General features: G+C 36.0%; 8 protein-coding genes and 1 non-coding gene across 10 annotated transcripts; 6 read left to right on the forward strand and 3 right to left on the reverse strand.

Annotated features, from left to right (window-relative positions):
- The first annotated feature begins 439 nt into the window (after positions 1 to 439).
- LOC121418489 (cathepsin L-like) lies at positions 440 to 32,051 on the forward strand. The gene is made up of 11 exons (XM_041612396.1): positions 440 to 758; positions 5,015 to 5,107; positions 5,969 to 6,088; positions 6,886 to 6,970; positions 7,896 to 8,009; positions 9,510 to 9,743; positions 11,091 to 11,171; positions 14,542 to 14,661; positions 15,628 to 15,786; positions 16,756 to 16,811; positions 30,908 to 32,051. Exons 1-11 carry the CDS (start codon positions 525 to 527, stop codon positions 30,980 to 30,982), a joined length of 1,371 nt encoding a protein of 456 aa, XP_041468330.1. The 5' UTR covers positions 440 to 524; the 3' UTR covers positions 30,983 to 32,051.
- Positions 32,052 to 38,213: 6,162 nt separating this feature from the next.
- On the forward strand, positions 38,214 to 56,565 carry LOC121418490 (cathepsin L-like). The gene is made up of 11 exons (XM_041612397.1): positions 38,214 to 38,574; positions 43,815 to 43,907; positions 46,262 to 46,381; positions 46,872 to 46,956; positions 48,105 to 48,218; positions 50,255 to 50,488; positions 51,585 to 51,665; positions 52,095 to 52,214; positions 52,766 to 52,924; positions 53,409 to 53,464; positions 56,342 to 56,565. The coding sequence occupies exons 1-11, from the start codon at positions 38,341 to 38,343 to the stop codon at positions 56,414 to 56,416; spliced, it is 1,371 nt and encodes a 456-aa protein (XP_041468331.1). The 5' UTR covers positions 38,214 to 38,340; the 3' UTR covers positions 56,417 to 56,565.
- Positions 42,580 to 42,688, reverse strand: LOC121419466. The gene has a single exon (XR_005970605.1). It is a non-coding gene; the product is annotated as a U6 spliceosomal RNA (small nuclear RNA).
- Positions 56,566 to 68,428: 11,863 nt separating the features above from the next.
- LOC121418491 (cholinesterase 1-like) lies at positions 68,429 to 81,669 on the forward strand. The gene is made up of 9 exons (XM_041612398.1): positions 68,429 to 68,907; positions 73,547 to 73,706; positions 75,266 to 75,349; positions 75,939 to 76,057; positions 76,938 to 77,099; positions 77,642 to 77,935; positions 78,734 to 79,068; positions 79,416 to 79,609; positions 80,470 to 81,669. The coding sequence occupies exons 1-9, from the start codon at positions 68,539 to 68,541 to the stop codon at positions 80,559 to 80,561; spliced, it is 1,809 nt and encodes a 602-aa protein (XP_041468332.1). The 5' UTR covers positions 68,429 to 68,538; the 3' UTR covers positions 80,562 to 81,669.
- A 909-nt stretch (positions 81,670 to 82,578) lies between these two features.
- On the reverse strand, positions 82,579 to 97,430 carry LOC121418492 (cholinesterase 1-like). Its single transcript, XM_041612399.1, has 9 exons — positions 96,894 to 97,430; positions 95,160 to 95,319; positions 92,986 to 93,063; positions 88,005 to 88,123; positions 86,941 to 87,102; positions 85,650 to 85,943; positions 84,369 to 84,703; positions 83,517 to 83,710; positions 82,579 to 83,056 (listed from the first exon to the last, which is right to left on the reverse strand). Exons 1-9 carry the CDS (start codon positions 97,260 to 97,262, stop codon positions 82,968 to 82,970), a joined length of 1,800 nt encoding a protein of 599 aa, XP_041468333.1. The 5' UTR covers positions 97,263 to 97,430; the 3' UTR covers positions 82,579 to 82,967.
- Positions 97,431 to 99,444: 2,014 nt separating this feature from the next.
- Positions 99,445 to 104,813, forward strand: LOC121418493 (protein FAM161B-like). Its single transcript, XM_041612400.1, has 5 exons — positions 99,445 to 101,044; positions 101,455 to 101,678; positions 102,450 to 102,689; positions 103,845 to 103,944; positions 104,342 to 104,813. The coding sequence occupies exons 1-5, from the start codon at positions 99,488 to 99,490 to the stop codon at positions 104,606 to 104,608; spliced, it is 2,388 nt and encodes a 795-aa protein (XP_041468334.1). The 5' UTR covers positions 99,445 to 99,487; the 3' UTR covers positions 104,609 to 104,813.
- Positions 104,814 to 110,570: 5,757 nt separating this feature from the next.
- Positions 110,571 to 172,626, forward strand: LOC121418494 (E3 ubiquitin-protein ligase HECTD1-like). Of its 2 annotated transcripts, none has more exons than XM_041612401.1 (44): positions 110,571 to 110,950; positions 113,330 to 113,559; positions 127,343 to 127,577; positions 129,116 to 129,343; positions 132,868 to 133,146; positions 133,746 to 133,804; positions 134,398 to 134,615; positions 135,214 to 135,287; positions 136,064 to 136,162; positions 138,278 to 138,401; positions 138,944 to 139,124; positions 141,641 to 141,776; positions 142,492 to 142,668; positions 143,156 to 143,489; positions 144,609 to 144,784; positions 145,259 to 145,429; positions 146,089 to 146,226; positions 148,216 to 148,362; positions 148,860 to 148,951; positions 149,317 to 149,428; positions 150,034 to 150,168; positions 150,708 to 150,847; positions 151,279 to 151,422; positions 152,152 to 152,331; positions 153,151 to 153,317; positions 154,018 to 154,197; positions 154,774 to 155,013; positions 156,378 to 156,605; positions 157,149 to 157,379; positions 157,919 to 158,196; positions 158,996 to 159,152; positions 159,832 to 159,920; positions 160,210 to 160,340; positions 160,743 to 160,803; positions 161,645 to 161,827; positions 162,500 to 162,692; positions 163,510 to 163,592; positions 164,387 to 164,514; positions 165,532 to 165,730; positions 166,493 to 166,630; positions 167,379 to 168,007; positions 168,500 to 168,672; positions 169,263 to 169,413; positions 169,931 to 172,626. In XM_041612401.1, the coding sequence occupies exons 2-44, from the start codon at positions 113,420 to 113,422 to the stop codon at positions 170,211 to 170,213; spliced, it is 7,641 nt and encodes a 2,546-aa protein (XP_041468335.1). In that variant the 5' UTR covers positions 110,571 to 110,950; positions 113,330 to 113,419; the 3' UTR covers positions 170,214 to 172,626. The 2 variants fall into 2 exon arrangements, with proteins under 2 accessions (XP_041468335.1, XP_041468336.1); XM_041612402.1 differs by having other exon boundaries at positions 156,411 to 156,605.
- A 9,932-nt stretch (positions 172,627 to 182,558) lies between these two features.
- Positions 182,559 to 215,627, reverse strand: LOC121418497 (fibropellin-3-like). Its single transcript, XM_041612404.1, has 6 exons — positions 215,453 to 215,627; positions 202,436 to 202,700; positions 192,008 to 192,244; positions 190,764 to 190,892; positions 188,588 to 188,786; positions 182,559 to 184,219 (listed from the first exon to the last, which is right to left on the reverse strand). Exons 1-6 carry the CDS (start codon positions 215,495 to 215,497, stop codon positions 184,090 to 184,092), a joined length of 1,005 nt encoding a protein of 334 aa, XP_041468338.1. The 5' UTR covers positions 215,498 to 215,627; the 3' UTR covers positions 182,559 to 184,089.
- LOC121418496 (putative nuclease HARBI1) lies at positions 184,279 to 186,308 on the forward strand. Its single transcript, XM_041612403.1, has 2 exons — positions 184,279 to 185,029; positions 185,135 to 186,308. The coding sequence occupies exons 1-2, from the start codon at positions 184,617 to 184,619 to the stop codon at positions 186,123 to 186,125; spliced, it is 1,404 nt and encodes a 467-aa protein (XP_041468337.1). The 5' UTR covers positions 184,279 to 184,616; the 3' UTR covers positions 186,126 to 186,308.
- Positions 215,628 to 288,358: the final 72,731 nt, after the last annotated feature.

Genomic DNA, 288,358 nt, shown 5'->3' on the forward strand with positions numbered 1-288,358 from the left:
CTGTTTTATCTTTACTCTGCATTCACTCCGTGAACTAATATATAAATAATGCATGCAGCCGAGTGCGTTAGTGGAAATGCAGAGCACGCGAGGTTTCTTTAGGTAGGTGCCGCACTGTGCACGAGCTGCTGGAGAAACCGAGCTTTCTCTGCATTTACTTTTACGCACGACAGAGCAAGTGCATTATTTGTTTTATAAAATAGCAACACAGAAACAAATTCTTAAAAAGTTACAGTACAGTTTTGTTGGACTTCTCCCGGCACTTCTACCGCACTGGTTTGCTTGAGCGTGCAATGTGAATTTTCGTTGCGCACCTTTTGCACTGCCATGACTGCCGTGCAGTGCACAAAAAGTTGGATGTCATGTGACGCGTATTGGCCAATCGCGATGCTTGAAATAATACACCTATTTTATAAAATGGTATAGTTTTGTAAACAACTCGCTTTATATTTGTTCGACTAGCTCATGATCGTGACATTCAAGCTTTACTTGTCCTACACACAAGTAATACTGCGGTAGACAAAATGGAGATGAAACATCTCTGTCTTCTTCTGATGTTCGTTAGTTCAGCTGTTGCTGCCAAAAATGGAATGAACAGGCCAATGGCTGGGGGTCTTTTCGACCCTCCTGACATGACTTCGGTCCCGCAAGAAGTTGTGGAGAATGCGCTGATGAAATTTGAAAGTACGAGAGATCGTCTGGAATCGAGATATGGTTACAGTTTGACCAAACCTTCAGTGACGCAAGTAAAATCTCAGGTAGGTACAGCTGTTTCCCTATTTTGATTATGAAGTACAAAATATAGTCCTAGCTCTTTTGGTCTGTTACAACAGGTTGCAGTTAAAAACTATAGTATGGCAAGACTTGAATATATGTCTCTTCCACTAGAATAAACAAAATATATGCAAACATGGTAGGGGTTATGAAGTCATATCTGATATATATATATATATATATATATATATATACAGTGCGTATCAAAAAAAAGTTTACACTTTGAAAAAATCCTGTAAAATTATACATTTGTAATATCCTGAAGATTTTTCCACTTTTTAACATTGGTACAGATCCATTTAAGCAAATGACGATATAAATATCGAAAAATATTTCCGCTTGAGTGAGCACCGCTTACTTTTGAAAAGTTAGTGAAAAATGATTTGCGCAGAACCTTGAAATAGCTATGCGAATAAAACTAAACCATTATCATGAAGAACACGTAGAATTTAGCAAGTAAAATTGATTTGAAGATATCTTTGACCTCTTTTAACTTGTTTCCTTGCCCAATACACTTCGAAGAGTGCATTACGCCTCGCCTCACTCCCCCACAAACCAAGGCCATCAAGACGATATTTGATTTACACTGAGCTGTGATTTACATAAAATGAATTAGGATTGATTTTCAATTTGTTAAGGATTGTCAAGCTTGGGAAAAGTGTGGAGAAACAAGTATTAAATAAAAAATCAAATGTCGACCCGCTTAAAATAATAAAAACTTAGTGAAAAAGTGCTGGAGATGTCTGATGTAAACTTGTGTTCAGATTCAATTATGTCCTCAGATCCAGCTGGCACAAAAAGGATAAAAGTTGTGCTTACTAAGTGTTGAAATTTCAATTTGGGTGGCAAATTTGTTTAAAAATGCTTGAATGTATCTGTTTTATCTTAATTGACTAAAAGTGCAAGGGAAATGTAGGAAAAATGTATCGCAGGGTAAGTTTGATTTCGCCCTTTCCCCTTGACACTGCGTGAAAACGAGCATTTCTGCGCAAACAGATTTCTGCGAGCTTTACAAAAATGGACAGTGCTCACTCAAGTGTAACATTCTGTCAAAATCTTTACTTTCATTGGATAGATGAGACCCAAACCCAAGATTATATGTGAAAAAATTACTCACATAATGTATATTTTTTAATTCCCAGAGCTTTTTCAAAGTGTAAACTTTTTTTTGATACGCACTGTATATACAGTGCGTATCAAAAAATAGTTTGTTTATTGAATATTCCTGTAAAATGATACATTTGTAATGTCCTGAAGATTTTTCCACATTTTAACTTTAGTACAGATCCATTTAAGCAAATGACGATATAACTGTCGAAAAATATTTCCGCTTGAGTGAGCACCACTTACTTTTGAAAAGTTAGTGAAAAATGATTTGCGCAAAACTTTGAAATAGTTATGCGAATAAAAGTAGACCTTAATCATGAGGAACACGTGGAATTTAGCTAGTAAAATTGATTTGAAGATATCTTTTACCTTTTTGTAACTTGTTTCCTTGCCCAAAACACTTTGAAGAGTGCATTGCGCCCCACCCCACTCCCCCACACACCGATGCCATCGTGGCGATTTTTGCTTTACACTGAGCTGTAATTTACATGAAACGGCTTGGGCTTGATTTTTATTTTGTTAATCATTGTAAAGCTTGCGAAAAGTGTGGAAAAACAAGTATTAAATTAAAAATGAAATGTAAACCCACTTTAAATGATAAAAAACTTGGTGAAAAAATGCTGGAGATGTCTGATATAAACTTTTGTTCAGATTCAGTTATGTCCTCAGATCCAGCTGGCAGAAAAATGGTAAAGGTTGTGTTTACTAAGTGTTGAAATTTCAATTTGGGTGGCAAAGTTGTTCCAAAATGCTTGAATGTATCCATTTTATTTCAATTGACTAAAAGTGCAAGGGAAAGGTACGAGAAATGTTTCGCATGGTAAGTTTGATTTCACCCTTTCCCCTTGACACAGCGTGAAAATGAGCATTTCTGCGCAAACAGATTTCTGCGAGCTTTACAATAATGGACAGTACTCACTCAAGTGTAACATTCTGTCAAAACTTTTACTTTCATTGGATAGATGAGACCCAAACCCAAGATTATATGTGAAAAAATTACCAACATGATGTATATTTTTTAATTCCCAGGGCTTTTTCAAAGTGTAAACTTTTTTGATACGCACTATATATTGGCTATTATTATATTATTAGGTTTTGGAATCATCTTCTAAACAAAATAACTAGCTGTTTATCCTTTAGTATGCTTGTACACTGAAATCATTTCTTTTGTCCAGTTGATTTATTGATTGGCTTATTTATTTCAAATATTCACTGAAAATAGCAGCCAAAGGCTGAATTACATTCATTTTACAAATGGTATATACAGACATATATAAAAAAAATATACAACTTATAATAAAATATGCAAATAATATCAAAATGAAATTGTTCTACAAAATAAAGTATATGAAATTTATTGAAATACCCAGCATATGAGAAGAGAGCCTCAGAGGTAGAATAAAGTACATGTAGTGAGAACATGTTAGAATGAAAGACAGAATGAAATAAGAGGAAGAGAGGGAGACAGGAACAAAGTAAAAGAGGTTGGGAATTTAAAAAAATTGAATTTTGTTTTCGGAATTAGTAATTATAATGCAACAAATGGAGAATATAGGAAGAAACAAATTATATTGGGATACATGTCTCTAAGTTAGTGCAACTAAAGGAATTCAGAGAAGTTCGACAATTGCGAAAAAAAATGATATCTTGAATAACATTATTTAGCATTGTTTTGACATTCAAGTGCTGTTTATGTAGAAAATAAGTATGAAATTATCCAGTAGGTATGATTTGTCATATTGAAATAATTATTTGTCATAAAGGAGTATTTTGATTAAAAAAGAAGTACATGAGTAGTTTTATTAAACGAGGATATATAAAACAGATGAGGTTTGGGAAATAATTACTTGTATTTACCTATGTATAAATCAGAATAAACAAAATATGAATATCAAATGTATGTTACAATAGAAAAATTTGGGAACAGCCCGTGGAAACATTCACTTGGGTGTGTAAATGATTATGAATTATTCAATAGATTTACAAGATATGGGATTGCACTGTCTTTTTAATCTGTTTGTCCTGAATCTGAGTAGTGCGTATGGTCTAGAATGCCTTGTTGATCGAATATTCGAGTCTCTGGTTGGCAAGAGATGGCGGACATGGGATGTTGGCTTCACAAGGTCCTTCGCGAATGAGAGACACAATGCCTTACGTCAAATGTCATTTTCAGGTCAACATTAAAGTTTATGTTCAAGGCTCTTATGACAAGTGTAATTCTATCCCAGTCATTTCACAATGAAGTTTTGATACAATTCTGTTGCGTGCCCTCGCAAATCACGATATTTCTGGTTATTTTCATAAGTGGGCGAGACACAAAATCGCCTTTGCCTTGTTTTCATTCTTCATTCATCCCCCCTCTATTTCACATTTGTCCACTTTCCCTCTCATTCTTTACCCCGCGATTAAACGCCAATTGTTGGCTTTTTTTCGTAGTAGTTTGATTTTTTTTTCTTTTTAGTGTCCGATCTCCTTGATTATTAGTTTCATAGTTACTTTAAGGAACCTGCAGACATTACAAGCTCTGCTTTTTATGCAGGTTCCTTCATATTTCATTTTATTTACTGCCATTATCGTTTTGTATATTGTATGTAATCAAATGTATTTCTTTGTATTATGTTATGTTGCTATCTTGTGAAGAAAGAAAATAAATTCAATTCAATTCAATACTTTGTACATATGATTTTTTTACTATTGCCATTCATGATACATGTTTATAATTTGAATGATTAACATAATTTTGGTATTGCGGCCACAGACGCGGGATGTTGCAAGCTTTGGATGGATGTGCGTCCATGATCCCAGAGACAAGTCACATGACTTATAATTTTGTTGTTTGCTCCTTTTGAATCATGATGTCATTATCTCCTCATCCTGGAGTTCGCACGTACATTGATCCAGGGGGGGGGGGGGTGGGGTCACTGTCATTGATTGAAGAGTGGACAGCATCCGCGATTAAAAAAGTGGAAAATCAATGTCAACTTTATCAAGTCGATATTTACATTTTTACTCTACAGTCTTATTTTGCCGATTGCCTTGTAGTGTCAAGCGCACTAGCAAGTATTGTCAAATGCAGAAAATGGACGTCTGTGATATTTTGTCTACCAGCACTCATGTATTCATTATCTTACAGGTCGTGAGAGGAATGATGTACCATGTTACACTCATTGCTGGATCAATAACAAGCCCAAAGGACTTCAGCTCTGTCCGACCAGCCGCTGGGAAGGTAAACATAAAACATGGACTATTGTCCACCAAATTAGCAGGGCCCTGGGAATGATTTTCTTACAGTTCTTGTAATGACTGGCGAATCCAGAATTTTCCAAGAAAGAGTGGGGGCTTTTTTGTTCAGAGAAATTTGACAAGAAAAAAAAGGCTTGAATCCCATACGAGGGTGATTTTTGAGGAAATACATGTAGCTTAAAGAAAATATATGTATGGAATTAAGATGATTATTGTGAGCTTGCTTTAGGAGGAATAAATCACATTGCAAAACAAAAAGCAAGCCAAAAAGGGAGTTGACCAGCTTTTGTGTATAAATTGCATAAAAGAGTATGTTCCTATTATAATACAAAGCAATGATTTTGGTTTGTTTGAAGTAAATAGTCTTTAGGTGTTCCTGAATATCATAATGATGGAAAATGTGAATGCACAAAACCAGAATATCAACATTTCTCAGATGACAGATTTAAGATAAGAGATAATCATCAATGGTGATCTCTCAGCTCATGATAGTTTCAATGACCCTTGAAGACTCTACATTAAGAGGCTTGAGCTATGTAATTCAGTTTTGATAGGAGATAAGAGATAATTATTACTATGTACAGGGCTTGAACCCTTGAATTAAAGGCCATGAAATGCCATGGTTGTGGATGCCCTGTTGACCAGCCTAGATGACCTTGTCATTTGCCACGAGGTTAGTTATGTCTTTTCCCATTTATGTTGAAGTGTTTCCATGAAAAAGTGGCATTATCCTAAAAATATATTTAAAAAAAAACACAAGTTGCATAATTGTATTATCAGCACCCCTGTTTTTGTAGATGTCTTTTTTCTTGTAAAAGCTATTTTTTTAATTCTTGAAATATAGGATTTCATCCAGTGTACCGTCAGAGTTTGGAGCCAGCCTATGATGAATTCTGAGAGGCACCTATCTGTCGAAGCCCAAGAACTCAGTATCACGGATGATTGTCAAGCAGCAGATATGACAGTAAGTGGATATAATCACAGGGGCCACGGAACAGTTTTCAAAGTGGGGGGGGGCATGTAAAAATCATGATCATATGGTCATTTTTACGTTTTTGTACATGGTTTTAGAAAAAGTGTGGGGGACCGAAGCCCCCCCCCCCCTTCCGCGGCCCCTGAATCATAACCAATATTAGTTCTTTGTTGTAAATTTGAAAGAAAAATATCTTTATATTTCAACAGACAGGAATTACTCTCCAGGCTAAGTAGCAGATTTGCAAACTATCAGATTGTATTGTAATTCTGTTGATTAGCTGCATTTTATTTATATTATTGCTAAAATATATGTTTTCAAAAGAGCGCGTATCAGACGCACATGTAGCCATATTACACTATAAAATATTGCATTGACGGTGTTGGTGAGGGGGTTTACATGTATGTAGGTGGTTCTTGTCATCTTTCTTGTATTTGATATTTTGTTTAGTACAAATTTTTCAAGACATTGGCCCTGTTTCTTAAAGACCTGTTACTCAAATGCACGATTTCTAAATCAAGTTTATAATCGGCCAGTCAGATCGAATGATTTCAGTACCTTTAAACTGCTATTACATATGATAACAAGTTTGGTGAAACTGGCCCATGATTTTATGATTTTATGATTTTTTCATTCATTCATTACATTTAATATGGTATTTGCTACGTAAGATTCCGATTGAGACTACTTGTCTCAGCAGGTATATTAATCTGATATCTGGCTCTTTCAAAATCCCAAATTTAGTTAAGTACTCTTTAGAGATGTTGCCTTCATTGTCTCTCATATAGAAATACATGGATGCATATCGCGATCAGTTTGACAAGTTCCTGATGAATTTCAAGAGAGGATACAGAAAGAATGATGGCACAAATGGTAAGAAGTCTTCACATATATTCTGCAAAAAAAAGTATATAAGAGAGAGGGGGAGGGAGGTAGGGAGTGAGTGAGATAAATGTAAGGGAGAGAGAAAAGGAGAGTGAGAAAAGACAAGAGAAAGAGTGAAGTCGAGTTACTTTATTTCGTGAGAATGAAATCAGGACAGATGGAGAGAATGCCTTCTTCAGTCACCTACATGTATGGTTGGTGGAGACATGAAAATGTTAATGTTTAATTTGATTTTGAATCAGAGAGAATACAACCTGTATAGTAAAAAGTTCATGGTTGTTATGTACATGTTTCTGTATTTCACGTTCCCGTCGTAGTATAATTTTTTTTAATAGAAGAAGTAGTAGTAGTAGTAGTACTACTACTACATCTAGTACTAATACTGCTACATTACAAATACTAATAGTATTACTACTACTACTACTACTACTACTACTACTACTGCTACTGCTACTACTACTACTACTACTACTACTACTACTACTACTACTACTACTACTACTACTACTTCTACTACTACTACTACTACTACTACTTCTACTACTACTACTACTTCTTCTTCTTCTACTTGTACTACTACTACTACTACTGCTGCTGCTACTACTACTACTACATTTACCAATTTTACTACTTTTACTACTTTTACTGGTATTAGTACTTTTAGTACAAGTCACAGTTGTAGTATCAGCAGCAGCAGTTGCTGTCATACATGTAGCTGTCATAGTAAGTAGTAGTTGTGACAGTAGTAATTGATGATTTTGTGGCACGTACCGCACTGGTACTACTAACATCTGTAGAAGTGTGAGTAGTAGTTGTAGTAGTAGTTAAAATAAAATTATTAATGTGATAATTTTACTTGCCATGTGTTGTCAGATTAACATGTATTGCGTTTCATTCTTCTCCATCTTTACAGAATATGAATACCGATTCTTGGTGTTTGTGCAGAATATGTTGACTGTGGAGATGTTGAATCAGTTTGAGAAAGGAACGGCAAAGTATGGTCCAACTAAGTTTGCTGATATGACAGGTTAGAATCTTGATGATGTTGATTAACCTCATATTAATGCTCTGGTCACACCACCAACCAAGCGACTCCAAACCGACAGATGAAGTGGCATTCGGAATATCACAAATATCTTTGATCAGTCTTGAGTCGGTTTCATTGGTGTGACTGCATCAGGGATAAAGTTCATGCTAGCCGAATGCTTTTAAGTCAGGCGCACAAAGTCTCGAAGAGAAAACATTATCGATCGTTGGTATGATTCTGCACAGTGCTCAGATCCTAGTATTAATTATTCCATCCTTGCCCAAAGTGAGTGTGTAGGGGGATTTTAAAAGATGCGTTGAAATTTTTACATGTCTTATTGTGTAATATTTTCAGATGCAGTAATCATATTATAGCAAAAATGTATAATTCACAAGATAGTAACATCTTTTTTTTCTAATGAAAATGCTTATTCTAAATTTGTGTTTGTAAGTGAGAAAAAAGCAAAATAAATTGACGTGATATTCAGGTATTGTAGTTTGCTTTAAGAAAGCCTATATTGACAGTTGATATGTAGGGAAATATCTATTCCAAAAATAAAAATTAGTTTTTAGTGCATCTTAAGTACTTGTGGCTTGCATGGACAAGATGAAAACATTATGTAGGTGTTCTTGTTATTTAAGAAGTATGACATTATCATGTGATCTCCTCAGTTTCATATCCCTGTTCATAATTATTGTTGATTGTATTAAAGTAATAATAGGAAAGTGAAACTATTATAAGTCATGTACGTAATATAAAGAACTATTATAAGTGGTTATTGTGACATGTTATAGTATCAAAATACTAAGAAAATAATCTCTGTCGGTGAAGGTGATTAGCAAACTATCACTTTCAAAGCAATTTTGGATTTAGCTTTCTTTTCACAGCAAAGCTGAGAAAGATACATAGATTGTACCTCTCGCCAAGGAAGTAAAAGTTTTTCTTTCCACCCGAGTTCAATCGGTCATTTATATTCCACATCTTGAAACCATTTATAGGAAAAAAGGATATCTCTACAAGAAAGAATTTTGGTTTAACTTTAAAAAAAAAGCAATTGAGTTGTTTCTCTTTTTTGTATTGCTAATGCATAGATACATGTAAATAGCCTACACATCTTGCTTCAGTCAGTGATGGTGATGTCACTATGAAATTTTACAGTCACTGCATGTGAAGGATAAGATATGGGAAAGATCAGGGGTAAAGGGGGGCCATTCCTTTTTTTATTTGTCTTTGTTTACATCCATGTTAACTACCCATGCATCTTAAACTTGCTCAGACAAAGGTAGTTGTGATGTTATTGTTATAAACAAATTTCTTTTTGCCAATGCACGAGCTGAGTTCTAAAAGACCCAGTCAGGTCCTTTGAAGACTACTGATATTTACCAAGCAGGCAGCCATCCCCCAGGGTACAGTACCCCAAAAGTATGGGGTCGCTCCAGTCAAGAACCAATCATTTTTTATATTACGTACATGACATTTAATCAACTTTTGCCAATACAGAGGTCGAGTTCCGCAATATCCAGTCCGGCCATCTGAAGACCACAGGGATCACCAAGCAGGCAGCCATTCCTCAGGGTCCAGTACCCCAGGAGTATGACTGGAGGGACCATGGTGCGGTCACTCCGGTCAAGAACCAAGGCCAGTGCGGATCTTGCTGGGCATTCTCTGCCATTGGTAACATTGAAGGGCAGTGGCAGATCAAGAAAGGACAGCTGATATCATTGTCAGAGCAAGGTGAGGGACACAGTAGAGTTCTTTTAGTCTGGTTTAACTTAGTCATGGTCTAACTTTGTGCTAAACTTATGGGGAGCCATGAGTCTCAATTTTTTTTTAATTGTATGTTTCTTATGATTACTGTGCTCTTTCCTGATTCATCGATGTTGAAGACAATCATCTATTTATACTTCCGAGACAATTATGAATGATTTGAGAGCCAAATGAGCTGAAATATGATATCTCTACCGTTAGTGATTTATGTAACAATTGGCTAACCATACTTAAACCACAACTTTAAACCTGAGTTTAAGTAAAACCCGACTTCAGAATACGGGCCTTAGAGGCCCTGTGTTATAACACTTAGCAATTGATCATGGGGATGATTATTTTCATTTGATTGCATTGATTATGAATATGATCATTCATAAAAATAAAATCATCTCCACAATCAGTTGCTTCCCTTAATGTTAGAGGTTCCCAGCCCATCAGGGAAATTAGGGGAAATTATTTTACTTTTTTCCCGGCAGTCAATGAAAAATCAGGGAATTTGATTAAAAATTCCTCAAATAAGGGGGAAATGCTTGAAAAGAGGGAAAAATCAGGGAATTTTGATCGGCCCAAAAGTCGAAAGCACGGTAGTAAGTCAGACTCAATTATATTTTGATGCATATCAAAACAACATCCATTGAATCACTGGTTATGGTGGTACTAATTAGTTTTACATTATTGTTTTTATACTGAAAATTCATTTAATTCACTGCAACAACTTGGAAACATGCGAAACTGGGAATGGATTTAAATAATTATCAGGGAATTTTTAAACTTCATCAGAGAAAAATCAGGGAATTTTGGTTTCTTGAAAAGCTGGGAACACTGGCATTTCACGAAACAAAAGTAGTCAATGATTTTCACTGACAATTTATCTCTCAGCTAATGAGGTACATTTGTACTGGCCTCGGCCTGTCTCAATAAAGATCTCCCAACTGCATGTGATCTAGTGAAAACATCTGAATGTTCATTGTAATGTTTTGTCTTATTTTCAGTGAGGCTATATACATATTTCATCTAATACTTTGTCTTCCACACTTATATGATTAGACAAATTCTTTATGAATCAAATTTTCATTGGATTAATAAGAATAAGACTAGGTGTGTATGAGAGCAAGAGTAATATAGACCAAATTGCCATAAGACCAGATTGTTAGTAGACCAGATGAGTTCAGCCCATGTGATGTTAGACTGTCTGAGGAGAAGACCAACTGCTTCTAGACCAAGTAAGTTTAAACCATTGAAACTACTTTGTGCGGACATCATCATGCATATAAATCTTTTGTATGTTTTTTTAATCTCAATATTTATTTTCAGAACTTGTTGATTGTGACAAGGTTGATTTCGGATGTGGAGGAGGGGAGATGAGAGATGCTTATGAAGCTCTCATCAAACTAGGTATGTATTTTATAAACAACTTTTTATGAATTCATATTTTATTATTGTATGTCAGATTTTGTTTCAACTGTTGCTTGTGCTTCTTTGATATTTTCCTCTGTTTAAAATATTTTGTTCAGTGTAATATACAGTGGGTCCCAGAAAAAAGGGAAACCGGGAGTCCCTTGTTTTTTTTTCTCTTCAAAGGCAAATGAATTAAGATATCTATTTTACATAATCATACAATTCAATTATTCCTCTTTATTTTGATACCTAATATGTGACAAATACTTATCGTATTAACGAGGAAACGAGTTTGAAATTTCAATGTCAAAATCAGGCTGCTTATTTGACGATTGGCTCATTAGCATTTCTTTTGTATTCTTTGTTAAGATTCTCTCACTGATCCCTGAAATTTGATTCACGCAGGAGTTATGCGCAAGCCGTTTCTCATATGCCACAATATTTATTGTTTGTAATCTGCTATGCGTGAACGATTGGCTATAAGCTGTTGGTATCACATTAGAGATGAGATTCCACTCTTGCCATTAGTAACAAATTTATTGTAAAAAACATATTTAAATCTATCTCTGAATACGGATTCCCTTTTTTGTGGGACACACTGTATATATAATATTACTTTCAGTAATATGACAAATATATTTGTACAGTATTCCAATCGGCAAAACCTTGAAGAGGGCAACGTGGCAAATAATATTTACTCCTTTTGCCTCGAATTAAAAGTAGTGTGCAAAATATGACTTTTTATTTAGCTTCTTGAATCCCTTATAATTAATAATTATGATCATATCCTACATAGATTAAATCCTGGATAGTGATTGGTTCAAATAGCATCATCATCATCATTATAGTGGAGCGTTGTGGCCCAGTGGATTAGTCTCCGGACTTTGAAACAGGGGGTTGTGGGTTCGAATCCCAGCCATGGCGTAATTTCCTTCAGCAAGAAATTTATCCACATTGTGCTGCACTCAACCCAGGTGAGGTGAATGGGTACCTGGCAGGAATTCCTTGAAATGCGTGTGCGCTGTAATCATAGTAATTACGGCAGCCAAGCTACAGCTGGGGTAATAATATCCAAGTCCTTTGGAAGCGCATAGAGACATTATTCATAATTGTGATATGCGCTATACAAGAACTGTTTATTATTATTATTATTATTATGTGACCAAATACATTACAACTGTGATTTTGCGTGACGTCAGACCTCAATATATTTCTCACCATACCAATATTCTGACGTCATTATTTCAGAAAATTGGATATCAATTTAGCTAAACTTGAATTTCCGTTCCACTGAGCGCAGTGGCTTGGGGAAAAGTAGGTCATTCAATGCAAGTAGGCCCTATCCTGACTCTGCAAGATCAGTGCATAGATTTTGGTTCTGAATTATTAAAAGTAGGATATAAAACAAATATATCGGGCGTTTCCTCGAAAGCATGGTGGGAATTATTAATCCTCGGTTGGACTGGCAAAACTACTATATTCGCCCCTCGGGAAAAATAGTAATTGCCAGACCAACCTCTGATAAATAATTCAACTATACTTTTTCAAAGCCTGATATATTTGTTCAATATATAATACTTATGTTGGTTTTATCTTAATGTGGAAATTTGATAGAAATAAAGAGTGAAATGGAAAGCCATATTTGTGGAGGTTTTTAGCTCATCTGGAACGAAGGGCAAGATGAGCTTATGCCGTGGTGTGGCGCCCGTCGTCTGTCGTTCGTCCACAATCTCAAAATGCTTCTTCTTCGCCATTTCAAGTCCGATTTCAATTCTGTTTGCTTTATATGATATGTGAGGGGGGGGGGGTTAAAATTTCTACACAGAATTTTGAAACTCATTAAATATGCTAATTTATGCCCATTTTTCAAAATTCACGAAAAATGCTTCTTCTTTATTTGGTGACCGACTTTGAAGTTTTTGCTTCCATCTGGTAGAGCTTCATGAGGTTCATCAAACTTCTACGCAGAATTTTGAACTTTTGACTAGAACAAATTTTATGCTAATTTATGCATATTTTTAAAAATTCACATAAAATACTTCTTCTTAATTTGTTGACCGATTTTGATTTTTTTCATCCATCTGGTAGAGCTTCATGAGGTCCACCAAACTTCTACACAGAATTTTGAAATTTGGAGTAGAAAATTATTTATGCTAATTTATGCGAAATTCATAAATCACAGAAAATGCCTCTTCTTTATTTGTTGACTGAATTTCAAAATGCTCCTTCGTCATTTCAAATCTGATTTAAATTCTGTTGGCTTTCTATGATAGCATTAGATGGGGGATTCAAAACTTCTACACAGAATTTTTAAACTCACTAAATATACTAATTTACGTCCATTTTTCAAAATTCACAAAAAATGCTACTCCTTCGTTATTTGTCGACCAATTTTGATTTTTTGGGCTTCCTTCGGGTAGCACTTCATGAGGTTCACCAAATTTCTACACAGAATTTTGAACTTTTTACTAGAAAATTTTTAATGCTAATTTATGAGTATTTAAAATTCACATAAAATGCTTCTTTAAATTGTTGACCGAATTTGATTTTTGTTTTCTTCCATCTGGTAGAACTTCATGAGGTTCACTAAACTTCTACACAGAATTTTGAAATTTTTAGTAGAAAATTATACTAATTTATGCGAAATTTATTCATAAATCACAGAAAATGCCTCTTTATTTGTTGACCAAATTTTTTTTTTTCATTTGGTAGAGCTGCATGGGGAACACTAAATTTGTTCACAAAATTTTGAAATTTTGTCTAGAAAATTATTTATGCTAATTTATTCATAAATAAAAAAAATAGATTTTTCTCCAGGATTTGTTGATCAGTTTCAAATTTGTTTGCTTTATATGATAGCTCTAGGTGGTGATACAAAATTTCAACACAGAATTTTGAAACTCAAAATTAATATGCTAATTTATTCATATATTTTCAAATCTCACAAAAAATACTTGTTTATTTGTTGATTGATTTTGATTATTTTTGTTCATATGAGAGCTACATGAGGTTCACCAAGGTTCTACACAATGAGAGTTTAGAAATTTTGACTAGAAAATTATTTATGCTAATTTATATGAAATTTATTCATAGATTACAAAAAATGCTTCTATGTCATTTCTTCAATTTCAATTGATTATATCCTCAAATTATGTCACCAATATCATTCACTGCAGTGTCAACTGGGCTGAAATTAAAATTCTGTTACATTTCGTTGCGAGATGCCGGATGAGCTCCACATTATTGATGTGCTAGTTTAATCTGTGTAACACATGGATTTCTCATGTGATGAACCACATAGAAAGTTTACTTTTATGAGGATTTTAATTTTGTTTAAAATTTCAAAATGTGTTTTTGCCTTCATTAGGAGGAGTTATGACAGAAAGAGCATACCCATACCGAGGAGAAAATGAGACATGCAAGTTCAACGTGTCTGAAGTTAAAGTGAAGATTAACGGCTATGTGAATATCTCCAAGAATGAAACAGGTTAGCAAATAATTTGAAGTAATTCACCCGGGCCGGTATTCAGTTTGATACCTTAGCCATGATTTTCAGTGTTTTACTCAGTATTCTGCTTAAGTAAAATACTTATCTAGTTTTATTATTCCATTGCCCTCTTTTTACTATTAAAGTGTTTTGTGTAGTTTACATGTGCAGTCATACATCTTTTGCGCCGCTGGATTCATACATTGCAGACGTTGTGACGTCACAATGGTTATTAGCAAGTGTTAGGGTTAAATATGGCTCAATACAGTCAAATACTTGGAAGTGGTTTGAATTTTGCTTAGCAAGGTAAAATGCTAAGTAAAATACTTACTTCATCTATACTTGTTATTGTTATTAAATTCTGGCCTGGAAGTATAACTGCATAATGCACAACAAAGGCAGTAGTAATGTATAAAAAATAAGGAACATTATAAAGCTTACAAATGATAAATTAACTCTTAGGAAAAGGCCAACGCACAGCCCTAATTTTTCAATAGATAATTTAAGAAAATGGCAGATTTTCATTTTGTATCTCAGGCTACCATAGAGTGCATCATTTGTTGTCTTACAAGTCATATCATGAAACGTTACCTAGGTCTCAGAGTTGTGGGGTCTTGAGGTTAGAGCTTTTGACTCATAATTGTGAGGTTGTGAGTGTGTATCACTCCTTGGCCATTGTATTCACTTTAATGAAAAGACCATCGTGTAATTTCTGTCATCTTTAAAGATAACCATTATTACTGATTTACTTAGATGTAAAATGTTCCCTATGTAATTCTGGCTTAGCATTATGCAGCAGAAAGCTGTACTGCTGAGTTCTTACTGGAGTTACCTTACAAGAAAAAAATATTATGGTATGGACTGGTATAATGTTCACAATATGAAAACTCGCTATGATTATTGCCAGGGATTATTAAGGTTGGTAGAAGTCTGAACATTATTTCCTTCAAAATTTGTATTTTGCAGAGATGGCCGGATGGCTAGCAGCACATGGACCCATCTCCATCAGTATCAATGCCCAGATGATGCGGTTCTACTCTGGAGGAATCGCACATCCTTGGAAGATCTTCTGCAATCCCAATAACTTGGATCATGGTGTCCTCATTGTTGGATATGCTGTCAAAGGTAACACTACTACTTTTGTATTTCATGTGTACAATAAATGGAGTGTCTTTTGAAGTCTTAGATAATTGCATACTCTGCACAGCTTTTATTGCATTGTATATTGAACTGAATTGAATAACTTTATTGTCTATAAAGGAAATTCTTTTTTCACTGGTTTACACACATGTAGATACAATGGCCCGTATTCTGAAGTAGGGTTTAACTTAAACTCAGGTTTAAAGTTGTGGTTTAAGTATGGAAAGCCAATTGTTTCATAAATCACTAACTGTAGAGATATCATATTTCAACTCATTTGGCTCTCAAATCATTCATAATTGTCTAGGATGTATAAATAGATGATTGTCTTCACCGTTGATGAATCAGGAAAGAGCACAGCAAACATAAGAAACGTACAAGTTAATAAAAATTTTGACTCTTTTGGCTTCCCATAATTTTAGCACATAGTTAGACCATGGTCTAAGTTAAACCTGACTTCAGAATATGGGCCAATGTATATAAACAAAACAAAAACGATGAAAACATGTCAACATGAGGAAATAATTCCAACTTGGGTATACATGGTTCACTTAAAAATTTACAATACACAAGTATTTGAAATACAAGTCTGTTTTCTTTTATAACCAGCAAAGAGTTGCATGATTAAGAAAGGTATTTTTACCAGAAAAAATATATTCTGATTTGATTGAAAAGAAAGAAATTATGAAAATTGTTAATGTGCTGGCATACCGGGGGGGGGGGGGGGCAAAAGCAGAAGGACAGATCCCCCCAGCAGGAAGTAATTCCTCACTAAGGCTGTGAGCACTGCAACTTGTAGCCTAGCTTAGCCAGGGTAATATTGGAGTGCCTTATGCACCTAACAAGGTGGATATGTGTGGTATACAATTACCCCATATCATTATAATTATTACAAGGTTAGAAAAAATATGACAAAGGCGAGTTTATGACACACCAATATTTTTATGTTTGCAGATGGAGAACCTTATTGGATTGTAAAGAACAGCTGGGGTGAAGATTGGGGAGAAAAGGTGAGTTTTCTTTTGACTTTTACATTTCATTGATTCATCTTATGTCAAACTTAATGGAAAAGATATGGTGCGAGAAATAAATGTTTGTTGATCATTGCCTTTTATTAAAGGGAAAGTTCACCCGAAAAAAAAGTTAATTTATAGAAATAGAAGAAAGTACAATAAATTTTGGTGAAGGTGTGAAATAAATCCATCAAAGATTAAAAAAAGGAATTAGAAATTTTAATTTTATTATTTGTGCAGTCATATACGAGCAGCTTTCTATATAGGATGAATTTAGAAAAACCAAGTGAAATATCATTTTTTTCTTAAAAATTTGTAAATGGTTTTTAATATACCATCAGTATATCAACAAATCATTTCATACCCACTCCTGAAAGAAAAAATGTTAGTCACATGATCCATAAAAAATTGAGATTTTTACATATTATATTAAATTACATATTACATGGGGCAGCTGCTTGCATGTGACATCGCAAAGAAAAAACTTGAAATTATAAATATTTTCTTAAACTTTAATGGATTTTCCTCAAACCTTCACCAATATTTTTCATTATTTTTTTTCTGGTAGTTTTTTATCAGGATGAACTTTCCCGTGAAGCAGTTAAGAAAGACATTTGCAGTTTTCACCAACAAAGTACATTTTTAAATTTGTTGTATGCAATGACCATGGTAATATTATGCTGAAAGTGCTTTGAACCCATCAGAAAGCGTGGATTGTCAGAATAAGCTATCATTTTTGTCTCACCTGCGAAGCAAAGTGAGACTATAGGCGCCGCTTTTCCGACGGCGGCGGCGGCGGCGGCGTCAACATCAAATCTTAACCTGAGGTTAAGTTTTTGGAATGACGTCATAACTTAGAAAGTATATGGACCTAGTTAATAAAACTTGGCCATAAGGTTAATCAAGTATTACTGAATATCCTATTAGAGTTTCATGTCACATGACCAAGGTCAAAGGTCATTTAGGGTCAATGAACTTAGACCATGTTGGAGGAATCAACATCGAAATCTTAACCTGAGGTTAAGTTTTTGAAATGTCATCATAACTTAGAAAATATATGGACCTAGTTCATGAAACTTGGACATAAGGTTAATCAAGTATCACTTAACATCCTGCATGAGTTTCACGTCACATGACCAAGGTCAAAGGTCATTTAGGGTCAATGAACTTTGACTGAATTGGGGATATCTGTTGAATTCCCATCATAACTTTGAAAGTTTATGGATCTGATTCATGAAACTTGGACATAATAGTAATCAAGCATCACTGAAAATTTTGTGCAAGTTTCAGGTCTCATGATTAAGGTCAAAGGTCATTTAGGGTCAATGAACTTTGGCCAAATCGGGGATGTGGCTGCCTCTGTACAAGAGGAGTTTCCAATAATATACGACGAATGATGACAGTACGAGCTTCGATTACGATTTAAGAACTCTTTAATATAGATGATTGTCGATTATTGATCAGAAGAATAATTTTGTAGATTAAGCGTTGCAGATAACATTCTGAAAATTATAAATCAAATATACAAGAATCATAAATAAACAGACATATTATCTTCTCATTCACACATTAGATTCATACTTACATAATTTAGTTAATCATCATCATTCACATTAAAACAACATTCATTCATCATTAATCTCGTAATAAATATTTGGTAAATAACAGAGTGCAATTAATAATACAATAAAAGTAATCAAACTTACCAAATATGGCTTTCTGTTTCTTTCTGTATACTGGACACAGCCTTTTCCTTTTAACGGTAATACTGAAACAATGACATTTATTGATAACACGCGCGCAACTATTATGATTATTATTATTATTATTATTATGCGCAAATATACATGGCAACCATGACGTAGCAATCAAGATTAAAAAATGAAACTAATTACGTAACAATTAATGCGCGCAATGCGTCGCAGTAACATGGCTCCTTTAACTGATTATCCAAAACAGTTACTTGTATATATATATATATGTATACTTATAAACGTCAACTAAAATATCTATAGCGCTTACATAAAAAGAATAATGCTATAAATCACTATTAAAATATCAATAAACAATCAAGTTTTCATGCTTTAGTATTATGCTTGCATCCTCTCATCACATTTTGATAAGTGAATAATTCTAATATAAAATCGAAGTTTCAAGTGTTCGAAAGCAAATTCAGGTTAAAACTATACGATCAAATCATAAAATTATGAATAAAAGAATGCATAATACAATATTTTTAACGATATCTGAAAATAAAGCAAGCCTTTTTTTTCAAATGCATTTCTTTTGATCCAATTTGATTCTTGAAACATCGATCAAGAAGATAATATATTGAATATGTATATGTATCATGCCAAAAATGCATACTGCAATATAAGCAATGTTTCGCTCATTTTGTTGAGCAACACAAAAATGAAAGATCACAATATTCGAATAGCACAGAAATAATTTTCCAAGCTGTCAATAACTTTGCATATCAATCTGCTCATTGCATATTGATATGAAAATAAACGATAACAATATAACAGTCTAATTGTTCTTGTGTTTGGCTCCTTGCGGGGGAATCCCTTAATGTCTTTCGCGTGGATTATAAGCCCATGTGAAAAGAAGTCTCTTTCTGTAGGTTGATGTCAATAGTGTCAGTATCACATTAAGAATAAATCTAGTCATCTGCTAGGATCAAAACGAGCTTATGTATGGGTCTTTCCAAAAATCTAGGCTCATGCTTACGTTTACCGTCTTTTCGGAGATCGCGATCAGCCATGATCAGTTTCACTTTACGAACTCGGCCGTCATCACATTTGTAGGCTTCTGTCACTCTTCCTAGTGGCCACTGACTTCGAGTATCGCTACAGTCTTTTACAATGACGATGTCGCCTATCGCAAGGTCACGCTTTGGATGGACCCACTTCTGTCTCGTTTGGATGTCTTGGAGATATTCACGCTTCCATCTCATCCAGAATTCGTTAGCTAGATACTGCACACGACGCCACCACCTCCGAGCATATACGTCTTCTCGCTGAAACTTGCCTGGGGGAGGCATCACAACTTTTGCCTTCATGGTTAGAAGATGGTTCGGAGTCAACGGTTCAGGGGCATCTCCGGCACATAGATTAGCTGTAGACAGTGGTCTGGAATTGACAACTGACTCCACTTCAGTAAGGAACGTCTGGAAGGATTCATCATCTAGTTGTGACCCTGAACTCATGAGGAGGGGTTCAAGGACTCTGCGTACTGTACCAATCTGACGCTCCCACACTCCTCCCATGTGAGATGCACTCGGCGTGTTCATCTGGAAGGGTATCCAATCAACTCCATTTTCTAGTAGATACGTTTGGATAGATTCCTGGTCCAACTCTCTCATTGCTTCCCGCAACTCGTTTCTAGCGCCAACAAAAGCAGTCCCTCTATCAGATCTGATCTGTCTGACTGGTCCACGACGAGTGAGGAACCGCCGGAGGCAGTTGATGAAGCTACTACTTGTGAGACTATTTGCTGCTTCAAGATGAATGGCTCTTGATGCCATACAAGTGAAAAGTACTCCATATCTTTTCACAATGCTTCTTTTTTCTTTGATGTTGAAAGGTCCAAAGTAGTCCACAGCACAGTATGTGAATGGGGGTGCCGGTTCTAGGCGATCTTTTGGCAGATCTGCCATCTTCTGTTGCTGCAGTGGTCCTCTCATTTTTCTGCACAAGACACACTTTGATATGATACTGGAAACTGCAGAAGAACCACCAATCACCCAGTATCCATTTTGTCTCAGTTGGTTATGTGTGATTCCTCTTCCCATGTGTTTAACCTGCTCATGCTTGTGTCTTATGAGCAATGTCGTCATATGAGAATTTCTCGGCATGATGACGGGATGCTTGATTTCGTCAGGTACGGCAGCTTTGTCGATTCGTCCACCAACTCGCATGATACCATCATTGCCAATGTATGGATCTAGACGATATAGAGAACTGATTGGCTTGATTTCACTGTTTCTCTTTCTTGCTGTTTGTCTGTCCTTTTGCTCACCAGAGCCTAAGTTGCGAAGTACCATCAATTCGTCACGAAAATGTTCTATCTGCAAGATTCGGATTATTTCAGTTTCTGCTGCATCGACTTCTGCTACCGTCAAGATAACTCGTTGGAGTGGACGGTTCAATTTAGGGCTTGTCTTCCTCTTCACTTCTCTCTTTCGTAGTTTACTTTTGAACATCATACATAGTGCTACCACTCTCTTGGCACGTTGCCAGTTTGAGATATGCTGTAGGCGACTAATCTCGAAGTGATTGGCTTTAGCAGTCACTGTAGACAAAGTAGACACATGTCTAACTTCTGGGTCATCTTTCTCACAACTGGCTTTATACTGCTCTGTAGAAATCTTGAATTCTCCTTTCTCATGAAGAAACTTCGGTCCAACCAGCCAGCGGCTACTTTCAACGAGCTCCTTTGCTGTCATCCCTCGAGATGCCTCATCAGCAGGGTTGTCTTCTGTGTTCACATAGAACCATCTTTTAGGGTTTGTTTCGTCATGTATCTGTTGCACCCTATTTGCCACGAAGACATGGAATCTCCTTGCTTCGTTACGAATGTAACCCAAGACCACTTGACTATCTGTCCAGAAGAATTCTTGAGGTTAAGCCACTGTCAATTCTTTCCTTAGAAATGTACTCATCTTTGCTGATACAGTGGCAGCCGTCAGTTCGAGTCTAGGAATAGTCATCTGTCTGAGTGGTGTTACTCTTGATTTGGCTGTCACGAGAGAGCAACACACTTTGTCCTCTTCATTCACCAGGCGAAGATAAGAGCATTGTCCGTAACCATCAAAACTTGCATCTGAAAAGTGATGTAACTCTGTACACTTTACTTTACCGAAGTTTGGAGGCTTGTAGCATCTTGGGACGTTTAGTTTCTCGAGTTCACTTATTTCAGATCTCCATTTCTCCCACTGTGTTCTGACGTCATCGGGTAAGGGGCTGTCCCAATCTAGCTTCCTTCTGCAGAGGTCCTGGAGTATCTGCTTTCCTCTTAGAGTCACTGGACTTGCAAGGCCGATAGGATCATAAATTGAGCCAACAGTAGATAGAACTCCCCGTCTAGTAAGAGGGCGATCTTTAAGCTCAATTCGAAACTGCAATGTATCACTTTCCACGCACCAGAATACACCTAATGCTCTCTCTATTGGTAGTGGATCAACTTCTAGGTCCAAGTCAGCAAGACCCTTAGCTCTGTCTTCGATGGGAAAACTCTGCAGAACCTCTTTATTGTTAGACATTATCTTGTGTAATCTCAATCCAGCTTTACTGCAGATTGCTTGGCTTGCTTTCATGACACTCACGGCTTCATCTGGGGTTGCGACTGACTTAAGTCCGTCGTCGACATAAAAGTCATCTCGAATATATGAAGCTGCATCGGACCCAAACTCAGCTTCGCCGTCATCTGCTGCTTTCTTGAAGCCATAGTTAGCACATCCAGGTGAGCTAGTAGCGCCGAATAGGTGAACCTTCATCCTGTATTCGATCACGTCTTTGTTTGGGTCACCATCTTCCCACCACAAGAATCGGAGAAGGTCCCGATCTTCCTCTGACACGAAGAATTGGTGAAACATTCCTTTGATGTCTCCAACGACAGCAACTTCTTCTTGACGGAACCTGCACAGTACTCCAAGTAAGCCATTTGTCAAGTCTGGGCCTTGTAGGAGGTTGTCATTGAGTGAGATTCCTTCACACTTTGCTGAGCAGTCGAAAACCACACGTATTTTCCCTGGCTTTTTGGGATGATAGACACCAGTATGGGGTACATAGTTTACCTTTCCTTGTTTGTAGTTAGAGGGAGCCCTTTCAGCACATGTTTCAAGCACATCTTTCATGAATTCTATGTAGTCTTCCATAAACTTTGGGTTCCTTCTAAACCTGGCATTAAGTTGCTTCCATCGGTTCTCTGCTACTTTGCGATTGTATGGTAGCGATGTGTTAGGCGTCTTGAGAGGGAGGGGCATCTCATAATGTCCGTCTGGTCGTTTCCTTATTCCTTTCTCCATGATTCGCAGGAACTTCTTGTCCTCTATTGAGAAAGACTGCCCATCCTTGTATTCATCAGCAAAGTCCTTCTCGAGAATCGCAATGACTTTCTGCGGGCAGAGGATTTCTTTCGCTGTTGACGGGACTGCAAACTTCACGCTCTCACAACTTGCTGTTTTGTTGCCAACAACCGCACCTGAACTTTCAGATGTCAGGCAGACTTTTCCAATAATTCCCCAACCTAGGAGAGATTTTTGGGCATAGGGATCATCCTCCCCTCCAGTGATTACTTGTCGAGGCCGGATAGCTCTTGGGCAATCGTTTCCGATCAAGAGTGACACATCAATGTTTCTATCATAGAGTATCATTTCATCCGCAACTTGACGTAGATGAGGCCAGTGATTCACCACCTCCTTCTTGGGTATTTGTGACCTGCTGGCTGGTATTTCTTGTCTTGCAAAGGCCACTGGTAGTTGAATTACATGCTCCTTATTATAGTCTTGTATCTCCAGACCCTTGATTTTCTTACTTTCGATGTTAGAACTTCCATGCATTGTTGTCAGCTGCAGATTTGTTGAAGCTCCCTTTACGCCGAGTTTGTCACACAGTTTCTCTGACATGAAGCTTACATTTGACTGATCATCAAGCACTGCATACACAAGGCACTCTTTACTTGGATTTTCTTGATGTCTCACCCAGACTGGAACAATCATACTATGATCTTTGCCGTTCTGATCCTGGATTGAGCATACTGTAGTACAGTTGGCAAACCCTGCATGCTCAGTCTTCTTGGTAGCATAGTGTAGACAGGACAGATGGCTACCGCCACACTCCTTGCACGATCGTCGATCTTGGCACTCCTTGATACGATGACTATCTGTCATCCCACATCCCATGCACAGTCTCCGCTTGAAGAAAAATGCCTTCCGGTCATACATAGGCTTGGTGACGAAATCATCACATTCATCTAGGGTATGGTCTTCCTTACACCAAGGACATTTTGCATAGCTTCCATTTTTCGACCATTCCGATTTTACCCTCCTTCCATCTGTAGCGAAGGTTCTTGCTTTAGGACCCAATGCTCCAAGACTTCTCGAGGTTTCTCTGAGGCCTGCAAGTTCAGGGATGTTGGCCTTGTTAGCTGCCTTTCTCACAAACTCTTCGAACTTTGAGAATGATGGATATTCTTGTTGGTCGATGTTTTCTCTCTGACGGTCAATCTCATCTCTCCATCTTCCTTCGAGGTATACAGGTAGTTTCTCCAAAAGTTTGGCATTCTCCTGTGGATAATCTAAGATTCCAAGAGATTTTACTGATTGCTTTGCTGCCTTTACTTTTCCTAGGAAATCTGCAAACTCCATCAAACCGTTGCAATCCTTTGGTCCTATCTTTGGCCAGGCGGCAAGTTTATTCATGTAGGCTGTGCTAATGATGCTTGGGTTTCCATATCTCTCACTTATGAGACTCATCGCTCTTTCATAGCCATCTTCACTTCCTATTAGCATGAAATGCTGGACGACATCCTTTGGTTTTCCTGTTACATAATTATTCAGGTACATCAACTTGGTGGTAGATCCCATTGGCTTGCTATCTATCATACTTATGAATGCATGCTTCCACATTGGGTAGGTCATGGGGTCTCCATTAAAGATGGGAATGTCTATCTTAGGTAGCTGAAGAGATGCCGACATTTCCTGATTAGCGGTACACTGTTGGAGACTTACGTTGCCGAGCTGAGTAACACATCTTTCCAGTGATTTGGCAATCTGCTCCCATCCTGACTGTTGGGTAGAAGGTACTTGGAAATTCTGCGGCGACTGCCCCGCTACAAGATTTGGAGGAGGCGTTACATCTGCCTCGCATGACTTCAGAAATCTTTCCATATCAGCCTCTTTATTGACATCAAGTCCTTCCAATAGGGATGATTTCTCCAATCCATTCTCCTTTCCAAATTCTTCCAGCACTTCTAACTTGGCTTCGTTTTCTGCGAGTTCTATCTCGCAGACTAATGCATCTTGCATCTCTTCGTATGCTTCTTGTGCCATCTTGGCTTTTCTTTCCATTTCCTTTACTTTCTTTTCCTTTTCTTTGAAAGACAATTTTGCTTGCATGGCGGCGGCCTTCTTTTTTAACTCCAACATTTCCAGCTCTACAGAGACCGCTAGACTTACTCCGGTCCTCGTGGAACTGCACTTTGACTTGAGAGATCCGCATTCTTCCTTATTATGCTTATCTTTTCTCCCCATCACGTCCATTGTCAGCTTTTTGAATGTTATTCAGCTTGGTGCTTAATTTGAATGTTATTGTGGCTGCCTCTATACAAGAGGAGTTTCCAATAATATACGACGAATGATGACAGTACGAGCTTCGATTACGATTTAAGAACTCTTTAATATAGATGATTGTCGATTATTGATCAGAAGAATAATTTTGTAGATTAAGCGTTGCAGATAACATTCTGAAAATTATAAATCAAATATACAAGAATCATAAATAAACAGACATATTATCTTCTCATTCACACATTAGATTCATACTTACATAATTTAGTTAATCATCATCATTCACATTAAAACAACATTCATTCATCATTAATCTCGTAATAAATATTTGGTAAATAACAGAGTGCAATTAATAATACAATAAAAGTAATCAAACTTACCAAATATGGCTTTCTGTTTCTTTCTGTATACTGGACACAGCCTTTTCCTTTTAAGTGCAGTCAACTATAATGAACAATGGCCAGCACAAACAAGTTATGTAACATCAAAAACTCAACAGGATACAGCAAGAGAGATAAACGATATGCAGGCACAGTTTGTATCTTATGCAGACAAGGTTAAAGATGGTCAAGAGCAGAGTAACTCTCATCATGATACCAATGATTCAGATCTACCTCAGAGAAAGAAAAATAGAAACAGCCACTGCCACACCTCTAGGCCCCTCAGCCCAATATCTCTTCAAGAATGCCTTGAATTACAACAGCCCAGGAAACAACAGGATAACAGCATCACGAAAGATAGATCATCAGTCACTCAAGAACTGAATCAGGAGGCCTCCAACCTAACACCTTCACCAAAGCAACAGGATTTTCGGCAGGGCCGAGCCTCAACCGCCGACCACAAAACTCTAATGGAGAACACTTACCAGGCAGTGATGTATACAATAAATCTTCTAGCACTACCCCTATCCACTACAGACCCTGTCATTCGCCAAGCGCTGAGAGCCCAACACCAACAAATACTACACTTAACCTCCACAAGTCTCCACTTACTAGAAAACAACAAGGAAAACAACTAAGAATGGGAACTTTCAACTGCAGGGGGGCACAGTCTAACAATGCTTTCATATCACGTCTATTAGAAGAATTGGATATCCTATTAATTCAAGAACACTGGCTTTACCATTGGGACCTTAATGAGCTTGCTAATATCAATGATAACTTCCAAGTCTTTAGTATATCACAGCAAAATAACTCATCGTTACCACTACCAAGAAGGAGAGCAAAGGGTGGAGTAGCTACATTCATCAGAACATCAAGCTCTTGGAAAGCAACAAAGATAGAATCTCAATCACAAAGATTAGTCATTACAGATCTACTCCATGAGCCATCAAACTCGCATTTAATTATCTGCAATGGATACTTTCCGTGTGATGTTGATGCCAATAGTATTTCTGAATATCATCATATGCTCTCTACCATATCCCACATCGAAACAACTCATAAAGAGGCCTTGATTATACTTGGTGGAGATCTGAATGCTGATCTGACAAATGCATCGTGCAAGAAACCTACAAAACGTATTCTAAAGGAATTTCTGATTAGTGAGAACATGATTAACTTGTCATCTCTCCAAAATAAAAAGGAGCTGTACACCTTCCAATCAGATGATGGTTTACGACATTCATACATTGATGACTTTATAATACCTGCAAAACTAGAAAACTGCTTCTCTGACCTTCTTATTGAGCATGATGATCCTCTAAACACCTCTGACCACACACCAGTTAAAGTGACATTTTCACTACCACTTTTAGCCAATTATCAAGTAGATCATGATATACCTGATCGCATCACTGGAGGATCTGGAAAGTCTATACGTCGTCCTAAGATATTTTGGCATCAGTGCAGTGCAGACCAGCGGCACCATCTCTATACTCTTCCTATGGAACAAATATCAAAGAAACTTTTCTATAATCTTCCTACAATGTGTTTGGATCCGACTAAAATTGACTTGTTGCTTGATCAACTTAGCAAAGAAATGCTGAAGGTATCACTAACTCTACCACACTCGAAGGGCCGTCAGAAAAGAAAAAGGAAAGGGAGAAGAGAGTGGACAAAAAAGGTAGAGGCATGTTATAAACAATCTCAACATTATTGGCGTCTCTGGAGGGCCAGCGGGAAACCAAAAGGCAAGGACCCTCTCTGGATCAAGCATATATATACCAAACGTCTTTTTAGAAGTAGCATCAGGCAAGCACGGAGGACGTGTCACAATAATCTCCTTTCAGAAATTGAGGATGCTAAAGGTAGCAATGACAAACTCTTCTATAGGCTTGTCAAACGCACCAAAGGATCTCGGTCCACCGACACACTGTCTTATAGGGGTACAACGTATGAAGGAGAGGCAGTTTTAGATGGCTTCAACACATATTTCTCAGATCTTGCTAAACCGGATTATATAAATGCCTCTTCTCCGCCTGAAATAGATGAAGCCTTCCCCACTCGCCCGTTCCAGGACAATCTGAATCAACCACTTCAACCCTCTACTTCAAAAGATCTAGATGAAGCTATTAACTCTCTCAAGAAACAAAAAGCAGCAGGACCTGATAATATATCTCCTGAGCATCTTATATATCTTGGCCCAATAGCTCGGAAATTACTCCTCGCCCTCTTCAATCGATGTATATCCCTAAAGTATATTCCTGAACCTTTGAAGTCCGGCCTTATAGTCCCAGTTCACAAAGGAAAAGGAAAAGATGTTAAAGATCCTTCTAACTACCGAGGCATAACAGTTTCTTCAACAATTGGTAAAGTTTTGGAAATGCTCATCAAATCTCAACTAGAAATTCCACTTGCAATAAATGATGTCCCAGACCAGTTACAATTTGGATTCCAGAAAGGCAAATCTTGCCTCCTTACTGCATCCTCACTGGAATTAATAATCCAACTGAACTCTGCCAAGAAATGCACAACATATCTTGCTCTTCTTGATGCACAGAAAGCATTTGACATCGTTTGGCATAAAGGCCTATTTTCTAAGCTTCAAAACCTAGGCCTCCATGAATCTCTGTTATCTACACTGGAAGAATTCTACAATGGTAGTACCAGTAGAGTCATGTGGGAAGGAAAAGTCAGCTCTCCTTTTCAAATCCTTCAAGGTGTAAAACAGGGAAGTGTGCTCTCTCCCACCTTATATACAGTCTTCATCGATGGCCTGATCAAATCACTAAGGAATGCTTGTCTAGGATGCTCTATTAACGGTTGCTACATGGGAGTAATAGTACTAGCAGATGACGTTGCTCTTATCAGTACATGCCCTCGTGAACTCCAATCAATGCTGGACCTCACCTTCAATTATTCCTGTGCCTGGAGATATAAAATTAATCCACAAAAAAGTGCCGTAGTAGTAATAAACAAAAAAACATCAACCAGTGTAAGTTCAATCGAGTGGAAAATGGGAGGAATGACGATCAAGGAAAGCAGAGAGCACCCACACCTTGGCATAATAAAAAGCAATTGTAATATTGATCAAACCAATGACATCATATCAAAGGGATATAACACCTTCTTCTCGCTTACTGGAACAAAGCAAGGAACTCTACGCCTGCTGCCACCTATATGCACTCATCTTTGGAAAATGTTCTGCATACCAAGAATGCTATATGGGATTCAGATCATCCAACTTACCAACTACATGCTGTCCCGTCTGAACAAGGCTCAATCTTTTCTTTTTAAAAGAGTGCTTGGTTTGCCAAGGAGTGCGGCTGACGAAATTGTTTATTTATTGCTAGATATCCTTCCAATGGATAAGCGAATCGACTATGAAGTTCTTCTCTTACTTGGGCAATATGCAAGCCTTTCAAACGAGCGCACTGAAAGAAGAATCCTATTGAATGGTATAGCAAACAATACACCATTGGTAAGACGCTGGATAAAAATTCTCAATAGTTATGAGCTTCCAAGTCTCACTAACATCCTTAGAGAGCGCATTCCATATAAAGTATGGAAGAAGCTAGCAATGGGAAAAATTTATAAACAACACTATGCAGCCCTTGAAATTGCAGTTGCTAAAAAATCTTCTCTAAGTCTATGGTCGGGCATGACCCAACGTAATAAAAAGAATTATTACCCAAAGCAAGTCTCCAGCCCTCTCTTGAGGGAAGCTATATCCATCAGAGCTCAATTATCCTGCAGTACATACCCAACGAATAGAAGATTATTCTCTCTGAATCAAAGTACCTCAACGTCCTGCAAGTTCTGCCACTCCGAACTGGAAAGCGTTGTACATTTTGTTGGAGAATGCCCAGCGTTTAGCACACACAGGAAAACACTTCTACACTTAATAAAAGAAGACGAGGAACTGCAGTATTTTTCTGTGTATTTCAATGATCAAGAACCTCAACAATTTACCGCTTCCGTCCTGTTTCTACCTGACGTCGAATTAGCAGATTCCTCCAGAAACGACCTTAACCTACTTGTCTTAAATTTCTTGCATAAGATTCACCTCTCTCGATCTACCTTACTCTCACGTCAAAATATGTAACGCTACCATTAATGCAGTATCAAACTGCGGATCTCCGATACAGCGGAGGAAGGATACAGAAGAAGAAGAAGAAGAAGGTAATACTGAAACAATGACATTTATTGAAAACACGCGCGCAACTATTATTATTATTATTATTATTATTATTATTATGCGCAAATATACATGGCAACCATGACGTAGCAATCAAGATTAAAAAATGAAACTAATTACGTAACAATTAATGCGCGCAATGCGTCGCAGTAACAGGGGATATCTGTTGAATTACCATCATAACTTTGAAAGTTTATGGATCTGATTCATGAAACTTGTACATAAGAGTAATCAAGTATCACTGAACATCCTGTTCGAGTTTCAGGTCACATGACCAAGGTCAAAGGTCATTTAGGGTCAATGAACTTTGGCCGAATTGGGGATATCTGTTGAATTCCCATCATAACTTTGAAAGTTTATGGATCTGATTCATGAAACTTGGACATAATAGTAATCAAGTATCACTGAACATCCTGTGTGCATTTCAGGTCACATGACCAAGGTCAAAGGTCAATGAACTTTGGCCGAATTGGGTGTATCTGTTGAATTACCATCATAACTTTGAAAGTTTATGGATCTGATTCATGAAACTTGTACATAAGAGTAATCAAGTATCACTGAATATCCTGTTCGAGTTTCAGGTCACATGATCAAGGTCAAAGGTCATGTAAGGTCAATGAACTTTGGCCATGTTGGGTTTTTTTTGTTGAATAACCATCATATCTCTAAGTTTATTGGTCTAGTTCATAAAAAGTGGACATAAGAGTAACCATGTATCACTGAACATCTTGTGCGAGTTAGAGTAGTTTTCAAAGTCAGCACTGCTGCTATATTGAACCGCGTGATGCAGGTGAGACGGCCAGAGGCATTCCACTTGTTTATGTATAAATCTGGTGATATCTCTATAAAAGGATATGAAGTATATATAGTATATGTGTGTAATCCAGTGAAAAGAAATTTCCTTTATGGACAATACAGTTATAATATTCTATTGTATTCCTTCTAATCCTATTGAGTTATACAAATTTACTTCTTGTGGAATCTATGAATTAGATTTTATGTGCACAAATATGTAAAATTTCCTCATACCTAGTTTAGTTGTATTCTGTACTTATTGTATGCTGATTAAAGTTCTTTCAATGATGATGAATAATGAACAGAATGACATGAAATTTCTCTAGAAAAACACACAAATTTCCTTAAAATGAATTTGATTTGAGTTTTTTGTGATATCTGCAGACTGGCTTTAACTGTTTCTCTCCTCTTTTGTTTTTTGTTGTTACAGGGATATTATCTTGTTTACCGTGGCGACGGAACATGTGGGCTGAATCTGGATAATACCTCTTGCATTGTGGACTAGACTTCACTGGATATTGGATTTTGCATGATGTGAAATACATTCCTATCCTGCACTTTTAGTTGTAAGACAATTATAATGGTATAACTGAAAATCTTTAATAATTATTAAGTCAGTAAATTTGAACCTATTTATCCATGAATTACATGCTCAGGATATTTCACAATATGGCACTAATCATGGAAGAGAAAATAGACCATTAGTAGTCATGGCTACCATATCCTGATTACTATCCCTCCTCCACCCCTAGTGGAGGGGGAAGTTATCTCGGGGTGGGAGAGTTGACCAGGCCGGGGCATTGGTGAATGTCCTGGGGTAGTTGTATTAGGGGTGATTGTCCTGAGAGTAGTTGTCCTAGGGGGTGATTGTCCTGGGAGAAGTTGTCCTAGGGTGTAATTGTCCTGGGAGTAGTTCTCCTAGGGGAGTAATTGTCCTGGGAGAAGTTGTCCTAGGGGTGATTATCCTAGTGGAGTTGTCATGGGGGTAGTTTAGCAGAGGTAGATGTCCTAGAATCCATTTTCTCATGCAACGGTCTCACTGGCAAACCGACCCCAAACCAACATAAGCTTCCTGCTCAGGCAGGAGTGCTGGCTCAGCCGGATTAGCACAATAGACATGCTGACAATTGTGCACAAGTAACGTGGCCTGCGAAATGTTTGTCAAACCCAGGTGTATCGCCACTGTTAAGCTTACCATCGATCGGTTTGGAAGTGGTTTCGTTTGCATGACTGTAACATTGGTATCAAGTGCCACCAGCATACAGACATATTGAATGTGAAGCTAATTTTCTTAGACTAAACTTATAACAGAAGTTGCACTATTGAGAATGCTTGTTTCATTGGTTTTGCTCCAACAGTATCTTCATCTACAGTCAGTTGAACTTTAACTAATGTTTTGTAAAGTTAGTAACGCTGAAAGGACTGGGCTATTTTAGACGTATTAGGTCACCCCCCCCCCCCCCTCTGATCTAGGCCGCCGTTTGCGCAATTACGAGACTTCAAAGAAAAAAGTCATACAATTTTTCGGCGCCACCTTTCTTCGTTTCGAAAATATCGCGCGAAGGGTCGAGGGGGATACCCATAGGCGGCGGGGGGACGGGGGGGGACGTGTCCCCCCCTAAATTTTAGGTGGGGGGGACGGTCCCCCCCTAAATTTTTTTTTGATAACCTTTTTTTTTTTTTTTTTTTTTTTTGCTTATCAAAAATTTTTGGGGCGCTTTTCCTATTTTTTACATGTGTCCATCCAAAAATTTCAGGTGGACACCCCCTAAATTTATTGGCTTCCGCCGCCAATGGGGATAACATCATGCCCCCAGTCCTTTTAGGGTTAAGTTATGGGTAGCCAAATGTGACACCAATCTCTATAATTAGATTATCAATATATCATCACATTTTGCATTCAAATCATTACAAATTTTCTTGAAATGATAACAACATTAAATCAATATCCCAGTATATGGGCGAAACGTTGAAGCATTACAATGTAAGCAAATTGTTGAATTTTTTGGATTTCCATAATTTTAGCCCAGACTTAGACCTCATTGAACTGGGGTACAAAATATGGGCCAATGAGAACAAATCAATAAGTTGATGATGTCCTTAGATATTCAGTGCATTTTTTTAATATTTTGTCATAAAAAGTATTTTTTTCAAATCTACATTGTGGTCTACATTTTCATTATCTTACCTCACCTCATTTTATGTTCGACTTTGTTGTTGTAATGAATGTCAGGGTTGCAAATATTTTGTTATATTTATGGTGAAATTTCATGTCACTGTTCACAAGTTTTTTAGTAATAAACCATCAATAGGGGAAGGCGGGGTAAGTTGAGCATACTGTTGAGCCACCGCCCCCATGCAGGCTAATAATGAGTGAGTCAGACATTGTGATGGTGTCATGTATTGATGACCAATTGCATAACCCTTAACCCCACCACTTTGTTTTCAACTTTGAAACAAAAAGTACTCTTTTAGTGGGAAAAATACAAATTTCAGCCAAAAAAAGTAAAAAAATGGTGTAAAATAGATAAATGATTTTTACCCACACATGTCTTTAAATATATTATAGAAATAAGAACAATATTGTCATGATTGTTAGTCCAGGTATGGATTCTCATTCTTGTCATAGTCTTTTACATGATGAATGCATAAGAAATGTGTGGATGTAAAAATATCGCAATAAGTTCGGACCTGGGTAATTTAAGCCAAATCAACATGGGGCAAGTTGAGCCATGGTAATTCTTATGGTGATGTATAATAAAAAAAAATTAAAATAAACGTAAAAAGCTATTGATATGCAGGCAGAAAGAAGCAAATTCACATGAGTTCTTTTAATTTTAGAAGATGTTAGTATTTATAGAGAATTAGCAAGTGAAAAGACTTTAAATGAAAATTTGACATCCTGGTTCTTTCCGCATACATTTTGTACATAGTTTTTGTGGCTCAACTTACCCCAGACCGTGGCACAACTTACCCCACAGATGGGGCAAGTTGAGCCATTTGACATCGTTTTTTTCCAAAGGTCACGATGACTTTCAGTGTGGGGTAGAAAATTATATATAGGTAAATAATGTTTCCCAAGAATCAAATTTAAAGGCAAGGTACTTATTTCTACAATATTACTAGTCATATTAATTCTAACATGCAAAATGCAAAAAGTGTCACAACTTACCCCGCCTTCCCCTATGTGATATCAGAAAGAGGTGTCTTGAAGTTTATGAACATGGCATTATGGTGAAAGTGAAATTGTTGACAAACTTGTTTGAAACATGCTAATCATTCAATATCATTTATCCCCTCTTCTAACGATAAAAAAGTCATATAGTCATTTAGACACAGTCAAACGATCATTTGGAGTCATTAAAGAAAAACAATGAAATCAACAAAGATTACACAAAATAAAGTAATGACAATTGACTCGGCGTATAAAATTCAGAGCGTATGAAATTGACCTGTTATTTGAAGAAAGAGTCCACTTAGAAAATAGTAAGATAGTAAAGTAGCTGACCTTGCCACAAAGGCATTTTTGAAGTTTTAAGTTGAAAGAGAGCAACTGCAGGGTCTCTCAAGGAAAATCCTGGAAATTGTGTGGTCATGGAAAGTCAGGAATTTTGAAAATTTGTGAAAAGTCATAGAATTGCACTTACCTCTTGGCTATGGCAGCTTCCAATTTGCTGTGTTTCGCAACTCTCATACTCTGCTATTATAATTGGTGTTCATGATTTCAATTTTTCCCAGTTTTGTGACATCCCAAACCCTACATAAATCCTGGGACATCACGGGAAGTCATGGAAAGCAGCAATTTAGTCATGGAAAAGTCATGGAATCCTGTTTTCAAATTTCTGTGGGAACCCATTTTACAACAGAAGTTCAGAACTAATTAATCAATTATCACTATATTCAACAATGAACAAATGATTATACATGCGTATGCTATAATGAGGTTATTTTTTCCTAGTTAAGAATTTGCAGGTGGCAACAAAAAATAGAAGCTTTAGATTTCTATTTCTTTGGATTTTGGATAGCTTTGGATTTCTTTCAAAAATTCTGTCAACCACCACCCATGTTCATTCATGATTAAACCACCACTGAATCCTTGTGATATAGTCCTAATTGAGGATAGGCAAGAGTCACTGTTGTGGATATAACCACCGTGGCCTGCTACTTTTGGTTGGCTAACATTGTCTTCAGCTTCAAAAGCTCAACTGAAAAACAAATGAAAATATTGTCATTCATCGAAACTAGACGAGGAAAGGTGCAAGTGTATGTTTTAGTGTGCATGTATTGGAGAGACCCCCCCCCCCCCCCGAGAGAGAGCAAGAGGGTATATACAATATTTGCCAAGTAAAATCTAAATTCAGTTTCCCTGTGTAATTATTCCTGGATTTTTTTGGAGAAATTGAAAATTACACATTTTTGAAAAGGTTATTGTATAAGGATTCCGAGTAACAATGTTTCCATTTGCACCGTGACCCACATGGCCGCCATCTTGGAATTTTCAAAATGGCCGCCAAAAACAGGGTTTTCGACAATATCTCGGCTTCTGAGTAGCCTAGAATCATGATTCTTACACCGAAATCACCTTTTATGAGGTAAATGAATCTATTGGTATCAAAATCAATAACTTTATTCAAGAATGAAAATAATTTTCATATTTTCTGTCTTTTTCTACGTATTTCCAGATTATGATACACTTTAAAGTCCAAATGAGTTATATTCCAAATTGAGCGACCTGAACACCTTGCAGTAAGGGGAATATTAAACCAGTGCGTCATACATGTTTCAGGTCACATAATTAGGCCATAGGTCATTTAGGGTCGATGAACTTTGGTCTTGCTGGCCGGGGTATCAACTTGAATTCTTAACCAATGTTAAGTGTTTGAAAATTCGCCATAACCCATAGGCCTACACGAAAGTACCAATGATCATCTTGCATGAGTTTCAGGTCACATGTTAGATCAAGGTCAAAGGTAATTTTGGGTTGATGCAATCTGACCGTGTTGTAGTTTTATACTAACCAAAACTCAACCAAAGTTATGATATAACTTTTATACAGTTAGTCATCGAGAATGTTATTTTGGTTTTTGAATGCAGGGGCGGATCCTGCTTTTTATAAAGGAGGGGTGGTATGCGAGGGAACGTAGCGACCGAGTCCAAGCGAGCGAGGGGGGTGTCCCCCCTCCCACAGTAGGGAAAAAATTTTGAAAATCTGTGTGTGAAAATGGCGTTTTCTTGCATCTAATAAATGAAATAAATACATAGAAATAGAATGAAATAAAATTACAAGTTAAAAAAAAAGATAAGTTAAAAAAAAATGGTCGCCGGATTTTTTTTTTTTTTTTTTTTTTTTTTTTGGGGGGGGGGTTGCAACCCCCCCCCCCTTAGATCCGCTTCTGGTATGTATGTTTGTTTGTGCAAGTTTGTGAAATTTGTTTTATATGTATTATTTATCATTTCCATCCATCTACCATATATAATTCACGGGGATTTTATACTAACCATTATCAAGCATTTCATGATTTAGTTATTTCCCTTTTGGTTGTACGTGTGATCACATTTTATTTGTACTAACCCGGGGTCGTGCTGCTACCTTTACGCGGTGACTCTGTTATGTGCAAGGGCGTCACTAGTAGGTGTAAGATGCAAAAATTATGTAATTATAAAAATTATGTGGTCCAATGACTCCAATCTTTAAAAAAATGATATCGAATGTCCCATTTTCAGGTGAGTATATTAAATATTCTCAGCACGCGCTTTTCATTCGCACTAGTTTTTAGTCAGATACACATTCTGCTCAACATTACAAAAAGTGCTTAAAATTTAGGCATATATCGCCAAAATATTTCATTTCGTGATTCGCGCTCACATCATTTATGTAGTGAGATTCATGTCCTTTTCACATTGTTTATATAAATGTTAAATATTGCTTAAATTGTCCCCTTTCGAGTCGATTTATCTAAAATTACAGCTCGCGCTTCGAGCTCACATTGTTTATTTCAGACACACTGTTTAACAGTTTTCAGAAAGGAATATCTAATGTATTTTCTGCTTGCGCTTCGCGCTTGCATCATTTTTTTTATATCCATCCTGTTTATGCTCATAAAAGGTGCTTAGAATATCCAGCTTACAGGTCGGACTATAATTTTTAATCAGCATTATTTGATTGGTGAGATATGCATCCTCTTCATGAGTCGCTGCAAATAGTCCTTATTAGGCTCCATTTGCAGGTCAGTATGTACTAAAAATTTCAGCTCGCGCTTCGCACTCTTATTAATGTTTAGTCAGATATGCATCTTGTTCATGATTACAGAAACAACTCAGAATGTTCATGCTTAGGCATAAATATATGAAACATCCAAAAGTCGTTTGTAAGAATGCGAACACCGGTCCCACTGGCCGACGGACACAAAACGTATTCATAATGGATACAGCGGACAAGCAAAATATCGGGGTGGCTCCATCCGTTTTCATCAGCTCCAGACAATGGACAAAATGGGCGAACAAAGAAATGGATATAGAGCGTATGAAACACGTATGCAAAGAGTAAACAACGGATACATAACGTTTCAAACGGATGGCAAGGTTCTTTTCCGTTTTCCTCCCTCTCTGCATCCGTAAGTGCAGTCGGACCAAGCCTTTAGTATTTTTGGAGGGGTAGTTCTACAGATTTAACAAATTAAGCGCAAATTAAGTAAGTGATGCGAGTGCAAAACGCTAAATGATTTTTCTTTTAATTTTTAAAATTAATTATTTTTTTTAGCTAAAATGCAATGTTAAAATTGATAATGAGGATATGAATTTTTCTAATTAATCAAGTATTTGTTTTACATTCAGACCCAGAATCTAAAGATTTTAAACATTATGTTGAAAGGAGGGTGAAGTGCGAGTTGATTTCCCGAAAAAGAACGTTTTAAGCACTGTAAGAACAAAAATCAGCCTTTAGCTGTCGATCGGGGAAAATGTTAATGGATTTATTTTCAATTGTTTGGGGGAAATGAACTGGTAAAACTTGCTTTGTGGTCGATTATGGCGCTAAGTTACTGTTAAAAAGGCATCCATTCCCTTGAATCTATTTTGTTTATTGAATAGTAAGAGACCAATCGCTTGATAACCTATGCAGCAGGAGAATCGAGCGTTTGCCAAAGGGAAACATATTTTTATCCACCTTTTTCCCCATCGGTTGCTAAAAGCCGATTTTAAAATATTTTTAGAGATAGTCCTAACCAAGGGCAAGTACCCCTGCCCGTGATTCCGCCGCCCCTGTTTTATTTCATATTTTCTAAAGTGATCCTCAAAAGTCGCTGCTGCAGCACAATGGGCCGATACAAATAATTATTGAATAGTTGATTCAAAACTAGATGACTACTTATGATCATCAGCAGGCCTATATCATCCACTCTAATCCATCCATCTTTCTTTTTTTTCTTTATTTGGGAGGGGGCGCGCGGTGAGGTGATTATCTACTTTTCAAAACTAGTCACACTTAACAGCTCCTTGGAAAAAAAAAATCTTACATATCCATTGAAACGTTTCAAAATAAAGCACTTCCGCTGAATTTTCAAGTAGGACACTTTATTCCTCTACAAGACCGCGTATGTCTGCATGATTTCCTCCAGTCTCCCCTTTAATTTCTTCTTATTCTTCATCTTTTTTTAAATTCCAGATCCGAAAGTAACTCCGAGTAAATTGTCTTGACACATCCCATAGAGGGCGGTAACACTTTTATCTTTTATACTCTGCATTCATTCCGTGAACTAGTATGTTTTGTAAACAACTCGCTTTATTTGTTCGACTAGCTCGTGATCGTGACAGTCAAGCTTTACTTAAGTTATACTACACACAAGTAATACTGCGTTAGACAAAATGGAGATAAAACATCTCTGTTTTCTTCTGATGTTCGTTAGTTCAGCTGTAGCAGTCAAAAATGGAATGAACAGGCCAATGGCTGGGGGTCTTTTCGACCCTCCTGACATGACATCGGTCCCGCAAGAAGTTGTGGAGAACGCGCTGATCAAATTTGAAAGTACGAGAGATCGTCTGGAATCGAGATATGGTTACAGTTTGACCAAACCTTCAGTGACGCAAGTAAAATCTCAGGTAGATACAGCTGTTTCCCTATTTTGATTATGAAGTATAATATGTAGTCCTCCTAGCTCTTTTGGTCTCACTGCTAGATCACAACAGACCAAAAAAACTATGGCAAGACTTGGATACATGTCTCTTCCACAAAAAATAAAAAAAATATTTATATCCAATTCCAAAGGGGCCTAGGGTTATCAATTCATATATCTGACATATATCCGAGAGATTTAGGAAGGAAAAGGTGGATATAGTATACCAAAGAATGGTTTTATTTAATCAATATATTACACAGTTAACGTCATGTACATAGAATGTTACATGTATATCGTGATTATAATTACTATTATTATATTCACTAGCGGATCCAGGGGGGGGGACATTCGTCCTGTGCCCCCACCTCCTTTCAAATTCACATATTTTTTATTTTTTTAAATGTCATTTTGATACAAGTGTTCACAAATTGCAATCTTGCCTGGTGATGTAAATTTTTGGGAGGTTTATAAAGTGTATGTCTTGGTGGCAGCGGTGGGATGAAGAAAGATGACAGAGATCTCCCACCGAAAGCCCATTTTCGCAAAATCTCCCAATCTCCCACTTGAGATTTAATATCTTGTGCCCAGGCCCTTTGTCTCCCACTTAAGATTTATTTTCTCCTGCCCAAACACCTTTTAAAAAATGTTCATATCCAAGTCGATAAGTAGAGCGACAACACTGCTAGGACATTCTACATGTATGTTGCATACCCAAACAATGTATGGAAAGACTTCCATATGTCCCCTCCACTAATTTTAAAAAATACTTCCCCAAAACCCCCTTCTTTCTTTCTCTTTTTACTTCTTTTTCTTCTTACTTCTGGTGGGAACTTAGACTCGAACCACTCGCTGCAGAACGAAGCATCTCCAGTCTGTCACCTTACTCACTGAGCTAGCAGGAATTGTTGAAAGCTATGGGTTTCATAACAATTATCCATTCCATTCCATTCCTTGTTTTTATTTGGCAATAAGTCATAATTGACTATTTTTGCCACTCACTGTATAAAGAGTTGGGTAACAATTTTATTGAATAATATTATTTTCATTTTTTTTCCTATTTTTTTTTCCTTCCCTTTTTTCAATCATTTTTTGTATATTCGTTTCTTTTTTTATGAAAAAAACGAACAAAACAAAACATTTAATACTATAAGGTCGTTGATCGATGATCTATGTGATATTATATGAAAGAAAATCATTCTAACAGGGGGGGGGGCTAACATTTTAACAGGTTTTCTGTATATACTCTGAATTCTCAGTGTACCAAGCATCATTTGTGATATATTTGTTTTTTTTCTTTACAATTCAATTAATCTCAGTGGCCTAAGATAATTTTCTGGGGTTTTATTGACCCGTAAAGTACGTAAAGACAGAGGAAGAAAAGATTTATGAGATCAAGAAGTGATAAGATATGGAAAATGAACTGATTTGGAATGACTGAAAGAGAGACAGGCAAAGAAAGAAGAGCCCCCTCCCACACCCGTACCAGAGTTACGGGGTTACGACTGTCCCGTCGGTGGATTCAGGTCCATCAACATCTTGAGGTTTGATCTTTCCAGGGGACAAACGCCTTTAACCTACCTAACGTGGAAAATAAAAAGGGGCCCTTGTGGGAGGAAGCCCTTCCTCCTTGTGACCCTCAGTCAGTCGATGGACACTTGTCTGTATATAGAAAGAGCTTCAAACATGAAATCCAGCAAATACAAAAAGAGAAGTGTCAATACATTTGGGTGGTTATTTTATTATTTTAATTTTGTTTCTATTACTTTTAATATATATATTTTTTCTTAACTATTAAATTATCCTTTCTTCTCTCCCTCTTCCGCAAGGAAAAATGAAAGAAGGGAACCCCAGCAAGATCTGGGGAGATGTCTCCTCTTTTTTCCCTTTCTTAAAGTCAAGGCTTTAACAAATGTAAAATATTCTATCACATACATAATAGTTTAATAAAATATATAGTGTGGGATGCTTTGCGACCAATCATCCAAGGTTAGTTACAAGATATTGTGGGCGGTTAGAGATGAAAAAAAACAAAAAAAAAACACACAAGTATTGTAATATATCATTTCGTGTGTACATCCAACGCTTGTCTGATTCAGTTGATGAACAATAGTTGCTATAGTAATACAACTTCCAATAGTTGATATGTATATATGTGTGTATACCCACACAAATATATTCAAATACGGTGCGTATCAAAAAAAAGTTTACACTTTGAAAAAATCATGTAAAATTATACATTTGTAATATCCTGAAGATTTTTCCACATTTCAACATTGGTACAGATCCATTTAAGCAAATGACGATATAACTACCGAAAAATATTTCCGCTTGAGTGAGCACCACTTACTTTTGAAAAGTTAGTGAAAAATGATTTGCGCAGAACTTTGAAATAGCTATACGAATAAAAGAAAACCTTTATCATGAAGAACACGTTGAATTTAGCACGTAAAATTGATTTGAAGATATCTTTGACCTCTTTCAACTTGTTTCCTTGCCCAATACACTTTGAAGAGTGCATTGCGTCCCGCCGCACTACCCCACACACCAAGGCCATCAAGACGATATTTGATTTACACTTAGCTGTGATTTACATAAAATGAATTAGGCTTGATTTTTATTTTGTTAATCATTGTCAAGCTTGGGAAAAGTGTGGAGAAACAAGTATTATATGAAAAATTAAATGTCAACCCACTTTAAATAGTAAAAACTTAGTGAAAAAGTGCTGGAGATGTCTGATGTAAACATTTGTTCAGATTTAGTTATGTCCTCAGATCCAGCTGGCACAAAAAAAGGTAAAAGTGTTACTAAGTTTTGAAATTTCAATCTGGATGGCAAAATTTGTTTAAAAATGTTTCAATATATCTGTTTTATCTTAATTGACTAAAAGTGCAGGGGAAATGTATGAAAAATGTATCGCAGGGTAAGTTTGATTTCGCCCTTTCCCCTTGACACTGCGTGAAAACGAGCATTTCTGCGCAAACAGATTTCTGCGAGCTTTACAAAAATGGACGGTGCTCACTCAAGTGTAACATTCTGTCAAAGCTTTTACTTTCATTGGATAGATGAGACCCAAACCCAAGATTATATGTGAAAAAATTACCCACATGTTGTATATTTTTTAATTCCCAGAGCTTTTTCAAAGTGTAAACTTTTTTTTGATACGCACTGTATAGTAGTTTGTAAGTTATGATTAAGTAAAAAACTGCAAAATCATTTCGCTATTGAGCAGTGCCATGCAGTTATTACATTTTATAATACATCCGAAAGGTTTTGCATGAATGACAAAAGTCTTCTAGGTGAATATTAATTTCAGAATATCGTGCGGCAATAAAACAGGATAGCAACTAAAATTCTGCATAACTAGTTGCCTAGGTTACCGTTTCTCGAACAATCGCTTTGTTCTTAAAACAAAGCGTACAATGGATTTTTGCTTTATGTTTTGTACACTTTTCAGTAATGTCATTATTTCCTTAGCATCAGTTATATTGGTCTCGGCAATTATAAACATAGACCTTTCTATGATGTATTTTGGGCATTCGGTGAGGAAATGACTTACAGTTTCAATACACCCATTACAATTATTGCAGTATCCTGTTGGGTGCATTTTCAATTTAAAAAGATCTTCGTTCAAACCTACTACTCCGAGTCTTAATCTATGAACAATACTCTCCTCAAGTCTTGTTAAAAAACATAAATGTGGTTTGTTAACGGCAGGTTGTACCTGTCTTAGAGAGGTGTGTGAAGAATTCCACCTATCTTGCCAGAGGGTGATATACTTATCTGTAACAATACTCTTTATTTCAGAAAGAGAATGTTTATTAAATATTTCAATGTTGTTTTGTAGGGCAGCTTTGGCGTAATGATCTGCCATTTCATTCCCATGCAGACCACAATGGCTAGGGATCCACTCAAGGTGGATGTGTTTCCCTTGATAGTTTAATTTAGTCGTTAAAATTATGATTTCCGTGACAAAGGATACATCCTTTTCAAAAATTAGGAACGCTTCACGATTGTGCGTGTCATCTTTGTGCAAGGGGCCATGCTAATCTTCTCTGTATTGTTCCAATTTTAATATGTGTCAACAATTTCTTGTCGACCGATATCAACCGATATTACGACTAGTCTACTCTCCAAGAGTTTTGAGTATTTATTTTTCTGACTAAATAAACCGGTGCCATTGGGAATTACACACACTCGAATTTTTGATGGAATAAAGCCATATTTTGGTATGTATCCGACTTTTCCTTCTTAAATCTCTTAGATATATGTTAGATAATTCTTGATAAACCTCCATATTTTTTTTTCAATTTTAGTGGAGGGGACATATGGAAGTCATGCCCAAACAATGTATTGTTTTGTAGATGCTTATCAATGTCATATGCATGCATGAATATGATATATGAAAAGAAGTTTTATTAAGCCAAATGTATAATTTGATTCATTGAGTTGTTATTTACTTAGTGCCATCATATATTGAAAAATTAGCCCGAGATAGCATCTAGAACCTAGCTAGAGCTGGACCTCCGTTGCAAGAGACATCACTCTGCATGCTCGTGATGTGCGCTTCGCTCACATCAACTTGGAATCTCCAGTTTGCAAGGGGATCCAGGTGGGAGAATATCCAGATCAGAAGGGGCTTAGCATTGGAGTCTCTGTGTTGATGTGGATCCTTGTCAAATGCATGGCTGAAATCTACCATGTATCAGTCGTTATTTTACTCAACAGAAATGCCTTGGACTATACTATATGCCTCAGGCGTGTGTTACAACTGTTCTTAGCTACTTTGTACATATAAGTTTTTACTAATGCCCTTCATGATACATGTTTATAATTTGAATGATTAACATAATTTTGTTATTGCAACAACAGACATGGGATGTTGCAAGCTTGGGATGGATGTGCGTCCATGATCCCAGAGACAAGTCACATGACTTATAATTTTGCTGTTTGCTCGTTCTGAACCATGTTCGCACGTACATTGATCGGGGGGGGGTCACTGCACTCTGCCATTGACGTGATTGAAGAGTAGACGACAGCATCCACAAGGAAAAAAAATTGGAAAATAAATGTTAACTTTATCAAGTTAATATTCATATTTTCACTCTACAGTCTTATTTTGCCAATTGCCTCGTAGTGTCAAGCACAATAGCAAGTATTATGAAATGCAGAAAATGGAAGTGTGATATTTTGTCTACCTGCACTCTTGTATTCATTATCTTACAGGTCGTGAGAGGAATGATGTACCATGTTACACTCATCGCTGGATCAATAACAAGCCCAAAGGACTTCAGCTCTGTCCGACCAGCCGCTGGGAAGGTTAGTAAACATATAACATGGGGGTCATTCCATGCCAATTCACCCAATGAATGTGCAATTTTGCACCCGACCGTCTCAGAATTCGTTGTAATTTGGTATACATAGAATTCACCATGGCCCAAGCACAAAACAAAAAAATTAGTCCAATCGGTCCGTCGGTTCTCGCGCTACGGCCCGTCCTTTTCTCCTTGTTTTGACAAAAATGGGCGTGACCTTCAACTTTCAATGGCCACTGCGTTGTTACATGTTGACCAATTTTCATGAAACTGGTACCATTTGATAGGAAATTCAGAGAGGAATCCAAAACATGCATCGAATAATGTATTGGAGCAATTTATAAGGTCATGACCTTTGACCTTAACTTTGACCTTGAGTTTGACCCCCGGACAAATAATTTTTTGACTTGATTTTCGTGTATGTTAATTATTGGTATGATATTGACAAAATATGTTAAAATCAATGATGATATTTTATTTCTTCACCTTTAAAAACTCTTCCAAAGATACCATGAAATTTCACTCTAGTCCCACACACTGATATTCATGTTAGTAAAGTGTTTACCAGTTACATGATTTCTTCCAATCTTAAGTTACAGCATGCAAACACATGAAAAGAAATTAAGCTTAATCAGTTTACAAATAAAAGATTAAACCTTTATGCTCATGAATAGGTATCTGTTTAGGCATTTTATGATTCAGCAATATATAACATATACCGGTACATATATATACATGTATATATTTTGATGATAAAGTGAAGACTTTACTACCATGAATATATATGATATATATTGCCGAACATCAAAATGAATATATATTGATGAACATCAAAATGCCTAAACAGATACCTATTCATGAGCATAAAGGTTTAATCTTTTATTTGTGAACTGATTAAGCTTAATTTCTTTTCATGTGCTTGCATACTATAACTTAAGATTGGAAGAAATCATGTAACTGGTAAACACTTTACTAACATGAATATCAGTGTGTGGGACTAGAGTGAAATTTCATGGTATCTTTGGAAGAGTTTTTAAAGGTGAAGAAATAAAATATCATCATTGATTTTAACATATTTTGTCAATATCATACCAATAATTAACATACACGAAAATCAAGTTAAAAAATTATTTGTCCGGGGGTCAAACTCAAGGTCAAAGTTAAGGTCAAAGGTCATGACCTTATAAATTGCTCCAATACATTATTCGATGCATGTTTTGGATTCCTCTCTGAATTTCCTATCAAATGGTACCAGTTTCATGAAAATTGGTCAACACGTAACGACGCAGTGGCCATTGAAAGTTGAAGGTCACGCCCATTTTTGTCAAAACAAGGAGAAAAGGGCAGGCCGTAGCGCGAGAACCGACGGACCGATTTGACTATTTTTTTTTGTTTGTGTGCTTGGGCCATGGTGAATTTTATGTATACCAAATTACAACGAATTTTGAGACGGTCGGGTGCAACCACTGGGTGAATCCAGATGGAATGACCCATGGACACTGTAGGTATGATTGGATTATTGTCCACCAAATTAACAGGGTCCTGGGAGTGATTTTCTGACAGGAGTTCTGGTATGTGTAATGACTGGCGAATCCAGAATTTTCCAGGAAAGAGTTGGGGTGTTTTTTGTTCAGAGAAAATGACAAGAAAAAAAAGTCTTGAATCCCATATTAGGGTGATTTTTGAGGAAATTAAGATGATTATTGTGAGCTTACTTTAGGAGGAATAAATCGCATTGCAAAACAAAAAGCAAGCCAAAAAGGGAGTTGACCAGCTTTTGGGCAGAAATTACATAAAACAGTATGTTCCTAATACGAAGCAATGGTTTGTTTGAAGTAAATAGTCTTTAGGTGTTCCTGAGTGATAATGATAAAGTATCAGAATGATGCAAAGTATGAATGCACAAAACTAGAATATCAAGAACATTTCTCAGATAATAGATTTAAGATAAGAGATCATCATCAGTGGTGATCTCTCAGTTCAATGACAGTTTCAATGACCCTAGAAGACTCTACATCAAGAGGCTGACCTCTTGAGCTATTCATTTTGATAGGAGATAATTACTATGTACAGGGCTTGAACCCTTGAATTGATCAAAGGCCATGAAATGCCATGGTTGTGGATGTCCTGTTGACCAACCTAGATGACCTTGTCATTTGCCATGAGGTTAGTTACGTCTTCTCCCATTTATGTTGTATAATGAAGTGTTTCCATGAAAAAGTGGCATTATCCTAAAAATATATTTGGAAAAAACATTAGGGTCCGTTTATGATTAAATTGTATTATCAGCATCCCTGTGTTAATAGATGATGCCTCTTTTCTTCTAAAAGTTATTTTTTTTTAATTCTTGAAATATAGGATTTCATCCAGTGTACCGTCAGAGTTTGGAGCCAGCCTATGATGAATTCTGAGAGGCGCCTATCTGTCGAAGCCCAAGAACTCAGTATCACGGATGATTGTCAAGCAGCAGATATGACAGTAAGTGGATATAATCACATGAACCACGGAACGGTTTTCAAAGTGGGGGGGGGCTGACCATGTAAAAAAATCATAATATGGTCATTTTTACGTTTTGTACAAGGTTTTGGAAAAAAGTGGGGGGAGGACTGAAGCCCCCCAGCCCCCCCCCCCCTTCCGCCTCCCATGAATTATAAACAATATTAGTTCTTTGTTGTAAATATACAATTTCTATATCATATTTATAATCAGCCAGTCAGATCGAATGATTTCATTACCTTTAAACTGCTCTTACATATATGATAACAAGTTTGGTGAAACTGGCCTATGATTTTGTAAATTTTTCGCTCATTACATTTAATATGGTATTTGCTACGTAAGTTTCCGATTGAGACTACATGTCTCAGCAGGTATATTAATCTGATATCAGACTTTCAAAATCCCAAATTCAGTTAAGTTCTCTTTAGAGACAAACACTGGTGCGATGTTGCCTTTATTGTCTCTCATATAGAAATACATGGATGCATATCGCGATCAGTTTGACAAGTTCCTGATGAAATTCAAGAGAGGATACAGAAAGAATGATGGCACAAATGGTAAGAAGTCTTAACACATATTCTACAAAAAAATGTATATAAGAGAGAGAGGGGGAGGGAGTGGGATAAATGTAAGGGAGAAAGAAAAGACAAGAGGAGAACTTTGAAGGTGTGTTACTTTATTTCGTGAAAATTAAATCAGATCGGATGGAGAGACAACCCAAAAACGTAATGCCTTTTCCAGTCGCCTATGGTTGGTGGAGACAAAACATTAATATTAATATTTTGAATCAGAAAGAATACTAGTAATAAAAACTTAATGGTTGTTATGTTTATGTTCCTGTATTTCTGTTCGCGTCGTAGTAGTAGAAGCAGCAAATTTTTAATAGAAATAGTAGTAGTAGTAATAGTAGTAGTAGTAGTAGCAGCAGCAGTAGTAGTAGTAGTAGTAGTAGTAGTAGTAGTAGTAGTAGTTGTAGTAGTAGTAGTAGTAGTAGTAGTAGTAGTTGTAGTTGTAGTAGTAGTAGTGGTAGTAGTGGTAGTGGTAGTAGTGGAAGTAGTGGTAGTAGTAGTAGTAGTGGTAGTAGTGGTAGTAGTAGTAGTAGTAGTAGTAGTAGTAGTAGTGGTAGTAGTAGAAGTAGTTGTAGTACTACATCTACAAATAGCCTATTACTGGTATTATTACTACTACTTCTATCACAACTGCTGCTGCTACTAACACCTTGGTCACATTTGTTCTACGGCGGCCGTACGGCGAGTTGAGAACAGCCGTTTTAACATTTTTTGTACCAGCTACATATAGGTGGTCTGAATAAAAATGAATAAAACAACTGTTTTCGACTTGCCGTACGGCCGCCGTAGAACAAATGTGACCAAGGTAATATACTACTACTAGTACTACTGCTATTACTGCTACTACTTCTACTTTTACTACTACTACTACTACTTTTACTGGTATTAGTAGAAGTCACAGTTGTAGTAGCAGCAGCACAGCAGTTGCTGTTATACATGTAGCTGTCATAGTAAGTAGTAAATGTGACAGTAGTAATTGATTATTTTGTGGTACCGCACTGGTACTACTAACATCTGTAGAAGTATGAGTAGTAGTTCTAATAGTAGTTAAAATAAAATTATTAATGTGATAATTTTACTTGTCATGTGTTGTCAGATTAACATGTATTGCGTTTCATTCTTCTCCATCTTTACAGAATATGAATACCGATTCTTGGTGTTTGTGCAGAATATGTTGACTGTGGAGATGTTGAATCAGTTTGAGAAAGGAACGGCAAAGTATGGTCCAACTAAGTTTGCTGATATGACAGGTGAGAATCACAATGATTGAAATGTGAGGTAGGAATGTTGTTGATTAACCTCGTATTAATGCTCCGGTCACACCACCAACCAAACGACTCCAAACCCACAGATTTTTTTTTTTAAACAAACAAATGCACACCTAGTTACCAATAATGCATATAGCATTTCCATTTATTTGAAAGCAGGATAAAAGAGCGTTGTATATTTAATGCCTTGCTTACGGGCATAGGTGTCGCGGCCAGGGATCGAACCCCGGACTTTCCATGTATAGCCAGGCACCTTAGACCACTCGGCCACGGCACCTCCACAGATGAAGTGGCATTCGGAATAAAGTAAATACATTTGATCAGTCTTGAATCAGTTTCATACATGTAGGTGTGACTGTATGTTAGCATCAGGGATAAAGTTTGTGCTAGCCAAATGCTTCTACATGTAAGTCATGTGCACAAAGTCTCAGAGAAAAAACGTTATTAATCATTGGTATGATTTTGCTCATTGCTCAGATCCTGGTATTAATTCCATCCTTGCTCACTCAAAGTGTGTGTGGGGGGGGGGGGTAAGAGGATTTAAAAGATGTGTTGAAATTAATTTCTTCATGTATTATTGTGTAACTTGATTATAAAGCACTATTTTATTAACACTATTTCCAGATGTAGTGATCATGTTATAGCAAAAAATATATATTTCACAAGATAGTTACATCTTTTTTTCCTAATGAAAATGTTATTTTAAATTTTCAGAATTAGCATTTGTAAGTAAGAAAAGAAAAATGGCAACATGTATGTTGAGCCTCATATTTGACTGTTCATATTTCTTCACAGAGTCATAACTTGTAACTAACAGCCTTTCATGTACTACATTTCCCACCTTTGGCCCCAAGAGATAAACATTCTGCAATGTGCCTATATTTTTCACAGAATGTTTGGACATCAAGGTGACCCAGCATTCAATGATGCTCTCTACTATTCAGATAGAGACTACATATTGTATATTTACCTGAACTCTATATATGTAATTTGACAACAAAAATAAAATGTTAATTAATGACTCAGTTTATTTGGGGGGCTAAATTTTTGGGATGTACTTTTTAAGTTAAATTATGAGTTTGGATATGATTTCATGTTTAATTGACAGGATATTCAGGAATTGTAGTTTGCTTTAAGAAGGCCTTTATTGACAGTTGATATGTAGGTAAATATCTATTCCAAAAACAAAAATTGGTTTTAAGTACGTCTTAAGTACTTATAGATGGCATGGACAAGATGAAAGCATTATGTAGGTGTTCTTGTTATTTGAGAAGTTTGATTGTATTAAAGTATAATGGGACAGTGAAACTGTAAGTGGCTATTGTGACATGCTATAGTATCAAAATAATCACCGTCGGTGAAGGTGATTGGCAAGCTATCTCTTTCAAAGCAAGTTTGGATTTAGCTTTCTTTTTACAGCAAAGCTGAGAAAGATACATAGATTGTACCTCTCACCAAAGAAGTAATAGTTTGTCTCTTCACCTGAGTTCAATAGGTGATTTTTTATTCCACACATCTAAAAAGGATATCTCTACAAGAAAGAATTTTGGTTTAAAAAAAATATGATTTTCTTAAAAAAAAAAGCACTTTAGTTGTTTCTCTTTTTTTGTATCGCTAATGCATATGTATATAGCCTACACATCTTGCTTCACTCAGTGATTATGATATCACTGTGAAATTTTACAGTTGCTGCATGTGAAAGATAAGTTATGGGGAAAGATCAGGGGTAAAGAGGGGCCATTTCTTTTTTTGGGGTCTTTGTTTACATCCATGTAATTTACCCATGCATCTTAAACTTGCTCAGATAAAGGTAGTTGTGATGTTATAAACAAATTTCCTTTTGCCAATGCAGAGGATGAGTTCTACAAGACTCAGGCCCTTTGAAGACTACTGGTATCACCTCAGGGTCCAGTATCCCAAGAGTATGACTGGAGGACCCATGGTGGGGTCGCTCCAGTCAAGAACCAATCATTTTTTATATTACTTACATAAAATTCAATCAACTCTTGCCAATACAGAGGCTGAGTTCCACAGTATCCAGTCTGGCCCTCTGAAGACCACAGGGATCACCAAGCAGGCAGCCATTCCTCAGGGTCCGGTACCCCAGGAGTATGACTGGAGGGACCATGGTGCAGTCACTCCGGTCAAGAACCAAGGCCAGTGTGGATCTTGCTGGGCATTCTCTGCCATTGGTAACATTGAAGGGCAGTGGCAGATCAAGAAAGGACAGCTGATATCATTGTCAGAGCAAGGTGAGGGACACAGTAGAGTTCTTTTATTCTGAAGTCAGGTTTAACTTACACCATGGTGTAACTTTGTGCTAAAATTATGTGAAGCCATAAGAGTCAATATCTTTATTAAGTTGTATGTTTCTTATGTTTACTGTGCTCTTTCCTGATTTATTGATGGTGAAGACAATCATCTATTTCTACTTCCTAGACAATTATGAATGATTTGAGAGCCAAATGAGCTGAAATATGATATCTCTACCATTAGTGATTTATGGAACAATTGGCTATCCATACTTTTAATCCTGACTTCAGAATATGGGCCTTAGAGGCCCTGTATCATAACACTTATCAGTTGATCATGGGGATGATTATTTTCATTTGATTGCATTGATTATGAATATGATCATTCATAAAAATTATCTCCACAATCAGTTGCCTCCCTTAATTTTGCAGGGCACGGAGCATTTCACGAAACAAAATAGTCAATGATTTCCAATGACAATTTTTCTCTTAGCTAATGAGGTACATTTTTTTTTTACAAATGTACTGGCCTGTCTCAAAGATCTCCCAACTGTGGTCTGGTGAAAACATCTGAATGTTCATTGTAATATTTTGTCTTATTTTCAGTGAGGCTATATACATATTTCATCTAATACTCACTTTGTCTTCCACACTTTAGTCTATATGATGAGACAAATTCTTTATGAATCAAATTTTCACTGGATTAATAAGAATAAGACTAAGTGTGTATGAGAACAAGAGTAATATAGACCAAACGGCAATTAGACCAAAGTTGTAGTAGACCAGGGGCCGTTTCATGAAGTACTTGCAAATGTATTAACTTTGCCATTATGGCAACTACCATGGTAACAGGACTCGGCACCCAATCATGATCAAGGTTTCCATGGTAATTGCCATAATGGCAAAATTACAACAGTTGTAACCCTTAATGAAAGTGGCTCCTGATGAGTTCAGCCCATGTGATGTTAGACTGTCTGAGGAGTAGACCAACTGCTTGTAGACAAGGTGAATATAAACCAATGGAACTAATTTGTGCGGACATCATCATGCATATAAATCTTTTGTATGTTTTTTTAATCTCAATATTTATTTTCAGAGCTTGTTGACTGCGACAAGGTTGATTTAGGATGTGAAGGAGGGGAGATGAGAGATGCTTATGAAGCTCTCATCAAACTAGGTATGTATTCATGATTTATTATTGTTTGTCAGATTTTGTTTCATTTTTTGCTTATGTGCTTCTTTGATATTTTCCTCTGTTTAAAAGAACTTCCTCAGTGTAATAAATATATATATATATATATATATAGGTCAACATTGCAAATATCTACTACTTTGGTCTCAGACTGAAAGTAATGCGCAAAGTATAATTTTTTATTTTACTGCTTAAATCCCTTATACATGTATAGTTAATAATTACTAATGTTTAATACTTGTTGGTTTTATCTTAATGTGGAAATTTGAAATAAATTAGAATGAAATAGAAAGCCAAATTTGTGGAGTTTTTTAAATCTGTATAACCCGTGAATATGATGAACCACATGCAAAGTTTGCTTTTGAGGATTTTAATGTTGTATAAAATTTCAAAATGTGTTTTTCCCTTTATTAGGAGGAGTTATGACAGAAGAAGCATACCCATACCGTGGAGAAAATGAGAAATGCAAGTTCAACGTGTCTAAAGTTGAAGTGAAGATTAACGGCTATGTGAATATCTCCAAGAATGAAACAGGTCAGCAAATAATTTGAAGTAATTCACCCGGGCCGGTATTCAATTTGATACCTTAGCCATGATTTTCAGTGTTTTACTCAGTATTCTGTTTAGTTTTACTATTCCATTACCCTCTTTTTACTATTAAAGTGTTTTGTGTAGTTTACAAATGCACATATATGCAGACATACATCTTGCGCACAGCTGGATAGAGTTGTGTGGTCTAGAGGTTAGAGCTTTTGACTCATAATTGTGAGGTTGTGAGTTTGTATCACTCCTTGGCCATTGTTTCCACTTTAGTGAAAAGAGCATCATTTAATTTCTGTCATCTTTAAAGTCAACCATTATGACTGATCAACTTTGATGTAAAATGATCCCTGTGTGATTCCGGCTTAGTATTATGCAGCAGAAAGCTGTCCTGCTGAGTTCCTATTGAAGTTCCTGTAACAGAAACAGTATTATGGTGCGGACTAATATAATGTTCAAAATATGAAAGCTTGTCAATTGTCATGAATATTGTCAAGATTGGTAGAAGTCTGAACATTATTTCCTTCAAAATTTGTATTTTGCAGAGATGGCCGGATGGCTAGCAGCACATGGACCTATCTCCATCGGTATCAATGCCCTGATGATGCAGTTCTACTTTGGAGGAATCGCACATCCTTGGAAGATCTTCTGCAATCCCGATACCTTGGATCACGGTGTTCTCATCGTTGGATATGCTGTCAAAGGTAACCCAACTTTTGCGTATCATGTGTACAATAAATTGAGTGTATTTTGAAATCTTGGATATTAATTTGCATGCTCTCCACAGCTTATATTGCATTGTATATTGAATTGATAACCAGCAAAGAGTTGCAAGTTGAAGAAAGGTATTTTTACCAGAAAGAAATACATTCTGATATGAATTTGATGGAAAAGAAAGAAATTTAAAAATTGTTAATATGCTGGCATACCTGGGGGGGAAGCAGAAGGGCAGACCCCCCCCCCCCCCGCCCCCCCGCAAGAAGTGATTCCTCAAAAATTTGTTAGCACTGCAACTGGTAGCCTAGATTGGCAAAGATTAATATAGGAGTGCCTTGTGCACCTAACAAGGTGAATATGTGTGGTATACAATTATCCCCATATCATTATTATCATTACAAGGTGAGAAAAAAATGTGACAAAAGCTAGATTTAATGAGGTTATAACACACCAATATTTTCATGTTTGCAGATGGAGAACCTTATTGGATTGTAAAGAATAGTTGGGGAGAAGATTGGGGCGAAAAGGTGAGTTTTCTTTTAAGGCTTTTACATTTCATTATTCATCTTATGTTACAGACAAGATATGGTGCGAGAAATAGATGTTTGTTGATGATTGCCTTTTATTAAAGGGAAAGTTCACCCGAACAAAAAGTTGATAGAAGAAAATACAATAAACTTTGAAGGTTTGAAATAAATCCAAAGATTAAAAAAGGAATTATAATTTTTAATTATTTTATGTGTGTGGTCATATACAAGCAGCTTTTTATATAGCATGAATTTTTTAAAAAATCAGTGAAATATCATTTTTTCTCAAAAATGTGAAAATGGTTTTTATTGTACCATCAGTATATCAACAAATCATTTCACACCCGCTCCTGAAAGAAAAGAAATTTTAGTCACATGATCCATTCAAAAATTGAAATTTTTACATTTATTAAAGTACATATTGTATGGGTCAGCTGCTCGCATGTGACATTACCAAAAAAAAACTTAAGATTATATTAGCTTTCTTAATCTTTATAATGGATTTTCCTCAAATCTTTACCAATATTTTTTATTTTTCTGGTAGTTTTCTTAGAACAAATTTTTTGTCAAGAGGAACTTTCCTTTTAAGCAGGTTGGAAAGACATTTGCTTTTTCACCAACAAAGTACATTTTTAAATTTGTTGTATGCAATGACCATGGTAATATCATTCTGAAAGTGCGTTGAACCCATCAGAAAGAGTGCATTGTCAGAATAAGCTATCATTTTTGTCTCACCTGCGAAGCAGAGTGAGACTATAGGCGCCGCTTTTCCGACGGCGGCGGCGGCGGCGGCGTCAACATCAAATCTTAACCTGAGGTTAAGTTTTTGAAATGACGTCATAACTTAGAAAGTATATGGACCTAGTTAATAAAACTTGGCCATAAGGTTAATCAAGTATTACTGAACATCCTATAAGAGTTTCATGTCACATGACCAAGGTCAAAGGTCATTTAGGGTCAATGAACTTAGACCATGTTGGAGGGATCAACATCGAAATCTTAACCTGAGGTTAAGTTTTGAAATGTCATCATAACTTAGAAAATATATGGACCTAGTTCATGAAACTTGGACATAAGGTTAATCAAGTATCACTGAACATCCTGCACGAGTTTCACGTCACATGACCAAGGTCAAAGGTCATTTAGGGTCAATGAACTTTGGCCGAATTGCGGATATCTGTTGAATTCCCATCATAACTTTAAAAGTTTATGGATCTGATTCATGAAACTTGGACATAATAGTAATCAAGCATCACTGAACATTTTGTGCAAGTTTCAGGTCTCATGATTAAGGTCAAAGGTCATTTAGGGTCAATGAACTTTGGCCGAATTGGGGGTATCTGTTGAATTACCATCATAACTTTGAAAGTTTATTTGTCTAGTTCATTAAACTTGGATATTATAGTAATCAAGTATCTCTGAACATCCTGTGCACGTTTCAGGTCACATGACCAAGGTCAAAGGTCAATGAACTTTGGCCGAATTGGTCGTATCTGTTGAATTACCATCATAACTTTGAAAGTTTATGGATCTGATTCATGAAACTTGTACATAAGAGTAATCAAGTATCACTGAACATCCTGTGCGAGTTTCAGGTCACATGATCAAGGTCACAGGTCATGTAAGGTCAATGAACTTCGGCCATGTTGGGGCTTTTTGTTGAATAACCATCATATCTCTGTAAGTTTATTGGTCTAGTTCATAAAAAGTAGACATAAGAGTAACCATGTATCACTGAACATCTTGTGCGAGTTAGAGTAGTATTCAAAGTCAGCACTGCTGCTATATTGAACTGCGTGGTGCAGGTGAGACGGCCAGAGGCATTCCACTTGTTATGTATAAATCTGGTGATATCTCTATAAAAGGATATGAAGAAAATTTGGGGGAGGGAGACGGGTTATCGGCCATCGCTATTATTCAGCAGTTAAGAATATTCCCTTGATAGTGGAGCGTTGTGGCCCAGTGGATTAGTCTTCGGACTTTGAAACAGGGTCGTGGGTTCGAATCCCAGCCATGGTGTAATTTCCCTCAGCAAGAAACTGACTCACAATGTGCTGCACTCAACCCAGGTGAGGTAAATGGGTACCTGTAGGAAGCAATTCCTTAAGAAGCTGTGTGCGCTATGAACGCCTAGCTTAGCCGGGTAATATAGGAGCGCCTTGAGCACCTAACAAGGTGGATATGTGCGCAATATAAATATCCTATATTATTATTATTGATATTGGCAGTTATCCCCTACAAAGTATAATTTAATATTCATTGTATGCAATAACCAAGGTGATAGTTTACTATAAATTGCTTTGAACCAGTCAAGAAGACTGTGTTACTGAAATTGGTATTGTTTTAGCAATTACCTGTATTTTATTCATGACATATGAAATGATGGTGATTTTATTGAAAGGTGTTTATGTAGCACCATCTATCTAGAAATAATCTGTTCCGAGGCACAATATCATTATTACCTTGACTTAAGCTTAGTTAGAAAAATTGGTCCTTGGCATTCATTAGCTCAATCCCTGTATCTTTTTTGTATTGCATTAAAAAAAGGAACTATTATTTCTTATGAATAAATATCTCAACACTTTGGTTTAATTTTTTGGGGGTATATATATTTTATAGATGTGTGAGCCAGTGAAAAATGATTTTTTTTTAATGGACAATAAAGTTATTCTATTCTATTGTATTCCATTCTAATCCTATTGAGTTGTACGAATTTCCTTAAAGTTATTTCAATGATGATGAATCATGAACAGAACAAAATGAAATTTCTCTAAAAAAAAACACACATATTTTCTTAAAATGAATTTGATTTGAGTTTTGTGTAATATCTGTCGACTGACTTTAACTCTTTCTCTTTCTTCTTTTTATTTGTTACAGGGATATTATCTTGTTTACCGTGGTGACGGAACATGTGGGCTGAATCTGGATAATACCTCTTGCATTGTGGACTAGAGCTCGTACTGGATATTGGAATTTCCATGATGTGAAATACATTCCTATCATGCACTTTTAATTGTTAGACAATTCGTCGCACGCACCACGAACCGTCCTCTCTGTTACGATGCCCACTGTGGCGTAAATAATTCACTTCAAGAAAATGTAAAGATACGGGATGAAACTTTGGAACCTGAACTATGGAACGAAGACACCAGTAAATAATTTGCTCTCCTTGAAGGTCCACTTATTGCTGGTTTTAAAAAACCTTTTTTTTTAAATGCGTTCTATGCAAAACTAACTTTCGCATCGAAGTGCGCAGAGAGGACGGTTCATGGTGCATGCGATGAATTGTAATGGTATAACTGAAAATCTTCAATAATTATTAAATCAGTAAATTTTAACATAGTTATCCATGAATTACATGCTCAGGATATTTCACAATATGGCACTAAACCATGGAGGAGAAAATGGACCATTAGTAGTCATGGCTACCATATCCGGATAATTATCCCTCCAACACCCCTCCCCCAATCCCTGGATGATTCAATTACTCCTAGGTGGAGGGGGAAGTTATCTCGGGGTGGGAGAGTTGACCAGGGGCATTGGTGATTGTCCTGGGGTAGTTGTCTTAAGAGGTAATCGTCCTGAGAGTAGTTGTCTGAGTGGATGAGATTGTTCGTTTCATTACCAACTTATTTATATGCATTCAACATTTTCTATGAAATTGTTAAGAAAGTAATTTATTAGAATTTTTTACTTAATGAGTAGAGCTGTCAGTGACACTGGAATGTTGTAATCAGGCAAAGATTATGGGTGGCAAGCAATTATGTGTTAATACTGGTTCGACCCCAACACTTTGCATTGAAGCATTTTGGTGTACAGTGGTTTTGACTCTCACCTTGTAATCAGAGGGTCATGTGTGTGAATCCCACCTTGGCCTAGCATCTCTTGGGAAGGCATTAGTCCAAGCTTTGCCACTCTCCTCCAAGTTGTTGTGGGTCTCTGATAGGATACTAAAGCCTATGTAGTGTGCCTAGCTATTGGGTGATTTCAAGTCTGGTGTTGGCCTTGGTGTTGGTGTTGGAATTTGGATTGCTTTCCTCGCTCCGAAACTTATTCAGATTTTTAAAACTGATCCAGATCACATTATTGACATCTCAACATTTACTGAGTGACTTTCCAGGACCATCTTCCTTTTATGTTTGGTGTTATAATCGTGCAAAAATTGACCTAACACCAAAAGGTTAACACTGAACTTGAAATCACCCATTGTGTTTGTTAACTCTTTTTGGAATGCTCTCCAGGGAGTGGGGAAAGTGCATACATTGTATATGGGCAAGTCAGATCCTACGACTGGGGTTATGATATATCTGTAAAGCGCATAAAGATGTTCTGATGTATGTAGTGCTAATTTAAAAGCAGATTATCATTAGTCTGAGCAGTACGTTCTAGCGTCACTGTAGCAGTCTATACCACACTGATTCCATGTAGCAATAATTACCTATAATGTCAAACCAGTGAATCTCGCATTTATTTAGAATTCCTACCAGTATGTATTTTATGACATTTGGTACTTCAGCTATTTAGAGGATGTGTAGTCCACTTCACTATGTTATACCTCTGTGTGATGTAAATCATGCATTCTAAATTTCTTTATCATAGTGAAAATGAAGCCTACTCATTTCTGGCAATCATGAAATTAAATTATAAAGATGACACTTCTATATCAATTTGTCAAGCGATTTGTATAAATTAATAAAAAAAGTAATATAAATCATTACATGCACAAAATTAGATGAAGATACTGTATGTACTGTAAAATACTATGCTATGCAAAAACTATTGAGGATGACATCTATACAATATATTTTAACTGTTAATGAATAATGGACCATAAGACACGTGTGTATTATTGTGATGATAGTTCTTGATTTTTACAGTGTAGATATGAATAATATTAATCATGTTGGGAAGACATTGATATAACTGCATTGTTGTCATGATAATGCTGTTAATTTCATTCATATTTATTTCTATCATTGGAAAGTTGCAATTAGTGATATTAACAGTTTGCTCCAATGGGCACATTTTCTGAACTTCAGTTGAACTTTAACCAATTTTTTTCCAAAGTTAGTAATCCTGAAAGTACTGGGCTATTTGAGACGTATTGAGGATGCCTGATCTTGACTGCTGTTTGTGCAATCAAGCCAAAATTTGATACGCACATTCTTTATCGCTTAAACTACAAGCCAGCATTAATAAAATCAGAAAATATGCAAATTTAATTGTGAAAAACATTTTTTGCATATTTAACACCCAGTTTTACCTTTAACTGTTCTCTTTCTTTTCAGATGTCATTGAAAACTAATTTAAAGGATTCTTTAAAGAAAAAATGCAAAAGTCAATTATGTATTTCTTTTTTAAAGAATTTCTTATGTATTTCTTTGTTTTTTTCATCTTTTGTTTTCCATTTTTTTAAAATAAAAATTATTACAGATCATTTAACAACTAAATTAAACCCTAAGTTAATTAAGCAGACCAATTAGAGCATAAAATAATCGCCCTTTTATGAATTCCATCTCCCATAGACTTTGTACACAAAGTATAAAAATGAGCCATTTTCGGCATGACTTCTCGTAAAAGTCACATAGCTTCGTGACGCTATACCCGTATGTCGCGAATTTGGTCTCAAAAGTTGTGCAAGACTTCAAAGAAAAAAGTCATGAAATTATGTGATGCTACCTTTTTTTGTTTCGAAAATATTGCACGAAGCGTTGAGGGGGTGGCCATCATCCCCCCCCCGTCCTTTTAGGGTTAAGTTATGGGTAGCCAAACGTGACACCAATCTCTATAATTAGATGATCAATATATCATCACATTTTGCATTCATATCATTATAAATTTTCTTGAAATGATAATTACATCAAAACAATATCCCAGTATATGGGCGAAACGTTTTATAAGCATTACAATGTAAAGAAATTGTGGACATTTTTGGCTTTCCATAATTTTAGCCCAGACTTATACCTCATTGAACTGGGGTACAAAATATGGGCCAATGAGTACAAATCAATAAGTTGATGATTTTTTTAGATATTCAGTGCATTTCTTCATATTTTGTCATAAAAAAGTATATTTTTTTTAATTTACATTGTGTCTACATTTTCATTATCTTACCTCGCCTCATTTTATGTTCGACTTTGTTGTTGTAATGAATGTCAGGGTTGCAAATATTTTGTTATTTTTATGGTGAAATTTCATATCACTGTTCACACATTTTTTACTAATAAACCATCAATTTGTGATATCAGAAAGAGGTGTCTTGTAGTTTATGAACATGGCATTATGGTGAAAGTGAAATTGTTGACAAACTTTTTTGATACATGCCAACCATTCAATATCATTTATCCCCTCTTCTAACGATAAAAAGGTCATATAGTCATTTAGATACAAATAGATTTGAAGTCATTAAAGAAAAACAATGAAATGAACAAAGATTACACAAAATAAAGTAATCACAATTGACTCGGCGTAAAATTCAGAACGTATGAAATTGACCTGTTATTTGAAGAAAAAGTACACTTAAAAAATAGTAAGATAGTAAAGTAGCTGACCTTGCCACAAAGGAATTCTAGAAGTTTTAAGTTGGAAAGGGAGCAACTGCAGGGTTTCCCACAGTCAAGGAAAATCCTGGAAAATTGTGTGGTCAGGGAATTTGGAAAATTTGTGAAAAGTTATGGAAAAGTCATAGAATTGCATTTACCTCTTGGCTATAGCAGCTTTCCAGTTTGTCGTGTTTCGCAACTCTCTTACTCTACTACAAAACTGGTGTTCATGATTTTCATTTTCCCAGTTTTGTGACATCCTAAATTTCGCATACATTCGTAATTCCGAAGCTTCGTAATTCCGAAGGTTCGGTTATTCCGAAGGTTCGTATTTCCGAAGGTTCGTAATTCCGAAGGTTCGTCAATCCGAAAACGAAATAAGGTTCGTAATTCCGAAGGTTCGTTTATCCGAAAACGAAATAAGGTTCGTAATTCCGAAGGTTCGTTAATCCGAAAACAAAATAAGGTTCGTAATTCCGAAGGTTCGTTAATCCGAAAACGAAATAAGGTTCGTTAATCCGAAAATTAAATAAGGTTCGTATTTCCGAAAATGAAAATAATTCATTTTGGTAACAAAAACGATGTTGTCATTACAAGATTAAACGATATTATGCAATGATAGTAATAACGATCGATGATACATGCGTGTGTTGGGGCAAAAGCATGTATTTCATTAAGAATATAGGCGCCCTGGGGTCCGTTGCAGAAAGAGTTGCGTTTAAACGCAAGTCAAAAAATCAATTGCAAGTCCCAAATGCGCGCTGTTGATTGGTTGAAAATCAAGTTGCGCATGATTTTTAGAGTTGCGTTTGATTGCAACTCTTTCTGCAACGGGCCCCTGATCAAGCATATAGGCTAATTTCGATTTTATCTGAGCAATTGCTGCCTAAGCAAATGGTTTAATTAAAGATGCAGGGGATCAAGTGTGTTGGAAGCGTGCGAGCAACCTCTAGATAATAGGATTTGTATTGGAGGGGATATCATTTTTAATAACAGCTTCTGCTGGTAATAAAAATAATACGAGAAATGATCCTTGTGAGATGTTGAAAGCGCGAATCGCAAGCTCAAACTAGTAGACATTTCATGTAACAAGATGCGAAGTGAGCATTCGGAGCATTTTTTTGTAATCGTGAGAAAGATGTGTATCTTTCTAAAAGAATTAATGCGAGGGCGAACTGTAATTTGTTTATATACTGACCTGGGGCCCGTTGCATGAAACTTTTTACCTGAGAAAACTCAGGTTGTTTTTACAGGAGTTTTTGCCCTGTGCTAAAGTCAATGGCGAAAATCAGACTAACCTTAGTTTTCAGTTTTTACCAGAGTTTTCTCAGGTAAAAAGTTTTATGCAACAGGCTTCAGAAAGTAATCTTTTAAGGACTGCATTTAGTGACTCATGAATAGAATATATATCTCACGAACTAAATAATGAGAGCGCGAACCGCAGGCTTAAAATTTGTGATATTCAAACCTGAAAACTGGACATTTCATACTTATTTTTTGTAACCAGGAATAGAATGAGTTCCTCAATAAACAATACTTGATGCGAGCGAGAAGAGTGAGCCAAATTTTTCCGATTTTCCAACCTCAAAACTGGACATTCTAAGCGTTCTTGTGGAAAAAAAATGATAATAGCTGGGAGAATAGTTTTCAGAACTGAAGTGGCTTCCCTGGGCAAATAATATCTATATCAATATTATCATTCTGGGCCCACATGAAATTTCCAAAAGTTTGAGCACGTGATTCGCTCGCAACATCTCACAAGGATGCCCTTTTAACAGTAATTGACCAAAAAGGTGAATTTACATCTTCAGATTTGACTTTTTCCCCCAAACCGCTTGCTCTCTACGCTCGCAGAAATGAAACGTAAATATATAACTTTAGTGATCACTTAAAAAATTGTGCTCAATTTAGTTACTACAAGACAACCTCTTCACACAGATGATAATCTAATGGTGAAAATATCCGTTTGCACCAAATTGCCCCTATTGGCCCCTTTTTTGCTTTACCCCCCCCCCCCAAAAAAAAAAACGTTCCGCCGCCATTGGTTAAAACACGCATCGTCTTCATGGCTAACTGCAAAAAGTTCTTAAAATGTCCCCTTAGATCAGGTCAGAGCTTATATATTTAAAAATTCTGTTCGCGCTTCTTGCTAGCAGTTATTATCTAAATTTAGTTACATAGGCATCTCGCTTTGAAGATCACAAACACATTGCCCATCATATTAAAAAAAATATATAGCTTGCGCTCGCATTATTTAAAAAGGGTTTATCATGTTATTACATATTTACTTTATTTTATAAGGATAAAGCTAATTATTGACTGTTAGGACTACTCTTTCAAAGAAAAAAACAAAATCAACTTTAAACTGACGATCAAGGAAAATATGGCTAAAAAAATTTGCCCCCCCCCCTCTATTTGACGAAAGTTGGATCCGCCGGGAGGGAGGCAGGGGGCATCAAAAATGAAATAAAAAACAGGGGAATTAATATTTTCCAAAATGGGAAAGTTCCTTTTTCAAAAATAAATATGCCGTTTTTCATGTTTTTTTTCGAAATAAAACTCTTTTTAAAGTATACAAGTTAAGTTAAGTTTTCAGGCTGGAATATTTAAAATTTTCAGCTTGCGCTTCGCACTCTCATTCGATTGGTGAAATATGCATCCTAAAGAGGTCACTAAATGGTTTCTTTAACAGGTTCCTTTTCTGGTCAGTATGTTTAAGCTCGCGTTTTGCGCTCGAGTTAATTCTTTAGTTAGATGCACATCTTTTTAATGACAGCAGAAATCTGCTCGGATTTTTAAAAACTAATTTTTATTTTTTATTGAAATAACCTAAAGTTTTAGCTTGTGATTCACGCTCGCAACACCTCGCAATAATGCAATTTTAAGAATAATTGACCACAAAAAACGTTATACAACTTCACCTTTGAATTTGTTTTACCAAGCCGCTCGCTCATTATACTCTCTCCCGAAAAATAAAGCCTAAATATACATTTTGCCATAATAAGAAGTCACTTCAAAAAAAGTTTTTCTCTACTTAATCACTATCAAACACACAATGACTTCAAGCAGATGATAATCTTAAGATGAAAATATCACCAAAGTGCCCATTTTGACGTATGAGTTTCATTTTTTTACCCCCAAACGAAAATTCGTTCGGCCGCCCTTGCCTTCCCATCCTCATAATAATTGAACGGCAACAGTGTCCCCCGCCCCCCTCCCCTTTGCCTCTGCTTTCCCGGTTTTCATTTTTCGGATTAACGAACCTTATTTTGTTTTCGGATTAACGAACCTTATTTTGTTTTCGGATTAACGAACCTTATTTCGTTTTCGGATTAACGAACCTTATTTCGTTTTCGGATTAACGAACCTTCGGAAAAACGAACCTTATTTCGTTTTCGGATCAACGAACCTTCGGAACAACGAACCTTATTTCGTTTTCGGATTAACGAACCTTCGGAACAACGAACCTTATTTCGTTTTCGGATTATCGAACCTTCGGAATAACGAATCGTCGGAATTACGCCACAAATGTTCGGATTAACGAACCTTTTTTCGTTTTCGGATTAACGAACATCGAGGTATAGGCAATTTACGTGTTTCGGAATTACGAACCTTCGGAATAAAGAACCTTCGGAATTACGAAGCTTCGGAATTACGAAGTGTAACCCTAAATTTTACATAACTCCTGGGACATAACAGAAGTCATGGAAAGCAGCAATTTAGTCATGGAAAAGTCATGGAATTCTGTTTTCAAATTTCTGTGGGAACCCTGAACTGGTCCTACCCATTTTACCACAGAAGTGCAGGACTAATTAATTTATGGTCAATAAACGAGCGGAATTTAAGCATCACTATTCAACAATGAACAAATTATCATACATGTGTAAGATAAGAGGATATTTTGTTCCTAGTTAATAAGAATTTATAGGTGGCAACAAAATTTAGAAGCTTTTGATTAGATTTCTTTCAAAAATTATGTGAGAGCAACTAAAATGTATTCAACCACCACCCATGTTCATTCATGATCAGACGCCTAAGTACCCCAGTACCACCACCGAATCCTTGTGATATAGGCCTAATTAAAGGTCAAGTCCACCCAAGTTAAATGATGTTTTGAATAAATAGAGAAAAATCAAAATAGCAAAACGCTGAAAATTTCATCAAAATCGGATGTAAAATAAGAAAGTTACGACATTTTAAAGTTTTGCTTATTTTTCACAAAGCAGTGACATGTACAACTCAAATGAGACAGTCGATGATGCCCCTCACTATTTCTTTTGCTCTTTATTGTTTGAATTATGCAATATTTCATTTTTTTTAATTTGACAACTGGGACCAACTTGACTGAAGCATATAATATGCTAATTCCACACGTCCAGGGAGCAATATGTGTTGATTCACTCGAAAATGTGGAGAAAAATGGAAAATTCCCTATCTCATACAATAAAATACAAAAGAAAAAATGAGTCGATGACGTCATCAGCCTCCTCATTTGCATACCCACCAGGATGTGCATATAACTGTTTTGTGAAACTGAGCAAAACTTTAAAATATCATAACTTTCTTATTTTACGCATGAGAAATGAATAAAGGTAGATTATTGCGAAGATTTGCAGGTTTCTTTTAGAAAAATTTGAGGTTTTGATTCTCAGAAAATTGTCTATTAGATTTAGCTTTTTGGTTGTATTCCAAAAGAGGGACGTTTCATTTTAGAAGAAAAACAACGAAAAAGGGAGAAACATTTATTTTTCTATTCAGGAGATGAAGGAGGGGGAAAACCCCAACAACATTAGTTGAATGATGTTAATATGCCTGCTATTATCGAGCTTGAGAAGTTATTATGTTGTTAGCATGTATAGGGGAAGGCGGGGTAAGTTGAGCATAGGGGCAAGTTGAGCCACCAGCCCCAGGCCAATAATGAATGAGTCAGACATTGTGGTGGTTTCATGTATTGATGACCCACAGCATAACCCCTAACCCCACCATATTGTTTTCAACTTTGAAACAAAAAGTAGTTTTTTAGAGGGAAAAATATGAATTTCAGCAAAAAAAGTAAAAAAGAGTGTGAAATAGATAAGTGCTTTATAAACACACACGTCTTTAAATATAATAAAGACATGATAACAACATTATTAGTCCAGGTATGGATCTTCATTCTTGTCATAGTCTTTTATATGATGGATGCATAATAAATGTGTGGATACAAAATTATCGCACTAAGTTCAGACTGGGGTAAGTTGAGCCAAACAGCATGGGGCAAGTTGAGCCATGGTAATTCCTATGGTAATGTATCTTAAAAAACAAACAAACCATAAAAATTGATTGAAATGCTGGCTGAAAGGAGCAAATTTACATGACTGCTCTTTTCCTTTTAAAGGATGTTAGTATTTATAGAGAATTAGCAAGTGAAAAGACTTTAAACAAAAAAATGACATGCTGGTTCTCCCCTCATACATTTTGTACATAGATTTTGTGGCTCAACTTACCCCAGAAGGTGGCTCAAACTTACCCCATTATGGGGCAAGTTGAGCCATTTGACATCGTTTTTTTCAAAGGTCACGATGACTTTCAGTGTGGGGATAGAAAGTTATATATAGGTGGAAAATATTTCAGAAGAATTAAATTTCAAGGCAAGGTACTTATTTCGACAAGATTATTAATCATATCAATTCTAACATGCAAAAAGCAAAAACTGTCACAACTTACCCCGCCTTCCCCTACACATTGTTGTTTGGGTACTGGCTGTATATTATTGACAGTTGGAATAGTCGGTTAGAAACCAGAGACATGATTTGTTATTGAGAGGGCATGTCCTTATTGCGTGACCAAACTCATTTCTGGCGGACGTATGGCAAGCCGTTTTATCATTTATTCCTATTTCTTGATATCAAGAATTACCATTGCTTAGCTACACAAAACCATTTCTTGATATCAAGAATTCGAATTCATGATATTCAGAATTCGAATTCTTGATATCAAGAATTCATTGCTTGATATATCAAGAAATAGAATCATGTCTCTGGTTTCTAACCGACTATTCCAACTGTCAATAATATAGAATAATAAGAAGAAGACGGATAAGAAAAGAGAAAAAGAGGAGGGGTGGAAGAGAGAAAAGGGAAGAGAAGAATTAATTACATCACTGTGAGTTCGTCGTCTTCATGATATCGTAAAAATCTTCATCTTTCTCTTAATAGAGAATATTTATTAGGCATAAAAATGTGATAGCCTATAGTCATTCTTGTATTGGAGATGCATTATCATGATTGTTTCATGTTTGTAGTTGTACATTTGATTGAAAATACATGGGACAGAGGGTAATGTTATATTGCTTTACATTGTAAGTGTATGATTTATTGTAGAATTATTAGATTTACAAGTGTTTTTTGTTGTTGCTTCATCTCTTTATTTTGTTGCTTTCATTGAAGCGGGGATGGTTATAATATGATTTGCCTTCCAGAACAAACTCTTTCATAAAAAATAGTAAATATATTTGGAGGAAATTGTAGGATTGTTTCTGTTACCTCTAAATATTTTTCCATGAATTGTGAAGAAATTGCGAAAGTGTTCGATTGATATGAAGATTTTGAGCAGCAAAGGTGAGAAAGAATGAGAAAGAAAGTGATCAGATGCCCAAAGATGATAAAATATAAAAGGATCAAGAGATACAAATGGTATAAACGTGTCCAATTTTGAGCACAAAGCTTGGATAATTAGTGGCCCCTTATTTGGGCCAATAAATGGGCATTTATTCAAAGTGGACCCCACTCCCTCCATTTCCAATTGCGAATTTTTTGTAAGGAAAACCCCTCTATTTTCTTTTTGCTTAGCGAAAAAAAACACAAATGATTGGGTCATTAGACCGTCTTTCGGAAGTGATGACCTTTGTTGATTTTTCATTAATTTACTATTTGCTTGTCAAGCCCCATGGTGCTTGAAAATGTGCAACAACCGATTAACGACCCTCGCCCTCAAACGCCAAGGCAAGAGGGTTCCATGATATGCTTATAAAATACACCTTTTTAGTTGCCTTCCTTTCTTTTCTCCGACCGAAAACTTCATGATGATATTAGCCTTCTTTCCCCAACGAGGTACGTAAGACTAGATGAATAATGCAAGCGCGAAGCGCTAGCTGAGATTTTTAAAGAATGGGATGACCATGAATGATCCATTTTGATGAAATTGATATTTCCCTTTTCTTTTCTTTGTAAACTGTAGTCATCATGATACAAGAATTATTCGGAAACTCCGGGCCAAGTAAAACTAAAAATATCATCACAATTACAAAGAGCATACTATTAAAAAATAATAATCATAAAATTTCCCTCAAGTCCCTCCTTACGGAAAGCCGCCGTTTATATCTTGATTTTGATCACGACATAAATTCATGTCAGTCAAATAGACTGAAGTCATGATTTTATGTCAAGATTTATGACAAAAAGCATTATGTAACGGAAATATGTCAACATTTGTTTTTATTCCATGATTTATGCTTTATGACAACCATCTTTATTTCAGTCATCATTTCTATTGTATGTTCTATACTAATTATAGACCATGAACATGAATAAAGAAAACTAATAAAGTGATATTCAAAAGGGTGATGAAATAAACGGGGCACACCCCATATGCACTTAGTTACAAGGAGGGCTTCATTAAAAAGAATATCGTCGTGTATAAAAACATGAAAATCCTGACCGGATTTTGTTTCATTCTCCTTCCACATGTTATCAGTTTCAATAAAAGAATTGTTTCATTCAATCAGTCCATAGCAATAAACATCAAACATGAGAAAGACAAATTCAATAGTCATCATGCATAGATTCGATAACCATCTATACAATAATCATTCTTCTTAGTATTATTACTACTATAAGAGCGCTATCGATATACTGGCCATCAAAAGCGTCGAGCAAAACTTTGAGGTTGTAAAAACAAACTTCTCCCTCATCTTTATTTCCTCCAAAATATATCATGAATATTGATTAGCCTACATTATTTTGTTCAACATGCGGATCTGTCACGGATGTTTGATAATTTATCATTTCGATTGTTGGAATAGGTATCGTCTTCATCGGTAACTGCAAACAGTCTTTATAATAGGTCCCTTTTCGATCAGGCTAGAACGTATATTGAAAATTTCTGCTCGCGCTGATCGCGCTCGCAGTGATTATTATTTTGTTACATACGAATCTTGTTCAGGATCACAAACATATTGCTCAAAGTGTGAAATTTTCAGGACAAAATATATGAAATTTCAAAAAATTGCCCTTGTGCGTGTGTGTGCATGTGTATATATAATACTGGAAACTCAATTGAGGAGAGATTTCCGCACATTTCAGCACTCCCACTGAAAAAAAGATCGTTCCCAGGGCCCTCCGTTATGACCTTGTGCTAAACTGTTCTACTTTTTTCTCGGTCCATGAGATATATTTGCAATGTCAGTATCGAATACCTCACTGCAATGGGTATCTACGCATAAAGACGAACTTGCTAACCAAATCAAATCAATGTTCAAACCATCGTTTCAACATGCTCCTTACATTGGGATTAGCGCAATTTCTCGTCTTCAACATCATTATCGGTGCCATTGAGAGTAGAGGAACTCCTTACGTGGACACCCAGAACGGTAGAATCTTTGGCAGAACCATCGAAGTCTCACCCTGGCAGTTACCAGAGGGTGAGACCATAGCGGTCGAGGCATACACCAAGATTCCCTATGCCGAACCTCCTGTGAAAGAGTTGAGGTACAAACATCCCGTCAAGAAAGTTTGGACCGGAGAACTGGATGCCACCAAATCAAATGTTGCTTGTCCCCAAATCCAACTGAAGGGATTCACTGTAGAAATGGAAGAGACGGAGGATTGTCTGTACTTAGATGTCTTTGTTCCAACACCACGGGCAAGTCTTTATAATTTTAGAGGATATAACTACTGTGCGTAGGCGGCGGAAAGCGGGAGGGGGGGTGGGAGGGACTGTCCCCCTAAATTTGAGATGGGGGGACGGTCCCCCTAAATATTATGTTGATGACCTTTTTTTTTTTGCCTGTCAATTTTTTTTACCTGTGTCCATCCCAAAATTTCAGGTGGACCCCCCTAATTTTTTTGGCTTCCGTCGCCAATGCTACTGTATCAAGAAATAAAGTTCATAATGATTGAAATTAACATTTTGACGGCAGATTTTATGCTAGAGAGATTCCGGGTTTATAGTGTTTTCAGGTCATTTGCAAGAGAGGATGTCAGAAAATGAGGAAAATGCCTGAAATTAATAATGGTTGAATATGCTTCGAAGAGTCCCTAATTTACACCAACGATACGTCACTGAAAATGGCCATGACACAATGGGGGCTGCTACAGCGTACTGAGAGCGTAGCGAAGTGCTTTTGATGTGGCATAGTCTGCATGATCTCTGACCAATTCTCCGCTACGTAGACTTTAGACATCGCTATGTGGACTTTGAACTACGGGGGGGGGGGCATGGAGGCACGTGCCCCCCCATCGGCTGGCCGAAAAAAAACGGGGAAAAGAGGGAGAAAGAAAGAGAAACGTAGTGGGATAGAAGAATTTATTGTTCATCACAATGTTACATTATATTTTAATTATGTTATGTTACTGTATATTACATTTAAAAAACACATTTTTAAAAATAACTTTATGAAACATTATTTGCTCAGGGCCTGTGTCTTCATTGTTCCCGGTGCTCGCATTTTCTGTTTAACTAGATATAATTGATCAAATATTGTTTTCGGAATACTATAGTTTTCAAATATATTTGAGAGACGTGACGTTGTCAAATCAAGTCAATATACACCAAATATTTCTTCGCACTTCGAGTTATTATTGTTTTATATAGTGACATACTCTTCTTTTTCATGACTACTTAAAGTGATCGCCCCATTTTAAGGTCTTAATATAAAACATTTCCTGTCCGTGCGTACGTTCGCATTAAGGAATGGTGAGGTGTGTCTGCTCTTCATGAATTCCTAAAATTAGTCCTTAAAATGTCCCTTTTCTGATTTGAATATCAAAAATAGTATTAGTGAGTTCATACAAACAAGCCTAGAATGCCCCTCTTCAGGTCTGAATTTGCTAAATTTTCAGCTAGTACTACGAGTATATAACGAGTTTAGGTGAGTTCAGCACGAGTTACAGCGAGTTAGCCAAATTTTGAAACTTCTCACGACTTCAAGGAGAGTTGTCCCGAGCTTGAACCAGCCATGCCGAGTTGTCGCGAGTTTTCCCGAGTTTCATGGTGAGCTTTATGCGAGTTATCGTGTGTGCCTCATTTTGGCAATAATCTATAACTCGCGATGTTAACTCGCCAAATGAAAACGCTACTGTAATGATAAGGTTACACTGTACAAATACGTTCTGAAGAACAGCCTTTGGCTGATGTACGTGTACCGCTTCGAAATTTACTGAATAATACCAGGCGCGAACAAAAAAATGCGTATATATAAAAGGGATATCTTTTTTTCAAGATTGGGCAAGTTAAAAAACATTGAAAATGTGTATAATAGTTCGCCAGGAAAGCTACGTGTTTACGGTCAAATTTGCGAGGGTATAAAAGAGACTAAAATGCTTTATAAAAGATGTACTTTGCCCCAACACTCGTGTTTCGAGTGCGATTTGAATGAGGTGTGGGAGGTTGGGTGGTACTAAACCCAATGTAAGAAGAGGTAAAGCCGACGCACGTGATTATTCCCGTGACACAACAATTGAAATATTAATAATAAGTTGAAAATAAATGAACCTTACATATAGGCCTACAGGTTTATAGGCCTATATGTAAGGTTTCGTCATCAGTTCGAAATCTCGGTGTTGTATTTGACGGAAACATGTCCATGCACATGTAAAAAAAGAATGGCAATCAGTATACTGTAATATTCATAATGTTAACAGCATTAGGAAAGTCCTTGACCAGAAGTCTGGTGCTAAGCGTATGCACTCGATTGTACATACTATCTCGTTTAGCTAATGGAAATGCTCTTTATTTCAATATAACCTTACGCAATGTCAATAAACTTCAATATGCTCAGAATACAACTACCAGGGTTTTAACTGGAACGTCAAACTACCTCAAACACATTTCTCCAATTCTAATAAAGTTACAATGGTTACTAATCTGCAAGCGTTTAGAATTTAAAAAAAAAATCTAATTTGGAAAGTTTTACATGTATGGCACCAAAATATTTACAAGGCCTTTTTAGATGTAATGTCAAAATCTGTTATAAAATTAGGGGTGTTTTGCATTAAAATGTAAAAAAAATTGCTCTCTCGATTCGCTCGCAGTTTAACAAACATAAAGTTGGCCTTTTACGTCATGTCTGGCCTCCGATTTTTTTAGACAGCCCCAAAAAATTCTGCTTACGACCATGGTCGCCCCCCCCCCGGCCCAATCATGAACATAAATCGACACCCATGTCATTTGCCATTGAATTTAAGAATTATATCATCATTAGAGAATTTCAAATCTAAACTGAAGTGTTATCCTTTTTGTCAGTATTAGTTATTGGCACTTTAACACTTATCCAAACTCTCTCATTCTTTCTGTTTCCTTTGCGCCTCGGAATAATGTTTCTAGATAGATGGCGCTATATTATTGGCTATTATCTCTTTTATTTTTCTTCAAATTCTTTCTCCCCCTGATCCTTGCCCATCAATTTAAAAAGATAAAGGAAATGGGTTTCAGTTTCTGCTCCCCCTTCACATTCACTGTTTGTTTTTTGCTTTGCTTTGTTTTTGTGTGTGTGTGCTTAATATATAAAATCTTTATTCAGATTGTTGTACACTTTTTAAGTATAAACGTAGAGACTTATTTTTTTGTTATTGTATTTCAAAATACAAAGATATAAAATATACATACATTTTTTATTATGGGATAGCTTATTCACATCTTTATTAAACAAAGTATTATATATATATCAATTTTATTATTTGCTCAGAATTTAAAAAGTCTTTCTGTTTGTTTGTTGTTTTTGTAGTATACAATACAACATTATTATACTGTAAATACATGTGAAAATAATGGATTTCTTTGCATTATGGGTTGTGATAATCTTTGTTAAAAAATGTTTATCATAATGTATATTTCATTCGTTACATTGCTGTATACATGTATTTCTGAATAAAGGCTAAAAAGCATTAAAAAATATATTATTTTGCAGATGTGCGAAACTCATTATTAATTAGAGGCTTTCGACGTTTGAAACCAAGTGCTAATTCATCATTATTAATAAGTCCCTCTTAATGGTTTGTAATTAAATTAGAGTGTTAAAGAGCTAGTTGTTCAGTAAGACATTATATGCGGCGAACAACTTGGGGGCAGGGTGGAGGGGATGCCCCCGATTCTTTTTTTTTCTTTTTTTTTTTACAAAAGTCAATGGGAAAGCGTCGCCCGTGCAAAGAAAAAAAAATCTAGAAAATAGTGCGCTAGGGTGATATTATATAAATAGTGTACAATCTATTGTACAATATACTGGATTATATGTACGACAAATATAAAATTATCCCGAGTGCAGGTTTATTTCACCGAGGCCGAAGGCCGAGGTGAAATAGGCTTGCACGAGGGATAATTTTATATTTGGAGTTCATATAGTCCAGTAATATTGTATGATAGAACGTTCACTATTTATTATAGTAAATAGATCCCTTAATCTAAGCCCCCCATCATGGATTTTGCCATCCAAAAATCGAAAGTTATATTGTACATATGTACAATATAACTTTTTGAAGGGAGGTCACGTGGTACAAATCCAGCCAATCACAGCTCGTATTTTACTACCACTATTTACTATTACATTATATAAATCGTTTGTGCAGTCCCACGGGGAGCCTTTGTCTAGTCCTTTACTAGTATTTGGATCATCCAAAGTCCTTTGTTCATAATTTTGAAACAAAAATATTCAAATTTATAATATAAGCTGGGTTTTTTTCTCTCACAATATTTTCATGAGGTATAATTCTATTATTACCCTTTACCCTCTCTAAAACGAAATTAAGTTAAGTTATTTATAAATATTATATACCCATTAAATATTGATAGTGAGTTATGATTATTTTTCAGAAATAAAATATTTTAACATTAGTTTCATTTCTTTAGAACTCATTTGTCCTTTTATCATTATAATCATCATCATAATCATCAACAACAACACCACGACACATTTTTGTAAGAATTTGTTTTATTACTTGTGTTATTAATCCTTGGAACCCGTGGAAGAACATAACTGTCTATGGGCAGAGCTGAACTGGGTGTCCATCCGATTTCAATAATCTCATGTCTCTTTGATATTGTTGTTTCTTTGTATATGTCTGTTCTAACTTGTTATTTCTTTATGTCTTGCTTTGATATGTTCATTTGTACACTTTATTATGTTTTTATTGTAAGTTTCGGGGAATAAATAAACACAAATACAAATGCACATCACCTTCACCATTATCATCATCATCATCACCACCACCACCACCACCACCACTTCCACCACCACTACCACCACCACCGTAACAATCATATATATCATTATTACCACCATTTACAGCAAAATTCAGTCCCCGTAATGGTGTGGATACATGGAGGGGCCTTCTTTTCAGGCGCCGGCTCTGTACCTGAACAACTTCCAATACCCCTGGCATTCTATGGAGAAGTCATTGTCGTAACTTTCAATTACAGACTTGGAATTCTGGGATTCTTGCACACAGGTGAGATAATTATAGTGGACAGAACCAGATGATTGCAGGTATAACTAGTCTAACACTGTTAATACATGCTGCAGCTACAGTCACTACTAACTACTACCAACTACTATTCCTTCTCCTCCTCCTCTACTACTACTACTACTACTACTACTACTACTACTACTACTACTACTACTACTACTACTACTACTACTACTACTACTACTACTACTACTTCTACAACTACTACTACTACTACTACTACTACTACTACTACTACTACTACTACAACCACTACTACTACTACAACAACTACTACTTCTACTGCTACTACTACTACTACTACTAGTAGTAGTACTACTACCACCACTACTACTACTACTACTACTACTACTACTACTACTACTACTACTACTACTACTACTACTACTACTACTACTACTACTACTACTACTACTACTACTACTACTACTACTACTACTACAACTACTACTACTACTACTGCTACTACTACTGCTACTACTTCTACTACTAGTACTACTACCACTACTACTACTACTACTACTACTACTACTACTACTACTACTACTACTACTACTACTACTACTAATACTACTTCAACTACTACTTACTACTACTACTAATACTACTACTAATACTAATACTCCTATCACAATTATGCCCAATATTACCAATTTATCTTCTGTTTGAAATTTCACTGACTTCCAATTTTTTTTTAACTAGTTATCACAGTATTCCACATTCAAAAAATCGTTTGAGAGGTCCTAAAGGATTGATCAGAAGTCAATCCTAGTTTCCCGAGCAGTCATGGAACGTTTATGTTTTTTTGCTCCCTTCGGCATGTTATATATGTCTATGATCATAACTTCTTAAACGCGTGCATGAATTTAACCCGGGGGGGGGGGGGGCAGTTACATTGACGAGTGGATACCATGCGCGACCAAAAAAAAAACACGTAAAAGGATGTCCTTTTCACGATAGGGCACGTTACGTACGTAACGTGATAAGGGTGTCAAAAACACAAAAATATGAAAAAAGGGTATCTATTTCGCTAGGAAAATTACGTGTTTAGGGTCGAATTTGCGGGGATGATGAAACAAAATTTAAATGTTTTATAAAGGATGTCCTTTTTGCCCAAACACTACGTGTTTAGAGTCCTATTTGCGCGAGGTGTAGAAGGTGGGGTCGTACTAAACCAAATAAGTTAAAGCCGGGCGACCGAAGGACCCGTAACAATAAAATATTCCTGTACTTGTTTAGGGGTTCATTTCAGGGAACAATTGCCAAGTATCGGTTTGTTTCCAATACTTGTTAAGGGTAGGGTTTCACACGCCAATACTTGTTAAGGGGTGCATTTTCAGAATATGAGAATTACGTGTTTAGGGTGCTTTTCGAGACCCCATGGTCGCGCATGGTATCCACTCGTGAATGGAAGTGGCCCCCCGGGGAATTTAAACTTCATTGCCATACTATTTTTTTGGATTGCTGTCCAATTTTCTCCCGCACATTCAGTACATTGTCGAATTTCATTAGTTACAGAACATGTTTCATTTTTTCCACAGGTGAGGGACTCGGAGGAATTCCAGCCAATCTTGGGCTATTCGATCAACTAGAAGCACTCAAGTGGGTTCAAGAAAACATAGCAGGTACACATTCAATACTCGATATTATCATGATATTGACAAGAGTGAAAAGAAAAGCATCAGGAAGCGAAACGTACTTGTTTGAAATAATTACTCATTTTCTCACCCATGACGCTCCCTTAACTGTATGAATCATTCAAGCTTCAAAATAGTACAGGTAATCATCATATTCCCATTCAACCATCCAATTGAATTAACTTTGATAGCTCGCATTATATTTTGTGTATCACTTGTTCACAAATGGGGGACTTAGGGGCCATGGACCCCCCCCCAAAAAAAAAAAAATAATAACCCGATCAAGAAAAAAAATGAAAGAAAAAGAATAGGAAAGGGGGAAAGGTGAAATCTTATCCAATTTTTAAAATTTTCTGTCAAAAACTATCACAAAATTAGATTTTTGTATTGAAAAGGAGAAAATTTTGATCGCTTGCTCGCAGCTATTAACAGAAATCTTGAGCTATAGTATCCGCCAGGTCTGCCCTCTCAAAATTTCTGGCTCACAATTTTACAGTTGTGTTTGAATTATTGGTGGTAATCTTCTAGAACTTTTTATTTCTCCTAAAAATTCTAAAAATTGCTATTGTTTTTTAAGCATTTGGAGGCGATCCAGCACGTGTAACTATATTTGGAGAAAGTATGGGAGGTGCAAGTGTAAATGCTCATTTAATCTCACCACTCAGTGTTGGACTTTTCCAACATGCTATTATACAGGTGCGTATTTCTTTCTTCTTCATGCTAGTAAAAGAAATTACTAGAGTTTATAGGAATAATTATCTAAATATACGCGTTACGTTTTGTAAATTGATTTTGGTAGCTTTGTCTTTCAACAAATAAATTATTATTATTCTTCTTCTTTTTCCATATTAACATTCCATCTTATTACCATTTTCATTATTAACATTATCATTATATGCAAGACTCTCTTAAAGTCGGTTGAAAAAGGATTATGACGACTATTCCCTGACACCAAGTGACCTAGGCGATAAAGTTACCAGGAAGCCTACATTATTGCTCAGAATAGGCCTGTTAACATGGTTAAGGCCACCGCACACCTTACAGCTCGTATACACAATCCCCGGGACACGATCCTAATATGGAACAAATCGCATTTTGCTCTTCTTCTGAAAATGTGAATGAAACGTACATTTTATTTGAGGTTCATATATACTAGCTGTGAAAATACTAATATAACAATTTTGGATGATTGCAAGCCCCGGGTTGCAAGCATTCATTTTTTAGTAAAGGCAAAATTTCATTTGAAATCGTAACCAATCGTACGATTGACGTGACGTCATTACGACTAGGTATTCAATTCGGTTTTTTTATGCGAATAAGGATGGTAGTCACTCATTTTAACATAAGTAAATTAATTTGAATGATAATATAGAACCTTACAAAGTATGATGTTCCATGTCTCAATATTAGATCAAATTTTATTACGTTTTATTCCAAAGTCGGGTCGCAGACGAACCGTAAGGTGTGCGGCGGCCTTTAAATGCAAATGTTGAAAATATAGATACATAACATATCAATTTGAACCAATGGAAATCATATATATCTTCATTAATGATGCTCTCTAACTTAAATCCAGAGTGGAAGTGCATTGATGAACTTTGGTACAACTACTGATCTTATCGACAACACATTCAAGTTTGTTAAAGACGTCGGATGTGATAACAGCAATATCAAGGATCTTATGGATTGTTTGAGAGAAAAATCTTGGAAAGAACTGATAGATGGATATCACATCTCGGTATGTTCAAGTGTCATATATTTGTTGTTTTATCATTGGATGATCCCTTTTTTGTATCAAGTACGTCAGTACGATGGTGACAATCATAAAGCTATTCGTAGGGTACAAATGACTTTACGAACGACTCGTGATCCTTTTCAATTTGGTGTGCCAAATCGAATGCCAAATCTTTATGAAACTTCTCTTGATCTGTTTCGGGAGACATTTTTTTTAGTTTAGGACTCATATTCTTTTTTAAGAGGATGAAACAAGTCCTGAAAGCTTTATTGCAGATTGTTTCGTAGGAAAACTGTCTTTGATCACCATATACTGCATCAAGATTATACCCATTGTAATACCGCGTTATTAATGCATGATTTGTAGAAAATGTGTACCATATAGGGTGGATATACCACTGTTTCGTAATTGCAATTTTTACGAGAGTTTCAACAAGTTTATTTTTAACGGTCAATATTTGTACTGTTTTTTCGTAGAGGAAGGGTTCATATTTGTTTTTACTAAAAATGTAAGCTGATTAAAACCATGATTTTTGTCGTATATAGTTTCCAGAGGAAGGTCGTGTACGGCTCTTCTCAGTTGTCGATGGCCACTTTTTTCATGACACAACGCTGAATCTGATGAAAAAGGGACATCTTAATGTTGATGATGTCCTCCATGGGGACATGCTCAACGAAGGGATCTGTTTCTTTCTGTTCATCGGTATCGCTACGAACGAGGATACTCCACCTCCTGTCATAACTCTCGAGGAAATGAAGAACGTACTTGCTTCGTATTTCAAGATCGACGACCCGTTCATTCAAGATATGATTGCATTTGTTCACTCCGACTCGGAACACGTAGGTATTTTGAGATGTCTCAGTTATAGAGCAAAGACCGCTGAAAGACCTCTGAAAGTTGTTTGATCTTCGAGGTCTTTCACGATTTCTTCCTGATATTCCAGTGGTTTCCTTAAATATGATCAAACGCAAATGAACTTTGTATGTATACGTCTTTTAGTTGTCAAAACTTTGAAGCGTCCCGTTAGTCTTTGATGATCTGTCGAAAGTCCAAAATCATTGAAGGCTTCTGAGAATTCATATGAAGATCAATGAAAGAGATCGTCGAAAGATTAATATAGTAAGTTCAGCTACATAACAAGTAGGCCTATTGGTCAGTCTTTCAGAATTTTCTTGGCGGTCTTAGTCTCTCATAGTTTTTTTCAGTGGTATCGTTTAGTCCTTTGGATATCTTGAGATCTTTCAAAGATATCTGGCAGTATGATAAATATTTTTTTCAGTGATCTTCCAATATATTATTGGTGTCTTGGCAAACTTTCAGCTCTCTTCAAGGTCCTAATACGATTTTGCTGGAGAAGTTGTTGTCCTTCAGGAGTTTTCAAAGCCATTCCATAGATACCACAAACTTTGCTGATCTTAGATGACTACTGAAAATTTTTCGGTGGCCCTTTAGGGGTAGTGCTAGCTGTGGAATAATGGGGTTATGCTCTATAACAAAAGCAATATCTTAAAGGTCAATTTCAGCAATGAAAAATAATCAGAAATCTGTGGAGGTTTAAAATCGTTTCATTATACTAACACACGGAAAACGGTGTCACACATCTGTAATACTAACAACCTTTCTTTTCATTGCCAAAGTTGACAGGGAGAAAAACCAACTACTTTAAGGAGTTGGCAGACGTTTTATCTACCCTTGTCAGCTGCTCCATCGTTTCGTTCTCAGATCTGATTTCACAAACGAATATTACTGCCTACCGCTACGTCATGACACACATACCCTCACACGCAGCCGTTGGTCCTCTGAAATGGGCAGGAGCAACTCATATAGAGGACATCCCTTATGTCTTCGGTAGCCCTCTACTGCGTGGTAGAGAAGAAGGACCCAAAGGCATGTCCGGATTCTTCAATGGGGCCGAGGAGGCTGGCTTGTCAAGACAGTTCATGAGATACTGGTCTAACTACGCCAAAACGGGGTAAAAAAGTCTTTACAGATAAAAATGTTTATTTTCTAGAAGAGCATTCTATAAATGATGTAAGCATTAAATCAATTCGAAATAAATCTTTGAAAAAGAAAGATTGTTTTGGTTACATCCTTTTTCGTAACAGGTGAGCACGCATAATTGTTTGCCTAATCCCCCCCCCAAAAAAAAAAAAGTGAAATAAAATAACAAATGAAATAAATAAAATGAAAATAGAATGATAATAAGTAGATAAATAAATAAATAATGAGACCCTCTCGTAGTTCTCGTAATGCCATATCGTTTCGATGGAGGCTGTTATAAAGCCATTTATCTGATTTTACCCCCAACCTACCTTCCAGGAATCCCAATTTATCATCTCTAGATCCTGAGATTGTCAACAATCCGCTTGGTCTTGAAGAGTGGCAACCATTTACAAATGAACATCCTTACTATAAGGAATTAGAATCTGGATTCCCAACGAGAGAAGGTGCGGTGAATGCCAAGAATTGTCACTTTTGGACCAGTATCTTGCCCAAGATGGTAGCCCAATCACGTGAGTATTTTCTCGGAATCATTGTTTTCCTGATAACTGGTTTTAAGCCAGGGGTGCACGTTTGTTTTCAATTTTCAATGTTTGATTGTCGCTACAGTTTTTCCGCTTTGGGCGACTCATCTATACAATATTCCTGGATCAGTTTGCTCGAAGATTTTAAAAGCAATTTATTTTCATTTATCAATTTTTTCTTATCTTATTTTATTTTTTATTCATCTATTCCTTTCTTCTTTTTTTTTTGGGGGGGGGGAGGGGCATAGTCCTAAAGATTCGAAGATGTATTAATTTTGAATTTCATTTACCAACAACGGTGGGTATCACATTATGCCTAAATAGATAATGGAAGTGCGAAATGCGAGCTAATTATTCTATAATCTGGCCTCTGAGCACTCATATGCGAGCGCGAAGAAAGCTTGGTTTTTGTTGGTTAGTAATTATACTGACATTAAAAAGGGACGTTTAATGACTAAGAATGAATGAATATGATACATATCTCACTAAACCGATAATGCGAGCGCGAATTTTCTGATGTGCTGCCCTGAAAAGGAGATTTTAAGGACTGTTTGTAGGAAGTAGTAAACATATTTCAATTAGCGAACCTTTATACATTTAGACCTGAAACGGGATATTCCAATCACTTTGTGTGGTCTTGAACAGAATACATATTGAAACAAATAATGCGAGCGCGAAGCGCAAACTGAAATTGTTGATGAGCTTACTTGAGAAAAGAAGGAATTGCTTGCAGAATTTCTGGATACATATCCTGTTTACGAATTCCTACAAACAGTCCTGTTCTTTCTTATTTTTCCTCTCCTGTAGTTTCATTTAATGAAAATATTTTTATCCATCTCTGTTTTCAGATGAGCTTTCTAAGCTGAAGACAGTGTTAGCCGACCAAGTAGCTGGTCACGGTAGTGGTACCTGCAGCGGTGACTCTTGTCCAGATCCATGATACATCACAAGGATTCATTCAGAGTCAGGCTTGCATGGGGCCGGGCAAGAAATCATCACAGAGGAACATGGGCAGTAGTTGACGTCTGATGTAAACTACACTGTAAAAATCTGAATTAGTAGTTAACACTTAATAGTAGATTTTATTATTTGTGATTATTTCTCGATTTTCTTTTCTGTAGGCCTAGATTTAACTTGTCTTTTCAATTACTTGATTTACTTGATTTATTTGGGTTCTATATACATGTACATTTACGAAAATTCACGTATTGGAAGCTTGCTTTGATTTAGTAAATTTAACTCAATTCGGCAAATATAAATATTACTTATAAAATTATGTTAAATGTACTTACATTTTCAATTTACGACTTATCTAAATAATATATGAATATTCATTAAGAGCATGTAAATGTTATAATTTCTCAAATAACTGTCGTATCTATTTGTGTTTCAAATTGTTTTGGATTAGGGTAAGTGAACTTTTTTCAATCAAAGAAAGAGCAACGTTAAAAAGTCACTTATACGAAAATTTCAAACATCTGTTTCGGTTTTCAGATTCTAGATCATCAACCATAGCCAGGTTGACAAGAACGAAGTCTTTAATAGAACAAGATTCAATGTAACAAGTTTAATCTTAACGGAGATGGAACAATCGATATCAAAACCGAAGGTGGCCCATCACTGTAAAGAGCGGGTGGGGATCTGTATACACTTCAAACTATTCTCCATTAATCATATTGTAATTTTCTTATTAGAGATGCAACTTGAATATAACCAGGAATACAATTGTAAAAAGAAAAATGACGATAGTTGAGCATACAGAGATGGAATAATTTGTGGCATTAAAACCGAATGTTATAATAGTGAGTGGGTGATTTCATCACCTTGTAGATACATTGATCATAACTTGTTATTCATGATGTAGACACCGATATTAAATATGAACCATAAACATTAACTAAATAATGGATATTTCATACATAAAACATTCTTTCAACTTTTCTGTGGTACAACCACTGGAGTATAGATAGGGGGCTTGGAGAGCCCTTGCCTCCCCCCCAAAAAAAAAATATTAACGTCAAAAAAAGAGAAAAGAAAAGAAAAGAAAGAGAAAGGGTGAAATATAATTTTTCTGAAAATTATGTAAAAATCTATCACCAAATTTGAATTTTGTAATAAAATTGAAAATTGTCCTCGCTCGCTTCGCTTGTTCATAACTTTTAACAATTTTACGCAGTACTCCATATTTCGTCCCCTCAAAATATTTGGCTCATTACGCCACTGGGTACAACTAATAAGACCTCAAAACTAAACTTTCGATTCTGTCTATAAGTGACGTTTCTTTGGACCCCATTAACACTTACTTGGATCAGTGAGAATCATATTTATGTAGGAACAAACCCCTCAACAAGTAATGTGATTGATTGATTGATTCTGATTCATCACAAGCCAGAAGGGGACTTGATCCCCTCATATACCCTGGTATTGACTACATAAAAATATGATGCTACTATTGTATTGCATACATCTATAAATTATTCCACGTGATACACAAGAATTATATAATTGTTGCACTGAGGTAGATTTATCAGAAAGTGCGTTCCAGAAAAAAAAGGAAATCGTGATAAAGTGTAATTTTTTCGTATCATGATCATAAATTTCCTTATTCATTTATTTAGTTTTATGTAAAATCAGGACAGTCCTTTCAGAGCCCAAAGGCCTGCTCCACAAAAGAGCCCTGTAGACATAGAAAGATTTACAAAGTAAATGAAATAAATTGATATAAAGTAAAATACAGTACACAATCAAAACTACATGACATATCAATGCTATCACATGAAATAATTTGAAACAAAAATTAAAAACCTTGAATAAAATCAAGACAATTTAAAAGACGAAGAATATCATAGAAATAAAGGGAATTACTTCAAAAGCATGTGACTAAAATCAAACTAAGTAAAATTAATAAATAAGTTATAAAATTGACAATTCAAAATACAATGAAAACTATTGATGTAAAATGTGATAAAGCAGATAGCATACAAGGAGAAATAAAAAAAAATGGGTAAAATTTACTCTTTTTTATCGAATATATAGCATTAAAAGCCAGAAAACATTATAATTTGCTCGTGCATATGGAAATTGACCAACTTCCTATGTATCTTCATGAGTTAAATCTTACCATCAATACGTTCAATTTTCTTTTATCTAAGCAATGAGCTCTTTGTGCAAGTATGATGCCCATTCCCAGCATGCTACTCATGGTGCTACTCATATCTTCTTAATGGTAATTTGGGCTACTAATTTCAATTTGTAGCCGCCGTAACAGTCCGTTAGTGATGACAACTAGTCAATGATGGCCTATACTTGTTTCACACCCAGGTTGGCAGTAATGTTTCCCTCAATCTTACGGTTCTAAACAGGAATCACCATCGCATGTTCCAGAACTCTGTTCAGCCACCCGATCAGTCAACATCTTTAGATTTAGCATTTCAACTGAATATAATTAATATAAAAAGCGACAAGTCCATGAGATGAAGAGATTGGACATTGGACACTAAGAAAACATGAAGCCCCAATTGGTGTGAAAAACAACAATATGATATCGACATGTTGAAGTGAGGCAAATAAAAAAAATGATACGAAATGCTATTCTTCAAAGATCCTTAACTGCATAATTATGGAACACACCGTTGGGTGTGGAATACACAATGCAAAGCACCAGTGTTGATTTCACACCAGCCCAGAATATAATATGTTCACACCAGAGAAGTGTTAAACTACACCAGTTTGGTTTCGATCTGACACCAGATAGGTTTTTATACAACACCAATTGGTATTAAAACAGCATAGGTTTGATTCCAAACTGGTTTCGTTTCAATACTTCTCTGGTGTGGACATATATAGATTCCGGACTGGTGTTAAATCAACACCTGAGTTTTTGCAGTGCACTTACATGATTGGATAATCATCTTAGGCAGTATCTGAGTCCAAAAGTGACATTCCTTGACTTTCATCACACCTTCTGTTGTACGAAATCCATAATCTAATTCCTTATAGTAAGGGTGTTCATTTGTAAATGGTTGCCATTCCTCAAAACCAAGCGGATTGTTGACAACCTCAGGATCTTTGGATGATAAATTGGGATTCCTGGTAATGAAAGGAACAAATTTCTGTAAGAGAATTACTTTTAGTCACATGAGCTCATTGGAGTTTGTCGGGAAACGCATCTTGTAAATGTATCATTTTCTTTTTCTGTTATGACTTTGTGTTGGCTTGTAACAGAAGACATGGTAGAGTAATATTTGAGGAGTCAAATTTGACTCGGAACTGAGAGTCATCTCTGTTACTCGTTTTCGATTTATTTTGACTCGGGATTGAGTGATTTTTCAATTGATGGCCCACCAATCCAAGTCAAATTCATTCAGAATCTGATTCACTTTAACTCGAATTAAAGCTGGCATTGTTCCGAGACGAATTTTAATCCGAGACAATTAGATTGATATGTTCTTAAAGTTGTTCAAATAGGCCTTATACTCTTGACAGAAAATTAGATTCATCGCAACTTCGTTGAAAACTTTATCGTTATTGTGATCTTTGGTATGACAGGCTTTGAGTTTAATATAATGTAAAGGTAAGGCTTAGCATTTATGTTGTGACACCATCAAAACCACTTCACTCTAGAACTGCCATCAAAACTGAATATCATTATCACTAAAGCAAGATTTTTAGAACAGTTCCTTCATTTGTTGCAGGAATAAATATTTATCGTTTACACCAGTATGGATTAAAATTAAACAATCTTTACCCTGATTTCGCAAAGTTAGACCAGTATCTCATGATCTGTCTTGACAAGCCAGCCTCCTCGGTCCCACTGAAGAATCCGGACATGCCCTTGGGTCCTTCTTCTCTATCACGGAGTAGAGGACTACCAAAGACATAAGGGATATCCTCTACATGAGTTGCTCCTGCCCATTTCAGATGACCCAAGGCTGAGTGAGAGGGTATGTGTGTCATGTTGTAGTTGTAGACCGTTTTCCCCGCCGTTGACATAAGACTAGAGAATGCATTTTCGGAGCAAGTGAAGAAGTCTGTGAAAACATCAGCCAGCTTCAGGAAGTAGTCGCCCTTTTTTCCTATAATCTTTGGTTATGAAAACGGTTAAGAAGATCTCGTCAAGTTTGAAAATTTGTTTAATACAGCAACAACCTAAATACATGTTTAACAAATTAAATTACCTTTAATTATCAATCACTGATGAAAAATTAGTATTTTCTCTGGCTCGAATGCAAATTTTTTTTTACTAAACTTTCATTCAGAGAATATCATTATTTCATTTCACGACATTTTCGTTATAATTATTGCAAAATATTGTAATTTAGTTTGTTGACATTTCTCATTTAGAACAAAATTTCTACGATTCTGCGACATTGCTTACTTCATGGGGCCATAATTTATTTCTTTACTATCCTCGACTCATGTAGAGTTACAGGAACAGGCTAATGTTCAAGATCTGTTAAACCCGAGTCATTTGGGAAGCTAAAATGTTGGCTATGAGAAGGGTTAAACTCGGATGATAGTCTATTGTTATTCATCATCTTGATTGCATTACCGACGCGATCATCGTCATCTTCACCGTCATTACAATCACCATCGTTCGTCATCATCACAATCATCGTCATCGTCACCATTAGCACTATCTTCGTCATCATCACCACTATCAACATCATTGACTTTCTTTTGAATCTAATTTTGCCTGTGATGTTTAAAAAATCCCACAGTCTTCGTCATAACATTCATCATCATCATCATCACCATGCACCACCACCACCACCATTTTTATCATCATATTAATCATAATCATTATATTCGTCATCAATCTTCTTCATCATTATCATTATTATACTCATCATATTTTTCATCATCGTCGTCATCATATTCATTACCATCCTCACCACCATCATCATCACTGCCGCCACCAATATCTTCATAGTCGTCGATATCCTTTTGTATCGAGTTCAGCCTGTGATGTTAAAAAAAATCATCTTAAAAATACACTAACGCCTCTACCTATAAGTTGTGTACGTACATGCGCGTCGTCGGAGTAGAGGAAGGCGAGTGTATCCAGTAGAAGTGGATCCGGAACCTTGAAAAACCTTAAGAGCTGAGCCTTGAACTCCTCAACTGATAGAACAGGAGGTGGTTTGTCCTCGGTGGAAGCTAGACCACTGAAGACCAACATACAGGTGCCTTCATTCGATAAAGAACCGTGGAGGACGTTGTCGGCGTTAAGATGCCCCTGGAGCATCAGGTTGATGGGTTTGTCAGGTAAGAAGTACCCATCTACAATGCAACCCACCACTTTGTCAACCATATCTGGGAACTGCAATTGAAAAACAGGAGAGTGGGGTTAGGCCTAATTAAAATACTGGACACGTTTTAGTTCATGCTAATCATATTGATGACCAGGGTCGTGGGTTCGAATCCCAGCCACGGCGTTAATTTTTTCCACGAGAAATCCATCCATGTCATGCTGTACCCGACCCCAGGGACGTAAATGGGAGCCAATACGGGAAAAAAATCCTCAATATGAATACCGAAATCGGTAGCCTACTTTAGCCGAGGTTAAGCGCCTTGAGCACCCAACAAGGTGGATATGCATGTACGTGATATACATATATTAAATACCCAATTATCATTATCATTGTTATTACCATTACTACTACTACTACTACTACTACTACTATACTACTACTACTACTACTATACTATTACTACTACTACACTGTAAAAACTGCAGTGTTAAAACCGACACCAATTGGTGTTAATAGAGGACCTTACCCTGAGGTGTTAAAATTACACCTTAGAGATTAAACATAACACCGAAGAGTGTAAATGTAACAACAAAAGGTGTTGTAATAACACCTATATGTGTAAAACTTACACCACCAATTTAACACCGGTGTAATATAAGTGGTGTGGTCCTCTATGTACACCGGTTAACACCACAGTTTTTGCTGTGTACTACTACTACTTCTACTACTATTATTACTATTATCTTATTTTGATATGTGGTCGTTGCTTTATTTATAAATGATCTTGTCGTATCATGTACGTTTACAATTTGGAACAACTAAACGCTAAGAATAAAATTTACAAATAGTTACAAATAATCATTTGAGGTCTATTCGAACTCAGTAACCTAAATTTTACGGTCATCATGATCTACAGTGGCATGTATTTGACCCAATATTGCTTCACGGGTTTCATTGTTTTTTGAACAATGGTCGGGCCGTTCAATCAAATGTGTCCAATCCGGTTGGATCCCCACTGATCTTCAACCTATATCAGTAACACTTAAAAGTGGCTGGTAAAGTTACCAATTCGAGATATCCATCTCTCAGTTCTTCCCAAGATTTTCTTCTCAAACAAGCCACAAGATCCTTGCTGTTGTCAACATCACATCCGACCCCTTTCCCAAATTTGAAAGTCTTGTCGACGAGATTTGTATCCAATCCAGATTCCAAAATGGCATTTCCACTCTAAGATAGATACAAATCGAAAATAGCTGATTATTATACTTGATCATGATGGAAACACCCTTTAAAATAAATGATTAATTAAATGAGATTTTTGTGAAGGTATTATGATCTTGTTAATCGGTCTAATGTTCCTTGAAACGGATCAGAATGATGTTCATGGCTCGGGTTTGAATCGTCCTGTTAGCATTCGTTGGAATGACAAACCGTGATGCAATAATCAGGTAATGAAAATAGAACAATATCCATATACGGATGAGTATTATTATTATCGTCGTCGTTATCATCACAATTATCACCACAATCATCATCGTGATTATCATATATAGTCTTTACATATCGTCATTACCGTCATTGTCATCTTCATCAAATACCATCATTATCACCATTATCATCTTCATCATCACCACCATTATCATCTTCATCATCACCACCATAATCTTCATCACCATCAGCATCTATTTATCATCGCCACGACCATTACCATTATCGTCTCACGCGACGCCATCATCTTCATCATCACCACCATTATCATCTTCATCATCACCACCATAAGCATCATTATCATCACCAGAATCTTCATCACCATCAGCATCTATTTATCATCGCCACGACCATTACCATTATCGTCTCACGCGACGCCATCATCTTCATCATCACCACCATTATCATCTTCATCATCACCACCATAAACATCATTATCATCACCAGAATCTTCATCACCATCAGCATCTATTTATCATCGCCACGACCATTACCATTATCGTCTCACGCGACGCCATCATCTTCATCATCACCACCATTTTCATCTTTTCAACATCGTCATCAAACATCATCGACATTATCGTCACCATCATCAACATCACCACCACCATCACCAGTCATGACTGATGGCCTATACGCACCTGTAGTATAGCACCATTAAACAATCCAGCACTGAGAGGCGACACAAGATGTTGATTTACACTTGCACCTCCTGCGCTTTCCCCGAAGATGGTAACACGTAATGGATCACCCCCAAAAGCTAAAGAAAAAAAAGTATGAGAAGTCATTGAAGCAACTGAATACCGCCTGCGACAGTGGCTGATGGGATTGAGACGAGAGATTGCAGCAACTGCACAATGAAAATAATCCATGGACCCACTTGCAAAATTCCTCTACAACTTCAGATTACTTTCTCCTGAAGAGCTACGAATTATGACGAATATGGCCTCGAATTTTAATAAAATGGGAGAGTGGTTCGGAATATTTCTTCACATATATACTAAAGCCTTTCACGCGATGTGATGTGTTTTAAAATCACATTAGCTCAGTGGTGTAGCTAGGGTATTTTTCCTGGGGGGGCACTATGGGGTCCTTGCTTTTTCAGGGGGGGGGGCCGGCCATTTTTTCCAATGTGTGTACATGAGTCACAAGGGCGGATCCCACTTTCGCCAAGAGGGGACGGGGCCCGAAATTATATTTTCCCCGATCAGTCACTTCTTAGCTTTATTCTTATAAAACAACATAAACATGAAATAATCTCATAAGCCTTATAAAAAGTGCGAGCGCGAAGCGCGAGCGATTTTTATCTTACTTTCATATATTTTGTCCTGAAAATTTAATATTCTGGGCAATGTTATGTGTGATCCTGAACAAGATTCGTATGTAACTATATGGTTACTGCGAACGCCAAGCATGAACAGAAATTAACTGTTCTAGCCAGTGGCGTAACTACGGGGGGGGCATGGGGGGGCACGTGCCCCCCCAATCGGCTGGCCAAAAAAAAAAAAAAAAAAAAAAACGGGGAAAAGGAGAAAAAGAGGGAAAAGGAAGAGAAACGTAGTGGGGAAAGAAGAAATTATTGTTCATTAAAATGTTATATTATATTGTGTTATGTTATATTACGTAAGAAGCATTTTTTCATAACGTTATGAAACATTATTTGCTTAGGGCCTATGTCTTTATTGTTCCTGGTGCTCGCATAGACTGTTTAACGGGATATATGATCCTGTTGTACTAAAACCTCCCGTTTTCAAATCAATATACACCAAATATATTTCCTCGCAATTCGAGTTATTATTGTTTTATGTAGTGACATTTGCTTCTTTTCATGACTACCTAAAGTGATCGCCCTATTTTAAGGTCTTAAAGGGGAAGTTCACCCTGAAGAAAACTTTGTTGTAAAAATAGCAGAAAAATTAGTAAAAAATATTGGTGAAGGTTTGAGGAAAATCCGTTAAAAAGTAAGAAAGTTATTAGAGTTCAAAGTTTTGGATCTGTGACGTCATAAACGAGCAGCTGCCCCATGTGTTATGTAATATAAAATGCATGAATTTCAAATTTTTTATGGTTCCTGATTACTTAATTTTGTTTTCTTTTCATGATCGGGTGTGAAATGATTTGTCTATTGATATACAAAAGGTACAGTGAAAAACACGTTTATTTTCTGAGAAAATAACATTTCTTTGATTTTTTACCATTCGCTATGTATGAATGCTGCTCGCATATGACGTCACAACTCAAATAATTGAAATTCTAATAACTTTTTAATTATTTGATGAATTTTTCTCAAACCTTCGGCAATATTTTTTATTAATTTTTCTGCTATTTTTACAATAAACTTTTTGTCAGGGTGAACTTCCCCTTTAATATAAAACATTTCCTGTCCGTGCTTATGCTCGCATCAGTGGATTGGTGAGATGTCTGCTCCTCATGAATTCCTAAAATCTGTCCTTAAAATGTCAATTTTTCTGATCTGAATATCAAAATTTTTCAGCTCGCGCTTCGCGCTCGCATTATTTGGTTAGTGAAATACGTAAGGTCTTAGTGAATTCCTACAAAACAAGCCTTAGAATGCCCCTCTTCAGGTGAGAATTAAAAAAAATTTCAGCTCGCGCTTCGCGCTCGCAGTAGTTGATTAGTGAGATGCGTATGATAATCACGATACAATGACTACAAAAAGTGCTTCATGTGTTAAGATGTAATTCTAAGAAAATCAGCAAAGGATGGCACTAGCATTAGATGACTATGCTGAGATATTTGTACTCTAAATGGTTTCCTAAAATATAGTCCTTAAAATGTCCCTGTTTGGGTCAATAAATACAAAAATTTCAGCTCGCGCTCGCATTGTTTAGCGAGACAGATCATGATTACAAAAATTTGCTTATAATGTCCTTTTTTAGGTCTGAATATCAAAAATTTTCAGCTCGCGCTTCGCGCTCGCATTATCTAGTCAGTGAGATACATATATGTTTAATGGCACTACATGTCCTTTAAATATCTCTATTAGGTCAGTATACCTGGCAACTGAGCGCGCTTCGCGCGCTTCCTAAGTGACTCGAAATTTTTGCTGGTGCCCCCCCAATGCCGTGACCCACGGTACGCCACTGGTTCTAGCATTATCGAAAAGGGACCTGTTAAGGACTGCTTACAGTTACCCACGAAGACGGTATATATTCCAACAATGCGAGCGCGAAGCGCGAGCAATTTTTTTTTTACATTCCGATCTAAAAAATGGTCATTCTAAGCACATTTGGGATAGGTATGTAACTAAACGATTGATGCTAGAAAATTGAAATTTTAGACTAACAAGCAGGACACTCTATTCACATTTTGTAAATCATAAACAGGATACAGTTAATTGGGTATCATTAATAATGCGATCGTGAAGCGTGAGCAGACAATTATTGATATTATGATGTGAAACTGGATAATTTAAGTACATTTTAGATAAGGAACATGCAGGCTATCGCGCATGTTTTAGATTTAGACCTAGATTCTGGGCATTCCGAATACATTTGTTTGATGGAACATTATGGAATACACGTACACAATATGAACTTGGCAAATCAAACAATGTTCGGCGCGAAGCCCAAGTAAAAATTTTATATAGTAACATGAAAGATTTTTTGTTTTGCAAGTCTTCCCCTCACATTATTTCATTCACTCGTTTTCCTCCTCTTATTTCCCTCTTCTTTTTTCTTCTGTCTTTCTTTTTCCTTTCCTTTTCTTCCTTTTCTTTTCTTCTTTCTCCTTTTTTTTTGCCTTGCAATTTTTTTTCTGGGGGTCACCGGGGGGCACGTGCCCCCCAGGCCCCCCCGTAGCTACGCCACTGCATTAGCTACAACAAAAGCGCTGCATGATACTTTGAAAACAAGCACATAAGCTCTCATTTTGTTTAATGTTTGCACCTCTTAAATATAATTTTCTCTACAACTTTGCAAAATTTGGTGAAAATGACATGGATTTTTAATTAAGTGCAGCATTTATTGTACTTCTTGAATTCGGTATAGAAAATTCAAATATTTTGGATGATTTTGTCATGTTTACCTATTTTTTTTTACAGATATGAATGTGTTTTTCACCTGAAAAGTTCTAATGAATTATGAATTACTTCGCCATCTTTGGTCTACATTCCTGAACTGGAATGTAAAATTTGATAAAATTTACGTGGATTTTAAGTGAGTAATAAGATGCTTAAACATTATGATCTTGAGGTCTTGTGAGGTTCTTTTGATTGCGTAATTCTCGAAAACTTTCAATTTGGCGAACTACGGAGCACGATATAAAAAAATCAAGCACATGAACCCATGTTATTTTTTGAATTTTTGGAATATTTAGGTTCTAAAGAAACTCTGTGCAAAATTCTGTGAAAATGACATGGATTTCATTTTGACTATGGAACGTCCTTGAACAAAATGATCATAACAACGCGAACAACACCCTCAAAATATATATCTAAACTATCCGCGGAAATAGTTTCCGGTACACCATGTGTAAAGTCCGTAAGTCCAGTGGATAGAGGTAGAAGTGAAATGGAGAGGCGAGAAAGGGGAGGTCAGAAAGTGGATATCTTTCGGAAATGAATGTAGTCCTTATAAAGATAAATACCAGTTGTGGTAACGACCTCAAAAAAGAGTTCGAAGAGAATCGAATGAAATTGCCACCAATTAGGTGTTTGTATGTTTAAATAAAAGACAATATGTGCCAAATAGCTCTGGAAGAAAATGCGTAATTGCAAAAGAAATTAGAAAAAATAAATAAATTAGCAAAATGATCACGGAATGCCATCAAATGTCAGGTAATTTTCGAAAAAATATAAATACACTGCCCTCACATATGCTTTTCTGTGTTAGTGATCATCAGAATTGTCGATTTTTAGCTAAGATTTCATGATTTTACAAAGAGAAGTTTACATTAATGTACCGGATCTAGATGTATGATGATATTTGGACAATTAACCTTCATAATAATGTAAGATTTTCTCATGAAAAACATTGTTTGCTGCAATCACTGTCTCTTAATTTTAAACGGACTGTAAACCAGGAAGAGTAAAGCTTGAGAAGGAGGCAAGATGAGAGGCTTGAGTAGAAGGCTTGCTCGAGTTGAAGAGGAGAGAGAAAGCTGGTTTGAGTTGGAGAGATTAGAGAAAGCTGGCTTGAGTCGGCGAGTGAAGTAATGCATGCAGGAGAAAATGAGAAGACTCGACATTTCGGGCAGGTTGACTGTTACTACCACCATACAAACCTTAAAACATCTCCTATAATTATGTAAACTGTTGCAACCTTGTCTGCTGTTCAAACCCTTCACTCGAGTTAAGGGTCTGAATGTGCAGTCTATACTCATGCCTTGTGTACTGAAGGCTCTCTCAAACAAGTTTTGTATGTGCTAGTCTTTGCGTGGAGGCACACCTGCTGATCAAAGTTTCAATCAGGGTCTGTGCCTGAAGACTAGTTGCAACGGAGAAACGAAACCCTTGAAAATTTCAATTCTGCTTCTATCCACAAAGTAAGCATTTTTATATCATTTCATCAAGGCTTTTTGCTAGTCAAATCAGTCTCTTATGAATTGATATTATGTGACTCCAACGATCAAAAGAATACCCGCCTATTATTAGAAACGTACCTGCTATGTTTTCTTGGACCCAGATGAGCGCTTCTCGTTGATCAAACATTCCAAGATTAGCTGGGATTTCTCCGTCACCTACAATTAATGAAAATATCATTTAGAAAAGACAGACCACTTAACCCTAAAAAAACTGGGGGGGGGGGCCTTTTAGGCCCCCCCCCTGTACATAAATCGCGATAACTTTTTTGCGCATAAAGCGTTCGCGCCGCCATTTCATGACTTTTTTCTCTTGAGTTTTGCGCAACTTTTGATACCAAATTTGTATACCCCCATGCCGCGGTTGCGGAGTTACGTAACATTTTCGTATCACATGTCACGTAAGAAATTGAAATTTGTATTCGTTTGTGTGTAAAGTGTATGGTATTTGAATGAATGTTATACACATTGTTTTCTAACTACATTTTTATTTGTTTCTTTCTATATTATGTCACTTGTGAATTCAAGTAGCAGTTCTAGGATATGAAAATAATGAAAAACATTGCATAAAAAAATAAAGAAATACATAAGAAATGCAAAATAAAGAAATACATAAGAAATTAAAATCAAAGAAAAACATAAGAAAAGTAGTGCAAAATACCAGAATCGCTTGCACAACTATATTCTTGGGTGCAGGAAACACTGAATAGACAAGTAATGTCACACTTTAGTTGATTATGCTATAAGTGATATTGAATAAGTTATATATTACACAAACCCAAAATATATCTAGAATACTCAAGAATTTGCAAACAGGAATTTATGGACCGCAATAGGTACCAAAATATGAAAAATTCAATTTTTTGATAAAAATTTGCATATTCGCATAATTAATTATGAATATAATTTGCATAAATTATGTGATATCTCCTATGCTTTGTTTTCACCAGCTAGTGTACATGTAACACATCACTTGTGTATCTTCCAAGATTGCTTTGTCTCATTGCAAGAGAGTGTAATGCAATAAAACATGCCAATTATTGTATTTCTCTACATAACGCATGCGGAGTACTTATTTGCATATTTAGTAATTACTAATTTGCATAAGCATATCTAATAATTCAAGCAACAACCTCTTCTTTCAGCTGAAAACCTTGAAACAGGAATTTATGGACCGTAATAAGTACCAAAGTATGAAAAATTCAATTTTTAATAAAAATTTGCATATTCGCATAATTAATTATGCATATATTAAAAAATACAATGAATATCAGTATTTTGACTATGTTTTCTTTTAGAGGACATGACAAAGGATGTGTGTGCCAAATTTGGTTGCGATCGGACGACCAACGGCCGAGATCTTAGGGGGGGGCCCAAAAGCCCCCCCCCCCAGTTTTTCTAGCCTCCAAAATAGCCCAGTCTTTTTAGGGTTAAGTTAGTCGCATTTTTATCACATGAAGAAAAAATTATCGCAGTTCACAATGCTATCGCAACATCATGAACATAGGCTCATATCATCTTTCTTTCATCATCGCCAATTTCTCATCAACTATCGTCATGATTTTGACCAACACCGTCACCGTTACTAGTAACGGTCACATGACATTTGTTCCGGTCTTAATATCTCCAAGGGCGTATATAGGGTTTGTGTTAGGATCGTAATATATTGTTGGGTTTAGAATAATGTAAGGATAAGGATTATGATTTTTTCACTTTATTTTGTAGTTTAGGTTTCATGTTTGGCTAAACATGCAGATTTTCCATTGGAGCAAATGTCGCCGAAGAAAATGTCTTGAAACCCTAAAAGGGGTTTCCGTTGGTGGCGTCTTTGAACGGATCGTTGAAGTATTGGCGCCATGGCATCAACAACTATGTTGTTACACATAACCTTTTTTATAACGTATTCCCTGTCGTACAAAAATGAGTGAAATAAAAAAAAGAACATATTAAACTTCGGAGGTACAGAGTTATAAAGACAGATATATAAAGATATATTTACAAAAAGACGATATGTATTTTATCCACCCCACCACCATATGGATGGATCACAATAAACTCCATGGATATGAAGTGTACAGCTAGCGCAGTCTGGGTCAAGGGTCAAGTTCGAATATTTATTTCGGTTAATAGAAAAAAGGCATTTGTAATGATTGGTGTTTCCTTTTTTTCAATCACCGTCATGTCATCTTCATATATTTTCTTTAGTCACTCTTAACAGGTTTCTTTTGCACTTCCCGTCATTTACATTATCTCACCTGTATTCAAGAATCCCAACATTCCTAGTCGATAATTGAAGGTAACGACAATGACTTCTCCAAAATATGCCAGTGGTATTGGTAGCTGTTCGGGCACAGATCCTGCACCTGCCTGAAACCCTCCTCCATGAATCCACACCAACACTGCAGCTGAAATCGGCTAGAATATTTCATCATTTTTAAAGGTTTGTTTATTATCAAGAAGCATATTCACTATAAGAAAATTGGGATCAAGTTCACACCGTTAAAAGTATTGTTTCTTGTTATTATGAAAGGTGCAGACGGATGTCACAGTGGGAGAACATGCAAATAGGTGCAATTTTTCACCTACTTTGCACATGTTAGATTGTTGATGACCTATCAGAAACGGGGGCAAGTTTGCACCCTTTTGTTAAGGTGCAAAGGTTCACCTCATGCTGCCAATGTGACATTAACTAGTCAAGATCAACAGTTGAACTCGTGTTTTAAGAGCGTACTTTAAAATGAAGGCATTTACATCAGAGGACTGTAAAGTTGTCAGCACTGCAAGTTGTCTTTCTCCGACAGTAATAGTAACAGTCTGAGGCTAGTTATTCTCAGCCAACCAAAATCAGGGATTTCACTAAAATAGTCAGTACTGACAACTTTCATGAAACACCCACCAGAACTGTTCCTCTGACCGTTTGCATAATGAACCATGTCATTAAAGTAAATGTGCACCAGTGTCATTGAAGGCGTGGTTTACATTAAGATGTATGCGATTTCACCTTTTAAAGTACATATACCCACTCTTTGTACAGTACATATATTTTTATTTCAAAGAAGTTGAGGAGGGGAGGGTGGACTCACTCTCATATTTTAACATGCACTCCAGGGAACTTCAGCCCCTTAAAGGATTCTTGCTCATTGCTCATTATGTTAAGGAATTTAACAAAATTTGAATTGGAAAGCATCTACCAGTCACCCTTCTACTTGAATCTTACACATGCAAGATAGCTACTTATTGGTGACTGGGGTATAGGGACCTGGAAACGATTTTTTTTTTACAGGGGGTGCTGATGTAAATCTAAAATGCAAAACAAAAAAGGGTTTCACTACAAAATGAAGGTCATTTCGGTCCCGAGAAATTTGACAAGCATATAAAAAAATGGTTTCACTAAACTCTAGGAAAACGAAGAGCTAATTTAGCTCTTAAAGAGCGTGTATAGTGACTACACTTTAGGGTGTTGACTTGTCTAGTTCAAATTCTAACGAGAGAAATCAGCGCTCCGAAGTGCAGTCACTCTATATAATACACGCTCTTTAAGAGCTTAATTAGTTCTTCGTTTTTAAGAGTGTGAAAATGAGCTTTAGTCCTGAGAAGTTTGACCAAGAAAAAAGAAAGAAAAAAAGGTTTCACTAGGTCCTTTCGGTTGTATTGATTCATGTTGCCACACCTGGGGGCGCTTGTTGCCCATGGAAATTAACACACGTAACACTTCCCAGGAAAAGCTTGGGGTTCTTCAGCACCCCGCTTCCCAGGGCCATGGTGGGCATCCCTGACAAAGATTAATAATATAGACCTACTTGGATATTTTCTAAACTGAACTCATGATGATTTTCATTTTTTCCATATAACTTTCTCATATGAGTACATGATAAAACCTTCCGTGTCAGTTCTATTTTATATTGAACAATGGTCATCCAAATGTCTTCAGATAACCCCAAACAAGATTACTCGACCTGTCGGTATCCACTGTAGGCCTATATACTTACCCTTGGCGACGGCACAAATACATCCAAGTACAGACAATCCTCCGTCTCTTCCATTTCAACAGTAAATCCATGATATGGTAACTGAGGACAAGCAACGTTTGGTCTGGTGGCATCCAGTTCTCCCATCCAAACTTTCTTGACAGGATGCTTGTACCTCAGCTCTTCCACTGGAGGTTCGGCATATGGGATCTTGGTGTATGCCTCAACCACTATGGTCTCGCCCTCTGGTAACTGCCAGGGTGTGACCTCAATGGTCCTTCCCAAGATTCGACCATTCTTGCTGTCCACGAAAGGAGTTCCTCTACTCTCGACATAAAGCAAGATCATACTTAAAAGGAAGGGAACCGAAAATACTATCTTAAAGATCATTTTAGCCCGTTCCTAGTAAAGCAGAAAATAATTAAGAAAAAAAAATCTCTGTGTAGGCCCTAAACTTTTGAAGAAGTCTTAATATTCGTGTCCAGCAATGTAGATACAGTCCACATGTGCGTGTGTGCCCTGAAAATATAATAGCATACAATACATAATGAACTTCGATCATTTCGAGATCTTGAACTTTGCTGTATTATTGTTTGCAGAACACTCAGGAACTAATCTGGTCATTGCGCTTTATCGCATTGCTTTTCACCGTTTTCATCGAGGGGGGGGGGGGGCGGAAAATGGAATCACATGTTACATGAGGTCACATCCTCGCTTGTTCTTTTGTAATATGAAATTAGGTTTATTAAATTTTTTCCTCGAAGAACTAGAAAAATTGGATTGACAACTGATTTAGTGCATTATTGCTGCAGCTTATTTCATTATAAGGGAGACATATTATTCGCACTATTATGAAATAATGAAAAAAATATAATTTTATGTGATAACATAAGAAAACAGAAAGTGGAGATGTGAGTGACATCATAGCCCATCTAATGAATATTCATAACGACTGTTTTCACAAAATATTGTTAAAATTCAATAACTTTGTTATTTGTTATCCAATTTTGATAAAATTTTCGGCATCTTGCTTAGTGAATTCCACTCTATTTATTAAGCTATGAATACTTTCAGCCCGGTCCATCCCTTTAACTAAATTACCATGACCCCCAGGTTTTCCTTCCCACACCCCTTTACCTCCATCCAGGTCAGTATAATAATATATAAAGAAACGTACGAATTAAACGTGTAGAACTGCACGAAACTGGCAACGGTTAATTTGGCGAAACAAAATGTAACATGGATCCATCAGCAATTATCATTTCAATGGATTTATTGCGATATAAGAAATAAATGAATGACTTGTAAAAGAAAAAAATGATGCAGTAATTTGACTTGATTGTGTACATATCCAAACTGTTTCGAATCTTAAGTGATTATTTTATATTTGGAGGACACTCTGCAAGAGCTTGTCTATTCCACTTCCACTTATCAAATGCTTTAGGGATCGAACATTTGATGAACACTCAAACCATGATATCGACAAACCCTCATTGCTTTCATTGTGTTTCTAATCATAGGACCCTTGGAAATAAGCCTTTCTTATTGTATCTCATATTACCTGTGATATTCTTGACGAATAAAATCAATCATCAATCACTTCAATCAATCACTCAATCAATCAATCAATCAATCAGTCAGTCAGTCTCTTGAAACGTAAGAATTACCTCTGTACACTGTTTGAAAATTTCTACTTAACCCCCCCCCTAAAAAAATTTAAAAAAAATCCTACAGCAGAGTCTCGAGAACACCTGCAATCTTACTGCCCTGTGTAATATTTGGTGTATGTGACCTTACAAATTTATTGTAATAAAACTCCCCTGGCTTGTTTAAAACAGACCTGCATGCAGGTTCTGTAAAATTGTAAAAAAATCTTTATAGCAGGAAAGAATAATTACAGAATAATTTGGTTATTTCTATGTGTAAAATCTGTCTTACATTCGGAATAGGGATCGGGGGGGGGGGGGGTAAAGTGAATGACTTTATTACAGGAATCTATCCGGCTGTCTCATAAAATAAGAATGTTAATTTCACTCGCCAACTCTATTCAATGCGAGATGGTATTTCAGTCGATCATTTTTTCATTAATTTTATTGATTTCTTTTTTCCTTAGTTCATAAGGGTCCGGTTATCACAAATTCAGTCATTTAACAGTTTCCGTCAGATTCATTGAAACGCTTCCAGCTATTCCTATATAATGGAGTTCAGTTTTACCTCTAGCTCTTCGCACGGTAATTTCATTATAAATAATTGTGACAGAATTTGCTCATTGAGAAATTTACTCCCCCCCCCCCCAAAAAAAAAAAAATGCTCGTAAAAAAAATCAATGTAATTTAGGAGTCTTAGGACCACTGAGTCTGGGCACTGAGTAGGATTGTTACTCTACAATATGTGAGATTCCACCAAATACGTTAATATATATAATTTTTTTTGTAAATGGAGGAACCCTACAACATCAATCCGATCCCAGGGTCGTTTTTTGGGTCAAGTATGTTGGCGCTGTGCGAGATTCGTCAACGTCGCCTCCATGATATGACGGAACGGCCGCGCCGAATCCGATCGACGTACGTACGTGTGACGTTAATCCGTGTTTTCGGTTCGTCGTGAAGATCAACATGGCAACAGGGCATTCCTTGTCAGTGGTTACCAATTCTTGTATTACGAGGCCTAGAATTCCGAATTCGAATTTGCCAGAGAGTGAATTAGATCGAGATTTAGCAAGAAGTCGCGATCTCAAAAAGGATGCACTATTGGCGTCATATAATGGCTCTGATTATCATGATTATGACCAGGAACAATTTGCTCAGTCCCATTCGAAGGGATTTGGCGGTGGCCCCTTGGAAGAAGATGCACTTATTGATCAGCTCACAAACGATGTGGAGAACATCAGCAGTGAAGATTTTTACAAACGGCTGAAAGAACTGAAAGAGAAACATCGGGTAACACTGAATTCCCTGGAGAAGAGGTATAAAAAGAAAGTGTCTCGAAAGCGACAAGAAATTGAGTTTGAAAATAATGTGCGGAATGAAATGGGATTGGGCGGAGATGACAATGGCAACGACTGGAGCTTGAGTATGAATTACATTAATGGAATTGATAAAGTGAAAGGGATGACTAAGAGTGGTCCAGTTTATGTAGCTGAACATGAACACAAACATATGGATGACACGCTGCAGGCGTTTAACCAGAGTTTACCGGCATGGTCGGCTCTACCAAGAGATAATGTGAGAGACATGTCTTCGAAACCACCGACTGGACGGCCTCAGACAGCATGGACCGACCGCCCAAAGTCCAGATCTTCAGCACGCAATGGCGTTCATGGTCAGAAACAAAAGCCAGATTGGAGTGATGTCACATGGAGTGGGAGTGAGTGTTCAGCTACAACGGATGAAATAATATCCAGTGTAAACACTTCGCTTGATCTTTCATTGAGTAAGCAGCCTGGATCCCCAGCTGCAGTGGTTGACAATATGTGGGAAGATTTCAGCGTCGACTCCTACATACCACGTTCTCGCAGTTTGTCTAGAGCATCTGCCCGCAGCAACTCAACTCAACAGAGCAAGGCAAAGGAATGGTCTCCTAAAATAACCATCCCAAAGCCTTTTAGCATGTCCTTGAGGGAATCTAGTGAAGAACGGAAGAAAACAAGAGCCTCCATGGACCTTGATCAAGCAAGACTTGATAGAGAGAAACAAGAGGAAATAGAATGCCAGAAGAAGTTCAAAGCAAATCCAGTTCCGGCTCATACTTTCCTACCGCTCTATGATGAAATAATGGATCAACAAATTGAAAAGTCGAAGAAGAACAGAGAAGAGAGCTACAAAAAACTCACAACTACTCAAAAACCATTCAAGCTGACAGAAACTAAAAAGCACCAAAGATCTGCCAGTGCTCCTCTGTCAGCAAAGCGGCCAAAGACACCGACCTTCAAGGCCAAACCAGTTCCAAAGTCTGTTTTTGATCCAACAGTTGATGAGCAAATTTTGGAGGAAGAAGAATACCGGAAGATCAGAATCAAGATGAGAGCTGAGGAGATGTTGAGGCAATCTTCACTCCCTCCTAATATGCAGATCAGAGGCAAGGAGTATACCGATGGAAAGATGAGAATGAAGATGCAGAAAAAGCGGGAAAAGCAAGCTTTCCTTACAACAGAACACAAATTCAGACCTCAGGTAAGCCAAAGAAATGTCTTACAATATGTTTTTTACAAAGTATAAATGAAACAGTGGTTCTACATGTAGGTGAATTTATTGCTTTTTCTTGGAAATACATATTGTAAGATGAAATTAAGTATGAATGAAATAATCTACCAGAATTTATTATGTTTCCTTTAAAATAGAGGATGAAATTACTATTTCTTTCTTAAACTTAAAGTCCTTTAGAAAATCATTTTTCAAAAAAGCAAAATCTTCTTTTCAATTTGTAATGAAATTGAAAGGTATGACAAAGCTCTGAACACACCTTTTTTGTGAGGAAAATTATTATTTTGTTTTGATATGCTTTAATGATCTATAATTGATAAAACAACAGTCTTATTCAACAACATTGTGTCTCCTATCTTACTTTATATTTTAATTTGAAGGTAAATGGAGAGATTCCAGACTATGATGAATTACATCGCAGGTTCCAGGAGGAGGTTCAGAGGAAAAAGAGAGAAAAGGATCCGACCGTTATTGAACCCTTCAATCTAAGGACAGCCAGAATTCCCTCTCGCAAGTCTAGAGCTCTGATTGAAATGGAGGAGGAAGAGGAGAGGCGGAAGGAGGCCCTCCGAGGGTCTTTGTCAAAGTCTACTTCTCTAAGAAGGTACAGTATACCTGAAATGATTCATATTCATTAGGCCTACCTTATAATGTCCTTTTTCTTTTTCGCAGTGTTAAAAAGGAAAAAGGACAAATTATATTTTTGTATTGATTGCAATCCCCCCCCCCCCCCACACACAAAGTCGAATTTGAACAAGGTCAAGGATATTTTGTTGATCACAGCAGATTTTACCTGAAAAGTTTTGTTTTAAAGTCATCCTTCCATAAGTTGAAGTCCGAAGTCAAAATGTATATATTTTTTCAGACCAGAGCCCTATTGCATAAAAAATTAATAGTGGTTAAGACTCTTGTCTTTCAATCTGTGGGATGTGACATCGATTCTCAACCAAGGCATGTTTCCCTTCAGCAAGAAATTTACCCACATTGTGCTGCACTCAACCCAGGTGAGGTAAGTGGGTACCAGCAGGAAGCAATTCCTCAAAAAGCTGTGAGCACTGGAATCGGTATACTAGCTTAGCCGGGGTAATATAGGAGCGCCTTGAGCACCTAACAAGGTGGAAATATGCGCGATATTATTACTTCATTATTTATATGGTAACTTTGCCATCCCCCAAAAATGAAATCCTTGATTTCAATTGGATGTTCTGCATCCTTATGGACCAGGTTGTTACAGTTGAATGACAAAGTTACCATAAGTAATTTTTTATGCAAGGGGGACCTGATTATACAATACAGTGTATATATTAGTATTCAAAACATACAGACATTGAAAACTGGATGTAGGCGTATAATTTTTATGGTTAATTGATTATAGATCCATCGACATGGGTGATACGCTCCCATCGAAGACTACCAATGCTAACGAGCTGCGGAAGAGTGCACTTAGTAAGACACAGATAGAGAAGGCTGAGCGGGAGAGACAGGAGATGGAGCAGGAGAAACAGAGGAGATACAGAGAGAAAAAGCTTCAACGATTCATCACCAGTAAAGCTAGGGCCAACGACACTTCCCAGAGCCTGGAGGCTACCAATAGGGAGAAATTAAGACAGCACAGGTAAAAATGGGTTCTGTGACATTTGCTTTGGTGACAATCCAAAACTCCACACATTAATTGATTGACTTACTTCAACCCTAACACCAACCCTAAACATAACATAAGTTTTATTGCAACCCTAAACCTAACCCTGTATCTTAGAAATAAAGCCTGGAGTGATTGTTGCAGGAGTAAATGTTGTGTCTCCAGTAAAAAAAATGATGAATTAGGCCAGTGTCTGCCTCAAGAGTGTGATTCATGTAGTCAGATAGGCATTCGTTTTCATGGGGAAAAGAGCATTATTTGCTGATCCCAGATTTTTGTGAAAAGCATTAGAAAATGCCTGCTAGCAGAGACCAGGTGTCCCATCAAATTCTTTTGCTATTAAGTCTGCTTATACTTTGGCAACTGTCAGGCCAGGGAAAAGCGAGATAATGACTTTGCCATAATGCAATTTCCAGTGGCATGACAATATGTATATTGGTCATAAATCTCATTCTACTCTGGGTGATTTGTATCAGAGTGGTGTCAAGTTCCCCATGAAAGCACAAAATAACCTGCCTTTAATTGGCATACATGTACAAGAAACTTGTAATTAATTGAAAGTCTATTCTACATCCCAGAATCGATCATAGGTCTTGCAAGTAATTGTAAACTGATGTGACAATTGATTGCAAGTGAGTTTCTTGCAAAAAATCCTAACTGATTTAGCAAATTATGTTTACATTTAAATCAAACTCATAAGTATAAGCTTTTTTATTGCAATAGATTGTAAAATCTTAAATTACTCTAATTTTACATGCTCAGGGCATTTTTCGAGCTTATAGTTCTGAGTGAATTATTTATTTGTAGGGCCTATTCACAAGGATTTATGCTTCACTTGGGACCCTCCACTTTGAATATTGAGCTTTAGATTGTTCTTTCTACATCTATTTTAAAATTCAGCTTAAGTATAAAAAAGAGTTTCCAGTTGATTTGTGGAAAAATAAATAATAAATAAATACCACACAAAATACAGTGAATCATTTTGGAATAATTTTAGGATACCAGTATTGCCATTACAGTGTTTTTCTGCAGTATGGATGAATACCATAATGCAACATTTGATTCATTTATGTTTGGACAATGAGATTAGTAATGCAGCATTTTTTTCTAAACTGATTGTATTACTCATAGAGAGTCTGAGAGAGCTCGTGAAGAAGAATATGAACGAGAGCTGCAGGAAATGATGGCCAGGATTGAATCACGTCCTCTTCTCTTTGAGAGAGAGACTGAGGTAATATTTGCAAATTTCATTTTTTATGTACTTGAAAATGTATTGCAGAATAGAAACTATGTTCCAGTTAAACTAGAGAAATTGCATAGTTTTTGTAAACATTATTATTAGTACTAGTAGTGGTAGTAGTAGTAGTAATTGTAATATTATTTTTTTTATTATTATTATCATTAATATTGTTGCTATTATTTTCATTATTATTATTATTATTATTATTATTATTATTATTATTATTAGTAGTAGTAGTAGTAGTAGTAGTAGTAGTATAGTATAATAGAGTCTTAAATCAGAATGTATTAAAATCTAAATACATTGATTTGAGGTATAGTTAGATGAAGGATAAACACTGCTTGTCATTTTTTCTGTTAAGAGATCGTTTCAAATTTTATTCTTTTAGTTAAATGCCAAGAAACGTGCAGAAAGAAAGTATGAGAGTGCCCTCAAGAATGCGGGAATCAGTGAGGACTTCTTGGAGCGTAAAGGACGTTCAGGAGCCACCCAGATACTGAGCAGTGGGGGAGGAAGGGAAGAGGAGAGCAGGAGTGAGGCAAGCTACAACTACGATTACAACGATGACGGTGATGACTACGGAGGTTACAGTGGCGCTGGTGATGGAAGAGACAAGTACGATGATGACGGCACTCCAGCGAGTGATGATGATTAGATTCAATGTAAATGAATCATTTCCAAGTTGTCTTTCTTTATATTATCTCATTGATCACCTTGCCCTACCATCCTTCCTGTGTGTTTTGATGGTTAGCATGACAAGGATGTGAAAATTCTGCTCTTAAGCTTGTTTCAGCTACATATGTTTGTATTGTTCATTGTAAATTCAGCTTTTGTGTACTTTGTGTGTAGAAAAAAAGTAGTGTAGAAAAAAAGTAGTGGAGCTTTTGCAATTTCATGTATATTTTGTAGTGTATACTCACACTCCAGGGACCTGTGACACAAAGCTTAATAATGATTTTAGGACATTTTTTTTTACGATTGATTGCATTGACTATAATGTACAATCAATTAAAATCAAGCGTATGATGAATCGCTAACCTTTGTGTTACGGGACCCTGGTATTAGAAGTACAAAACTTGGAATGATGTCTCTTCTGGAGAGCGCTTCATGAAAAGTATTGTCGGTGATTTTCACAGACTAATATGCTCTGAGCCAATCAGAAGCAAGGATTTCCAGAAGCTTATAGGCCCGAATTCACCAAGGTGGTTTTTTTCCCCTGCCCCCCAGTTTTTAATATTCCCTTCTCCCCCCTAATCTAAGTAGTCACTGCCCCCCCCCTTTTCCTTGTTATTCAAACCTATTTTGCCGTTCCTCATATGGGCTATTCCACGGTTACTCATGTTACATTTGGAGACACCTTGACTCATACTTGGAGCTGTAACTCCATTATTATTGATAGGAACTAAACATCTCCTTATCACAACAAAGTACACAGTCTGACTATTCTTTGTATAAAAACAAAACTTGGGAAATTCTATTATGCTCCTGGCAAATCTTTGGAATGTGTCCGTTACTCACGTTACATGATTTGGACCAACCTGTGGAATTGCCCAGATGCGGTCTAGATTGTCCTACTTTACTTTTAATTACATACGATTAAGATTACTATAAATTTATCCCAAGGGACTTACCATTACAAGCTTTGCTTTTTAATAAGTCCCTCATTTTCATTTTCACATGCTAACTGTAATCTATAATTTGTCTAATTATCAAAATGTGTTTGGAACAAAAGAATTATATATACTCCGACTATTTCCTACGAATTTGTTAATTATTGAAGTATTTTTATGACACTTATTCTGTTATGTACATTCATACATATGTATATATATGTTTGTTATGTTTATTGTCAGAAAATGGAAGTGAAATAAACTAAACTGAAACTGGTTTTCAAAACCATTGGTTGAGCCCATGGTGTATACAAATTTCCTGTATAAATTATGCTTATTTACGGCGTATATTAAAAAATGTCCAATGCTGATGTGTGCTTGTATCAGAGTGGGCCAAATTGATGCCTGTTACCATGGTTAGATATGCTATTTTATTCATTTGTCCACTGTTTGAAGAGTGGACTCATTAATTCAAAACAGTGGACTCATGAATGAAATAGCGTACTTAACTATGGCAACAGTCGTCAATTTGGCGCACTGTGACAAAAGCGTGCATCAGCATTGGAAATTTCTTTAATATGTGCTGTAAATCTGCATAATTCATTCAGGAAATCTACATACACTATGGGTTCAACCGATTGGTTTTAAAAACCACCTTTGTGATTTTGGGCCAATATGCCTTACGTTGATAAATCACCACCAGACCTTTTTTTAACTAATTTTCTGAGTGATGTTTCAACATAGAAATGCTCAAAGCAAGACATCATGCACTAGGCACTCATCAGTGACTTAGAGACAATGAAACTTGTATTGTTGAAGCCAGTCTAAATATATGGTAGAGGGTCAGTAATGTGAATATGTAGGTGAATTATTGTAGTATTTGAACTCATGGACCTTCATTGCATACCCATGTTTTGTGCGATTTAACATAAGAAAAGGATAATTTTCAGAATATAGGTCCTTGTACATTCCTGAATTCTAGTAATTTACCATTTGAGTACTTACCATTTTACAGGTTAATGTAGTCCACTACGTGTATAGTACATTCCTAAACTCTAGTACTTTACCATTTGAGCACTTACCATTTTACAAGGTTAATGTAGTCCACTACGTGTGTAGTACATTATGTCTTGAATTTTTCTACTATGTGTTCATGGCCTATCAGTAGTTGCTTAAAGTGCCAAATATATGTTTTATCAGAATAATTTGGTGTATTATGGTTATTTACTATTTGGTTTTGGTGAGCTGTTATATATTTACGTTTGCTTGACATGAGACACAAGTAGATGTATATTGCTGATGAAAAGGTGAAAGATAATTTTTGCTCTAATTGTTGATTTCTTACTTTTGCTTTTAATGTAATTTGCAGTATTTCATGCATATACTCTAGGTTTCAGTAGCCTATTATTTTGTCATATGTAATATTGTTCAAAAGTAAAATGAATACTTATTAACACATGTATTAGAGAATGTTGTTGGGTGGAAGGAATATGGTTAATGTAATGAGGTACTATTTCCAATGCTGAATATAATTTTGTTCATAATGTAGTATCAGAAGTACTGGCTTACCTAAATCCAAGGACCAGGGTAATGGATTGATTTTTAGCAAATGCTTTTCAAATGCAGTATATTATAATCATTTATTTATTTTATATTTAATTTTAGTAATGAAATATATTGGCAATGTATCTCATGAATTGAAAAGCAGTGTATGTGATGTGCATTCAAACAATACAATTTCTTGATTTTTTTTCTTCTGTTCTGTACCCTTCTAAAGCAATGAAGGAGAGTCCCTGTTTCCACCAAAGGTGGTTGCCAAGGGAGTATTTCATTAAATTTTGGTCATTGAATGCTTGCATCTGATTGGCTGAGAGCATATTAGTGAGTGAAAATCACTGACCAAACCTTTCATGAAATGCTCTAGAGATACATTTTGTGTTCAGGTCTATGTTCCTTCCCATTTTTATTCTCCCAAGAACTTGGAAATACTTTAATGGATCAACCCCTAACCAGTCTCATGTGACGGTGTCTACCAATAGTAACAGTGATGAAAGTAGGTTTAGAAATTCATAAGTTGGTGAAAACACTGCCTGTGTACAAATACATATATAGTAATACTTAATGGTTATAGTGTGAGATTTTGAGCCAATTGTCAGTCAGTTTTGACAATAATATAAATGATGACCGTATTTAAATCTACTCATAGATTGATATTTATTTTGATTAAATTCTACAATTATGATCTGGCTGTAGAAATACATTAATTTTAAGCATGTGTAGGATCTATCCACATTTCCTTGTACAGTGCGTCCCAGAAAAAAGGAAACTGGGATTCGATGTAATTTTTTGCCATCATTATTAGAAATTTGCTTCATGAGATGTACATCATTGAAAAGATACCCTTCCCTCGTGATGCACGCATGACTTAGTTAGAACAATTGAAAGTTATGCTAGCAAATTTGCATGAGCAAATTAAAATTGGAGTGAGTTTTTCTGGCTTTTAGTGTTACTGCTATGTATTCGGAAAACAAAGTTCATAACTTTAATATTCATTTTTTCATCTTTCATATGAGACCTCGTGCATAAAATATGATTGATGCATTGGTGAAAAAAGGAAAAAGTTGCATGAAAACATGCTTGATTTCTACCTATTGGACGGATCATTGAAAAACTACTGGTTAATGTGCGGTGAGTTTGATTTTATGGTTGGCTTGAATGATATGTTTGAATTCTTTTTGCTTTTTGTAAAATTTCTAAAAAAAATTGATTGAAATGATGAGACAAGGCAGGGGTGGTGGAATGTTTGAGAGGGAGGGGTGACCCACTTAAAGAAAAACAAGAAAGGGCTTTCTCCCAATTGTAAAAAGTGATGAACCCCTTTTCTGTTGTGCCCCACTACCCTCAAACATATCTGCCGCCCCTGTGAAATGTAGCGATGAATTAAATGACAGAGAAGTTTGAGATAAAAGTTATCAAAATTATTACCATTGTAAAATGAGCTTTAGCCTATAGTCTACTGTTTTGTTTTGGCAAAACTCACTCAAAATCACAATTTGCTCGTGCAAATGGAAATTAGTACCACTACTTTTCATTGTTCTCACTCAGTCATGTGTGCATTATGAATGTTAAGATGGGCCTTAAATAAAAGAAGAGACGTATATCTTTCCATTCATGTACATTTATAAAGTAAATTTATGATCTTGATAGAAAAATTTTGACTGAATCACGGTTTCATTTTTTCTGGGACATACTGTATAATTATGTAAGATGGGAAATAATTTGTCATGTGTCTGCATTTGGTACATGCATTGATTTATGTTCACATGAAATCACTTTTAGAAAGATTGTGCTCTTAATAAAATAGTAATCAGTTTCCAACAAATATATCATTGATGATACTTGTGTGTACATTTAAAAAAAAAAAACCTACATTCCTCAACTTTTTATGAAAATGGTGAGATGAATATTGTGACAGCCAAGTTGAAAGCTTTATGTATTTCCCAGTAAGAATATTTGAATTGTACAATTTCTATCATCTGCATGTGTTTGGTGATGTAATAAATCTTTTAAATGTAATAAACCCTGATATCAGTGTGTGTATGTGATGGACTCCTCTTTTTGTGTCCACTGGTAGAAGAACTTGTATTCCAAGTGAAAATGTGTTCAGGGACCAGTAACTTTATTAAAATTCAAATGCAGGTCTGCAGTACCTACTTTTGATTGGATAATTATCAGGTACATTGCATTTGATTTTGGGAGTTGTGTTTCTGTGTTTCATTATCACTCTCTTTCCAGAGTATGCATTCTGCCTTAAAAGTAAATCTGGTTAATAATTTGTTAATTATTGGGAAAATTGGTCAGTGTCATTTCCTGATGTTTGATTTTTCTTTTCTTTTTTTTTTTGGGTGTTGATTGTTTCATTTTTCTTATTTGGATTTTTTAAATATTTATTTATTTGTTTATTTAGTTATTTATCTATCTACTTATTTACTAATTAATCTATTTACTTTTTATCTCTTTTTTTAAGGAGGTTAGACAGAGAAGGGAAAAAGCTAGAGAGAAGGGATATGGGAGAGAGAATAGAAAGAACAGAGGAATTAAAGGGGAAGTTCACCCTGAAGAAAACTTTGTTGTAAAAATAGCAGAAAAAATAGTGAAAAATATTGGTGAAGGTTTGAGGAAAATCCGTTAAAGAGTAAGAAAGTTATTAGAGTTCAAAATTTGGGATTTGTGACGTCATAAACGAGCAGCTGCCCCATATGTTATGTAATATAAAATGTATGAATTTCAAATTTTGTTTGGTTCCTGATGACTTAATTTTGTTTTCTTTTCATGATCAGGTGTGAAATGATTTGTCTATTGATATACAAAAGTTACAGTGAAAACCATTTTCAATTTTCTGAGAAAATGACATTTCATTGATTTTTTACCATTCGCTATGTAGAAATGCTGCTCGCATATGATGTCACAAATCAAATAATTGAAATTCTAATAACTTTTTAATTATTTGATGAATTTTTCTCAAACCTTCGGCAATATTTTTTATTATTTTTTCTGCTAATTATACAATAAACTTTTTGTCAGGGTGAACTTCCCCTTTAAGGGGGAGAGAGAGGGGAGGGGGCAAAATTAAAAGCTAGGGGTCGAGGTAAAGTTTTATTTCAAGTTTTATTTCCACATTGATAGGACAACTTCCCTTTACATTGAGGCCTGTATAAATAAAATTAGCAGAGTACACCGTTTTTTAAATATCTGATTTCATTCAAGTTCTCCCATTTTATTAGTTTTTCGTTTGAGATTTTCAATCAGCCTGACCAATCCATGCAAGATTTTTATTTTCAGCTTGGGTTCTCTTTTTATCGACAAAACGGTCATCCATCATGGAGCCTCAACATGTCACACAAGCAAGCAAAAAATGAGAGGGGGGGGGGGGGAGAAAGATTATCAAGTTGAAAGAAAAATAACCCCAAACAAACAAAAACAAACCATTGGTATTTTGGGGGACAGGCTGCGTGACCGCTGCGTGAACACCAGAATCTCTCCCTTTACCTTTAGTTCTGATTCTGAACCTTTGTATGAGATAACGATCTAAAACTGAATTTCATCTCAATAGATATGGGATAGGAAATGTAATAAATTGAATTGAGGGAGAATTGTTATCTTTGGCACAGATTGCGCTATTTACATTTCCACTGAGAAGGCAAGGGGGCATGCTTTTCGGTGTATACGTGTGTCATAGGTCATATCGCCGTTCTATTACGATTTCCGGTTTCAATCGTCACAACAGAAAAAATGAGAGACAAAGCGGAGGGGACACTCCGAAAATAAATAACAACAACTGTCCAAACAAGGATTATACTCATATATTTATAAATATTTTGATTCAGGTGAGTGTTGCTTTTAAAGTGATATCATTGTTCAATTCTCCTGCTCTAAAGTGTAGTAGAATGATGTTGAAAAGTGTGGTGATCTCGAATTTTCTGATCTCGCTGCCTGGTGATGCATGTTTGTTGGCTTGTTTCGTGTGTGAACAGTGCAGTGGTGCGGCCACGGCGCGGCGCAGATCATGCTGGGTGTTGTTGCGCTGCGAAAGATGAACTGCATGAAATTTAAAGAGCCAGGCCCGGCCCGGTTAACTCGCAATTTGATTTTAAACAGAAGAAATTGAAGTTTTAGATGTGTTAGTGAATGAGAAATGGTAGGAATTTTTGTATAACATCTGAGCAATTTTGTAGGTGATCCTTAAAAAATGTAAAATTGCTATTAAAACAGAAGTGTGTCCCCGTCCCCCGGGAGGCACATTTCTGTTTTAATGGCATTTTTAGTAAAATTTTTTACATCAAATTTCATGGCCCCCTTTACGTTTTCCACGAAAAAAGAAATGTAAAAAAAAAAGTCAAAAGGGAAGACCTTTTGAAAGTGAAGACCTCTTTTTTTCGTTTGTCAAATTTTTTTCGTAGACGAATTGAATGTCACTATTTTGGTTGAAAGTCTTTTTTTGCTTGCCCCCCCCCCATCCCTTTTTTAGAAATCCTGGATCCGCCCCTGAAAAACATTAATAAAGAAGGCCATGAAATGTGATGTAAAAATGCTGTTAAAACGTCTGTTTTAATGGCATTTTTACATTACAAATTTTAATTGTGCCTTGCAAGGGGAAGGGGGGGGGGGGAACAAGCCAACAAAATGGGTTTTCAACCAAAAATAATGACATTTCATCAACGAAAAATTTGACAAGTAAAAAAAAAGGTCTTCACTTTCAAAGTGAAGGTCTTCATTTTGAAAGTGATTACTTTTTTTTCTTATTTGCCGTACATGTAAATATGCTGTTAAAACAGAAATGTGCTCCCCAGGGGACACACTTCTGTTTTAATAGCATTTTTACATTTCTTTACATTTTTTTAGGATCACCTACAAAAATGCTCAGATGTTGCACATAAATTTCCACCATTTCACATTCACTTAGACATCTAAAAAAAAAGTGTGACACCGCAGCATATGTATTTGGCACTTCATATTTATTGTGACTTCAAAGGCATGTGCGATGTGCATAAACATAGAAATATGTGTTTTAGATTTTCTAGAACATCTATTTCAATTATGAATATCATGGAGTTAATTTAAAGTGTAAACTATTTTGTATGTAAAAAAAAAAAAGACAAATCTACGTCGACTCATAACTGAGAAAATCTTTATAAAGTTTTCAGAAAGAATTATGCAAATTGCACCTACATGTACCATAATTTAAATATGTATTAATTTGCAAATTCAAGCTTAATGTAAAAAAACAACATACATTTAAAATGTAGAGCATCCCATAAGCTTCAAAATTAATGGTCATGACAGATATAAAATATAAATATTTTCAGCCGGGACCATCGGATCCCTTTAAAGGGGAATCCAGCCTTGGCCATAAAATGCTGTGTTGGGAAGGCGAAAAATGAATTAAATAGAATGGCGAAAGTTTGAAAGAAATCGGACAAGCAACAAGAAAGTTATAGCTGCTTTAAAATTGAGATCACTAATGGAATGTAGATTTCAAATTGGCAACTTGGTAAGTAAATTATGACAAGGGGCAAGGACAACTTTCCCATAGGCCATGTACTTTATTATCAGGGATATGTGGTTTTCTCCTAAGTACCCATTCCCCTGGGGCAGTAATCTAAATATAATCCAGGCAGTATATTGTTTTATGTCCTCATGAACGAAAAATACAATTCAAAATAAAACTTTTTGGAAAAATGACATTTTAGCCGTAATATGTATTGGAGTACATGTACATGGAAGAGTAGTCCTTGCCTTTAATACATCACTATGGCATCCCATATGCGGCCAATTTGAAGTCTCCATGGGTATAGTGATTACCAATATTTACAGCATTTAAAAATTCATAACTTTCTGTTGTTTGTCCAATATTGATCAAACTTTCACCTATCGACTTGTCTGATTTTTCTTTTTCTTATAAAAGCAAGTTTTCATTTGGGTTGGATTCCCCTTTAAGAAACATCGCGTTCAGCGATACATGTGTATCTATGAACATACATGTAGGGTACTTCCCTGATAAATAGAGGTCCATCCAAAATGTCAAATAATACATGTATTGTATATCGGGATTCGGTAGAGGATCACCTACTGTAGTAACAGTATCGAAACATTCACTAGGAGTATTTTGAACATTCAGTTAGTGGTAGCCTACTACATGTACATGTATGTAAATGCACTGTCAAAGTTCAATTGAATATTTTTTGTTTTATTTTTTCAATGTGCAGAGTCTCATAGTCAAATACTGGTTATAAGGGGAGGTTTCTCCAGCATAACTTGGCCGTGGTGTTAGGGGGAGCCGTGAGGCAGATCCAGCAATGGCAGAAGTGGATCCAGAGACCCTGCTGGAGTGGCTCCAGATGGGGCAAGGGGAAGAAAGAGACATGCAGCTCATAGCACTGGAACAACTTTGTATGCTCCTGCTCATGTCAGATAACGTGGATAGATGTTTTGAGAGGTAAGGATTTGATTTTACAGTTGAAGGGGAATGAAACCTTTGGAACAAGTGGGCTTGTGTGAAAAGAGAAAAATCAAAGAATGAGATCAAAGAAAGTTTGAGAAAATTCAGACAAATAATGAGAAAGTAATGAGCATTTGAATATTGTGATCACTAATGCTATTGAGATCCTCATTTTGGCAATGCGACAAAGATGTGTGATGTCACATGTGAACAACTTTACCTGTGATGGACTATAAAATACCCCCAAAATGTCTCTTTTTGCTCTTTCTTACCTGTATGGTGATACAAACTCTTTATCCATAATGTATTCTTTGAAAATCTGTATTACATGTACATGCCCTCCTATAGAAAGAACACATGATCTACTGATAGATGTGATAAAAAAGGCAGTTTAAGTGAGATACATGTATATAAAGTAATGGGAAAGTTGTTCACATGTGACATCACACGTCTTTGTTGCATTGCCAACATAATGATCTAAGATTCAGATGCTCATAATTTTCTTTTTATTTACGGGTATTCGATTTTTCTCAAACTTATGTTGATCTGTTTCTTTGATTTTTCTGTTGTCACACAAGTATCTTATTTCAAAGGTTTAATGTTCCTTTAAAGTTTAATGATAGAGACGCATACATGTTCAAGTAGGTTTAATTCAGTTTTTATTTTTCACTTGAGATGATAATACCCCATCCCATCTTTTCGACTTGTCACATCGGGGGGGGGGGGCATTTCATGAATATAATTCAGTCAACTCACTGACCATTTGTTATATTTACTTTTAGTTACTGAAATCTGAGTAACTGATCGACTCTGAGTAAAATAGTCAATGAAATTTACAGACTACCTGTATTTGTTTTATAAAATGATTCCCAGATCACTAGACTAGTGAATAAAGAACACCAACATGGGTTGCATGATGTACATCTAACAAGTGGTGAGGTGCCAGTTTTTAGCTCATCTGGCCCGAAGGGCAAGATGAGCTTATGCCATGGCGTGGCGTCCGTCATCTGTCCGCAATTTCAAAATGCTGCTACTTCGCCATTTCAAGTCCGATTTCAATTCTGTTGGCTTTATATGATAGCACTAGGTGGGCATTCAAAACTTCTACACAGAATTTTGAAATTCATTAAATATGCTAATTTATGCACATTTTTTAAATTCACAAAAAATGCTACTTCTTTATTTGTTGACCGATTTTGATTTTTTTGCTTCCATCTGGTAGAGCTTCATGAGGTTCACCAAAATTCTACACAGAATTTTGAAATTTTGACCGAAACAATGTTTATGCGAAATTAATTTATGCATATTTTTTTTTTTTAATTCAAATAAAATGCTTCTTCTTCATTATTTGTTGACCGATTTTGATTTTTTTTCTTCCATCTGGTAGAGCTTCATGAGGTTCACCAATCTTGTACACAGAATTTCGAAATTTTGACTAGAACAAGTTTTATGCTAATTTTGGCAAAATTAATTTATGCATATTTTTAAAAATTCACATAAAATGCTTCTTCTTTATTTGTTGACTGATTTTGATTTTTTCCTTCCATCTGGTAGAGCTTCATGAGGTTCACCAATCTTTTACACAGAATTTTGAAATTTGGACTAGAACAATTTTTATGCTAATCTACATGTATGCGAAATTAATTAATTTATTCATACAAGTATTTTTAAAAATTCACATAAAATGCTTTTTCTTCTTTAATTGTTGACCGATTTTTACTTTTTTTCTTCTTCCATCTTGTAGAACTTTATGAGGTTCACCAAACTTCTACACAGATTTTTGAATTTTTCAGTAGAAAATTACTTACATGTATGCTAATTTATACGAAATTTATTCAGAAATCACAGAAAATGCCTCTTCTTCTTTATTTGTTGACAGATTTTGATTTTTTTTCTTCCATCTAGTAGAGCTGCATGAGGTTCACCAAACTTGTACACAAAATTTTGAAATTTTGTCTGGAAAATTATTCTAATTTATGCAAAATTTATTCATCACAAGAAATGTTTTTTCTTCTTCATTTTTTGATCAGTTTCAATTTTGTTTGCTTTATATGATAGCTCGAGGTGGTGATACAAAATTTAAACATAGAATTTTGAAACTCATTGAATCTTCTATTTATTCATATTTTTTCAAAACTCACAAAAATTACTTACTTTTTTTTATTGATTTTGGTTATTTTTGTTCCATCTGAGAGCTACATTAGGTTCACCAAGGTTCTACACAGAGTTAAGAAACCTTGACTAGATAATAATTAATACTTAATTCATATGAAATTTATTCATAGATCACAAAAACTGCTTATGTGTCATTTCTTCATCAATTTCAATTCTATTTCCTTAATTTATGTCACCAATATAATTCACTAGTGTCAACTGGGCTGAAATTAAAATTGTGTTAAATTTTGTTGCGAGATGCCGGATTCTGAGCTCCACATCATTGATGTGCTAGTTTGTTTTTTTAAAGTTGAACCTGACTTCAGAATACGGGCCATTGAGTTCAATTTTTTAAGGAACGGGGGATGTGTTTTGGCCTACGGTGGATCAGATTTTAATGCACTTTTGAATTTAGCATTGAAGTGAACCTTTGCAAATTTACAGATTTTTATCCATTTACATTCTACAATGTATTATTCATTTCATTACTTCCTTTACAATGTACATGTACATACAATGTATGTTTCATATTGAATTTATAGTAGTTGGTATTAAAAGATATACCATCATACATGTACATGTACATGTATGTACACTGATTATGTACACTTGGTAGTATTGTACTCACATCCTCAGGAAATGTGAGTTTGAACAATACGTTGTCAAAAATAGGATATGAATAATTTTTGGCAATGACTACATGTACATGAACATGTGTACAGGATTTTTTTTTTACTGTCTGAGAGAGGATGTTATTGTTTGAATTGTGTTATAAAATGTAATAGCATGTTTTTTTTTCATATACATATACAGCCGTAGTTGTACCAGGATTCACAAAATAATACAGTGTACATGTATTCTTTTTATGCTACGCACAATTTAATCATCCAAGTATTGAATTTTGCATGTACTGTACTTGCACATGTAGGCCTATGTTAGAGCTCCCAGTTTTATAAGCACCACAAAATTTAGAAAGAACAGAATCCAGGAAAATGCAATTTTCAGGCTCAATATCTGAAAAATATTAAAATACAGTGAAGTCCAAAGATCATGCAAATCAAAGCAAAATCCAATAAAGAGAATCTGTGTGTACATGTAGATGTGTTTGCTATAAAAAAAGCCCCCCCCCCCATTTTTCTTTTCTATTTACAATTTATATTGTACTTTACCAGAGAACAAAGATTGACATTTTGTTATAAAAAAACCTGGGGTCTCTAGCCAAGTTCACAATAGGCCTGCCATGTAATCTACATGTATTATACATGCATACATTAGTGTACATGTACTTTGTATACAAACTGTTTCAAATGAATGTAAAAACTGAATACATTGGGCAATTTTGTAATCACATGTACCTGGGAATTACCCAGAACGTTCTTTAGACTCGAGTAGGGGACAATGACATCATTGAGACTTCCTTGTTTTGTCATGCTTTTACAATGTATTGGTTTGATATGAGTCATGCATATTGCATTATCCAGCCAGGACAGTTGGCTCAATGCCTCATCAGCTACATGTAGCGCTATATATGTCATGGATAATGAACCCCTTCAGCTTTATGCTCATCAAACTCAAGTGTGAACCTGTCCCACGTAGTACATGTACTGTGTCTTGTACACTGTACAGCAATGAAAAATTGCCCATAGCTAGACATAATTATGACAGAACCCTTGCACTGTACAATTTACATGTACGTGTATACGTACTTGAATGATGCAATGTGTGATCGCCTGTGTGTGCTAATACAAACAGGGTACACACATAAATAATGTTTAGGGCAAGTTGTTGTGAATGTGATATTCAGTAGATATGGGGGAGGGGGGTGGAGCCTTTTCCCTTATAAACACAGCTCTTGCAATACTGTGCTACAATACTGTAAACATAACAAAACAAAGCAAGTGTTGATTATTCAGCAGAGCAACCAAATTTGAGTTATTGATACTTACAATGTATTAATGTATTTTACATTACATGTATATCATTTTAATATAAGAAGTCCATGTGGGCCTACACTACAGTGTAGGCCTACATGTACATGTTTGTATAATATCAATTAACCAAATTTGTTGTATACACTCCTTGCTACATGTACATGTATATACAGTATGTCTACAGGAAATGTTTCAGATTTTTGCTTAATTATAGTTATACATGTAGGACCGGATTGGTTACAGAAATGCACAATTTAATAAATTTCTGATCATTGTTCTTGAGTGTACCATACCAGTATGCAAGGCTCCACATTAACTTTTTTTGGTGGTGGCCCGTTCGGGCCACCAAAACCTTCAAATAATTTTTTTTGGTGGCCCACTAATAAAGTTTGGTGGCCCGAAAAATATAAAGAAAAACATTAATTAAAAATGAATAAAACAAACTGAAATATTCTGCAATCACTAACACGTACCACTATTCTTTGTACATCTTGTATATAAATCGTGCTTGCTGTTATTTTACTTTGCATAAAACAAAAGAAAAAATGAAGAAAGAAAAAACAAAGAACAGGTCATAAAAAAAATTTGAGAAAAACAAAAGAAAATTTAAGAAAAATAAATAAAACAAAATTATCAAAAAATGGGGAAAATTATTATTATTCAGTAGAAACATGTTCTTTAATCAGGTATTTTCATTGGGAAGGGGTATAAATGGTTTAATCACTGAAAAAAAATGAAAGAAAAAAATAAAATGGCAAAAGTTATCTGGAAAAAACAGTGAGACAATTCCTTCCCTATATTTGACAAAATGATGGAAAAAAAATCACATGTCACATCAATGAAATGCCTTCCCAAAGTATTTACTTCCTTAAGAATGGTTTAAGAAGTCATTTGTAAACAAGAAAGAAAGAGCGGCCTATTTATTTTTGGCTCAAAGAGACACAGCTTCGAAATAAACCAAATATCAACATACATACAAATGCACATATGGGACTGTGATGTACTCACCTATGTGTATTAATGCATTTGGAAATCGGTCTTTTTGAGTCAAAAGAGAGGTCATAATTCCTCCTTTTAATGCTTGCAATTAATCAGGTTTCAGTAATATGGACTGTAGAAGGGCATTTCATTGGTGTAAAATGTGACTTTGACGTAGATTTCCAAAGTTCTGGGGAAGATTTCTTTGCAGTAACATTTCGTATCGCAGCTCCCTGGGTATGAATAGTCTGCTCGTGCACAGCTAGCTGCATTGGTTTCATGCATGCAAAGCTCAGCCAGACAGTCGGCGCGGCCGGCTGAATAATACCGGTAGTTACTGTATGCTAGCGGTAGGCCTACATACTGTCATGACTATGCACTCTTTGTGTGTGTGTATTTGTGTGTAGATTAACAAAAAAGGCGCATGACGAATTGGCTTGCAATTTTAACTGTAGAAGGTTGATAAATGCATGCAAAATCGGGAGAAAAATTGCGCTACTTTGAAAATTATTGGTTGCCCGATTCGGGCCACCAAAACTTAACATTTTTTCAATAATGGTTGCCCGAGATGAATTTTTGGTGGCCCCGGGCCACCGGGCCACCGCTAATGTCGAGCCTTGCAGTATGCCTGGATTGTTTGTGATTATGTTTTTTCCTAGCTGCTCATGCCTTGCCTGTAAGGTTTCTGATCTGCCTATTGATATCAAGCCCAGTCTTTGTACATGTATTTGGATGGCAAACAACTGAAAACATTTGCATACAAAATATGCAGCATTACATCATCATCATCATCAGTATACATTGTACATGTTGGCCTTTAAAAAAAAATATCTTAGAATGTACAGTAGGCCTGCATTAAATGTACATGTATATTTGAAAATCACGCGTTGCCAAATTATTTTGTATTGCCGCACATCTCTGATTTACACATATGATGTCTTATTCTGAAATTTGTGAATTTTCTTCAGTGTAGTTGATTTGATAATTTTTCTTTGAAATAAATTATAAAACAAATGATTGAGTCGTGAATAAAGGTTGTCAGCCCTGTCATAGTTCCATGCAAGCCCTGCTGGTGACTAATTTGTTACCCGCAGGTCACCCACATTGACAGTATCTCACACGCATGTTGCCCGCCGAAGCGCACGCAAGTCAGATTTGCACACAGAAAACTTTTAAACGTACCGAACTCAAAACTTTATGTCGTATGATTGCCTGGAAGAATGTGACAGGGCCTTTTCATGTACACTGTACATGTGGACATGTACATGTTTACAGTGCACATGTATGTGGATGTACAGGCCCCCTTGTCTGGAAAGGGTGACCAATATTTTGTTTTTGTTCATTAAGCTGTTAGTAAGTGAAGAGCGACTTTGCGAATGACTGGTGATCCTTTCTTACACTCTAGACTATCGCCAATGAACGTTTTGGTGTATATATGTACATGTACCATTTACCTCAAGAAAGGATCACCAGTCGTTCTTGAAGTAAAGTCTTACAAACAGCTTTAATGAAACACCCACCAGATCTGTTACATTTATGCGTGCCCATACAGAAATGTACAGTATTCTCTGCATTCATGTACATGTAAACAATTAAACATACATTACATGTATGTGTTCTGAAAATGCCAACTTGAGAATTGAGATCATTCTGTTTCTGTTCAGTGTACATTGTACATGTATTGTATGTAAATTTATTGGAGGCTAAAACAAGCTTTATACATGTACATATAAAGCTTGAGCCAATGTTTTGATACACCCAGGCAGCATCTAGCTTGTAGGTTGTAAACAGTTCTAAGCTTGATGGCACATTACATGTATATGGAAGAGTACCCACTGCTGAATGTATCCCAGTTGGGATAGGCATTCATATTTTGTTGTTGTTTGTTCTTCTTTATAGGGGTACCACTGAGAAATAAGGGTATCATTAACCCAGGGAGCACTGGCCCGCGAAGCTTGTAGGGCCTACAGTATACATGAAAAGGCCCTGTCATATTATTCCGTGCAAGCTTTGGGTGTGTTCAAAAGCTTTCTGCGCGCAAAACAGACTTGCTTCGCGGGCCGGTGCACCCTTGGTTAGGGTATCTCATGCTGCATGTAATAGCTTCGCCTTCTAGGATGATACAATGAATAAAGTTAATATTGATTTTAAGTGTATTTTGTACATGAATATACATGTATATATATCCTATATATATATATATATATATGTATATATAAATTTATTAATTTTTTTATATGTACATGTATATATTCATTTTTTATATATGTTAAACATAAATTTAGTGTACTTGTACATTTACATAAGTATATAGGATCCTGTTCTAAAAATGCCTTTAAATGTATTTTGAGATCACTCTGTTTCTGTTCAATGGATAGGCCTACATGTACATTTTTTTTAATAGGCTAACAGACCAACAGTCAATTGCTTGAGCCAATGTTTTGAAATGCCCAGGCTACATCATGGTTGTAAACAGAAGCTTGATGGTGCATTTCATAAAGGAGTACCCAATGCTGAACGTATCCCAGTTGGGTTAGGCATTCCTATGGTGTTGTTTGCTGCTATTTATAGTGGTGCCACTGAGTAATAAGGGCATGGCATGCATGTCATGTGACTGGGTTAGGACTCCCTGTTGACAAGAACATGCTCTGTATCATGACGAGACAGGCAAGCAAGAGAAGGGGGGGTTCTCAATATGAAACAGGGTTCGACTGACTGAGAACAAGGGAGGTGTTTCTTCAAGTTCAAGAGGTCCATGTTATTTACATGTAAACTTGCAGACACCATATTTAACGTGGAATTTCATTGGTTAATACATGTATACATACAACATTTCTTTAATTTGTGTCCCCTGATCATGATCCGACCAATGGAGTGATGCGATTTTCTTTGTTTACTATAAAGGAGATTGCAAAAAATATCCTGTAGAAAAAAAATGTGATTTTGATGGATTTTCATAATAATGTACAGTTTACATGTAGATGATTAGATCTCTTTGTAAGATGGAGCCCAGGTTATATACAAGAAGTATGCGATTGACTGAACCCAGTGAATTAGCGTAGTTATTTGTGTAACTTGTGAAAATGATCTTGAGGTTGTGCTTTCTGGGTTATGTTTGTTTAGTACATGTATGTAAGCACTACTGCACAGTAAATGAAAATAATAATCCAAGTGCACATGTGATCACATGATCATGTACATGTAGTCCTGGTGATTGCCAGTTTTAACAAAGGAGTCAAATCAGAACATGGCGGGGGGGGGGGGTACATGTGCAATGTATTTCTCCATGTGTTTTGTATAATGCACCAATTCATGTTTGTGTCTTGATGTTCAAGATTGGCTACAGGGATAGGAAAACGAGAGGTTAAGCAAGGCTCGACATTAGCGGTGGCCCGGTGGCCCGGGGCCACCAAAAATTCATCTCGGGCAACCATTATTGAAAAAATGTTAAGTTTTGGTGGCCCGAATCGGGCAACCAATAATTTTCAAAGTAGCGCAAAGTTTTTCTCCCGATTTTGCATGCATTTATCAACCTTCTACAGTTCAAATTGCAAGCCAATTCGTCATGCGCCTTTTTTGTTAATCTACACACAAATACACACACACAAAGAGTGCATAGTCATGACAGTATGTAGGCCTACCGCTAGCATACAGTAACTATTATTCAGCCGGCCGCGCCGGCTGTCTGGCTGAGCTTTGCATGCATGAAACCAATGCAGCTAGCTGTGCACGAGCAGACTATTCAGACCCAGGGAGCTGCGATACGAAATGTTACTGCTAAGAAATCTTCCCCAGAACTTTGGAAATCTACGTCAAAGTCACATTTTACACCAATGAAATGCCCTTCTACAGTCCATATTACTGAAACCTGATTAATTGCAAGCATTAAAAGGAGGAATTATGACCTCTCTTTTGACTCAAAAAGACCGATTTCCAAATGCATTAATACACAAAGGTGAGTACATCACAGTCCCATATGTGCATTTGTATGTATGTTGATATTTGGTTTATTTCGAAGCTGTGTCTCTTTGAGCCAAAAATAAATAGGCCGCTCTTTCTTTCTTGTTTACAAATGACTTCTTAAACCATTCTTAAGGAAGTAAATACTTTGGGAAGGCATTTCATTGATATGACATGTGATTTTTTTTCCATCATTTTGTCAAATATAGGGAAGGAATTGTCTCACTGTTTTTTCCAGATAACTTTTGCCATTTTATTTTTTTCTTTCATTTTTTTTCAGTGATTAAACCATTTATACCCCTTCCCATTGAAAATACCTGATTAAAGAACATGTTTCTACTGAATAATAATAATTTTCCCCATTTTTTGATAATTTTGTTTTATTTATTTTTCTTAAATTTTCTTTTGTTTTTCTCAAAATTTTTTTTATGACCTGTTCTTTGTTTTTTTCTTTCTTCATTTTTTCTTTTGTTTTATGCAAAGTAAAATAACAGCAAGCACGATTTATATACATGTACAAAATGTACAAAGAATAGTGGTACGTGTTAGTGATTGCAGAATATTTCAGTTTGTTTTATTCATTTTTAATTAATGTTTTTCTTTATATTTTTCGGGCCACCAAACTTTATTAGTGGGCCACCAAAAAAAATTATTTGAAGGTTTTGGTGGCCCGAACGGGCCACCACCAAAAAAAGTTAATGTGGAGCCTTGGGTTAAGCATAAGGATATGGAAACAATATCTCACAGTCACACACTACCAGGGGATTCCATAATTCATGAAAATAGATGCTTGTTTTTATTTAAAGAGGAAGTTTGCCTTGAAATTATGTTGGTCCCCCCAAAAAGGAGGAAAATATAGGAACATGTAGTATACACAATGAACATTTAAATCCATCAAACCCACAAACCCAGTTTTAATTTTGTGATATCATTTGCTACATGTAGCTGTTCCTCTTATGAATTCTGATTATTTGAATATAATTTCTAATTGATTTCTAATACAATTTTCCCTGGTAGCCTGTTTTTGTTTGATAATATATTTTCATATTCTCCTTAAAAACAGGTTATTACTGTACATTGTAGGCCTACATGTATATAAAATGCATGCAATTATATACAAATAAAATACCAATTTATCATTGAAAATGATAAAAAAAGGAAACTAAAATAGGCCCTGTTGAATGAGTTCCCTTATACGCCATACAATGAAGTATGAGTGACTGAAAAACATTGAAAACAAAACGAAAAAAATATAGCAAGCTATGAAGAGATATCAGTCTGTAACATATGATGCATTAGATTATTCGCAGGGTGAAATCATTTTTGACATTTTTTTATTAAAAAGAAAAAGACAGTTGCCTACATGTAGTGCTTTCACCTCACAAGGGAACTCAAAATTAAACATGTTTTATTGTTTTTTAGAATATTACTTTCATGTCCATTTTGCATTTGTCGATATCCATTGAGTAGTTTGTCTCATTTTATGCTTGTATGGTAATTATAATTAAAAAAAAAACATGATTGAGTAAACTAAGATCTACATGTATACCATTATCATTTATCACAATCTTTTATATCTACAATGTACCATCATAGACACGGCATTGCCATCCAAGGACTTAATTCACATTCACATCATGTCCTTGCTGCGGGCTTAGAGCGAGTCGCGAGAAGAGAATAGAAGGCAGGCGTCAATTTGCCCTAATAGACATGTTATGATGTGAAAGCAATGGTTAGGCCATTTCTTGCACCCATTTCATATACAATATACAGTATGCCAAGATTCCTTTTAACTAGAATATAAATCTTGATAAAATGATTTTGCACATGACAATCTCAAGATTGTACATGTATATGTTCAAATTTGGCATTCTGATTCTAAATGTCAAAAAGAGTTTTCATTTTGCTCTCAGTGCTGGAAATCCACTGCATGTAGCTCATTTTTTACAAAGTCAGGTTAACAAACGATGCAAACCACAATATACATAATTTACATTTTACACTGTACATGACATAATGATCATTGTATGATATGTTTTGGATAATTGCCAGGGAGCGATCAGGATTACTGTGACAAAGTATTCATACACGTATGACTCAATCATTGTATGGCTGTAGACTTTACCGGTAATTGAATTGCAATGTGTCCCAAATGTTCTGACTATCGTATCAGAGCAAGGGAATAATCATGCTGAGGAAAACAATGTTTGAAAAGCAGACATGGATGACAATGAAGGATTATATATTTAATTTGTAATTTAAGAATTTTAACAAAATTTATGTTTGTCTCTTTGTCAGTTTCAATAAATTTTGGTGTTGATGAACAATATATAATTGTTATCATTTTTTTTAAATAAATACCATTTTATGTACATGTATATTATGACAATTTGCTCATCATTCTTATTAATATGAATTATGATTTTAGAAAATAATAATCTTATCAAAATGAGATTATTTAACTTTAATTGCATAAGATTGCTAGCAGAATAAATGTTGCCTTTTTTATCTTCTTTCTCTGTCTCTTATTTCCAGTTATGACAAAAAAACACCACGAAATACTTATACTGGTACTGTGAACTCATGTTGAGAAACATCTATGTTTCATAATTTGTTATGACATCTCACAGTGAGTGAGAAAATGTTGGCCACGGTGTAAACAAATATATCCCGTAATTGGTTGTGAACATCTGTGTACAAAATGTGTCTGGTGGGGGGAATACAGTGTACATGTATGTATGCTGAAGGTGCGCCTGCATGGAAAAAAAATTGTGCATAAATTTCATATGCACTTTATCAGCACGCAGGGAAGTAAATTGGCAATTAGGTGTTGCTGCAGCTGCCACTCTTGCCTCACTTGAAGGCAGTTTCGGTAGAAATATGTGACCTTGAATTTGAAAGCAGAGTGAAAACAACATTTTGAAGACATGTGCTGCACTTGATTTTATTTGAATTTATTCAGACAAATTTTACATGTCTTGTATTGCTGAAAAAGATTTACAATTTAGAAACACCCATACAAGTAGGCATCCCAAAACAAAATACATAATCAATGACATTAGATAGGAATACAAATAGTCAACATATATCAAGGCATATCATATTATAGATTATAGTTCAAAATGAAAACTACAGTAGGGAGACAACAATTAATTCTTAAAAATACTGAAATTGCATATTTCAAGTGTCTAATTGGAAATATTTCAACAAAGCTGATTTAAATATATATGTGTACATTTACATGTACAATATGTGTGAAGTGATTGATTGCTAGCTACCAGAATAATAATCTGTTCTTGCAAATACATGTAGAACATTCAACTTATGTAAGTGTGATCATTTCTTCCTATTCAATTTGCTTGTGTGACCTACAGTATCAACTTCTCCTACATTAGTCATTTGTGTACAATCTTATACCGGTTGTAAAAACAACAAGCCGATGGTATTAAATTTACATTTTTTTTCTAATATAGTTAATATTAAACTGTCTTAATAACATGTTATAGCTTCAAGTCTAGTCTTTGGACATCATCCTTATGTAACGTTTTTGGATGCGTTCAATCTTGTTTTTGTATTTTATTCTGTAGGGATCCCATGCTTTACATGATTTTTGTTAACTCCCCAATATTTATTTCAATAATTCTTTTTGAAACATTAATTAATTCACGTACGTTACAATACATGTAATGTGAACAAATAAAAGACTTATTGAAATATATATTGGGCAGTTAACAAAATTCCTTCTAATAATTCCTATTATTTTGTTGCATCTTTATACATGTATATGTAAATCCGTGCATTGGTCGTTCCAGTTTTATAGAGTTATCATTTAATATGTCTTTATGATACCTAAAATTGAATACCACCAATATATTGTCTTTAATGTACATTGCATGTTAAGGCAGGGGGGGGGGGGGAGGTGCTATCTGATATATTAGGGGAGACCGGGGTTAGTTGGAACATGGGGTAAGTTCAAACATTGTAATTTTCTTTCACGACTGTAAAATAAATTTATGCAATACTGCCCTCATTTTATTGCAATAATAATTCAACACTGTTGTATTATTAATAGCAATATTAATTGAGGGCAGTATTACATAAATTTATTTTACAGGCTTTAAAGAAAATTACATTGTTTCAACTTACCCCATGTTCCAACTAACCCTGGTCTCCCCTACTGAAATATTTTTATATGTAAGCTGTGCATAGAGATGGACATATTTCATTATTGTTTGGATAAAAGATGTGTGGGTTGAGTCACATAGTTTTCTTTCAGTGCTCATATTTACACATCACTAACTATATTTATCTTTTTGTGTGTGTGCTCATTCTATATGATACAGATGGTAGTAAAAAGCTGTATGTTCATGGATCGGTAAAACTGAAATGTAAATTATATTAAAATGTTTTTATATGGGCAATGCAAATGTTTGCATGCACATGTATATAATGTAGGCATGCTTCATATTCCAAGCATGGTACATGTAAAAACAATATTTTATATAGGCCTATAGTCACAATCCTCTACTCATAAGCATTTGATACACTGTAAAAGGAGTGAAAATTCATCTATCAAAACTACTTTTAAAATTGCAGTTATACAGGTATGACATTGAAAAGAATGATGATGATGATGATACAAACAGGGCACTCGATAGAGGTGTTTCTGTTATTGCTTGCAAACAATATGAACAAGCAACAATATTCCTGTAATGTTATGTGTAAAATGTATGTTTTCTTTTCTTCTTTTTATTCAGCTGTCCACCTAGAACCTTTCTCCCCGCACTGTGCCGTATTTTTCTGGACGAGCATGCTCCGGACAACGTACTTGAAGTCACTGCCCGAGCCATCACCTACTACCTGGATGTCTCCGCGGAGTGCACTCGTAGGATCGTGGCTGTAGATGGCGCTGTCAAGGCCCTTTGCAATCGTCTGGTTGTTGTCGAGCTGTCTTGTCGAACCAGCAAGGATTTAGCTGAACAATGCATAAAGGTAAACTTGCATGTACCTTGAATGTTTTCTTTTATACTAATTTCTTGGTAAATTGCCAATTTGTCTACACCCGTTTTGTCTATTTTCCATTTGGTTTCATCCCACATAGTGTCTACTCCTACATGTAGTTCGTCTGCAACTTCTTAGTTTCCTTGCCGTTTGATTAATTGCCATTTCATAGCCCATTTACAATTTCTTCTGATGTCCAGTTCTAGACATTACTCATTTCGTCTTGGTCTAATAAAAGAGGAACAGATGAACTCTTCCTGAACCAAATTTTCACTTTTTTTAACATAGTAAAAACTAATGAATAGTGGACATTAGACCAACTGGGCATTAATCTTCTGTATGATTGAAGTAAGTAGACATTAGACCAAGTGCAGTGTAGACCAAACAGTAATTGGACCAAATGGGTTTAGTCTGTTTGGTATTAAACTGAACTGAGTACATACACATGTAGTACATAGACCAAGTTCTTGTAGACCAAATGTTTGTGCCAAACATGCCATCGTGTTACAGTGTATAAAGTCATGGGGGACTTTCCTGATGGGATTTTAATCTTGATTGCCAGAGGCACTATGAAGGAGGGGCACCTTGGCAGAGAGCTTTGAAATCTATAATTTACACAAACCCCCCTATCTTTCCGTAAATAGAAATGTATTTTAGTCCAATATCATGAAATATGGAATAAGAAATGTTGTGTCAACAAACATTCTTTGATACTGTATATTACATGTACCGTATTTACCAAATGGGTATTGCTTTACATACACGTATATGTGGTTGAATTTTTTTTTTTTTTTTGGGGGGGGGGAATAATGTCTAGAATATGAAAGAACGTTTTTCATTAAATGAAGCAGGAATAAGAAAATAATTATGACATTCGCATTTATCTTATTTTTTTTCAAATGAACACAATGGACTTCCAGTTGGTTATTCATGCAATAAAAAATGTTTTAATATACATGTACATGTATATTTCAGAAAATCAACTTTAGTTTATTTCCTACTAATATAATTTTCCATGTACATGTTTTTCAGAAGGGCATGTGATTCTAAGTGAATTGAATTTCCCCCTAGTGTATTTCAGGAGATTTAACATTATTGCAAGATTATTGACATGTAACTCACCTAGTGGCACAATAGCCCTAAATGGATTTAGTTTCATTTTTTACGTGTATGGTAATGAGTCAAATTGGTTGTACATGTATTACTCTTTACATGTATATTGCTACATTATGACATGGGAAAACTTTTTTTTCATAATTATACAATTTTACTTGTCTGTGTTCTGCTTTCACTTGTGAGGCTGTACAGCTTCGTCAGAGAATTTGTCGGAGATGGCCTAGAGGCCGATGCAGCATGAAAATGTGTTACAGCTAAATTTTATGATTGCTTCAAAAAATGTTTCTCATGATGTCACAGATGAACAAACGTTTCAGTGCTACTGCAACCTTATCCATTAATCCAGTCTTGAATTTAACCTTTATAAAAATCAAAGTTCATATCAATGTTTTTCATATTTTAATGTCACCTAGGTCCTTGAACTGATGTGCACAAGGGAGTCAGGAGCCGTGTTTGAGGCCGGTGGTCTCCATTGCGTCCTATCTTTCATCCGAGACAACGGCTCCATGATCCACAAGGATACCCTCCACTCGGCCATGGCAGTGGTCTCCAGGCTCTGTGGCAAGATGGAGCCATCGGACGGCTCCTTAGAGACATGTGTGGAGTCCCTCTCCACTCTGCTCAAACATGAGGATCCGCATGTAAGTTTCTCTTCCGAAATGTACATTCTTTTTTATTTCATTGTAAAATTCCATTACACTATTAAATGCCATTCCTGTTAATAGTTATTTCATAAGGAATGGACTTGATTCCAACTGAGAGTTCAAGATCAATGCATTCTGGAAAAAAAAACAAATAAAACAAACAGGAGTGCCAGTCTTTGTCACCAATACATTCACCATTCTTTCACAAAATCTAGATTTTAACAAGCTGTGGAATAATGTTTTGTTCAGGTATACTCAAATGCCTCAGCAACATTTTTATTTTCATGTTCATACGTAGTCAGAAAAAGTACACCATTTACATGTATGCTGATACATATGAATTGGATGCTTCAAGTCTCAAAAAGTGGTCATATATTGTGCATACAAACCCATGACATCATAATGATTTCATTATTAAAGGTATTTGGTGTTGAAATTTTTTATTATTACATCATCATATCACAACAGTTATTAGCTTGAACGCACAGCTCTTGATCTATCGTATAGCTCTAACTTTGTTTTCATTTGTCCTCACTTTTTTGAAGAAATAGATTTTATCCACAGTTTTTTTGTTTCTTTGCGATATTAAAATTGAAAGTCGCTAGCCTCTGCAACATATTTTTTGACGCTTCATATCCCATTAACTTGGAACACAATAGTGTTCCTGAGCATTGTTGCAACATGTCAGAACAATCCTTCAGAACTTTGAAAACTGTGAAACTGTTAGGCCATTTTCCTGCCACAATTCTCTTTTGATGGCATTGTTATTTCCTTTCCTTTTCTGAATGCGATTCAGTGTTTTGCTGCCTGAAAATATTGCATAGATGCCATATATGTACATGTAGTTCTTAATTTTCTTATGGCAGCCAAGTTTCAAGCAAATTGAATTTTGCAATAAAGATAATTGATAATTTTCTGTGGGTATACACGTTGCCAGATAATTTTGCATTCTTTTGCCTCAGTTTGATGGTTGAAGGAATATAGTGGCCTACTGATCTGTGCATTCTTGCACTGTATAACAAGCTACATGTATTAATTTTGCTCTTGCTTTCCCATTTCCCTGAGTGTTCAAATGCTTGTATTCCCCCTTTTTTAAAATGAGTATTACGATATGTTGTCATATTACTTTACACTGTATTTACCTCACTTGTCATAATACTCACAACTGAATAATTAAGTATGAACAAATTGAAATGGCTGCAGCTGTTTTCTCTTTCATTTTCTGTTCTATGCATTTTCACTACCACTTTTAAGCACTGATGAAATAAAGCTTTGCACAAAGGAATGGCTAATTTTTAATTCAATGTAATCCCAAACATTTCCTATTATGAATTCTAAAAATTTTGAGTGCTATTTACTACTGCATACATAATATACATTTGTTTAGGATTACATTGCGGCTTGCCACACAATGCAAAACATAATACTTTATAGAGCTGCGTACAGAGCCTGATTAATGCAAAGTCCTTATGACCCCCACAGAGGATTTGCAGACTTAAAGAGATTTGCCCGTGTACATGAATACACATCAACTCGCTTCTCATGATGGTGAGTTGCTGTAATTCATGGAAACTGAACTTAAATCTTATAATTGGACTGAACTTTTAATACTTTGGTACTACCCATAGAGCTACACAGTTTGCATCAAGTCATGCTTATTAAATGTTCCTTTGCTCCTCAAATTGGCAATAGCATTTGATTTTTCCATTCATTTCATATTTTGAAAAAATAAATAAATATTGATGGAACACTGGCCAAAACGAATAAAAGCAAGATTCGAGTGAAAAGTTGCCAATTCCCTGTGTGATTGCCTACAGGAATTATAAAAAGAAACTGCAAAAGTTTTTCCTGTCTATAGTTAATACCTTTATAGATTACATGTACATATATAAAAACAAATTACATAAAAATTACCATGTCTTACTCACAACATGGTTAGTCTTAAAAACAGGGTGGCCACAGAGGGGTGGGGGCTTGGAGGGTAGGATATTTTTTGTTTTTATTTTATTTCATTTCCATGTACACATACTCATACATGTAACAACAGTCAAATTCATTACATTGAAAATAATCATCATACAACATCCAATACACAATATCAAATTAAAAAAAAACACTAAGAAAAAGGAGGAAAGAACACCAGCTAATGCCTGGGGATTATCAAAAGAAATCAAGTTTCTGTTGAAAGACTCTCCTCATTAGCTGGTGCTAAAAAAGAACACTAACATTAAAATACAGTTCAACAAATAACAACCCCCTACGAAAGAAAACAAGAGAAAAAAGAAAGAAGAAGAAGGGGGAAAGGATCTAGGCCACATAATGATATGATTACAGTGTACCCTATTAATCAAATTTATTTTTAAAAATGTCATTTTTTAGTCATCTCCCCCCCCCCCATCAACAACAGAATTGCAGATGAATAAATTGATTTTTTTTTAATTTTAAGGAGAGTTGACTCTGAAGTCATGTTCCAATACAAATTGTATCGATTGATGATACTAATTGCATAATTTTTTTCATCCAAAGTCATTTTGAAAATCGGAGTGGTTGTTTTAGGTCTGTCAAAGACAGAGGCTGCAGTATGTGCACAGCAAATAACCCATCTTATTGTTTGGTTTACATATTCTACAAGTGGTCATGAAACCTTTCATCTTCATACGTCACTGAAGAAAAATGAGAAAAACAAGAAGAAACCCTTCATGAAGTTAACTGTTCATAGGCTGAAGTAAAAAATAAGTGGGGAAAAAATAAACATGTTATAAAATCAAACAGAAGAACATGTACATGTAGCATTGAATTTTCTTGTCAGGAATATTGAGTCTTCAGAGTTGTTTGTCAGAGAATTGAAATGCCCACACAGTGCAGAAAAGCAACAAACTGATTAGATTAATTGCAAGGCTTCACAAAATAAAGAAGGACAATCCTTCTAGTCCAAAATTATACAATTTCAATTTCATTGGACGGCTTCACTGTCATGAGTGATTTAACTCGGCTTTCTCGTGAAGTGCTAGACTCTCATTCAGCTACATATATTATTCTATTTCATAAAAAAGATCTTCATAAAATCGATCATTACCTGTCAAGTATGGTCTTTCATACATGTATAAATATATGTGCCTAGTACAGGTGCAAAATAATTGCTTCTCTGTAACAAATTACAAATCAAGTGAATATGATCTTTTCAAAACAGCCATGTTTTATCAATCACACAGATTTGCACTGTGCATTGTCTTGTGCTGAACATCAGTTGCCCTCTTGATATGTATTGGTATTGATTACATATTTTGTCATCATCTAATACTTAGCACATACATTACAGAAAACAATGGATGAAAGAATCCTCTGTCACCTTTCTTGTTCTATTATTGTAATTCTTAACTTTACAAAAAAAAATTCTTCCCCCCCTTTCCCACACAAATTGACCACCTTCAAAATCATTTAAAAACACACCCCTGTCACTCTTTGTATCCTCTGGAAAAAGCGCTACATTAATCCAACTATTATTTCTATGATCATTTCAGGTTGCTGATGGAGCCTTGCGCTGCTTTGCATCCCTCGCTGACCGCTTCACAAGGCGTGGGGTAGACCCCGCCCCTCTTGCCCGCCATGGACTGACCAATGAGCTTCTGGAACGTCTGGCCAACTGTGGTCAGCCGGCCTCCTTCAGCACCACCGCCACCCAATCCACCACACCTAGGGCGGCGGCAGGGGCGACACCAGACTCCAAGAGCAATCCAAACATCTCTACAGTCATCAGTCTACTCTCAACTCTTTGCCGAGGCTCACCTAGTGTTACTCATGTAAATATCAGCTTCTCCAACTTCTGAAATGACTAAAAAAAAATTTTTAAATTTGATACACAGATTTGTAAGTGATGTGCAGTATTGAGCAAAAATTGTGTGTATTGATTTTCAGGTGTTTCTTTTCAAAAGTGATATGAGGCAATACAGCCAGATGCATGCTTAAGTTTATAATGATAATAGTGATGATGATGATGATGATGAATTTAATAATAATACATGAAGTGTGACTTTTATAGGGGCAAATTCACTCTGCTGGGTGCTCAAGGCGCATGAAGAATTTTGAAGTATTGATATAAAAAGGCTCTGAGAATTTTTTTTGAAAGACTCAAGTTTGATACACATACAACTGTTGATGTCTTTAGTAAGGTTATTCTACAATTCGGGGAATGCATGAGCACAGCACCTTCCCCAAAGTTTTTAAAACCTTTCAGGTCACTTCCCTTGTGAGGGATTTTCTATTGTTACATTTTGAAAGTTCACGATACTTTGACCCAATACTTGAGCAATGCCTGATATATCCATTGTGATGAAGCAATGAGTTTCAAAAGAATGAATTTTAATTGACTTATTATTATTTCTCAATACTTTCATTTTAGGATTTATTACGATCAGACCTTCCAGCTTCAATAGAAAAGGCACTCATGGGCGATGAAAGGTATGGAACATAATTTACTTTCAAATTGTATTTTTTAAACGTGTAGTATCAAGAAGAGTGAATGTTCACTTGTTTTGTTGATTTTGTACTTTACCGTAAATAAGGTACTTACTATTGAAGGCTGCATTTGCTATGTGTGTATTCTGCCAAAGTACACTTTCCATTGCCTATTTCATAGGATAGATTTTGAGTCTACTATACATTCTCTTTGCAGACCAGGGGCCCCGTCTTACAAAGAGCTAAGATTGAACCAATCGATCCTAACTCTATGGAAATCCATCAGTGTCCATTCATCAGAAATTTGCAAAATGTCCGTTTTTAACAAAGGAGAACACACCAAATTGTCAATAAATCAATTAATTTATGAAAATACATCATATCTAGAATTTTTTTTGAACAAACATGCATGTTATATGTTGACTTTGCTGGCTATCCATAATTGCCACTGAAAAAATGAATTTGATGATTTTGGTGGACCGATCTGGCCACCAAGAAAAAAAAATTAGCATGGAGCCTTGCTTTATGAAACACCTACATGTACCTGTACCACATGGATTTCCCATCTCACCTTTCATCATCTTCTCATCTTACAGATGTGTCCTGGACACCATGCGTCTTGTTGACCTTCTTCTGGTGCTTCTCTTTGAGGGTCGTAAGGCACTCCCCAAGTCCAGCATCGCCCCTAGGCTTCGTAGCAGCACTACCGGTCTACGTCGCCTTGACAGTGCAGGAGAACGGACCCATCGTCATCTCATTGATTGTATTCGTAGTAAGGATACCGATGCACTCATTGATGCGATTGATACCGGAGGTATGAGCTGCTTGGGATCTGTTTATCCTGCTATAAACGTTTTTCAGATTTAAATATTTTAGCATTTCAAGGGATTACAAACAATATTATTGAAACAAATTTGGTGTACAATAAAAAAAATCCAATGTAAGGGCTAATGGAAAAACATTATTTGTTAACTTGAAAGAAATATGTTTCTTATGAGAATCATTATATTCTGTAATTTTGTTTATATCTATGCATTTGCTAATAGTTTTTTTTATTGATTATTTTCATTTATTTACTTGTTCTTTCTTCTTATGAGTTTTTCTTGTAATTTATTTGACTTCATTTGTTGAAATATATTTTTTAAAATATATTTATTGTTCTATTTGTTTACTGATTTATCTTTTTCTTATATTTATTTTTATTTTATTTTTGCTCATTCTTTCATATGTATTTAAAGGAGTGTAATTTTTTATCTTTTGAAGGTTAGTAAGGTTCATATTTTTATATTTATTTCAACATAATTTGATCAACATCCTTTGTATATTGTCACATGATAACACCAAGAAAAAAACCACACACAAATATTTATCATTTTGTATTGTTTATACTCTGTTTTTTTTTGCCAATACAGTTGAAGTTAACTATATGGATGATGTTGGCCAAACATTGCTTAATTGGGCTTCAGCCTTTGGAACACAGGAAATGGTAAGTTGAATTTATATAGTCATCATAGTCAGCTGATATTTGTCCATACCTGCCAAGTATTCATATTAAATAGGAATATTTCTATTTTTGGTGAAAAGAATATTTCCATTTCAGCCCGTGTGTTCCTGTTCTGCAGACAAATTTCTGTAGTATTTAAAAGGAATTTAAGACTTCCTCTTTTAGAAATTTCTTATTAACTTGTTCCTAGTTTTTGTTTTGGCTCTCGTGGTTGGCAGGTATGGTCATGTTATGATTGGAAAATGAAAGCTATATATGAAGTGCCCGGTTAAGGTGGCTGTGAAGGTAAAACTGTGTTCATGAATATACTTATGCACATTCCACAACATTTACAATGATAATTGTAATGATAATAGTGATGTTGATGAAAATTTCCCGCAGTAAGTGTATGCTATTGGTCTAGTCAAGTTTCAAGGAAATATGTACGTGTATGTTATATGCAGTGCATCCCAACAAACAGGAAACCTGTATGCAGAGATAAATGTCACAATCATTGAAAATGTGAAATTTGACACTACTAGTAAGAGTGAAATATCTTCTTTGATATGAGACCAAATGCATAGTAAATCTTTCACGCATGGCAGATTACAAATAAATACTAAGACATGTCTCAAACGATATGCACTGAAACTTTCGTTTAAATTTGAATAAACTCTCATTTCAAGATCACTTCTAGCGCTAGGTTTTCATACCCTTAACTAATCTTGACCCGTTTTTATACACAACTTGATTGATTTCCATTTGTATTCTTTTCTCAGGTCGAGTTTCTTTGTGAGAGAGGAGCTGACGTTAACAGAGGTCAAAGGTCGTCTTCTCTACACTATGCTGCATGCTTTGGTAGACCTCAAGTAGCCAAGGTATGTGAATTCACATTCATTTCAGTCCCCCTCCCCCCTTCTCCAGTTTCTTGGCTACTCCTACTTCATCATATCGGGTTTTCTTCGTGCCTTTTCAGTATTTGTTAGGGTTTTTTGTATATATTTCATACCCGTATAACTATATTATATTCCACACAACTTTTGTGTGCATGTATGAGCCTATGGTTAATTCCTCCGATTTTGGCACTTTATTTAATATCCTCTGATATTTATGCAGACCAAATGATGTGTTTTTAATGCACCACGATAGGCCCCATGTAGATGATGATATAGTTGATAGAGATAGCATTTGACATTCGTTGCTGCACTTTTTGTGTTTAGACTTCCATGTCATTTATACTTTCTCAATGTCATCAGTTATTCACATTAGATTTGATCTGGGAATGAGCAACAGGATATGTGATTAGCTTCACTCATGTGTTATTATATGAATCAGAACATACCCCATGTGTGGTTCATGATCACAGTACTCTACCACACCCCACCCTTCATGTGGGATTAATAGTACCTTTCTATGCATCAACAGGGTTCCCACGGTCCTGGAAAATCCTGGAGAAATTTGTGGTCATGGAAAATCAGTGAAAAGTCAGGGAATTTTGAAAATTTTTGAAAAGTAATGGATTTGCATTTACCTCTTGGCTCTGGCAGCTTTCAAGTTTGTTTTGTCTCGCAACTCTCATACTCTGTGTGATCGTACATGCTCTAATGATTGGTGTTCATGATTTCCATTTTTCCCAGTTTTGTGACATCCCAAATTCTATATAACTCCCGGTATGTCACGGGAAGTCATAGAAAGAAGCGATTTAGTCATGGGAAAGTCACGGAATTCTGTTTTCAAATTTGTGGGAACCCTGATCAAGCCATGTCTCCCTTCATGTGTAGTTATGGACCCCATTGCATAGAAGTTACTATTATAGTAAATGTGCCTTCCAATGGTATCTTTCATGGAATCCTTTGTTTTGATTGGCTATTGATCCAGGGGAGGGGTACAGCTGACCTGTGGCCCCCCCCCCCCCCCCCTTTAAGAAGCAAAGTTGAAATTTGCAATGTAAATATGCCATTAACACAGAGGTGTGCCCCTATTTTGAAAGTGTATACCTTTATTTTTTTGGGGGGTAAGAAATATGAAATATCCCTAATTTGCGGTTAAAACCCTTTTTTTTTGGCTTGTCAAAATTTTCCTCCGAAAAATGTGCCCCCCTTTTTGGAAAATCCTGGATCCGCCCCTGTCCATTGTTGCCATGGTAGTTGCCATTGGATTGCAAAAGTTACCATAATTGTAATTTCTATGCAACGGGACCCTAAACTCTTTGATGAATTATTTTGGCATTGCCCCTCCCCTTGCCCCACCCATTTGAATGAATCAGTACATACCCCCTATGTATCGTTAATGATACCCTTCTAGAAATCAAATCACACCCCATCCTTGATGTAAGATTAATAGTGTCCTTGGCTTGTACTCTTGCATGAATTTGATCATTACCTCCCCCCCGCAAATACTCACAACTTTCAGCTCCCTTTATATTATTCTTCAGTGAATCAGACAGTTTTTTGGAACATACGGTTACCACTTCCTTGAACTTCATATCTAGAATAAAACAATTTTATGAATCAGTCACCCCCTCCCCTGTCAGGGTCACGTTAACAGTACTCATATGCGAATCATACCCACCCCCCATGTCTGATTCATGGTAAAAGAACTTGTCTTTCAATCTGACACCACCACCCTCCAACAATGTGTTTACAGTTATAGTATTCTACTATGGATTATGGATGAGACACCCTCCACTCTTGCCATGTTTCTGTTCATATTAAACATTGTTTTTTATTATGCATTTTGTCATGAAGGTATCAGTCATCACAGATAACACTGACAGTAATTCAATTACTTTATTAGTGTTTGAATGAAGCGTGTTGTCAAATTTCTTGCACTTTCCATTTCATTGCCAGCATCATCAGTTGTCAGTATGTTTTCATTTTGAGCTGTTTGCTATATCCAAATCTAAACTTATACCGCAGTCATCTCTTGTCTTGTCGAGACTAGAAACAGAAACCATTTTCTTCTATTTATCATTTTCCTTCTTTAAATATTAGACCCTGCTTCGTCATGGTGCTAATCCTGATCTAAGGGATGAAGATGGCAAAACCCCTTTGGACAAGGCCAGGGAAAGAAATGATGAAGGTCATCGTGAGGTCATGCAAATTCTTCAATCTCCAGGTAAAATGCCGTAAAGAAATGTGATAGTTTTTTAAGGTGTAGGTTGGGCTGGTGAAGTTTGATGATGAAAAAGAAAAATCAAGTCTTCCTGTTTTTTGTAGGAAAGGTATTTTTTGAAAGGTTTCACGTCAGTCAAAGAAAATCAGGGATTTCACTGACTTCTTTGTTCTGAGCCAATCAGATGCAAGGATTTCAGTAGCTTTTAACAATTTTCTTTGAAAATCACTGATTGTTACATGAAATGCTCCCCTGATCAAAAGATGATGCAATTATTTTTACAGTCCCGTGCATATTCTATCCTGTACTCGAAAGTGAGTGGATGGTACCAGTTTCATCACCCCCAGTGTCCACGAGCACAAGGCAAGAAGATTTAGATAGGGAACCTAAGAAAACCACAAGTTGGCCCTTGTAAATCTCGGGAATATCATTCCACAGTTCCATCCAGTCATTCCCATGTTCTGTCTTGGTGTTTTGGTGAAGTAATTTAGTAATTACAGTCCCATGCCCTCATTTCTATGTCCTGTCCTGTCCTGTACCTTAAGGTGAATGGATGGTGCCAGTATCATCAGCCACAGAGTCTACCATCACCAGCCCGGAGGAGATCAAACCAGAAGATGGAGACCGGGAGCCCAAGGGAGACCCTGAGATGGCCCCTGTATACCTCAGGAAAATGCTGCCTATCTTTGCTCAAGTCTACAACAACACCATGATGCCTTCAGTCAGGTAAGTGCTCATACTCAAATCTCCTCTGTCTTTTCTCTGTTATTCTTTCTGTCATTGTCTGTCTTCCTTCTTCTCTGCCACACTGTGTGTGTGTGTGTTTCTCTCTCTATTTCTTCTTTTATTTCTTCATTTTTTTCTTTCATTTTTTCTTATTATTATTATTTTCTCTGTCTTTCTCTCTTTTAGATTGCTCCCATGTTAGTTTTTTTTACTTATAATGTGTAATATACATGGTTCATTTCTCCTGAACTTCTGCTCTTTTTATTCTAGTATCTAGATATTGAGTATTAATGGAAAGGCAATAATGTAATTGCAATGGATGTTTCGCAGTCATTGGCTGAAATTCAAGTATATTTGTCAATGTTATATTCAGTTTTGTTCCTTATTGTGTTCCCATGATACACAAGACTTGCTTACCTGTAAAACAAAACCTCACCTGTTCTAGAGGATAACAGGTAGACAAATATATCTTCATTATGTCAACGTGACTGGTTTTAACTGCTTCATGCAGTATGTCTGTAATAATTGGCAAGCTTTCAAGTTAATCTGATAGTGATTACAGACAGAGGATGCAGAGTCACTGAACACGTGCATGTGTTTCCTATCAAAACAGACCATTGAGAGGGCGCGAGTGAGAGACAGAGAAAACTAGAGGGAGATGGGTAGGGAATACGTGTGTGAAAAGAGAGTTAGTATAGAGAGAAAGATGAAGGTATAGAGACAAAGAAAGACAATAAGAGGGACAAAGAGAGAGCGAGAGAGAGAAAAATAAACAGACAGAGAGGGAGGGGTAGAGGGAGTATGTGTCTAAGAGAGTGTTAAAGAAAGAGGAAGAAGAAAGACACACACACCCACACCCAGACAGGCAGACATGTACAGACAGATGGGGAAGGGGAGAGGAAATATAAGAGAGAAAGAGGGAAAGATGGAAATAAAGAGACAGACACAGAGAGAAAGAGAGGAAGAGACAGACAGAGTAAGATAGGGAGAGAGAGCAGCAAGTAATTGTTGGCACATGATTATAGGTGTGACATTATAAACAAGGCCATCCATTGTGTCTATATCCTTTTCACAACCCTACTACTTGTATGATTGACATTAGTAAAGCACAAAAAAACATTTAGGGACACAGATGATTAACATGGGAGTAACTTTGAAGTGAAGTTAAATTTAGATACTTTTATGCTGTGTTTGATGAGATGTGACCTGTTAACAATACTTAAGTTTAATATTTCATTGACAGTCTTTTGACAGAACCTAGTAGACCAGAACAAAACAAAGTATCAACCATAAGTGAATCAAACTGCATATAAACAATAGAATTGTATTGTTAGAATTTGTTGTTTGTAACTCCCATTCCGAGCATGTTTACTGCAATTGTTTGTTTGTTTGAATTGATATAATTTGATTGTGTTAAGGAAGGATTATCTCCTCTTAAAACAAGTAATAAAAGCATTATATTTCATTTTCAGTCTTTGATAACCACACATGTTCATTTTTTGTGTTTTGCTGTTGATATTTTGAATGGTCATAATAAACCATTTGATTTTTTGAAAAGCACATTGAAGGATATGGCCTAGATGCCCTATTGGCTGACCTTGATGCCCCTTTAAAGATAAATTCCAGTTTTGGTAACGATCTGAAAATGACTTTTTACAGAATCTAATATAATGACCACCCAAGTGTCTGTTTGTATGAATAAAAAATATGTGCCAAAGGATTCTGGAGGAAATTGTGTAATTGCAGAGAAATCAGCAAAATAAGTGCGGATTCGGTCACTTCCGTCGGGTCTTTATTCCAGCAATAATAATACACTGTCCCACGTGTGCCTATCTGTGTTGGTTATCTTCAGTGTGAACATTTTTCAGCGTAGATTTCAAGATTTCACAAAGTTCAATTTATGTAACTGTACAAGATCTAGATCCTCGATGATATACTAACAATTAAGCCTGGTTTTACAGACTTTCTCATGAAATCAGTCTTTACTGCAACTACTGGAATTTCTCTTTAATTGGCCTTAGAGATTTATTGAACCTTTTCTCTATTTCATTTTACAACTTAAGTTGTAATATAGAAATGATCCCTTCGGCAAAGTGGCCTTGCCCTAAAAATAATGAACTTTGTGACCTTTTTGACATGTTAATTCCATAATCAGGAATAACACTGTTTGATATGGAGGTTTGTACATGAAAGTGGAATGTGCATGGTGTATTTTGATATAGGCTTTTAAAAATTGTTACGATGGGAAATTGAAAGTCAATGATAGTTGAAGGAATGTATTATGATTTAATGAATTCACGCCACCCCTTCATGGATTTTTAGATTATTGTACATGTATATAAACACATTAATGATAATATATGCAACACTTCTATAGCGTTTCATGCAATGTTTCTAAGAACGGCATATTATTACCCCGGATTTAGCATGGCCACGCTGATCAGGCGCATGAGCATTCAAGGAATTTCCTCCTACATTATCTAAGCTTAGAAATTGTCTTTGTTATTCCTCAACAGGAAAGCCACCTTAGCTCTTATACGTAAGATGATCCACTATGCACCGTCCAGGCTTTTATGTGAGATCTGCTCAGGAGACCTATTAGGATTCACACCAATCTTGGTTGAAGTATTGGCAGCCGTCTTAGATCATGAGGTAAACATTGTCAACAGTACAAACTGGTGGTGGTGGAGGTGGTAGTGATAATGATTGTGGTGGTGGTGGTGGTGGTGGTGATGATGATGATGATGATGAGATGATTGATAATGATGGTGGTGGCAATGAGGAGAGGCTGACGGTAATAGTGATGGTGGTGATGTTGATGATAGTGGTTATGATGGTGATAGTGAGGATGATGATGATGATGATGATGGTGATGGTAATTGGTGATTGATGATGATGGTGATCATGCTGATGATGATGATGATGCTGTCGATGATAATGCTGCTGATGATGATGCATCTGCTGCTGATTGATGATAGTTATGATGATAGTTATGATGAGGTTGCAAGGGTGGAGTTCAGCAATGAGATGGTGATAGTGGAGGAAAATAAAGAAGAGCATAATGCGAAGAATAGAGTGATGTTCAAAAAGATGACTTTGACAATAGATATATATTTTCTTCAAGCTTGGGCACCTGCAGATAGATGGTATCAATATCATCCCCTTTGACTTTATGTTTGATATTTATCATTTTATTTTATTTACCCACCACCTACATGTACTTGTGCTTAGAAATGGGTTGTAATGAAAACAATGAGGATTAGGAAGTCAAAGATGATTTTTTTTTTAATAATGAATAAATCAAAGTTACATTTTTTTTATATAATGCATTGCAGTAACATTTCATGTTTGTCTTTCTGCTTGACAGGATGATGATGAGGGTCACCTGACAGCCCTTCAAATCATTCAAGATCTAATGTACAAGGGCCAGGACCTGTTCTTGGACCACTTTGCCAGACTAGGTGTATTCAGCAAGGTGTCGTCCCTCGTTGGACCCATCGATGATGAGAGGGAAGAAGAAGGAGCCACTGCCCAAGTCAAAAGGGTGAGGTGTTATTTTTTCACAAACTAGTTAAACTGAAGTGATAAATAGAAACTGTGATAATGTTAATACAGTTGATTTGATTTGATTAATAATGAAGGCTATAACATTTGACTTGTCTCCTCTACAACAAGTCTAATTTTTTCTAAATTGTTTATGTTTGTCATCATGTATATTTTGACCTCATGTGTTTTACTCATTTGTCTATGATTTGTAATAAGCATTTAACAAGTTAAATTAAGGGCTATTTAGATAAAGTTTATGATTAAAATATTATCAATTGATGTAAGGGTTTTTATCCTTTTTTCCTCCTTTAAAAGGCTTTGAATTATTTAATTTTATTATATTTGATTAGCATATCAATCAGACAAGGTCAGCTCAAGTCTTGAGGACCAAGATAATTTGCTTCCATATTAATCTTGTAGATAGTTCAGTCATGGTCATGTGAACAGTATGATTACCTTGACAAACATTGTTTGATGTATTTCAGGAGATCCCTGATGATCACCACCACCAACTACAGCAACAGCAACACCACCAACATATGCAGCAGCAACAACAGCAGCAACAACACCAGCAGCAGCCACCACAGCAGCAACCCCAGCAGCAGAGGATGGATGATTCTAAGGAGGTTGTGGCAGGTCGACCTTACAGCTGGAAAGACTGGTGCCTGGCCAGGGGTAGGGACTGTCTCTATATCTGGAGCGACGCTGCCGCCCTGGAACTCTCCAATGGCAGTAACGGCTGGTTCAGGTTTATCCTTGATGGCAAATTGGCAACCATGTACTCCAGCGGTAGTCCTGAGGGAGGATCTGATAGCTCAGGTGAGATACAATTATTAAAGGATGATGGATGCATATTTTAGGTTAAGATTGTATAGGTAAGATGCTATGAAAATTGGAACTAACAGTGTGATGTGGCTGTTAAAGGATTCTTAAATGATGGATTTTTTTTTTTTGGGGGGGCGGTTAAAATTGCTTTTTGCAAGTAATGAAATATGTAATAGCTGAGTTGAGGTGCTTCGAAAATCTGGCACACACAAAAATATGACACAATGCCCAATGATTCTTAACCCTATCTAGGCCGGGGTATTTTGGGAGTTCCTATGGCCTCCCAGGCCCCCCCTAAGATCTCGGCCGTCGACCGCGCGATCGCGCCGAAAATTGGCACGCGGGTCGCCTGGGACATAATCTACAAGATCGTATAGTAATTTATTTCATGCGAATTGTTATTAAGTGATTATGCTAATTTATGCGTAATTAGTATGCGAAATCATACTTTTTCCTCTAACTCCCAAAATAAAGCTCCAAATGTACTAATTTTTGGTATAGAAACTCTTTGTGGTGTCTTTAGCAAGTGTACATGAAAAAAATTGTGATATCAAATCGTTTTCTTATGTATTATATTGTTTTTGCAATTTCTTATGTATTTCTTTGTTTTTTGACCTTTTGTTTTTCATTGTTTTTTTCAATGAAATTTGTTGGGGACTCTTCTGTGATCATAAAAAGCATAAAATGGATACATTTAGACAAGCAAAACTAAAAATAATCATACATTTATGAATTTTGGTTGAAAACACAATTTGCATTGACTTTGTACACGAAATCACGTTTTTGAGCAATTTTCGGTCTGACATGCACTTACATAATGTTGCGTAATTTCGGAACCACATACCCGGGTGACGCAAAATTGGTCTCAAAAGTTGCGCAAGACTTGAAAGTAAAAAGTCAGCGAGCGGCGCGGTCAAAAAATTTCGCACGGCGAAAATATCGCGCGATTTGTTGAGGGGGGGCCTCCGAGGCCCCCCCCCCCCCGGCCTAGATAGGGTTAAATGATGGTGAACTTGTTTGAAACTTGTAAAGAGGTAGTGCAATACCTATAGGCAGTAGTCTATCTGTCGTGTAGCCCCTGACATCATCATCTTTTCTTATTTCTTCACTCAGAGAGCCGTAGTGAGTTCCTTGAGAAATTACAACGTGCCCGGAGTCAAGTGATGCCAGCTATCCAGACCCAACCTATCCTCTCCACACCCGGTCCTACCAAGCTAGTTGTCGGTAACTGGACGTTGCAATGCAAAAAGGAAGGTGAACTGGTCATCCATAACTCAGATGGACAACAGGTCAGTTCTAAAAAATGGGAACATTTCATCAATGAATTTTGTCAGGGATTTCTCACTGACTTATTTGCTCGCATCCAACCAGATGCTGGGATACCCAGTAGCTTAGAACATTATTCAGAGAATTCACCGACAAAAATCATTATAAAATGTCCAAAATATATCAATTGTTGTGTGATTAAGTCTCTTTAGCGCTCGGTGTATCTGAAGGCTTATTTTGGATGCAAGTATATGGAAGAGTGCTTTATGTGTGTAATTGTGAACTTTTCTTTGATATCATTTTCAATGAGTCACTTGGACATTGATATTTATCGTTAATATCTGCCAAATTTAAAGACGTGATGATCGATTTGAAATAAAAGTAGAGTTCATTCATTTAAGAATGATCACCATTTCTCTCGAGATGGTAAAAGTATGTCACTGGCTTTTCCCATCATTTTCATTCAACTGTTTGCATTATTATGTTGATTTTCACAGCAACAGGCAACAGTCCTGAGGGAGGATCTAGCTGGGTTCATCTTCGAGTCCAATCGTGGGACCAAGCATTCTTTCATCGCTGAGACCTCGCTTGGTCCAGAGTTCTCTACTGGTTGGACCGGTAAGAGAGGAAGGAGATTCAGATCAAAACTGGAACAAGTCCAACAAAAGGTAGGTTTAGTTCAAAACTGAGTTTTTGATAAATGTGATATTCTCCAGAAAATGCTACCAGGTACACGTTACAAAGTCACTTTGCTTGTGGAAGTCTATAGGAATTGATAGCTACTTCCTATATATGTCCTTGTTTTGTGGAAACTTCTATATTTTTGTCTTTCAATACTATTTAAAAAGATAGTTTTCATGCTTCAAAATAAAATCTTGTTATTTTAACATCTATTGAATTTTGTTCTGCTGGTAATTTCTTTTATTATTAATACATATTCTTTAGAAGTTTACAGAATCATTAAAGATATATGAATTTTTTTCTGAGTGTTTGTATTGAGACAATGGTAAATTCTTTAATCTTTAAATTTGACATGATATAATCAAATACATGGTGGTGTGAATTTAATACAATCAATTGTGTAATAAACAAATTGATATCGATGATTGCTCTATATACTTTTAGGACAGGGATATATTCCATTGCAAATCTTCTTTTGTGTCATTACACAAGTAAAAGTAGAAGGTGTGTAGTGTGGTAGAAGGATTTCTGATGGGGGCCACAACACAAATGCCCCTTCTATGTCCCCCAGTTCCAATGAAAATATGATCTTACAATGAAATTTATTTTGATGTAATTATATTTGCTTTGTTTTGTTTCGGCTCAGGTTAAGGCACTCGCCCGTGAGCTGTATGAGGGTTACTTCAAGGTTGCAGAGTCTCATCCTCGGGATGTAGTAGCCAAACTCAACTCTATCGTCCAGCAGCTAGAGGCTGGATGTGACCTCTACAATGACCCCATCAAGGTGAGACATCGAAGAAAAAAATGAGGCAGAGGGTGAATTGCTGCACCCCCATAAGCATCACCACCACCACCAAAAGGAATAACCATGATAAATAAATGAATATGTAAAAAATGGTAAAAATGAAATGAACGGATGGTCGTATGGATAATTCAATGAAAGAATAATGATGCTACTACTACTACTAATAATAAAATGGTAAATAACCAAATTGAACAAATTACATGAAATTTAAAAAACAAAAATTGGAATAGATAAAAGTATAATAATGGACTGGAAAATTTTCAAATAATCATTTAAATAGTCTACAGAAAGTGATATAAGTATCCATGTTAGATGCAATTTGGAATATAAAAAAAGTCAATTAGCCCCTCTGTTGAATGATTCATTTTTCTTGAGTTGAGTCAAGTTCATTTGGAAGATAGTCATAAATGGAAGACTAGATAGATGTGAATAAAGATGCAGGTAGGTGTTATGCCACTCCAGAACCCTTCAAAATTGGTGGAAAAACAAGATACAAACACCAGGATGTTCATGTGTGAGGTGGGTAATCTATCTGAGATAAAACACTATTGCCTATGAGACAAAGGGAACAAAGAGCTTTTTGTACTGCTATGCTGGTAGATGGTGGTTATTGGAGTGTTACATGAAGCAAACTGTCAGTGATTTTCACTGACTGATTTATTCTCTGCCAATCAGATGCAAGGATTTCAGTAGCTTATAATCATTGTCAGTGAAAGTCAATAAGTAAGCACTTTATGTAGTGCCCCCCTCTCCCTCATTTTGGTAGGATGCTGCGTTAACTCCTTATCTGGGAAGTTACATGCAGGCCTTCTTCTTTTTAACATGATTTGAAAATATCCTATAAAGGACAAAGAATTGTCACTTCCTGGTATAAAGAAGCTATCATTGTATGACAATGTAAGTAGGGAGATTAATACTGATCATACCTTTGAACTATACAGGAAGTTGTTAAGCGTGATTATAATCTTCTCTTCATTCATTGTCATGAGTATATGTACCCTGGACATGGGTATATGAAGGTGTCTTTGTCTTGAAAGCAAATGCGAACCAGCACCTGAAGTCCTCAACTACTCATATCTAGTCAGGTTACTAACCCATAATGCACCATTCTGCGCTGGTGTAGTCTTGTAATGTAGGCCCACAACACTGATCCACTATTCAATACATCCATACTGCAGTAATAATGTTACCAAGTGGCAAAACAAGCACTTTTTCTCTTTCAAATGTAATTTGAATATAAAAATAAAACCATATGATAGGCTAATTTATACGCTGTATTTTTAATAGTTTAATTGAAAAGGTATAGTTCAAGAGCAGCTAGCTATTCAGACAGTCAATGAGAGACCATTCACAGTATTGGTCTGTTTTCTCCCCTTCTGAGTAAATACAAAAGCATATAAAGCTGCAGAACGAGTACAAAAGAGGTAGAACAAAACAATGCCTAGCACTATGGAAGAGACTTGTGTTTCCCCAGTTTACGTTACATAGTTGGAGTTAGCTTTTATTTATACTCAAGATTTCATTTTCCTGTTCAGAATTTGGCACATGCATTGGGATGGCATGGTTTCTACCCCCCCCCCCCCTTGGGGGAATATTTACAGATTTTTCACCATGTATGATTCTGACAATTTCTTCAAATTTCCAATTGGTGGCGTTTGCTCCAATGAAACTTGCCACATTGAAAAGCTATGTAATGTTTAAGCCCAAATTAGATTTAACCTTAAATCTGCATACTAACCATAAGCTCTGTTATCAAAATCATGCACCAAAATAAAACTGCTCCCTCCTAGCACAGCCCTTCCCCCTTACCCTTTGTATTGTAAGAATTCAAAATAGGAACCTTTATGAAAAGGAGAAAATATTTGCTACCCAAATTCATTAACAAACTGCAAACTGCAAAAGTTATAAAGACATCATTATCAATCACAATCTTAATTTTCGTTATGCAATATTTTCTTTGCTCCACAGGGCATTGATGAAGAACAGGGCTGGATGGAAGAGATGAAGGGCGCCCTCGAGAGTTTGACCTGCCTTCTTCGAGAGGAGAACAACATCTCAGCGTATGAGTTACACAGCAGCGGTCTCGTGCAGGCCCTGCTCTACTGCCTTAGTGATGTAAGCTTTTAGTTTTTGTTTTCACTGTTTTTTTTTTATATGAAGTAAACATATCAGTTCAGTTCAGTGCAATTCAGTTCTTATGAATTAAATTCAAGTGATAATTCAAACTATTCAGTATGATACAGGAGTCACGATAGCTCAGTCGGCAGAGCATGGGTTTCATAGTCTGGGGACCCTGGTTCGTTCCAATTTGGTGCACAATTGCCCTTTGGTAAACATTTAAATCCTCATTACCAAGTCCATCAGAGAGGATCTGAGTCGACGGTCCTCTGGTTGCTTGCTTACAAGCATTCATGCTTTCTTAGCAGTCAGGTAAAAAAAAATATCACTACCATTTACCATACCAATGACATCGTTTATTTTCACTTCACATGGATCCGATGATTGCAAAGCAAGTTGCAAGTGCACATGAATCAAGAACATAGTTTCTAGGAATACCCCCTAAGTGCATGAAATCATATAAATTGATATATTTTACCTGAATCTTTTTTTAGGGCTACGATCATGTCGCTCTCCATGACCGGTATATCAAGGAGAGGGTTGCACTCTTCAAATCAGCTTTCAGGGATACCAATGATGAAGATGGGTAAGTACCTAAATAATATGATTGATATTAATAGGAGTGATGGAAGAATTAGAACTGCAAATATGCAGTGCAGTCATGAAATTACATTGAAAACTGCATCATTATTACCATTCAGATTTCTTTAATATTTTATCACCTTTTTTTGGAAGAAATTTAAAAAAATAACCAGCATTAGAATGTTAGATACATTCTACATCTTATTAGTTTGAAATGAGAAGATGCATTATGCTAGGGACTCATACCATTTAATATGTATTCATGAATGTTTTAAAAGTAAAAAAAAAAAAACTTTTTTATGCCTTATTAAAAGCCCTTGATATTTGTTTCTGTCTAATGAATTGTTTTCAATGTCCTTATTGTTACAGTGGTGTTTCTCCTTCTGTGATGTTGGTACGCAAGCTGGTAGCCGTTCTTGAATCAATTGAGAGGCTTCCTCTGTTTATCTATGACTCTGCTGGTTCTAGCTATGGTCTTCAGGTAAGCAATATCATACTAGTAATTAATTAGGATTATGATAATAGGCATTTATATAGTGCCATCTGTTTTGATATGATCTATTTTAAGGTGCACTATTATAGCATTGTCCGGTGCTTGGTACATTCAAGGATTAATCTTGCTAGTTAGCCATTCACCTCACCTTGGTGAATGCAGCACAATGTGGGTAAATTTCTTGAAGAAGAATACATTAACACCTCTTCAAGTAGAATTTAATTATCATAAAAGGAAAAGAAACACCTAGTTTCTTTGTATGCAGTATTCATTTTACAAGGTAATGCGAAAAAATATTTCAAACCAATTGAATCTCTCAGGTGGTCTTAATAGAACAAGACGTGAGAATCAATATCATTGTTTAACTCAGTCTGCCTTCTTTTTGTTGGATACTGTCTGTTTTAAGTTGTCAAACCTATTGCTATTGCTAACATGTTTGAAAGCCTACCTATTTCAAAATATTGTTATAGATGTTATTTTGCATTTCTTTTTATACAACCGGCTCAAATTTCCCTACGTATGAGTGTTCATAATCAAGTACCTATTAACAGATTTTCAAGTTAAATCATTCAAATTATTTTTTCCCAATTCAGGTTCTTACACGTAGGCTGAGGTTCAGATTGGAAAGAGCTACCGGAGAGACTGCCCTCATTGATAGAACTGGGAGAACATTGAAGATGGAACCTCTTACTACTGTGGCCAGTCTTGAGAGATACTTACTCAAAATGGTAAGTGTGGGACTATTGTGTTCACATAAGAATAAGCGAAGCAGGATTGGCAATAACCTTTTTCTTGATATAATCTTAACAGCTTAGAATAGAACTAAACAAGGACATCTCTTTGATTTGTTGGCAAAGTGGAAGTGCTGAAATTATGTTGTGCAGTGTTTTCATGGTGAACCATATGCAATAAAATAGAAATTAGATATGAAGTGTCGTTATCACTTCAAGCAGAATCAAATACAAGAAGTTTGGAAATTCCATAAATGTATGTTCATGAGACTCTCTCTATACATGGTATCTTCCTGGAAATATTTTATCTTTGTTTTCTAGTTTATATGAAAGGTTTTAATGCTCTTAATTTATCAAGACTTGAGCAGTTCATGAAGGAAAGATAAAGCATATTGTTTAATTGCATTGCCCTAAAAGAAATTTTTAGGGCAGATTTAATATCATTATTTAAATTAGAATCACATACCAGAAGTTGTGAATGTTTGATTATGTCTTTGAATTCGGCAGTAATTGATGATATACCTTATTTCATGTAGGTCGCCAAGCAGTGGTACGACTACGAGCGAACGAGCTTCACATTTGTACATCGTCTGAAGGAAGCACAGTCTATCACGTTCAGACACACTCATGATTTTGATGATAATGGAATCATCTACTGGGTGGGAACGAATGCAAAGTGAGTAGATTTTCTTTAAAATTATATTTTTTACGTTTAGGCTGAAATCGGGAATACTTACTCTACCTTAGTGTTGCTAGACTGACAAGATATGAAGACATATATTCCACCAATCATTAGTATTTTTTTCTTTTTTTGGCATATAAAACAGGTGCATGAGGTATTTTCATCATACAAGTTGACATACAGAAGTTGATTTTTTGTAATTCAAATATTCACCTAAGTTGAAGAATTTTTAAAACTAGATTATGCAAAACATATTATATAGCTCTTCTAAATCAAATTCTCGTCAGTCAACCAATATCTGTGGTCCAAAAGACACACCCTGAGCATGAAGGTTATTACTATACATTATCCCTTGTCAAATATAAAATAACTGAAAGCAAATGCTGAGGAATGCAAATAGAACAATATTTATTATGATCACGCAGAACTGCCTATGAATGGGTCAACCCTGGTCAGTATGGTCTCATTGTGGTCAGTAGCTCTGATGGACGATCTCTTCCCTATGGCCGTCTAGAAGACATCCTTAGCCGTGATTCATCAGCTCTAAACTGTCATACCAACGATGACAAGTAAGCAAGGGAGTGTGTGTGTTTGTGTGTATTTGAGTTTTGTCAGACGTGTATCAATCAGATATGATTGATACACAGGATTATATGATTGAAAATGTTAAATTCTTAGTCCATTATTACTTTGCCAGTTACATGTTTTCATGGAAATGTATGTAGTATCAAAACCACCCATCTTATAAAATGATAAATTATATTGATTTCGATGGGGCTTTAAAAGATAATGTATGAAATAAGTTATCTTGAATATCAATTTTGAATATTGAGTTGCATTACCTTCAAAGTCAGTTGTAACATTTCAATTATCAAAAATTTCCATATTTTGAACTGAATTACCATTGTCTTCATCGTTCATTTAATTCCATTTTCTAAAGACTAATTTTGATTATATGCTAATTTGTGATTGATTTGCGTTTTTTGACAACTTCATATTTTATTATTTTGGTGCTCGGGCTTGTTTGAAATTGAATGTGAATTTCTTCAAACACCTCAATTGTCTCTTAGTTTTGTGTTTGAAATTAGTTGCCACATCTATTAATTTTCATTTTTTTGTTTGTGCTTTTTGTTTGCTTTTTTAAGTATAAGTATTGTACAATTGTCAGTTTGGCATACTGGGATAACCCTTTTCAAGTTCCCTGTAGATTTTTGTTTCCTCCCATACTTCTCTTATAGTTTTACATTTCTCTTTGACCTCTTCATGCTCAACATATTGTTTTATTGATTTTTTTCCAGGCGAGCATGGTACTCCATAGACCTTGGATTGTGGGTGATACCATCCGCCTACACCCTGCGACACGCCAGGGGCTACGGCCGATCTGCCCTGAGGAACTGGCAGTATCAGATGTCAAAGGATGGCATCACTTGGACGACCCTACTCACCCATACTGATGACTGCTCCCTCAATGAACCAGGGTAAGGAATTCATATTATGAGATGACGAATTTGATCCCAATCTAACGATTGGTTGTGCATGTGGATGTGGCAGGGTGGGTGTTTCATAGGTGACACGACATTAGCTCCTGTGACATTTACTACGGTCTTCATATCTCAGACAGCATAGGGTTAGAGATAGGATTGTATATGAGTTTTTGATTCAGAATAATGTAAAGATAAGGATTAGGGTTTATTCAACTTTGGAGGTTAGGTTTTATGTTTGGCTTAACGTGCAGATCTTCTATCGAAGTAATTCTCGCCGGAGCAAATGTCATGGAACCGTGTAATAAGGCCGTTTATAAAGTTTTGAGTGACTTTACAAATGACTGGTGATCCTTGGGTTAAATGATACACAACATATTTTCATTGGTGTTGGGTTAGTTCCTAAGAATGGGTCGCCAGTTGTTCATAACTGACAAACAGCTTTATGAAATACCCACCAATCCTACTGCTCAGATTTACACATGGCTGGCCATGAGCAAAATATGATAACTGGTTATGGTTTTAAGATCCAGATTGTTCATCAAATATCAAAGATCTGCATCACTATCTTATAAGAGATACAATACACATCATTTTGCTCGGGTACTGGTATCTGTATATTTTCTGATACAAATGCCTTTGGCTTTGCGTTAGGTGTTTGAATTGTTCCTAAGATCCCTTGTGCAAATAATTCTTACTGTTGCCTTCAGCTCTTTGATTTGCCTGTACTAATTTTGTATGATGCTGGAGCACTATATGCTTACGTTGACTTCACAGTATATTTATTTACATCATTGCATTTTATTATCTTGTCAGGTCTACTGCCACTTGGCCCTTGGAACCCTTAGCGACTGAGAAGAAAGGCTGGCGTTACATCCGTCTTCAACAGATGGGCAAGAATGCTAGTGGTCAGACCCACTATCTATCGCTCTCTGGATTTGAACTCTACGGCACTATTACTGGGGTTGTGGAAGAGAATCTGAGTAAGTTAATCTGTCATTCTCCTTGTTCACTGAAAAAAATCACCTAATTGATGTAATGTATGTCATCAGCCATTCACCTTTGGTCATTTAGATTATTCATTTTAATGGTGTGATGACGTATAACATTGTAATTTCACAATCATGACATTTTATCTGTTGCTGGTAAGCTCTCATTTGCAAGGCTGCTAGCTTCATAAGACCTTTTTTAGATGGTGTGAAAGCTTACCAGAAATGGGTAAAATTTTCGTAATTAAAAAAATAATAATCTGACATCCTCTTTGTTGCGTGGTCACAAACCTTTAGTGTAATATATGACCTTGCTGTTTGTTGTATGTTTCATTCAAAATTTATATTATGGTTTATATGAATGTGACTGTTTTATTGTATTATTATTACAATTATTATATGAAATCAGAGTTGGTTCACTTTGAAACATTGATATGCAGTTCACAAAATCTCTGACAATCTTATTTCTTTGTAAGGTGTTAGTTAGCATCTACAGCTACACCTTTTCAATATAAAATACAATGTGTCTAAAGAAATGTGAAATCAGCCAATCTATATGACCTTCACAACATTAAAACCACAGTTCAATTCCATCCAATTCAATTAAAAATGGTTCATTTAGGTAAAAACTAAATGCGACCAATATATTATGAAATGCATTGGACCTTGATTTGATTTTGCTGCTTCCACCCAGGTGTTGCCCCTGCCAAGGTGGTGAAGGACCCCGAATCAAGTATGAGGAAGCAGCGTAAGCTGGTCCGCTCTCAGGTACTTCGTCAGATGGTTAGCCAGCGAGGGCGCAGTACTGATTGGAGATGGAGAGAGTTTGAAGGAGCTCACCAAGCCGAGGGTCTTGCTTCGAGTGAGAGAGAATGTGAGTACTTTTGAGATGGTTCAAAATTTATTATGAGTTTATTTGGTGTAGCTTGTTGAAATAGTTGTAATTCATCATTTTGTTGACAGTTAAAAAAAATGAATGCATAAATACAAATATAGCCTGCCCATGATGCATAAACAACTAATGTTCGCAGTCAGTACAGCTTGGAGAGTGAAGTATACTGTATCATTTAATATCAGGAATGTCCAATCAGTTTGTATTTATCATGTCTCATCTCTGAATTGATACCAAATTTCTGTTGTGGAAACATTTCTGTTGAATGATTTTCAGATGAATAATTGGGATACATTGTTATCAACAGCGACTGGCTGTAATACTTCCCCAAGATGTGGAGGAAGTGCATATGTTGCGTGCTGGAATGACCGATTGAATCCTCTGTCCAGGGTAGTCATAAATCTGTAAGCACTTAGATGCGTACAAATTATGTCTTAGCAACTTGTAGATAACCAGATTATTATCATTATTATTACTATCCCCTGTAATTTTCCCTCTTATAAATCACTATTTTACTTTGATGAACTAATATGTCATAATGTGCTTTGATTTGAATAGCATTGGTAGCTGCCGTGTTGAAAGCAGCAGCCCAGAACGAGCCCCTGCCCTCCAGGGAGCCCCCACCCCTCCCCCGTATGAAAACGGTCACTATCCCTGGAACCAGGAGCCCCTCTGTCACCAGCTCCATGCCTGGATCCACCACAGGAGCCACGGGACCCATCCTGGGTCGTAACAAAAGCAACTCCACACCAAGTCTCAGCGCGGGAGAGGGACCTGATGCTGGCTCAGCTTGCAAAGGTAGGTCATTCTTATTTTTAATGAATGCATTATGACAGTTGTTAAAAGATTTCAATCAAGTATTCTTCCCTTGAGAAAGAAATGCAGTGCTACCCCCCCACCCCCTGAAAAAAAAGACATTATTTCCTTTATACTTTAAACAGGCTCTAACTAATTTCAAAGGGGCAGATTGGCAGAGCTATATTATACCTTATAAAAGATTGACCCAGTCTATGCTAAAATGCTTAAAAGCAATTTAATTAAAGATTTGTAATTTGTAATACTCAGATTGATATATTTCTAATTAAAAAAAAAAGCTAGTTTGATCAGGAAAGAATATGAATGGTTATCCATGAACTTTGTTTAGCAGTACATTCTGTGGTTGCCTTATGAGAAACTCCTCTCCCGGGGTGTTCAAACTTTAAATGGATCGAAATATATATTTATTATTGATTGAAACTATTTTTGTATCTATGTTTACATTTCTGTGTATGACTTTCATAATGACTTAAATCGTATGTGAAATAGAATTCAATGTTTATCTGTTCCTAAGACCCCTACTTTGTGTACTCAGTTCTATAGTTATTTTCATTATTCTCGTGATCAATTGTATAGCATGTAATCTAAAGCTTCTTGAACTTGTGCCTTTGTAAAATTTGATGGTAGGATTTTTTTGTCCTTAAAATTGTTTTAGATATGTGGCAGATCGTTATGTGATAGTTTTGTATTTTATATGTATTGCTGTGACTTGGATAACTTTGATTTTAGAATGCTTTCCTTCTATTTTGCAGTGCTTGACATTCTTTATATCTTTATGAATTTCTTGATTAATTTTCTAATGTTCAAATGAGACAAGGGTTAACATACTGACAAAGAAAGATTTGGATAAAATAAATTGGCTTTGTCTTCCGTCTATAGTGTATCTTTTGTTACTCTGTTAAAAGTAATAGCATCTATATTCTTTTTAACAAGGTCTTTTCAAGCAAATAGCTTCTTTTTCTAATGTCAACAATATAGAAAAATACATCTGCATAATGCAATTTGTGATATGCTCTAGAGAATTTTGAAGATTATTTTTGATATCTGAACAAATTATAAAAGTGAATATTGTGATAGTGCAATTTATTTTGGAAAAGAAGCTAGTACTTGAATGGGCTACTTTGTCTTTTCTTTTCGTATTCTATTCTATTTGATTTGATTTCTTTTATTTTTGTTTGCCTGTCTTTGTGCACAATGATCTGTTTGCATTTTGTTATGTACGTGTTCCACTGTCTCCCTCTCTTGCACTCTCCCTGTTCCTCTCTCTCTATCTCTCTCTATGGTGTCTGTCCGTCTGTCTGTCTGCTTGTCTGTCCGTCCATCTGTCCTGCTTGCCGATCACGCAGATAAAGATCACGCCTCCACCTCCGATCTCACAGCTCCCAGTTTAGCATCCGCGGCTGTCGTTATGGAGAATCAGCTGATGCGTTCCGGCCTAGAAGCAGTGCTGGCGGAGACGGAAGCGGTGGTCGACGGTGCTGTCAGTGCTGTGTTGAGTGGAGGAAGGAGTAAAAGGCTGGCGACGGACTCTGAGAAGGCTCTTTCTGAGGCTATTGAGCTCCCTCCCACTACAGGTATTGCGTTAATACTTCCATGAAGAAAAAAATATATTCACTAACTTGTACTTTTAATTTCTTGTTTATGATATAAATGCCCATATCAGGTAATATTTATAATGTACTTATATTTGCTCAATTAATTCTCAGTAACAAAACCCAAAATAAGTTGAAAAGAGTATGTAAAAACTCAATGCAAATTTTTTAATTTAACTTTAGAAGAAAAAAATTGCAATCGTGTAATGTTTGATATGTCTTACAGGACAGAGATTTCAGTCTTTAAATTAATTTTTTGATATATTCGTTACTGCTTAATAACTTTTATTTATTTATTAGATTTTGTAAATTTATTGCTAATTTTTTTAAAGATTCTCATCTGCACATGATTGAGTATATACAACTTTTTAAAAGTAATTAATACATTGCAAACTATTCCTAATTTTATACTTCTCCCAAAACATGGGATATAATACCGTTGTAATATTGGAAATCATGGGAACAAAAAATTATTGTCCAACCTGTTATACAATAACAAACCATGTCCCCTCCATTCTCAATTAGGTACTGGTTCCACCTCCGTGCTGCCCCCTACCACAAGCAGTATGAGTGTGAGCGTACCCAACCTGAGCAGTAACCAGGACGTGGTCTCCAGCCTAGCCGATACCTTCCCATCTCTGATGAGACAGAGCAGAGGTAGCGTCGGCAGTGGGAACAGCACCCTCTCCAGTCGGACCAATACCTTCACGTCCAGCTTCGTGAGGTTCCCGTACTCCTCGTCTGGCCTGCCAAGTAGTAAGTTTTGAGGACTTTCTTCCTGATCATTTTGACAATGATTATACTTGCTTATTATTGCAAGTCTCTCTACAGTAATGCAGCATAATTACCCTGGCTTAAGCTGAGCAGTACATTGTGCGATCTGTGGCACTAATTGATCTCATACATTCTTGAATACATTCTTGCCTTTTACCCCCCCCCCCCCCCCCCCTGGGTTGAGTGCAGCAGATGGGGTAGGCTTTGAATGGTGGTAATTATAGTGATGATTATGATGATGATAATGATGATGATAGTAGTGATGTTTAAGGTGAAGATGATGGTGATGATGACAATGATGATGGTGATGATGATGATGATAATGATTGTGATGATGACGATGATGATGATAATGATGATGATGATTATGATGATGAAATTAGTGATGACACTAGTTCTAGTATTTCACATTCTTAACTATACTGTGGCTATTGTAAAATACCATTAAATATCCCTATTATGATGTTGTATCAGTATATGCAACACATCTCTTTATGTACACCACTATTTTCCCATTCTAGACAACTACCTGAGCAGTGCCCAGAGTGCTCCCAACTTGCCTGGTGCTACCACGACCTCTATGCCTACATCAGCCAGCACTGTCCTCACCAGTACCCTAAGCTCTGCCCTCGCGACCTCCCTGACCTCAACCTCTAGCGAGAGCGATAACGAGTTCTTAGAGCCTTGTCCTACCAGCTCTCTCATGGCAGAGCTGGAAGATGAGGAGTTCCCGGAGCCTGAGGATCTCGACGATGAGAACGAGGATGATAGCGATGGAGAGGACTACGATGATGGCACGGTAAGAGCTTGTCTTGCATGGTGTTGGAGTCTGTCGAACTCTGTTGGTACATGTTTTATGAATGTTTATACTTTTCTTGTGAGGTACAAAATTAATTAGAGATTATTTTCACAATTTTTCTTTAGCTTCTCTCATACATTTTTAATGGTATATCAGAAGTGGAAATATTTTAGGTTGTGAATTGCACAAAAGTGATACCACTGCAAAATATTCAGTGCACACATTAGTTTGTTTGTGTAATAATGAATCAGCATTCTATTTGTTATAATGGAATAGTTTGTTATAATGGAATAGTTTGTTATAAGGGAATAGTTTTTGTTTTGTGGGTATGATATATAGCATTTGGGCAATTTTACATGAATAATCTTATTCCATTTCCAACAATTTTAGAGTTTTTGTTCCTGTTATATACCTTGTATTGTTTTTGCCATTTAATGCTTGGAAATATGATAGTTCTTTCACCTAATTCTCTGATTCAATATGATATCTCATTACATCTGTTATATTCCAGTCTGTAAACAGGATGATGGTTGATAAACGAGAAGATTATACATGGAACAAAAATGTCATATGAAATAAAGCATGTCTTAAACCATTACTGACTATCTATTCATTGGGTATTATGGATAGTCAGCTTGGTTGTTTTGACAATGAATATTAAGTTGGTTGATTATTTTGCTCATGCAGAAATGCTCATTTATCTCGTACCATTAGTCTTATCAATGATGATAATAAGAATGATAATTACAGGATGTAATTTTAAATTTGCATTATTTCATTCATTACCTCATCAAAACAGGAGGAAGAAGACTATGACAGCCGAGGTGTTAGACGCAAGACTTGGGATGATGAACACGTATTAAAGAGACAGTTCTCTGCCTTGGTACCTGCCTTTGATCCTAGACCAGGCAGGACCAACGTCCAACAGACAACAGACCTTGAGATACCCCCACCAGGTACCCTTCAAAGCCTTCTTTCATTAAACTAAACTCAGTATTAAATTTGTTCTTGGCAAATCACATTGCTGGATTTAGTAGGTTAATACAGAAATGCCAACTCTTGTGGAGGACTCTTCCTGTATACTTTTATGTTTTGATTTTTAAAAATACCAATATTGAGCATCTCTTATTTTCACAAAGATGACTGCTATTGAAATGTCTAAAATTAACTATGATTTATTTCATTTTTTTTAGTAATTATCTCTGGAGAAGATAGTTCAACCTTCATTTGTATTGTCATTCATGTGATTAGTGATATAAGATGACAATAAGATAGGTTGATTGCTCACATAGCTAGCCATTATGACCATTCATGAATAAAGTGAAGTTGCTTATCATAGTTTTGAGATGATGATGGTCTATCAAATAACAAGAATCTTTAGTATTATCTTGTAAAACATATAAATAAATACACATAAGTTCGCTTGGGCATAAGAATAACCACCCAGACTTGATACATTCAACATATTCCAAATATTCGAACTGTTCCAAAGGTACATGTACCTTGTACATTTAGTTCTTACAAATGCATACAATGATGTATCATTTAAAATAATTTTTATTGACTTGGCTAGCTTGATTCAGAATCAGTCTCATAGATAATGTGTATCATCTCAAATGTTTGTTTGTTATTCAGGTACACCTGACACATCATTTAGAGACGAAACTGATAACACTCCAACACCCAGACTAGCACTCTTCCTAAGAGGTCCTGGACTACAAGGGGTAAGATCTATTCCTATTTAGAGCTTCATGATTATGGGTTATGCCACTCTCCACCCGGGTGATAAAGGGTACCTGGTATGATGTGATGTAGTATGCCCAACAATTGAGTTTAGAAACTCTAGTTGGAGGGATTGGAGAAAGTGCATACATTGTGTGCTAGCAAGGCAAGATATGACAACTGTGGTAATCTGTAAAGCACTTTAGAGACTTCTTTTCTGATGTATTAAGTGCTCTATAAAAGTGAGGTGTTGTTATTACTTAATAAAGTGTTGACTTGTTGTCTTTGCAGGTCCAGGAGACTGAAGTATTCTGTGAAGATCTACGATCCACCATTTTTAGATATGTTCAGATGCTGTACCAGCAGACTCCCACTGGTACCAAACATGACAGGTTACGCAGGATATGGGAACCAACATACACGTAAGACTCATTCCCTTTTAGGCAGGAAATAACCAGCTAATTGTTTCTTTCAAGCACACTGAGTAATTTCAAGTTTATTGTTGGTTCGAGTGGTGGTGTTGGAAGTATATTGTATCGCTTATTTTTTTAAATGGTCCAAATCACATTGAAAGCTCAATTTATTCCGAAATATTAAGAATGGCATCAAAATCACCAACAGTCACGAATATGTACAAAATAATGAGCCAGGACCTCTAAAAAGCTACTGATGCTTGTGAATAAAGCCTTACAGTTCATGTCAAAGTAGATTTGCATATCAAACACTTTATGTGAACTCCATACCAATTATTAGATATAACAGTAACTATAAAGAATATGTTAAAGTTGCATTACTCACATTTTTTAATCATTTTTTCCTGACAGGGTTGTATATAGAGAATCAAGACCACAGGATGAAAGCACTTCGAGTATAGAAAACACAGAGGTTAGTATGAGAATAATGAAAATGTTATTTAAAATCACAGAGATGCCAGTCTTCAGGGTTCTGCATGATTTCAGGCACTAACAACTTCTTTTCTCATGCTTTATTTTGAGGCTACATGCCTACCACCAATTTATGAAGATTGTCAGCACTGACAAGTTGCCATTCTGTGACATAGTTCGAGTCCAGTTTTCCCCAGTTGATCAAAACCAATGATTTTGTTTAAACTGTGAATATTAAACAATTATTTTAACAAGAACATTATAAAATATGAAACGAAGTCCCACTGTGCTCTGAAACAGAAAAGATAACATAGAATTATCTGGCAATATCACTTAAAGGAACGAATACTCTGGTACAAAATAACAAAAAGTACAATTTCAAAGGAAAGAAAGAAAAATGGAGAAAAAGATATGTCATGAAGAGATCCCTAATGTTATCCACCATATCAGCATATCTAAGATAGGTTGGTAACTTAATCCACAACTCTGTCAATTGTGACATCTTTCATGAAACGCCCCTCAGGGCCCCATCTTACAAAGAGTTATGATTGATCAAATCAATCAAAACTCTATGGAAATCCATGGAAATCCACCAAGGTCATAATTATTTTCTACAGGATATTTGCACAATGTCCTTTGTAGTCAAAGAGAAGCACAGATAACGATGAATACATGAATATACATCACAGCTAGAAAATATTTTGAACAAACATGCATAATAGATGTTGATGTTGCTAGCCATCCATAGTTGCGATTGATCGGATCAATCGCAACTTTTTGTAAGACGGGGCCTAGGTCATACCCTATGTAACCTTTCAATATCTTTGCTTGTCATCCACCAGGGTCCATGGACCGTAGGCTTTGTACAAAGACACCTAGGCACTGAGAGACTTCCTAAGACAGAGCTTATCATGTATCTTCAGGAGAAAGCAGATGCTCAATTCCTTAGGAGATGGAAGCTGACTAGTAATGCTACGAATATACGTAGGACCAGGAACTCTTCTAGACTTATAGCAGCTTACAGGGTTCGTAACTACTCATTATCATGATCAATTGGGGTCCATTATACAAAGTACATGCATACATATGTATAAATATTTTTTAAAATAGATGTCATAAAAAACATTTTAATTACAGATAATATAGTAAGTGTTCAGTATATAGATAAAGTGTTGTTACCTGTAATTAAACCTATGAAAGATACAATTTACATTTGAAAATGAAAATGAGGGACTCATAAAAAGAGCAAAGTTTTCTATTGGCCTGTGACGTTTTCTTCACCTTAAAGACGTTCCACAGTTATATTTGTGCGCATCATGGTCTGTGAATATCTAACGCTATGTGCATTGACGTCACAATGAATGAAGAGGTTATTAATTAGCCAAAGGTATCTGCTGACTAACTAATTTAACTGTGGAATGTCCTTAAGGGCCTGAAGTCAGACAGTTCAATATTTCATAACTATTTGAAATTGCCTACCTCCTGTGACATCACTCTGGCTTTGCACCCAGTTCTTCCCGAAATTAAGAAGGAAGATGTGTGCTTCTTTCCTCAGGTATTTTCAAGCAACTAACTTTGATTTTAATACATTTCATCTATTTTATTTGCTTCTACCTACCATTTTCCTGTCAATCTATAGCAAATTCATCTAAACTTATTTTAAACTTATATTATGTGTCTACTTGCCTTATGTACAGGAATTCATCCAGCTTGGTTTAGCCAGACCATCCAGCCATCAGCGATTAAGCCAGGACTCAGGGCATGTCCTTAGCGAGAGTGATGGTGGTAGCCTGAGTGTTGGTGGCAAGGAGACCGGTGCTTGCAGCGTAGATGATGTCTTACAGCTCCTTAGGATCCTCTATGCCATAGCTACAGATGTAGGCTCTACTGGTGAGTGTACACAGAAAGCACACAGAGAATGGTTGCTCTTTAATCGATTGATCCTGGCATAGTTTAGCCCATCCACCCCCCAAAAAAAAAAAATAAGAACAATTATTTGGAGGGCTACTTTTCACAGTCAACTGCCTCAATCTGCAACATTTTATGGTGCTCTCTTTATCTTTGAGGGGTCTTTTTAGCATTTTGGGGGACAAAATCGCACTGAGCCCCCTTGTAATATTTTCACTGGCATAGTCAATATTCATTAAAATTCTTATTCTCCTTGTCCCCATTCTCCTCTTCCTTTTCCTCCTCTTTCTCCTTCTTTTCCTCTTTCATTTATTTTTTAAGTTACTATACCTAGATAGTTCAACCCATAGTCCCGTATTCTGAAGTCAGGTTTAATTTAAACTCTGAGTTTAATTTGTGGTTTAAATATGGAAAGCTAGTTGTTGCATAAATCTCTTACAGTAGAGGTTCAATGTATCAGTTCATTTGACTTCCAAAACATGAACTGCTAGGGAAGGAGAAGTATGACAGTTGTCTTCACCATTTACGGGTTTGTAAAGAGCACATTAAACATGAGAAGCAATCACTGTTAACAAAATTTTGAAATATTTGGCTTCCCATAATTATTGTAGCACAGAGTTAGACCATGGTCTAAGTAAAACCTGACTTCAGAATACGGGCCATATTGTTCAACTTATATTTTTAATGTTTTGTGAATGAAATTACTGTGCTTTACATGGGATGGTGTAATTTTTTACCTTCAAATGTTCCATGAATGGTTATCATTCGTAGTGAAATCTATTTTTTTTATAACCTTCAGATCCTGATGGCCATCGCTTCAATGTTCCACCTGAAGAATTCTATAGTAAAAAGATCACCAACAAGCTAGCTCAGCAAGTACAGGTAAATTCTTCTCAATATTACACTATATCTCTGAAAATGATTTGTACATAACGACACCTCAAAGGGATTCAAAATGCATGTTATATGCAATTAGCCTTTAGACATTATTTATAATTTTCATGTAGGTATATGGTATATTGTGTATCTGTTGCCAGAGATCAGGCACAATAGGGGGGGGGTGTAGTATATAACTTATATAGCATGAGTTGATGAAAGTTACACAAAGGCAATGTGGACAAAGAGAACAAGGGCAATAGCTGCTAATGTGAGTTAAATCCAGCCACCAAAACATTAATTTTGGTCACTATGTTGCAACTCTAGAAAGACTATGGGGGTGTTGCAAGAAAATATTTGTGATCAATCGCAAATATTCTGTCTCAATTTTACAACTGATAGATCAAGGTTACCTTTAGGAAATTAGATTAAACTTCGTGTTTCAAGGAGCAGATTAGCAAGCAATTACTAATTTGCAATTAACTGCAAGACATGTGATTGATTTAGGGACTGAAAATTGACTTGCAATTGCAAGTTTCTTGCAACACCCCATAAGTCTGTTGAATAACTCTTTTTTGATGGGGATTAATGTTATGACTTTAGGTGGATCAGTCTCATCAGGTCTTTGGCCTTTCTCCTGCATCCACTGATTTTTTTTCTTTTCATAACTATTTTGTAATTTACTAAATAATTAATTGTAACATTTTGCATTGTGTATATATTTTTATTGTTTTTAATGGACGTGAATAAAGTAAATTTGAATTTTAGCTTGAATTGTCTATCTCATTTTGCTTTTTTAGGACCCACTTGTTCTTGCCAGTTTATCTCTTCCTAAATGGTGCGAGAGACTGACGAATAGATGTCCAATGCTCTTCCCGTTTGAGACAAGGCAACTCTACTTCACATGTACTGCATTTGGTGTATCAAGGTTAGAATGGCCATTCAATCTTTTATTATTTTATTCTCTGAAAATATGTTATGTAGTCTTCTTTACTGCAATTTAAAGGGTATTTTTTCTGCAGCAAGACTGTATGTTGTTGTTGGGAGTGTTTTTTTTGGAGGGTAAATATGATTACCTTCTTTATCAAGGAAAATATTGTTTTATTATGTATATTTTTTAATATAGTTTGCGTTTTGTGTCATTGCAAAAATGCATTTTGGTTTTAATTTTCATATTCTCCAGGAAAATGTGTACTCCAGCTGAATTTATTATATATGCCCAAAAATATCTGAACATGGGTATTATCAATGTTTTTCCTGAATTTACATTAATGTGAGGAGTTCTGAGTGTACTTTTAAAAAATGAGGGAAATATCAAACAATATTTTAGAGGTGTAACAGATAACAGTAACAGTGGAGATTTTGTGTTAGGTAAATTGTGCCAAGCTGGTTTTTTTTTTTTTTAGAATATGTACCTGGAGAGAATCTTCCCAGTCAATTTTAACAGGCATTTTCAGAATGTAGAACTTGCCCTTGTCTTGCGAACAGAGAACCAAAGTGTGACACAATTATTATTTTTAAAACATGATGAAAAACCTTCACACACACCAATTTGACATGGATTGGTTCATGGCACAGGTCCAAGGTATGCCCAAATGAATACCTGATAGAGTCCTCTGAAATTGATGTAAATTAGCCTTGGTTATGATTGTTAGGAACCAGGTTAATATACACTGACTTCTATTGGGTTATGTACGGCCACATCTTGGTCCATCATGTCCCGGATTCGTATATTTATAATGTCACTATCAGAAATATGTGACCAGGTCTCAAACCTGTATCAATATCAACTGTATCAATTTGTACCTTCCCGACGTAGCTTGGATTACAGGCACACACCATAATACCAAGCTGTGAAATACAGTATGACAACTTTTACTGCGATCTATTTCTCCTCAAAAATCTGAGTTTAACCTACCACAATAAAAATCCTCTTTCATTTCAGAGCCATAGCCTGGCTTCAGGGCAAACGAGAGGCAAACACTGAACGTGTGCGTACTCCTAGCACCAGACGAGATGACCACCACGAGTTCCAGGTTGGACGTCTGAAACACGAAAGGGTCAAGGTACCAAGAGGAGAGCAGCTATTGGAATGGGCCATCAATGTGATGAGACTCCATTGTTCAAGGAAATCCATTCTAGAGGTGAGAAAGTCTTCTTGTGATTATGATAAGTGCGTTTTGTACAGGAGACAGACACAGTCTGTAAAGGATATGAATATTTGAAGGGTCCATATTCAGGGATATTTTTCTCTGAAACTCTTGTGATGCATAAATATCTTACAATTCTACAATTATCTACAATTATTTTGCAAATTGTTCAAATTTCTTACAGAGTTTGTGTAAATGTTGTGAGTTCCAATGATAAACATGTGAACAAAATGTTTTGCCGTTTAAATGTTTTAATGACCACCTGTATGGAATGACCTGTGTATAAAGACCTCAAGTTTAGTTTCCTTTATAGTGGATTCCCAATCAAAACATTTGTATTACAGGAAAATAAGGATGATATTACATGTATTATGAAGGCCTACATAAGGAATTGTGATGATTTGCACCTCGTCAGAAAAAAATAACCCCTCTGAAAATTATAATAATAATGATAACATTTGTAGGGCGCTTTATATTGGTGTTTCAAAGCGCACAGGTTGGCAGATTATAATAATATACAGTCAATCCATAAAAAAGGGAAAAAAAAAGAAAAAGAAAACAAGTTATGAGAAAAGGTGAGTTTCAAGTGACGATTTGAAAATTTCCACGGAAGATAAGGATGAAAAGGTACATGTATGACTTGCATGATATGTTTTGTATCTTTTTGATATGTTAACCTCTTTTTGCATCACTCTTCCTCTGTCATAATGAAAGATGAAATCTAATCCTGTTGTTATTCTTCCTCTTTTTGATCAGGTTGAATTCCTTGGTGAAGAAGGAACAGGTCTTGGTCCTACACTAGAGTTCTATGCTCTGATAGCAGCTGAGCTCCAGCGTAAGAGTCTAGGAATGTGGCTGACTGATGATGAAATAGCAGACGACATGTCAAGAGAGGTAGGTAACTCTGGCTATCATGGGGAAAACGTAATCAAACTCTGGCTATCATGGGGAAAACGTAATCAAACTCTGGCTATCATGGGGAAAACGTAATCAAACTCTGGCTATCATGGGGAAAACGTAATCAAACTCTGGCTATCATGGGGAAAACGTAATCAAACTCTGGCTATCATGGGGAAAACGTAATCAAACTCTGGCTATCATGGGGAAAACGTAATCAAACTCTGGCTATCATGGGGAAAACGTAATCAAACTCTGGCTATCATGGGGAAAACGTAATCAAACAGAATTTTCAAAAGATTTATTTACTTTATAATCTGTCTGTCATGTGAGCCTGTGGGACTAATGTAATGAAAATTTAGACAGGACAAATTTTACTGAACTCAGGATCTTCAGTTCACTCACATTCTCAACAGTCCTAGACTATTAATAGGTCTCATGATTGTAAAACCCAAATAAACATCCGGTATCATGGTGACATGTCCAAAGTGAATAGTAGAGTTTACTTTGGTAGGTCAATCTACTACCCATTGTAAGTCACAACTTTGCTTAATACAAAGATGTTTAAAGTACCCCAATTCTCTAGGATATTTCTTCAGACTCGGCAGATTGTAGTTTGCAACTATACCTGTATGTATAAGTTTCCTTGTATTCTTATTTTTTTTAAATTTATAATAAAAACCAAGTTCTAATCTAATGTTAAGCTATCCAATCACTGATTTTTTTTTTGAAATATCATTTGCAGGTTGATATTGGTGAGGGTGAGAAGCCACGAGGTTACTACATTCAGAGAGCATCCGGTCTCTTCCCTGCTCCCATCGTCCAAGACAGCGAGGAGATCTCTCGCATAGAGCTCCTCTATAACTTCCTAGGCATCTTCCTGGCAAAGTGCCTCCAGGACAATCGCATGGTCGACATCCCTCTCTCCAGACCCTTCCTCAAGTTAATGTGCATGGGTGAGACCGGTAGCTCCCACCTCTACTACACCTCAACGCAAGAATCCTACACCTCGCCTAGGGACTCTGAGGTCTTCTTTGCCGAGATGCAGCAGACGGAAGCCTCGCTGGAGAGCATGAGCGAGCTGATCTCTGACCTCGCCATCGACAGCGGCAACGAGTCCAAGGAGCTGATCCTAGCGGCCGATCCGCCCAAACCGTGTACCCCGGCTTGGTTTGCCGGAGTCCTGACCTGGTCGGACTTTGAGCTGATTGATCCTCATAGGGCGAAATTCTTGCAGCATCTTCAAGAGATGGTGGATCGGAAGAGACAGATTCAGCTGGATGGTAGTAAGACGGAGGAGGAGAGGAACAATGAGATTCAGAACCTGTGTCTTGAGACCTCACCTGGAATACCAGTCAGGCTTGAGGATCTAGGGTAGGTGGATGTCCATTGAGAAGTCAATTATCCTTTTAAAAGAAGTAGTTGCATATTCCTGCATAAATTATGATGATTTCCATAGGTAATGCAAATGTTGTATTGGTAATTCACATGTCCATTTGCTCAATCTGCAACATGCTGAAAGGTGAAGCAATGTAACAATTAAAAGCAAAACACTGAAATATGTTATGAATTTCTTTAAATTAAATTTAAAATAATTTTTAACAAAAGTTGATATTCAAACCTAGAGTGCATACTCGATAATATAGTTTTAAAGTGTACAAATCCAATCTGAATCAAATATAGATTCATTTTCGTGAAAAAAAATGTTTCATATATACAGTGTAATTATTTGCATAACTATCTGAGTACTGCAACTCCATGTCTTGCATTCTATTCCATGCTTGTATTAGAAAACTAAAGGGTGTATATTTGATCTGCATTCATCTTGATGGTTGAGTAATGAATTTATTTTGATGTGTATTTCAGATTGACATTCCAGTTCAACCCATCCTCCAAGGTGTATGGTTATCATAGCTTCAATCTCAAACCTGATGGGGATGACGAGTGTGTGACCCTTGACAATGCTGAGGAGTATATCGAGCTGGTAACCGATTTCTGTCTTCACACTGGTATCAGGAGACAGATGGAAGCCTTCAGAGGTGGGTTAGGTCACCAGTCTTTCCTTATTTTATTTTACTGGTTGATCTTGAAGAATAATGAAAAATAAATTGCAGATAGAGGGAAAAATTAAGGACTAATCCATGCTTCTTTGAGGATTTGATTGTCAAGACAATTTTTATGTTCTATCGTGAAGCATTTGGGTCAAGTATGTATTTTGAATTTATTCTTAGTATTAATGTCATGTTACAATAGTATGCATAATGTTTTACAGAAAAAAAGTATAATGTGCATAGTCATTAAATGAAAAATAATTGCTTGTGAATTTACATTTATCATACATATGTTTTCATATAATTTGATTACACAATTAGAAATGTAATTCACATGCTTTGGGAAAATCTGAAAATCAAATTTTGCCCATGAAGATAAAATTTGTATAAACTCACCGTATATCTGTTATGATAATAACTCAAATCATAAAAGTCACGACTCTTGATATTTTAACTTTTCTTTTCCTATGTTTTAATTGTTAGGGACATTACTTATTCTCTTGAATGGATATGAGCATTTAACACAAGTTGATATTTTCATTGAATCTAAATGTATGTCTTCTTTGTTATTGTTGTAGATGGCTTTAATCAAGTTTTCCCTATGGAAAAGCTTCATAGTTTTAGTCCAGCTGAGTTCCAGACTATTCTGTGTGGAGACCAAGCACCAGCATGGACTAGGGAAGATATCCTCAACTATACTGAACCTAAATTAGGCTATACCAGAGAAAGGTAGGTCCAACTTCTGTCATCACCCCCACCCCCCATCTACAGAGCTACTAACTGTAACCAAAGAGAAATAGTATTTGTTATGAAATTATGAAAAAGAATTTGCCCATCTGCAACCGTGAAGATGACTAGTAAGTTCTGTTTTTTTAAAGGCTCTGTGCTGGTGAAAAGCCGGACAGTTGAAAAATTCCTGTGGTTGAATTTACTTTTCGTAGTTGACCCATGTTTCCTCAGATAAGCTCTATCATTATCATCAATCAAAAGTTTTAAATCCAATTCATCCCTGTAAACAAGAATGGCCTGATTTATCTCACATGTAAAAGCAAAAGATGGCAAGAAGAAACTTGTCAAAAACTGAGTTTAGGTGGTCCTTTACAGGACCAACGCATGCCCACAAAAGAATACATGGTGTATCATGAAACCTATACATGCTTTCTTTACCATGGAAAATCTCGAGGTGGTACTAAATATTATTATTTGTTTCTTATACACATTCCTCTTTGATTTCCTCTGTGAACAGTCCTGGCTTCCAGCGCTTTGTCAACGTCCTGTGTGCAATGAATGGCGATGAACGCAAATCCTTCCTCCAGTTCACTACCGGCTGCTCCTCCCTACCCCCCGGTGGTCTGGCTAACCTCCATCCCCGTCTGACCATCGTCCGCAAGGTGGACGCCAACGACCACACCTACCCATCGGTCAACACCTGCGTCCATTATCTCAAGCTACCCGAGTACTCCAACGAGGAGATCATCCGGGAGAGGCTGCTGAGCGCTACCAAGGAGAAAGGGTTCCACCTCAATTAACCTCGGCTTAACCCTACATCTCAAAGACTCTAGAAATATTATTATCCAGATTGTGATTTGACCTAGGCTTAATTTATATATTCCATTGGAGTGATGCTCTAGGCTCTCTCTGTCTATATATATATTGATGATTGATTTAGAGGAAACCCTGAAGATTTTTGGAAGGGTAGCTAGACTCTGAGACTAATTATGAAATGCCAAGAACTGAATTAAAGCCCTGCTTCTCAAGATTTTAGAATTATTGATTCAGGTTTTACATGTTTTTATCTATGTGAGGAAAGAAAGTCAGAAACTTCAACCATCTCATTATTAACTTCCTATGTTCTTGTTTTCTGTTGTGTGATAATGGATAGTGATTTATCAATTTATTTTTTTTAGTTTTTTTGGGGGGCAAATTATGTGCGTTTTTGGAAATTCCTTTAGAAAGGATGTTCCAACAGTAATGTTGTACTTGCTGAAACATTGAAACTCCAGAGAAAATTTGTGATTAAGAAAATATTGGAGAAATATTACAGGTTCAGATCGCTTGATGATCTGGCAGTGGGCTTTCCTATTCCCAGTGACGTTTTTACGCGAGTTAAACATCACGAGAGTTAATGATGATCAGTTGGTCTTGTCTAGTGGTGGCAACTATCAGATGTATTCTACAGTTGTACGTAAACAAATAAAAAAATATATGTCATTTTAATCTTGCTCTTTGTCTCTTCTCCAAAACAACCTTGAAATATAAGAAAGTATGTTTTATTGTTTTTTCCACAAAATCTGAATTTGAGGTGGAGGAGAAGTATTGAATTTCGAATCACTTCACATGTGTACCTTTGTGTACATGTTAGCACATCGTTTCAATAACACATATATAACAAGCTCTATTTTTTGAGTGGTTGCACAAAGATGTTCTATTTTGTACTTGATGCCATTGAGTTTACCTCATCACTCTAGATCGGGTCCAAATCTGAAGAGTTTAAGAGACAAACTATGTCACATATTCTTCCTGTCCATATATGAAATGCAAACGGCTTGACTTATCTGCATCACTGTATGTAAATTAGGAATTGCATTGTGTGCTTGCTTGCTTGTATCACAGTCATTTACCGAAGAGAGTCAATATTTGACTTCCACGCACTGTAGAAAAAGTGTAATAATCTTGATTTGAAAAACCATTCTAAGATAGAATAATTGCACATAATTGTATTGAGAATCATTCAAAATAATAATTTTTTTGCACTGGAAATGTCATGATGACTATTTCATTTTGTTTATCACAGATCAATCATCTTTAAAATTTGTGCATTGTTTGATTTTGTTAGCCTTGTTAATAATGTATTGTTGCTAACTCTCATAATTTATTCTCCTTTGGTACTCGACTGAAGTCAAAGCTTTGGCCATATCTGTGCTTTGATACACTTAGTGCTTACTAATAAGAAATCAAGGAATATGGTTTTGCAATTGACATTGTATCAGCCTCCGTGTTTCCTGTGTCTAATGGCTTTATTGTCTCAATTTGTTCATCACGGCCAACACAAAAATGTTGGAAAGTGCACCCTATTTAACACTATCTTTTCAATGTGAATATATTTTGTTTTCATACATTTCTGACATGTGAATTCTGAAAAGCTTTTGAGCTGTTATACTTCAATAAGTATTTCCTTTCTCTTACATTGATAGATATTTTTGAAATTTTCACCTCTATTTTTTGTTGTTGTTGTTTGCCATTATTTCTCTTTGTGACTGATCACATGTTTAAAAAAAAAGTTGTCTTTGGAAATACAAAAATTTTCTTATATGAAAGCTTTTTTTCATAATTGAAGAAGGTTGTTTATATGCCAGTTCTTATGTGATATTGTCAATTACATATTGATTCAAACATTGGTCAGTAGTATGTAAGTTTAAGATGACAATTTGTCACAATCATCAATTTTTTTATACTACTTTGTTTCTGTGCAAGCCAGATTGGTATTATAATTACTTTCTTCTTTTATCACATCCCTTCTGTTGATTACTGTATTTAAGCAAGGATTCATTCTAGCAACTGTGGACATCAGAACGTATATGATAGATAATAGATCATTTTTATGGTCTTTATGAAACAACATATTTGACTCCTGGATTTGTTTCTAAAAACGTCTTGGAATTTTCTGTTTTCTTTCAACTCTCTGAAATACAATATCTCCTCCTCCTCCTCACTTTTGTTTGCCTGCATGCACAGGAGAGGGAAAAATATTGTACTTGCAATCAATTTCTGCATTGATCTTAACTCACTCTATGTTATGAACATTGTACTTACGAGTATGCCAGAATCTTAGGAGTGTGGGATAGATATTAGTCTCATACAAGATCTCTAGATTAAGTTCAGTCATCGATTAGTTGGCCGGTCAAAAAAAAATCCCTTGCGAGCGAATCAAGTGCCCTTATTCATTAAAAAAATTATTTATTATCATGAAAGTTATATATTATTACTCTATGATGATGGTGATATATGGTCAGTTGCTAGTTTCACCAATTTATCTGCGAACCCTTAACAAGGTGGGTATTGCTCCTTGTGTTGATGCTTCTCTTATTTGATATGTAATTTATGTAGAGTTTGGAAAAGTCTTACACTCTTTTGATATTTTGTCAACTTTCTATGTGCATGCTATTTTGCATTTATAACATAACTAAGATTATCTCTCTTGAATTCAAAAGGATTATTTCTTACATCGCAAGTCTACCTTGTTTGAAATCGAGGCAGAGGTAGGCTAAAATGCATGCAGTTTGACTCTCACTGTTTATTTTTCAAGCGATTGGCTAATTACAGAGAGCAAAACAAAGAACCTTGGTTTTGAGGATGGGTGAGGATCTCATTGGGAAATGTGTAGTATGAAAGTTTTCCTGTGTCTACTATATGACTTTTCTTTGTTTATTGAATATAAGGTGAATATAAGCAAGCTGTATTAAAATGTGCAAATGTTAAGGTGATGTATACCTGATGATGATGATACATGTATTTGTAGTTTGGATGATCAATGAATGTGAGTTTCTTTTTGTATATTGCTCGTACGTGAGTATATAAATGCACACAAGTATTCAATAAAGGACTTTGTGCTCTGTCAAAACTTGCGTCAAACCTTGTCATTTTGTGTGGTATAGTAATTTGTAACTAAGGGCTTCAAGTATGTCTAACAAGAAAAAAATCATGCACTTAAATAGCAACACACAAGGTTCACTTCATAATTCAATTAAACAAATTCTTTGAAAGTCCCTGTTAGGTCAGCTGTGAGTTGTTGGGCTATGAAGTTGAATTCATCTCTAAATTGATTTAGATTTGGTGCTGTTTCTTGTGGAAATTTCTGACAAAGAGGCCTCAAGTATGTCTGAAAAAGAAAGATTGTTCTCTGACATAGCAACACACCAGGCTCATTATATAACCCATTAACAGTGCTTTTGTACTTTTTTGGAAGGTCCCCTCCCTCATGGCAGCCGTAAGTTACAGGGGTTTGAAGTTGAATGGATTTGGTGCTGATTTTATGGTAAATTTCCACTGGGGGCTTAAGTATGCTAACAAAGGGCACTTTAGCTTTGTAAGGGGGTTTATTGTACTTTGGGCTTTCCTTTGTTAAACTTTTATTCAGTTCACCTGGGTATTTTTTTTCTTACTTCAGTTTGGTATGTTCTTATTCATCACATCAAGTCATTGTCCTACTTCTCTTGTCATCTACTTTCCATTCTTATTCAGATATTCAGATGTGTTCATTCATCTTCAGTCTTTTGTTCAGCATTCTTTATTATGTAATCATCCAGGTCATTTACCTACCTTGAACCTAGTGCTTACTAATTGGTTATCTGTATGAATTGGGTTGTTCCATTTTAGTTGGGGGTTTTCATCTTCTCTAATTTTAGGGGTCACCATTTGCATAATTTACTTAATATTGAAAATTTTATGTTTTTCTTGATGCAATTATATTGGGGCTCACTCTTCCTCATATTGTGCATAATATTGCTCAAAATACATTATTTTTTGTCAATCAATGTACCCTACAGAATAAAATGGAAGAGACCAATTATGCAATATTGCACAATAACCAATGTACCCTACATGATAAAATGGAATAGGCCCATTGTGTAATATTACACATTAACCAATGTACCCTACATGATAAAATGGAATAGGCCCATTGTGTGATATTGCAAAACAACCAACGTACCCTATATGATAAAATGGAATAGACCCATTGTGAAATAATGGAGTGTTGCACAATATTGCGCAATAACCAATGTGCCCTACATGAAGGAAATGGAGTGTTGCGCAATATTGCGCAATACTCTGCAATACCCTACTTGAAGGAAATGGAGTGTTGCGCAATATTGCGCAATACTGTGCAATACCCTACTTGAAGGAAATGGAGTATTGCGCAATATTGCGCAATACTCTGCAATACCCTACTTGAAGGAAATGGAGTGTTGCGCAATATTGCGCAATACTCTGCAATACCCTACTAGAAGGAAATGGAGTGTTGCGCAATATTGCGCAATACTGTGTAATACCCTACTTGAAGGAAATGGAGTGTTGCGCAATATTGCGCAATACTGTGCAATACCCTACTTGAAGGAAATGGAGTGTTGCGCAATATTGCGCAATACTGTGCAATACCCTACTTGAAGGAAATGGAGTATTGCGCAATATTGCGCAATACCCTACTTGAAGGAAATGGAGTGTTGCGCAATATTGCGCAATACTGTGCAATACCCTACTTGAAGGAAATGGAGTGTTGCGCAATATTGCGCAATACTGTGCAATACCCTACTTGAAGGAAATGGAGTATTGCGCAATATTGCGCAATACCCTACTTGAAGGAAATGGAGTGTTGCGCAATATTGCGCAATACTGTGCAATACCCTACTTGAAGGAAATGGAGTGTTGCGCAATATTGCGCAATACTGTGCAATACCCTACTAGAAGGAAATGGAGTATTGCGCAATATTGCGCAATACTCTGCAATACCCTACTTGAAGGAAATGGAGTATTGCGCAATACTGTGCAATATACCCTACTTGTGCAATACTACACAATAACCAATGTACCCTACATAATAATGGAATAGGCCCATAGTGTAATATTGCAAATTAACCAGTGTACCCTACATGATAAAATGGAATAGGCCCATAGTGTAATATTGCAAATTAACCAGTGAACCCTACATGATAAAATGGAATAGGCCCATTGTGTAATATTGCAAATTAACCAGTGTACCCTACATGATAAAATGGAATAGGCCCATAGTGGAATATTGCAAATTAACCAGTGTAACCTACATGATAAAATGGAATAGGCCCATATGTAATATTGCTAATTAACCAGTGAACCCTACATGATAAAATGGAATAGGCCCATTGTGTAATATTGCAAATTACCCAGTGTACCCTACATGATAAAATGGAATAGGCCCATTGTGAATACTAGTTTTGCAGATTAACCAATATACTCTACATAATAAAATGGAGTAGGTCCGTTGTTGGATTTCCATAGAGTTACAACTGATTGGATCAATTGTAACTCTTCATAAGACGGGGCCCAGATGCCCATGACATCGTAATTCCACATGCATTGCAGCAACCTTAATTTAAAACTTAACCCTAAGTCTCCCGGGGTATTTTGATTCTTGTCATTCCCGGGGGGGGGCCATTATGGCCCCCCCCCTTAAGATCTCGGCCGCCGATCGCGCGAGCGACGCAAAAATTTGCACGCTGGTAGTGTGCGATGTAATCTACAAGGCTGTATGGTAAAATTTTCCAAAATAATGAGATTTTATTTTATATGAATTAATTATTCTAATTTATGCATTATCATACTTTTTGCTCTAATTCACTATATAAAGCTCCTAGAATGCTAATTTTTGGTAAAAATTTTCTTTGTAGCATTCATAACAATCGTAATTCAAAAAAAATTTGGTTTGGAAATAAATTTCTTATGTATTTTATTGTTTTATGAATTTCTTATGTATTTCTCTGTTTTTTTACTTTTTGTTTTTTATTGTTTTTTCAATGGAAATTGTTCCAGACATAATTCTGATCATAAACAAGGCAAAATTAATTAAGTTTAATCAGTAAAAGTAGAAATAATGATACATTTATGAATTTTGGCTAAATACGCAATTTGCATTGGATTTGTACATGAAATCACGTTTATGAGCAATTTTGGGTCTGACATGCACTTGCATAATGTTGCGTAATGTCGTAACCGCGTACCCGGGCGTCACAACTTTGGTCTCAAAATTTGCGCGAGACTTGAATGTAAAAAGTCAGTGAGCTGCGAGGTGAAAAAATTTCACGCAGCAGATATATCACGAAAATTGTTGAGGGGGGGGGGCCATTATGGCCCAAAATTAGGGTTAAAGAAGGATTTAAGCCGAAATGTTTTTATCAAACAAATCTCATCTTTGTTTCATTGAAAAAAAACACCAGGAATTGTACCAGTATAATTGTGATATCATTTCAACCTGAAATTGCTCGTAAAATGCACCAAAGAAGACACAAGACAGCTAACAAATATAGCAAAAAAACACTACAATGTTTTATTCTCACTTCAATGAGCTTTACATCTTTGTACAGACTATGCGTAATAGAATCATAGATACAATACCATTCAAAAAAGAATGGAACAAAAACACACATAGTACTCTACATAATTTTATATAAGAAAACCAATACCTCGATTATGATGTGTGCCATTTATACAAAGACATTTTTAGCTTTAAAATATTCAGAAGATCTGAGCACCATAGAATATTTCATTTTTTTTTCATACTGGGTCCCATCATTGCATGAAAGTTACCATTATGGTAACTTTGCCATCCAATGGAAGGTTCAATAGAATCCTTGATTCTGATTGGCTGTTGATCATCGTTACCATGGTAGCTACCATTGGATGGCAAAATTACCATAATAGAAATTTTTATGCAACGGGGCCCAGGTTTGCCAACTCAACGGCTAATCCAATAATTCAATGTAAAAGGTAACCGATAAACTACAAATTATATTTAAACCCTTGTCTGTATATTGATTAAAAATAAAAACATTAAACTGAGCTAATGATAAAACTTAGTGGCACATACATTCTTCTTGGAATGAAAAATAAACAAAAACGACCATTTATCATTACAAATCAAGAGTGTTGGTGTCCTTCTGTACAACATATCTGAAAGACAAGAAACTTGATCAATCACATAACACAACATATCATTATGAAATATAATAAATTGAATTCTATTTTTCACATAACCTGATATATTCATTGGATAACACACACATGATGACTTTAATTGATACAAATTATGCTTTTACTCTCTCACTCCACTCTCGATCGCAATACATCTATATAATATATTTATAATCAGTATTTCAGTAATGAAATGATATTTTTAGAGAAATAATTATTAAAAAGCATTAAGGTTGTAACAATCATCAACCCCTCCAAAAATAATAATAGCAATAATAATGATGAATAAAACAAATAAGCAATTAAATCAATAAATGAATTTAGAAAAGAAAAAAATCAATCTAAATAATTATCAGTCTACAGTTAGAGAAGAATATTGAGACCAGGGGAGCGTTTCATGAAAGGACTTGTCAGACGTTTTATCCGACAAGTCCCATTTTATCCGACAGTTACCATAGGAACAGTGCTTATCAGCCAATCAAAATCTAGGAAAGATGTCAGATCTGACAACTTGTCGGACGAAAATGTTGATGAAACGGTCCCCTGTTATCAATTTTCTACATTTGTTATAATTGTCCCTATTTAATACTTAAATAATTTTCTGAATGACTTTGTCTATGAAAATGTTGCTTAGCTTTTAAGTCAGGAAAATGATCCTGCATAAATAATGGTATTTGCAGAGTTAAGACGTAAGTATTCAGTAGGTGGTTTCAGACCGCCTCGAAGTTCGTTAGTTCCAGGTATTCTCTTATTTCAGGAAATTTACCCCGATCAGAAAATACCAGGTATTTTGGTAATGTGAAAGCAAAGTACGCGTAATTTCCCCGAAAGAAAATACCCGCTAAATAGTAGGTACTTGGCAAAATTACGAGAACTTTCGCGGGGATTTTTCCAAGGTCGCAGGTATTTTGGCAATGTGAAAGCAATTTACAGGAACTTTTAGCCAAGCATGTCGTTGGGCGCGGGCACCGTGGGTGGCTGCTGGGCTAGTGATTTTGGATCTCGCGCCTTGCCTGCTTATCAGACCATGCTGCGCATGCTCGTAACTTCAGGAACTTATCCCGAAGCGTATGTTTCGTGGCGGTGATATTTAATGGGGTTTTTTTAGCCTAAAAAAGTTCTCGTAATTTAACAGGGATTCTTATGATCAAGGCAGTTTGAAACCACCTAGTGTTATACAAGAAATAATGATTTTTTTTATCATTTCTACCTTATAAACTTCAAGTTTTGCAAGTCATGTCTAAAAAAAAAAAAACTTTTTAGATTTTGACATGATCCAAATGAAAAATCAAGTGTTCCAACTACATAGTAATCCTTAATACAGTATATTCGTCAAGTGCCATTACCAACTACTAGACCAACCCTCAAGATATTAAAAGCCACAACTCAGTAACAATGTATAAATATTAAGTCCATTATATTTACCATTTAATTTTAGATGGATAGTAAGTTAAGTTGTATCCATGGCCTTGAGTAAGAAAAGGGATAATAAAAAAATTATTATCATCATTTAATAGTCCCCAGGTTAAACTACTGAACTTCACTTAAAAAAAGTTGAGGTGCAATAACTGCACCAAAAAAATACAAGGACAATTATTTATAATAAATCACATTGGTTCAACTATTATTTACCTCATTATTCATATATTCGTAATACATTATATACATGTCCTGAAATATTTTGTTTTCTTTTTTAAAAACTGTACAAGCCTCTATAAACACATTTATACAAATACATGGAGACTACAATAAAGGAATGAAAAATAGTGAGTAGCGATGTTGCCACACAATGAAATACATTAAAATGAACATTAAATAATTACAAGCACACCTATCATGTCATGGTATCTTAACAAAATATTTGCAACTTTGGAATATACCTCCATAATAAAGGGAAAGAATGAAAATGAGACCCCAATAATGATCAAATAATAAAATAAATGGTTTTTAACCCGATAACACACAGAATTTCATCAGTATATTGAGCAATATTACAAACTTCATGCATGTTCTGGAGGGGAATATACTACAATATGGATATTCATGGATTTCAAATTCTGAAACGGGATCATACGCCATAGAGGTCAAAGACAAAGGCGATATATGATTCACAAGAGAGATTCCGGTCTGTGAATGCACATGATGTGATAAGCATGCACCGTGATTTATATCATAAAAGTGCAGGAGTTCAATTGACATATCATTAAGTTTAGAGCATCAATCAAAATGTAAAAGCCCATAGTGTTTATAAAGCGCAGTCATTGTTAGGTCGCATTGGAATAAAAAAAAATGTAAGCAAAGCAGGTAGTACACTACGCCCGTCTCACACTATGCAATTCGTTGCAATCCGAATTCAAATTAATTGTGATAACATTTGATATGGATATTCCAACTATATTTACAGATCAGAGTTCAGAATAGTGGTAGCACAACTGAAATCAAAATTCAGTCCAGTTAGAGCCTCCCAGAATGAATAAAAACAAATTCAATTCCCAATCGTAATGACGCCATCACCGGCTGCGACTTAAAGCTGATTTTGGACTTTTCTCAGACCATAGGGCTTGCCGCAAAGTAAAAATCTGATTTTAGTTTTCCTAACAATGTGCCAAACTTTAAATAAAGTAATTTTACTTCCAGGAACTTTCATATTTATTGCAAAATGCGATCATACAACTGAATTTTAAGTGGGAATTTAAGTCATATGCCATCATCATATGAATTGCACAGTGGCAAGAAAAGCACATCTGACCAATTAGAATCCTTCTACCAAATGGCTCATCTTGTATATAGATAATTAAGTAATCATGAATAATAATGTTGTTGATCTAAGTAACAATCATATTCATGTACATTTACTAGGTTTCAAAGCCTTCATCAAACTATCATATTTCAGATAACCATTTTTCATGAACAGAATAAGGGATTTGCCCTCAAATTGGGTAAAATGTAAAATCTCATGAGTCATGTTATAAAAAGAAAATAATAAAAAAAATTGGACATTTTCTGAAAAATTGAAAACAAAATTATCATCTTCCACCCTTAGTGTATTAATGGCAAGTAACATGATAATGAAGTGGCACCTCATGATTGGCTCATAAGAAGTTTGATGAAAATTGGTCTTGATCCAAAGCTGGACGGCAACTTAAGGGCTCTCTATTGCTTCATCATAAAGTCAAACAACTAGATGGGTGTTTCATAAAACTGTTCATAAGCAATGTATGACTTTACGCCTGCCTGGTGACCTTTTCTGTGCTACATGCAACTGTGGTAACTGACTTGGAACCTCAGAACAAGCTCAAATCTTGTGTAAGGTCATCCGTAACTTTAAGAACAGCTTAATGAAACACCAACCAAATACCTGCTTACACTAACAGAAATATTCCTATCATATAGTCTTTATGTAGTACATTGCCACTTGGTCTTGACTTCACCCACATGGTCTAATTTAACTTATCTACAACCAGTACATATCTACGTGCCATTTGGTCCAATTGCCACTTAGTCATTACCTTTTTGTCTTATTTCCAATTAGTCTATAGCATTTCATCTAATATTTCATTGGTCTAACACCACTTAGTCTACAAAGGGCTGTCTGCACCAGCCCGAGTTTGAAGTAAGCACGCAATTTCTGATCCGGCAAATTATTCCGATCTGAACAATCTTGAGATTATTTGTAATGGAGACGCAATTACCGCGCTAGTTCGCTGGATTCATCTCGAGATTGCAATGCTACGTCAACTTGGGATTATTTGCAAAATAGTGTGCTATTTTACAAATTATCCCGCGAATTCACAGGTGCAGATGCACTTGGGATTATTTATTCATGGCGTCACACCATACATTGATGCCTCGCTTGAACATGAATCGCTGTTCTTGCTATGGTGGAGACAGGGTTTCTTGAATCTCGAGATTAATCATGAAGAGTGCCAATCAGGCTAAAATCTTAAGATCTAAGAGCTAAAATCTTAAGATCTCGGGCTGGTGCAGCACCACCTTATGACTACAAAAACTGCTTAGGAACAAACTTTTCATTTTCTACAATGCGATAAAGTAGACAGACTAGAAATTAGACCACATACGCCTTAGACTATTGTAAGTTCACTCAAGTGAGTATTAGACAAAGTGGCAATGGAACTTCATTGATATCCTGATTTTGAAATAAAACGTAGTAGAATTTGATGCTATTATTGAGACATAGAATGCCTTACTATGAAGTATTCAAAATCATTGTACAAAAAGCCATGTTCAAATCTGTGACCATGATATTATCCTTATCATAAAATAAAAGCAAATTTAATATACAGTCATAATGACATCATAGCAGTTGTGAGATTGGCAATAATTTGAAATTGATTTGGCCGTCACTCCAAAATATAGCCGTGCAATCTTCCAAAAGTGTTATATTAGTATTCATACGGTTAATTTGAACCTCAAATAAAAAACATGCTTTTCGTTCACATTTTCAAAAACTGAGTTGAATGTAATTTGTTCCGAAATGAGATAGTGTAATAGTTGTAAGGTGTGTGGTGGGCTTAAGACGATCTCAGATTTCGACCATCTGCTAGTAGACCAAGTATCTGCAAATCCTATATACCTATAAACAGTAAGAGACTATGGACAGTACATAAGGGTCTCATTCTTGTATCATCACTAATTTTTTTGGGGTAGTGAGGTGATTTTTGCATGATGATAAAAGCATACCTACACGATAAAAGTAAAACACAAAAATATGCCTATTGAATGCAATGTGTTTTCCCTTTGTGAATTCATTTAAACTATAGTTGACAATCTAATTTTTTAAAGGGAAAATAAAATTGAAAACTGTTGATTCAAATTATGCAAGTTTAAATTCATTTCCCTTATTTCATCTAATTTCTTGAAATGTCATCAAAGTTTAGGCAGGATTTTTGAAGAAATCATCAAATAAAATTCAACATCAATATCTGAGGCTTGTTTTAGCTTCCTAATATTTAAAAACTTAAATTCTTTGCACTGATTTTCATTAATCCACCATTTCACAATAGAATGAAAACTTTACTTAGTCTTCTCTTACATTCATAAATAAGAAAGGAATATAGCGACAGCTATAGCCTTGGTCCCATAAACTTCGCTTTATACAATTACAATCCTTACAAAGAACAATTGGCCTCTAATGGTTTTCAAATTATTTTGACTGTAAACACATTTACATTACAAATCAACAAACTTAAAGCATGATAGAGTAATGTAGTTAAAACAAGCACCAATGGAATATTTGTAATGGAATGCTAGAACATTTGAAAGTGTGAAATCTCTTTTTGTGTTAACAGATATTCTTGTATTTTAAGGAATGTTAATTAAAGAGATTGTTAGACAGTGTGGCTAATTCATAAGCAGCACCAAATCAAATGGGGAGGGGGGGTCAAACATTAAATTGTAATTACACAAACGTACTTCTTGAAATACAAATGTGAGGATTCACGTAGTCAGCCTTATGAGTAGATTCAACCCCCCCCCACGATTTCACGTTTGGAAAGGGGGGGAGGTCTCACATGGATGAGTGCCCTATAGCTATAAAAACCAAAATATTATAAAGAGAAGAATATATCCTTCCACAGACATACAAACTACATCAGAATGATCGGGGGCTCATTTCATAAAGTTGTTCAAAAGTTATGCACAAATTTACAGACGACGTGTCCCCCTTTCATTTGTGCTTAGTAAGATATATCGTTCTTCCCTGTTTTAACTTTCTACTTTTCAATTCAATTGAAAATAAGTATTAAATTGATTGTTGAAGACAAGAATTTGGTATGTGGGAACACAAATCAATGATAATCTGGGGGGTGTTTATCAAACAAAGATTTAAGTTTGACATAGAGTCACACTTATATTTCAGGTGCATGCAGTATATAATGCATCACCATCTTGGTCAGATTAGATTACATGCTAAATAACATGTGCACATAGGCATTTAAGTATGAGTAAGTTGCACTTAACTCTGTGTGAATCACCCCCTGAATTAGCATGTGAAAGGGTCACTAGGTAGACCATTCACATAGCTGTTCATTACTTACAAATGACCTTATTTATGACTGGTTACCTTTTCTTGTGAGAAATAATTTGCTCCTTCACATCCCCACTGCTTTCGCCTGTGCAGCCCCAAAATTATGGAATGGTTTGCTGTATGTAATTAGATTTTCTGCCGTGGTAGAAACTTTCAAACTTAGATTTGAAACCTATCTTTTCAATTAATTCCCATTCATTTTTCACCCTTTTCTAAATTTCTAAATTTGTTTTCAAGCATTTCATAAGCTCTTACTTACAGCGCAGTAGAATATATGCACATATTTTCTGCGCTATACAAATCAATATATTATTATCAAATGATACATCCCTATGTAGCTGACTTAGCACCACAGAACATGCTCCAGTCGTGCATAAAATCATTTGCAACTATAAGAACATTTTTATGAAAACACCCACCCGTTGTCTGTAAAGTCAAGCATAACTTCCAAACAGCTTTATGAAACCACCTCCCTGAAAAGCACATCAAAACTAAATAAAACCAACATATTCCAACGTTGCAACGGTATAAAAAAATGTGATAATCATCCACCCACAGACATGGTTACATTGGCAAGCACACAATAAATGATTATCTACACTATGATACAATCAGCTGAGGAAGTGTATGAGGATGCGTTATATCGACTTGGGTTTGAGCGAAATGAGAGGCTCGTCGACCTGGGCGTTATAGTTTAGGGACGTTAGTTCGTAGATAGCTTGAACCGATGGACGAGGTTTGGTTACACTGCTGATGTTGTAGAAAAATCTGTGAGGGTAAAGATAGAGAGACAACAATTGGATGAAAAAGGAATTGTTCCTGATTAAAGCCTAGGTCACATAGCCCGGCCGGTGTCCGGCATCGGTGGAGCTCGGTGGATTTTTGAGGTGTCGCCGAGCTCCCCTCATCGGTGGCATAGCTCGGTGACGTGACCGGGCTCCGTCCGGAAATCTACAGGCGACCGACCAAACACCGGCCGATGACCGTCCGGAGTCTGTCTCAAAAGTGGAGATTTTTTTCGGCCGATGTGGCAGCAACTACCGGCCGATGTCCGGCCGATGGTCGGCCGGACATCGGGGGGTATACGGCCGGTACCCGAGCAGGTTAAAGGACACCGTGCGATCACCGGCCGGGTTGTTAACGGGCTTCGAACACTGCCCGGCCGATGTTCGGCCGGTGTACCTCGGACTTGGGGGGCCGATGGTCAGCTATTCCATACCTGTATATATATGTCCACCCTACCTGGAATGGTCAGTTCATCACTATGGCTGCACCGAGAAGACTACGAATGGCGTTGTTAGAACACGAGCTAGCTCAGGCGAGGTTCCAGTACAACTTGGTCCTGGCAGCACTGCTCGAAGAAGCCGAGAGGGAGCGACAGAGGGCCGGCAGAAGAATAAGACGTTGGTGGGTGCGCGAGTGGATCCTACGCAGACCTCGTTTCGGCCAGTATGAGACGCTCATGAGGGAACTCGAGGCCGAGCACGCTGCCGACTTCAAATCCTACCTCCGCATGGTGCCACAGATGTTCTATGAGTTGCTTGACCGAGTTGGCCCCCGCATTGCCAAGACCACAACGTAAGTTTACACTTTATGAACCTACTGTCAAATTGTGCTGAAATGTCTTCCATCCATATTTATTCTAGTTTGATTTTATTCATATTTCACCCTCTTCTGTTGCAGGCATCGAACCCCCTTGGATCCTGGGCTGAAGCTGGCGATCACCTTGAGGTTCTTGGCGACCGGAAGCAGCTATCATGATCTGGCGTTCGCGTTTCGTGTCCCACACAACACCATCTCTCTGTTCGTCCCCGAGGTCTGTCAGGCCATCTACGACGAATACGAGGACGAGATGTGGGCCACTCCCCAGACAGAAGATGAGTGGCGCCCGGTAGCCGAGGGATTCGGAGACAGATGGAACTTTCCCCACTGTTGTGGCGCGATCGATGGGAAACATGTCGCCATCAAGAAGCCCCCCAAGAGCGGCTCACTTTACTACAACTACAAAGGCTTCTTTTCCATCGTCATGCTTGCAGTGGTAAACTCTGACTACAAGTTCATCTGGGCGGATGTGGGGTCACCAGGGTCGTATTCCGACGCCGGCATCTTTAACCGGTCGCGACTGGAGCCAGGTCTGCGTGAGGGAACGATCGGACTACCCCAGCCGGATCCCCTACCAAATGACGACCAGGACACACCCTACTACATGGTCGGAGACGACGCCTTCCCCCTACGGCCATACATGATGAAGCCTTACCCTCATCGGCACCTGAAACGGGACGAGCGGATCTACAACTACCGGTGTTCCAGGGCACGCCGTGTGGTTGAAAACGCGTTTGGTATATTCGCCAATCGCTTCAGATGTCTGCTAACAACCCTGGGATTGAGACCGTCGAAAGTTACCAAGATCGTCAAGGCCTGCATGACCCTTCACAACCTCATGAGGACTCGTTACCCCAACCTTCAGAATGCTGACCTCGACCGGGAAGATGAGCAGGGTCAGATCATCGCGGGTGCATGGCGAGACCAAGCCGTGCTCGAAGATGTGCAAGCTGCAGGGCACGGGCCAAGATTGACCCGACCAGGCAAAGAACTGCGCGCATACCTCAAGAATTACTTTTGCAGTCCTGCCGGGAGTGTGCCATGGCAAGATGTGGCAATAAACCAGCAGTAACTTGTGTCTAATATTGTTACAGTATACCGGATGCAGCCACAGACATTCCATTATTCTTCTCAGGACTTAACGCATTTTTGATGTGTTATACTTTCCATTATTCAGTATGTTGTTTGCAAATAAATCTGTTATTGGGTAATCTTAAAACATTGCCTTTGCTCTTTTTAATTTGAACACTAGTAATAAATGCCAAAAGAAATCAAACCTGTTTGAAAGAATAAATCAATATTAAAATACACCAGTATGAATAAGATGAGATGTGTGTAAATAATACAACAGCAACACATTCATTGTGATTGAATTATTTTTAATCAAAGAATAATCGTCATTGTATCTTTTCTTTCACCTTTAAAAACTAACCTTTCATAAAGAAAAACACTTGTATCAACCAATATGATTAGCTTTGTAATTTTGTAATAGGCTTCAAATGATTGCCCATTAATATGTTTTCACCTTTTAAAAAGTATGTGTTTTTTCATAATGAGGAAGGATCTCCATTGTTTACATATCAGATAAAGTCTTACGAAATATTAATTTTTACTTGAGTACTGTTTAACTTTTGATCTATGCAACTTTGTTAAAATTAACCAATTTTTATGGTGTGTTCTATAAAACCTTCTAAATGACATTTTCTTTCCTTCTAAATTAACTTTGTTTTACCTTTTGAGTTCTCAGTTTATTGCTCTAAGATGTTAAAAAGATAAAAACAATAAAGACAACGACAGAACTTTAGTTTTCATACCTTGGATGTTACCACATACACAATAAATATGGCAATAAACATAAACTGGCACGGGACACCGGCCGATACTCGGTCGTACACCGGCCGATGCGTATTCCGATGTGGTAAGGATGGGGCTGCGATGAGGGAGCTCGGTGAGAGCCCGTCGAATTTTTAACTCCGAAGTTAAATTTCGCCGAGCTGCCACCGATGCGGTTTTTAGCCCCAAACGCCGGCCGGTGACCACGGGAGTCCGGCCGGTGTCCGGCTAAAATCGCATCGCTGGCTCATCGGAACCTCATCGGCCGGGCTATGTGACCTAGGCATAAGCTGGAAGGGTTTACTGCAGATATTATTTTAACATAGATAGCTACTTGAAATTATAACGTTAAATGTGGGCAATTTTATAAAAATAATCAACCTTTTGGACGTCCAACCACCTTTTCTCAATACTTACTTCAGTTCACAAGCTAAGCTGCCTGAATCATGATAATTTTATATGAACTAAAAACAGAGACATGTGAATTTAGGGAGATTCCCAATATTTGAGAATTAAACAGACATTTTTCATGGAATTGCCTAGGGGATGAAAACTTACTTAACATTCATTCCTAAATGTGTGTACTATTACAAATTCAAATTTTACTGAAGAAGTAAACACTGACTTTTGCTGAAGAGATAGAAGTATTTTTATTGGGGACATTGTGGCAAAAGAGCATTTGTTTGGATAAAAAAAAAACATATTGCTTTTCTTCTTCTTCTTTTAAGAACCACGCTTCTTACACTACCTTAACCATCTGTTCAGATGAATTCATCAGACATATGACCTAACTCAACTCTGATTACAAATATAATCCAAAACAAATTAAGATTTGACATGAACTTTTGATCCTCTTTTTCTACAGAATTCTATGACATTGAATCAAAATGAATATAAACAAATGATAATAAATAAAATGTCTGAAATCCGAATTGCAAAAGAAAATTAAAACCAACTTGTTACTTTTCTAAAAGGTGGTGTATCTTGAACCCTGCATACAAGATTTGTTTACTACTTTGGCACAAACATATATGTAAGGCCAGTTACTGAGTGATTTTGAATGCTAACATTATTGTTACAGGCACTCAGAAATATGCATAAAAATGAGCAAGCAAATGCTTATGCTAATAAGTTCCAGCAATCACTAAGTGGATGCTAGCATTCTTGAGCATTTTGCTTGTGCATTTAAGTACTTGCTTGTGGTTTTTCAAGCTCCATAAGAGCAGCTTGAGTGTTTGCTTATCAGGACGTTCGCATTTTTTATCATGCTTATGCACCTGAGAGAGAACCCCAAGGTGTAACATTGCCAACATATATATGTTTTCTTACTAATAAGTGCAAACCAAATGCCAAATAAATAAATTTATAAAAAAAAAACCAAGTTAGTTTGAAACATCTGAGGAATACAGATGAAAGAAGCAATAATTTGCTCTGCCACACCTTTGCGTTCGAGTCCTGCCTATTCTGCGAGTCGTGTTTGCACCAGCGTGATGTCGCTATTGTTCAAACAGCTAGCAATTGCTTTCTGAAGTCAAGAAAAGGGTTCAAGCACTAGCAAAGGGTTATGCATATGAAATAAAGCAATTGCTGAAGCATGATCCTTTGCTTGGCTATCTATTGCTTGTGCTTGAAGCCAACTGCTTGCCAGAATTCACAATTACAAACAAACTGTAAAGTTATATTTTAAAGTCTTGTTCTTACCTGTCATCATCACCTCCTGCAACTGGCTGAATTTTCCTTGGATTCGTACCCTTTTGTAACCAGCACACACAGATGGCAATTATACTCATGGCGACCGAGAGCGCCCCCGCTAAAACACCGATTACAATGTAATAATTGTGCTGTTGAGGACCATTATTGGAATGATGTGGTGCATCGTGCTCAATAAATGATTCCGGAACTGTGAAATCAAAATTACAAGAGAGTTAAAATTATTGTCAAGATCTGTGAATAAAAACATAATGTAGGATAATGTCTGTTCATGACATTGTTGGAAATATTCAATGTAATAATTAATAATAGTTACACACAATTCTTAGAATGCATAATACCATATACAAGTATGAAACTGCCTAAGTCAAATCTTTTTGAATCACAGAAATCTGTTTGCTTCAGGAGAAATTCAAATTTGAATAGGTATATATAACACATGTTTTTAATAATCTGGTCTAAAAAATTGCTTCAACTTGGGTGATTATGAGATTAATGGAAGGGTGACTCAGGCAGAGTGTTACCTTTGCTTCATGGTTTATGTTTGCGCAGAAATTTAGTTTTTTAGAGTTGGCCCTCGATATCATGGGGAAGGTTGTTCCATAGTCTTGGTGCCATTTTCTCAAAAGCTAACTTAAAACATGGAATGTCATATGTTTATCATACATTGCTCTCAATTTCTAAACTGCAAATATCAGACCACTTTTATCATCTTGTCAATGAATGTTTTAGCATTTCTCATTTTTCTAACCAATTGAGAAACTCAGCAAATCACCAACACTATTTTAGATTTATCACAGCTCAGTAATTACAATCTGAATTAGTTGGGTGCAGAAAAGGTCGAGAAAATAATGAAGTACATTCATATCTAGCAGATTATCCATCTTAAATTGAAAATTTATCGACTTACGACAGACTATACTCAGACTCAAGTTTAAATACATCAAATCTATCCATTTTGATATATGTACAGCAATTAAGAATGTCATGAATAAATACATATATATGACAGGATTCACAGAATATAGGGAACTACTGGTAAATCCCAAACAGAAGAGTTGAAAATGGCATAAAAGGTTTTATCATCAGAAAAAAAGTGAATCTACATGAATTATCAACTGCGCTAAAACTAAATTTATGTCTCCCTTATTGCCAGAACTGAAAAGTTTTGAACACTAACTTCTAAATTTTCAAGAAACTTTCATCATCTAATCAGATCTTACCCTATGCATTCATGAACAAGGATTAATTCCAAGTGATTCACTAGAAACGAGCCATGACCTCTAGGAACTTTGACCTTGTAAACCCAAATTAAGATCAGATCACTGTGACTGATGCATACATGAGCCAAATTTGAATTTGACCTATGAAATCATTTTTTGAAATTTGTATGTGTAATATTAAATGTGACCTTTGATCCAGACATTGTGTTAACCCAAGGCATTGAAGGTGATTGCCTCGGTGCGCATCTCAACTACCTAATTGTCCTAAAAAAACTGCCTTTTAATGACAGAGGTTAAAAAGACATTGCTTTTCCCTCACAACAGCTTACTTCAAGGGCTGTTTTGACCTTTGAACTCATGCCTCTAAATCGCATCAGAGCCCCGTCTTACAAAGAGTAACAATTGATCCGATCAACCTAAAGTATATGGAAATCCATCACTGACATATTTTTTTCTTTGGGAAAAATTTGCACAATCTCCTTTGAAAACAAAAGAGGCATACAGAATTGTCAAGAAAACAGTGAATGTATGAATATATATCATATTTTGAAAATATTTTGAACAAACATGTATTTCAGATGTTGATGTTGGCTTTCCATAGTTATGGTTGTCCAAGTAATTGTCCAAATACCCCTTAATCTGGATGGGAATCAAGATATGTGGGACCTGTTACACAAGACTTCACAATCGATTGCACAGTTGATTACTACCGTTCATTGCACATGATGATAAAAGCAATCAATCACCCAAAACAACCATGCAATCAGTCACTAAGATTCGTGCTACAGGGCCCTAATCGACAACTGCTCCATTTGGACATCCAAACAACAGATGCAATTATATCGATATTTGCAGGGATATATAATAATATATAAGGCCAACAAACATTGATTTTAACCACACCCCGAGATATTATTTGCTAAGAGGACAAGCCGATGACTTACTCTGACAGTGGGCGCCTTCAAAACCACCTGTACACAGACATCTGTAGGAATTAACTTCGTCCCTGCAGCTCCCGCCATTTAAGCAAGGCATCGATTCGCATTCGTTGATGTTGATTTCACACTGAACGCCTAGGGCATGCACAGAAGAACAAAGGAAATTAGTTGGGAGTGGGGTAAACAAAAATGCTGGCTACCTGACGATTTCAGACAAAACTACAGAAGAGTTTTTGTTTGATCAACAGATGGGTAGGACAAAATCCACTGACTGTTCCACTAAGAGTTAAACAAAGCACTTAAATAACCAATTGCATACAATATTTATGGTCTGTCTTTTGCTTTGGTAAATACACAATATGTGTCCATCACTATTCAAATTCATGTGTTTGCCATAAAAGATTTATGATGTGGAGACGATGAATAATAATGTGTTTTCCAGGATAAATTTTGTATGAAAAATCATTTTACTTGAATGCCTGATCAAAATGAAATATCCCTGTGTCTTTTTCTTTTTTATATCAAATAATTCAAATTCAAACAAAGGACTGAAAATTTCATTTCATAATCATTGAATGTAGCTTTCTGATCTCCAGTCCCTAATTTCTAAAGATAAATGAAAGAGAGCCCTTAAAAAAACATTGCATAGAGAGGGACCTAGATATGAGATAATGCCACTTTTGAATTCTAATGGTTGGAAGAATCATTCCATGGCCACTGTAATGTTCTATGATTAAAATGTTAGATTATACTGAAATATAGTTCACATTGTTGACCCTATACCTGTAGAAGCCTTAGCCGGTCTTTAATGCATTTTCATAATAATCATACCATGCTTTAGGGGACTTTTTGTATTGAGTAGTCATCAAAAAGGTTATGAGATAAATTCCAGTTGAACAAAGGTCCTTTAGGCATGACTTTAGACATATCCATCTCATTTTGAGACAGCCTCTTGGCTATTTTTCAGCAATTAGATAAACTCGCAACATCAGTTTAAGAGGGGAAATGTAATGTTCTAACTGTACTTTGGAATAACTGCCTATAAGATGTATGATAACGTAATTACTCAATTTCTTGTGAAGGGTTCCTTCTCATGCTTGCTAGGGAACTTTTCAAGATGTATCTTGTCGGTGATATCCACTGACACTTGTTATAAGCTACTGAAATCCTTGTATCTGATTGGCTGAAAGCAAGTTTGTCAGTAAATACTACTGACAAGCTGTTCCATTTTATCTCTCCCTCGATCTTACCTGTAAATCCATGTCCACAGACGCATGAATATGTGTTTCCCTCATCCACACACACTGTTGAATTATGACACGGGCTTGATTCACAAAGGTCCACTTTGGTTTCGCAGTGTTCACCCGTGTAACCGGGGCCACAATCGCACCGGTAATCATTGAGTTCATCCACACAGAACCCTCCATGAAGACAGGGGCTGGATACACATTCATTATACTGGATGTTGCATGTGACTCCTGTGTAGCCTGCAAAGAAAGAGAATTTATATTATTCAAATTTTCATTAAGATGTTCAAAAGGTCCTGCAATATGATATATTTTAGCAGCAAAAAGATAATACACACATCAATAAGTTCAATTTCATCAACAAAAGAAAGAATCACAACTGAAATGTTAATTGTCTATTACCTTAAATCAGTCTAAACTATTAAGAAAATTGACTTTAAAAACATAAAATACACAATCATTTACAAGGAAAATAATTTGCAACTACAAATATCACTGCTTTTTCTGCTTCCTACTGGTATGAGGAATAATGTGAAATAGGGGGTGACATTTAAAGGAGAAGGATAACAGAAAAATGATCTAATCAATATTTCTCACCAAATTATTTATACTCTCTTGACACAGACACAATATGATTATTAAAATGAATAAAATTTTGCATTTTTTAATTGATAATCACAAGTACTGACTTTATATCAAAGAATTTTGAAGATGGAGTAATGTTGGAAAATTACCACTTAGGAGAAAAATATATAAAGGAGAATAAATTCAGTATTAATCACACTCTCTCACAAAATTATTCTTATGATTCCCATTGACATTGACACATTATTGTCATTAAAGTGAATAACAGACTTGTTACAGATTTCATCAATATCTATGAAACAGATTTATATTGGAACCCCCCCCCTCTCTCCCTCTCTATACAAATAGAAAAAAATTTAAATTTCATGTTGCTCACCTTCTTCCCATCTTCTTACCATCTCTCTTACCTAATCTACCCCCCCCCCCTTCTGTGATATTTATGGTGTCCTCAAAAAAAGTTTTGAATTAATATTGGAGAAAATCCTATATCCTGTCTGTACTTGGGCACTTTGTACTTTGCTCTAAATCATTGCTTTGGACAACGTATCATTTATCATTTCCAAGGCTGAATGCTCTTCAAAAACAGGATGGACTTGAGCATGGTGGCTTTTGAATGCAAATTAAGCATCCAGACATCGGAAACATGCAATTGAATCTATTCCCAATATCTGGGACATGAAATATCCTGCTCCAGTTTTGCTAATCATCCCCGCATCATCGAAACAAAGCACAGCAACAGAACGCATCGCACCAATGTATCCTAGGTTTCGTATGACACGTTAATATGTCCATCATCATGAAGAAGATTTTCTACAAGAGCTGAAGCCCTAATCAGAAAGTAATCCCCAGATCCATAAACACCACATGGACATCCATTGGGGGGTGGATGACGGTTGAAAAGCCGTCAAAGGGAAAATTAATCGCTCGCAGCAATAGCGAGAGAGTAATGGGCCACATTTCCTAATGAAAACAAACACTGCAGATGCCCTGCTATGTTATTGAACCCCAGATCGTTCTTCACACACACGGCCCATTCTGGTCATGTGAAAAACCTAATGAGAATGACACTATACAGCATGGATTACTATATATGGGGCTACAGGGTGAATGAACATGAGAATGACTTTCATCCGATTTCAAACAGTAACCTAGCTTTCTTGTAGAGAACAGGAAATTACTTGCTTTAGCTTTGCAGAACAATCTTTAATGGCTGAACCTCATTTTAAATGTAATGAGTTAGTACAGACTAAGGACTCTTTCTAATGGTGTCATTTTCCCTACATTACTTTTATCATTCTCTTACCAGAAATAAAGCACTGCTCTCAGTTGATACAAGAGAGCCTTTAAAACATAATATGCTTAAAGAGGAAGTTCACCCTGACAAAAAGTTTATTGTAAATATAGCAGAAAAAATAATAAAAGATATTGCCGAAGGTTTGAGAAAAATTCATCAAATAATTAAAAAGTTATTAGAATTTCAATTATTTGATTTGTGACGTCATATGCGAGCAGCATTCCTACATAGCGAATGGTAAAATATCAATGAAATGTCATTTTCTCAGAAAATTGAAAATGGTTTTCACTGTAACTTTGTATATCAATAGACAAATCATTTCACATCCGATCATGAAAAGAAAACAAAATTAAGTCATCAGGAACCATACAGAATTTGAAATTCATACATTTTATATTACATAACACATGGGGCAGCTGCTCGTTTATGACGTCACAAATCCAAAATTTTGAACTCTAATAACTTTCTTACTCTTTAACGGATTTTCCTCAAACCTTCACCAATATTTTTTATTATTTTTTCTGCTACTTTTACAAGAAAGTTTTCTTCAGGGTGAACTTCCCCTTTAAAAGCAACTATATAATGTCAATGTTAGTCTATCTGAGTAAAATATTCATGATACTAAATAGGTTCATTATTGCGGATTGAAATAATCGCTAGAGGGTATTCATTTGTCTCGCAATCTACTATGGTCAACAAGGAAATTCGTGATCACTCTCGCAAAAAGTGTTCACTGGCTTTCTAGGAAATTCGTGATCACTCTCGCAAAAAGTGTTAACTAGCTTACAAGTTCACGAGCTTTCGAGTGCCGCTGCAACTATTTATCAAGTGACACATAGTAGATTGCGAGACAAATGAATACCCTCTAGCGATTAAAATATTCATGGTTTGATGTAAAATGACAGTCTGAATCAAATGTTCTTTTTTTCAGGATTTTCAAAGATCTTTAAAGCAATAGAGAAATAAATTAATTATCATTACATATGTTTATAATCAAACTAACCTCCTCTATAACTTTATCCTCTATGACTTGAAAATTAGAAAGTCAGAAAGAAATATACTAAAGTACATCTAAACAATGAAAACATTTAAGAAAAAAAGTTGGTTCTCAGTTGCCTACTTATTTATTGCATAAAATGTGCATTATGAAAATAAATTAAATTAAGATGTAGATTTTTTTTAATGAAATGTCATAAAACTGTCTGATTATTGCATCTTGGAACACGCTTTTTTTTTTCACGCTTAAAATCACATCATATCCGTAAAGGGGAATTTGAGAGAAAGATATGGTGCACTCGCCAAAGTGAGAGAGGAATGGGAGATGTGTATATTGAATGTTGATCTTGGACTATATTTATCACATGCTCAGGCTGTCACAACATTATCAATAAACTGCATATCACCGAACATTATTGCAATAGCCATGCTATTTGCCCAAAATTGAATGTGAGAAGATTCAGGGTAATAAATAGGGAGGCCTCTGTATGTCATTATCATATTTCTAGACAAGAGTTGGCATGACTTACATGTGTATGTGCCCCACCTTGCAAATTTGCAATGGCTGATCACAAAATCTCAATTAGTTGAACAAAAATACTTTTCATACTCTTTAAGAGCAATTTATAGATTTCGGGTATAATATCCCTAAATTTTCAGCAGAGCAATAGAGTGAAATTGTCTGACATGAAATTCAAACTCTACTCATGCCCTAAACTAAATTGTGCAGAATTTAACACAAGGCAACGAAAATACTCATCAAAAGTCTGAAGATCCATATATAACTTTCCAAACATCAAGAACCATTACCTCAATCAATAATATCTTATAGAAAAAAGTAATAGTATCAGTTTTATGATCAACAAGTTTTGATATTATTTCCTACTACTTTTATCATTATGACTCCCACCCCTAATGCCCCCAACCCCCTTTTGAACTGGTTCATATTTGATCCTTACCCCAAGTGCGCTGAAATTTTGAACATTTCACACTCTGAAATCTACAATAATGTGATTGGCTACCTAGATCTCACGTTCTAGGCAATGTCGCGCACGACTCCCTCTAAGCACGCATCACCCTATCCCTCTTCTCACTAATGAAAAAGAAATCAAATCTGGCAGGTTATTACCAACGAATAGCAGCAGAATATCCACTTGAAAACAATCTCTTACATGGTCTCTCAAAATGTTATTGTCGCAAAATCCCCTGATATCACGTTTTTTGGCGGGTTTTTGTCTGGATGGAAGGAGGTGCAAGAGTTGAAGTTTGTTAGCCATACATTGCATTAGATAGATGCAATATTGATATCGGAGAAGTATGAGATTTAGAGTATCTAGGCATTACCATCCCTTCTAAGAAACCCATCCAGGTAACATTACAGAGAATGTGATGTTATCGATTGAAAGAAAATATCATTTTGTGTAATGTTTTGTCTTCTTTCCGTATCCCAAAGGGATACGTGATACAATGCATATAGTTTCTTCTGGCCCTCAAAATCCATCATGAAGAAAGTGAGAGAAAATAATTTGATACTTTTATCCTTGCTAACTGAGGATTGTAAGTCAAAAGCAGAAGGAAAGAAAATGTTCAAAAACAAATGATCCAATTGCAGAGTTTTCAAACTGCACTCTTCCTGTACGGCCTTGAAATCTATTCAAGCTGCTGAATATATTTCCATTTACAACAAACCTGTGACTTGATTTTCACAATTCCCCCAAAATACATCAACTTTGAATTCATGAAAATATGGCAGTGCATTGCTTTTCTGATTGGGCAAGTCAATCGTCTTGCCTTTATCCCTCAGATAGAATGTTCTCATTTTGGTCGTGATCAATTCTGAAATGGGCTATATATATCTCATGCATCTTGAAAAAAAATTGACCAAGATTATAAGTTTGCAGAAGATGCACTTTTCGCATCCTGTATCAGATATAAACGAAAAAGGGCAATGGCCGCTTCAGCAATGAGGTAACGTCCATGAAGTTCAAGAAGGTTTCTCCCTATTCCTCTGTCAAAACAATACCCTCACATAAACATACATCGTATACCATCTGGGACCAGTTTCATTAAATTTACTATTATCATATTGCAATATCACAATATTGCAATAAAGTTAAAACCTCCTGAAATCCTTCAACCTGATTGGCTGATAGTAAACTTGTTTTAGAAATGGTTGTGTGTTAATTCATAACAAGTCTTTCATGAAACAGGACCAAGATCAGACGAGGGAGTTTCATGAAATGACAAGGGATTCATATAGATACATTTTTCTGTATCTTCTATAGTAAATAATAGAATTCTCCTTTTCAATGCCAAAAGCCATTCTCTTAAGTTGTTTCTCAGTCTTGCAAGCTTAAAATAAAAATGGATATATCATGCCTATTGTTTCAATAGGGGAAGAATCAAGACTGTAAGATGGATTTTAGTGAACACTGCAGCCTGATTCATAAAACTTTTTACCTGAGAAAACTCCAGTAAAAACTGAAAACTAAGTTTAGTCTGATTTCTGCCATTGCCTTTAACACAGGGCAAAAACTCCGGTAAAAATACCTGAGTTTTCTCAGGTAAAAAGTTTTATGCAACAGGCCCCTGATAAAATAATTTAGGAAAAAAATCTTCCTTTGCTAAACCTTTGAACTTTCTGTCTAAAAACTGTTGGGTAGTTTGTCTAGCTTTAACTTAATTATTCAAGTTCGAACTTTGCAAGTCACACAATTTAATTGAATTCTCCCAAACAGTGACCAAATCAAATTTGATTCTCTCTGAATTCATCTGTAGCAGACATGGGGTTTTAAAGAAAATGTGATATTGGATCGCAAGCTAGTGCTTCTCAACCAGAAGCTAGCTTTCCCACTTCTTTTTGCTGGAACAGCTATCAAATCCTTGAAATCTAGCATCCAATTTGACTTTGTCATTGTGAGAAGATGTAGTACGATATAAAGGGTGCTTGTGAAATGGGTATCATGGCCTCTGTAACATGACCGATTTCCAAAACACCATGTTGGTCCCTGGGGTTTCGCCTTGAGCAGATAATTGTGGCTCCAGCAAACAACCTTTCACAAACTCTATCAGCATGTAGCAAAAGGTGTATGAGTACTACAAGGATACAAGTCCCAACTATGACAGATTCACACCTTAAGAATTGTTTTAACCAACTCCAAAGTTGGTAAGTTGTTTAAAATATGAACCTAGCAACTTTTTAGTTAAAATATTCCAATTCATTTTGCATGCTTCTTTGTTTTAGACAATAGTTGGTAGATTCATATTTGAACCAACATATAGATTGGTTAAACATTTTCTGACAGTGAAGTACCATCTGCTGATAACTTGGCTTGCAGAAGGGCGTTAGGATTTACACATATGTTGATTCCCATTACTGATGGTCTAGCAAAAGGGTGTTTTACCTACTGCACACACTACATTTCACATAGCATGCACTTGAGTCAACACCCTTGTGCAAGCCACCAAGAACTGAAATTTGAAAATACTGACAATTCTACTGCTCTTCTGTCAAGGATATATCATTTCTGTTCTATCATTTGAAAGTAATTGGGTGACATCTATGGGTGACACTCACACACTAATTGGATTACACTTAACTCATCATAAGTGAGTTTTCTTGACAAGTGCCATTAAAAATGAGAATTATTCCTCTGATGGCCATATACTCCTACACATCGCTATGGACTGACCAGGAGCCAGGGATAACATGCAGTAATAGGATCATATCTTAGAAATTCTGGGACTACTAAAAACATAGTGATTACCTGTGCACTCTATAATACTACCGATATCAAGATTGGGTAAAACTTCTTTTTAAACTCCAATAAAGATAATCTTTTTGAAATGTTCTAATTGTAATTTTGTTCGTTTTCACTGTTGGGTTATTTGTAAAAACCATGGTTTGATCTGTTGTTTGATAAACTATTGATACACAAAGTTAAATTAAAAAAAAATTAAAGATCAAATACACTTTTTAATTGTTTTTGCAGTCTTAAAAGTCTACAAAATTTAAACACAACAGTAACAAAGGTGATGCCGTATATTTTACCCACATTATCACTAAATTGTAATTCAGAACTAATGGATATTATCCAAAAGCAAGAGTAAAAAGTGAACAAAGCACAAGTACAAGAAAATCTGGAGAAAGTAATACATTATGAAAATTCGGATACTAAAAGATTTTCCAAAGATGATATGGACTTTTATCCCAAACGCTTAAGGAGAAACACTTATTTTATCAGAAATATGATAACTGATGAAAATGTCAGAAGTTGCTGTCATCAATCAAGTTAAAATCAGAGTCAATCTATCAAGCATCTCAAAACTAGCAATGTAAGAAGTCAAGTCAAATATTTCTAATCAAATTTCAGATGTTTTTTTTTCTTTCTGTGAGATTATTGATGGACACGAAGCAACCTTTGAAGACGAGGATGACTTCAAAGAAACATGGAACTGAATCTCTTTCATTCACTTGACCTTTCTTGGGGACAATTCTCATCTAATTTAGGAAGCAAAGAAAAACAAAATATTGTCGAGACAGTAATAACCAACCATCGGGGGAAAGAGGAGAGGCTTTCTGCTTGAGTTACTTGTGTGGAATTTACAAATCTAATAGTAGCATTCAAGCAAAAGATTGTTGCTGAGAGGGTCCTTCGTTATATACCTTCAAAGTTCAGAACTGAGCATCCATCATTTTCCTTGAGACTGTATATTAAAGTCCTTAAGTTTTCCATTTTCTAAAATGCAAATTCCACACTTTGCAGTGTTTTTACACATTAAATTCTGTGTTGTTTGGAGACAAAAGGATAAAAGTGTACAAGTTGTAAATAATCAAAATCTTTTACGAAACCTTTCAAGTTCTATGCGAACATGCACTGCAGTGTGTAGGAAAGTATACAGTAGAAAAGTACAGAGAAATAATGTTAGAGGACAATAATGTAAAGTTTATCATTGGGATAACAATCTGTCAATATGGTCATCTGACATTGGCTCCTTCAAAATCATGTTAAACTTTGTCAAATGCAGGATTATGATTTTAATTATAGCCGGTTACCATCAGCTTAGAGAAGATTAGTGATTAATTTCAGGAAACAAATTTTTGACTGATCATATAAATATCTAATTTAATTAATTTTAGGATTGCCAAAATGTTTTGTTATATTAAAACAGATTTTAGCATAGACTAATGTAGAATTCGAAATTGTGCAATTGTTGCAAGATCACACTCTTACTAACAATCTATTCCTTGGGTGTATCTTTAACATCTGAACTGTACATAGACTAATCTATTTAGAGCAGCATAGGGACAAATCAGCTAGGAGTCTGAAAATATGGCAGAGGTCATACCAATCTTGTTATTATTCATCGTCACGATGCAATGGAATAGCAAAATATTGTTATGAAATGTACCACCATAGCTTGAAAGTTGTATGAGTGACTCAAGTTTCCTCTACTAAACTTTTTAAAACAAACTTAACAGAAAACTTTGCCGTCTCTTATTTGAAATTTGTAAATAGCTAACAATTAAATAGATATTTATATCAAACTAATTGTAGCAGTACATGCACTCACCCCATGAATGATACCAATAATAATGATAATAATAATATAAATAGCAATAATAATGATAGTAGAAATGGTTATTCTACTGAAACATGTTTAATTCACTTGCTGGATTTTGTTAGGAATGAAATTTCCGAAGGCCGTTATGTTGGAATGGTTCTTCTTGACTTACAAAAAGCATTCGATACGGTTAATCATGAAATACTCTTAAAGAAATTAGAAGTGATGGGTTTGAATTTAGCATGTTTAAATTGGTTTAGGTCTTACTTGACAAATCGCCGCCAAGTGGTATCCATGCAAAATGTACTCTCATATTCTATGCCTATAAAGTGTGGAGTTCCTCAGGGGAGCATATTAGGTCCCATTCTTTTTATGTGCTATATCAATGATATGTGTATTTGTGTTAATGAAAGTAAATTACTTTTATATGCAGACGACAGTGTTTTACTCTATTCTGATACAAGTCCTAAGCTGATCGGTGAAAAACTTAGCTTAGAATTATCAAATTGTGTTAAATGGATGACAGATAATAAGCTTAGCTTACATGTTGGTAAGACCGAAAGTATTTTGTTTTGTTCGCGGGCTAGGTCTAAGCATACAGATGATTTCAATATATACTATAACAATCAATTAATTCAGAGACAGAATTCCGTGAAGTATTTAGGCCTGATATTAAATAGTGATCTCTCATGTACATCTATGGTTGACTCTATTGTCAAAAAAGCTAATGCTCGCTTGAAATTTCTATACCGGTATCAAAATTGCATGAATACGAAATCCAGACGCATTTTAAGCTTTTCATTAATACAGTGTTTATTTGATTATGCAAACGCAGCATGGTACTGCAGTCTTGGAAAGGTTGATCAAAAAAAGTTTAGAATTATTCAAAATAAGATTGTTAGATTTATTACTTGCTTACACCCAAGAACACATGTTGGGAAGAATGAAATCGAAAAAGCTGGCCTTCTTCGCATAGACTTGAGGTCGCAACAACTTATACTTCACCATGTTCATAAAATTTTCTATTCAAACGAATATCATTACATCTCAAAAAACTTTACACAGTCATCTAATATTCACGGGCATGAAACAAGAAATAGTCTGTTTAACTTTGTTGTACCTATGAGAAAAGGTCAAATTGGCAACACATTTTATTATAATGGTATACATTTTTGGAATTCCCTCCCTAATCATGTTAAATCGGTTAAGACTTTTACACAATTTAAAAGAGTATTGAAACAACACTTAAAGATTGTCCCCACTCTGTAATGTTAAATATTCTTTCTAATTTCATGTGTATATCATGTAGTCTTATATATAACTATTTAGTTATGATTTATTTTAATAATCAACTTGTTTTACATTTTATCATCATCTTTTGTTGTTTGCGTGAAAGTTTGATGTCAAACTTATTTGTACTTTTTCATATCTTAGGTTTTACGATTCATGAATCTTGTATTAGTTACGATGCATTTAGCGCTATTTAAAAACTGATTATAGTATAATTTTCATATGTAACCTAGAAGTAATGATCGTTTACTCAACATGTTTTACAACTATTTTAATCATATTTTGCGTAAATGGTTTTCATGGCAAACTTATTTGTTTTTGTCTTTTTATATATTAAGTTTTACAATTCTTCGTGTTATTTTAGTGGTCTAGACTTAATTGATGTAGTTTGTAGATTTCTATAGGTGTTTTTCATATATGTACATTGTTGTCAATTACTGATGTAAGGACCCCATTGGAAATAAGCCATATCGGCTTTCATGGGCAATCCTGTCAAGGTATACACTACTGTTCATATTTTCATGTACTTGTTCACAGTTACCTGACAAATAAAATCAATCAATCAATCAGTAATAATAATAATAATAAAATCAATAATAATGATAATTAGAAAATAATAATGGTAACAATTTGAAGAAATTTGTGAGAAAGTATGCATTTTAGTGGGTGCTCGCATATATATGTATTCAAGTAACACATACCTGGAACGCAATAGCACTGGAATGTACCGGGTCTGTCCACACATACGCCATTCTCACAGGGATTGCTCTGGCATTCGTTCACTTCAACCTCACAACGCACACCACTCCGCCCCTCAGGGCACTGGCATTCGTAGTCGTGTCCCCCGAAACCTTGTCGAACATCGACGCACTGCGCCTCCCCGACGCACTCGTGGCTTGCACATCCATCCAGTTCCTCGCAGTAAGCACCTGTGTAGCCATGGCAACAGCTACAGGTGTAGTTGCTCTGGAGGGAGAATGAGAGAACATAGAGAAGACATGTGAGACATGGAATCACATAATGGAAGGGGGTAGGGGTGGAAGAGGTGGTGGGGGGGTGAAATTGGAGAGGTGGGAATAATTGGGTTGATCTAGAGATTGAATGTGAACAGGAATCCACTCATTGATTGAAGAGAGAGAATGAGAGAGAGAGGGGGGGGGGGGGAAGAAAGAGGATCAGGAATGGAAGAGAGCGGTGAAGGGGGGGTAAGAATAATCAATTTGATCTATCAGGGAGTGGAAAGAGATTAATTGTGAATATGAATCCACTCACTGATGATGACAGGGAGAGGGAGGTAGGACGGGGGAGGGGTTAGGAGAGGGAGGTAGGACGGGGGAGGGGTTAGGAGAGGGAGAGAGTGGTGGAGTGAGAGGGCGGAGAAGAACGAGGTTCCATGGCAATTGCTCCAGCGACAATTGATCCAATGGAAAATATGCACATTAAGCCAAACATTAAAATCTAACCTCGAAAACTAAATAAACCTAGTGACTTAAAGCTAAATGATAGTATTTGCAGTAAAACACAGATTTCGTGAGAAAGTCTATAAAACCAAGGTTAAGTATGACTATATCATCGTGGATCTAGATATGGTACAGTTACATAAACTGAACTTTGTGAAATCATAAAATCTAAGCTGAAATACGATCACACTGAAGATCGCCAACACAGATAGGCACACGTGGGACAGTGTATTATTATTGCTGAAATAAAGACCCGACGGAAGTGACCGAATCCACGCTTATTTTGCTTATTTCTCAGCAAGTACACAATTTCTTCCAGAATCCTTTGGCACATATTTTTTATTCATACAAACAGACACTTGGGTGGCCATTATATTAGATTCTGTAAAAAGTCATTTTGAGATCGTTACCAAAACTGGAATTTATCTTTAACATTATTTTTTTACATTATTCTGAACACCCCCAAAACCCTATTACAATCCTAACTCTGACCCTATGCCCTCTGAGATATAAAGACCGAAGCAAATATTGCAGGAGAAAATGTTGTGTCATCTGATGGATGGGGTAAGGGTTGAAGACATGGATAAAAATAGGAAGAAAATGATTGGGATATTGGGATAAAAGCTATCAATGTAATGGGGTTGGTCTACAGAGATTAAAATAATGTGAAGATGAAACCACTCAATCACAGGGGAAGAGAGATGGGATGAGGAGGAAAAATGGATGAGAAGAAAGGGGCCTTTTAGAACTAATCAAAAGGTTTGGTACCTCAATATTACAAGGCAAATGCTTTACAAGTCTTACTCTCTTCAAAACATGTCGATGTAAAAAGGCACAAATACCAACATAACAGGATTTACACATGAATATCTTTTGTTCTAAAATTACTTTTTGCAGTTGTCTGCTGTAGCTATTAGCACTTTAGTTGCATGAAACATGAATAAAATATAAACATTCATGTTGACTCCCACACGATGAATTGAATTGTGAGATTCCATCATGTAGATAGGGAGGACATTAAATTTAATTAATACTTCAAAATACATGCAGAACAATTGAATGATCGATTACATGTCAAAGGCAAGGACAAAGATGCAACAGACAGCAAATTATTCATTGATATAGGGGGAAATGGAAGAGAATGTTGGATGAAAATATTAATTGGAGCAGTGAGACAGAATGAAACAACCAGACACTAAGGAGAATAAGAAACCATGTTGTTCTCTCAAAGGCCTGGAATATGAACTTAAGTATAACTCTGGACTAATGGAGAGCCAGATGTTACGAAAATCTGTAACATCGCCTCCTTCCCCCCCCCCCCCCCCCCCCCCTCTCTCTCTCTTTCCCCTTTAAAGCCTCATCAGCTTTTTGGACACTCATTTCATTCATAACTGTCTTGGATTAATATCTTAAATAGTTTCCTTCATCACTGAAGCATGAGAAAACTACAACAGAAAGCAGCAACTCCCATCTTTTAACGTCTTTTGGTCTGACGTGGCCGGGGTTCGAAACCCTGACCTCCCGGCCGTGAGACAGACGCTCTACCAACTGAGCCAGCACACCGGTGGGCAATGAAGGAGAGAAATAATAATAAACCGATATTGTAAAAAAAAAAAAAAATTAATAAGATCTTCATTTATATCACAAATGCTTTTAACTTTGCAAGAGAAATGACTGTTTTCCAACAGAGCAGTCAAATTCAAACAACATGACTGTTTCATCTATGACTAAACCTTTCTCGTGGCTGCTCTCACTAAAATGGATTCCTTGTATCATGAAAATGAAGAGCTGGTTGAATCATCCATGGATTCTTACAACCTCAGCTCCCATCCACATCAATATAACTCAGTGACCAACCAGAAGCTGCCAGGATTAATATATTGCTATGCTCCGGCCAGCTGATGCAAGAAGAGCCTTTTCCGCTCAGGTAGCTAGTCCCAACAAACCTACGCTAAATCTTGAGACAAAACAACAAATTGGGATCTTATTACTACTTCCATTTCTGGCAGAGAGCTTGGGGGCTTTGTCATCACTACTTTCCAGAAAACAAATTTGAGCAAGCTAAAAGTAGTTTGCCACGTGTATGTGATTTAGAGTGAGGCTTGCAGTGGGAAATTCTCGCGCTTTGAGTTTCATTTGAACATATTGTTTCCATGGTCATCTTCTTTTGTTCATACAAACATGGATATTGGCAATCAAACGTCTATCAGAGGTAGATGTAGAATCATGACAATGATTAAAAGAAGCAGGAAGATGGTTCTAAATTGGCAAAAACTGCTATGGGATTCCATATGATTTATTCAGCAATGTGATACTTGAAGGGGCTTATCCAATCACTCAATGTCTTCTGCACAGCTCCATGGATGTAATATTTTTTTTTCTCCTGGCAAGCAACCACAACACAAAATAGATATTAAAACTATAATTATTGATGGATATGTATAGACAAATTCCTGGAAACAGCACACAAATCTTTCCTCGTTACAAGAACTGGAAGAATTGAAGAAAAAAATATATCTATTTTTGGACTCTTTGACCAACATATTTGATCTCACAATGAGTCAAACCATAATTTATTTGGTTGAATTGAGTATTATGGTGGTTTGTGAAAATGAAAATAAGTGACAAACATGACAGATTTCTGCTCTCCTATATAATTTTTACTTACACAGTAAATTGAATTGAATATTTTACTTAAGCATGTTAGCAATAAATACAGAAAATTAATGTTGCATACATGCATTTCATCCTGGCTAAGGGGTGATATGATGTGTATGCACTGCAATTTTCAGTTTCTGCTTTGGTGACATTACGGCGTTATCTCAAACAAAAAACACAGTTCAGAGTTATAAGGGCATTATCTCAAACAAAAAACACAGTTAAACCCTTCTGCTTGACTAAGAGGACTACAAATTAATATCTGCATTAATTCTAATGCTCTTATGCCACTTGGGTGACGGTTTGCAGTGCTATCCATCTGCACATGAGTAGAACATACTCAAATGTAAATGGAGACGACAAAAGTAATGTCAAACACTACAAATATTCTAATTTAACTGATCACATATCAAGTGCTTCGCCTCAACCTTACATTCCGAGGGTCTCTCTCTCTGTAGAATCATACCATATAGGGTGTTACCTTCACGGCTCCAACACTTCCTGCCAACATACACTAGGCTAGGGCTAGTCTGTAGGCACAGACCTTTTCGATTAATCATAGCGTACGTAATGCACACTGCAGAGCCTGAAATATAAGACTAGACTCACTCATGTTCTGTGGCTGCTCTTACGTTAATACACAAATAGGGCTTTGGACTCTAGTCTCTATCCTAGACATGGTATTATTTGTTTATTATTTATTAAGTGTCAAAGTGGAGTCTGTGCTTTCAGACTACACTAAGGTGATGGAAGAAATGTATGATGTAATATGTCAGCCAATTAAACGCCAAGGAGCCGAGGGCAGAAACCTTAAGCCGGCCTCTGATTAGATTTCTCTTTTCCTCGGTGTTACACCTGCACAGCGTTGCTAGCATAACTTTGACCTAAATCCCTCGGTCCAATTGGATCATGGATTTGATAATGCAATGTTATTTTTCTGTGACAGCCATTGGCACTGTTATCGAAATGAAAAGGATTTAGCAATACTAGGCTGCAGCCACTACCCATTGTCTGATATGACATTAAGTTGATTTTTCACTCTAGTTATGATGAGCACGCCACTCATTTTGATCCTATAGATAATTAAAAGGAGCATAGATAATACATTGAAAACTTTGTACTTGACCAAATAGCATCCCCACAGAAAAAACAGGTCACAAAATGCCACTTTGAGGCAATGTTTAAAACACTTCTTAAAACTTAATGATCCAAAATGTACCTCAATTCAACAAACTGAATTCAGCAACATGTCTTTTTCTTTTCTTTATGCTCTGAAGAGCACAGAGACAAAATTACATTATATTAATTGTGCTATTTAATAACTGTAAATTATCATCACCATTACATCGTCATCATCATCGTTATTTTGGTCTGGATTAATGTTAAATTGTACACATGAATTAGAATAAATATAGAATGCTCATATTACTTGTAACTCCATAAACTGAAAAAAATCATACGTTCTTTTTCAAAATGTTTATTTTTAGAGCACCATACACCATCTAATCACACACACATGCAAAATTAACAATAATAATTGAAATCAAATCAAAGTAGGTTGAAGGATGAGAATACGAGAGTGGGGGAAAGTCGTGACCGCACAGCTGTGTTGAACGTCAGAAAAAGCCCATCCCATAAGTGTCGGCCCACATGCAATATTTAATTCCATTAACCACCAGGAAGGCCTCTGGCAGGAGAGCATACATCAGAGACATCATAAACCCCATCATTGAACGCCAACATTTTGACAGCATTCTCGCCAAATACCTGGTGGTGATACGCTTTCAATGAAATGTTTCTCCTTGTTATCACAACATGCAATCTACTTGGGACCTTTTTTTTTCTTTACCAATGCCCTATCAGTCTGTCAAAGTTTTGTGAAATGACCCCTTAGGTTTCAATCCTGCAAATTGAATTACAAAAAGTTGATCGCCCCCCTTTTTTCACACTTGTCCCCTTAACCACTGCACCCTTATCTCCCCCTTCTCCCAACCTTCCCCCGCTCCCTTTGATCTGTCTTGACTGAAGCCCCGTTTTAATAGACAGTGCCCAGGCAGAGGACGGGTAGAAAAAGCAGGGGTAGAATTCCTCAACGAGGCGAAAAAATGAGCCGTCTTAAAAGACAAAAACCCGGAAATGTTACATGCAAAGTTAAATTAAATTACAGACGAATATCGTGGATATAAGAAAAAATACTGCCAATGCAATGGTATGAAAATTAGCTACCTTTAGTTTATTCAAGATGAGTCTTGAGCTTTCGGTAAAACCTGAAGCATGCAACAAGCTTGATCAATTGAATATTTCATAGGCTGGCCTACAACTTTATTTTAGGAGGGTGTAAAACTAGTATCACAGCACGTTACTGCCAAATATCAATAAAAATATATTCAAGATAGAAATATAAAAATTTGATTGTTCTGAAAATGGAAATTGACGGTTAACAGCAATGTACATGAAAATGGTTATTCAAACAAAAATGCAAAATGTTTGTAAACAACCCAATCTCTCTTTTTGACCATGCACTTATAAGGCACGCGCTTTGTACAAGTCATTGCGCAATATCCAGCTTTTCAGACGGACTGCACCCCGATCCCGTCTTAACAGAAGGTGCACCCAGGTATTAGCGAGGTGGAGTTGTTTTTCTACCCCCCTCCACCCTTGTTGGAACAGGCCAAAATTCGGCAAAATCCTTCACGACACAGTCCCTCTTTTCTCCCAGTGGGAGCGTCTTAATAGGAAGGGTGGATTTTTTTCGCCCTGCTTTTATCGGGGTGGGGCAGTCAGAAAAGTGTCTGTTAAGACGGAGTATATGTCTGTCTCTGTTTATATGTTTGTGCCTCTCTCTCTTTCTCATTTCTCCCATCCCCCTCTCTCTCATTTAAATCCTTCTGTGTTATAAAAAATGTTCCCTAAATGGTATTGCGATGTTTGTTGGTTAATGTTTCAGGTAACCGATAACACTATCTGGTTGAAATTTGATCGTTTTTAAATCTTATCTCCACTTTCCTCATGTAATCAAATTTCTCTTGATGATAAAAGGGATTTATCTCTCTTGTGGTATGAACACTTAATGTTTCCCAGTATAGTTAATCTTTGATGAAGACAGTCACAGAAAAAAAATAATCATAGACTTTCATTCCCATTTTATTGACGTAGTTCATACAGGCTTGAAAGTTTGAAATTCTCATACTTTTGAAAAAAACCTTCATTTTTTCATCCAGCCATTTAATTGCTGGGCTATTGCCAATAATGGTATTTCATCAATATACTTCAAAAATAGATTTCAAGCACTTTCTTTGCAATTCAAGCACTTCACTTGAAAATGAAGTACATCACAAGGACTTTTCAAGGACAAATTCAGATCCAATAATTTTTCAAGGGCAAATCCAAGAGTTTTTCCAAAGCTTGTATGAATGCTGATGTATATCATGTAATTGGTGATAGTTCTATTGACTTAAAAAAACTTCATGCGCATGATTTTTACAGTTGCGTTTGATTGCAACTCTTTCTGCAACGGGCCCCTGGTGCCAGTAAAACAAAGCTGAGCAATCATTAAAAAATCTATTTCTATGATCGACTACAATGTCCAGGCCCAAGGAAATGAGTTCACATCTACCGTAGATATCGACAGCAATCAATACACTTCTAAAGATTACACCAACCTTATCTATGACTTTTTAATATTCAGAGCACACTTATCTAGCACATTCAACTATCATTCTCCTACATTATTGAGAGCAATAATAAAATTCAAAAGCCCTTGTGGTTTGTTTGAGTGAAATACATAATTCTTAGGTGGAATATAAATGAGTAGATGATATCTAGAAATAAATGAAGGAAAATAGAATGTACATCTGCAACTACATCAGCCATATCAGGGTGAGAAAGGGAATATTGAAAGGAGAGAGAAGATGATAAGTAGAGTGGGAGAGAGAGAGGGAGAGATGAAAAATATAATAAAGAGGGACAAAGATGGAAAAAGAGAGAAAGAGGGGAGACAAAGGGGGATAGAGAATAAGAGGGAGAAAGGAGAGAGAGAGACAAAATAAGATTGAGAGGAAGAAAGAGGGGGAAAGAAAGGGAAGAGGGGGAGAAAGAGACAAAGACAGGGAAGAAAAAGAGTAAGGAATAAGGAGTAAGGGCTGGAAAGAGTGATAGAAAATAAGAGAGAGAGGGAAAGAGTGAGAAGAGAACTATTGATGGTCATTGACCTTCCCTTAGGAGCTAAGCATATATCTTGAGTAACATCCTTGTTCAATTCTCTCCTCCAATGGGATAACAAATATCAGATTTCTTGTTTGTGTTGTTTGGTTGGATATATCCACAGCTGCACAAACCATGGTTTAATCAAGCAAACATACTATTCAAAATGACAATCCTTTTTAGATGCAGCGATTTTTGTAAAAATAATTCATGTGTTGGCTTTTTATAGCGATTCCCATAACATCCAAAGTAATCCATAAAGGCATTCTCCATTTCACAGCTTTTACAATAATTCCTAATGAATTCGACAATTTTCATCCTTGTCCAAACCTGAAGGAAGTTGTGCTGATTTACAGAATGTTCCTTAATTTGGATAATCAGTAAAATAGTATATAGTTGAGGCCAGAAGTTTACATATACCCAGGAAATTCAAAGAAAAGTTGACACTTGCCAAACATCATAAAATTTACTGTATCTTTTAGAAAATTTGTGCTATCATGACAAATTTGATATCAAACAAATGAGTATGTCGTGCCCCTTTATCACAATGCTTTGTCATCAGGAGCTGAAAAATATTTATGTGTCATTTTTCACCCAAAATCTAAACATATTCAGCATTTATTTATTTCTATGAAATGATGTTTGAAAATATAATAACAAACAATAGATTACATTTGGCAAATATATTTCTCTTTTTTTCAGAGAAAATTCCACCTGAAAGTTACTTCAATCCCAACGGCATCCCAATCATGTCAAAGAACTTAATATGCTGTTTCATTTGATACCAAATACGTTGTGGTAGTATTTATATTTCTGAAGATATAGTAAATGTTACGATGTTTGGCAAGCGAACAAATTTCACTGAATTCCATGGGTGTATGTAAACTTTTGTCCTCAACTGTAAGATATTGATGTGGATCCTTGCTATATAATAATCCATTCTCATCTCAAACCTACCACCAGTCATGTGATACATTCCAGCCAATCATTTGATTAGGATATTAATGTCACCATTACAAAAAGTTCTATATTGAGGGAGCTAAACTGCGAATGGTCATGGTTGCTCGTCATCATGTTTCTTATAATACACAGCTGACAATGCTGCTTGAAATTCAAATAACTTTCAATGTCTCTGTCTGGACAAGGGTGATATACGATAAGAGACAGGAATATTCATAAAGGATGTAAGCTACACAACCAAACTTCCTCACTTCAAGAATTATTACAAAGGACAAATACCATTTGAAGTGGCTGTGAGACATAAGGAAATAAGAACTTTTGAGTTAATAATGCCAGGCCCACTCCAAAATTGGAATGCAATAGCAGCAAAATAATTTTACAAACTTATGGTTTTTATTGTATTATACTAGATATGCATTTCAATGAGTTAATGATTTGTAAAGCAGTAAATTGCATAATTCAAAATTTGTATAAAAGTATACAATTAATTCCTGTCAAGCTTCTATAAACCCAACAGAACAAGAACTATTCAATGTTCAAACCTCAGACATTTGACAATTCTATTATGTGTAATTATTCTCAAGTGTTGCAATTATTATCTGTAACCCCAATTTATGTTGGACTTCCAGACCAGATTTATTCAAGACTTGGATTAAGAAAATCATTTACCTAGTACATGCACTTTACTGAGCTTACAAATTATGTATTCAGTTTAATACTAAGCATTTTACTATAGTAAGCCAATACATATATCGAGGAGCAATGTGACATCACATTTTTGTTGCCAATTTACTCGCAACTAGCACGTTGCACCAATAGTACTACTGTATAATTCTGCAAAGCTCAGGATGATTGTGTATACAAAGCAAATGAGATTACCAAAATAATTGGCTAAATTTCATCAAGAGGTGGCCGAAATAAAGTACGTAGCTAGATTCATGAGGTGAATACCAAAATCCCTGTATCAAATTTTTATTCTATCTGAGCAATACTGTAAAACTAAAATGCTCTTTTTTTTTCTTATTTCAGTATCAAATTTCATACCAGTCCAGTAATGCACTGATTGATCTTTCTAAATATAAAGGTAAATTGGCTGAAATTAAGGTGACAGTACCTAGAAAGGGGGCCGAGAGGGAGGTTATGATAATGACCATAGATCTCTGTAGATTGCGTTAGGGGAATACCCATCCACGGGACAATCTAATCATCAGAGTGAAATACTAGTAAACCCATTTCAATAAATGGACCAATATAGATCTACATCTATCAGGCACGACACCTCTTTCACTGTTGGATGTATCTATAGTGGCAGATACACATGCTGCCATTACCATACACATACAAGGTTTGAGAGGTGCAGGGGAGGGGGCAGGATCCCCTAAAAGATTTACTTGTATCTATTCTACCAAAGTGAGAGCAAACTGACCAACACGATGTAAGGTCTCTCATTAATTGTGAAGCGCTTTGAACAGTCGTAGATTGATAAAGCGCTATATAAATGCCAATTATTATTATTATTATTAACTGTGTTTCATAAATTTATAATTAGTCTTAAACTATACTCTTTGAGATCAGCCAATCTATACTTCAGAGAATGAATTAGCCTACAATTGTATTTGTATGGAGAGACTAACATGGTTTTGAGTGAAAAAGTAGCTGCTTTGCATGAGCATAAACATAAGCCTGTGTAGTTTGTTTTCAGACAATAAAGCATGAACATATATCTAATCTTGTGAATTATTTAAAGATGTCCATCCTTAAAATATGATGGTGATGATCTCCATTCAAGCTGTAAGAGGATCTTGGAATATGGTTTGTATAATGGGGGCAGTTCACATTGGTCATGGTCAGATCACCCTTAAGGAGTATGAAATATTGATTTGCAAACAATCATTTTTTCCATAGCCCTTTTGTAACTATTATTGAGGAGTGGGCCTATGATTCAGAATCCATTATATCCACTTAAGACACCTTATGGAAAACAGAGGCAAAATATTAGTTATTGAAGAGTAGAGGGAAACTAGATTTGGGCATAATGAAGCTCTTTGTCTATATACTTTAAAGCTAGAAGGCCATAACTCTATACATGAATGATTTCCTTCTGACTCTCACTTGTGTGCAAATCTACAGTAGATGTGAAGTTATTATTAAAAATTCATATCTTTCCTTTTTACTTATTCATTTATTTTCACTTGGTTGCACACCCTGATCAGTCAAATACAGATAGGTTATCTTACAGACACCCTGGGATGCCTGGTTAAGTTCAAGGAAAAAAAGACTTCCTTGTACCTTCCAAGCTGAATGAAAGTGAATGACATTTGAGAGAGCTCATACCCCGGAGGGGCCACTTACATTGACGAGTGGATACCATGCGCGACCAAAAAAACACGTAAAAAGGATGTCTTTTTCACGATAGGGCACGTTACGTACGTAACGTGATAAGGGTGTCAAAAACACAAATATAATGAAAAAAGGTATCTATTTCGCTAGGAAAATTACGTGTTTAGGGTCGAATTTGCGGGGATGATAAAACAAAATTAAATGTTTTATAAAGGATGTCCTTTTTGCCCCAACACTACGTGTTTAGAGTCCGATTTGCGCGAGGTGTAGAAGGTGGGGTCGTACTAAACCAAAAAAGGTAAAGCCGACGACCGAAGGACCCGTGACAATAAAACATTCCTGTACTTGTTTAGGGGTTCATTTCAGGGAATATTTGCCAAGAGTATCGTTTTGTTTCCAATACTTGTTAAGGGTAGGGTTTCACACGCCAATACTTGTTAAGGGGTGCATTTTCAGAATATGGAAATTACGTGTTTAGGGTGCTTTTCGAGACCCCATGGTCGCGCATGGTATCCACTCGTGAATGGAAGTGGCCCCCCCCCCCCCCCCCGGGGCTCATACATGAATTTTTCATTTGTGAATAAGGACATCAACCTTATAAATTGATTTGTATTCCTCCTTTTCTATATGTTTATTTTGCATCAGGTAATAATCCACATCATTTTTTTTTAATGGTGACATTTACATGCTTGAAATGAAGAATACCTACTTCTACCTTTAACCAAATTAACACAACATTGTTTTGCACACTTTGTTACCTAACAAATGGAAAGGTGACTGTGCAATAATTTCTTTTTCTCTAAGCAACCATGAACAATTTTATTCCATTATTTCATCTTAAACATGAAAGTATTATACAAATGTAAATGATCTGTTAAGTATGTTCCAATACTACTTGCATTCGCAATTCTTGCAAATGAACAACTCCTTTGAAATTCTTGACCAAATTAATCAAACAACACAGGGGAAAAATGCTTTTTAAACTTTTAAACAATGTTGTTTACTACATGAACCTTAAAGTAGTTGTTTAACAATAGAAACAACCTTGCATAATTCATTGAGAATTAAGTATCAAGAATAGAATATTCATTTTAAATATTAAAAATGTGTTGAAGATCTTAAATACTTGTTTAAACCACTTAAACTACTGCAAGGTTCATATAGTAAGCACCATTGTATAAAAAAAATGATCAGTATTTTTGCTTCTATCTTGTATCTTTGGTCCAGTGAACAAGAAATACAGAGATCCAAACCACCACAGGCAGCAAACGTGGTAACTGATCAATTGGCTTGAAAAAGTCCACAGGAGTGAACGAAAGCTTGCCCCATATGAATTAAAGGAGAATGAAACCATTGGAACAAGATAGCTTGTGTGAAAACAGAAAAATCAAAGAAACGGATCAACAAAAGTTTGAGAAAAATCAGACAAATAATTAGAAAGTTATGAGCATTTGAATATTGCAATCACTAATGCTATGGAGATCCTCAAAATGGCAATGCGACAAAGATGTGTGATGTCACTTGTGAACAACTCTCCCCATTTCTTTAGTATATATTTCACTTGAATTGCCTCTTTTATCACATCTATCCATAGATCATGCGTTCTTTCTACATGAGGGCATGTAATACATATTTTTTTAAGAATACATCATGGATAAAGAGTTTGTATCATCATAAGAAAAAGCAAAAAGAGACATTTTGAGGGTATTTTATAGTCCACCAAAGGGAAAGTTGTTCATCAGTGACATCACACATCCTTGTCGCATTGCCAATGGGAGGATCTCCATAGCATTAGTGATTGCAATATTCAAATGCTCATAACTTTCTCATTATTTGTCCGATTTTTCTCAAATTTTCTTTATTCTTATTCTTTGATTTTTCTGTTTCTACACAAGCCTATTTGTTCCAAAGGTTTCATTCCCCTTTAAAGGTTGGTTGAAGCTTAAAATTTACTTAATCAATCATCCCAAACTGATGAAAGTTTTCTGTTTGTGTTTTTCCTGTAGAGCATTCATAAAATTGAAAGAAAAATTACAACAATTGCTTACATGATCTAAATACACAAAATATAAATAGTGTAAAAAATTATCTACTCACATTAGCGATATTTGTGGAGCAGAATCCATGATCTAAACATTCCATTCCTTCTGGAGAGACAGGATAATGACAATCCCTCTGTTTGACAGTGATATTCACTCGTAGACCATACTGGCATTGGTATAATGGGTTGCCGGTATCATGAGCTGCATGGAGAAAGAGAAAAATGAGATGAGATTGGATGATATTGGATACATGATAATCTCCAACTCAATTTTCATTGGTCAAAGTGTATTGGTGTGGATGTATTTTACATTTAACCTCGCCTTAACATGCAAAATAAAGGACAGAGAAGAAAATAGAAGTTAATATATTCATTCTTTTCATGTTTCTATGAGAAGCAAGTTAAATATGAAAGCATTGAATGTAAATGTTCCTGAAATATATCTGCAATTCAAAAATCTTTGTAAATTAGGTGCAACCTGACAACCCACCCAAAACCCCCTTACATAACCCATAAAATATTTTTTTAAATGAGGTGAGAAGAATGAGAGAAAGGGAGAGAAAACATACATGTAAAATAAATGAGAAAACAGAAAGAAAGCAAAAAAAGGACAAACAAGTAGCAAAACACAGACGCGAAACTAACTTTTAGAATGACAACAGAATAACAGCTGGCTTTACTTTTCATTCTAGAAATGACCATTGCAATAAGTCTGTAATGGGTCACACTAAGTCTGGTACAATTTAAGAAATGGACTGGTGATCCCGTTGGTGATCCAGCCTAAATGGGCCGTGATACTTTTGACGATGCCCTCACATCACAATGGGTTAGGACTGTCACAAATTTGTTTTCTCTCAACTAGATATCTTCCCCCAGTTTCTCCACATCACCTTTTAAAAAGGACAGTCCACCCTTGTATCAAGTTGATAAGGATGAACTAAAAGAAAGTTTTGCTTCTTTGATGCAATAAAAGGGGATTTTCTAAGGAGCAACACTCAAGTCAAGTTGTTCATGACTAACACTTTTGTGACAAGGTAAGTGATTCTTTTCAAAACTGGTAACTCTGAAGTTAAGAAATTGGGTGAAGCTCTCATGGAGTTATGAAATCATTTTGTATATTCTTTTATAGAAAAAAACAATTGGTCATTACATTTAAAAGGGAAGGGGTGAATATCGAAGGATGAAAATGCACTTTCTTTCAAGAGAGGAAAAACAATGACAGAATGACCAAGAACATCACAAGAAATGCCACAGAGAGAAACTTGACAAGGTGATGTATCACCCGGGTAAGTGCCGCTATGCCATGCTTATCGTGTATGTCACCTGGCATTTCTCCTTTAATCAGGATGTTTATGGGTGCTTTCATATTTGTTTCAGGTTAACAATATTCTATTCTGAGCACGCTCGCAAACATTGCTCTCCCAATCTGCCCTGCATGTGAAGCGCCATTAGGGCTGGCAGTAAACTACTTCAGCATTGTTTATACGTGGGACTATTAAGTTTCATAACACTGGGCCAGGCTGCATCATTTAAGCTGTCTGCATGCTTTTTAGGACTAACTAAAGGTCAACCACTAACCAACTTATTCAGGGGATACACTGCTCCATTTTTCATTCGTGACAATCTGTATTCAGGTCGCTTCAAGATGTAACAAACCTGTCCTATCGAGTCACCCCCCCCCCCCCCCCCAGGTGCCTGGTGGTTCCACTACAGAGCCATTGGAATTACAAAGTCCAATTTAAACATGTTATTTCTCTCCTGTATATTACTGTACATCTTTATCCATGCCGATCTAAGTCACCTTGTCTGGTTCCCTAAGTTTCCAGAATTCTTTAACATTGTCTTTGTACTCAGTTATCCAGGGCCCCGTCTTACAAAGAGTTACGATTGATTCAATCAATCGTAACTCTATGGAAATCCATCAGTGTCATAATTATTTTCTACAGGAAATTGGCACAATGTCCTTTGTAAACAAAGAGAAGCACAGTGAATTTTTAAGAAAACAATAAATGCATGAATATACATCACAGTTAGAAAATATTTGGAACAAACATGCATAATAGATGTTGACATTGCTGGCTGTCTTTGTAAGACAGGGCAAGGTGTTTTAAGTTATCTAATGTCCCATTTACATCTGGGGGCCTTTGTAGAGTTTAAGCACTTAAACACAACTCAAGAAATCAAGCACAAGTCCCTAATACGTGGGTTTCATTACTTGAATATCAAGTTGCATTAGATTTTTTAAATTTCATTTGATTGCTGGTCTGCAATCATTGTTGGATGATTGTATCTTGCTCATTGTATAATCTCCTTAGGGTGATGCGAGAGGACCATATGGTAAAGTACAGATTCATGACCATCATAGGGTCTAACATTTTGTTTAGTGCAGAGTTATACAATTTTTTTTTTAATTTTAAGATTGCAGCTCTTAGACATATCGTAAGGTCATCAGGGGGGCGTTTCATGAAAGGACTTGTCGGACATTTTATCCGACAAGTACCAGTTTATCTGACAGTTACCATATGAACAGTGCCTCTCAGCCAATCAGAATCAAGGAAAGATGTCAGATCTGACAACTTGTCGGATGAAAATATTGATGAAACGCTCCCCTGATCATCATCACAAGGGCATGGTATATTTTATGGACATACTACAATCAGGTGATAGGATCTCCACAGAGCCTCTGCATGGCTTTGTCTTTGGCACTCTATCATGCTTTTCACACTGCATTTTTCTTAACCCTATACTATCCTTAACCCCATACTATCTGTTTATGGTTTCACACTGTCTTTCTTAACCCCATACTATTTGCTTAGCCGGGGTTAATGCCTTAACCCTGGACTATTCCCTGGACAGTTCATGAATATTGATGATTTTGCCACACAGGGGGTTATTAACGTGCAATTTCAACTTATTTGATAGGCTAATGCTTAGCCCCACTTTTCCTTAGCCTGGTTTGGTTTCACACTCCAGTTCTTAGCACCGCAATAAGCCGGCTAACCCTGCTTTTTATCAGGGTCAGATAGTACTGTACTATTTATCGTGCTAGCCCACTTTGGTAAAATGTAGTGTGAAACTGAAGTGGGCTAAGCTTAACCCGGGAAATTGGTTGGGCTAAGGCCATCCCCTCAGCCCCACCTATTTCACGTGGTTACAGAAAAAATTCTGTAGTGTGAAAAGCATATATGATGTCAGACAGAACTTGTCTTGAGAACACTGTCTTCACAAATATTCAAAATTCACGAATAACTTGTTGCTTCAACAGACCCTATTCAAATGAAGCAATAAGAATAAAGAGTTTACCAGTATATAGACATATCTTCAAACAATCACACTCTTGCAATGCTTTACAAGTTGAGTGGAAATAAGATCAAATACACAAGTTGATTCATTGGTTACCAGTGAAAGATAGATTGATCTTCAAACTTCTTGTAATTGTTTTGTAAATGTCAGCATTAATTGCCCCCTTTTTACTAACAATACCTTCTCAATGATTATCACCCAATTAGGCAGCTACGTTCAAGTAACAGAACGATTTGAGAGTTCATTTGATTCATTTTCATAGTAATTGCTGATCACAAGTCTTGATCTGACAAAAGTTCACATTGTTGATATAATGTGATTAAGTGTGCTAAAAGCTTTTATCTTAGTAAATAAGTCACTGTAAAATCTGTGTAATGGAACATCTGTTTCATCATGCCTCAAAGATCGTTAATCGGTGTGTTTGACATCATGTCACACAGACCTGGCTCGAATGAGAAGAGAAAGAACAGACAAAGGGGAAAATAAATGAGAATGACAAATGAAGGATGAGAGGGAGAAAAAAAATATCAGAAGAATGACAAGGAAATAAGGGAGAAAAATATAGATTTAGTTTCAGAGAGTATTCCAACTTGAAGCCCAACAATGTTGTCAGAATTTTTATGTGTGCCTCTGATAAAAATATCATAAAACATTTAAATTGAATTACTGATAAATACACTTGGAGTTAAAATATCAGATGAAAAAAAAAGTATGGCAAAGCAAGGCAAGAACTTTCTTTGTTTTTAAATTTAGTGTTTAATACTACTCCACACTTATGGCATTTTAAACTGCTTTGGGAACCGTCAAAATTTCCATGCCAAAGCCTTCTTTTCTGCTGAAAGAAGCTGTTGAATTATTTCCCCTGGGTGTTCCTGTTGGCATAACCAACATTAGCGGATGACGGGGAGGTCGAAAGACCTATCCACTGCTATTTGCCGTACGTGTTTGCCAATCTCACGCACAGATGTGCCAGCAGAATACAAATATGCATCTACCATTGCCTCTTTTAGAGCAAATAACACTGTTTAATAGATGATTGCCAACTAATTAGATTGATTTCTGCATTGACATTAATGCTGTTGATGATGGAAGGTACAATGGGTGGACAGGGAAGATAATCGGTGTGAGAGGAGATGGTTGGGAGGGGTAATCGGAGAGATTCAGGATGGTGAAGTGGGTACAACAAGGGGTGACAAGAGGCAGTGGTGGAAGTGAGGGGGTAACTTACACAGTATGGTAGTGATGATGTTAATGATGATGGGAGGTTCAAGGGTGGAGAGGGATGGTAATTGGTGACAGGAAGATGTTGGGAGGGGTAATTGGAGAGATTCAGGATGGTGAAGTAGGAAATTGAAGAGGTGGTAGGAGAGGCAGTGGAGGTAGTGAGGGGGTAATTGTAGTGTGCCAGTGTCAATGTTATTGATGATAAAAGGTACATTATATGGACAGGGTTGGTATCTGGTGGGAGGAAGATGGTTAAGAAGGGTAATGGAAAAGATTCAGGAAGGCGATAAGGGGTACAAGGGAGGGGGTGGGGTGAAAGAGGCAGTGGTGGTAGTGAGGGGTTGCGTCAACTTATAGTGCGTCAGTGTTACTGTTATTGATGATGGTAGATACATTAGGTCAACAGGGAGGGTAATTGGTGTGAGGAAGATGGATGGGAAAGGGAATATGAAATATTCGGTAAGGTGAAGAGGGGCACAACAGGCAGCAGTGTTTGACCATAGAGCTATTCTGCTAGCTCCATGGTTTGACTAAAGCATGGTAGTGTTAATGATGGGAGATTTGGGTGGAGAGGGAGGAAAATTGGTTTGAGGAAGGTAGATGGGGGGGGGGGGGAATGGGAAAGATTCAGGAAGGTGAATAGGGGTGCATGAGGGAAGTAGTAGCCTGAGTGTGCCTGTGGTGTGATGTGCTAGTAATGCAAGGAGTATATGAAATGATAGAAATGGTTTAAGAAGTGATGTTAGACTGTTATGTGCTACTGACAGTAAGTATGGGAAGTGAAGTGGTAGCAGGATGGTAACACAACATGTTAGCAGTGCAGTTTTTGTGAAATATTTCATCTTTTAATCGTAATTATCTACCTTCAAATAAAGCATCAGAAATTATAAGTAGGTAAGCATTAAGGGATCATCATATACATGCCTATGTGGATGGAAAACAGTGGCAGAAAAAAAGAATTGTGTGTAGCAACAAAAAAGACAAACAAATAAAGATAAGACAAAGGGAAAAAGTAATTTGAAATGGCAAGTAACAAGCGAGGCATATAACGTATCTCTCCCTGATAAATAACAGATTTGACAAGACCATTGTGACGAGGGGGTAGGGTAATGAGGTAAGAGTAAGTGATCGGGGTAAGTGATAGAGGTGATTGATCTGGAAAATGAATGGTGATAAAAATGGGAAAAGAGGAGTCAACCCAGGGTGACTTATTGGTCAAGTGGTATGAAAGTCACATGAAGCATTTATACCCACCTGATCACAGAAAGTAGCTGAAATTCACCCATACAAAAAATTCTACCCAGATTAGAAAATACCTGGTACTTTATTGGTGTGAAAGCAATTTACTTATTATTACTGTAATATTGATATTCTGTAGAAATACCCACAGGTCAGCAAGTTCTTTTAAAAAATACAAGAAATTTATCCACAGACTTGGAGTTTTTGCAATGTGAAAGTGTCGGTGAGTCTTAGAGAACCTTTTAGGGGAGGAGTATTTATGCTATATACGAGAAATATTCTTGCATACTTTCAAACATTTCAAAAAAAGTTGTTTACTATTTCCTTCTAATATACAACATCTTTACAGTCACACTACATTAACCCTTTCACTTCAAAAATCCAGTGATTCTTGTATTAAGCCTATGGTGCCTACAGAATACACATATCAATGAATTGTTAGATTACTTTTGTCACGCAGTATGAATAATAAATCAATCAATTTTACATCAAATATTCTAGCATACAGTCCACAGACCTGAAGGTGTAACAGCTTCTTCTTGCTTCATTCCACCATCTTAGGAATCCCAGTTCAATTTCTTCCAAAGCAAAAAAAAAATGGATGTGTCTATGAACGAAAATTCCTCAATGAATTATACATCGTAAATTCATTTCTTCTTGAATTACTGCAGTGTACTGTATATTATTTTCTTTCTGCTGGCGTTATAATTGAATTTTGCCTCCTCTCTGTCTCCACTTCATGCCCTTCACCTTTGCAAAAATATCAAACAGACTTCTTCCTCCATAAAAAAAAATTCTTCAAGTGATTCATTGGAAATCGGCTAATTAAAAAGATACAAGGCAAACCTTTTCAGACAGAAACAAACAGAACATCTTCAATACTGCAGGAATGTCAATATTATCTGTCTGTCATTCCACCATTTTGGTCTTCGATGTAATATCATGGAGAATATGAATATTAGTTAAATTTTGTCCTCTTAATACCACATGGATCATAATGAAAAAATGAAACGTTCACACAATTGATGTTAATGCCTAGTTCAGTTGAAAAAAATTAAATTTTCACAGACATTTATGATAATTGTATTATGTAGCTACATGCATAAACAAAACCAGCCAAAATGCAGCAAATAGTTTTTTTTTTCCTATAACTCCCGTACAACATGAAATACACATGAAAATTATAAACAACCATTTACAGTTGAAGTTTATACTATCTCTTTGCCGCTCTCGACAGTTTACTTTGATTTAGTATAAATCCTCATTTATAATCAAAGATTTATATTGTTTTTGTCAATTTTCTCTTGTCTCTTTATAATTTATCACATATACTTTTTTTCTGAAAATCACTTCCTTCCTTCTTTTTTTCTCTATTTCAATTCAAGCCAGACTTTCAAAGTGTTGAAAGTGCATTGCAAATGAATTATCGCATAATTATCACAAATAAAGATTTAACTGCCACTAACTTTCTTGAGCATCTTTTCTTGCAAGATAACCTAATAATAATTCACTTGTAAACCTATCAAGATTGAATATCAGAACACATCAAGCTGATTAATTGTTACATTAAGCTTTGATGGCGCTTGTACATTCAAAAGCTTGAAACTGATGAAAAGTACAGTCCCCATTTCTTAACGCTACAGTGCCGTCACATTGAATAAATTAGTGAAAAAGCTTCTGGTTTCCTCCCTACTCCTATCCCAAAGTACTCTAAGGATTTCCTCTCAATTGAGAATCATTCCCTCCGACTTGGCTTGCACAATACCATGAAAGAGAAATCCACATTACACGCTCCGACACCTTTTCATAATACCAATTCTTCTACAAGAGAGCACATAAAACTAATGGAGAGTTCAAGTCTACTCTTCATTACAGTGAATACACATTTTGTTTATGAAAAGTTGCTGTTTATTTCTATCACTTGAAATCACTAAATGATTCCTCTAAAGTAGGTTTCCACCTGTCATCATTTCCTATAAATCTTATCAGATACAAAGTTGCAGATATCATTTCAAGTAAAAAGATATCTAGAAATTGCTTGACATTGTTTCAAATAGATCAAACTTATTCATTTTGTGATTAGGAATTTAAAAATTTTATTTTGTTTCCTTATAATATTTTCTTAAAAGAGAGAAAAAAGATAAATGCTAACTAAGGAAGCATAATTTATGTTAGAGTAGCAATGTATTTCAATATATCACAATGAGTTTGTAATACAAGAAGAAGGTACATGTATATAGTCACACCCGTGAATTAATAAACAATATCCCTAATCCATTCATATCACTTGACCAATAAGACAATAAGCTAAATTATTCACTTTTCCCTAATTGATTTGGCTTTTTGCATATGAAAACAACAAATATATCTGCTTTTACTTATTTGTGCATACTCAACATTACCGAACCAATTTTTAAAAAGCTGTTACCTTTTTTTGCCAGAAATAAGCTGTTCTTTTTAGGGGCACTTTTTTTCCTTTTCTTATTTTCTGTTGGCTATGGATATGCCTGGTTCTCCATTTTATATCTTCCATTAGGCTGTTTCAGTTTCGAATCATGGAGTATGTGCCATATTAAGCACGATTTGTTTTCCATAGACTGAGCTGCAATGCCTACACTTGGTTGGGGCCCTGAACAATCCTTAACAGTGACCAGATGCATAGATCACTCTTGCCCCATAATGTATCTTTTTATGTACCATGCAACAGTTACAGGGCTGGGATAATGATGGTGGAGGATTTTTTAAAATCTCTCTTAAAGAAATGATTTGTTCCTTCTAAGAATACTTTTTTTCTTTTTGGGGGGGTACAAGAAGATATGCATCTCTGAGTTCCAATTAAACCATACTCATGAACAGGAGTCACTAGGTGGTTTCAAACCGCCTCGATCAAAGAATCCCTGTTAAATTACGAGAACTTTTTTAGGCTAAAAATACCCATTAATTTATTCCTGCATTCAAACCGCCCTGAACCATACCCTTCGGGGTAAGTTTCTGAAGTTCCGAGCATGCTGGGCCAAAAGTTCCGTAAATTGCTTTCACATCGCCAAAATACCTGCGACCTTGGAAAAATCCCCGCGAATGTTCTCGTAATTTTGCCAAGTACCTACTATTTAACGGGTATTTTCTTTCGGGGAAATTACGCGTATTTTGCTTTCACATTACCAAAATACCTGGTATTTTCTGATTGGAGTAAATTTCCCGATCAGAGAATACCTGGAACTGACGAACTTCGAGGCGGTCTGAAACCACCTACTGTGGGTACCAGTATCTCCATTCTCATCCCAAGAAAATACAAAAATGACAAAAACAGGAGCTTAAAGTTTGTAGTACAATCACATGGTTATGCATGCATTGACCTATCTTTTTTTTAAACCGATCTGGAAAACATGGCATTCTGTACTTCAGGCCAACTCTCTCAAGTACTCACAAATCTGAACACAACATTCTAGCTCTTGACCTGACTTTCGATCAAGAGTAATATCATCTGCTCTTATGCGATTATCCTGAACATAATACGCCATGTTCATGCATGGAGAGAGGGGGAAGGGAGGGCGCATACAGTATACGGATTACAACCCGAGTGACCAAATTCACTGGATAAAAAAAGATTGCCGTATTGTTTTGCAATGTTGATCCTACACTTTGAATTTCAAAGACTTTCTCTTGAGTTGAAAACAAAATAACATGCAGAGTATGCCTGTTGATGAGGCGAATTTCTCAATTCTCTTAGCACTTAAAGCAGGGACCCCTTTTGTAAAGGATTTAAATTATGGTAACTTTGCCTCTATCATAAATACCATGGTAACAGAGTCAGCAGCCAATCAAAATAAAAGTTTCCAAGGTACTTACCATAAAGGCAAAGTTACAATAGTTGCAAGTCTTCATGAAACTGGCCTCTGATATAAGAAGTAAATTTTCTAATTTTTCAACAACAACAAAAAATCTTTAATAACTTTACAATGCTTTATTCTCGTTGAATGTACAATGTATTTCTACAATGTGTAGGCATTCTCTGATTTCCTCCCCATCACATATCGAGTATGTTTCCTGAAGGTAATGGATGAAATGCTAGTAAGCTCCCGTTACCACGGTAAAGCATGAATTCAATGATTCGTCAGACACGAGAGTTACGATATTGAATACGGGTGAAGACAATATCTTCAGGCATTCGTGCTTCCTGGAAAGAATCTTTCTCTCTCAGGGATTCAAAATGGGTATCACCATCGCAGGGTGGCAAGACCTTGCGTTTCAAATTCATAAGGAAAATCTTTTTTTTTCTCTCTCTCTCCTTCATTTAAATGACTAGCTCATCAAGTGTCAAAGATATATCCTGTCCAAATTAATTGATTTAGTGTTGTGGCAGCATTATTTCCACTTTATTGAGCATGAATAGTAATTCCAGGACAGAGATTTTATCATTGATTGTAAAAAATATTTACACACTATCTCAGATTTAATTACACTTCATTCTTCCTCATTCTTTCAATATGTCTAATTTTCTTTGTTGCTCTGTACAAAGAAAATGTAATATGATATATAGATAGTATTGTACATCTTATCTATAATCTATGTGTTATCAAAATGTGTTTCAATATATACTCTTTTTCTGCTGATATTGAAACTGATTATTCGTATAGATTTTCCCCCTTGATGACAATGAGACAACCAATTGTCAGCATTTGAGATATTAATTGGTTGACTCCCCTCTGATCTTAAGCGGCTCATTAATCTAGTAAATGGATTCCTAATAAAGTCCCTCAGGATAAGCTGCTATCTCCTCTTTTGTTCATAATGTCTTCCAAATACTGCTTCTTACCACTCCCCACGATTGAATCAATATCTTGAAAATGTCACTGCTCTCAAGTGAATCTAAAAATGATCACAATGATTGGAAAGGTAGAAATGAATTCCGCATTGCGCAGTGGTTGAAACACATTAGGTAAATGTACTTTTAATAGATTTGGCTTAAGGATTCGGCATTGCTTCTACAATTCTATGCTCATGATTAAAAGGTACTTTTCTTTTGTGATATAAAGATCTCATCACAACCTATCCAAAACTGTACATATGAATGAATGCAGAATGGCCTGGGCTGTTCTTTTTAATCCCTTAATGAAGATGACAATGTGCTTTTAGAATACAACTGTAATTCAAATAAGTCACATATGCCCTTTTTACACAGGATTTTCTTAACCCCGGACTATCACTAACCCCGTACTATCCTTAACCCCGTACAATTTTTTTTCCTTTTCACACATGCCAAATTGTTATTGCTAACCCCGGATAAGGAATGCTTGCTTTTCACACACGAAACTCGCTAACCCCGGACTAGTGGTTTTTGTCGATCATTCGTAGTACAAGTACTTCACTCGTACACTTTTTACACACGCTACAATTTCCTTAACCCTGTACTATAGGTGGGGCCAAATTGCCATTTAGCCCCACCTATAGTACGGGGTTAAGCTTAGCCCACTTTCGTTTTACATATGCGATCTTAACCCCGTACTATTGCTCTTAGCACCGCAATTGGTGGGATAACCCTGCTTTTTTGCAGGGCCAAATAATCCCATACTATAGGTGGGGTTAGCCCACTTTGCAAAAATGCTGTGTAAAAAGAAAGTGGGCTAAGCTTAACCCGTACTATAGGTGGGGCTAAATTGCCATTTACCCCCACCTATAGTACGGGGTTAAGGAAATTTTTAGCCTGTGTAAAAAGGGTAATATTGTAGCATATAGTACAATAGCTTCAATATAGTTTTTCTTTAAGGAAGTAAGAATTTAAAATTTCATATATCCAAGCACATCAGCTTGTCAAATGTCCTTGGTAAAAAGAAATACTTCACTACTCTACAAAACTTGACCTAGACAAGATAAAAATGAGGTTTAATTCTTCATTAACTGCTCAAGCCAACCTCCATTCTTAAGATGAAAACAGGACATCATACATGTTTATTGATAAATAACGATATTATATATAGTAATATTTTATTTTCCTAGGGTCCCCACCTCAGTTTCCAGACTTACAACATTTTCATTATTAGAAAAATATATGGTTGAAAAGACCATGAGGATTGCTTGACACTGGTATCTTTATTTTTACACATAACCAAGAATCAGACAAAATATCGCAAAAAGAGCTATATGCTTGGATTTTGGTTTAAGTGGTTTACATTTTCCTTATTCAAAATTGCCAGACAAACAACCTTGACTGTATTTCAACACAAAATAATCTGTGATTATTCAATGCAAGCAATCAGAGTATAACGTTGTATCGCTTACATGCAAAGTCAATGCAGTGCACTGTGAAGGTTTGGCTGACCGCGCATTTGCATATTAAGTGCACACAGCTGATGCTTGCTTTGCTACAGTACATGTTTCCAACGGGATTTGCATGTTTTTTTTTTTTAATTGTATGGCATCGCTGTAAAATCCCAACATATCTCAAAAACTAAAATAAAATTGCTGTCTAGAAATTTTAAGTATGTATCGAATAGAACTGTCATATTCTGCAAAATAATAAACATTTATTTCTTTTCAACCACAATTGAGAGATACAATGATTTGGTTGACCATCAACAATTTGTCCAATAATAGTTTACAGAAAGAAGACAAGTGAGGCATCTCTCCACCAATCTCTTATATCTCTTGCTTGCATTCCCTCTCATCGTTTTTTTTTCTTTAAATCTCTTCCTTTCTTCCTTATTCCCCTTCTAAATTGCACTCTCATAAAAAATCAATATATTTGCTCATCTCTCTCTCTCTTTCCTTTTATATTATTACATTACACATGTGTTACAAAGCATTATGAAAATAGATTAAATAAAAAAATATTTAATTCTCCAATAACACCGACTCAACAATATCAAATTCCATTATATTCACAAATAAAACGATTCAGTCCATCTATAGTTTGGAATGCCAAGCAATACATTATGAATGTAACATGAATTGCTATAGATGTGAATTTGCATTCAAGTTGTGCACAGGACAACTTCAATCCTCCAACTAATCATGCAAAACATGGGATCTCGGTCAACAATAACACTTGACTGACTCCCTCTTTAGTTCGTCCTCTCAAAATAATTCATTAGGATTCCCTTCCACACTGTTTCTTGATTCGAAAGACTTGTCTCACGTTTCCCCGTCACACAAAGTATTCATTAGAATTCTACACTGACTCGGAGGATGCCGGGATACAGGATTTCATTTTCAAGGTACAGTCAGGGTCTTTGAGGCATAAGATATCCATTGCGCTCATTTAGAAGGCTGGTGAATCTGTTCCCCTTTTACATGGTTTAAAAAAAAACTGATTTAATATCTATAAGAATAACTGGGTGTGAGAAAGTAGAGTGGGAAAGCAGAGTGGAATTATTTGACTCACAGTTGGTCCTGTAATTTATATTTTCTACTTATCTGATCAGAGTCTGCACCACTGCATCTCTAGACTTGCCCTGTGGAAACAACCCGCTATTCGGTGTGTCCAAGTAATTGCATGGTTTAGGGGAACAGGGGCCCGTTGCAGAAAGAGTTGCATTTAAACGCAAGTCAAAAAATCAATTGCAAGTCAAAAATGCGCGCTGTTGATTGTTGAAAGTCAAGTTGCGCGTGATTTTTAGAGTTGCGTTTGATTGCAACTCTTTCTGCAACGGACCCCAGGGTAATTAGACGCAAAAAAATTAAGAACTATCTTAGTCAAAGTCACGATCTAATTTGATCTCCAAGGAATTTTTTTGCATCTCTTTTAACATTTGCCCTTGATGGTGTCTTTGGTAGTTCATCAAGAAAGGGTTTCATGAAGAAGATAGTCAGTGCTCTTCACTGATAAATGTTATAAGCTACAAAGAATCTTTGCAGCTGATTGGCTTTTAGCAAATTATTTAGTGAAAATCATAGAAAAAACTCTTTAAGAAATTCCCCTGAGGTTGTCCTATTAAGATTTTGTTGCATTCCCTGAACGTGATGCTCGTGCATTGTAAAAAATGAAGTGCTAATTTAGCACTTACAGTGCTTGTATAGTGACTGCACTCCGAATGCTGATTTTCTAAGTTTAAATTTGAATTAGAAAATCAGCAATGGTAGTGCAGTCACTATACAAGCACTGGAAGTGTTAAATTTGCACTTTATTTTTTTACAGTGTGGCACATTCCAAGCCCCCCCCCCCTTCCTGCCAGCTGCCAATGAGTGGGGTTAACTAAATCAAACTTCAACTACATATGAAATTCCATCCTACTTGTGATAGTTATTAGGAATAAAGAGTGGGCTAGAGAAAGCAATTACAGACAGCTTAAAATCATAATCTCGTGGGAAAATAAATATTAAGTACATTGGGTTCCCACAAATATTTCATAAAGACATGTATATCATTTTCAAAACGAAACAAAACCTAATGACTATTATGAAAACTGCTCAAAAATGTAATAAGATCATACAATACTATTGTGAATCATAATTATAACTTTAATTCTTATTAGGAATATTGAAATTCGCTGAGAATTGTATGTCTTTCAAATAATACTCATATTTCAAGGGTGGCTATAATCTTTGAGGTGCCATTTCACGGCAACAGCAGCGACGGAGACTCACACATTTGATTGTGAAGCATTGGGTCCCAGACGCCCTTCTCCATGATCACATCACAGTAACCATACCTGTACGGGATTCTACGCTGCCTCGGATACTTAAAAATGAAAGGAAGGAAGAGAAAGACAAAACAACCATAAGAGAAGAAGTGGCAGATGGACGGGGAATAGAAGGAGACATTGCCGGAGGAGGCTTGTTTGATGATACCCTACTTGTTGCATTTTGCGCAAGAACACACATTCTCCGGGGGATAATGAAGAAGAAGACGTATTGGCTTTGGATCCGCTTTTTCTTCTTCTCCTCCTCGATCAACGATCTTCGCTTCATGAAGTGTTTTTGCTCTCCTGTGAATCCCTCGTGGGCTGATGACTGAATTGCCCATCAGTACACATACTATCTACATCACTGGCAGCCAATAAACGGGTTAACGAGAAACAGGAGAAACAGACAAAAGCTGGGGGAGGGAGGAGGCGAGAGGAGATGGATGTTTTTCCTCAGAAAGGAAAAATCTGTTCTGTTTCAAACCTACAAGTATAATAGGAAGCTAACTGCATACTGAAATACAAATCAAAGATATGCAAAAGATAATTTAACAGGGTATTATCACACTGGTCTACAGATGGATGGGGCTTGTGAGCTCCACCCCCACCCCCCCCCCAGGAAAAAAAAAGATAGTTCCACAACCAAGAAAATAAAAAGAAACAGAACATAAAGAAAGTAAAAAAGAAGAGAAACTTATGTAATACAATATCATTTGTGTAGTATTAGGCCAAAATACATCATAAAATTACAATTTCATTTTAAAAAGGCCATAATTGGGGGTCACTTGTGACTTTTTAGAAAGATTGCTTGCTCATGCCGTGTTGTGCGCCCTAAAATTTGTTGACTCACTATGCCAGGATCCTATCCTGTATCTGTTATCAAAACCGCGAATGTGTTTGTCTTTCAATTCATGGTAAGGAACAAAGACAAACTATCTCACAACAGATGCTCTTCAATTTCAAAGGGTACAGACTTTCCATGATACTGTAAGAAGATCTGAGGAAGTTGAAAAATATTGAAACAATTTTCAGCTCCTGAAGACCTCCATGAACTCTCCTGGGATATTAAGATTAAATAATAATTGTAGAGGGTGCCAAGACACAGTATCCCTTCATGAAAAATCTATAGAGGGTTTGCATAATTCAGGAGTCCCCCAATGAGGTTAGTTGAATTTAGCAGGTATGGCTAAGACCATCTTCACCGCAGTTATAGGACCCGGGATAAAGAAAAGAAATGCTGATAACCAAGTCCCATTAATCCCATGAGATTTCCCCTTTGGTGTTTGGCTACATGAGCTTGCATCACACGATAACGACGGAACGTGCAAGATGCACACATTTCCTCGCCCCGCTCACCACCCCTCAAGAATAACTTATCGATTGGCCATCCATACTCTCGAATAACCTTTCTCCCCACCCCTGCCACATATCTGCATGCTCTTTGCAAAGTGCTCGGAGCAATGCAAGCCTTTCCCATTTCTGATTCATTGATAAGAATGATACCTCAGACTGTTCCCCGACCCCTATCCCATCTTTGACCCTTTTCATAATGTAGGTCTAGGTCTAGGAGCCAGTGGGAATCGATCATTGCCGACTGATGACCACTTTGGACACACTGGAGATGATCCATGACCCTGCATTGTCCATTAATCATTACAAAGACTCAGATTTTTTTACAGGGATTAAAATCATGGGCATAACTCCAGAGAGAATCAGTACATCTCTGCTCCTCTGTCCCAAACATATGATAGAAATATAGCCTACACTGTAAAAACTGCGGTGTTAAAACTGACACCAATTGGTGTTAATAGAGGACCACACCCTGAGGTGTTAAAATTACACCCTAGAGATTAAATATAACATCAAAGAGTGTAAATGTAACAAAAGGTGTTATAATAACACCTATAGGTGTAAAACCGCCAATTTAACACCGGTGTAAAATAACTGGTGTGGTCCTCTATGTACACCGGTTAACATCACAGTTTTTGCTGTGTATAGAGTTGTCTGCACCATCCCGAGTTTTAAAATTAGCGTGCTATTTCTGATTCCGGCAAATAATCCTGATCTGAACAATCTCGAGATTATTTGCAATGGAGACGCAATTATAGCGCTAGTTCGTAGGATTAATCTCGAGATTGCAATCCCAAATCAACTTGGGATTATTTGCAAAATAGCGTGCTATTTCACAAATTATCACACTAATTCGTAGGTACAGACGCACTCCGGATTATTTATTCACGACGTCAGACCATAATGCATCAATGCCTCACTCGAGCAGGAATTGCTCTTCTTGCGATGGTGGAGACAGGTTTTTTTTCAATCTCGAGATTAATCGCAAAGAGGGCCGATCGGTCTAAAATCTCGAGATTGGGCGAACTCGGTATGGTGCAGCACCGCCTAATGTTCTGTGGAGACGATTCGTTATAATCTAAGAAAGAGCTTTAACCTGCATTTACCTAATTTTATTTAGCAATTGCCATTCATACATTAAAAAGAATTCACCATTAATTCAGAAGAAATAACTACAAAATAAAAATGGTAACAAAGCAAAGTAGACTATACACAATATTATCAACATTCCTAAGGACACTGTTTATTTCAAAAGTTAAAACACACACATCCCCACCCCCAATATCATTAAGTTGTCTGTTTTTCATGATAGAATAGAAAATTCAGATTCCCTATTCCTCCTCCTCTCTCAAAATAGTATTTCTCACTAAAATCTAGTAGTTAAAAATGGACGCTGCATCATTACGTGTTTCATTTCACACCTACCTAGACAAGATAAACTGGATAAAACGGGATATCATCAGTGATGCTGTGAATCGCAAGCGATCAGACATGGATATCCTTTAATCGTATCCACAAAATTACGTCTTAACAACTCTTGAGGTGTTGCTCATTACCATGGGAGGAATACGAAGGTGTCAAATTATTCCTAATTCCAGGAATGAATCATTGAAGCTTTCCTTTAATTTGACAAGTTTGAGTGGGAAAGGGATTTTTTTTCTAATTTCATCATTTTATGTAATCTTGATAAAGTATGCGGGTTTGTAGTATCGAGTACTACAAATAGAAACTTAAGCATTGTAGATCTTGATGAATAAAGGACAAAATGGGCCTGTAAATATCAGATTTTTTTTACTTCTCTGGAAAGTTTAGGAAGGGTAAAAAATCTTGAAGACAGAAAAATGAACTTTGTCATTGTTTGTAGCACAGCAAAACAGCAAAATTTGACACTGATCATGAATTACTTGTAGATGCACATACTTGTATTCATAAAATGCCAGTATGGGGTATGATGCATACACTGTAAAAACTGGGGTGTTAAAACTGACACCAGTTGGTGTCCCAAGAGGACCACAATACACCACAGAGATTGAACATAACACCAAACTGTAAAAAAAAAACAAACAGAGATGTGTCATTATAACATCCATCAATTGCGCTGACTTAACACCGGAGTAAAATAACTGTTGTAGTTCTCTACATACACCAATCAACACTCCAGTTTTTGCTGCTTATAAAATTTATATTAACATATAAATTCAGTATAAATATGTCTATTATTCTCTTAAACCCTCTCCCGTGTTCTCACACTGTCTGCATCCACATATAACATACAACTTGTTAGTCTAAATGAAATGTAAAGAACAGTTCGTAGTTACACATACATGTAAATTTCAACCACTGAGAAGTATTGGTGCATATCAACGATGGAACATAGGAGAGCTTTACAAAGTGCAAAGGATGCTTTTACGCTACGCTGGATTACGCGGCCCCAAAAACCGAGGGTGTTAGTCCTAGCAACCTGGGACCTGTCTCGTGCTGATTAAGATAACAAACCCGAGTATAGAATGATGATGGGTGAGGGAGGGAAGAATAACAAATGGGGCAGATGATATTGCACCATCTCGTTATCAAGAGAAGGTGTGCTTCCATGTTTTTCATGAGCAGAATTTCATGATGGGAAATGAACAAGATGAAGATGGATTAGTTGTTGTTGTTGATGTTGTTGTTGTTGACTCTTTCTTCAAGAGATTTCCGCAAACAATTTCAAATCCCATGAAGGATTTACAATAGATTTTCTTTCTTTCAGAACTTGGTTTTATACATCTTCTTGGATAAAGTTTGCTTTTGAAACATCTCTGATTAAGAAAAATTCTTTGAATAATGGTATTGAAAATATGAACTACATGTTTGACCTCCACTCAAATATGGTAACCGATTTAGAAAGATAAGGTATACTTTGAATTAAACCAATAAATATGTATGTATGTATGTGCAGAATTATTGTGAAAGGAAAACAAAATAAAACTGCCCATTGATTGTGGTAACATGGCCTCAGCTTAAGATAGTGAGGCTTGTTGTGGTGTTTTTTTCCTGTTGCTTTTCTGTACATAGATTTGTTGCTATTTCTAATTATTCAGCCTATCTCCAGACTCTAACTGTATGAGACCTCCTACAATATTATTAGTATATTATGTTACAGTTTAGAATGGTAACTAAACAAAAACAGCACTCTGCATATCCCATCACGCCCGTAATCCTCACAATTTTTTCTCTATATCGAAACGCTCCGTGTCTATAACACGAGACCAGGCCTACTCTCAAACCAATTATTCTGCGATCATCGACATTAACAATTAAAATGAAGCCTTGAATGGGATGGAATTTCAGGAGGATCATGGCTCGAGGCGGAGCAGACTCTCCCGTGCTGTACAAGCCTGTGAGGGAACCCCATCAGCCTTCAAGTCCCCGGCGAATCCACCACTAAGTCACTTAGCACGATCGCCCTCTGAGGGGGATTTACCTGGGTCAAAAATACAGAAGGCTGGCGATTGAAGAAAGTACTTGAAGTCCTATTCCATCCCCTCATTAACTTCCCACATCTGTGCGAATGTTATAACGAAGCAGCAGCCATATTTCTGAATAATCATATATAAGCTTATGAGAGTATCATTCCTCTTTTGTTTCATCTTTGATTGCTCTTTGAGACTTTGCCACTGGTTGGAGGCTTTGAAATACAGAAGACAGTTGTTTCTTCATTACAAAAAGAGAAAGTGATGCCACTGCTTTTTCATGCAAATCCCCATCATCAATTCGGAATTTTAAATCCAGTCACCCCAGTGAACGGGGGTGACTGGATTCAGCTCACACCGGCAGCAATCGCCCTTACACCCCTCCCTCCACTTTGCCTAATACAGAGTATCCTCCAACCTCGACACAACCCTCCTCCACTTGGCTCTTCCATGAGGACTTCTCAGTAGACCAGCAGCACCATGACTGATGCTGCTGAGTAGGGCCATCCTCTCGTTTTTTTTTCATTTATCAATTCACATGTACATTTTACAAGTACTGTTATTTGTTTTTAACAAAATAAATAAAATTCAATTCAATGACAGAATACTTTGTTATCAAATTTATACAGAGAAAGGCAATGCATGTTCCATCTAGCAAGAAATTTACCCACATTGTGCTGCACTCAACCCAGGGAAGGTGAACGGATACCCGGTAGGATTAATTGCTTGAATGCACTGAGAGTGCTGCTGAAAAAATGGTAGCTCAAGCTTAAACCAGGTTAATGATAGTTGCGCTTTGTATCCTCTGATAAAACAGCCATATAAATCCAGCTATTATTATTATCATTAAAATATCAAACAGTGGACTTCAGATTGCTATTTGGATCATTACGTGTTGCTTCCTCACCTACATGTGATATTCGGCATTGGCAGTATTGTCAGTTTTTATTAGTCTGAATTAAAAAAAATTTCTTCTGTCATTCATACCCTGAAATTTATACAATCACAAAAATACACTTAATCAATAGATTAAGAGAGGAAATTGAATCTGCAAATTTAAGAGACAAACACTAATCGTAATCAAAAGAGGGAATGGTATTACAACTGACATCATGAGCTGACGTAGAAGCCTGCATCATTTCCATGATTAATGCAAACAGAAATACATTTTCTCCTTAATATAGCTCTTAATGTATCTAATGGATAATTCCTCCACCGTAAACTATTTTTAGGATTGGATGGAGCAATATGTCATGAACGAGATAAATAAGTTTAAGGATCCACATGCTAAATAAAGGATTTCTTCGGCAAAGAAGTAAACAGTTTTTCTTTTATATCTTGAAGATACAATGTGGTATCAATTTTTCGTAAAGATCAAATATAATGTTGAAGCAGACCTTCAAAATCACATCATTTTCTGTCCTTCAAATTTCTTTTAGCTTCTTTCAATTAAAAAATGGAATAATATTCAGTATATTCATTAAATATGTAATATCTTGACAGCCCAAGTGGGTTTTTATGACTGCCCCAAATCAACACACTGCAGTTCTTTTTTTATCTTGCAACTTGTACTTTTTTGTATTATAACAACTAAAATCTTATATTTTACAGTGTAAATTGCTTGATTCTACTCAAGCTTTGATGCAACTGTTTTAATTAAAATTGAATGAATATTGAATTTAGTATTTCATTTATAAACTTCTTTTCGTTATAACAGCTTGGAATCCATCTCTCTTCTGATCAATGTTAATTGATTTTTTACCTACATATCCATACTTTGATTCTGCGATCATGTTTTTCTGTCTAATGATATCCTGCTTAAGTTCTTCTTTAATTCATGACATGAAGCTACAGGAAATTAGATAAGAGTGAAACAATATCTTAGACCCATCAAATAAATTGCATCCTAAATGGAATTACAAGGCAATCAATACTAATCTTACTCCAATTGACCTGTCCGCTGACCGATGGTCACACTGACGGTCAATAATGGTCAATACTCCCCCGGACAAGCTGAGGTTAAACTCAAGAGCCTCGTCCTGGGGACCGGTAGGAAGCTAATTTTCAATTACAATGCCCGGATCCCGTGCCCTTTTGCGCTTCTGTACATCCACGCAAACAAATCAATACATCTCCATGCACCGAAACCATGCTTGATTTAATGTTTCGCTCTAAAGATAGAGCAAAGTCAATAAATGTAAGATACACAAACTATCAAGTTTCCAGGCATAGCTCGCTCCCTCCAGTAAACCACATTCTTCTTCCTTTCAGAGATAATCAATATCCATTAAAGATAACTGTTAGATACAAAACATAAAGGTCAACATAGGTGAAAGTTGTTTTTTTTGCTGTATAGATTAAACAAAATAAACAAACACTTTTTTTCCAACCATCTTAAATAGGAAATGTGAAAATTATTCATCAGGGGCTGACCAAAGTCTCATAGACCCATATCCTGAGCTCTGATTTAAAGAAAAACAATGCCAGTAAATTGAAATTATAATGGAATCAATACATGACAAACTTCGCTCACAATGGATATTTCAAATGTTCACCACATTAATTTTTATGCTTCAATGGTAAAGAAAATGCTTGTTGTTATCACTGTCCTACTGACTAAATATATAAAGATTTGAGACACATTTCACTATCCAAAGTGTAACCATAGATAGAAACCATGGTTTAAGTTAAACTAGAGTTGATAAAGGGATTCATATTCATTTTGGCTCAAGACGGATAAGATCATTATTTTTTTTCACTAAATTGAGTGATAACATTCAAAATTCATATTTTATGAGATATCATATAAATGTTGAACAACTTAGTTCAAATATGAACATTTTTTTACTGACTGGACACTTTTTTATCATTCACTATCAGTATAAGATATGAAATAAGCCTCTAACCATAAATGACTGGAAATCAGAGTCGAAAACACTTTTTTAGGGCTATTTTTTTCTTAAATGGGGCAATTGCTGAAGTTTTGGAGCTATTTCTTCACTTAAAGTGCTACTTTTTGTGCAGCAAGAAATTAAGCTGTAAAAGCATCAGTCATTATTCTGCTGAATGTAGAAAATGGATTGCCTAAAGTTTCTTGAATATTGTTTGTTTGGAGTGACGTTAGAAAAGATTATTGCCCCAAGCATTCAATTTGGAAAGTTTAAGGGGTTGATTTGGGCGGTCCGATGGCGAAATCGCATCACCCTGTGTATTTTCTACAATTCTATAAGTTCTCAATCTCACAGCCTTGGAGAACATTTCCAAAAAAAAATTGCAATCAATAATCTTAAAATAACTTAATTGGAAATGTTAAGTTCATTGCTGAAACTGTTCCTAGCATCATGAAGTATGAATAGATTTGCGATATAGTTAAGAAATTATCTCAGAGCTGTGATTTTTTCACCTAATTTAAAATTCTCACAACACCCCTAAGATCTTCTTGGGTCTAAACAGTTGAGTTTCACTTGTTATCAGGGTTAGATATGAAGAAACTCTCAACTTGAAGTCCCCAATTTTCTTCCATTTAGAAAACAGAACATATTTACAGAATTTGGGAAGGGCACACATTTAATCTAAATGCAAATCTGGGGCAAAAAATGAATAATCAAAATACAGTAAAAAAAAAAAAAAATATTTAGTGAAATCATATGAAACAGAACTGCTATATTCATAAGTTTCATTCGTTTTTGCCAAATGCAAACCACTTTGAAGCCACTTTGCAAAGATATTTTCCAGGGGATGGGAAAGAAATCTAATTATAAGATGCTTCCATCTATTCTAAATCAATAATGAAAGCTGATATATCAAATCCAGAGTCTAGGGCAGTCTGTGCTTGAAGCAATGTAAGAAGATACACAAGCTATGGTTTATTTATTTTAGGATGTACACAAGCTATGGATATCCTTTCCAGAATACCAGAAAGGGACTCTGTTCCTTTATCCAAACATCAATGACCAAAGGAAACACTTTCAGTTGATCCCTCAATGATCAAGACAAGTACAGCTGCATTCCCATCGGCCAACCCAAGTTAGCACCATCAAATCCAGCGCGGAAACATGTCCTCAAATTAACATAGACCATTTATTATTGGACATGCGGAACAGAGGTAAACACGCGCGTGCTATCGAAATATTGACTCTGCCCGTCTTTGGTCTATATGTGACCCCTAGCTTTAGTGTTTACATATTGACCCACCACTCTCTGATTTCCCCCTCATCTGTGGCAATTGCAGCGTGGGATCGGAGTGCAGGAGAGTGGTCCCATGGCGATCCCAGCGGCGATATTTGATCCAAAGTTGAAATATGGAATATTCGGTGAAATGCATTGAGCATGCTTGACCAAGAATATCCGCTACTTCTAAGAACTTGGTACAAAGAATGAAAATGATAAGTGTTTCTTCTTAAAAAGGCAATTTTAGACAAAGGGTGATCTATTAAATCTTCATTTATTTCCAAGTCACTTTTTTTAAAACAAAAGTGGATAATCCACAGAAAATGTAATCTAAAATCACAACCATTTCTACCATTATCAAATTAATCCTATGATTATTGAAGAGAACTTTTTTTTTTTTCTTGTATATTTGTATATTATCAATATACATTTATTATTAACAATAATAATAATAATAATGTCATATTCTACCCAGGGTAAACACTTTGTATTTTATCGTATTGTATTGTATTTATTCAATCACGGTAAAACTGATATTCAGTCATAACAGACTCCTTTTCAGCAAGTCCATTATTATTCATAAATATTTTCCTTACAAACTTATATTTCTACACAAAATTTATCAAAAGTTACACACTTAACGGAGAAGAACCACTTTCCATACATCCTAATCAAGTCAGCTGGTGCCAGATTTTTCATTCCATATTTCCCCTTGAGTTTTATTGATCGACAATGAAAGTCCACATATCCAGAGTTAAACTCAATTAGTGATGGCAGATTGAATTGGATAAGAGGATTGAATATAAAGTCCCTTGATTACTGGATCAATAAGTTATCTTAGCCCTGGGTTAAATAGGGCAGCATAATATGCAGTAGTATGAAGGAGGGTAAATGGTAAGGTAGATATTGTATCGGATTGTAGATGTATTACCAAACACTTTTCATGAATTCAATCATATCGAACATCAAACTAACAATATTCTCATAAAATAAATCAAACTTTTACCATAAATACACAGATACCTACAAAATATGATTATGTAAAAATTTTGCCGAAATCATTTTTCTTTTTTTACGGTATCAGCTCCCAGTCGGACCCGTCTTCCCATGTGAAATATTTTGGTCACTTGAAAAGGGTATTGTACTTATACCGAATGTGTGTTTTCTATGGGAAAAGTTGAGACAACAACAAAATCGCTGACGAAATATTTTGACCATGTTTTATTATTTTGAGAGTATACAGGTTTTGCAAATGTGTTTTTGACCATTTTTCATCATCTTTCTATTCAAGTTCCATTTGGAAAGATGTTGCAAATTTTGGGCGTATGAAATTATTTTCTGACGCACATGATGCCCTCGTTCGGTATACAAGGCCGGTCAGTACTACAATCACTTACTATACCCATAAAGTCTCCTCAATTTATATTCATCAGAGTTAGAAATTTATCATCCACATTCATCATTGTCACCATTTGTACAATCATTGTCATCATATCTTTTGTCAAGTGCCCCACATCTATGGAATTCTCTACAATTTTGTAATTGTAACAACCTTGAGACCTTCGAATCTGAACTGAGACGTTTCTTCCCAGCAACTGTGTGAATGTGGGATCCAGCACCTCTGAACGTTTTTTGGTTTGTTTTTTTACAGATAAATGGCGCTATACAAATGATGTTAATCATCATCACTTAATTACTTCTAATCCTGTAATGCACTTACAAATACACAGGAACAAGCATAGTTTTCTATACGTCTGCATTACATTGTGTGCTTAAGTGAGGTACAAATAAATACAGAGTGTTCTTTTGGATTCCAATCTATCAAAAAATTGTTTACTAGAACAGAATAGATAATACATTTCCCATTATCTGTCCTAAAATGCAAAAGAGTAATTACTTATTTCGATTTCTGCATGATGCTGAAATGATTTCTCTTCAAAATCAATTACTGTGTTCTAATTATTGGCTTTCCTAAACTCAATATCTGATTCAATTCAACTCTCTCCCCCTCCCTTTCCTGCCCCTCCCCCCTCCTCTCTTTCTTTCTTCTCTATTTTTCTCTTTTCCACTATATTTTGCTCATATCCCTTCACCTTTTATATTTGCTCGCTCGCTCTCACTATCTATCAGGTCTTCTATCTCTTCAGCTTTATCATTTCATTACATTTTGATGCTCATATTATTTTTACTTTAAGTGTGATTTATCTTTATAAGATCCCAAAAAGAAACCGCAATGAGCTCTTGTGTGGATTTTTTGCATTTTCTGCTTAAACCCATCTCAAATCAAAACCCAAGCATTCATTTGTATTCAATTATTCCAACCCAGAATTTTCTTAAGTGGTAATAAATCTGCTCAAATCCTGTCCTTGGATCTGTTCTTCTGTAAAGGAAGAGGAAACATCATCTTGGTGCCTTGTTGTTGTTGTCGTTGTCATACAAAGAAGCCTGCAGATTCTACAAGCAATGACTCAACAGTGAAAAGATCCTAATTAAGAAGAATCCAAGTCTGTTTCTATCTCCGTTCCCTATCGCATGTCGCATAAATATTTTATTGGAGGAGGTGACTGATATCAAACCAATTCAGCAGGAGCAGCAAGACGAATGGAAGCACGTTGAACCTCACTCTATCAACTAATATATAGTTTGGAGCGTCTTCAATTTGTTTTTCCGTCTACCCTCAAATATCACTCCGTCTCGATCTCCAGATCAAATGCTTGTGTTTGATCAATTTCATAGGAATCAATCCATCACAAACAAAAGACGAGTATATGAAGATAAATATATGGGAATGCATTTTAGGGATGTTTTGAATCAGTCTCCCATGGCTCATGAAATAGCCAGCAAAATTAAATTTATGGATATACATCTTTATGTCAATTTCGATTAAAAGAAACTTGTTTATACAAATTTATAAATTGAGAAGAAAGAAAAAGCTGAATTTATGATGACAAATCTTGTCATTCTTTTTCTTCCCTTGTCTCAAATTCTGGGTTATCCTACTCCAATCTTACACAATTCATTAATAAAATATTCATGTCATCCTGTAAACTTATATTTTCCAAACTTCATGACAGCTACTTGATACATGCTCTTCGAGAAAAACAAACTATAGCCCACAGGAATGCAATTACAAATGCCCCTTTGAGTAGATGGGGATATAAGCAATTGCAAGTAAGAATGCTTTCTCTTCATCAGCAAAAGATTGAGCTTCGTTGGACTGATCATTCTTAGAAGTAAATCTCTGAAATTATAATTTATCAACTGATATGGTGTATTATAATCCAGCTTTTCACAGGAAGATTTGGTTTGATTACACTTAAATGTCAAACTTAATATCTCGGATACAATGTCCTTGGGATATAAATCAGAATTTGGGATGAAAGGAGTTGATAAAAACATTACCCAATTTCCCAATGACTGAAAGTGAGATCAATTTGGGATAAAAATTTAAACAACACAGTTTTACTTGTACAAAAGGAAAACCCTTCAGTTTTTAATGAGATACCAGAAAATGCAATGGAGAGGCACAAAAGAACCTCAGCTTAGAAAAAAAATAGCTAATAATTAATAATAATAATTGGCATTTATATAGCACTTTATCAATCTACAACTGTTCAAAGCACTTCACAATTATTATTACCCGGTCACTGGATTCATAGCATTCCAAGCAGCCTGTTAGGCGCAAACTTGCTAAACCAACCACAATGATGGTTGTTTCCTACCGGTACCCAATTAGCACCTGGGTGAGAGTGGCAAAGTGTGGATTGACACCTTGCCAAAGAGCGCTAGGCCATGGGATTCGAACACACGACCCTCTGATTACAAGCGAGAGTCAGAACCGCTACACCACGGCGCTTCCACATAGTTCATGCCACTTGGCACAATCTCTGAAGAGGTATAACACATTTTTGTTTAAAGCAGAACAATGAAAAAGAAAATTGCTTCAAAGCTAGATCCCACAGAAATGATATTTTTAGATCACTATAAATAATTTAGTTTTATATAAAATCATCACTATAGTAATTTGTCTGTGCATGTTACCGGTCGTTGGAAAGAAGAGGTGTTTTTTATAGGAGCGAAGTATAAACATTGCCCAACTGGTGATGAACTTGCAGTTGATACTAAAACAAGCCATCAGAATCCTAAAATGAAAAACTCATCGGAAAATATGAAACGGGTACACAGCATTGCTTTAATGAGTGATCATAAAACATGCCTAAAATGAGGTAATGACTTCTTTCAAGCACCGCTCATTGGTCCGCTTACATGAAACTTGTTACCAAATGACAAATGCTACAACAAAATAATCTTGACCAATCAAATTGCAGGATTTCAGTAGCTTATAAGCATAGCTTTAAGTCTTGTCATTAAAAACAAGTTTCGTGGAACAGGGGCCTGATTTATAACTTTGCAGCCTGCTTTTTACAGCCGAAGATGAAGTTGGCTCCGCTGATTAAAAAACATGCGAATTCAAAAATATGAGGGAGCGGGTCTGGGACTTGATTGTTGAAATGTCACATCAAAATTTACGATGCAATCTTGCAAAATGGAGAAAAGATTTATGATTATTCCAGGAATGTGAGAAATTGGTTGCGATAAACCAGTTCTTAGCAAATCTTGTATGTAAAAGAATATCTCTTTTGCCATTCCATCTTAAATTTCATTAAAAAGTAAAATGAAGTAAGTTCTATTAAAGTATTTACTGTTGAAGAGTTGTAAGTCATGAAAATATCTAATCTAATTGTGAAGTGTTGTGGCCCAGTGGATAAGTCTTCTGACTTTGAAACAGTGGGTTGTGGTTCGAATCCCAGCCATAGCGTAATTTCCTTCAGCAAGAAATTTATACACATTGTGTTGCACTCGACCCAGGTGAGGCGAATGGGTACCCGGCAGGATTAATTCCTTGAATGCATGAGCGCTGAGAGGCAGATTGAGCTAAAGCCGGCGTAATAATAACAACGCGCCTCAGAATAGAATATTTCTAGATAGATGGCGCTATATAAATGCCTATTATTATTAATATTATTAATCACCATGATCCATGATGTTACCTCAGAGGAAAGGAGAAGTATGAAATTTTGTCATCAGATCATGCAATGCTAGAGCCCAGTGGGTAACTATTAGACAAATAACAAAAGTAATCTTAGACAAAAATCTTAATATTTCCTCAACTTATTTTGTTTTACAAGTTTACAGAGTTAGTATTTGAAAGCGAGTCAATTATTTTGAGAAATAATAGATGTTTTTTTTCTAAATTATAGTGCTTTTAATTTTTGTTTTTAAAATGCATTATCTCTGATGAACATAGATCATAGATTAAAAAACTAGCTGGAATAAGAATACAATGTAGATCGGACAAGTGTCCAACCATCTGAATAAATCAGACTCGATGTGTGCAATCTTCAAGTCCGCCCTTTGATAATTTGAAATGAATCGGTATTCAATCGGCAGAGAAACCACATGTCATGGATCATGGAGTCCCACTCTGCAATCCCAGCCCCCTTCGACTGTAACCCAAGAAGTACTGAAATCCCGTCATTGCATCTGTAGCAATAAAGGAGAGATGTTCTGCGCCCTGCCAAACACAAAATAAAACCTCCGCGCAACCCCCCCCCCCCCCCTCTTCTTCGAGGTGAAATACGATCGGCGGTCTGCAACTTGACTTGGTGCCGAAGTACGGTGAAGTATGTTATACATCCATCATTGAAGGGGACTCAATGATTTCAAAGGAGGGCAAGACGACTAGATATGTGGTCAATGGCTAGAAAGATATGTGGTCAGTGACTCCTCGATAACACATTCAAGGAGAAATATAGTCGTATTTTTTATTTCAATGCTTTATATAGCCACGGGACAATTACTCACTTCAGATTTTGGTGGTAAGCCACACTTATGTTAGATCCCCACAGCTGGATTTTAATCCTACACTTCATTTCACAATGTTTTTCGCCCACATATTTGTCTCACACATCAATTGTATCTTGATAAGCAAAACAAATTATTTAAGCCATTTAATATCCATTATCGCTATCAAAACCATAAATGTTTTGACAAAAACATATTTCCCCCACATCTCTATCAACACCAGCTGTTTATGAACCATGTTCAAAGGGAGAAGATAATATGGATGCATAAGAAATGGTATTTTGATCAATTCTCCAGAGACAAAATGCCATTAAATATGTTTTAAATAACACTCTTGATACCTAACAACACTCGACAGATTTTGAATTAAATGAAAACCTCGATCTAAGAGCTGACTCCCAACGGATTACCGGATTACGCATCAAGTATTTTAAAGCCTTGCTATGAATACAGACAAATAAAATTCAATGTGCAATGTAGAAACCTCAAAAATGTTTAAGCCACCACTTATCAAATTAATATTTTACAGACACTGAATATTTCATAGGTGTGTGGACATCTCAAACATGTTTTAACAATAAATGCAAGCTGTGGGACGAAACTCAAAATGATTTCTAATAGCTTTCACTAAGATGACAACCCACGTGTAAAAATGTATAAAAGAAGACAGATGTGCAAAAATCATTCAGGTAGAAGATGCGTAATGGCGGAAAAAATGAGTGATATAAGCATGATATTCCAGTCAGGTGTTGGTCTTTTCCCAAACAATTAACAATGCACTGCCCCACATATGCGTATCTGTGTTGGCAATCTACAGCAAGATCGTTTTTCAGCTTAATATCACAAAGTTAGATTTATCTTAATGTATCAGATCTAGATCCCAGATAATATGATTAGCCTAGATTTTAAAAGACTTTCTCATGAAATATTTGTCTGCTGCAACTACATTACTCAATAGCTTTGATATCCAAGTAAAATAAATGTTAATTTTTCTAACTTTTTAAACGGGCATTATGGCATACAACTGTAATCCAAGCTACATTTGAGAAGTAACAAAATTGATGTGGAGGTTCGAGCCCTGGAAAAGTCTCTCGGATGGTGACATTAGATGTTGGTCCCACAGGGAAATAATCTTATCTGATTGATACACATTTGTTAAAACTCAAACACACACACACACACATTCACTAGCCAAAGAATGTTTTAAAATAAAGAATGTCCAATCATGTTTCACATGGAAAGTGTGAACATCTTCCAGGTATTTTAGCAACCCCTTATGTTCCGGAGAACAAATCGGTGGCGCACGATGATCGCGATGAGCAACGGAAAGAGCAAATCATCTCCATTTCAGGACAGACAAGAGATGATAAAGGAGAACAAATGGGTGAATAACCGCCCTGAGGGGAAATTTCTTCTTCTACTCAGTGTCTTACCGATGAAGAAATTGGAGCCCGGTTTGAGGATGGTATCTGGTACAAGAAAAGCCTGATCGGTAGGATGTTCAATCACCGCCCTGCCGTTCATGGTGTAGCAGGAATCGAAATCGACCTGAGAAACGAGGTAGGGTTGGATCTGAAGGTTTCCTGGTTGACCCGAAAGGAATCTAGAAGTAGAAAAAATAACATAACAACATGAATGAATGGAGATGTAACAAAAGATAATAATAACATCTGGATTAAAAGAGTGCTTTTGCAAGAGGATACAAAGCCTGATTATTGTTCGCCCACTCCAAACCCCCCTCCCCTCCCGACTGGGCTCGAGCTACCACTTTATCAGCAGCGCTCAAAGCATTAAGAAATTAATCATTTAGGGTACCCATTCACCCCACCTCGGTCGGGTGCAGCACAGAGTGGATAAATTTCTTGCTGAAACAATGAAGGAAGACTGGCTGGTATTTTAACCAATGACCCTCTGTTTGAGAGACAAGAGTCAGAACCACTAGACCACAAAGAATTAAATGATGAAATTTACATCGCCGCCTTTTGTATGAAATGCATGTATCATGTACTCTATTGTCTTTTCTAGTAGTGTATGGTGGTGAAAGGGGGGGAGTATTACACAAGTTGGAAGTCAAAAGAACATTAGTAAGTAGTACAATAATATTGAGTTACTCCCCCTTAAGACTTTAACAGATCATATCGCCAATCATCTATGAAATCAATAGCATGCTTCTCTATTCATAGCTTATTCTATTGCAATTAATGATGCATATAAGGTACATGTATAGCAGTGGACTTAATGAACTAACCATCTCATACAATTTTGTTTCCTTAAGATTAACATTTATTCAAGGAGGAAAGCAACTACACTGATTGTGCACAATATCGTATCATGAATAAGAGTATCCTAAGGCTCCTTATCTGTATCATTGAACAAATGCCATTGCCTAAATTACAGGGATTCAAAATTAAATCCAGATCAGCTATGGATAGTGACAAGTCATAATTTGTATTTAAACTTTAAAGATTAATATCCAAATCTAAAATTAATCAAATTCAAATCTAGATTAAAAGACACATCACATTGTTCAAATTAGGCACTATATTCACAGTCATTGTGGACTCACTGACTCTGGTCTATAGTTGCAGTTAACTATGGATAGCCAATTGTGACATAAATCTGTAACAATATGAAGTTATATTCATCAGCTCATTCAGATCATTCATAAGAGTCTTGGAATAATAACTAAATAAGGGGGTTTTGTCATTATGGGATGAAAAAGGAGCACAGTTAACCTGAAAAATATAATGTTAATTAATTTTTACATTATCGGCTTCCCATAATTTTAGTTTGAATGGACTTCAGCAAACAGGCCATGGAATTTAGAATATATGAGTACATCTACTGTACATAGATGAAATAATGCTTAGGGAAGGACTGTGACTTCGCTGTTATACCAGTCACAATTCTTTGACTACCTGTTTACCTGTTTCAACCAGAGAGCAATGGATTTGGTCCACTGAATCTATTGTTCTCTGGTTGAAACAGGTAAACAGGTAGTCAAAGAATTGTGACTGATACTGTACAAGGTTACATATCTTTTCAATGGCAATGGGATTTAAAGAGGAAGTGGGTGTATTCTGTAAACACATCATTATTAGTGCACTCATCTAATGAAGATATGAACATATAGCTATACATGTAGTTTCACTCTAAAGAATAGATTTGACAAATATCTCATTATACAGAAAGTTGTATATCATCTTTTAAGCAACACTGTTTACTATGTGAACTTTACAGCAGGTATTTAACCAACTTAAGACATGTGTTTGAGTTTCTTTATATTTCAATCTTCACTGAATTAATGTGTTGTTGTTTTTTCGAACACTCGTTTGAATTATTGATCAACTACATGTACTGTGAAGTTCATATAGTTAGCAGCATTGTATAAAAAATAAATATTGTTACTATTGTGCAATTAATTACTATTTAAACTTTCAAAGTGATGAAAAGTCAACTAGAACTACATGTTATTTTGATATCTCAAATAAACCAAATAATTTGTTTGAATTCAAATCATGATCTTGATTGGTTCCTAAAGCAATCCATTTTGATTTATTTTTAAATCTATCGAATTCAAAGTTTTTACACATATTAACACAATTAAAGCCTCAGAATTTTCCTTTTCTTTTGAGCAATGAAGGAAAATGGATATCACTTAAAAAAAGTTATAAGATATACATGTAATATGTCCAAACTTTGAAAGACACTTTAAAAAGAATAAACATAAGCTTTGTATTTCCAAAAACTTTTATGAACAATTGAGCATATCAAAGATATTGAATATAGATGTTTCCAAGGTATATATGAAGCCCTCCACTTCTAGAGGCCACTATGTACAGTGAACTGAACAGAATAATGATCATGTAGGAATATCTACTGCGAGAATCAAATATAGATATCAAAATACATGTAATCTTATGATTATAATCTAATAAATAACTTATCTGGATATTTCGGCTTCTGTCAAAAGCTGAAACCATTACTATGCAGATTTAAGCTACTGTGGGGATTTATGCTAACTCCATAACAGATTGGCAAATTCACACAGAGAATGAAATCATGTTGTTTATAATATATAAATACTTACAAATCAAATATTCATTTGTAATCAATCTGAAAGCTGTCGTACAGCTTTGATATTTACATCTGTATATATCATGCAAATCTTAATCTGGAATGTTTTATCCCTGTAGTGTAATTCGAATTATTTTTTTTTTTAATTGGTTTCTCAATCTATACTCTTGAAATAGTAGTCCTTTGCACCTGCCCCAACTTTCATTTTTAAGCAAATTTAAGTCAGGTGTAAGGTGTATAAATGATTACTACATGGTTACAATATGGCCTCATCACTTTTACTGTACCAATAACGTTACAAGAAGTATGGATACAAAACAAAACTATTCATTCTTTAAGCTACCGGTATAATAAATTTTCAAACTAATACAACTGTTCACATCCAGGAAAGGAATCTGAGAAGTAAAATAGGCTTTTCCCCTAACCCATTCTACAGACTACACACGACACTGTATTGAAGGACCATGAGCGATGCCTGAAGAAGTAAAAATTGAAACAATAATCCATCAACCAAACCAGAAAAACAAAATGACATTTACAATGATGCATACAATTTGGGGGGAGATTTGACAAAGTCACAAAGTCAGAAAGGGTGAAGAGTGGCATTTAAATTTCAGTTGCATGCGACATATAACACATCACACCTTTGGTCACTTCATCATCAGCACTTTGGACTTAACGGCCAGGAACAGGATTCAAAATATTTTTCCCTACAAAATTTCCTTAATAGAGTTATTCTGTCAGACTTCACATCAGGAATATTTATAAATGCAAATCGTTCAGCTACAATGTAATAGATTAATATACGATGTTCGATAAACTCGTCATTTGCGCAGTGGAACAATCGTAATGTTTATTATGCAAGCTCAAATCCCAGAATTGATAAAAATTTGATATGTATACATTCTCTGCTTTTTTTTTTAAATTGTGGCAGGACTTTTGAATATAATTGTCAAAGATTTGTAACTTTTTAAAAAATATTTCAAAGCAGGTTATCAGTGGTACAGAAAGAAAAATGGACAAGTTTGTAGGACATGAAGCATAAAAAATTTAATATTTATGCTTTGTCATAACTCTTATGTACACAGGAGTTTGTACTATATGTACAATACTTTTTCTTGTGCCAATATTATCATGTCCTTTGAAAGAATCTAAATATTGCTATATTTTCAACCCTCTAGATCCTCTGACATACTGTATTCTAAAGTAATAACCTAATCCAAAACCACAGGCAAGTATAAAATATGAGTCTACGGAGAGACATCACGCCTGACGAGTCCATCTACAGCCCACCACTATATCTCTACTTTATCATCACGGTTGCATGTACTTTCTGCTCTACTTAGCGTAAGAGAGAAGTTTTCTGGTAAAGATCGATGCATCCGTTTCTGAAGACAGAAAGGCGGACAGACTTCACGTTATCATCCGTGGGCAACCCTTTTTGTACATGCATCTGACAGCTTCAGGAGTGAAATCATTATTTTAGTCAACCGGAAATTATCTTCCACTGGCCACAAGAAGTTCCTTCCTCTTCTTCGCCATGACTGCATTATCAAGTTATGAGCTTTAAACTACCTAGCTACAAGCCTTCGCCAATCCTACACTGTAGGATTACAGCAGCACTGTGTAAGAAAAGCCAACATCTCCTGAAACTGGCTGACAAGAAACCAAGACAGTTGTTGCCAATTTACTTCTGCTATCATCGATTTCATTCGTAATTTCCCGACGGTATCAACAACATGGGAATAAGCCAGGGGTCAAATCAATTTTTATCTCATTATATTCTACATCATAGTTTTGTAAGTGTTTATCCAATGCAAGGTGCTGCTTCTTCATCCAAATTGAATACACTCTCTTTCTTTATTGTTATTCAGACTTGAAAATAAGAATTTACAGACTTTTGTCTAAAAAATCAGTATAATTAATATGTGTGGGTTGTTTAATCAATTTCTATTACTATAATAAACCTACTGGCTGTATACATGTATGATGATATTAACTTAAATCAGTTTTTCTTTATAAATCAAAGAAAACGCTCATCATTCTGTAATGTTAAATAAAGTGGCATATCAATGATCTTCTTTGTTAAAAAGTAAATACATCATTTAGAAAACCATGGTAAATGTTAATCTTTACATAAAATGAACAATTAAATTTTATCTGCAATTGACAGTTTGCTCCATTCTTTGGAAAATTAACGTCCAACATGACATTTTATTTCACTTTAAATTGTAATACTACGTAACACACCATACACATTTGAATGATGCAAAATCTAACCTTTAACCTATAGTTTTGGAAAGCACATTAGAATGTAATTTGGAGTAAATTGCCCCTGAAGAGGAATGTTATATTTTAGGGCAATCAGGTGTGGAATTGAATTCTACTAAATTGTAATTAGCATTAAACCCAGTGCACATTTTACACTGTACATAGTTCACTTCTCCATCAAAGATCGCCTGAAAATCATGGTGCAATTTTGCTTTCTTTTCACAATTCTGAAACTACATTTGTCAGATACTGTCAATGTGAGGAACTGACTACATTATTCTAACAACTATTTTGGTTGACAGCATAGTGGTGCTTGTCTTAATGGCCACTTTTCTGCAAGTATGAAGAGGAGGTGAAAAAGTGTAGTGGTTCCGGGGAGTCTCGCTTTTCCATCAGAGGGTTCCAGGTTTGAAACCTTTGAATCCTACATGCACCTACTCCAGGCATTTATTTCATTCAGCAAGCAATTTCTTCACATTGAGCTGCACTTGACCCAAGTGATAGAAATGAGTACTTGGTAGCATCTATTTCTTGAAGCTCAGCTATACAGCAAAGGTAGAATAAAATACCATGTAGCCGTCGTTGTTATTCTTAAATGTACATAAAGACGTCTTGATCTTGAAAAAACCTTAGTCAAACATCTTTACTGAGCACTGCTGTGGGAGGTTTTTATTGACATGCACATGGAGTTCGCCAGTATTCATGTGATCATAATGTACACAGTATGTTGCTCAAATGCAAACATGGCATTGATTAGAGTCATCATTGAGAAATATAGCAAGGAACTCAACCAGTAGTCTACAAGACAAACATTCTGATGGAGGTGACACTCCTTCAACACCTCATATGCCTCGTTTCCTTAGGATCTGATTCAAAGAAAATAGACTAATAAAGAGAGTGGAGCAGCCAGTCACTTCCCTCCATTTTTTGCTCCAATTTCTTCGGAACCTATATTTTTTTGTTTTTACTTCAAACAGCAATTATCTTTCACTCACAGAATATCCCATCATGCCTCAGGGCTTTTGAAAAAAAAACCCAAAGCATTTTGGGCAAAATCATTGCAAACCAGAGCATAAAGCCGAAGGCTTGACTGAATGCATTCCTTGTTGGAGATCAAACAGAAAATTGAACATTTCCCTCTTAGCAAAGGTGCTATGGGGAATAATAATCAATACATCTCTTGCTTTATATTTCAACCAATTTTTCTGTAGTCGTACTCTCGGTATATTCAGACCGACTCAATGACTGGAATATCTGTGAATATAGATAGGAAAACTTGTTCAGTGCTCAAAACTCCTCATAATTATTTCTCGCATTCACACCCACCCAAACCGGATATTTTGGGGGTACGTGTAAGTTCTCAAAGCTACGAGCATGCATTGTATAGTTTGTGTAGCAGAAGGAATGCACAATTCAAAATAAATAATCCAGCAGCGCCCCTACTATTAAGAAGGCAGTTATATTTAAATATGACACGTATTCTGCTTTCACGCGGGTGAAAATATCTGGTATTTTTTCGACCGGGGTAGACAATGATCAATTTCCCGATCAGAAAATAACTAGTATTCTCAAACTTTGAGTCAGTCTGAATATGCCCCATTGGCCTTCAATATTTCTGTTCCCTCCAGTAATGGGGAATTCGTCCATTTTCCGGAAGGTCAAAACTGACTTAACAGATAATGAAGGTCATGTATTATAGAAGTATGATGATGGCATCGTTAACAAGTGATGTACCACATGTTTTTCATTGTGCATGTCATATCTCCATTGGAGAAAGCATTTTAGAACCATGGTTTAAAAGCTTTTTTGTGATGTGACCATCAACATTGTTTCCCTATTCACCTTTCAGCTAAGCAAGTACCAAGTACATGAATGTTTTAACTGTACTATACATGTATTTGATTTTTTGTTCTATTTCAAGCAATTATGCTTCAGCATTTTATGACAGTGAAAGCAAAAATTGTTTCCTCCCTCATTTTTTTTTCATTGGAATCCCAGTCCATAAATTTTGCATCTCACACAACTGTAATACTATCTTTATAACAAAAAAAATTCTGATTTGCATTCAAATGGCAATTAAATCCCGGCAACACAGCTTTCAACTTCATTTCTTGCTTTCTTTTCTGAGCTTTAAATTCCTACACAATAAAAACTATCGATTTGGCTGTATGTGGATTATTGAAAGTGAGAGCAGTGATCTGTTGAAGATTGAAATTATATAATTTTTTGGTTGAGAATTTTTGGGGTTCTTTAAAGCTCTAAAATGAAACATTTTGAGTAAAAATCTTGTGGGATTGAATAATAAATATTATAACAATAAATTCCCCTTGTTTTCATTTTTCCTTGGAAACACTGTGCATACATGTTGCATCTTACATCATTTTCCAACTATACAACAATAGATATCATGATTTGCATTTAGATAACAATTGAATCCAACCACAATTTTCAATATCATTTCATGCTTTTCACTAAGCTTTAATTTCCTATGCAATCAGAACCATTCTTTTGGCCACATCTGGCGCTTTATCAACATCATTTGGATTTTTAAAAGAAGAACAGATGAATCAATCACTAAAGTTAAGTCATAGATTTTCTTTGTGAGCATAAGACAGCGTTCTCACTACCTTCCTAAAACTAGTTTACTGAAAACTAGTATAGTGGAAACTAGTTTTAACGAGTAATGAGAACGGTCGAAGCAATCTTGGAAGCGATCTTTCAAACTGGTTCATACAACCACGTTAAACTGGTTTTAGCGTGAGGACACAACCGTTCTTCGGGAAATGATCTTCGCACATTTTGAGTGCGCTGCTCCACACGACAGGTGTAGAAAGCCTACGCTGCGGTTTCTAAGAGCATTTCCATAGCAACAAGAACGCTTTACAAGACATGATTTTGAAAACCACTTTCGTGTGATCAAATGGGAACGCTAGCAAAGCGATCTTCCAAACTGGTTTCCTTAACCGGTTTCCAGTAAAGTAGTTTTAGAAGGTATAATGAGAATGGTGTCTTACTCAAAGAGAAGTTACATCTTAGAATTCCATTTGTGGATAAAACAAATAATACAAAGAGCACCTACATGACATAGACTTAATAACTACCAAAAATACAATCCTGCTTTTCCAATTATCTCAGATCATTGTTTTATCTTGCTCCCAGACATATTGAGAAAGAATTGTTAATGCTGAAGTATCAGGTGTAAGGAGTAATGTAAGTGCACAAGGTATTTCCGGCCTCCTGATTAATATAGATATTGATTTAGTCCATATCATAATTGTATCATGAACATGAGAATGACCCAATTAATCTCTTAATTAAATTACGCGCTAAATTAAGCGTAATTTATACAGGAAATCTGCATAAACCATGGACTCAACCGTGGGTTTTCAAAACCACGTTTGTGAATTCGGGCCATTGGGTTTTGAACACACAAGGTAAGAGTCAAGAACCACTATATCATAGCTCTTTAACTTGGGTCACCCTTATACTCTCCATTCTATCATGAGGATCGTACGACTTTGTGTGCCTCATGTATACCTCCAGAACCACGTTCAGACCAAAATATAAGTTCGCTCTTTGAAGGAAGTACCATCAAGTATCAAGGAGGATCGCAGAAAGCAGGCATATTCAAGGGAGGCTGCATATGAACTCAAATTACGCCGATGACTCCAAACTAATTTGTCTAAGCGAATTCTCTGACAGTGCCATGACAGGATAAGGTAACGCCAATCGATTAGATCATACCTCGTACGGGAGAATCACCCACGATGCATTGCAACATACGATACACCATTTATGCATGAATCAATAAGACGTCTGTATTTGAATAGGTCTTTTGCATTCCCTTGTGAAATGACGGTGACTTTATTGAATAGACGCTGGTGACTTCCTTTGGGTGCACAATACAGTATTCAGTTGCCTGCTATATATCAGACTGCTTTGCATTTCTTATGGTGTGCCAATTATTATCCAGCACTTGATCCATCAGGCACCATAAGTTACTAAACTCTATGGCAACTATTCTGAACTCAGGTTTAAATTAAACCCTGGTTGTGTTGTGGTTTAACTATATGGATAGCCGGTAGAGCCCAAATCTTTATAAGTACACGTTCAATTTATTAACTCACACGACAATCAAATAATTTGTAACTGCTGGGAATAAAACTGAAGTAGTTTTCTTCATTATGAAAGTAAATGGAAACAAAACAGTAAACATATGAAATATACGATGTAAACAAAATTTTCAAGTTTTGGGCTCTCTATACTTTTAGCAGAGAGTTAGACCTGAATACGGGCCTATACGTTTTTAGGGGAAAAAAAACTTATATAATACTAATGACACAATACAGTGCTTTTAATACAATGTTTATAAGTGTTCCCATACAATTACCCTGGCCTTAGCCTTGCAAGGTCTATATGGCAACAGTAATCATATGAATTATACTCAAATAGAGCCATGTAAAATAGGTTAAGAAAGATTCAAAGCATTTTATTACAAAGCACAGATTTCAAACAAGCTAGCTGATTCATATTTTTTCCTGTGATCAATTTTTTTGTTTACCCTTGTGAATTCAATGTATTAGAAGAGTAGGGCATAACCTCTAAGACCTTTTACTAATGGTTGACTGGTTGCGGTCTTGGTGAATCCATATAGGTCAAACAATCAATGATACGTCTTTTTTCAAAAGATCAGCAATATGTTGGATTCATCAAAGATGAACAGCTTTTTGTAAAATTAGAATACATTCGTATATGATGCAAAACTGGGTAAAAAAATCAAGGAGAATCTCATAATCTTCCTTTCCATTTCTATCATCCATTTCTTAAATCCATATTTCATGAATCAAAGGGGCCTTGGGGCTAAAAGAAATCTACAACCTGTTATTCAAACGGCCACATGACATTTCCCATTCCATTCCCTTCTCTCCCTCCGCTTTGACGGATCATCCACGAACATCTTTTATTTGTCGCTTACGGAGTGTCGCCACCTCCTGACAGAAATGAGGAATTAAAGACGAATTTCGCCTCTAGTAACGACTCTCTTTTGTCTCAATAAATAAGAAAGGCTTCCCCCTCCTCTGGACCCCACTTTCATTTATACCTCCTTGGATGAGAACTGCAAACTTAAAGAAAATATTAAGCCTCCTGATGAACAAGAAAGAATCCGAAACATGACAGATTGGTCATTCAAGTGAAAATATGAATATTTCATGTTTTGTCTGGACAGTGCATCCTTACCCTCTCCAATACGATCAAATGCAGGCAACACAGGCCTATAAATATTCTCTTTAAACTATCTCCTCCATGGAATTACATCAGAACTTCCTTATATGATTTTGGTTTTGCAACATTTGATGCATTGCAAACTTAAAAAGATATTATCATATCCAATAAATATCTATGTTTTGACATTTTTACCAACATATGAAGATCCTATTCATATAATCATATCATTTTGTTAAATATCTGCAAATTGATTTGCCTATGATTCACAATAAGCCTTCTTTAGTTTTGGTAACATTCCCCCCCATAAAAAATTGTTTAGGGTTTTCACTGATATTAAGTAGGGGAAAACAGCTCAGAAGTTTCATAAAGTTACTCAATCCCCTTTAATTCAATGTGATGTCATTTAAGAATAAATATCTAAAGCTCTGAATCAAAGATATGTACCTTATGTAATATATAGATTCTAGATCTACATTAGATTCTTTTCAGATTTTACAATTTGCCAAATAAATTTGGCTGACCGTTGGGCAGACCCAGGATTTTCCAAAAGGGGGGTGGCACATTTCTCAATGAAAAATTTGAGAAGCAAAAAAAAGTCTTCACTTTCAAAAGGGGGGGGGGGCACACTTTCATTTTAATGGAATTTTCATATTACAAATTTGAATTCTGCCTCTCAAAAGGGAGGGGGGCATGGGCCAGATTAGACCCACCCCCTCCCTCCTTGGACCCGCCAGTGGGCTGACATCATGGACCACAAACTGCTGCAGAGAAGAGCTCTGAATTTCACTCGCTAAATCTTCATCATGCCCGAAGTGCATTTCCTATATTTCACAAGATCAGGATCACTAACCCTTCCAGTATAAGAAGCATCTAACATTTAAATCTTGCGTCTGGCGGGGGTAAATTTGCAAGTTTGTGCCGCTGCTTCAGGGTTCGATGTATCTGGTTCAACTCATTTTACAACAATCAGGAGAACCCATTTAGTTCTAGAACCTGTGCAAATAATGCCATTCAAGTATTGTGACCTGAAGGGAGAGATAAGTAGGAAATAGCACTCCTGAGTTATCTCCATTTCTCCTCTCTTCAGCTCAACTTCTATCTCCATCTATCTCTGCTTATTTTCTCTTTCTCTGTCTCTTTCTCTCCCCCTTCTCTCTCTCCCTATTTCTTTCACTCTATGAGACTGTTCTCATTACACTTTATAAAACTAGTTTACTGGAAACTGATTCAGAAAACCAGTTTGTAAGATCGCTTTGCTAGCGTTTCCACTTGATCACACGAAGGTGTTTTTCAAAGTCATTTCACATAAAGTAATCTTGTTGCTATGGAAACATTCTCAGCGGGTGACACGTTTCACACAAAATTTGAAACCGCATATAAGCGAAGATCGCTTCCCAAAGAACAGTTGTGTCCTCACTTACGCTAAAACCAGTTTAACGAGGTAAATGGATCTTGAAAACTACATCGCGAGGTGGTTTTCTGAACCGGTTTGGAAGATCGCTTCAACCGTTCTCACTACATGTTAAACTAGTTTCCACTAGACTAGTTTCCAGTAAAATAGTTTTAGGAAGGTAGTAAGAACGGTGTCTATTTATCTTTTTCCATCTTGTTCTCCCCTCTTTCCCTTTACCCCATCCCCCTATTCGTTCCTGCTATCCATCCACTCTCTATCACTCTCCCTCTCTCCTTCTCTTTCCCTCTCTTTCTCTCTCTGTATTTTTATTTTCTCTCTTTTCTTTATTCCTCTTCTTATTCTCCCCCCATCCCTCACATACACACCCTTCAACGAAACTCAATCTCTCTTTCACACGCTTACCAATCTCTAATGTGTCTTTTTCGGTGTGAGACAATGTATATATTCTCGAGATTATAACACATTGCTGTCTTGTATATCCATACACCAATAATTGTCTTCCACTTACTTGTTAATTAAGTTAATGTCTGCTAGCATGTTCATTTATGATTTTCAATTCATGAGGAGCTTATTTTAAGACTATTATCTTGAATTGAAAATATCTCCATACAAAATTTTCATAAATTGGCAATCAACATGACACAAGATTATGCTCATTATGTATATAGTGAAGAAGGTGATTTTCATTTTTATTTGTTACATTTAATTCAAAATAAATGAAGAAAGCTCCATTGGATACTTGGAGGAAAAAATACAGAACAGGAAAGGGACCAGGTCAAGGATGCAATATATTTCCCACAATATTTGCTAATTTCAATTTACACCCTATATGTACAATGGTGTAGGCATCATGATGAAATATTGAAATCTGATTGCTCTTTAATAGGATTAATTCGAGAGTCATTTCTTCCCGTTATCAATGGTCAGGCTATTTGACGCCAACGAACAGCTTGCATCGCCCGTGGTGGATTCCGTCGCCATACAATAACGACGTGAACATAATCACTAAATGTGCAACATGTCAATTTGGTCCCCATTTCATTAATGTCATCGCCCTCGATGGCCAGCTTGCAGAGCAAGACACAAACACTTGGGATTCAAGAGGACTCACTGTTTCAATGAACAGGGTCCGACTGAATGCTAATTTACCATCCACATCCCTCTCGGCAAGATTTAATTGCACAATTTTTTTCTGATGAAAATTGATTTAACGTCCGTCGGATAGATGACTGTGTTTACTCGGCTGTTGGCAGCATCTGGATAGCTATCCAGGCCGGGGCAAAAGGAATAAAAAAAGTTGAGAACTCGATCATCAAAACATTTCCTCAGCAGAGTTACAAGTTCAGGTTAAAACATAGTAATATACATACATTACAGAGTGTGGCTCCTCTACGTCACTTTCATGTAAATATACATGTACAAATACTGAATAAACCTATTTAATCAATGATATAACTTACAAATATACATGTAATAGGTAATTCAAATTCATTCAAAGTAATTCTGTCAGAAATGTGATATTCCCAAAGTAGTGCGACTCCTCTTATTCACATACAATTACTTAATCAACCTCTTTTTAATCTTAAGTATATATAATTCATCAAAATTCATTCATTTCAATCCTAACACAATTCAAATGAATTCTGTCAGAAATGTGATATTCCCAAAATAGCATAACTTCTTTTATTCACATATAGTTACTGATTCAATCTCTTAATCATAAGTATATATATTTCATCAATTATTCATTCATATAACTGACAAATATAACATAAGATTCAAAGAAATTCAAATAGCTTTTGCAAGAGAGGTGACATTTGCAAGCATATAAATTGAAAAGTTAAGAAACATGATCTCCTCCATGAATATGTATAGTGAGTTGTTGTATTACCGACTGGCCTTGTATTACCGAACGTGCGCATCGTACGCGTCAGAAAATAATTTCATACGCTCAATTCTTTGCAACATCCTTCCAAAGAGAACTTGAATAGAAAGATGATGAAAAATGGTCAAAACACATTTTCAAAGTCTTAATATTCTAAAAAAAATAAAATATGCTCAAAATAGCTCATCAGTGATTTTGTTGATTTCTCAACTTTTCCCATTGAAAACACGCGTTCGGTAATACGACACCTTTTTCAGGTGACCAAAATATTTCACATCCGAAGAGGGGTCCGATTGGAAGCTAATATCATCAAAAGGAAAAACGATTTCGGCAATTTTTTTACATATCTATATTTTGTAGGTAATTGTGTAATTATGGTGAAAGTTTGGTGAATTTTATGAGAATAATATTTTTGAAATGATTGAATTCATGAAAAGTGTTCGGTAATACGATCCACTACCATACATGAATGGAAGATTCTTATTTTCTTAAGTATTTCCTACATCTACTAAGGCACATCATAGTGAAGGAATTTGCCTACTATGCGAATCTTACTATTGAACTAAATGCATGAACACTGCAAGCAACAGACATGGTGGGCTCCCGCCCCCCCCCCCAACTCAGTGTTATTTAGGGTACGCCTATGCTCGTTCCCTCCCTTTGAAATCACCCCCCCCCCCCTATCTCATGTCTGTCAAAATGTCTGAACCCCCCTTTCACTGGCTTTTCCTTGGAGACCCCCCTAAATCCAAAAACCCTGCTCAATGTACCCCCCTACCTCAGGTGAGCTATCATTCCAACCCCCTATCTCGGGATAAACACACCCCCCTTTCATCTCAGGTAAGCTGTCATTACAATAGAGGTTCCCTGATGTCATTATGGAGGACAAAACAATAGAAAAACCATAAAACGATGACTTTTTATAGTCCGATGCGCAGGTTTTTATTGTTTGTCCTCCAATATGGCTGCGTGTGGGAACCCTCTATACCTTAGGAAAGATTTTTTAATTTCTCAAGAGTCCAAAGAGAGAGAAGAAAAAAAATACCCCCTCTTTAAAGAAATCTCTGGGTAAAAAGTCAAATACACCCCTTTTTTACAATTTGCTGGCCAGACTTGTCCCGCGAAAAAATTACCCCTTTATCAGACATTTTGGGAACACGCATGCGGTCCCTCCGACCCCGGAGTAGGGGGGACAGGGGTGGGCTGTAGTGACAGGCTGTTTGATTTTTTTGAAATAGCCAATAAGTCATTAAACACACTGGAATTTCTGACACTTTGAAAATTAGATTTTAACCAAGAATTCTTTATCACATGCAGGAAAATAGATATTTTCAATTTTTATGCATAATAATGATAAATCTTACATAGTACATGTATTTACTGAAAATAGCAGAAGGACCCATTCAGAAAATGACTAGGTTGAAGAATGAAACTCTTTTAATAAAATTTTCTGAAGTATAATACAGTAATAAATGAATTCTCAAATGGGAAATTGGCAGCAGACAAGGATATCATTAGGCCTATAAAGTCTAAAAAAATATTCATCATTTTCATGCCTAAATCATAATTTTTTCATTAGCCCTATCTTCACCAAAAACTGGATGAAAAAAAGATACCCTTATGATAATACGTCGTTGATCAGTCTAGACATTGTAAATAATAGCCTTGGTACGGAATATTAAGCATAATACAGCAATTCATCGCCAATAATGGCTATAGGCCTACCTATGAAACATTAAATTACATTGACATTTATAGCAACCTCCATTAGCTCTCCTACTTTGCTCAAAAATACCCAATTAATGTGAAGCCTTAAGCCCGTATGTTCACATACAAAGACATCCTCTGCACATTATCATACAGACCAAACAACATTTAAAGGGGAAGACCAGATATGTATGCAAATTCAGAACTATAGAATATCATTCAGGCAGTCATTTCACAGTTAAAAAAAAACGTAAGTAGTTTTTACTGATCTAGCACTTATTTTAGTTGATATCACATCTAAAAAAGAAATCACGAAAAATTGATGTATGGCTATCAACATTGACTGTTTTATTTGCTGTCTATGGTTGATAAATTAATTTTTGATACTGAATTATTTACATAAAAAGAACTTCATCCTATATATTTCACCTAAAAAAATATATACTGAATTTAAAACAGGAAATTGAATACAATCAATAACTTTACTTCTCATGATATTGACTCTTATATATAGAAAAATATATCGTGAATTTGAAACAGGAAATTAAATACAATCAATAACTTTACTTTTCATAATATGGAATCTTAGTTATGAAAAAACGTTCGCACAAGTATTGATTTTTATAAAACTGTGCATGTTAAAAAAGTGTTTTGCACTATCTTCATCCCTCATCCACACAACATAGTACACTGTAACCGTTAACTTTTTTTTTATCAAACTCATATTTTCATCCTTGTCTCGTTTTTTCGTCATAAAACATCTTGATAAGGCTGGCACCAGAGCAATCATTCTAACTTAATGACATATTGACAGCTTTAGTACGGATTGTTTTGATCAGAAAGACCTTGCTTCATGTTCCCTTTATCTCAGTTCTGATTTATATTTCTCATATTTTCCCCATCATCCTAATTACATGTGTATAGCCTGTAATTTATCTTCTCCTTCAGTCTTGTTCTTCGCCTAAAGGCATTCGCATATCGACATACAAATTACTTTTTCAAGATAGGTAATGGACCATTTACTATGCTCAAAAACCTTTTTAAGAAGCCATCATTTCTGTAACCACAGTTAATGTTACTGGAGAACTTCCAAAACAGCATCTGTATCTTGATAGATTGGTTTGGAGATGAGTTGTACGTATATGGCTTATGAAAATATAAATAAGCTCTACATTATGATAGAAATCTGACAATTCATTTCTTTTTCAAATTCAATATTTTTCATGAATGGGTATTTTTTACATTTTGCTTAACTTCACAGTGCATTGGGTCTTTGCATAACAAAACAGCTTAATATGACAAAGAAAAATTGAAGCTCAAGTATTTATTTTCATTATCTTTTATCATTTTTTTTTTGGGGGGGCAACTCTCACAATCTATTAGAGTTTCAACTACACCACCCCCCCCCAAAAAAAAAAGCCCATTGTGAGGTTAGGGGTCCATTTTCCTTGGTCTGCATGTGCTCTTGGTCATACCCTTAAAGGAGAATGAAACCATTGGAACAAGATAGCTTGTGTGAAAACAGAAAAATCAAAGAAACAGATCAACGAAAGTTTGAGAAAAATCGGACAAATAATGAGAAAGTTATGAGCATTTGAATATTGCGATCACTAATGCTATGGAGATAGCAAATTGGCAATGCGACAAAGATGTGTGATGTCACTTGTGAACAACTCTCCCCATTACTTCAGTATATATTTCACTTGAATTGCCTCTTTTATCACATCTATCCATAACTCATACTGTTCTTTCTACATGAGGGCATGTAATACATATTTTTTAAGAATACATCATGGATAAAGAGTTTGTATCATCATAAGAAAAAGCAAAAAGAGACATTTTGAGGGTATTTTATAGTCCACCAAAGGGAAAGTTGTTCATCAGTGACATCACACATCCTTGTCGCATTGCCAATGTGAGGATCTCCATAGCATTAGTGATTGCAATATTCAAATGCTCATAACTTTCTCATTATTTGTCCGATTTTTCTCAAACTTTCTTTATTCTCATTCTTTGATTTTTCTGTTTCTACACAAGCCTATTTGTTCCAAAGGTTTCATTCCCCTTTAATAGATTTAATCAAATCTATTTAAATTTACTTTCACTTTGACAAAAACAATATGACTGATACTAACAGGTGTATTTTATCTCTTCACACAAAAGTGTTGACAAGAACAAAGCAGTCACCTCAATTAATCAGAGAAATTTCCCTGAATTAATTAGCCACTATCCATTAAATGTGGCCTCTTTCAATTGATCATAATACTCTCACATGCAAGCCATCTCCAGTTCTATTCATCCCAGTTGAATTTATTTTTCAGAATTGAAGCTAATGTCTGCATTCAGTAGCATGCTTCATTAGACTAATGGGCAATCTCTTCATCATAAATATTATTCCTATTAATGCAATTCTCTTTTCCCATTCGGCTGGTTCAAAGAAAAATCCACTGGAATATTCCCCGGCGCTGTACGCCATCCTTTCAAGTTTTGTTGACATAATCAGCATCGAGCGATACCAACTCCAGCTCTCATTGCCTCCAAATGAAATGATTTCCTCTGTGAGCACATCATGAATTGGTCAATATATTTTCAATTTGCCACGATAGATTAAACTGTTTTGGGCGTAACGAGGCAAATGAATGTAGAATTGACATTAATCCTGATCACGTGGATGAGGGATTAGTTATTCAAGCAGGCGCTTAACTTGTACATAGCGATTCCCATTTCAAAGCTCTGAGCTCCCCGAGTTTATTGGGGATTTGTCCTACTTTGGCATAATGTGGCATGAAAATGGGATACTTAATCCCACACACCATACAGAAATGATCCATTACAACTGGCCTGACATAACTGCAGTTAAATGGACATTCCATTTCTTTCATTTTTAGTTGCGGTGTGCAGGGCAAAAGACATTGCTGATGAAGTATAATACTTCCATTTCTAAGTATCTGAATATCTATGTGCATTAATAATATAGAGGTGTTGATATGAACATGTTTTCTTATTTTTTTTTTAGTTGTAGAAAATAATATAGCAGCATTCCTTGAAAGCACACAGCACTGCTGATAAAATGGCAGCTTGAGCTAATTCAACAGAAGGTATTAAAGAGTTGTGCCTTATATTGTTTGAAAAAAAGCACATAAATCTAGCTATTATTATCAATATTAACAAGGGTTTTTTACGTTTTAAGCATCACACATGTGAAGGACTTTTCTTCAAAGCATGATAAAGGAAGAATCATTTAATTTCTAAATAAAAGGATCACATGTTCGTATATGAAGTGGCATCACCAAGATCCAATGATGTAAGATGGTAATTCTAGAAATTTGAAACAAAAACATTTTTGCCAGCAGCGAAATTTAAACATCTGTCATGCATGTAACACAATTCAAAGGTTTTTATTTGCATCTGATGAAAACCACATATTAGGTACGAGTTTCATCGAGGAATAAATGGACATGCATGTTGCAGATCTATATGCTTACTCGGTCATTTCTATCAGCTCCTCATCGAATCGATCTAAAGTTTTTCTCACGTATAATCTCCAAAGGGACGCGGAGATGCATTTCCGGCACCTCTGCGTGTTCTTCGTCACGTTTAACACTCGCCTAGGATCTAAAATGGCACACTGAGAAAAGCTCTTCATCACCCTGCAAAAAGATAGATGACTGGTTTGGTGTGGATACAGGTGCTCGTATTCAGATGCTTCACAACTTCATGCCATCTACAATCCATATAGTTCTCATTAACCAACAATGGCTTGTTTTTTTTACCCAACTGTTAATATTAAACAAATCTATGTATACGCTTGTATGAGTGCAACTTCAAGCAAGCAACAAGATGAATACCGTAATGGCTTTTTGTCCCCTTATTCAGATGTTTCACAACTTTATGCCATCTACAGTCCATATATTCTCATTAACCAAGTACTGCTTGGATTTGCCCAACTGCTAATATTAAATTAAACTATGGATACACTTGTGGAAGCATGCACCAAGTCAAATAATGGCTTTGCATCCTTTTATTTGAAGGCTTCACAACTTTACACCATATTCAGTCTCCTATTAGGTTAACCAACAGTCACTTGGTTTTACCCAAATGCTAATAAAGTTGATATATGCTTGTACATTTATGAAAGCATCAAGAAACCAATAATTTTTCATCCATTACGCTAATGCTTCACATGATTATCGCATTATCACTCACATTATTCTAGAGCTTCACATTTATCATCTACAGTCTATATAGTCACATATTGGTTTAACCAACTACTGCTTGGTTTAAACTAATTAAGCAATATTGGCATATTAGCATGCAACAGGAATGGACTTTGTCCCCTTCTTCAGGATACTTTAAATGCCAACACAAAAATATGTTCCCCCTAAATTCACCCAAGATCAAAAGTGACACATATTTCGCATTAAAAAAAGCATTGAACTAAAATAACATATAATTGATCCATTAAAGGGGAAGTTCACCCTGAAGAAAACTTTGTTGTAAAAATAGCAGAAAAAATAGTAAAAAATGTTGGTGAAGGTTTGAGGAAAATCCGTTAAAGAATAAGAAAGTTATTAGAGTTCAAAGTTTTGGATTTGTGACGTCATAAACGAGCAGCTGCCCCATGTGTTCTGTAATATAAAATGCATGAATTTCAAATTTTATATGGTTGCTGATGACTTAATTTTGTTTTCTATTCATGATCGGGTGTGAAATGATTTGTCTATTGATATACAAAAGGTACAGTAAAAACCATTTTCAATTTTCTGAGAAAATGACATTTCATTGATTTTTTACCATTCGCTATGAAGGAATGCTGCTCGCATATGACGTCACAAATCAAATAATTGAAATTCTAATAACTTTTTAATTATTTGATTGATTTTTCTCAAACCTTCGTCAATATTTTTTATTATTTTTTCTGCTATTTTTACAATAAACTTTTTGTCAGGGTGAACTTCCCCTTTAAGTCACGTATGAGCGAGCATACTTTACATATAAATCTGTCCCTTTTCAAAGTTTACATTTTCAAAATTTAATTTGTCCATTCTTCTTCCAGGGGATGTTTGAGTAGTGGTGTCATTTATGATTTACTGCTAGATCAAGCACCTAAATATTGATTGATGTTTCTATAGAGAAAGAAGAAAGTTCTGATGCCCAGCCTCCTAAATTTAATTTGAAAACATTTTTGCAAAATCAATCCATATTATTTAAAAGAAAAAAAATCAGATTTTGCTAGCAAAAGTAAATGCAAATTGTTTTATTTACACAAGAGGTAAATTTCATAGTATGTATGGGTGAGCACACATTGAAATAACAAAAAAGAAATGTTAAATTTCCTTCTTAAAAAAAATAAAAAATGCTGCTATCATAAGTATCCCACTGAGCTAGAACTTTCTGAATTCTACCATCCACAGAATACTGCAACTTGTAAAAGCACTCTATTGAAGCAAAATGATGAACACACACTAGTGCAATGTAACCTGATCATCATCATCATCAGATGATACTAATTGGGTCTAGTACATTACCATTCCCTGTCAATTAGGTCTCCAGATTTAATATGATTGGTTTAGTAATCGCTTGGGTGTTTAGTTATGTGTACAGATAACGAAGCAATGCAAGGTGGGGTCATGCTTCAGTTATTTTACTAAATCTTCACAAAAATGCATAATATACAGTATGAATTTTTAAAATCTATAGGTTTTCATTCTTATTTCAAACACACGACTATACATCTACTGTATTTACTTTTTTCCATGGGGATATATTCTCTCTCATTTCCCTTCCCATTCTCCTCTCTTTTACCTTTTTTCCCCCTCTCCTTCTTTTTTTTTGCTATATGCATTTTGAAAATTAATCTTTAACACACAATAACACTTGCAATACATAAATTCTTGACAAAGACATTTACCACTGATATTAATTATTTAAAAAAATGCTTCTAAGTTAAATCATGGCATATATATTTTTTGCACACAAATGTACAGTGCACAAAGTGCACATTTGCTCTTCTCTTACATATTCCTTCTCATTACCAATTTCCTGTTTTGCACACAAAATCTTTCAAATTCACGCAGAAGGCATTGTTAAAACTGTACCAAATAAATACTTGGTACACACGCCACTCACTCGAGAAGATAACCCACACAGCCTCCTCCCTCTTAATATACAAAGTGCATCACTGACCACCGTCAGTCGTCTCGATCTCAAATTCTTCAGAATGCGCAACAAATTTCCTGGGACACGTGTACGGCCTTCATGATTCTTGACAAGTACACCCATCTCATTGCCCTGTCCCAATTCTCCTGGGGGAACTGATTAAGTTTAACCATTCTTACGACCCACCAGGGAGGTCTTTGCACTATTAATAGAGAGCCTAAGGGTTGAAGCATTGTCTAAGGGCCTGTGAAAAAGACTGCTTGATATGTGCGTGTACATTCACAGTATGTACATGTGCCAATGGTGTGAGAACTGTGTGTGTGGGGGGGTATAAACAATTTTAATGCCCATATCCATGACCAGTTAGAGAAAATTGAGAAAATCAATTTGGTGATGATTAAAATCTCACATTTGTTTCAATGAAAACGTTCCATTTGTCTATATGAATATATATCTTTTTTTTTATACCTTTTTTAGTTCTTTGCATCATTACAACGATGTAAATTGTCAATTGCAAAAAGTCTGGCCTACTTTTGGTCGATACACACACCTGGCATGTTGCCTGAATTAATTGGGTATCAGAAATGAGTGATAGCTCGGAAAACATTTATTATTGAAGAATAATGAAATGAAATAAAACCTGCAGATGTGTATATGCACATTAGAAGCACTCTACTTCATGAATGCATCCTTGAATTGAATGAGTGGTGCGAAAAAAGACAATTAATTGCATCCCAAATGACACTAACAAATGAACAGAGCATTTATCAAGTTATTAATTGCTACTGAACTCCCAGATACTGTACATCCATATAATTCAATTACAGGCTGCCAAACACAATGTAACGTCCTCAATTTAAAGTGAAACTAAGCCAATGATGCATTATCACTGAACCTCTAGTGATTAATAGGCATCTGGAAGAAGATGCTCCCACTCTTCCGAATCATCTGCCAAAATTGACTTTGAACGAGTGACACGAAACGAGATGGACTGCCCACACAACGAAGACGACAACAACGACGCAGCGTGACAATCGATTCTTCACACCAGGGCCAGAAAAGGCGCGGCGTTTGGCCGTTCATCGCAGTGAACCGAGAAAAACCACCTGCACTTTTTGGGACGACGGTGTGAACTGGATAGGGCTATCAGTTACTCGATCCCGTGCTCGGTATGAGAGGAACGTTTCCCGTTTGGGGGAGCGATACAATATTTACACCTTCTCCGTGACTGGCTTCATCGATGGCGGAGCATTGGGAGGTGAAATGATGTCATTGTACTAGAGAGAAAATGGAGAGATGACTTTTTAATCTAGGATTGCTTTGGATAACATGATACCAATGGTTGTTGTCTCTGTATAAAGACCCACATATCAGAAGATAGGTTGTGACCGTGCTGTGACCAGAATATTGAAATTGAAAGATGGAAGACTTTTCATAAAGACACTTTTCGTTTCTAGCTCGTGTGCTAAAAATACATCTCTATGTTACCAAATATCAGTTAGAAATCTACAAGATGCAGACTTGGATTTACGAATGAAGAAGAATGAAATAAAAACAATGCATCACACAAAACTTTGGTCATGTTATTTTACATCATATAACCTTTTTTATTGTCTTCTAAGTGAAAGCGAGTGTATTATTATTTCTTCTAAATGAAGTGTAGGATCTGCTTTGCCTTTGTTTAATCATCAGCAGATAAAAGGATAAGAAGGGGGGGGGGGACACATCTACATGTATATCCCCAAAAGGTATATTTCCTTCTGCATCTGTTTCAATTGATAAACAACATACGGTCACGAACAAACAAAAAAGTTATTTTAGAATTATCCAATAAGATGCATGGTCATTTGCTTATAGCCAAAAGGAAAGGGCCTTATGTTACAGTGGTATTGTAAATATTTTTTTCCCTACCTGTATGAAATGCCTAATGAAAATTTGTTTTTAAACAATCACTTGATATCTAATATATATATATTCAGTAAAATAGAAAATTAGTTGCAAACATATTTACTACCAATTATTTTCACGTGACCAGTCTCTGGAGTATAGCTCATGTAAGAGTGATGCTTTACATCTGCTTTTGTAATTTGTATAAATCACATAAATATATAAAAACAATTTTTTTTAAATAATTGCTTAGTATCTTACTCAAATTTGGAAGAAAGCAAAATGCAATGCATCATAATGCATTACTGTAACACTATATTGTATTTATGTAGACAGAAATAAAATGAAAAGAACAGAATTTCTGTGACCGCAATTGTTCTACATGAAACACTAACTTTACAAAAGAGAAATGATTTTTCGGTAAATATCATGTAATGGATCAGAAATTAATTTGTTCAAACTCCTTCCACTAAGTAATACAATACTCTTTTACAAAATTTCATTTAGTGTACCTCAATAAATCATATATATATATATCTTTTCACATGTTCATAACTAAGAAGCTCCATATATGTTTAAAAACAGAATTATCTATTCTGCATCCCATAATAATTTCCATTTATACAAATCCTTTCCAGGTGCAATTAATGCTATATTTAGAAGATGAAACCTTGGAACTGCTCCTATTTGTTCAGTGGCAGCCTCTAAAAGGAATTATTACAATTCTCCACCCATTTTGGGTCCTCATTAATTATTTCCACTATTTACTATCCTTCATTTCTTTCACCTTGGATTAAGCCAGCCATTGCCGTTCTCCCGGCTAAATGGGGATATACGTTCCCACTGGCAGAGTTACCAACCTCTGAAAAACAAAAGTAGTATTTGGTATCTCCAAAATTAAAATTTCCATCAAAAGTTGTATTGCTGATTTTTTTTAAAATCTGTCACACACTTGCTACCGAAAATCCAAAGGTTTACTACATGTACGAACCTCCACTATAGCACAGACTCACAACATTCATTTATTCAAGCAAATAATAAACAAGGTATTAAAGAGTAATATCAAGCAATTGGTCTCAAACTTGCAAATTAGAAGCATGTGTTCAGTGCTTGTGTAAGCATTTACATACAATTTGTGCATTAAATTTTCTATGTCCTACAAATCTTTCACAGACCTTTTTTCAATCTCTTTTTCCATTTTCAGCCACATCTCCGTGTCATATTTGCATATACATGATTTTATGCTTGGCAGCTCTTTAGCATCCATCTGCACTTGGACTTTCAAATTCTGTGGTAGAGCTTTAATAAACACATGTCAAATCAAATCATGAAATACTCCAATGAATAATGAGTCAAATATGATTCTATAAAACGTGTATGTTCTATGAGCACCCATGAGATTAAGGAGATTAAAAATCCATCTAAATAAATCCAACCTGCCATTTCCCCCTGGATTTGCAAACAGTCTCCTTTGATTACCCTCACGTATAGTAATGTACTGTAGAGCTGACGTGCTTTTATTTTCAGGTTGAAAAATATTTCTCTAAGAATTTCTTGAAAGGAGATCCCTTGACCTATTATCTTTGCCGTTTTTTCCTTCTTTCCAAGGTTGGATGAATTCCTTCTGTTTTGTGCAGGTGCATGGAATGTATCAATATAAAAAGGTTCACCAAAGGTCTCTTTTATATTGCTTGCACCTGACTAATATGTTTCTTATAAAGAACACAAAATATTAAATGGAGCACTTCCATTCTAATACTTGACATATTATAGGGAAAGTCTTATAAATGAGATGTTGGGCACTTTAACTTTGACAGAGCTCACTTTTGCTAAATAACACAGAGACATGTCCTTAATTTGGAATTTGATATAGAGTTTTTGTCAGTTCACAGATAAACACACGATTATTTAAATGGCATTTTGAAATAAATTGACTGATACAATTTTTATGCTGCCAAAAACCAATTATTGACAAATATAAACATCTCCAATATTTCTTGTTATCACTTTCAAACATTCACTGAAAACTTGATTATTCATGTAGTCTCTCAAGCAAATGTAATTCTTCCCCTCTTAAAGTTTTTGTTTCTTTTATTTTCTTTTCTTTACTGCACCATAAGAATCTTCTTATAAAAGATACCAGCAACTTTCAAATGTCCATAATATCATTATTATTATTAAGTAGAACATAATTCAATTGCACATGATAAACTACAGAGCATATCTAGATTAATTGTGTTTCGAACCAACTGCATGCTTCATGGTACAATAGATTTCACAAGGCAAACTGTCCTCTATCAGGTTCTATACTGTAAAATCGTCTTTAAATTTAAATGTATACCATGAATGCTTTTTTGAGATGTAAAGAAATGAGATGTTAGATCTCCTAAACAGAGTACATTCATGTATTGAACCAAAATTCTTTGTTAGATATGTACATGTTTGAGCATCTTTCTGAACCTGTGAACATATACTGGCAAACAGATCGCCAAAATAACAGGCTTGCAATCAGGCATCGAAAAGTGGACTTAATGGGAACAGACACATGATTTAGGTGATGCATGCTTTATTCATGAATCACAAATCAAATAAGTAAAAACGGAAACGACAAAACCACACGTATAGATGGATGATGTCAGTGACATCAGAAGTAATTATGTAAAGAAATAAATTGTTAAAATCTTCTTTAAACATGTATGCCATGAATGCTTTTTGAAATATAAAGATATCAATCGTTAAAACTGTTAACCAAATTTCTAACATCTCCTATTACATAAAAGTATTGAACCAACATTCTTTGTTAGAAATGTACATGTACGAGCATCTTTCTGAACCTGTAAACATATACTGGCAAACAGATTGCCAATATAACAGGCTTGCAATCAGGCATCGAAAAGTGGACTTAATGGGAACAGACACATGATTTAGGTGATGCGTGCTTAATTCATGAATCACAAATTAAATAAGTAAAAACGGAAACGACAAAAACCACACGTAGAGATGGATGATGTCGGTGACATCAGAGTGCATTCTGGGACATTAGAAGGTGTTCAATTCTTTCACCGAGAAGAAAATTACAGGAAACTAGGGAGGGGAGCGGTGATAAATGTGACGGGAAAACATCTAATATTGCGATCTAGGGTCTTGAATCAGGGCGTATACAGGAGAACAAATTGCACAGCATCTGAACTGCAATGAAGCTGAAATGGTTTTCACGCAGACGTAATGCATGAATCATCGCAGAGCTGAAATAAGTTTCCTGAGAGCCAGGCACATGAGGAATGTAAGGAAAAGTACCATGTACATGTAGGTGTCCCAACTGAAATCGGAGTCTAATAATATGTGAGCAAAATGGTTCTATGATCTACTGTATAGCGCACAACAAAAATCACTGAGATTAGGGAAGAAAAAGCTGTAACCCTACCAACCTGAGCAGACAAAACATGCAGACTTAAATTACTCATTCACATTCAACCTCCACCCCCCCCCCCCCCCCATCCCTAAAAAATAGATAATGTGTCAACTGACCCTAATTTCTATAATTTTGGCTACACGTTTTGTTTTGTTTTTTTATAAAAAGTTTTGATTGGCATGGTAGAACATCTTCCATATTGTTAGCAGAAGACATTCCTATCTGTCCAACCTTTCATCTCTATCATACTTGTGTCCATGCACGGCTGTATCATATCTGAGGAAGTGGTTATGACCATTCAAAGTAATCTGCTATTACTGATCAAAAGATGATGGTCTTTCTTTACAAGTTATTCTTAACCCCTAAAATGTATTGACTCAACACAAAAATATGGAATTCCCATCTTACTTGCGAGATTACACTTCATGTGCTAGCTACTGCTGATGTGAATATACTTTCCTCATAATGCAATACTGTACACGCTCAAAGAGGCATACACCACAGTGATATTTATTCATATTTTTAAAACCTTTGAAAAGTACATGAAGGAAGATGCCCTGTGAATGTTGATCTAATCCTTTAATATGACTAATTCCAATTTACAAAGAGACACAACCATGCTTGCTTGCTACTGCTGATATGAACACACTATTATGAACTTTCGATCTCTGAGACCTTAACAATTCAAACATGAACAAGCCCAATAGATTGAAGACATTCCTCAAATGCAAGATGAAACAATAAACATTAATAATTTCAATTTACAAATTGAAATAAGCATACAGTCTACTGCTGATGTGAACACATTATGAATTAGTAAATCCCTTTCAGAGAAGCCATGAAATAGAATAACCATCATGTTTTAGCTGAACAGATACGACTGTAAAATCATCATCAAAGCCAAATGAACATCTCTTGTCAATGTCATTCTCAAATATTTAATCCTGTATTCCCATACATGTGTATACAGGTTGCTAAATTTGAATACACAGCTCCACATACACATCATCTGCATCTTTAGCATAATGATGATGGGTGTGTATAGTATCCCATAATTAGTAACTATCTGGAATAAAATTATTGGAAATGGTTTTTTGACTGATTTGAGTAGGTATGGGTGTCAACATTTACCAAAAAAAAGTTAGGAAGAATACGGGTTGGGGAAAGTGCTTTTTTTCAAGGTCAAAGGTCAATGACCTTTTTAAATATACTGTATCATGGTATCTCCCAGATAAAATACTACAAGTTGGTGATCATGGTGTCAAAATGGACAGATACTTACAAGAAGATCAAATAAAATCAAATCAAGTACCTACAATGCTCATTCACCGATGAAATTCAAGGTCAAAGCCTTTCAAAGGTCAATGACCTTTTTTACACCATATACGGTATAGTGGTATCTCTGAGATGAAAAGGCACAGGTTGGTGATCTTGGTGTCAAAATGCAGAGGTTCTTACAGGAAGATCAAATAAAATAAAATTAAGTCCCCAGAATGCACATTAACCAAAAACATTCAAGGTCAAAGCCTTTCAAAGGTCATCGACCTTTTTAAAAATATATACCATATACGGTATAATGGTATATCTGAGATGAAAAGGCACAGGTTGGTGATCTTGGTGTCAAAATGCACAGATTTTTACACGAAGATCAAATCAAGTACCCACAATGCTTATTCACCAATGAAATTCAAGGCCAAAGCCTTTCAAAGGTCAATGACCCTTTTACATTATATACCATATACGGTACAATGGTATCTCTGAGATGAAAAGGCGCAGGTTGGTGATCTTGGTGTCAAAAATTCACAGATTCTTACAAGAAGATCAAATAAAATCAAATGATAAGGTACCTACAATGCTCATTTACCAATGAAATTCAAGGTCAAAGCCTTTCAAAGGTCAATGACCTTTTTACATTATATACGGTATAATGGTATCTCTGAGATTTTTGCAATTTTTGCAAGAAGATGAAAAGGCACAAAATAATCATAAAGAATTAACCTTCACCTTTGATATCCAGAGTCAAAGGTCAAAAGTTAATAAATATTTATACATCCATGCATGATTCCCCCCCCAAAAAAAAGATAGTAATTCATAATTATTATATTCACATTTTATTTGTGAATTATAGAAAGAAAGATACCTATTTGTAATGAAAACTTGGATGTTTAATAATTTCACTCTGAAGTAAGGATAAATAATGGCGGCCATGGAAAATATATTTAAGGGTTAGAAGTCAATCAACTATATCAATAACGTCAGGGAATTTAAGTAAATAGGTCGATAACTTGATAACTTCATTGTATATAGTGATTCTGATGGGAAAAAGACTGACCTGCATGGAAAATGAACACAAATTTAATAGTTGATTCCTTGACCAATGATGACGTCAAAATACAAGTTCGAGGTGAAATCGATATCAAATAGCACTTTTTAATATATATTGTAGTCATGCATTGCCAAAAGTGTAAAAAAATCATGTATGATATAATCTAAAATGGTGAAGTTGTCTAAAGTAGCAGCATTTACATATGCATTTTATAAATCTAAATCAAGGTACTAATTTTTCTGTAGCAATAGGTCACTAACCGCAATTGCTACTATCAATACTATAAACTATAAACTATAACTTAATCTGTAAATGGAAAGGATAGGCCTAACCCTAATGGCATGCATCATCTAAGAACATTTTCATATAGCCAGGGGCAATGATGAAGAATTAAAATAAGGCAATCATTAGAGCTGCAGCTTTTGTCATAGTAAATGAAGTTAAGTGTCTCAACTTCAGCAAAGAGTAATTAAACTTTTGAAAACCTTCTGACATTTTCAGGACTTTGATCTGGCCCATTCAATGAAAGCCTAATAATGTTCTGTCAAGGGATATCAGACCAGGGTCTATATTATTGCTGATATGTTGCATAGCTTGATTCTCAAGAACTGGAGGTGGTGCTGTAGGAGTTTTGTTAGGTCAATGGATGTGTACTTTTAAGCTATTATCTCCTTTTGAATTTCATTATCATATCATATGCCTAATTTGTGCATGATAACACTCAGTTATTCTGGACCAAATAATGATCCTTGTACAAACTGACACCTAGTAGAAATAGCATCATGGGTGACGTACGGCAGAGAGCAGATATGAAGTTTTGTCCTGCAACATTAGCATCTCAAGAGATTCTGGCAGCTCGCAATGAGAGGTAATTAATAATAATACGGGAATTCATCTTTGTTGAAGTTGATATACATGCAGCTCTAATGATGGCCTTCACTTCATCATCATCCCTCTGCTGTTTGGAAATGCTCTCAGATGATGCTAGCTGTGACATGAGAGTTAGACCTATCCTACCCATTTTCAGAAGATTCTTGTACAAATCTTTGCATTTTGGCACCAAGATCACTAACCTACGGTGTTTTATCTCAGAGATACCATTATTATTATCTAATGTCAAAAAGGACATTGACCTTTGTCTTTGAATTTTATTGGTGAATGTGCATTGTCAATACTTAATTTCATTTTATTTGATCTTCCTGTAAGAAAAGAATCTGTGTATTCTGACAACACGAACACCAACCTGCGCCGTTTTATCTTCGAGATACCAGTATATAATATGGTACATAATGTATAAAAGGTCATTGACCTTTGGCCTTAAATTCTATGGGGGAATATGCATTATATGTCCTTAGTTTTATTTTATTTGATCTTCTGATCAGAATCTGTGCATTTTGATACCATGATCACCAACTTATGCCTTTTCTTCTCAGAGATACCATTATACAGTATGATATATATAATGTAAAAAGGTCATTGACCTTTTGAAAGCTTTGACCTTGAATTTTATTGGTGAATGTCCATTCTAGGTACTCACATTCATTCTATTTTACCTTCTTGTAAGAATCTGTACATTTTGACACCATGATCACTAGCCTGTACCTTATCATCTCAGAGATACCATTATACAGTATGGTATATAAAGTAAAAAAGGTCATTGACCTTTGAAAGGCTTTGACCTTGAATTTCATTGGTGAATGTGCATGCTAGGTACTTAATTTTATTTTATTTGATATTCTGGTAAAAATTTGTGCATTTTGACACCATTATCACCAACCTGCGCCTTTCCATCTCAGAGATATCATTATACGGTATATATAAAAAGGTCATTGACCTTTGACCTTGAAAAAAACCACTTTCCCCAACCCGTATTCCTCCTAACTTTTTTTTGGTAAATGTTGACACCCATACCTACTCAAATCAGTTGAAAAACCATTTCCAATAATTTTATTCCAGATTGGCTATTTTGAGGTCTAATTTAGGGATACTATGTATACAGAAAACTTTCAAGGCCTTTTGGGCATAAGAATTTATGAGGTACATTGTAGGAAATACCAAGCAAGAAAAAAAAAACCTAATGTAATTTAGCTAATAGCTTACTCAGTTTCTTCAAAACATTGTCTAGGATGAAGTATCTTTTTCATTTTCTTTCCTGCTCACCATAAAATTATAGGGCTCGTTTTCTATCTTCCTCCTTCAAATCGTGTTCTCATTCTCCAATGCACAGGAAATTCATCTCTAATGAATTGATCGTATTTTCTCATGTTGAGGAACTGAGAAATTAAATGCAAACAATAATTGTTATTATATCCTACATAGAGTAAATCCTGTATAGTGATTGGTTCAAGTAGCATCATGTGACCAAATATATTTCAACTATAATGTTGCGTGACGTCAGACCTCGATATATTTTTGGATATATCGAGGTCTGACGTCATTATTTCACAAAACTGGATATCTAGCTAAACTCTTGGGCGTACCGGCCAGCGCGTTCTCCCTCCCGGGCAAGTCCAGCGATGCATCGGCGCAGGCACTAATCTGCGTTCCGCTGAGCGCGATGGCTCGGAGAAAAGTGGGTAATTCAACTTACTCAAGTAACCGGACTTTGCAAGCTCAGCACATAGATTTTGGTTCTAAGTTATTAAAAGTACAATATAAAAAAAATATATCGGGCGTTTCATTCGAAAGCATAGTGGGAATTATTAATCCTCGGTTGGACTGGCAAAGCTACTAAGCTACAAAGTACTTGCCAGACCAATCTTGGATAAATAATTCCACTATACTTTCTCAAAGCCTGATATATTGTTTATTATATTTCTGAAGCTTGTAAAAGGATAACCTATTTTTATATTTATTCTTTATCCCAGTAAAACAAACTGATCTATTATCATTCTCCAAAATCTTTTCTAAATACTGTAGCATTAAAAAAATAACATCTTAAAATATGTGAAAAAAACATTTAAAGAAAACTATGGTCCAGAAATCCATAATTGGTAGAAATGATGAGTGTGATAACTTCATTTCACTATCTCTTTTCTTAAATAAGGGAATAATCTAGAAGCATAAAGGGGTTTATTTTTTTAACTCTATGCTAGAAGGGTATGTAACAGATACTATCAGCATAATGACTGGAAGCCAGGTTAGCATTTCATGAAATAAAGATTTTCAATGACTATTTGTTATAAGCTACTGAGATCCTTACATCTGATTGGCCCAGAGCGTAACTCTCGGGGAAAAAATTGGTGACTTTTCATTTCATGAAATGCTCTCCTACTCATTATGTTGCTTCGAGGAAAGAGGAAGTTGGAAGGCACAAATAAGTTTGGTAAAACCCAAGTTACATTAGGATATCTAAACAAAAACTGTTTAGTGATCGGAGTTCATGTTCATACCCGTAGAAGACCCACACCAGTCACTTTTACACATGTGTTAATTTTATTTTCATCACAGGAATGTAATTACAACATAATTGGTTGTTAAATATGCTTTGCTGTTATGTTCAATTTCAAGGGTGTGATTTTTAATCAGGGTGTGGTCCAAAAGGAACACTGTTGTCATTTTTACACCCTGGCTGTAATAGAAAGGAAAGACAAGTCTGTGGCTACAATGTGCTTTCTAATGAATCAACTGCATTTGTATTGCACTCAAAATGAATAGGTCCATTTGCCAAAACCAGCATCAACATTACGCTTACCTTAAAAAATCTTTCCATCAAAATGGGGAAAAAACAACAAATCAAATACCATTAGCAACTTCAAAATCATGGAGTTGTAAATCGACCCTCAAGTTTAAATCTAGCAAACCGCTGTCGAAATGTCACTTGGGAATGCAGAATTTGCCATCGAAGGCATTCTTTAAATTTTCCTCCGAATGCTATCTGAAATTTGACAAACAAAACCCTTTGTGGCTGGTCTAGCTTGATATGCACAGATTTTGAATACTTGTGACAGAGGCACATAACTAACCAACAAGGCCTTGAGACATATTTTTTTAGAAAGTGATTTGTAATGCTTTGTCAAGATAATCCAATCATTGATTGGATTTATTCATCTGGCGCCCGGGGATGTTTCATTCGACCACATTGCTGCCATCTTCAGCCATAAATGATACCCAATTCTGGCTAGCAAGTTGACAATCCATGCACCTAAAAAGGGTTAAAATCCCCAAAGGCAGTCATGATTACCTCAAGATTGCTTCTTTACTGCAAATGCAATGAAAATGATTGAAAAAACCTACTTAAGGCTGTATCAACAAGAGGTATTCCCTGGGGGTGGGGAGGAAATACGCACCAAACTTCTTCAAATAGTCTTCAAAAGTATGCAAATATCTATATTTTGTGTAAACTTAAGTTGCCTCAAACCAAATGTGTCTCAAACTAAATGTGTTTTGGATATTTTTTAGCGAATTTGATATTTTAAATGCATCTGGGTAGGATCAATTTTCCCTTAATATATAGCTTTCATTAACAGAATGGAATAAAAGAACAACTTAAAAAGATTTGTATGTTCATGAATCCAAAGACATTATAAGGGGAAGACTGGACACTTTGGTGATTTTTTTAAACGCTCGATTTCGCTCATGGGAAAGGGCACCCAACAGCGTTGAGTTAGTAAACCTTCACACATCTGCACGTAGCTTTGTATAAAAAATATGGGGAAAATGAGAGAGGGGGTTTGGCAGAGGGCACGAGGGCAGCACATGAGGATAATTTCAGCTTTTCTTTCCAGAAACCTCTAAGATATATTCAGCTCTAATTTTAGAATAACAAATTTAAGAATTTTTCTTTAATGTAAAAATTGTCTATTCCTTCACCCCTCCACCATTTCTCTCATATGTTTTGTACCCAACCCAAAATGGCAATATGCGAGTGTTTACTTACTCAAAGATGTAGGGCGCTCTTCATGAGTGTTTCATAATGCGCTCTATTATCTGTCCAATCTTCGCCTTATAGTGTCTTTGATGAAACCCTCATTTTCATTTTCTTCACCAGTTGAAGAAAACATTCATAGATCAAATATAAATTGAAATAAGTCATAAATTGTGGATAGAAATAATCATAAAATACATGAGATTATTAAGTGTACATGTAGCTCACTTTCTAATTTACATCCAACTATTATAACTGCAGATGTGATAATTAAAGCTGGATTTATGTAGTGCATTTTGCCAGAGGATATAAAGAGCAAGTATGACTATTATTACCCAGCTTTATCTTGAGCTACAACTTTATTAGCATTATTCAGTACATGCAAGGAATTAATCCTAGGTACCAATTCACCTTACCTGGGTCGAGTGCAGCACAATGTGGATGAATATCTTGCTGAAACAAAATATGCGATGGCAGGGATTCGAACCCATGACCCTCTGTTTGAAAGACTAGAGTCAGAACCACTAGACCGCAACACATTTAAAGGATTCAACCACCCAAATATTAGACACCGTTCTCAGTATACTTTCTACAACCATTTTACTGGAAACCGGTTTAGGAAACCAGTTTGGAATATCGCTTTGCTAGCATTCCCATTTGATCAGCCAAAAGTGGTTTTCAAAATCACTTCACATAAAGTGGCTTTGTTGCTATGTGAATGCTCTCAGTGGGGATGACATGTTTTGCACGAAATCTGAAACCGCAGCATAGACATTCTATACACAGTGTGTGGAGTAGCGTACTCAAAATGTGTGAAGATTGCTTCCCAAAGAATGGTTGTGTCCTCACTTATGCTAAAACCAGTTCAACGAGGCAAAGCAGGGGCCGCAGAAGCGTAAAAAAAATGTAAAAATGACCATACGATTATAAATTTTTTTATGGTCAGCCCCCCACTTTTAAAACCGTTCCGCGGCCCCCTGCAAAGCAATCTTAAAAACTACATTGCAAGGTGGTTTTCTGAACTGATTTGTTAGAAGATTGCTTTCAAGACTGCTTCTACCGTTCTCATTACACGTTAAACTGGTTTCCAGTAAACTAGTTTTAGGACAGTAGTGAGAACGGTGTCTTATTTTCCAAGTTCCCCTGGTTGTTTCCAAGCGAATGGTTAGATATCCAGGCCCCAGAAAGACCCACGAGCAGTAGGCTTTATTGAATTAGGAGGAGCCAGTCGCCAATGCCCTGGAATAAGTGGATTAAGACACGGCCCGCTTCAATATACATTAAAAGATTGTCAAGTACTAATTGACAATCACGCCTTTTCATGATCCTCCATAACGAGTTTATGCATTAATAAAACCAATGAAAATCCTTCAAAATCATTTGTCTTTTTCTGAGGTATTTAAAACCAATTACTCATGATACTTTTAAACTCAGTTTCAGGAAAGTTTGTCTTTGGTTTCCTTGAACTATTTTTTAAAGTTTAAGAGATTCCTACGGGTGGGATCTAATCCAATTACTGGCTTCCGAATTCACTTAATTATGCACAATTTACCAATATACGGTTGAATTGGCATGGGTTGAATGTGAAATCAGTGCATGAGTAGATCAAATGTTTCTACATGTACATTCAACCACTTACTTACCCTCTCTAACACATGTATATCTCTTTTCTTTGAATTATTCTGCAAATGTAATGCTTTATAAAATTATATTAATGGTAACAATAATGATAATCAGCATCATCATCATACATGTACTTGCTTAATATCAGAAGCCTGTGTTAGATGCTCTACATTAATGACCTTAGAATAGCAGCTCACTGCATTTCACACATTGAATTCCTGCTAGGTGACTAGTCCGAATATACCACACCGGGTTGAGGGCAGCAATATTTGGATGGATTTTTTGCTGAAGGATATGAATGCCTAATTAAAGAGTTGAACCCATTAACACCTGTTTAAGAGGCAGGAACCAGAACCACTAGAACATGATGCCACCATCTAAGGGTTATAATACTCAGGATAAATTATTTGGTAGATAGTAAGTACTAGTTATCAGTGTAAAGGAATGCTTTTGAAGCTTTGTTATGCATTTATTTCTTCACCAAGTTTTTTAACCAATTTATTTAAGTAGGTTCAATGTGAATCTACGAACTGTTACTAAAAACAAACATGCATGTAACTGAATTTGTTTTTTTTTTTTACCAACGGTTGGTCAGCTCATAGTTTAACTAACTTTGGGGTAGGTTAAAGAAATATTTCTGAGAGTGTGTAGTTGTCAATTTTAGGATGAGAAGCCTTAGCTAATGTGAACTCAACCTTGAAGGTCATGCTAAATATAATGAAGTTGAATATGAACAAGCAATTTATTCATAACCAAAGCTAATGTTAAATATTTAGTACATCATAAGAGCTAATCATGGTTATCCAAATTGCCCTTTGATGATGGATATAAGGAGGGAAAATATGTGACACAATGCAACAGACACTATGCAGTCTTTAAAGACATTGGTTAACAATATACAGAGGTATAAAACATGGAATTTTGAATGTGCATTGTATTTCACCCAGAAAGGAAAAAAAATCATGCAGACACTTTCAAAATATCCATGACCAAACAATTATGATTTAATTTCTGTACTAGGGGACAATATCTGTAATTCAGGTAGAACATAAAATTATATTGCAATTGCATTACAGGTCACCTTCAGTACATTTTCACTTTATTTATGCATTAAATAATGACTTTCAGGCGCAATTTTCTGGGGCTTAATTTTTACAACATTATCACAACATGAAACCTTATAGGGCTCAGAGTATTCAGAGCAAAATTCAATATTGACCAATGCTTTTAATGTCTTGCAAACTGATATGCCAACTTGCTTTTTTTTTCTCACTCAGGCAAGATATTTGCTCTGAGTAGACTAGAAGGGATGAACATACAAAGGTTATCACTAGTTCAAGCTATACATTACTGTTTGCAGGAACAAAAAGAATTCATATAAGATTTGCTTCACTTCCTGTTTGAAATTGCCATGCGCTCACCCCCCCCCCCCCCCCGCCCAAAAAAAAAAAAAAAAGATCTATTTGTTTGTGAAAAGCTGGTTTTAAAACAAATGGAACCCCCTCCGCCACTTGCTTCCTTTCACTCTTTCTTCCTTCCTTCCTTCCAATTCTTTCTTTCTTCCTTCCTCCATCCCTCCCTCCTCTTTTCTTTTCTTTATTTTCTTCTTTCTCCCCCTATCATTTCAGTACCAGCCTGTAGCTTTACTTTAACAAGATAAATTGGAAAACTTTTCTCCTTTTTCAGCTGAAGACCAAACATTCCAATTCTTCTCAATTTGGAAGGAATTAATGAGAATATACGGATTGCTGGTATCTTCAAAAGTAAAAACCCTAAAGAAAGGTTCAGTGTAGGCTACATCTCACACAAGCAGTCTGTCCACATATCGTCCCTAATCTCAGCCGAGACGTGAGGCATTCTCACAAATATGATTAAGATCTATGTGATGAAGTCATGTTGCTTTTATCTCATATCCTCCAATTCGTCACTCAATTTAAAGATGCTGCTCCGCTCCGATGACAAAGGGCCTCTTGGCAGCGAGGACCTCGATTGAGATTCATTGTGCAGAAACACTCTGCATTAAGAAAGTCTGCTGATAAATGCATTCCTAGCTAGTCCAAGACAAACATGGGAGCCTTGATCCAGCCCCCTGCATCACTTTGAGCATGTTCAGACTATCAAATGATATATGGCAGAATGAACTAGGTCTGTACTTTTTACTTCTAAACTGGGACTGGATTTACAATTCATGACGGTTCATGCATCGGACATGTTCATGCTTTTGGAGTGCACAGAATGCCACAGATGCAAGGTTTTCTGTAAGTCTATCAAGCATGCACGCACACCCACCAAGTGTGTGAAAATGTATAGTATATTCATATCTGAGTTAGATAGTATATTCGACTTGGTTCAAAATCTTAAAATATCAACCAAGAAACTAAAAACATGAAAGCTATTAAATCCTGTTAGGAATGAAATGTGTGGATGTTTGCACCCTAACTGTGATTACCTATCATAACACATATCACCACGGCAGTTTGATGACAAAATAATGAGTAAAGTGATGGGGTTTCTCATATCTTGTAGAAGAAGAAGAAGACAGAATACTGCAACATGTGAATCCCTATAGATTATCCAGGCAATATCCAATCCTTATTCTATGATTATTTTTGTATCATTGCACAGACATTCATCATGAAATGCAGAAGGTCAAATATAGAAATTGCAATGAAATGTCTTTACCATATCAAATCTAATAGGAGAGCATAGGCTACATGTATATGCGATATTGGTCAGAGCTATCACGAGAATGCCAGGATATGAATTCCACTCACTAATGATGACTTCTGAAGTAGCCATTGTATCATGACATTCTAAGTATTACATGTACTTTATCCTTGGGTCTGTAAAATATATCCAAATTACAGCATGACTACAAAACTTAAGTCCATATCGAACCAGGGATCAACATTATGGTCTGGATTCATACCCTGGTCTAAATGTGTAGTTCAACTATGGAAAGCTAATTGTGAGACAGATCTCTAATAGACAGTACATTTTCAAATCATTAGCTCATTTGAAACTCAATATCATTAAGAACTGTCTGAGAATAGTAGAAACTAAACTGGCTTTCTACACCATTAACATAAATGTATGGGGTAAAAGAACACATTAATCACTAAAAAAAATGTTAACTCTCGCATAATTTTGACACATTTGGCTTCCCATAAATTCAACACAGTGTTAGACCATGGCTTCAGAATATGGTTTCAATTCTAATCTGAACCAAGTTGGATATACTGCATCTTTAACAGGGAGACCCAGTGTCTTTGTCCAATATTGATATTTATTACATGACCTGCCCGAACACACTGCACCCCCATGAGGACGAAGATTAACTACGACATCCTATCCCACAATGCAACTGAGACGAGGAAAGAGAGACCCGCTGCAGGGATAAGCCCCTAAGGATCAAACAGATTCAATGCAATCAAAAGGGTAGTGATTTCCAGGTTACATTGACAAACTGGTACTCATAATACTACGTGAATATTGTTATCTAGAGAGAAAAGGATACCAAACACAATTTGTTCAATGTTCATTCATTTTCTGTATAGCTTCAGAAGTCATTCAAAAGTAGCATGTCTTCTCCCCCCCCCCCTTTTCTCCAGGCCCTGTGCTCATGTAGGTTTAATAAAAAGGGTCGGGTTATCCTAATTATGGACAGAAACTAGTGAATCAAGATTATCACTTGCTTGGAAATTGTGATAATGTACCACACAGCCCAACCTGGGTCCCGTAACACAAAGGTTAGCGATTAATAATACGCTTGATTTTCATGATTGATGGTACATTGTAGTCAATGCAAACAATCGTAGAAAAATGTTCTGTGGTCAATGCTAAGCTTTGTGTTATGGGCCCCTGGTGTTATGAATGACATTATGCACAAATGGTGACCCTTTCTGTGCTAAATGGTATATTCCTAGATGTATAAAGCTGACTTGAGAGAACATGTCCCAGTCACACGTAAAGCATACTACCACATGATGATAGTAGATTATACTTTGGACAAAGAAAAACAGGAAGGCGTCAGCAAATCATCTAAGCACTAACCCACACACAATCAACGCAGATGACTGCTGAAAACTTAATTGAAAAGGGGACACAGTTTATAGAAGGGCTCGCTTTTATGAAAAATAGATCAGCCAAGTTGAGCGTTATCTAATTGCCAACGGCAGGCTGTTTGCACACAATTTTATGTTGTGACTGAGGGCAAGAGAAACTTGGAGTGAAGCACCACTTTCCTGCAACACTGCATGTACTAGGCATAACGGGTTGGATAAATTTGCTCTGGCAACCAATTTAGGATGATACACAGGACGTGAAAGGTTTTTACACTTCCAACACCGCGCTTAATATGCGATAGATTCATTGGTAAGGGAGGCAATTGCTGAAGAATATCACCTAGGATAACAAGCGACAGTAGCCAACAAGAGATGGGCAGGCCACTTTAAAGGGGAATGGCCGGTGTTGGAAAAAGAGGGGCATCTACATACTACGGGTAAATATACTAGGAGTAGTCTGCAGGCACAGACCCTGGTTGAAACTTTGATCAACTAGTGGGTCTTCACACAAGACTAGCACAAATACAACTTGCTGTTTCAATACCTAAGGGAGAGGGGCCTTCTGTACACAAGTACATGCCAGGGACTTTAGGCTACATTTTCAGACCATTTTCCTGGTGTGAAGGGTTCGCACAGCAAACTAGGAGCAGAGCAGTGAATTCTTCTCTTCTTCAGGATATTACAGGAAGGTAGTGATGGTTGGTGAGATCTCTCATCGTCGTAGGGGATTATTAGCGCTTGCAGTGACGGATGGAAAGAGTATCTGATCAAATAAGGGAATACATTACAGGGGCTGAACGAGATGAGCCCAGCTCCAAGATTTTATAACAAGATCTTGGATTTTACAAGAGATTGGAAGAGGCAGATTGTTACTGCTACAACCAGATCTCACTCTCCATTTGTTGTTCCAAGAAAGTCGATTTTACACCCATCTTCTACATCAGAGCCAATTGTTCTGAATGTACAACTAAACAATTTGAGTGAATGATGCTATTTTGGGGACACGGATCACAAACCAATAACTTGAAGGAAATGTTCTCATCCATGTGTAGAGTGTCAATTCACTAAATTACATTGAGAATTTCTCCGAACATCTCATTTAATGTGTAAGCCAATTTACAGATCTTGCCAACGCTTAAAGAGCATTTTTGGTCCATTGGATTTGTCTGTACTCTGTACATGTATGAAAAATAACAAAATGTACAACCAGTAATTTAAAAAATATTTGAAAAGGGAAACACCCTACTTATAACTGTTCTTCCTAAAGGGTTTCTTTTGTTTGACAAAATCTTATACACACTACATTTGTCATAAATAGGTCCTAATATACTTAAACAAAAAATTAATAATCACTAGGAGTAGGACTGTAACTATATTATTTCTAGTAAAAAAAATATTTTACCACTAAGTACATGTATCAAAACTGAAAGCAATAGCTGGTTGTTTATAATAAATATTCTGGTTGTATTTAATATCAAAGTCCCTTTTTCACAATAAAAAAAACTATCATTGATTATGGAAAATATAACTTTCAAAGCAAACATGTGATGGAATAAAGCATTTTTTCATATTATAAAATTCTGATCACTCCAAGGTTTTGACATCACCACGAAATGCTAATTAATGCAGCATTTGTTCTCTCGACTCATAAAGTGACTTGTCACATCTGACATCCAGAAGACGCAGCTGAACTGACAAAAAGCTTCTCAAACATTCTACTTTTCCACTCCATCTGCAACACTGGATACTCCTCAAACAGCATGGGAGCCATTACAACGCGAACTCCAGGAGACATTCATGAGCCGTCCGTCTTCCTTCATGCATCTCCTCCATACACCCTTCTTGAGTAGACCCCGGCTTGTCTTTGTGGCTTATTTATCTTATATTAACAATCCACAGTCATGTGCTAAAGACAAATGAAACACAATCTTGCTCATACACATTATGTGCATAAATGAATTTAATACATGTGCACTGTGAATAGCATATACTGTACTTGAAGCCTACTTCTACTTCTACACGCGAAATTTCAAGAAATCAAAATGAATCCAGATCGGCCAGAAACATTAGATTATTTTTAATCTTAGGGATTAACTTTTAAATCTAAAAAGTATTCTAATTTCAAATATTTCAACTTAATATTTAAGTCCACAAGATTCAAATGTAAATTTACTATTAGACTGGTCACTATTCACAGCTAATCTATATTCACTTTGAATCTTTGAAATTTACTGTGCAGTTGGGTGCAAATTATATTTTTTTTTAGTTTGTCAGTAATTTCTACAGACTATACATGTGCAGTATACAATATCGTCCTGAATTGTCAGTACTCCTCCATTATTGTGGTAATCTATAAGTTTATTTATAAGAAAATAATTTCTCAATTCATTTAAGGCTTAAATATAATTAATCAATCCTCCTCCTCCTCTTTCTTCTTCTTTTTCTCTTCCCCCTCCCCCCTCTCCTCCTCCTCCTTGTCCTTCTTCTTCTTTTTCTTCTTCTCCTTCTTCTTCTTCTTCTTCATCTTCTTCTTCTCCTCTTCCTCCTCCTTCTCATCCTCCTCCTCCTTCTTCCATCTTTTCTTCTCCTCCTCCTCTCCTTTCATGCCATCCCCTTCTCTCTCTTTCCCCATCTGCATTTTTTCTTTAATATATTCCCATTCAACTCCATACAAATAAAGATCTACCAAATTAACAAGCAAGCAAAATAACTCAATTGCATAATGGATGTCTCCGCCCCTCTTTAAATTTCTCATAAAGAGATGCACCAATTTAGAAAGCATGGAGGACAACTCTGCTGTATACATGAATGTTTCTTCCA

The sequence above is a fragment of the Lytechinus variegatus genome, chromosome 7, assembly GCF_018143015.1.
Source record: "Lytechinus variegatus isolate NC3 chromosome 7, Lvar_3.0, whole genome shotgun sequence".
In the NCBI taxonomy this organism is placed as follows: domain Eukaryota; kingdom Metazoa; phylum Echinodermata; class Echinoidea; order Temnopleuroida; family Toxopneustidae; genus Lytechinus; species Lytechinus variegatus.

Excerpts from the sequence above, each read along its gene's own strand:
- LOC121418489 (XM_041612396.1), top strand. The coding sequence starts at position 525 with ATGGAGATGAAACATCTCTGTCTTCTTCTGATGTTCGTTAGTTCAGCT. Across the intron at positions 759-5,014 it reads TGACGCAAGTAAAATCTCAG|GTCGTGAGAGGAATGATGTA; the intron begins GTAGGTACAGCT and ends ATTATCTTACAG. Across the intron at positions 6,089-6,885 it reads GTCAAGCAGCAGATATGACA|AAATACATGGATGCATATCG; the intron begins GTAAGTGGATAT and ends TCTCTCATATAG.
- LOC121418490 (XM_041612397.1), top strand. The coding sequence starts at position 38,341 with ATGGAGATAAAACATCTCTGTTTTCTTCTGATGTTCGTTAGTTCAGCT. Across the intron at positions 38,575-43,814 it reads TGACGCAAGTAAAATCTCAG|GTCGTGAGAGGAATGATGTA; the intron begins GTAGATACAGCT and ends ATTATCTTACAG. Across the intron at positions 46,382-46,871 it reads GTCAAGCAGCAGATATGACA|AAATACATGGATGCATATCG; the intron begins GTAAGTGGATAT and ends TCTCTCATATAG.
- LOC121418491 (XM_041612398.1), top strand. The coding sequence starts at position 68,539 with ATGCTCCTTACATTGGGATTAGCGCAATTTCTCGTCTTCAACATCATT. Across the intron at positions 76,058-76,937 it reads TCCAACATGCTATTATACAG|AGTGGAAGTGCATTGATGAA; the intron begins GTGCGTATTTCT and ends ACTTAAATCCAG. Across the intron at positions 79,069-79,415 it reads TCTAACTACGCCAAAACGGG|GAATCCCAATTTATCATCTC; the intron begins GTAAAAAAGTCT and ends CCTACCTTCCAG.
- LOC121418492 (XM_041612399.1), bottom strand. The coding sequence starts at position 97,262 with ATGATCTTTAAGATAGTATTTTCGGTTCCCTTCCTTTTAAGTATGATC. Across the intron at positions 93,064-95,159 it reads GTTGGGATTCTTGAATACAG|GTGACGGAGAAATCCCAGCT; the intron begins GTGAGATAATGT and ends CATTAATTGTAG. Across the intron at positions 83,711-84,368 it reads TCTAACTTTGCGAAATCAGG|GAATCCCAATTTATCATCCA; the intron begins GTAAAGATTGTT and ends TTTCATTACCAG.
- LOC121418493 (XM_041612400.1), top strand. The coding sequence starts at position 99,488 with ATGGCAACAGGGCATTCCTTGTCAGTGGTTACCAATTCTTGTATTACG. Across the intron at positions 102,690-103,844 it reads GAGAAATTAAGACAGCACAG|AGAGTCTGAGAGAGCTCGTG; the intron begins GTAAAAATGGGT and ends TATTACTCATAG. Across the intron at positions 103,945-104,341 it reads TCTTTGAGAGAGAGACTGAG|TTAAATGCCAAGAAACGTGC; the intron begins GTAATATTTGCA and ends TTATTCTTTTAG.
- LOC121418494 (XM_041612401.1), top strand. The coding sequence starts at position 113,420 with ATGGCAGAAGTGGATCCAGAGACCCTGCTGGAGTGGCTCCAGATGGGG. Across the intron at positions 133,147-133,745 it reads GCTCACCTAGTGTTACTCAT|GATTTATTACGATCAGACCT; the intron begins GTAAATATCAGC and ends CTTTCATTTTAG. Across the intron at positions 150,848-151,278 it reads TGGGTGGGAACGAATGCAAA|AACTGCCTATGAATGGGTCA; the intron begins GTGAGTAGATTT and ends ATGATCACGCAG.
- LOC121418496 (XM_041612403.1), top strand. The coding sequence starts at position 184,617 with ATGTTCGGCCGGTGTACCTCGGACTTGGGGGGCCGATGGTCAGCTATT. Across the intron at positions 185,030-185,134 it reads CGCATTGCCAAGACCACAAC|GCATCGAACCCCCTTGGATC; the intron begins GTAAGTTTACAC and ends CTTCTGTTGCAG.
- LOC121418497 (XM_041612404.1), bottom strand. The coding sequence starts at position 215,497 with ATGGAATGTTTAGATCATGGATTCTGCTCCACAAATATCGCTAAT. Across the intron at positions 202,701-215,452 it reads GCTCCACAAATATCGCTAAT|AGCAACTACACCTGTAGCTG; the intron begins GTGAGTAGATAA and ends TTCTCCCTCCAG. Across the intron at positions 188,787-190,763 it reads TGAAGGCGCCCACTGTCAGA|TTCCGGAATCATTTATTGAG; the intron begins GTAAGTCATCGG and ends TTGATTTCACAG.